Source organism: Oryctolagus cuniculus, chromosome 14 (assembly GCF_964237555.1).
Source record: "Oryctolagus cuniculus chromosome 14, mOryCun1.1, whole genome shotgun sequence".
NCBI lineage: Eukaryota > Metazoa > Chordata > Mammalia > Lagomorpha > Leporidae > Oryctolagus > Oryctolagus cuniculus.
This window is the reverse complement of record NC_091445.1, coordinates 34,849,924-35,138,281: the sequence shown is the minus strand read 5'-3', so window position 1 is coordinate 35,138,281 and position 288,358 is coordinate 34,849,924. Positions and strand designations below refer to the sequence as shown.

The 288,358-nt window shown below is 43.6% G+C and overlaps 4 protein-coding genes, 2 long non-coding RNA genes, 8 other non-coding genes and 2 pseudogenes across 45 annotated transcripts; 12 read left to right on the top strand and 4 right to left on the bottom strand.

Annotated features, from left to right (window-relative positions):
- Window positions 1-44,664: 44,664 nt before the first annotated feature.
- On the top strand, window positions 44,665-45,405 carry LOC138845148 (inducible T-cell costimulator pseudogene; annotated as a pseudogene).
- Window positions 45,406-79,808: 34,403 nt separating this feature from the next.
- On the top strand, window positions 79,809-93,403 carry LOC138845233 (uncharacterized). 2 transcript variants are annotated; one of them, XR_011382129.1, is made up of 4 exons: window positions 79,809-80,473; window positions 84,959-85,214; window positions 89,530-89,753; window positions 90,874-93,403. It is a non-coding gene; the product is annotated as an uncharacterized lncRNA (long non-coding RNA). The 2 variants fall into 2 exon arrangements; XR_011382130.1 differs by lacking the exons at window positions 79,809-80,473; window positions 84,959-85,214 and adding an exon at window positions 85,638-85,815.
- On the bottom strand, window positions 89,739-96,612 carry LOC138845232 (uncharacterized). The gene is made up of 3 exons (XR_011382128.1): window positions 96,353-96,612; window positions 96,071-96,110; window positions 89,739-90,048 (listed from the first exon to the last, which is right to left on the bottom strand). It is a non-coding gene; the product is annotated as an uncharacterized lncRNA (long non-coding RNA).
- A 41,163-nt stretch (window positions 96,613-137,775) lies between these two features.
- LOC103349582 (kelch repeat and BTB domain-containing protein 2-like) lies at window positions 137,776-151,058 on the bottom strand (annotated as a pseudogene).
- A 16,706-nt stretch (window positions 151,059-167,764) lies between these two features.
- Window positions 167,765-186,757, top strand: LOC100354611 (BOLA class I histocompatibility antigen, alpha chain BL3-7). 24 transcript variants are annotated; one of them, XM_070056544.1, is made up of 8 exons: window positions 167,765-168,086; window positions 175,225-175,332; window positions 176,817-177,077; window positions 178,360-178,635; window positions 180,133-180,405; window positions 180,517-180,621; window positions 180,957-180,989; window positions 185,539-186,757. In XM_070056544.1, exons 2-8 carry the CDS (start codon window positions 175,284-175,286, stop codon window positions 185,589-185,591), a joined length of 1,050 nt encoding a protein of 349 aa, XP_069912645.1. In that variant the 5' UTR covers window positions 167,765-168,086; window positions 175,225-175,283; the 3' UTR covers window positions 185,592-186,757. The 24 variants fall into 24 exon arrangements, with proteins under 24 accessions (XP_069912645.1, XP_002713938.1, XP_069912654.1 ...); XM_002713892.5 differs by lacking the exon at window positions 185,539-186,757 and adding an exon at window positions 181,197-184,710 and having other exon boundaries at window positions 167,774-168,086; XM_008262015.4 differs by lacking the exon at window positions 185,539-186,757 and adding an exon at window positions 181,140-181,292 and having other exon boundaries at window positions 167,790-168,086; window positions 180,957-181,002.
- Window positions 186,758-197,055: 10,298 nt separating this feature from the next.
- RACK1 (receptor for activated C kinase 1) lies at window positions 197,056-207,652 on the top strand. 2 transcript variants are annotated; one of them, XM_070056555.1, is made up of 9 exons: window positions 197,056-197,742; window positions 202,040-202,460; window positions 203,338-203,509; window positions 204,548-204,695; window positions 204,910-205,005; window positions 205,262-205,372; window positions 206,437-206,577; window positions 207,076-207,186; window positions 207,541-207,652. In XM_070056555.1, exons 2-9 carry the CDS (start codon window positions 202,352-202,354, stop codon window positions 207,604-207,606), a joined length of 954 nt encoding a protein of 317 aa, XP_069912656.1. In that variant the 5' UTR covers window positions 197,056-197,742; window positions 202,040-202,351; the 3' UTR covers window positions 207,607-207,652. The 2 variants fall into 2 exon arrangements, with proteins under 2 accessions (XP_069912656.1, XP_008260230.1); XM_008262008.4 differs by lacking the exon at window positions 197,056-197,742 and having other exon boundaries at window positions 201,895-202,460.
- On the top strand, window positions 202,688-202,755 carry LOC127492879 (small nucleolar RNA SNORD95). Its single transcript, XR_007922708.1, has one exon. It is a non-coding gene; the product is annotated as a small nucleolar RNA SNORD95 (small nucleolar RNA).
- LOC127492877 (small nucleolar RNA SNORD96 family) lies at window positions 204,357-204,435 on the top strand. Its single transcript, XR_007922707.1, has one exon. It is a non-coding gene; the product is annotated as a small nucleolar RNA SNORD96 family (small nucleolar RNA).
- Window positions 207,653-208,507: 855 nt separating the features above from the next.
- Window positions 208,508-220,162, bottom strand: TRIM41 (tripartite motif containing 41). 2 transcript variants are annotated; one of them, XM_002713888.5, is made up of 6 exons: window positions 218,622-220,162; window positions 214,042-214,137; window positions 211,412-211,642; window positions 210,850-210,872; window positions 210,529-210,656; window positions 208,508-210,127 (listed from the first exon to the last, which is right to left on the bottom strand). In XM_002713888.5, the coding sequence occupies exons 1-6, from the start codon at window positions 219,444-219,446 to the stop codon at window positions 209,526-209,528; spliced, it is 1,905 nt and encodes a 634-aa protein (XP_002713934.2). In that variant the 5' UTR covers window positions 219,447-220,162; the 3' UTR covers window positions 208,508-209,525. The 2 variants fall into 2 exon arrangements, with proteins under 2 accessions (XP_002713934.2, XP_017200131.2); XM_017344642.3 differs by lacking the exon at window positions 211,412-211,642.
- Window positions 220,163-221,789: 1,627 nt separating this feature from the next.
- TRNAV-CAC (transfer RNA valine (anticodon CAC)) lies at window positions 221,790-221,862 on the top strand. The gene has a single exon. It is a non-coding gene; the product is annotated as a tRNA-Val (tRNA).
- Window positions 221,863-222,240: 378 nt separating this feature from the next.
- On the top strand, window positions 222,241-222,313 carry TRNAK-CUU (transfer RNA lysine (anticodon CUU)). Its single transcript has one exon. It is a non-coding gene; the product is annotated as a tRNA-Lys (tRNA).
- A 4,271-nt stretch (window positions 222,314-226,584) lies between these two features.
- TRNAV-AAC (transfer RNA valine (anticodon AAC)) lies at window positions 226,585-226,657 on the top strand. The gene has a single exon. It is a non-coding gene; the product is annotated as a tRNA-Val (tRNA).
- Window positions 226,658-237,409: 10,752 nt separating this feature from the next.
- Window positions 237,410-237,481, bottom strand: TRNAA-UGC (transfer RNA alanine (anticodon UGC)). The gene has a single exon. It is a non-coding gene; the product is annotated as a tRNA-Ala (tRNA).
- A 1,540-nt stretch (window positions 237,482-239,021) lies between these two features.
- On the top strand, window positions 239,022-251,391 carry TRIM7 (tripartite motif containing 7). 6 transcript variants are annotated; one of them, XM_070056539.1, is made up of 7 exons: window positions 239,022-239,143; window positions 240,875-240,970; window positions 244,660-244,890; window positions 245,936-245,958; window positions 246,244-246,359; window positions 246,773-246,808; window positions 249,898-251,391. In XM_070056539.1, exons 3-7 carry the CDS (start codon window positions 244,666-244,668, stop codon window positions 250,407-250,409), a joined length of 912 nt encoding a protein of 303 aa, XP_069912640.1. In that variant the 5' UTR covers window positions 239,022-239,143; window positions 240,875-240,970; window positions 244,660-244,665; the 3' UTR covers window positions 250,410-251,391. The 6 variants fall into 6 exon arrangements, 4 of the variants coding, with proteins under 4 accessions (XP_069912640.1, XP_002713928.3, XP_008260228.3 ...); XR_007922650.2 differs by having other exon boundaries at window positions 239,040-239,992; window positions 246,228-246,359; XR_517741.4 differs by having other exon boundaries at window positions 239,040-239,992; window positions 246,228-246,359; window positions 246,773-246,829.
- A 2,811-nt stretch (window positions 251,392-254,202) lies between these two features.
- TRNAT-UGU (transfer RNA threonine (anticodon UGU)) lies at window positions 254,203-254,275 on the top strand. Its single transcript has one exon. It is a non-coding gene; the product is annotated as a tRNA-Thr (tRNA).
- A 2,215-nt stretch (window positions 254,276-256,490) lies between these two features.
- On the top strand, window positions 256,491-256,562 carry TRNAP-UGG (transfer RNA proline (anticodon UGG)). The gene has a single exon. It is a non-coding gene; the product is annotated as a tRNA-Pro (tRNA).
- The last annotated feature ends 31,796 nt before the right edge of the window (window positions 256,563-288,358 follow it).

The following is a 288,358-nucleotide window of genomic DNA, read 5'->3' as shown; positions in this document are numbered from 1 at the left end:
CTCTTGTCCTGGGTTTTTCTCTGTTGGGAGGGCCTTTATTACTGATTCAATTTCTGACTTTGTTATGGGTCTTTTCTGGTTTTCTATGTTTATTCCTTCAATTTTTGTAGGTCGTATATGTCCAGGAATCTATCCATTTCTGACAGATTTCCCTGATTGCTGGCATACAACTCTTTGTAGTAATTTATAATGACTCTTGTTATTTCTGTGGTGTCTGTTGTTACACTTCCTTTTCATGTCTAATTTTATTGATTTGTGTCTTCTCTCTCCTTTATTTGGTTAGTTGGGCCAATGGTGTCAATTTTGTTTATTCTTTTTTTCAAAAAATCCTTTCAACATTTTGCTTCTCTTTTGTAATTTTATTGGATTCAATTTTGTTGATTTTCTCTCTAATCTTAATTATTTCATTTGTCCTAAAGTTTTGGGTTTGGTTTGCTGTAGTTTTTCTAGATCTTTGAGATGCATTGATAGCTCATTTATTTGGTGCCTTTCCAATTTCTTGATGTAGGCACCTATTGCTATAAACTTTCCTCTTAACACTGCTTATGCTGTATCCCATACTTTTTGACATGTTGTGTTGTTATCTTCATTTGCTTCCTGAGAGTTTTTGATTTCTCTTTTGATTTCTTCTATGACGCAGTGTTCATTCAGGAGCATGCTGACATTCTCCATGTGTTTACTTATGCTCTAGAGAATCCTGAGTTGCTGATTTCCAGCTTCATTCCATTGTGGTCTGAGATGTATGGTATGATTTTGATTTGTTTTAAATTTGCTGAGACTTGCTTTATGGCCTACTATGTGGTCTATCCTAGAGAAAGTCCCATGCACTAGTGAGAAGAATGTGTATTCTGTAACAATAGGATGAATATTTCTGTGCATATCTCTTAGATCTGTTTGTTCTCTAGTGTCAATTAAATCTGCTGTTTCCTTGTTGATTTCTGTCTGGTTGATCTGTCCATTGCTAAAAGTGGAGCATTGAAGCCCCCCAATATTATTGTATTGGAGTCTAAGTCTCCCTTTAAGTTCCTTAACATATCTTTTAAATAAACTGGTGCCCTGTAATTAGGTGCATATACATTTATAATAGTTACATCTTCCTGTTGAATTGATACTTTAATCATTATATAGCGCCTCCCTTTGTCTCTCTTAACATTTTTTTGTGTTAAAGTCTAATTTTTCTGATATGAAGGTGGCTACATCAGCTCTTTTTTGGTTTCTTTTGGCATGGAATATCTTTTTCCAACCTTTCATTTTCAGTCTGCATGCATCATTGTGGGATAGATGTGTTTCTTGTAAGCAGCAAATAGATGGGTTTTGTTTTTTAATCCATTCTGCCAGTCTGTGTCTTTTATTTTCAACTGTTATTTAATGAATATAAATTTCTGAATTACAGCTTATGGATTACAATGGTTCCGCCCCATAATTTTCCTCCCACCTGCAACCCTCCTCTCTCCCACTCCCTCTCCCCTTCCATTCATATCAAGCTTCATTTTCAATTATCTTTATATGTAGAAGATCAATTTAGCATATATTAAGTAAAGATTTCAACAGTTTACACCCACACAGAAATGCAATGTGTAAAATACTGTTTGAGTACTAGTTATAGCATTAAATCAAAATGCACAGCACATTTAGAACAGAGATCCTACATGACGAGTAAGTGCACAATGACTTCTGTTGTTGACTTAACAAATTTCAATCATTGTTCATGGCTTTAGTAATCACCCTAGGCTCTTGTCATGAGTTGGCAAGGCTATGGAGGCCTTTTCAGTTTTCCCACTCTGATGATATTTAGATAAGGTCATAGTCAAAGTGGAAGTTCTCTCCTCCCTTCAGAGAAAGGTAGCTCCTTCTTTGATGACCTGTTCTTTCCACTGGGATCTCTAGAGAGTTGAGGCCAATTACTTTCAGTGCAGCTACTGATAAGTAGTGACTTTGCCCTGCTTTGTTCCCAAAGATATTTCTAATATATAGTTTGAACTTCCTGTGATCCCTTACTGCAAGGTTTTCTTCCTTTACCCTCTTCTGTTGATGACTGTGTTTCTGTGTTTCTGTTTGTAAAACATCTTCAGCATCCTTTGCAGGGATGGATGAGTGGTGACAAATTCATTCTGTTTGTGATGAAAGGCTTTTATTTCATCTTTATTCCCAAATGAGACCTTTGCAGGGTATAACATAATAGGATGACTGTATTTTCTCTAAGTCTTGGGCTATATCTCACCATTCTCTCCCAGCTTGCAGGGTTTCTGATTAGAAGTCTGACATGCTTCTAATTGGAGATCCTTGAAAGTAATCAGGCATTTCTCTTTTGCACATTTTAGAATCTTTTTCCTATGCTTCACTGTGGTGAGTTTGATTACAATGTGTTGTGTTGATGATCTTTTCTTGTCATGTCTGTGGGATGTTCACTAGTATTTTGCTTAAAAAAGGCCTTCTAACACTTTCTCTCTCTCCATAACTTCAGAAACTAGTAGAACCCAAAATCTTGTTTTGTATATATTGTATCCTATAGATTCTCAACAATATGTTTTAGATTTCTAATTTTCTCTTGCAGACTTTAGCTAGACTGTGTACTTTTCTTTGCTCTGTCTTCTAAGTCTGATATTCTCTCTTCTGCCTGATTTGGATTTTAAGGTTCTCAAATGCATTTTTTATTTGTCCTGTTGAATTCTTCATTTTCATTTTGTTTTCTCTTCAATATCTTGATTTCATGTTCTATTGAGTTTTTTCATTGCATTTTTATTCCTCCTTATAAATTAAATATGCAAAAAAAGCTGTCTGGGCATTAATGTTTATTGCAGCTCAATTCACAATAACTAAGACCTGGAACCAACCCAAATGCCCATCAACAGTAGACTGGATAAAGAAATTATGAGACATGTACTCTATAGAATACTATCCAGCAGTCAAAACCAACGAAATCCGGTCATTTGCAACAAGATGGAGGAATCTGGAAAACATTATGCTGAGTGAATTAAACCAGGCCCAAAGGGACAAATATCATATGTTCTCCCTGATCGGTGACAACTGAGCACTAAAGGGGAAACCTGTTGAAGTGAAATGGACACTATGAGAAATAGTGACTTGATCAGCTGTTGTCCTGACTGTTGATGTACAATGTAACACTTTATCCATTTTAGTAATTTTTTTTGTTCTAGTACTACTGGTTGAACTCTTTAATTAACACACAACTATTCTTAGGTGTTTAAATTTAACTGAAAAGTGATTCCTGTTAAATATAAGAGTGGGAATAAGAGAGGGAGGAGATGTACAATTTGGGACATGCTCAATCGGACTTGCCCTAAATGGTGGAGTTAGATACGTGCCACGGGATTCCAATTCAATCCCATCTAGGTGGCATGTACCAATGCCATCTCACTAGTCCAAGTTATCAACTTCAGTTCACAATTGATCACACTGCTAGGTCTAAGAGTCAAAGGGATCACATAAACAAGAGTAGTGTCAGCTAATACTAGCTGACAGAATCGAAAATGGAGAGAATGATCCAACATGAGAAGCGGGATACACAGCAGACTCATAGAATGGCAGATGCACTAAATAGCACTCTGGCCTCAGAATCAGCCCTTAAGGCATTTGGACCTGGCTGAAGAGCCCATGAGAGTATTTGAGGAGTGGAAAGGCAAGACACTCTGGGAAAAAAAGAAGACCTAAATGAAAGATCTCTGTGAGTGAGATCCCAGTGGAAAGATTGGGGCCATCAAAGAAGGAGGTACCTTTCTCTGAAAGGAGGAGAGAACTTCCACTTTGACTATGACCTTGTTGACATAAGATCAAAGTCAGTGAACTCAAAATGCTTCCATAGCCTTGGCAACTCATGACTAGAGCCTAGGGAGATTACTGATGCCATAAACAAGAGTGTCAAATTGTTAAGTCAACAACAGGAGTCACTGTGTACTTACTTCTCATGTGGGATCTGTCCTTAGTGTGTTGTCCAGTGTGAAGTAATGCTATAACTAGTACTGAAACAGTATTTTACACTTTGGGTTTCTGGGTGGGTGCAAACTGATGAAATCTTTCCTTAATGTATACTAAATCGATCTTCTGTATATAAAGATAATTGAAAATGAATCTTGATGTGAATGGAATGGGAGAGGGAGCATGAGATGGGAGGGGTGCGAGTGGGAGGGAAATTATAGGGGGGAGCCTATGTAATCCATAATCTGTATTTTGGTAATTTATATTTACTAAATAAAAAAATAAAAACAGGGATTTAATTTCATGAGAGATTTTCTTTCATGTTCTCCATGGATTTTAGTAGTCCATGCTTTTGATTTTGATTGCTTCTGTATAATCTTATCGTCAATTTGTGGAATTCTATTTCTTGCATTTCTTCTATCTTATCATCTTCATAATCTTGTATTGATGTGTTCTGTTCTTTTGGGAGCATGATGTTGTCTTCCTTGTTCTTGTCTCTTGGGTTGTTGCATTTCTTGTTCAGCATTTGTGGAAGTACTTGTTGGTTTCTTCTTTATTTTCCCCCACTTTGCAGATTTTATCATTGTACTATGACTCTATAGATAAGTGGAAGGTCTGCTTTCAGTGAATGTCTAGAAGCTTGTAGTGGATGTAGCCAGAGAGCTCTGTTCAGTTCTCTAAAGTTAAGGGCATGCCTAAGTTGATACTCTCAGGTTTGACATGGTAAATCTTCACTCTCTTTTTTAATCAGAAGGGAATTATTTCTGCTCAGCTGAGCTCTTCTCCTTGATGGAGTCCAGTGCCTGAGCACTAGCCAAAGTGGATATAATATTCCTCTGCTCTTTCCCAAGGACCACACAAAGGATCTGTGCAATCCTCAGTATAAGTTAAGATTTTCCAGCAATGTCTCTCACCAGGTGTCCAGGACTTCTGGAGCTTGTGGTGTCCCACTGAGACTGCTCAAAGTCTCATCCACACCATGAGTTCTTCCACACACTCATTTTTTCCACTTTCCCGGTTCTGAAGCTTCACACATTCACAAGCTCCTAACCTTCTGTTATTTCTCCCCACTGGAGTCAGGAATCTCCAGTCGGCTGATTGCCAGGCACAGAAATGAGCTGGTGCAGCTGTTATGTATGTCCAAATTGGCACCTGCTTTATTGGCTTTTATGGCATTGTAAGGTGATCAGAGAGAAATGTGTTCATACCCTCTTTTTTTTCTCTCCTCTAGTTAGGCTGGTGCACTTTTCCTCACATAGCTTCAAACCTCACTTCCTCTAGGGTCCTCCTTCTGCTTTTTCACCAGAGTCTCAGGCTACTGCTGTTTTGTCTCACCTCACTTTGCAGTGATGGTGCATAGGCTCTTGGATATTAGAGTCCTGAGCCATGGGTGCCAATGCCCTCCATGTAGTAGAGTTTCCTCTGCCTTTTTTTCATAACTCTTTCCCAAGACTACCACTTTTTAAAAACTATTTTCTCCTGGGCTAGAGAAATAAGCTCCCTCCCTATTCTGCTATCTTGTAACCACCACTGGCTTGAATATAGGCTTCTTCTAAAGGGCATTTGTAGATTGGCAGCGACAGCAAGCAGAAAGTAAGGTCACTGTGTACTTCCTACCTCCTGCTAGCAGGTGGCTTCCTCTATGACCAACATCCTGCATGGAGAGCATGTTGGCTGCAGCTAAAGAACAGCATTCATAATGATCATCATCCAAAGCTGCAACCCCATGGGAGACCTGGATTCTCAGATATGTTATATCTACTTGGCTCAGTTTGGGTAGGTTATATGTATCCACAAATAAACAATTTTTTAATTTTTTTCATTTATCCTTGTTAATATAAATTAGTGATGCCTATTATATTTGTGATATGCATTGTAGTTTCCCCTTCTTTGATTTTATTTACTTGAACCTAGTTTTTATAACCTAGCGAAAGGAGTGTTTCTTCTATAAAAATAAAATCTTTATTTTGCCTATCTTTAATGTTAACATTCCATTTATGACCTATGCTATTAATTTCATCTTGTATTTGGCTTATTCTTGTTTTCTAGGACTCTTGAGATGGATACTTAGGTTGTTCATCGGAAATCTTTCTGTTTAGATGTTTGGCCATGGCAATGTCTATGTATAGAAAGGCTATTGACTTTTGTGTGTTAATATTATATTCTGCTACTTTAACAAAGTTTTTTGTGAATTCTAATCATCTACTAGTGGACTCTTTTGGCTTCTCTATATTGAGAACCATGTCATTTTCAAATAGGAATAATCTAAATTCCCACTTTTTAATTTGTTTCCCTTTGATTTCCTCTTCTTATCCAATGGTTATGTCTAAAACTTCAAGGTGTATATTGTTTGTCTTTTTAAACAATAAAATTATGAACTGAATTAATAGAAAAGTACATGATGAGGCAACAGAGGTATATGACTAAATATTTCTAATGATGGATCTGAAATGACTAGTGTTTGTGGCACACATTATTTAGCAATGGGATTGGCCACTGCTTGCAATGCTGGCCTCCTCTATTGTAGTGTTACTTTGTGTATATTCTATTAATGAACCTGGGAAGGCAATGGAACATGACCCAAATGCTTTGGAATGTGCCCATATAGCAGATGTAAATAAAATTACTTGCTCCTGGCTCTGTCCTTGCCAAAACCTGTGTATTTTAGCATCTTGAGAAGTGAGCCAAGAAAAAGATGCTTCATGTGTCTGTGTCTCTGTTTTTGTCTTTCATTTCTCTGCCTTTCAAATAATTAGATATTTAAAAAGAAAAGGCTAAATTCAGTTGATAATCCTTGAGGTTATTTTAATTAGCAAGACTCACTCATTGCTCATCACTCCCTTTATTTATACCACTTGGGCTATATAATCTTCTGTATTCAGGACAAATTAATCACTATAGCTTCCTTATTGACTCAGAAGAGTCAGACAAAGGAGTGGCTTATGATTAGCCAATTTTTGGTGAGTAGGATGTTCACAATTTTTCTCATATTGGAGTTTCCCTTGGAAACTATATCTCCATTCCCAGAAGGAACAACTCCTGTTGGCAGAGGTGTGTGATGAACAAAGAGAGCAAATTCCAGGAAACGACATATAAACTCACAAAGTCCATGGTGCTGAGCTAGCTCATTAATCCCTGAAATTTCATTTTTATCTCAAGCAATATGAAATTGAGACCTATTTTTTCATCATGTACTAGTTTCTGAGCTCTGAGATGAGGGAACCTAGGCTTGGAAGCTCAGGTTTAAGGTTCCCACATTTGTAGAATATCACTTAGGACAATGGCAGTATAGAGAAAACACAGGAATTTGAACAGGGAAAATCATATCCTGTGCAATAAAGGAAACCAGGGAGAGGTTGAGGGCCTAAAACCAGTACACTGTCTTACTCCCACTGAAGTTCACATTAGCCATGCCCATTCCCTGTTAAAGAAGAACAACAGTGGCAGTAGTGGCTCTATGTAATTCTTGTGTTGATATCTTGCATGATTTATAGAAGAAATTAGCGAACAGAGAAAGTTAAGATCTGACTCTCAGAGCTATAAATAAAGATTTGATAGATCATCAGATGAATGTATAGAGAAATGGATTTCAAGAGTTTTGAATTAATTCCCAGAGACTGGAACTTTTGTTTTGTGCAATGAATTTAAATGCACCCACAGTAAGACTCATTATTTTATTCTAGTAAATGTACTATACTGAATTTACTGAATTCTGCAATATTACCCATGAATAAAACACTAATTATTTGATTAGGTCACAGCAAATATCTTTGGATGGATTAGATATAAGTTGCCATAGGAATATTAGCTTCTTGTTTAAGTATCTTAAAGTAGAATAGCATCATGTTTTCCATATTTTATACATGTATCTGTAACAAGCAGATGTGTGTTTAGAAATGGAGTATAATTATCAGAATTGAAAACAAAGGGAAAGCAAATAAAATCATCATAAAACCTATTCCCACATTTGAATTTATCCATTTTTTAACTTTTATTTAGTAAATATAAATTTATAAAATACAGTTTATTGATTACAATGGCTTCCCCCCCATAAATTCCCTCCCACACACAACCCTCCCATCTCCTGCTGCCTCTCCCATTCTATTCACATCGATTCATTTTCAATTACCTTTATGTACAGATCAATTTAGCCTATATTAAGTAAAGATTTCAACAGTTTGCACCCACACAGAACAATTAAGTGTGAAATACTGTTTGAGTACTAATTATAGCATTAATTCATATTGAACAACACATAAAGGACAGAGATCTACATGAGGATTAAGTACACAGTGACTCCTTTGTTAACTTAACAAATTGAAACTCTGGTTTAAGGCATCAGTAATGTCCCTAGGCTCTAGTCATGAGTTGCCAAGGCTATGGAAGCATTTTGAGTTCACTGACTTTGATCTTATGTCAACAAGGTCATAGTCAAAGTGGAAGTTCTCTCCTCCCTTCAGAGAATGGTACCTCCTTCTTTGATGGCCCCAATCTTTCCCCTGGGATCTCACTCACAGAGATCTTTCATTTAGGTCTTCTTTTTTTCCCAGAGTGTCTTGGCTTTCCATGCCTAAAATACTCTCATGGGCTCTTCAGCCAGTTCCAAATGCCTTAAGGGCTGATTCTGAGGCCAGGGTGCTGTTTAGGACATCTTCCTTTCTATGAGTCTGCTGTGTATCCCGCTTCTCATGTTGGATGGTTCTCTCCCTTTTTAATTCTATCAGTTAGTATTAGCAGACACTAGTCTTGTTTATGTGATCCCTTTGACTCGTAGGCCTATTAGTATGATCAAATTAAACTGAAGTTGATCACTTGGACTAGTGAGATGGCATTGGTACATGTCACCTTGATGGGATTGAATTGGAATCCCGTGGCACGTATCTAACTCCACCATTTAGGGCAAGTCCGATTGAGCATGTCCCAAATTGTACATCTCCTCCCTCTCTTATTCCCACTATTACATTTAACATAGATCACTTTTCAGTTGAATTTAAATACCTAAGAATAGTTGTGTGTTAATTAAAGAGTTCAACCAATAGTTTCAAGTAGATCAAAAAAATACTAACAGTGATAAAGTTTTAACTTGTCGATCAACAGTAAGGACAAGGGCTGATCAAGTCACTGTTATAGTATCCATTTCACTTCACCATGTTTCCTTTTTGGTGCTCGGTTAGTTGTCACCAATCAGGGAGAACATATGATATTTGTCCCTTTGGGACTTGCTTAATTCACTGAGCATGATGTTTTCCAGATTCCTCCATTTTGTTGCAAATGACCGGATTTCATTGTTTTTGACTGCTGGATAGTATTCTATAGAGTACATGCCCCATAATTTCTTTATGCAGTCTACTGTTGATGGGCATTTGGGTTGATTCCAGGTTCTAGCTATTGTGAATTGAGCTGAAATAAGAATTCATCTATTTTTAACACATGCGTTTCAAATATGAGTTTGAAACCTTAAAATTTAACCACTAGGGTTCCACTTCATTAGTGTGTGGTTGAAGATGAATTCTTTTGCATCATGCATTTTGTCTTGAGAGTGAAGCAATTACTCAGGAAACATACAAATCATTCTTCTTGTTTCTTTTTATATCTCAAAGAAACATTTTATTTAATGAGTACAAATCTCATCAGTACAACTTTAGGAATATAGTGATTCTTCTCACTATGCTGCCCTCCCTCCTCCACTCTCACCCCACTCCTCCTCCCTTGCTCATTCCAAGATCCATTATCCTTTAAGATACATTTTTATTTAACTTTATACATAGAAGACCAACTTTTACAAAGTAGATTTCAACAATTTACACATATGAACAAACACACACAGACAAACACACACACAAACCGAGAACTAGTTTTACAGTTAATTTTCATAATACAATTCATTGCGGACAGAAGTCCTTTATGGAGAGTATGTGCACAGTGACTCCTGTTGTTAATTTAACAAATAACACTCTTATGTATGATATCAGTGATCACCCAAAACTCTTGTCATGAGCTGCCTAGGTTATAGAAGCTACAAGGCTTAAGTAGCCTTTGTATCCAAAATCTGTATCAGTATCTAGACAAGTCCACAAGCAAAGTTGAAGTACTCTCCACCTGTCAGACAGAAGTACATCCTTCTTTTATGGCCACTTCTTTCCACTGGGGTCTCTCTCACAGAGATTCTTTATGTAGAACATTTTTTACCACATTGTCTTGGCTTTTGATGCTTGAATTGCTCTCATGCAACTTTAACCTGACCAGAATGCCTTATGGGCTGATTCTGAGGACAGAGTGTTATTTAATGTGATTCTCATTCTATGTGTCTGCTCTGTGTACTGCTTCCCATGTTGGAATATTCTCTCCTTTTTAATTCTGTTTATTAATACCAGACATTTTATATTATTTATATGATCCATTTAACATGTAATCCTATCTATATTATCAATTTAACACTTAATATGTTCACTTTAACAATTAAGATGACATTTTTTACTATCCAGTTTGATGGGATTTGAGGTCCCATACCACGATTTTAAACTGTACCTTTAGAAGTAATCTGTAGGAAAGTATGCAGGACAATAGAGCTTCACAGTTACAAAATTCCTCCTTCCTGTGTTATTCCAAACATTATGCTTAATGAGATTTATTACGGCCTTGACTAAACAAGTTCAGAGTTGGTGAACTCAAGGGGCTTGCATAGCCTAGACAGCTCATGGCAAGAGCCTAGGGTGATTGTTGACATCAAAAATAATAGTGCCAATTGTTAAATCAACAAAGGGAGTCACTGGGTACATGCTCCACATGTAGGATCTCTGTCCTTAATGTGCTTTAATATGAAACTTAAAGACAACATTACTAGTTGAACAATACCCTTGTATTGTGCGGTTGTGTGAAGGCAGCCTGTTGAAATCCTTGCTTAGTATATACTAAGTTGATTTCTGTGTATGAAGGTAATTGAAAAAGAAACTCGATGAAGAGCAGAATGTGAAAGGAGTGGGAGAGGGAAGGGTCACAGGAGGGAGGGAGGTTGGGGGGAAAGCCACAACAATACAAAAGTTGCACTTTGTAAATTCACATTTATTAAATAAAAAAATAAACACATGATTAACTCAATGTTAAGAAAGAGTTCAACAAGTAGTATGACAGATAGAAAATAAAAACTCTTTCTCAACAGTCAAGACCAAAGCTGTTCAATCATTGCTTCTCAAAGTGTCAATCTCAATTTTACAGATTTTCTTTTAGGTGCTCTGTTAGTTATCACAGATCAAGGAAAACATGTGGTATTAGTATATTGGGAGTGTCTTATTTCACTCAGTATGTTTTCCAGATTCATTCATTTAGTTGCAAATGAATGATTTCATTGCTTTTATCCATTGTGTAGTATACAATAGAGTACATATCCCATAATTTCCTTATCCAGTCTTTAGTTGAAGGGCATTTAGGTCAATTCCATGTCTTAGCTATTGTGAATGCAGCTGTAATAAACATCGAGGTACAGATAACATTTTTTATTTGCTGATTTTATTTCCATTGGGTAAATTCCCAGGAGTGAAATGGCTGGGACCTGTGGTAGGTCTATATTCAGATTCCTGAGGTATCTCCAAACAGTCTTTAATAGTGGCTTTACAAGTTTACATTCCCACCAGCAATGGGTTGGGGTACCTTTTGCTTCACATTCTCATCAGCATTTGCTGCTTGTTGATTTCTGTATGAAAGCAATTCTAACTGGAATGAGGTGAAACCTCACTGTGTTCTTTTTAAAGATTTATTGAATTTATTTGAAAGACAGAGTTACAGAGAGAGGTAGAGACAGAGATAGAGGTCTTCCACCTGATGGTTCACTCCCCAGATGGCTGCAATGCCTAGAGCTGTGCTGATCCGAAGCCCGGAACTTCTTCAGGGTCTCCCACATGGGTGCAGGTTCCCAAGGACTTAGGCCATATTCTATTTTTTCCCAGGCCATAGCAGAGAGCAGTATAGGAAGAGGAGCAGCTGGGACTAGAACCGGCACCCATATGGGATGCCTGCACTTCAGGCCAGGGATTTAACCCACTGCACCACAGTGCCAGCCACATCACTGTGGTTTTAATTTGCATTTCCTTGATGGCTAGTGATTCTAGACATTTTTTTATTTGTCTCTTTGCCATCTGGATTTCCTATTTTGAAAAATATCTATTTAAATGCTTGACCCATTTCTTCACTGGGTTGTTTCACTGTTGTGGAGTTTCTTGATCTCTTTATACATCCTGGTTATAAATCTTTCATCAGCTGCATAGTTTACAAATAATTTCTCCCATTCTATCAGTTGCCTCTTCACTTTCTGAGTGTAATCCCATTGGTTAATTATGGCTTTGATTGCCAGTGCCTCTGGTTTCTTTTCTAAGAACTCTTTGCCTGAGCCAATTATCTTGCTGGCTTTCCCCAATGTTCTTTAATAAGATGGTGTTATCAGCTCATAGATTTATGTCTTTGATCATTTTGAATGGATTTTTGTGTATGGTGTAAAGGAGGGGTTTTGCTTCATATTTTTGCATGTGGAAATCAAGTTTTCCCAGCACCACTTGCTGAAGAGACTGTCCTTTCTCCAGGGATATGTTTATGTTCTTTGGTTGAATATAAGTTGGTTGAAGATGTTTGGATTGACTTCTGGTGGGTTTTGTTTGTTTGTTCGTTTTGTCTAACCATCTTTTTTTTTTTTCACCATTACTAGGTTGCTTTTATTACAACTGCCTTGAAGCATGTCTTGAGACCTTGTATTGTGATGCCTCTGGCTTTGCTTTTGTTCTATAATATTGCTTTAGCTATGCAAGGTCTCCTGTGTTTCTTCATCATTTTTCTAGATCTTAGAAGAATGTCTTTGCTATTTTGATTGGTATCACATTGAATTTGTAAATTGCTTTTAGAATAATGGACATTTTGATGATATTGCTTCTTATAATTCATGAACATGGATTTTTTTCCATTTTTTATCTTCTATTTCTTTTTTAATGTTTTATAATTCACATCATAAAGATCTTTGGCATTGTTGGTTAAATTTACTCCATGCTATTGTCAATGGGAATGATCTGATAAGTTCTTTCTAAAACATGCCATTGTGTATATAATCTGTGTATACAAAGGCAGTTTTAATGTCTGTGTATTGGTTGTATATCCTCCTACATTACCAAACTCTTCCATGAGTTCACATAATCTCTTGGAGTAGTCTTTTGGATCCATCTGCAAATAGAGATGTCATCTGTAAATAGAGATAGTTTGACTTTCTCTTTACCAATTTGTGTCCCTTGATTTCTTTTTCTGGCTAATGTTTCTGGTTAAATCTTCCAGGATTATACTGAATATCAATGTTGAGCATGGGCATCCTTGTCTAGTTCCAGATCTCAGTGAGAATGCTTCTAACTTTTCCTCATTCAAAGTGATGCTGACTATATTTTGTCATAAATTTCCTTGATTGTGTCAAGAGATTTTCCTCTATACTCAATTTGCTCAGTTTTCATCATGAAAGGGTGTTGTATTTTATCAAATGCTTTCTCTGCATACAGAGATAATCATTTGGGTTTTGTTCTTAAATTTGTTAATGTGATGTATTGCATTCATTGATTTGCAAATATTGAACCATCCATGCATACCAAGGATGAATTCCACTTGGTCTGGGTGAATGATCTTTAGATGTGTTGTTGGATTCCATTGACTAGAACTTTATTAAGGATTTTTGCATCTATTTGATTTAGGCAAATTGGTGTGTAGTTCTCTTTCTCTATAGTGTCTTTTTCTGTGTTTAGAAATTAAGGTGATGCTGGCTTCAAAGAAAGATTTTGTGAAAATTCCCTCTCTTTCAATTGTTTTGAATAACTTGAGAAGAATTGATATTAGTTCTCTTTTAAATTTCTGTTAAAATTCAGCAGTGAAGCCATTGGGACCTCAGCTTTTCTTTATTGAGAGGGTCTTTATTACTGATTCAGTTTTCATCTTGGAAATGTGTCTGTTTAGGTTTTCTATGTATTCATTGCTCCATGTAGCTAGGTTGTTTGAGTCCAGGAATCTGTCCATTTCATTTATGTTTCCAGCTTGTTGACATGCAGCTCTTTGTATTAATTTCTTGTTATTCACTTTATGGTGTCTGTTGTTACATATCCTTTGTCATCTCTAGTTTTATTAATTTGCATCTTTTTTTGGTTAGTTGCCCAATTATGTGTCAATTTTATTTTTAAAAAAAAACAGCTCTTTTTTTTTTTACAGGCAGAGTGGACAGTGAGAGAGAGGGACAGAGAGAAAAGTCTTCCTTTGCCGTTGGTTCACCCTCCAATGGCTGCCACAACCAGCGCACTGCAGCCGGCACACTGCGCTGATCCAAAGTCAGAAGCCAGGTGCTTATCCTGGCCTCCCATGGGGTGCAGGACCCAAGCACTTGGGCCATCCTCCACTGCACTCCCTGGCCACAGCAGAGAGCTGGCCTGGAAGAGGGGTAACCGGGACAGAATCTGGCACCCCGAGCAGGACTAGAACCCAGTGTGCTGGTGCTGCTAGGCGGAGGATTAGCCTATTGAGCTGCGGCGCCAGCCACAGCCCTTAATTTTGCTGATCTTTCATATTGCTATTTGGATTCATTTTTAAATTTCTGCTCTAATTTTGATATTTCTTTACTCCTATTAGTTTTGGGTTTGGTTTCTCATTTTCTAGATCCTTGAGATGTGTGGATAGCTCATTTATTTGGTGTATTTCCAGTTTCTTGATATAGGCACCAATTCTTACAAACTTTCCTCTTAACATTGCTTTTGCTGTACACCATAAGTTTTGATATATTGTTGTTGCTTCATTTGTTTCCAGAAATTTTTTATTTCAATTTTAATTTCTTCTATGACCCACTCTTTATTCTGGAGTATATTGTTCAGTCTCCATATGTTTGCATATGTTTCAGAGATTGTTAAGTTGCTGATTTCCAGCATCATTCCATTGTGGTGTGAGAAGAAGTGTAGTATGATTTTGATTTTTTTTTTTTTTGGAATTTGCTGATGTTTGCTTTATGGCCTAGTATGTGGTCAATCCTAGAAAAAGTTCCATACACTCCTGAGAATAATATGTATTCTGGAACTGTAAGATGAAAATTTCTGTAGATATCTATTAGATCCATTTGGTCTATAGTGTTGATTACCTCTGCTGTTTTCTTGCTGAATTTCTGTCTGGTGGATCTGTCCATTCCTGAATCTGGGGTATTGAAGTCCCCCATTACTATTATGTTTGAATCTATGTCTCCCTTTTGTTCCTTTAACATTTGTTTTAAACAGTCATGTTCCCTGTAATTAGGTGCATATACATTTATAATAGTGATATACCCTCCTAGCGTGTAGGATTTCTGATAAGAAGTCCGCTCTGAGTCTAACTGGAGATCCCTGAAATAAATCTAGTGTTTCTCTTGTGAAGATTTTAGAATCTTTTCTTTATGTTTTACTGTGGAAAGTTTGATTATAATCTATCATGGTGAATATATTTTCTGGTCATATCTTTTAGGAGTTCTATGTGCTCCTCGTACTTAAATGTCCCTTTATTTCTCCAAATTAGGGAAGTTTTCTGTATTTATTTCACTAAAAAGGCCTTCTAATCCATCCCATCTTTCCAAAACTTCAGAAATTCCTAGAACTTTTATGTTGGGTCATTTGATAGTGTCTATAATTTACCAACAGTGTATTTTAACTTTCTAATTTCTTCTTATGTTTGATCTCTCTGAATGATTTCCTTTTTTCGTCTTCTAAGTAAGACATTCTTTCTTTTGATTACCAGATTCTTTTGTTAAGGCTTTCCACTGCATTTTCTAATTTGCTCTATTGACTTCTTCATTTCCAAGATTTCATTTTGATTTTTCCTTAAGTTCTCAATTTCATGGGAGAAAATTTCTTTCATGTCATGTATAGATTTTATTAGTTCATGCATTTTCTTCTGATTACTTGTAAGCAATCCTGTGATCAATATTTTGAATTCTATTTCTGGATATTTTTAATCTCATCATCTTCAAAATCTATTATTGTAGTGTTGTGTTCTTTGGGGGGCATCATCTTGTCTTCCGTATTCTTGTTTGGTGCATTTGTTATTGACTATTTGTGGAGATACTCATTGTTTTTTGCTGTGGCAGTCTTTATCTGTGGACTATGTCTGTGTTCATTATCAGATTGTCTGATTTCTCTTTTTTTATTAGAGGGGAGGTTTCTTTTTGTCTGTTGGTGTAGATTCATCTGAGCTCCTCTCCTCAAATGAGACTAGTGCTTGGCTAGCCCCAGAGGGTATATTATTTGTTGGCACTGCCACAAGGACCACACAAAGGATCTGTGCAGTTTTCAGATTAGAATATAGGTGCAAATTTGGTGGTAATTGAATCCAGTTTGGAATCCAAAAAATAAAATATAAAATGGTCAGATATCATAATCAAGTCAGATGTAATATAGGAACAGGGAAAATATGAATGTAATTCATAATTCCAATAATTCACATCAATCAAAAATAAACATCAGTATAATAAACTAGATGCAGAAAACATTTTGTATAAAATTATACATTATACATTCACTTAGGAAAAGTAAATTGAGCAGAACACTTATAGATTGCATATACTTCAATTACAAAACCCTTGCATTTGAGGAACCTGAGCCAGATTCTATTGAATGCCAACAAAATGAAAGCATTTACCCTATCATTGGAACCATAAAAAGATGCACATGTTTTACTTTTATATTCAATACTGCAATGTAAGATCTAGGCAAAACAAAAAGAAAAGGGAAGGAAATAAAAGACACAGATATAGAAAAGAAGAAATTGAAATTATTTATTTTTCCAGATGATTTTATTCTATTTATATGGAAATGCAACGAGTTCAACAACAGGCCACCTGGATTGGTAAATGACTGGTAGATTTGTAGGATACAAAGTAAGCACAAAATCAGAATAAGTTTTATATACCTATACTATTGTGAACCCACTGAAAAAATAAATTAAAGTAGAAATTAAATTCACAATAAGAAATAAAATACCCTGGATAAATTTGACTTGTGATGTAAAATGCCTCTACAGCAATAATTCTAAAGCCATGATAAAGAATCTGAGATCAAAAAGACCGCTCCTATTCACAGATTGAAATACTTTCTAATATTTCCATATTATCCAAGTTAATTTACAGATACAATATGCTTTCCATCAAAATCAATGGAATTCATCATGTATCTAGAAAAATAAACCTAAACCTCATAGCTTCACATATATTAAAAAATGTTCCACATAGAAAAGGAACTCTTGAGGAACAGAACACTTCTGGGGTCCCAACAAATGAGTTCAATACATACCATAGATGTATGGTAAACCCTGGCATAAAAACTGATGAATAGACCAGTGTAAGAGGATAGAGGCTCCCAAAAAGAAATACAGATACATACAGACAATGGATCTTTTACAAAGCTAACAAAAATACACTGGAAAAGGTATAGTCTATTCAGTAAATTGTCCAGAGGCAATGGGATATCCATATGGACATGACTAAACCCAGATGACCACCCCTCTTTTCCTATACAAAGTCAACTGAAAGTGAGTCATGGATGTAATTGTAAGAACTGAAACTTACAAAATATAGAGAAACTATAAGACGTTGACATAAGCAATGGCTTCTTGATAAGATACCCTAAGAACAGGCAATAAAAAACTAATAGAGAAACCTTATATCAAGCTAAGAAGATAATTCACAACAAAGAAAACAATCATAAGAGTGAAGATAAAACCCCTCTTAACTCCTATAAAACCAGCATCACTTTAATTCTAAAACCAGGTATATGTACAAAGCAAACTAAGACCAATGTATTTGATAAATACAGATGCAAAAATCCTCAAAATACTTGCTAATCAAACATCACAACACATTAGAAATATAATTCACCCAGACCAAGTGGGAATGCACTAGATAAAATATGTCCTTGATATAAATCTTAAACTGGGAATAGAAGGAATATTCATGAACACATTCAAGGTAGTTTATGGCAAACACAGAGCCACCATCAAATTGTGTGGGTAAATTGGAAGCATTTCCACTAAGATCTCCAAGGATGCTCACCCCCATAATTGCTATTCAATATAGTTCTAGAAGGCTTACTGAGAGCCATCAGCAAGCAAAATCCAGGCAAAGGGATACAAATTGGAAAGGTTGAAGTCAAATGATTACTGTTGATAGAAGATATGATTTTATATATAGGGAAGCCAAAAGACTCCACCAAGAGACTATTGGAACTCAAGAGAGTTTGGTAAATTTGCAAGATAAAATCAATACACAAAATTCAACAGCATTTGTATAAAAAGACAATGCTATGGCTGAGAAAGGACATGCAAGATCAGTTCAATTCACAATAGCCAAACAAATTGGACTAAATTTAAATAAAGAGGTCAAATATCTCTACAATGATAATTACAAAACATTTTTAAAATAAATAGGAGAACATAAAAATGGAAATATCTGTCATGTTCATGGATTAGAAGAATTAATACAATCAAAATGTCCATACTACTGAAAGCAATTTACATGTTCAATATGATCCCAATCAAAATAGTAATGACATTCTTCTGAAAAAAATGAGAGAAAAAATGATGCTAAAATTCATATGGAAGCCCAAGAGATCCTGAATAGCTAGAGCAAACTTAAAGAATAAAACAAAGGCAGAGGCATCGCAATATCAGATTTCATGACAACTACAGGTCAGTTAGAATCAAAAAAAGCCTAATACTGGCACAAAAATAGACATGTAGATCAATGGACTGGAGTAGAAATTGCAGAACTTAATACACTCATGTACAACCAACCGATCTTTGACAAAGGAGCCAAAATCAATGCCTGAAAAAAAGGTACCCTTCAACAAATGTTACTGGAAAACTTGGATTCTGCATGTAGAAGTATGAAACAAGACCACCACCTTACGATTTATACAGAAATGCACTATAGATGGATCAATGATATAAAACAATAACCTGATAACATCAAATTACTAGATGACAATATTGGGAAACTCAGCAAGACATTGGCATACACACGGAATTCTTGTTAAATACCCCAGAATGATAGGCAATCAAAGCACAAATAACCAAATAGGATTGCATTAAGCTAAGCTGCTTATGCACTGCAAGGAATTGCTCAACATATTGTAGAGGCATCCAAGAGAACAGGAGAAAATATTCGCAATCTTGCAATGGTTAAAGGTCTAATATCCAGAATCTAAAAAGAGTTCAAGTAATCCAGAACAACAAAAACAACAGACTGGGGTAAAGTATTTGCCAATTCTGCATTTCATAAAGAACTGAAATTCAGAATACATATGAAACTGCTGAAATTATGCACAAATATATCTAAGAATTGGGAAAGGATCTGAACAGGCATTTCTGTAAAGAAGAAATACCCATGGTCAACAAACATGGGAAAACATGCAATATAATTATTATATAGGAAAATGCAAATCATAATACACTAGGTGTCACCTCACTACCAAATGAAAGTGGGGTATGAAGAAAAGAAAACTTTAATAAGTTATTGGAGCCTGCACTGTTGTGTAGCAATTAAAGCTGCCACCTGCAGTGCCAAAATCCCATATGGGGACCTGAGTCCCAGTTGCTCCACTTCTGATCTAGCTCTCTTCTGTGGCCTGGGAAATCAGTGGAATGTGGCCCATCTTTTGGCCTCTGCTCCCACATGGGAGACCCAGGAGGAAGCTTCTTGTTCCTGGCTTTGTTTTGGCCCAGCTCTAGCCACTGCAGCCATTTGGGGAGTGAACCAGTGGATGGAAGATCTCTCTCTCTCTCTCTCTTTCTATCTGTAACTATGACTTTCAAATAAAGAAATATTTTAAAATATAAGATATTGATGAGAATGCAAGTTAGCCTGAGCATTATGAAGACTTAGTATGGCCATCCCTCAAAAAATGAGAAGGGATAAACCTCTCCAACCATTGTGTATGTATCAGAAGGAAATTCAATCTACATGCATAAGAGATTTCTGCTTGCTGTTTTGACTACAGCACTATTCACAGTAGTAAATATCTGGAACCAACCTAGGAATCTATCAATGTGTTACAGGTTTTCCAATCCTAATTCAGTGATTAAAAAGGATTGAAATATTATTTGCTTCAAAATGGGTGGAACTGGAGATCCTTAAGTGAAGTAAGACTGGCATAGGAAGAAATAAATCTCACATGTTCTCTGATATATGGGTTTCTAAAAATGGTGGATATAAATATAAATGGTTTTAATTAGGATGGGAAGATTCATTACTGAAGATACTGGGTGGTAGGATAACATATAGAAACAGAGTTAGAAAGAACGAACCAGTTGCAGTGTTCCAACATATATTGTTGTGACTTTAGTTCATGATAAGATACACTATATAAGAAATTGGAATGGAGGAGCTTGTAGGCCTTAAACACAAAATAAGCAAGGAAAATCCTCATTTTCTAGATTGATTAAATTATGTTGTGTACATTCTCAAGTGTTGCATTGTATCCTGTAATAACATACAAGTAGTGTTAAAGACTGAGCAAAATTTTAAAAATCAGAAATGGCTCTATATTCTATCAATGAACTATCTGCAATATGTGATTAACAAAATACATCATTTACAAAGCATAAGAAAGGAATAAGGCAATAATCTCCAGTCCTGCTAAGGATTATTTAAATAATCTTAAAATTTAAAAATCAAGGTTGCCTTTCCCATTAAACTTTCTGCTCATCCCTTGCATGACTTTCTGATATTCTAGGAATGCCATTGTTGCAAAGCTAAACTTGAACCTAAATGGAAGAATAGTTGTAAGGTTTTAATATGTATTTATTTACTTGAAAGGAGGAGGGACAGTAGTGGATAGATCTTCCATCCACTAGTTCACTTGTCAATGTTTGCAAATCCTGGGACTGGTTCCAGTTTAATCTAGGAGCCAGGAACACCTTTTGTATCTCCAATGTAGGCAGAAGGTACATGAGTACTTAAGACATCATCAAATGCCCCTCAGATACATTGTAGCAAGAATCTGGATTGGAAGTGGGGAATGGCCAGGACCTGAATGAGGAAGATAAATATGAGATGAGGACATCCCAAGTCGTGGCTTAACTCACTGCCCATGACCCCATCCCTTTATACTGTTTCATTCATTCTTAAGACAGTTGTCAAATTACAGGCATGATGTTCAAACTTGGATCCATGTATTTCAGTTTAAAAAAAGGCTTAGGGTAACTGTTAAGATTAATAAAACTGTATTCCACAATTGAGGACCCGGGTGCATTTCCTGATTCTGATCCTAACTCAGCTTCCAATTAAAGCAGACCCTGGGAAGTCATGATGATGTTTCAAGACATGTGGTTTGTGCCACCCACATGGAAAGCCTGAAGTGAGTTACCTGCTCTCAGGTTTAGATCTGATATCTCCCTGGAAGACGTGAGCATTTGTGAAATGAACTTGTGAATAGGAGCTGTTTCTCTCATTCATTGTCTCTTGTTTTCCATCAAGTCGATTAGAAAATAATTCATCAGACATAAAGAGCAACATAGTCTTGGAAGTCATCCAAGTAAAGAAAAGACTGAAAGCAAATGGAGGTATAGCAAAATATTTATATTCTTTATTCCAATGTAACCTAACAGATAATATTATCATTTTAATAAAAACTTAATATTGAACAGTGTTGTTTCAGTTTCTGATCGTGAAAAATAATGACAGAAATTATATAAATGATAGGAGTAAAGAGTTGAGAACATTCTTTTATATGATATCTGAGCTTCCAAAGAAATAGTGTTCCAAACCAATAATATGTGCTAAATACATTACATTTTTGTGAACGTAAGATACATATGTACAGATTTCAAAAGTAAAATATAAAGAAGATATAAAATGATTAAATAGAAAATATGCAGGAACATGGTCCATTATAACACCATTAGATTGAAGCCTGGAAAAGAAATATGCACTTCAGGTTAATCAGGATTTGTGTCAGAAAATTTAAAAGGGTTACACAGTGAGATGAGCAGATCATTTTCTATGAGGATAGTACAGTGTTTCATATCAGCGTTCATAGACAGAGCATCCGAATATTTAAGAAAAATGCTTACAAAACTGCAAGGATTGCCCAGTGTTTATCAGAACAAATAAATACAATGGTATAAATACCCAACCAGGGGTAATTAATAGTTATCCATATGTCATTGTGCAGATACATCAGCTAACACTAGATGGAGAAAATAAATAAATAAGGTCACTTCAAGTGTTGAAAAAGCACAAAAATCAGTATATATGGAAGAAAAGATAGACAATCCATTTTAACTATCCATATTTCCTACAGAAGCACATTCTATACACAATCTATAACATGACAGCATTTTGCCATAATGTAACAAAAAAGGCCAAGAATTAGCAGATGAGGAACAAAAATCAAGAAAGATATTGTCACAAATACCAAACAAAGCTAGCAAAACTCATGGTTTAGAGAAACAGAAAGTAAGCAAACAAAAACATCAAAGAACCACGACTTTCCTCTTGGGGGCAGAAGTAGAAGAGATTGGGAAAATACCTGAACTGACCAAGGCCCCTCTATTTTCCTGAATATGAGTTCTGTGGATGTTAACATTCTTATTCAAATTTAGCAGAAAACAAAGATGTCAACAATTGTCTTCCTTTCAGGTTTTATTACTGTATATTAGGGATCTATGCAAGAGTATATATGTCTAACATGAAATCATGGCACATAATTTCTAAACTGGTGTACTAAGTGCAATTAAAAGGAAACAACCTATTTATCCCACAGTATCAAGGGACACCAAACTCAGGTTCCCAGACTTTGGGGATCACTCTCAGGAGATGCAGACTAAGGGGATTCACTCTCAGGAACTAAGACAAACCTCAGCAGCCAGAACATTTAATTGTGAGAGTTCCACACTTTCTCCTTTTCCCTCCCAACAGTTTGCATTGGCTCCCTCCTTCAAGGTCTTAATTCTCACCAGAAATCAAACACTTAAAATCAGTTTAAGTCTGTGACCTGTGCATTCATTTTCGTGATCACTAACACCAAATGTGTGTTGTTTGCTTAATATCAAACAACACATCTATAACACCTATGACTTACCAACAGTTCAATTCTGACATTATATAGAGTTAGTAGACATAATGGATTAAGATTTTAGCATAAACACATCCCAGGCATATACCAATGAAAAGCATGTATGTGATTTTCTGGCTCCAGTAAAAATTATGAAGTTAACCAGAGATCCCCTCTAAAGCTATCTTATTTGCATGAGCTTAGCTATGGCCTGAAATTTGTGTATTAGACAGAATCATAGCCACTCATATTGCCCATGAAATATCTGAGTCTTAAAATCAAAGGTACAGGAATTGAGGGGAAAAGAATTTTTTCTTTTACCAGTCACAAATGAACTCTCAAATTTATAAACCACTTTACAGCCAGCAGAATCTGATATTCTGAGATACTCTCAAATGCTAAACCAAATTTGGATGCATAATGAAACTACTGTGTGTTCAACAGTTTATTTGATTCTCCGTTCTCACACCAGTTAACTTGGGGTTGGGGAGTGAAGAATGATTGGCCTTTACAAAGATTTCACTCTCCACACAAGGGTGTGAAGGCATTTAATCCCAATTAGGAGAGAGTAATCATTGGGAACAGGTGGGACCCTAATGAAGTGATTAGACTAAATCAATTCATGTGATTATTGAGTGGCTGCTTATTCCCAGGTGTGTGCTATAGAAACTACTTCATATTTGAACCTCCTGCAATTTCATTATTTGATCATATGGTCTCTGTGCCACCCAAACCTCTGCCAACAAGATGACTATCAACAGATACTGCCCTCTGACCTTGGACCCAAACCATGAGACAAATACCATTTCTTTCTAAAGTACTGAGTCTGTACTATTCTGTTATTAGCATCAAACAAAACCTGACTCAGAACCTAGGAAGAGCTGTGCTGACAGGACTGAATTGTAAACTAGTGACCTCGTTTCTCAACCAAAGGATATCAGATCACACGTGGAAGTTCATTTCTCCATGTGGATTCTGTAATCACCATCAATTTGGAAAGCTGTGAGGCCCCAGGGTTCACACAAACCCTTTTCCTTTAGACACAGGACAGGACACCAGGGTCCTGGCTACTGGCCCAGCTCACCTCCTGTGACCATAGAATACTGGTCTCTGACACTCACCACTTTCCAGCTTCCAATGAGTCCCAGCATCCTCCTGAGGGCTCCTGAGTGTGGTGAGGGAAGTCACAGAGCAGCAATGCATGAAACACCTGAGACCTCTCTCAGGAACAAACCCAGAAAGCCTAACATTGGGATGCCAGAAAAGAAGATGCTGTGTGGTTCAGCAGTGTTGCCTTTGAACACCTGATTTTAAAGTCTGCCCTAACAATGAGCATGCATAACATCAGAGAACACACAGCCAATCCAAATGCTCGAGCATGAGGGCCATAGCATGGGGTTGTGGCAGGTGGGGGCAGAGAGGAACTCTGCTTGGTCTCAGGTCTGAAACTGCCTCATCTTGCAGCTTGATCCTCCCAACAGCAGGGGCCACTCTCACCCCCCTGATGATCATGACATCAGAGCACTGTCCCTCCCTCCTTTTTCCAGAACCCTATTAAAATCTTGTGACCCTTGGACTTTCAATAATGGTCTCATGCCTAGTGTGATTACTGATGCCATAAACAAGAGTGTCAATTTGTTAAGTCAACAACAGGAGTCACTGTGCACTTACTCCTCATGTAGGATCTTTGTCCTTAGTGTGCTGTACATTGAGATTTAATGCTATAACGAGTACTCAAACAGTATTTTTCACTTTATGTTTCTGTGTGGGAGCAAATTGTTGAAATCTTTACTTAATGTATGCTAAACTGATCTTCTGTATATAAAGAGAATCGAAAATGAATCTCGATGTGAATGGAAAGGGAGAGGGAGTGGATAAGGGGAGGGTTGCAGGTTGGAGGGATGTTATGGGGTGGAAGCCATTGTAATCCATATTCTGTACTTCGGAAATTTATATTCATTAAATAAAAGTTAAATAAATAAATAAATAAATAAAAACATGCCAAAAAAAATAATAATGGTCTCATGTGTAACAGAATGCTGAATCTTTCCGGTATTCTGGGTCTTTATGTTATTTATATTCTTGGCTCTTTTTTAAGGTCATTTGACTTTTTTGAAAAAAAAATTGACTCCAGGACTATGTTAAGATAATAAAAAACACATTACATAGATTGACCTCTCTTTCTCTTGTTTCTATTACAGATATTCACTCGTATTTCTGTATTCTGTAATTTAATATTGTTGTCTGTTTCATTCTTACTGGCATGTCATAACACATTGGGTTTATATATTGACCTTGTACACAGTAATCCTGCATAATTCTCTGGTCAGTTTTTATTTGTTTTGAATTTTATGGGATTATCTCCGTATATAATAGTTTAATTAACATTTATTGATGGTTTTGCTGCTTAAAAGCATATCCTTATACATAAAATTTTCTGTTTTTTAAATTTCCTAACTGCACATCTAGGACATTGTTGAAGACAGAAAATACAAGGAGAGCAGTTGTACAGCTGTGTTCTGAGGGAAATAGCTTTCAGTGTTCTATGACAATTATGCTTTATATTATAGGTGCATTGCAGCCCATCTTAGTGATAATAAGTAATAACTATTTTTATTGTTTTACTCACAGTTTATTTTTGTGATTAGATGCTTAATTTTATTCAAAACTTTTCATCTTTTAATTGCAGTTACCATGTGATATTTTTGTGTTTCTCTTCCACATGCATTATTTACATGATTTATTTTGAAATGTTAAACACCTTGGCATCTTTGACTCTATCTTGCTTTTTTATTGATCTCTTGTGATTTCATATTTTGCTATATATTAACATTTTGCTTAAAATATTTGTACCTCTTTCTATAAAGATATGTTCTTTAAGTTCCTTTTTAGTTCATGTCTTGATCTGACTGTGGCATCAATGTACTACTGCATTCAGAAAAGAAATTAGGTCATATTCCATATTTATTACCAATTTTTATGAATCTGGGAAATTGAGGAATGTTTTACTGCCTTGAATATGAGGGAAATTCTACAAATCTGGGCCAGAAATTTTGCTTTTCTAATTTGGTCATTGGTTATTTTGATTTTTCAAACACTGAGTCAACTTATTTTGTGTATATAGCAGATTCCTATGTTATTAAAGATTTTTGATAAATTGATTTCATAACGTGGTGGCTCTGGGTTTAAGTTTTTTTAAAAAACTTATTTCTATGCATTTCAGAATATTCTTTAACTGTGTCGCTAAACTTTATTAATTTGGTCAAGAGCAATGCTTTTTGGATTTCTGTCACTGGTTATCTGTGTTGCATATTTTTACTTTTTCTTAAGATTCTACTAGTCTTTATTAATTCTACTCATTTTATAAAAATATTAATGTATTTGAAAGGAAGAGTTACAGAGAAGCAGAGGCAGAGAGAGAGATGTATTCCATCCAAGTTTTACTCCCCAAATGGCTGAAATGACCAGAGCTGGGCAAAGCTGAAACCAGGAGTCAGGAGACTCTTCTGGCACTCACATGTGGGTGCAGGGGCCCAAGGATGTGGGCCATCTTCTACTGCTTTTCCAAGCCATAGAAGAGAGCTGTATTGGAAGTGGAGCAGTTGGGACTTGAACTGGCATGCATATTGGATGCCAACACTGCAGATGGCAGTTTTACCTGATATGCCACAGTGCCAACCGTCTGCTCATATGTTTTAAAAACACTTTTCCTTTATTATTTGTTTCTGCTGTACAGTCTTACTAAAGGCATTATATTAATGATATTCTCCATTTTCACTATCCTATATTGCTGTATAGTTCATCTTAGATCTTAAGAAGGATGTCACGAGGATTAGGTCTCTGTCTTCTCACATAATATCTTGAGCCTATAAATTTATCTCTGCAGTGATTTATATGACATCTCCTCTATTTCTTTCTGTGTTTGCCAATCCTCCATCACTCTGCCAACTATTTGCCTCGTGATGTCTCAGGCCCTATGTGCCTTCCAACTATGCCAGACTTTATGTATCTCTGATCTTGCTCCTGAAACCATATATTATCAGCAATTATACCATTTTCTGTGGCTGGGTCTGATGTTCATCCTTGTAATCTTGCATTTAAAAATCTTTGACATCCAAGCCTGCTCTTAGTAGCCTATCCTTGTGCCTGCAGCAAGGGCTGGCTTCAGGGTCTCCATCCCTTTTGTTTGCACCACATCTTTCCTTAAGTGGCTCCTACTGTGCTTGTATCTTATGCCAATCCTCATGAGTCTCCAGCTCCTCTACATGTAGCCATTATCTTCCCCTCACATGCTGACCTCTCTGATTCATACAGCCCATGTCAGGACACCTGTGTCTCCATTCCTTTATACACATTGACTTCACTCCTTATTCCTGGTTATTGCTGCATTCCTCTAAAGAAGGCTAAAATTCCCAATTGGCTTGCAATATTTGTCTCACTGTTGCAAATATATTGAGAGTTACTGCCTGGCCTGAAAGTCGGTTGGTGGACAATCAGTTGAGAAATCACACAGATATTCGCTATCAGTACAGCTGCAGTGTCCTTTCAGATTTTTCAAAACAAAATGCTAATGTTACACACCAATGGCATAACCATGAACAATGCCTGCCCTGCAACAAGGAAACAGAAACCACTTATTATTGAATGAGACAACTGTGCAGAATAGATATTCAAAATATAACTTTTTTAAATACTGGATTTTGAATATAAGTATATATTTGACCCTCAGGTCAAACCAAATCTCCTGGCTCTGATGTCTAATAGCCCCTGAAATTAGGCTCTCACTATCAAACTGCCCTGGAAAATCCCCAAGCACAAGCATCCAAGAAGCGTTCACAGCAGCAGCTTCCTGCCACATTACTGAGAGTACCACCATGTGATGTTCTCCCTAACTTCCCTTTATCCATTATCCACCAGCTGGTACCCAATCTGGCCATCCACAACAAAAGCAGAATACTCTCTACTTGATGCTGTCCTGAAGGGGCTCCTAAGTTGATGGGTTTCAGGGAAATCTCATGGGTTCCTCTGGACCTTCCTTGACACTGATGAGGCTCATCCACCCATACAGTCACCAGATAGTCACCAGTGATAGGCCCACTGGCATACTGGATCTGAAACCCCACAGGCACTCCTCTGGATGACAGTCACCTTTTACTGGCTCATGACATAGATAACTGTGGCCTGATTGGAGACTGAATTATAGGGCATGCTCTCTTCAATTCATTATTGCAGTGCATCAGCCCTGTTGGGTCACTGACAGACTTAGGATAATTTCATGGTCAGCATTATTAATGCAGGACCCAGGTAGTCTCATGAAATCTGGCATTGTTCCTCCCCACCTCTCATTTACCATTTCTGATCCTTGGCATGCATTGAATTTGTGATAGTCTAATATCAATCTCCAGTATCTGCCTGATTTTAACTACCTAAACTGTTGAATTAAATCTGGATATGTTGGAGTTCACAATCTCTGATTCTTGCCTCATTTATTTTTAAGGAAAGAACTTAAACAGATAATACTCTTTAAAACATAAATCCAGTATCAGTATCCCAACTTTCAAAATTGATAATTTAATAGTTTCTAATATCCATTGTTTCTGAAATGTAACATAGATTCTGACTTAGGTATAGTTGGAAGGATGGTTAGAGGGTTTCATTTGTATCTGCTCTTACATGGTAGGTCATAGAACCAATGTTGTGTCCTTCCCATTTCCAAGTATTTTCCCTCCATTTTACAATTTGAGAGCAGAGAGGTTAACCATGTTGGGCTAGGGGAACCAATAGACTCTTTGAAAACTTACCTCGGACTAGAGCACTGTTTTCTAGCATAGTCGCTATTATTTTGGAATCTTAACATTCAAGTTGCTATCTGAGTTCCTAGTGTTTATGACATTCCTTACCATGAGGAATGACCCACAGAAAAGATCCACCTCTGTGATTCTCAGCAGTAACAGTGCCCTTCGCACCAACACCAATTTTATTGCTTTTGTAAATGGAATGTCTTTGGGCCTCTTGTAGAACATAGTCATTTCATAACTTTTTCAGCTGTATCAGTTGAGTAACTGTAGCATAATTCCTGTGAGATTTTGATTGTTTCTTTCTCTATCACAGAAATTCAGCTATTTCTACCTCCCTCAGCATGGACTGTGTTGGGTTTAAGTTTTCAAATGTCATCCTAGTATTACCATCATCCTTTGGGATCTTTGACAATGGGTTAAAACCTTTGTTGTTGATGAGTGTTCTCACATTGAGAAACCCTCCCTTTTCTAAATTTTTCCTCCACCCTCAGGACTCAGTCTCATGCACACTCTGCCACTCCTGATAATACTTATTGGCTAGGCCTTGCAACTGTTTCTTTTTAGACACAGCAATTTTTCTCACTTAAAAGATTATACTTTTCCAAGTGATCAATTTCAGTTCACAATTGATCATAATGAAAGGACTAAGAGTCAAAGGGAGCACATAAACAAGTCTAGTACCTGCTAACACTAACCGATAGAATAAATAAAGGGGAGAGTGATCCAACATGGGAAGTGAGATACTCAGCAGACTCATAGAATGGCAGATGTCCTAAATAGCACTCTGGCCTCAGAATCAGCCCTAAAGGCACTCGGATCTGGCTGAAAAGCCCATGAGAGTATTTCAGGCATGGAAAGCCAAGACACTCTGGCAAAAGATCTCTGTGAGTGAGATCCCAGTGGAAAGAACAGGTCTTCAAAGAAGGAGGTACCTTTCTCTGAAGGGAGGAGAGAACCTCCACTTTGACTATGACCTTGTCTAAACAAGATAAGAGTCGGAGAACTCAGAGGGCTTCCATAGCCTTGGAAACTCATGACTGGAGCATAAGGAGATTACTGATGCCATAGACAGGAGTGTCAATTGGTAAAGTCAACAACAGGAGTCACTGTGCACTTACTCCTCATGTAGGATCTCTGTCCTTAATGTGCTGTGCATTGAGATTTAATGCTATAACACATACTCAAACAATATATTTCACTTTGTGTTTCTATGGGGGTGCAAACTGTTGAAATCTTTACTTAATGTACACTAAACTGATCCTCTGTAAAAAAAAAAAAAAGGAAATTATCAACTCCCAACTTGACTCTCACTGGGATTAAACATGACAATAGGTCTGATCTGATTTCATCATCATTTAAAAAAAATCATCTATTATTTTTCACTTTATGTTTCTGTGTGGGAGCAAACTGTTGAAATCCTTACTTAATGTATACTAAGCTGATCTTCTGTATATTAAGATAATCAAAAATGAATCTTGATGTGAATGGAAGGGGAGAGGGAGTGGGAAAGGGGAGGGTTGTGGGTGGGAGGGACGGTATGGGGGGGGAAGCCATTGTAATCCATAAATCGTACTTTGGAAATTTATATTCATTAAATAAAACTTTAAAAAAAAGACAGAAAAAATGAAAAAAAAAAGATTATACTTCTGCAGCTAGGTCCATTAGCATGAAAAGGCTATTTAGCCTTGAAAGCTACTGTTAGGAAGAGTAGATGCAGTGAAATCCCAAAGTGAAATCTATTTCTGGGTGGCAAACTCCTTTCTTTCTCTAAGGCATATGTGATATAATATTATATTGACATAAGTTGATGAAGTCAGAGTGGCCACAATTTGAGTGATTTTAGAAAGTCCATTGTCCGGGGACTAGTTTGGCAACAGAGTATAGTTAAATCTGCTAGCCAAAGATAATTTTCCTCAAGAGAAAGGGACTTAGCAGGTTATACTATCATCAATATTATGTAAGTATATTATAAGGCTTCATTGGAGTACTATCATAATTTAGACTTTTTTTATAGCCTTTCTTGTTTTACCCCCATAACCACCTGTTTGGTTAATATTATCAGCATTAAAATGATAGTTATGTTAAAATGCTTTATAGCCACAATTATTAATTTGAGATTAATCAGAGATAGAAACTAATATTCATGGGTGTAAATTATCCTAATTGTAGCAAGTTGAATCATTTGGAAGCTTTCTGCATTTTCAGAACAAATTTTTAAAACCAAAAATTAAAGTTTAATATACTTTTTTTCTTTATTGCATATAGCAATGTATATCCAGTATTTTATGTCCTAAAATCAGGATGATCATAAAAATGTGCTATATATATATGTATATGTACATAATATACATATATATTATATTATAATGTACAATATTTATATTATTACATTATATTATATATATATTACATATTATATTATCATTATATCATGCACTATATTATTATATTATACTACTATATATTATATTACATTATATTATAATAAATATTATATATTATAATATTGTTATTAAAATAATATTACATATAATATATAATATACTATGTATAGATGATAATATAATATGTTATAATAATATATAATATATTATTATAATATATTACATATTATGTTATTATATTATATTATTATATTATGTTATATTATATAATATATATTTTATATTTTATGTATATTATAACTGAAAATGCTTATCATATACCTTAAACTATAAGTCAGTATTCATTGGTGTAGATGTCTATCTGAATTTCAAGATTCTGGGTTATGCTATATAATTCTAGCAATTCATCTCATTCAGAAGAGAACAAGTCCTAGGCTGCTTACATACTCTGCTGGACTTGTGCTAACAGTGTTGAACTTCCTAAGAAACCTCCACTCTAAACTTATTACTTTTTCCCCCAAATACTCTACTTTTCATTGATAGCTGCTGTCAAAGTGCTTCTGCTTAAAACAGAAAAAATCGTAAGATGATAAAACAAGCTGTAATTAACATGTTCCAATCATAAACATCACTAGAATGGAGAACTCAATGTTCTGTTAAAGAGTAATGAAGCATCAAGCTATGGATGTATCTCAGTGGATTCCTGGTGGTGGAACATGTTGTGGACATTAAGAACATTGACAGATTTGCAAGTCTTCAATTAATGACATAAAGTGTATAATAATTCAACTCAATAGACAATATAGCCAGTTCGAAAACTTGTAATCAAAGTGGAAAAAAATTCCTCTTACATTATTAAGCACCAAATCACAAGGGTACTTATGTCATGCAGGATGCATTTATGAGTAGTAAGCCACTTTTATAATTTATATCTTACTTTACTAGAAACTATGGACTTTGCATTTGGTTAAACTTAATTTTTTTAAAAAGATTTATTCATTTATATGGAAGTCAGAGTTACACAGAGAGAGAAGCAGAGGCAGAGGCAGGGGGTCTTCCATCTGCTGGTTCACTTCCCAATTGGCTGCAACAGCTGGAGCTGTGCTTATACAAGGCCAGGAGCCAGGAGCTTCTTCCAGGTCTCTCTCATAGATACAGGGGCCCAAGAATTTGGGCTATCCTCTACTGACTTTCCAGGCAATAGCCGTGAACTAGATTGTAAGTGGAACAGCTAGGACTCGAACTGGTGCCCATATGGGATGCCAGCACTGCAGGCAGCAGCTTTACCTGCTACACCACAGTGCCACCCCATGCTTAAGCTTATAATGAGCAATTTAGAGATGAAATATAAAACATATAAAGAGTGGGGGCTGACATTTTGGTGGAGCGGGTAAAGACATCTCCTGTATTGCTGACATTTCATATGGGTGCCCCATTTGAGTCCCAGTTATTCCATTTCTGATCTGTCCCCCTGCTAATGTGCCTGGGAAAGTTGCAGAGCATTGCCCAAGTGCTTGGGTCGCTGCACCCACATGGGATACCTGGAAGCATCTCTTGGCTTTTGACCAGAAACAGCATCATTTTACCTAGCAGTAGTGCTCAAATAGAATGAAGTACAAGCTATGTATGGATTTCAAAATTCTTGCACCAAAATAAATCCATCTATTTTTTACTATGAACTTTTTGAAGCCTCAGTGTATTATAGGACCATATGGACAAAAAATGGCTTTTCCTTTGCTTACATTCATTATTTTAAAGAAAGTTCTAGGGATGGTGCTGTGGTGTAGTGGTTAAGGCCAATGCCTGCAGTGCTGGTATACATTATGAGTGCCCATTTGAGACCCAGGTGCTCTACTTCTGACCCAGCACTTTCTATGGCCTGGGAAAGCAGTAGAAGATGGCCCAAGTGCTTGCAAACATGTACCCATGTGGGAGATCAGCCCAGCTTGAGCTGTTGTGGCCATTTGGGGAGTGAACCAATGGATGGAAGTTCTCTTCCCCTGCCTCTGCCTCTTTGTAACTCTGCCTTTCAAATAAACAAACCTTTAAAAAAAAGAAAGTTCTGTGGCGGAATAGTGTAGAAAATTCTAGCACCCCCTCTCTGTCATTCCAATTGGCTCAGGGATAGAAATTCCTTGCATGACACAAAGATCCTGGTGCAGGTTGCCAAATGTGACATTTGGAGTGCTGATCATCTCTAGTGCTGGGTGGCAATTCTGTCCTTATTCCCTTAGTTGAACTTCAGGAGGGCCAATGTATTCTGTGACTAAGATGGTTTTAAATTCTGTCTCTTGTCATAATGTCCCAGGCTTCCAGCAGAAGTTCTCCCTTCACAGTAAAGAGATTGTGGCTATGTTCTTCCTGGTGCCAGCAGATGATAAGTTTGGGAAGCAATAAAACAATGTGGGCTCATGTTTTATCAAAAAAGAAAAGAATTTCATTACTTGAGCACCTAATTTGAAGTGGAAATTATCCTAATTTAGTGTTCCTTTTCTCATATAGGATTCCTGGAACATGAAAGAGAGACAGACTATCAAACAATAGTGTAAAGGAGCTGGGAGAAACTATGGCAATTAACTAACCTCTTCATTTCTTACATGGAAACTTGGGACAAGGAGTAGAAAATTTACTTCTGTTCCAAGTGTAGGACTCTGCTTGAGGTTTTCTCACTCCCAGGTCATATTGTTTTTCCTATTCCACCAGAATGGAACACTTTCACTGAGGGGACAGATATTAATTCCCTCCAAATCAAGTGTGTATGAGATTTTCAGGTTAATTCAATCAGAATTCCACAGTCAGCTGGGAGGGGTGGATGAATCTGAGAACAGCCAGTTTCCCTGTGACTAAATCAAGCCTAATATCACTAAGGACTCTCGGATTTCTAGGACTTTTTTTCATATTTTTTATATTTATCATGGTTTGCAATGAATGTTCTGATGTGAGCTTGGATTTGAGTCTGGAATATGGAGTTCAGGGAAGGGAGGAATGGTCTTTTTCAATCAGGGCACAACTTATGGCTTGCTGCAATTCTGGCTTACTGTCATTGTTCAGGGTGCCTCAGCCGATTTTTGGTTTCTTGAGCGGAAATTGCCTAAATTGTTTCAGGGTCTGAGTTGTTTTGCCCTCTTCTTTCCCAAATTTTGTATTCTGGCGCAATACAAACAAGAGTTTAGACAGAGTAGCCATTAGGAAATAAAAAACACAACAAATCGGCATTTCATGTTAGAAATCCACAGGCAGCATGTCCATGAGGAGCTTTTGTGTTTTGGAAAATGAAATGGAACACTTTTGCTGAGGGTACAGATATTAATTCCCTCCAAATCCAGTGTGAGTGCGGTTGTCAGGTTAATTCAATCAGAATTCCACAGCCAGTCTACTGTGAGGGGTGGATGAATCCGGAAGCAGCCGGTTTCCTTGTGACTAAATCAAGCCCAATATCACTAAGAACTCTTGGATTTCTTTATTTTTTTCACATTTTACTGATTTCTCATGGTTTGTAATGAATTTTCTGATGTGAGCTTTGGATATGAGGCTGGAATATGGAGTTCAGGGCATGGGAGGTATGGTCTTTTTCAATCAGGGCACAGCTGTTGGCTTCCTCCAATTCTGGATTTCTGTCATTGTTTCGGGTGCCTCAGCCGATTTTTCGTTTCTTGAGTGGCAATTTCCTAAATTGTTTCTGGGTCTGAGTTTTTTTCCCTTCTTCCCTCCCAAATGTTGTATTCTGATGCAATACAAGCAAGAATTTAGAAAATTAGCCATTAGGAAAGAAAAAAAACACAATAAATGGGTGTTTCATGCTTAGAAACATACAGGCAACATGACCAAGATGAGTTTTTGTGTTTGGGAAAATCAAATGGAACCCTTTTGCTGAGGGGATAGATAAAAATTCCCTCCAAATCGATTGTGAGTGTGATTTTCACGTGAATTCAATCAGAATTCCACAGCCAGTCAGTTGGGAGGGGTGGATGAATCCAGAAACAGCCAGTTTCCTTGTGACTAAATCAAGCCCAATATCACTAAGGATTCTTGGATTTCTTTGGCTTTTTCAACATTTTGTTTCTTTATCATGGTTTGTAACGAAGTTTCAGTTGTGAGCTTTGGTGTTGAGGGTGTAATTTGGAGTTCAGGGCACGGGAGGAATGGTCTTTTTCAATCAATGCACAGCTGTTGGCTTGCTCCAAGTCTGGCTTTCTTTCATTGGTTTGGGTGCCTCAGCCAATTTTTGGTTTCTTGAGCGGCAATTCCCTAAACTGTTTCTGGGTCTGAGTTTGTTTTGCCTTCTTCCTTCCCAGATTTTGTATTGTGACACAATACAAGCAAGAGTTTAGGCAGAGTAGCCATTAGGAAAGAAAAAACACAACAAATGGGCATTTCATGATTAGAAATCTAAAGGCAACACGACCAAGATGAATTTTTGGTTTTGGAAAATGAAATGGAACCCTTTTGCTGAGGGAACAAATATTAATTCCCTCCAAATTGAGTGTGACTGCCACTTTCAGGTTAATTCAATCGGAAGTCCACAGCCATTCCGCTGGGAGGGGTGGATGAATCCAGAAACAGCCGATTCATTGTGACTAAATCAAGCCCAATATCACTAAGGATTCTGGATTTCTTTGGCTTTTTTCACATTTTTCTTATTTCTCATAGTTTGTAATGAATTTTCTGATGTGAGCTTTGGATTTGAGGCTGGAATATGGAGTTCAGGGCACAGGAGGAATGGTCTTTTTCAATCAGGGCACAGCTGTTGGCTTGCTCCAAGTCTGGCTTTCTGTCATTTGTTTGGGTGCCTCACCCGATTCTTGGTTTCTTGAGTGCCAATTTCCTAAACTGTTTCTGCGTCTCAGTTTGTTTTGCCTTCTTCCTTCCTAAATTTTGTATTATGACACAATACAAGCAAGAGTTTAGACAGAGTAGCCATTAGGAAAGAAAAAACACAGCAAATGGGTGTTTCATGCTTAAAAATGCAGGCAACATGACCAAGAGGAGTTTTTGTGTTTTGGGGTTCTTGGGAAAGAGCTTCTGATCTCTGGCTCCTGTGGGTATAGCATTTGCCTGCTAACTACCTCCAACTTCGTTCAGCTGTGCGGAATTACTTCCCTTTTGAATCAAAAAAAGAAAGAAAGAGAGAGATATACCACGCCTAACCTGGGAGTGTCACCTTTGGCACACCAAACAGAGCTCTCAGGCCACACCCATCTCAAGCCCTAAGGCTCCATCAAAAACAGATAGTCCACTTAATCTAGAGTATAACAAGAAAAAGCACCACAGTGAAGAAACCAAATATCTCCAATATGCCAAATAACAAACGCAAAAACCGAGGTAATAAAAACAAGGAAGTCACCATGACGCCCTCAAATGAAAAAGACACCCCAATTCAAGATTATGAAGATGATGACATAGAAGAAATGCAAGAAGCAGATCTCAAAAAAATTGATAAGAACATTAAGAAGTTCTCAAAAACAAATTCTGGAACTACACAAATCCTTAATGGACAAGATAGAAAACCTCTCTCATGAAAATGAAATATTAAGGAGGAATCAAAATGAAACGAAACAACTAGTAGAACAGGAAACTGTGATAGTGACTGAAGTGAAGAATTCAATAGATCAAATGAAAAACACAATAGAGAGCCTTACAAACAGAACGGGTGAAGCAGAAGAGAGAATATCAGACTTACAAGACAGAGAACAGGAAAGGATACAGTCAGACCAAAGAAAAGAAGAGGAAATTAGAAATCTAAAACATATTGTTGGGAATCTTCAGGATACTATTAAAAAAACCAACATTCGGGTTCTAGGAGTTCCTGAAGGCATGGAGAGGGAGAAAGGATTAGAAGGCCTTTTTAGTGAGATATTAGCAGAAAATTTCCCAGGTTTGGAGAAGGACAGAGAAATCCTAGTACAGGAAGCTCACAGAACCCCTAATAAACATGACCAAAAGAGATCCTCACCACGACACGTTGTAATTAAACTCTCCACAGTGAAACATAAAGAAAAGATCCTAAAATGTGCAAGAGAGAAATGTCAGATTACTCTCAGAGGATCTCCAATCAGACTCACAGCTGAATTCTCATCAGAAACTCTAAAAGCTAGGAGGGAATGGCGAGATACAGCCCAGGTACTAAGAGAGAAAAACTGCCAGCCCAGAATATTATATCCTGCAAAGCTCTAATTTGTGAATGAAGGTGAAATAAAGACTTTTCATTGCAAACAGAAATTGAAAGAATTTGTTGCCACTCGTCCAGCCCTGCAAAAGATGCTTAAAGATGTGTTACACACAGAAACACAGAAACACGGTCATCAATATGAAAGAAGGTAAAGGAAGGAAACCAAGGAAGGAAACCTCACAGCAAAAGATCACAGGGAATTCAAAGCATATATTAGAACTTATCTTTGGCAAATGGCAGGGCAAAGTTACCACTTATCGTTAGTCACATTGAACGTGAATGGCCTGAACTGTCCAGTGAAAAGACACCGATTGGCTGATTGGGTTAAGGAACAAAACCCATCTATTTGCTGCTTACAAGAAACACATCTTTCAAACAAAGATCCATACAGACTGAAAGTGAAAGGCTGGAAAAAGATATACCATGCCAACAGAAATGAAAAAAGAGCGGGCATAGCCATCTTAATATCGGACAACATAAACTTTACCACAAAAACTGTTAAGAGAGACAAAGAGGGACACTATATCATGATTAAGGGATCAATTCAACAGGAAGATATAACAATTATCAATGTATATGCACCTAACTACAGGGCACCAGTTTATCTAAAAGATTTATTAACGGACTTAAAGGGAGACTTAGACCCCAATACAGTAGTACTGGGGGACTTCAATACTCCACTCTCAGAAATAGACAGATCATCCGGTCAGAAGATCAACAAGGATACAGTAGATTTAAATGACACTATAGCCCAAATGGATCTAACAGATATATACAGAACTTTCAATCCTACAACTAAAGATTTTACATTCTTCTCAGCAGTACATGGAACCTTCTCTAGGACTGACCACATACTAGGCCATAAAGCAAGTCTCAGCAAATTCAAAAGAATTAGAATCATACCATGCAGCTTCTCAGACCATAAAGGAATGAAGTTGGAAATTAGCAACTCAGGAATCCCTAGAGCATACGCAAACACATGGAGATTGAACAACATGCTCCTGAATGAACAATGGGTCATAGAAGAAATCAAAAGAGAAATCAAAAACTTTCTGGAAGTAAAAGAGGATAACAGCATAACATACCAAAACTTATGGGACGCAGCAAAAGCAGTGTTAAGAGGGAAGTTTATATCAATAGGTGCCTACATCAAGAAATTGGAAAGGCACCAAATAGATGAGCTTGCAATTCACCTCAAGGATCTAGAAAACCTACAGCAAACCAGACCCAAATCTAGTAGGAGAAGAGAAATAATTAAAATCAGAGAAGAAATCAACAGGATTGAATCAAGAAAAACATTACAAAAAATCAGCCAAACGAAGAGCTGGTTTTTTGAAAAAATAAACAAAATTGACACCCCATTGGCCCAACTAACTAAAAAAAGAAGAGAAAAGACCCAAATCAATAAAATCAGAGATGAAAAAGGAAACGTAACAACAGACACCACAGAAATAAAAAGAATCATCAGAAATTACTACAAGGACTTGTATGCCAGCAAACAGGGAAACCTATCAGAAATGGATAGATTCCTGGACACATGCAACCTGCCTAAATTGAACCAGGAAGACATCAAAAACCTAAACAGACCCATAACTGAGACAGAAATTGAAACAGTAATAAAGGCCCTCCCAACAAAGAAAAGCCCAAGACCAGATGGATTCACTGCTGAATTCTACCAGACATTTAAAGAAGAACTAATCCCATTTCTTCTCAAACTATTCAGAACAATCGAAAAAGAGGGAGTCCTCCCAAATTCTTTCTATGAAGCCAGCATCACCTTAATTCCTAAGCCAGAGAAAGATGCAGCACTGAAAGAGAATTACAGACCAATATCCCTGATGAACATAGATGCAAAAATCCTCAATAAAATTCTGGCCAATAGAATGCAACAACACATCAGAAAGATCATCCACCCAGACCAAGTGGGATTTATCCCTGGTATGCAGGGATGGTTTAATGTGCGCAAGACAATCAATGTGATACACCACATTAACAGACTGCAAAAGAAAAACCATATGATTATCTCAAAAAATGCCGAGAAAGCATTTGATAAAATACAACACCCGTTCATGATGAAAACTCTAAGCAAACTGGGTTTGGAAGGAACATTCCTCAATACAATCAAAGCAATCTATGAAAAACCCACAGCCAACATCCTATTGAATGGGGAAAAGTTGGAAGCATTTCCACTGAAATCTGGCACCAGGCAGGGATGCCCACTCTCACCACTGCTATTCAATATAGTTCTGGAGGTTCTAGCCAGAGCTATTAGGCAAGAAAAAGAAATTAAAGGGATACAAATTGGGAAGGAAGAACTCAAACTATCCCTCTTTGCAGATGACATGATTCTGTATTTAGGAGACCCAAAGAACTCTACCAAGAGACTATTGGAACTCATAGAAGAGTTTGGCAAAGTAGCAGGGTATAAAATCAATGCACAAAAATCAACAGCCTTTGTATACACAGACAATGCCATGGCTGAGGAAGAACTGCTAAGATCAATCCCATTCACAATAGCTACAAAAACAATCAAATACCTTGAAATAAACTTAACCAAAGACGTTAAAGATCTCTACGATGAAAATTGCAAAACCTTAAAGAAAGAAATAGAAGAGGATACCAAGAAATGGAAAAATCTTCCATGCTCATGGATTGGAAGAATCAATATCATCAAAATGTCCATTCTCTCAAAAGCAATTTACAGATTCAATGCAATACCAATCAAGATACCGAAGACCTTCTTCTCAGATCTGGAAAAAATGGTGCTTAAATTTATATGGAGGCACAAGAGACCTCGAATAGCTAAAGCAATCTTGTACAACAAAAACAAAGCCAGAGGCATCACAATACCAGATTTCAGGACATACTACAGGGCAGTTGTAATCAAAACAGCATGGTACTGGTACAGAAACAGATGGATAGACCAATGGAACAGAACTGAAACACCATAAATCAACCCAAACATCTACAGCCAACTTATATTTGATCAAGGATCTAAAACTAATTCCTGGAGCAAGGACAGTCTATTCAATAAATGGTGCTGGGAAAAATTGGATTTCCACGTGCAGAATCATGAAGCAAGACCCCTACCTTACACCTTACACAAAAATCCACTCAACATGGATTAAAGACCTAAATCTACGACCTGACACCATCAAGTTACTAGAGAACATTGGAGAAACCCTTCAAGATATTGGCATAGGCAAAGAATTTCTGGAAAAGACCCGGGAGGCACAGGCAGGCAAAGCCAAAATCAACTATTGGGATTGCATCAAATTGAGAAGTTTCTGTACTGCAAAAGAAACAGTCAGGAGAATGAAGAGACAACCGACAGAATGGGAAAAAATATTTGCAAACTATGCAACAGATAAAGGGTTAATAACCAGAATCTACAAAGAGATCAAGAAACTCCACAACAACAAAACCAACAACCCACTTAAGAGATGGGCCAAGGACCTCAATAGACATTTTTCAAAAGAGGAAATCCAAATGGCCAACAGGCACATGAAAAAATGTTCAAGGTCATTAGCAATCAGGGAAATGCAAATCAAAACCACAATGAGGTTTCACCTCACCCCGGTTAGAATGGCTCACATCCAGAAATCTACCAACAACAGATGCTGGTGAGGATGTGGGGAAAAAGGGACACTAACCCACTGTTGGTGGGAATGCAAACTGGTCAAGCCACTATGGAAGTCAGTCTGGAGATTCCTCAGAAACCTGAAGATAACCCTACCGTTTGACCCAGCCATCCCACTCCTTGGAATTTACCCAAAGGAATTTAAATTGGCAAACAAAAAAGAGGTCTGCACCCTAATGTTTATTGCAGCTCAATTCACAATAACTAAGACCTGGAACCAACCTAAATGCCCATCAACGGTAGACTGAATAAAGAAATTATGGGATATGTACTCTTTAGAATACTATACTGCAGTAAGAAACAACGAATTCCAGTCATTTGCAACAAAATGGAGGAATCTGGAACACATCATGCTGAGTGAAATAAGCCAGTCCCACAGGGACAAATACCATATGTTCTCCCTGATCGGTGACAACTGACTGAACACCAAGAGGGAAACCTGTTGGAGTGAGGTGGACACAATGGGAAATGGTGACTTGATCAGCATAGCCCTGACTGTTAATGAACAACTTAATACATTATCCCTCTTAGTAGTTTTTTTTTGTCTGTTCTACTTAATATGACTGGTTTAATTCTGTAATTATCACACAGTTATTCTTAAGTGTTGAAAAGTAACTGAAATGTGATCCCTGTTAAACATAAGAGTAGGAATAAGAGAGGGAAGAGATGTATAATTTGGGACATGCTCAAGCTGACTTGCCCCAAATGGTAGAGTTAGAAACATACCAGGGGACTCCAATTCAATCCCATCAAGGTGGCATGTACCAATGCCATCTAACCAGTCCAAGTGATCAATTTCAGTTCACAATTGATCATAATGAAAGGACTAAGAGTCAAAGGGAGCACATAAACAAGTCTAGTACCTGCTAACACTAACCGATGGAATAAATAAAGGGGAGAGTGATCCAACATGGGAAGTGAGATACTCAGCAGACTCATAGAATGGCAGATGTCCTAAATAGCACTCTGCCTCAGAATCAGCCCTAAAGGCATTCGGATCTGGCTGAAAAGCCCATGAGAGTATTTCAGGCATGGAAAGCCAAGACACTCTGGCAAAAGATCTCTGTGAGTGAGATCCCAGTGGAAAGAACAGGTCTTCAAAGAAGGAGGTACCTTTCTCTGAAGGGAGGAGAGAACCTCCACTTTGACTATGACCTTGTCTAAACAAGATAAGAGTCGGAGAACTCAAGGGGCTTCCATAGCCTTGGAAACTCATGACTGGTGCATAGGGAGATTACTGATGCCCTAGACAGGAGTGTCAATTGGTAAAGTCAACAACAGGAGTCACTGTGCACTTACTCCTCATGTAGGATCTCTGTCCTTAATGTGCTGTGCATTGAGATTTAATGCTATAACACATACTCAAACAATATATTTCACTTTGTGTTTCTATGGGGGTGCAAACTGTTGAAATCTTTACTTAATGCATACTAAACTGATCTTCTGTAAAAAAAAAAAAAGAAGAAATTATCAATTCCCAACTTGACTCTCACTGGGATTAAACATGACAATAGGTCTGATCTGATTTCATCATCATTTAAAAAAAATCATCTATTATTTTTCACTTTATGTTTCTGTGTGGGAACAAACTGTTGAAATCCTTACTTAATGTATACTAAGGTGATCTGTATATTAAGATAATCGAAAATGAATCTTGATGTGAATGGAAGGGGAGAGGGAGTGGGAAAGGGGAGGGTTGTGGGTGGGAGGGACGGTACTGGGGGCAAGCCATTGTAATCCATAAGTCGTACTTTGGAAATTTATATTCATTGAATAAAAGTTAAAAAAAAAGAAAAAAAAAAGATCAAAGTCAGCGAACTCAAAAGGCTTCCATAGCCTTGGCAACTCATGACTAGAGCCTAGGGAGATTCCTGACACCATAAACAAGAGTGTCAAATTGTTAAGTCAACAACAGGAGTCACTGTGTACTTACTTCTCATGTGGGATCTGTCCTTAATGTGTTGTCCAATGTGAAGTAATGCTATAACTAGTAATGAAATAGTATTTTACACTTTGTGTTTCGGTGTGGGTGCAAACTGATGAAATCTTTACTTAATGTATACTAAATCGATCTTCTGTATATGAAGATAATTGAAAATGAATCTTGATGTGAATGGAATGGGAGAGGGAGTGGGAGATGGGAGGGGTATGAGTGGGAGGGAAATTGGGGGGCGGGGAGCCATTGTAATCCATAAACTGTACTTTGGAAATTTAAATTTACTAAAAAAAAAAGAAAGAAAAGTGATCATAAAATAAAATAAAAAATCATAAAAAAAGAAATATTAAAAAATTATAAGTCAAAGATTGTGCTATCTATTAGAATTATCTCAAAATACATTAGCTTTAAATCTAGTAAAATTTAAAGTTCCATAACAATCAAGAAATGTACTAAATATATTACCTGGTACTTGTGAATGACTACATTGGGCAAAAATAGCCCTGAGAAATTGTTTATATGAACATCATCATGACAACTTATAGAACTTTGAGGAAGCTGATGACTCAGCTTCACAGTGTAAATACTGCCTTGGCAGGTGCCACAGATCACTAGGCTAATCCTCCACCTGTGGCGCCGGCACCCTGGGTTCTAGTCCTGTTCGGGGCACTGGATTCTGTCCTGTTCGCTCCTCTTCCTGTCCAGCTGTCTATTAGCTGTCTATTAGCTACTTCTCAGCAACTTCCCCTTTATCTCTGTCACTTTATTATTGTTCTGACCAAACTACTGATTTCTTTTCACAGCAATGACAATATATTTTATATCATAAGATGTGTATCACCTTTAAATTTTCTGCTGTTGCCCAGGAGTGCAGTGGAGGATGGCCCAAGTCATTGGGCCCTGCACCCACATGGGAGACAAGGAGAAGCACCTGGCTTCTGGCTTTGGATCAGCACGGTGTGCTAGCCACAGCATGCTGGCCACAGCAGCCACTGGGAGGTGAACCAATGGAAAAGGAAGACCTTTCTCTCTGTCTCTCTCTCACTGCCCACTCTGCCTGTCCAAAAAAAAATTTAAAAAAAAATATTGCCTTCAGCTAAGATACTAAAGATGCTCATAAGTGATATGTCTAAATTCAAAGAAAAGAAAATTTATAAGTGATACACATCTTATGATATAAAATATATTGTCATTGCTGTGAAAAGAAATCAGTAGTTTGGTCAGAACAATAATAAAGTGACAGAGATAAAGGGGAAGTTGCTGAGAAGTAGCTAATTATAATTACATTTAAAAAACAACCTTTTCTGTAAATGTAAATTAAAGATGATATCAATTAAGGGAATCTGAAAGGTTGCCAGTATTTGTAACTAGTCTTTCACAGCTTTTTTTTTAGAAACATTCATTTATTTATTTGAAATAGTTACACAGAGAAAGAAGGAGAAGGGGAGAGAGAGAGAGAACATTCATCCGCTGGTTAACTCCCCAGTTGGCTACAATGTGCAGAGTTGCACCAATCCAAAATGAGAAGCCAGGAGCTTCTTTCAGCTTTCCTTCATGGGCCATCTTCTACTGCTTTTCCAGGCCATAGCAGAGAGCCAGTTTGGAGGAAAAGCAGCTTGGACTCAAACCTGCAACCATATGGGATGCTGGAGCTGCAGGTGGTGGCTTTACCTACTACACCACAGCGCCAGCCCCCGCCACAGTTTTAAAGCCCAAAGGTGGGACTTGGCAATGAGGTCTTCAGCAGAGAACTCCAGACACCTGAACCTTTCCTTGACTGTGTTGGAATCGCTTTAAGGAGATATCAATGACTCTGCAAAGTATGAGATGTTTACATTTCACAATGGAGGTGTTCAAATTTTATGCAAATACCCCATGATTGTCCAGCAATCCAAAATGCAGCTGTTGTCAGGGAGATAAGTCCTCTGTGACCTCAGGCAGACAAAGGAGACTGGAAACACAGTGTCCATTAAGGCTCTGAAATTCTGTCAATATCAATTATTCAACAACAGTCTTTTTTTTCCTATATAATTTGGGCAGTTCTCATGCCAGCTATTACTTCTGCGAACTATCAATTTTTGATCCTCTTCCTTTTCAAGTAGAGATTCTCAGAGGAGAGTATTTGCATATTTATGAATCACAGCTCTGTTGCCAGGTGAAGTTCTGGTTACCCATAGGATGTGCAGTTTTTGTGGTAGTCTACATTTTTGGATGCATATTTATTTTTCAGCTTACAAAAGAGAAATATCAAGTATGTGTGACCCAAATAGTGAGTACATGTTCATAGCAACAGTGAACACAGCTAAAAAACCTACACCAACAGAACTCTCTGGCACCTGGGCATGGCACACATTGGCCAGTTCCACTCAACTTGAAGTGAGAAGAGTCCCTTGTTTCCTGGACTACAGAGTTCAACTTGACTTGATTGGACCACATCCATCTCCTGCTCGTGTTTTGTTCATTCTGGACTAGTGACTCTAAAAGCCAGCAGGATTTGCACAGATTTCCTTGGTGCTGCTGCTTTCTCAGAACAAACACCTTCTTGTAACTAGTTTTATAGAAAGCCCATCTCACATGAGCTCAACAAACAGACCTCACTGGGAAAGAATTCCTCCATCTAGGCCTACTTTTATCAATGCGGTAAAACAAGTGTCTTTTTTTTTAAGCAGCCAAAAATGGGGGCCAGCGCTGTGGTGTTGCAGATAAAGCCGCCACCTGCAGTGCCAGCATCCATATCATATGGGCACTGGTTCCAGTCCCAGCTGCTCCACTTCCAATCCAGATCTCTGCTATGGCCTGGGAAAGCAGTGGAAGATGGCCCAAGGACTTGGGCCCCAGCAATCATGTGGAAGACCCAGAAGAAGTTCCTGGCTCCTGGCTTTGGATTGGTGCAGTTCTGGCTGTTGCAGCCATCTGGGAAATGAACCAGCAGATGGAAGACTCTCTCTGCATCTTCTTCTTTCTCTGTGTAACTCTGACTTTTAGATAAATAAATGAATCTGTAAAAAATGATGTCAAAATTAACAATCTACCAAGCAAATTGGTCAGCCAAGGGCAATATTCATTAACAGACCCTCTTCTTTCCATGGGGATGGGCATTCCTTTTAATATCAGAAAACAGGAAGAGATGTTTCAAAACTGTAACTATCTTATCTCTCAGGTGTTCACATATACTCTACTGTCGTAATACATTTATACATAGTGCTGTCCTCTGATTTTTGAAACCCAGTTGACCTACCAATAAGAGTTAGATCCCTTCTTTTGTCCCTGATTTTCTTTCTGTAAATATTTTTACATAACTACTTGGAAACCTGTAGCCAATCTGAATAGGAAGCTATAAATACCTATACTTTTTCACTCTGATGTGAGCTAGAAATGTATTTATAAATATATAATTATTAAATTATATATATGAGGATGCATCAAAAAGTTCATGGAAAACAAAAAAGAAGTTTATTTTGTTAAAAATTTTGTTAAACCCACAAGTAATATTTTTCTCAAATGCATTTTTCATGAACTTTTTGAAGAGCAACTTATTTGCATGAGTTTCAACATTTGGTTTTCAATCAAAATAAACATATCTTTTAATTCCATTTGCCACCACCTTTTAAAACTGCCCTTGTATATGTATACATGTATTTATACATGATCCAATTTTGTCATATTCTCCCTAGAAGAATATTTTTACTCCAGAAAGTTATCTAACTTGCCCCAAATTCAGTTAAAATGATTTACTTTGTTGACAGTAGTGGCAGGAAACATTGTCCTGAGTCAAAAACAATTCATTATCTTGTTTTCTATCATGATGCATGTTTTCATGGTGTTATTAATTACAAACTTCACAATTTTTGTAGATATTAAAATCACAAACAAATAAAAACACCTTTAATTGGCAAGAATTCTCCTGGTGGCAGGTAAATTATACATTTAGTCTGAATGCTGGAATAATTGGAGGTTACTGCCAAACTATAGCTGTGGTGCCTCTGGGCCTACCAGGTCAAAAGGATCTCCATCAGCCCAGCACAGCCCTGCAGACCTGGGTGGAATTCCAAGGTTTGACAGACACCCCTGAGCAAGAGGCACCCAGCTCCTCTGCCCCTGGAAGCTGAAGTTACCTTGGGAATCAGAGTACCTCTATCCACCTTTGTGAAAGCACAGTTCCCTCCCATGGAACCCCATTCAGCATGGAAACTGGCTCTGGTTTTCAAGGGTATCTTTAGAATAAGATTTGGCTGGAAAGCTTCCTATATCCATATTAATATGTAATTATTCTCTCCGCCTCTTTCTGCATGTCTAGGGCTTCTGCAGCAGTCCCTGTGTATGCAGCAACACTGTTAACTTTAGAGAAAATGGTATTATTTAAGAGTTTAAAAATATGTATTGGCTGCTAATAGTTTACTTTCAAAGTGAGACCCATTATGTCACTGTGCATACTTACATTATTTTAAGTATGTGTAATGATGGATGTGTACAGTGTAATACTGGACATGTAATTTGAATCAAAGGTGGTGTTCTCTGTTCAACCTGGATGGTCTTGCAGAGATGTTTCCTGTGTTACTTGCAGATTTTGTGTGGCAGCTGGGGAATGGGGAGAACAACCTTCATGGTGGCCCCTGGGATCTCATTATCCCAAGCAATGCCTTGAAGCATTCTCATCCCAGCCCTAGACATTTCAAAGTTAATTGTTACAGAACAGAATTTCTGTGAAATGGAAACTGTCAGAGGAGCCACTTATGGAGTAGATCTTAGTAATAGTAGGAAGCTAAAGAATAAATGTATGATATGATATTCAAGAACAATAAAAAACAAAAGTAAGTTTGTCAATAAACATCAGAATAATTTAAAAAATTATGTTACTTTAAAATGGTGAATTATCAGACAGGCAAGTGTGGCACTTGCAAAACTGTTCACACAGATGTTTCCAGGATGAATACAGATTTTTGAGGGCATTGATTACTTCACAAAAAGCCAACCAAAATGACTACAGTTTCCTAGTGCTAGGGTTGCCTTACACTATATTTAAATATGTATAGGTTACATTTATATATAAAATATATCAAAGAACAAACAAAAAGAAGGGGCATATATAAAGAAATAAAGCACAGAGTGATTATCTGAGAAATTAGTAATTTTGTAGGAGCAATAATAGAATAAGCACATATAAGCAAATTTACTACAAAATAGTCTTTTGCAAATACATTACAAATGAAAATAAGAGAAGAAATTGGGAAATGTAAATGAAACAAATATATTGCTACTTTCTAAATAACCATGATGGAAAGATGCCAGAATATAGAAGTACTCTATTGAAACTTTCAAATATCAACAGAAATTCATGGTCCCATAAAAATCTGGAGTTGGGAAAATGATCTTTCCTGGAAAGGGTTAATGCTCAGTCTTTTCTAAGATGGCTCTTGAAAACTGGATTCATGAAAGTCTTCATGGAGAAAAAATTAAAAATTTTGAGGGAGTTAATTATTTTACAGTGATAAAGCCAATCCCGATAGTCATAAATTCATAGTGTTAGGATTTAATTACACCAACATGGTAAAGGTGTATATAGAAGTGAGACTTGTAAATTCTAATTTGAAAACAAAAAATGGAAAAAGGATAAATATGTTATAAAAGAATATTGTAATCAATTTGAGAAATGAATAATTTCAAAAAAGAAATGACAGAATGAAAAGCAGATACAAGGGAATTGTTGAAAAGTAGGTCATTTCAATTACATTAAAAATGGGGAAAAACTGAAAATTCAAAAGGAAACATAAATCAAAGAAACATTACTGCACATACCAGAATAAAATAAAGGAAAGATGCTAGTATCTTTAAAAAATTCCAATAGAGGTCCAGTGCTGTGGCGCAGGTTGGTCCTCCACCTGCAGTGCCAGCATCCCATATGGGTGCCAGTTCTAGTCCCAGCTGCTCCTCTTCCAGTCCAGCTCTCTGCTGTGGCCTTGGGAAGCAGTGGAGGATGGTCCAAGTGCTTGGGCCCTGAACCCACATAGGAAACCAGGAGGAAGCACCTGGCTCCTGGCTTCGGATCAGCACAGCTTCAGCCATTGCTGCCATTTGGGGAGTGAACCAATGGACAGAAGACCTTTTCTCTGTTTCTCCCTCTCGCTGTCTGTAACTCTACCTCTCAAATAAAATCTTAAAAAATTCCAATAGAGCTTGCAAAAATAAAAAAAAAGAAACAAGTTATAGTCCAATAAAAATCCAATAAATTTAAAAATACCTTATCTGGAAAGGGGGAATCACTAGTCTGTCCCAATCTGTGTTTGAAACACCAGTGTATGAACTTTACCAAGGAAACCCAGGGTTTTTGTGGACCCTATAACCTCACAATGAAAAATCAACCAAGATGCTCACATGTTCCCAGCAGAATTGAACTAGATCAGGATGTTAAATGATATGTGTGTGTGTGTGTGTGTGTGTGTGATTGATATGAAGAGAAAAAAAACTATAATGAGATAGTGAAACTATAAATAAAATATATGGTGATTAAAGGGAAATATATAACTTGTAAGGAATGATATTAATGCCTATATTTTTACATTATTAACAAAAGAAAAATGATTGCCTTTAAGATTTTTTATAATTAGAAAACAGGGTGCTGGCATTGTGGTGCAGCACCTTAAGCCACCAGCTGCAATGCCTGCCCTTTGCCACGCACAAGGGAGACTCAGATAGAGTTCCAGGCTCCTGGCCCTGTCCTTAACCAACCCCAGTTGACGCAGCTGTTTGGAGAGTGAACCAGTGATGGTTCTCTCTCTCTCTGTCTCTCTCGCTCTCTCTCTCACTCTCCCCCAGCCTCTCCCAGTCTCTCTTTCTCTATGTAATCCTGCCTTTCAAATAAATATTTTTAAAGGTTTAGAAACAAAAGTAAGTCAGGAGCAGACAAATGAGGATTCGGAGATGGATACCTAAGAATTTTCCTTTGAAATTTGTGAACTTATCCTGTTCAACAAATGAACTTAGCCAAGATGTTGACCTGGTGGAGGATATCTGGACAGTTTCCCTGGGAGAATTTTGGGAAAAGTTTAGATTTATCTAAAACTCTCATAATGACCAGATACTATTGCTCTCTGGCCCTCTGTTAATTCAACAATTAAAATGCCTCAAACATCCCAATAAAACCTTGCCATGATTTTGCCTTTGTCAGTCTTCTCAACCAACTTTTGGTAGTCATTGATTTGATGGGGTTTTCTTCATAATTGTATTGGTACCACCATGATTCATCCCCAGATACAGTTCTTGCTTCAGGATATTGTAGAGAATAAATAAATTTCTGGTATTATGTTCTTCTGGTTCTATGTTCTTCCTATTTTTTACTTATTCATAAGATGGCTAGTGTTGAATTAAGCCTGTGATTGTAGAGTGGATTGAAATTATGTCTGCAAATAGTAAAAAAAAAAAGAGAGGAAGGAGAGGGATTGAGGGAGGGAAAGGGGGAGAGAGAAATAGTTATCTTCTTAGAACTGTACCTGTAAAATACATGAAATCTGTTCTCTAAATTAATAAAAATTTAAAAAGAAAAAATTCCTGCAAAAATGAAGTACTACAGGCTGAATGATTTAAACAACAAAACTTTATTTTACCACAATTTTGGAGAATAGAAGTCCAAGATCAAGGTGTCAGTAAGGTTGATTTGTTGCAAGTCCTCATTCCTGGGCTGTGGGTGGCTGTCTTCTCCCTCTGTCTCTTTCCCAGTGTTTTTTTTTTTTTTTTTGACAGGCAGAGTGGACAGTGAGAGAGAGAGAGACAGAGAGAAAGGTCTTCCTTTTGCCGTTGGTTCACCCTCCAATGGCCGCCGCGGCCAGCACGCTGCGGCCGGCACACCGCACTTGATCTGATTGCAGGAGCCAAGTACTTATCCTGGTCTCCCATGGGGTGCAGGGCCCAAGCACTTGGGCCATCCTCCACTGCACTCCCTGGCCACAGCAGAGAGCTGGCCTGGAAGAGGGGCAACTGGGACAGAATCCGGCGTCCAGACCGGGACTAGAACCCGGTGTGCCAGCGCCTCAAGGCGGAGGATTAGCCTAGTGAGCCACGGCGCCGGCTTCCCAGTGTTGTTAATCAGTTTCATAAGGGTACCATTCATAATATGGTAAAATAACCATTTTACCTTAATTATGTTTTTAAGGTATATACTTACATTATGATGTACTAGGGCTTAGAGTTTTACACACAAATTTGGGAGAACACTATTCAGCCCATAACCCTGTGGGGGAAAAAAAAACATTTTCAATTTTTCTATTCCAGTGCCTCTGCCAGCTCTATTTCTTACTTTCTAAGCTGTTCTCCTTATTCAATGATAGTCCTTCTTGATGGTTTTGCACTCCTAAGTTATGGGGGTAGTTCAGAGATTAGCAAATGCCCCAGGTGATGAAATACAAAGAAATATAATTTTCATTGGTAACAGAAATCCTACACTCTTAATTGATACATAAAAATTATCCATACTCCATATCAGAGTGCCAATTTCAAATTCCAGCTATGCTGTACATATCAAGTTTCCTGCTAATACATCTTGGGCACAACAGATGATAGATCAAGTGACTGTGCCCCTGCCACTCACATGGACATGATAATGGAGTTCCTGTCTGCTGGCTTCAGCTTGCCCTAGCCCTTGATGCTGCAGGCATTTGAAAAGTGAACCAGCATACGTAAGATTTCTTTCTCTATCTCTCCTTCTCCCTTTCAAGTAAATGAAAAATAAGTAAATGAGCATTTAAAATTATATTTGTGGATTGTCTTCTGATGTTTCAACACATGCATCCCTTACATAACATTCAAATCAGGGTAAAGGCAGCAATATCCTCAAACATTTAGTATTTTTAATCATGAAAATATTCAAAATCCTTTTTTACTTTATAAAAGTGCACAGTATATTATCTATTCACTCTATTCTGCAACAGAACACCAAGATTTTTATTCTATTTTACTGTAAGTTACTACCCACTGCCAGTAACCAAGTTGCACCCATGCCTCCCTCTCTTCTACTCTCCTGTCTCTGATAACCACTATTTAACCACTATTCCTATTTTGTTTTTTTAAGAAGATTTATTTACTTATTTGAAAGGCAGAGTTACAGAAAGGCAGAGGCAGAGAGAGAGAGAGAGGTCCATCTGCTAGTTCACTTCTCGGATGGCTGCAGTGGTCAGAGCTGTGCAGTTCTGAAGCCAGGATTGCGGAGATGCTTTTGGGTCTCCCACAGAGGTACCAGGGCCCAAGAAATTGGACCATCTTCCACTGCTTTCCCAGGTAATAGCAGGGAGCTGGATCAGAAGTGGTGTAGCCAGGACTCGAACTGGTATCCATATGGGATGCCAGCATTGCAGGCAGTGTCTTTACCCACCATGCTACAGTGCCAGTCCCTACTTTCAACTTTTAAATAAACTTTTTAGATACTAGTGAGATCATGCTGTAGTTGTCTTTCTGTGCCTGACCTATTTCATTTAACATTATAACCTACAATTCCATCCACGTTGTCACAAATAACAGGGCTGACTGGCAATCCATTGTATTTGTATGTATAAACTACATTTTCTTCACCCATTCATCACTTCATGGGCATTTAGCTTGTTCCCATTCTGTAGGATTGTTGATTGTTTCCTTTGTGGCACTTCAGTTTAAGGAAGTCCTATTTGTATGTTTTTGCTTTTGTTTCTTGTGCATTTGCAGCCTGATTTTATAATAACCTTGCTATAATCTGTGTCTAATCATATCCTATGATTTCTTTTAGAAGTTTCATAGTTTTAAGTCTTTTATGTAGGCCTTTATGCATAGTGAAAGATAGTCTATTTTCATTCTCCTCCCTTTGGAAATCCAATTCTCCCTGCATCATTTATTGAGAACACGTCCCTTTCTCTAATGTATGTTCTGAGCACCTTTGTCAAAGGTCAGTTTCCTGTAGATGCCTGTGTTTATTTCTAGGTCTTTATTGCATTCTATTGGCCTATTTCTTTCTTTTTATTCTAATACCATTCTGCAGTATATATATATTTTTCTTACTTTGTTCTTTTTTTAATATCAAGATTACCAAGCTGTGTTCTGCTCCTCCCTTGAATTGTACTTAATTCACTTTGAGAAGTTTCTCAAGCCTTCATCTCTTGGCATTCCCTTCCTAACACTGTGGCAGGAGGTTTCTGACTTCAATAAATATACTCTGAAGAGAGGCAAGATGGCAGAATAGGAAGGGAGCACACTGATAGTCCGGGGAGAGATAGTTTAATAAAAGTGGAGATACTGCAGGTTCAAGGAAGAGTAGGGGAGGAAACAGCAGAAGAAACTCTTCCGGAATGCGTGATTCACAGTGGACCTGCGTGGAGAGCTTGGGAGCCTACAGTTCGGGACACCAGCGGCAGACTCAACACACCAGCGCTGGAACGCGAGGTGAGCCAAACCTCAATAGCCCGAGACACCAGCAGGCAAGCGGAGAGAGGAGACTAGAGGGAACGACCCCCCTGGGTGGGGGAAGTTCACCAGGCTAACTGGAAGAGAGAGAGAGAGAGAGAAAAAAAGGTGACTGGTACGGACACGGGTTTCTCTCTCTCCGCTCACCTCTCAAGGGTGAGCAAGACAAAGAGCAGGCGCCATCTGGGACATACGTCATAAGCAGAGCAACCTCAGGTCTGCACCGGCCCTGAGCCTAGCAGAAAAACCTGACTCTGGGCAGGGCAAATTAACAGGAGATTAGGACCTAGTAAATTTGTGGTGCTACTGAACTGAGACTGTGAAAAAAGAGACGGTGGGGGAGAGAACTCACGGAATTCACGTGAGTACTCTCCAGAGACGCTACAATTCCGTAACTTTGGCAACCCAGTGGGAGATTGAAGGAGATTTTGAGCCCACTCTGAGGGCTGAAAAGATTCCCTGTGTGGTCCTTGGGAAAGAGCTTCTGATCTCTGGCTCCTGTGGGTATATCATTTGCCTGCTAACTACCTCCAACTTCATTCAGCTGTGCAGAATTACTTCCCTTTTGAATCAAAAAAAGAAAGAGAGAGATTTACCACGCCTAACCTGGGAGTGTCACCTTTGGCACACCAAACAGACCTCTCAGGCCACACCCATCTCAAGCCCTAAGGCTCCATCAAAAACAGATAGTCCACTTAATCTAGAGTCATAGTATAACAAGAAAAAGCACCACAGTGAAGAAACCAAATATCTCCAATATGCCAAATAACAAATGCAAAAACCAAGGTAATAAAAATAAGGAAGTCACCATGACGCCCTCAAATGAAAAAGACACCCCAATTCAAGATTATGAAGATTATGACATAGAAGAAATGCAAGAAGAAGATCTCAAAAAAATTGATAAGAACATTAAGAATTTCTCAAAAACAAATTATTAAACTACAGAAATCCTTAATGGACAAGATAGAAAACCTCTCTCATGAAAATGAAATATTAAGGAGGAATCAAAATGAAATGAAACAACTAGTACAACAGGAAACTGTGATAGTGCCTGAAGTGAAGAATTCATAGATCAAATGAAAAACACAATACAGAGCCTTACAAACAGAACGGGTGAAGCAGAAGAGAGAATATCAGACTTAGAAGACAGAGAACAGGAAAGGATACAGTCAGACCAAAGAAAAGAAGAGGAAATTAGAAATCTAAAACATATTGTCAGGAATCTTCAGGATACTATTAAAAAACCCAACAGTCGGGTTCTAGGAGTTCCTGAAGGCATGGAGAGGGAGAAAGGATTAGAAGGTCTTTTTAGTGAGATATTAGAAGAAAATTTCCCAGGTTTGGAGAAGGACAGAGAAATCCTAACACAGGAAACTCACAGAACCCCTAATAAACACGACCAAAAGAGATCCTCACCACGACACGTTGTAATTAAACTCTCCACAGTGAAACATAAAGAAAAGATCCTAAAATGTGCAAGAGAGAAACGTCAGATTACTCTCAGAGGATCTCCAATCAGACTCACAGCTGACTTCTCATCAGAAACTCTACAAGCTAGGAGGGAATGGCGAGATATAGCCCAGGTACTAAGAGAGAACAACTGCCAGCCCAGAATATTATATCCTGCAAAGCTCTCATTTGTGAATGAAGGTAAAATAAAGACCTTTCACAACAAACAGAAATTGAAAGAATTTGTTGCCACTAGTCCAGCCCTGCAACAGATGCTTAAAGATGTGTTGCACACAGTAACACAGAAAGACGATCATCAATATGAAAGAAGATAAAGGAAGGAAACCTCACAGCAAAAGATCACAGGGAATTCAAAGCATATATTAGAACTTATCTTTGGCAAGTGGCAGGGCAAAGTTACCACTTATCATTAGTCACTTTGAACGTGAATGGCCTGAACTGTCCAGTGAAAAGACACCGATTGGCTGATTGGGTTAAGGAACAAAACCCATCTATTTGCTGCTTACAAGAAACACATCTTTCCAACAAAGATCCATACAGACTGAAAGTGAAAGGCTGGAAAAAGATATACCATGCCAACAGAAATGAAAAAAGAGCGGGCGTAGCCATCTTAATATCGGACAACATAAACTTTACCACAAAAACTGTTAAGAGAGACAAAGAGGGACACTATATCATGATTAAGGGATCAATTCAACAGGAAGATATAACAATTATCAATGTATATGCACCTAACTACAGGGCACCAGTTTATCTAAAAGATTTGTTAATGGACTTAAAGGGAGACTTAGACCCCAATACAATAGTACTGGGGGACTTCAATACCCCACTCTCAGAAATAGACAGATCAATAGGACAGAAGATCAACAAGGAGACAGTAGATTTAAATGACACTATAGCCCAAATGGATCTAACAGATATATACAGAACTTTCAATCCTACAACTAAAGATTTTACATTCTTCTCAGCAGTACATGGAACCTTCTCTAGGATTGACCACATACTAGGCCATAAAGCAAGTCTCAGCAAATTCAAAAGAATTAGAATCATACCATGCAGCTTCTCAGACCATAAAGGAATGAAGTTGGAAATTAGCAACTCAGGAATCCCTAGAGCATATGCAAACACATGGAGATTGAACAACATGCTCCTGAATGAACAATGGGTCATAGAAGAAATCAAAAGAGAAATCAAAAACTTTCTGGAAGTAAATGAGGATAACAGCATAACATACCAAAACTTATGGGACACAGCAAAAGCAGTGTTAAGAGGAACGTTTATATCAATAGGTGCCTACATCAAGAAATTGGAAAGGCACCAAATAGATGAGCTTTCAATTCACCTCAAGGATCTAGAAAACCTACAGCAAACCAGACCCAAATCTAGTAGGAGAAGAGAAATAATTAAAATCAGAGAAGAAATTAACAGGATTGAATCAAGAAAAACATTACAAAAAACAGCCAAACGAGGAGCTGGATTTTTGAAAAAATAAACAAAATTGACACCCCATTGGCCCAACTAACTAAAAAAAGAAGAGAAAATACCCAAATCAATAAAATCAGAGATGAATAAGGAAATGTAACAACAGACACCACAGAAATAAAAAGAATCATCAGAAATTACTACAAGGACTTGCATGCCAGCAAACAGGGAAACCTATCAGAAATGGATAGATTCCTGGACACATGCAACCTGCCTAAATTGAACCAGGAAGACATCAAAAACCTAAACAGACCCATAACTGAGACAGAAATTGAAACAGTAATAAAGGCCCTCCCAACAAAGAAAAGCCCAAGACCAGATGGATTCACTGCTGAATTCTACCAGACATTTAAAGAAGAACTAACTCCAATTCTTCTCAAACTATTCAGAACAATCGAAAAAGAGGGAGTCCTCCCAAATTCTTTCTATTAAGCCAGCATCACCTTAATTCCTAAGCCAGAAAAAGATGCAGCAGTGGAAGAGAATTACAGACCAATATCCCTGATGAACATAGATGCAAAAATCCTCAATAAAATTCTGGCCAATAGAATGCAACAACACATCAGAAAGATCATCCACCCAGACCAAGTGGGATTTATCCCTGGTATGCAGGGATGGTTTAATGTGCGCAAGACAATCAATGTGATACACCACATTAACAGACTGCAGAAGAAAAACCATATGATTATCTCAATAGATGCCGAGAAAGCATTTGATAAAATACAACACCCGTTCATGATGAAAACTCTAAGCAAACTGGGTATGGAAGGAACATTCCTCAATACAATCAAAGCAATCTATGAAAAACCCACAGCCAACATCCTATTGAATGGGGAAAAGTTGGAAGCATTTCCACTGAGATCTGGTACCAGACAGGGATGCCCACTCTCACCACTGCTATTCAATATAGTTCTGGAGGTTCTAGCCAGAGCTATTAGGCAAGAAAAAGAAATTAAAGGAATACAAATTGGGAAGGAAGAACTCAAACTATCCCTCTTTGCAGATGACATGATTCTTTATTTAGGGGACCCAAAGAACTCTACTAAGAGACTATTGGAACTCGGGTGGAGCCAAGATGGCGGAATAGTGAGGGCGCGCACCGATAGTCCAGGAAAATTTAGTTTAATAAAAGGGCAGTTACGGTAGCCGCAGAAAAAAGAACCAGGAAAATGTTGCAGGGGAAAGCCTTCTGGATGGAGTGGCCGTGAATCGGAGGACCTACTGGGAGAACAAGGTCGCCCACCGCGCGGAAGCCAAGTCGCGGGACCAAGCCGCGGAAGCCCCAGGGTCTGCGCGCCAGTGCTCGGGAGACTTGGGACGCTCAGGGCTCCGAGTCCACACATCGGCGCTGGAAGGGGAGGTGAGCTCATTAACCTGAGACATTGGTGGGGAAACGGGGGTCAGAATCTAGAGGGGGGCCGGAAAGTGCAGCAAACTCACTACCAGAAAGAAGGAAGAAAAAAAGCTTCGGGGTTTCTCTTCCCCCTAACCTTGCAAAGGTTACAAGGCTGCAAGGCTTGAAGAATTCCCAAGAGACAAAGAGCAGGCCCCCTCTCTGGATTTACATATCAATGGGGGAGAGCTAAGGAACTGAGTCACTACAATTCAGTAGCCTAGGCAACCCAGTGGGAGTCCAGAGGAGCCAAAGACTGGAAGCGAAATACCATCAATTCTGCACAGCTGTGCCATGCGGTGTTACTTACAACCTGAATAAATAAAATACATAAATAAATAAAAAGAGAGAGATTTACCACGCATAACCTGAGGGTGTCACCTTTGCACACCCTTAACCAGGAAGAACCAGGCAGAGCTCTCAGGCCGCACCCATCTCAAGCCTCCAAGGCTCCTCCAACAGCAGGCAGTCCACTTAACACGGACACAGTATAAAAAAAAAAAAAGAAAAAAGCACAGTGACGCAAGAAGAATTAACTATGCTGAGTAACAAACACAGAAATTGAGGGAACAAGATCAACGATGACACTATGATGCCTCCAAATAAGCAAAACACCCCAAGCCAAGATTATGAAGATGATGAGATAGAAGAAATGCAAGATACGGATTTCAAAAAATTTATGATAAGAACATTTAGAAGTTTTCAAAAGCAAATCCTTGAACTACAGAAATCCTTAATGGACAAGATTGAAAATCTCTCTCATGAAAATGAAATTTTAAGGAAGAGTCAAAATGAAACTCAGAAACTAGTAGAACAGGAAAGTGTTATAGTGAAATCAAAATGAAATGAAGAGCTCAATAGATCAAATGACAAACACATTAGAAAGCCTTAAAAACAGAATGGGTGAAGCAGAAGAGAGAATATCGGACTTACAACATAGAGCACAGGAAAACATACAGTCAAACCAAAGAAAAGAAGAGGAAATTAGAAATCTAAAAAATATTGTTGGGAATAAACAGGATACTATTAAAAAAACCAACATTCGAGTTCTAGGAGTTCCTGAAGGCATGGAGAGAAAGAAAGGATTGAAAGGCCTTTTTAGTGAGATACTAGCAGAGAACTTTCCAGGTTTGGAGAAGGACAGAGATATTCTAGTACAGGAAGCTCATAGAACCCCCAATAAACATGACCAAAAGAGATCCTCACCACGACACGTGATAATTAAACTTACCACAGTGAAACATAAAGAAAAGATCCTAAAATGTGCAAGAGAGAAACGTCAGATTACTCTCAGAGGATCTCCAATCAGACTCACAGCAGACTTCTCATCAGAAACACTACAGGCTAGGAGGGAATGGCGAGACATAGCACAGGTGCTAAGAGAGAAAAATTGCTAGCCCAGAATATTATATCCTGCCAAGCTTTCATTTGTGAATGAAGGTGAAATAAAGACTTTTCATAGCAAACAGAAATTGAAAGACTTTGTGGCCACTTGTCCGGCCCTGCAAAAGATACTTAAAGATGTGCTACACTCAGAAACACAGAAACACGGCCATCAATATGAAAGAAGGGAAAGGAAGAACACCTACCAGTAAAAGAGCATGGGAAGCTCAAAGCATATACTAGAAAATATTTCCGGGAAAATGGCAGGGCAAAGTCACTACGTATCAATAGTCACATTGAACATTAATGGTCTGAATTCTTCAGTTAAAAGACACCGTTTGGCTGACTGGCTCAAAGAACACAACCCAACTATTTGTTGCCTACAAGAAACACATCTCTCTAACAAAGAGGCAGGCAGACTGAAAGTGAAAGGTTGGAAAAAGATATTCCATGCCAACAGAAACCAAAAAAAAGCAGGTGTAGCCATATTAATATCAGACAAAATAAACTTTAATACAAAGACTGTTAAGAGAGACAAAGAGGGACACTATATAATGATTAAGGGTTCAATTCAACAGGAAGATGTAACTATTATAAATGTATATGCACCTAATTACAGGGCACCGGTCTATTTAAAAGATATGTTAAGGGACTTAAAGGGAGATTTAGATTCCAATACAATAGTACTGGGGGACTTCAATACTCCACTCTCAGAAATAGACAGATCATCCGGACAGAAGATCAACAAGGAAACAGCAGATTTAATTGACACTATTGCCCAAATGGATCTAACAGATATCTACAGAACTTTCAACCCTACATCTACAGACTTCACATTCTTCTCAGCAGTGCATGGAACCTTCTCTAGGATTGATCACATACTAGGCCATAAAGCAAGTCTCAGCAAATTCAAAAGAATTAGAATCATACCATGCAGCTTCTCAGACCACAGCGGAATGAAGCTGGAAATTAGCAACTCAGGAAACCCCAGAAAGTATGCAAACACATGGAGACTGAACAACATGCTCCTGAATGAACACTGGGTCATTCAAGAAATCAAAAGAGAAATCAAAAACTTTCTGGAAGTAAATGAAGACAACAACACAACATATCAAAACTTATGGGATACAGCAAAAGCAGTGTTGAGAGGAAAGTTTATATCAATAGGTGCCTATATCAAGAAATTGGAAAGGTACCAAATAAATGAGCTTTCAGCGCACCTCAAGGACCTAGAAAAACTGCAGCAAACCAGACCCAAATCTAGTAGGAGAAGAGAAATAATTAAAATCAGAGAAGAAATTAACAGGATTGAATCAAGAAAAATTACAAAAAATCAGCCAAACGAGGAGCTGGATTTTTGAAAAAATAAACAAAATTGACACCCCATTGGCCCAACTAACTAAAAAAAGAAGAGAAAATACCCAAATCAATAAAATCAGAGATGAAAAAGGAAATATAACAACAGACACCACAGAAATAAAAAGAATCATCAGAAATTACTACAAGGACTTGTATGCCAGCAAACAGGGAAACCTATCAGAAATGGATAGATTCCTGGACACATGCAACCTGCCTAAATTGAACCAGGAAGACATCAAAAACCTAAACAGACCCATAACTGAGACAGAAATTGAAACAGTAATAAAGGCCCTCCCAACAAAGAAAAGCCCAGGACCAGATGGATTCACTGCTGAATTCTACCAGACATTTAAAGAAGAACTAACTCCAATTCTTCTCAAACTATTCAGAACAATCGAAAAAGAGGGAATCCTCCCAAATTCTTTCTATGAAGCCAGCATCACCTTAATTCCTAAGCCAGAAAAAGATGCAGCAGTGAAAGAGAATTATAGACCAATATCCCTGATGAACAAAGACGCAAAAATCCTCAATAAAATTCTGGCCAATAGAGTACAACAACACATCAGGAAAATCATCCACCCAGACCAAGTGGGATTCATCCCTGGGATGCAGGGATGGTTCAACATTCGCAAATAAATCAATGTGATTCACCACATTAACAGACTGCAAAAGAAAAACCATGATTATATCAATTGATGCAGAGAAAGCATCTGATAAAATTCAACACCCTTTCATGATGAAAACTCTAAGCAAACTGGGTTTGGAAGGAACATTCCTCAATATAATCAAAGCAATTTATAAAAAACCCACAGCCAGCATCCTATTGAATGGGGAAAAGTTGGAAGCATTTCCACTGAAATCTGGCACCAGGCAGGGATGCCCACTCTCACCACTGCTATTTAACATAGTTCTGGAAGTTTTAGCCAGAGCCATCAGACAAGAAAAAGAAATCAAAGGAATACAAATCAAGAAGGAAGAAGTCAAACTATCCCTCTTTGCAGACGATGTGATTCTGTACTTAGAGGATCCAAAGAACTCTACTAAGAGACTATCGGAACTCATAGAGGAGTTTGGCAAAGTGGCAGGATATAAAATCAATGCACAAAAATCAACAGTCTTTGTATACACAAGCAATGCCATGACTGAGAAAGAACTGCTAAGATCAATCCCATTCACAATAGCTACAAAAACAATCAAATACCTTGGAATACACTTAACCAAGGACGTTAAAAATCTCTACGATGAGAATTACAAAACCTTAAAGAAAGAAATAGAAGAGGATACCAAAAAATGGAAAAATCTTCCATGCTCATGGATTGGAAGAATCAACATCATCAAAATGTCCATTCTCCCAAAAGCAATTTATAGATTCAATGCAATCCCAATCAAGATACCAAAGACATTCTTCGCAGATCTAGAAAAAATGATGCTGAAATTCATATGGAGGCACAAGAGACCTCGAATAGCTAAAGCAATCTTGTACAACACAAACAAAGCCAGAGGCATCACAATACCAGATTTCAGGACATACTACAGGGCAGTTGTAATCAAAACAGCATGGTACTGGTACAGAAACAGATGGATAGACCAATGGAACAGAATTGAAACACCAGAAATCAACCCAAACATCTACAGCCAACTTATATTTGATCAAGGATCTAAAACTAATTCCTGGAGCAAGGACAGTCTATTCAATAAATGGTCCTGGGAAAACTGGATTTCCACGTGCAGAAGCATGAAACAAGACCCCTACCTTACACCTTACACAAAAATCCACTCAACGTCGATCAAAGACCTCAATCTACGACCTGACACCATTAAGTTATTAGAGAACATTGGAGAAACCCTTCAAGATATTGGCACAGGCAAAGAGTTTCTGGAAAAGACCCGGGAGGCACAGGCAGGCAAAGCCAAAATCAACTATTGGGATTGCATCAAATTGAGAAGTTTCTGTACTGCAAAAGAAACAGTCAGGAGAGTGAAGAGACAACCGACAGAATGGGAAAAAATATTTGCAAACTATGCAACAGATAAAGGGTTAATAACCAGAATCTACAAAGAGATCAAGAAACTCCACAAAAACAAAACCAACAACCCACTTAAGAGATGGGCCAAGGACCTCAATAGACATTTTTCAAAAGAGGAAATCCAAATGGCCAACAGGCACATGAAAAAATGTTCAAGGTCACTAGCAATCATGGAAATGCAAATCAAAACCACAATGAGGTTTCACCTCACCCCGGTTAGAATGGCTCACATCCAGAAATCTACCAACAACAGATGCTGGCGAGGATGTGGGGAAAAAGGGACACTAACCCACTGTTGGTGGGAATGCAAACTGGTCAAGCCACTATGGAAGTCAGTCTGGAGAGTCCTCAGAAACCTGAAGATGACCCTGCCGTTCGACCCAGACATCCCACTCCTTGGAATTTACCCAAAGGAGTTTAAATTGGCAAACAAAAAAGCGGTCTGCACCCTAATGTTTATTGCAGCACAATTCACAATAGCCAAGACCTGGAACCAACCTAAATGCCCATCAACGGTAGACTGGATAAAGAAATTATGGGATATGTACTCTTTAGAATACTATACTGCAGTAAGAAACAACGAAATCCAGTCATTTGCAACAACATGGAGGAATCTGGAACACATCATGCTGAGTGAAATAAGCCAGTCCCAAAGGGACAAATACCATATGTTCTCCCTGATCGGTGACAACTGACTGAACACCAAAAAGGAAACCTCCTGAAGTGAAATGGACACTATGAGAAATGGTGACTTGATCAGCATAGCCCTGACTGTTAATGGACAACTTAATACATTATCCCTCTTAGTATTTTTTTTGTCTGTTCTACTTAATATGACTGGTTTAATTCTGTAATTAATACACAGTTATTCTTAAGTGTTGAAATTTAACTGAAATGTGATCCCTGTTAAACATAAGAGTAGGAATAAGAGAGGGAAGAGATGTATAATTTGGGGCATGCTCGGGCTGACTTGCCCCAATTGGTAGAGTTGGAAACATACCAGGGGATTCCAGTTCAATCCCATCAAGGTGGCATGTGCCAATGCCATCTCACTAGTCCAGGTGATCAATTTCAGTTCACAATTGATCATAATGAAAGGACTAAGAGTCAAAGGGAGCAAATAAACAAGTCTAGTACCTGCTAACACTAACCAATAGAATAAATAAAGGGGAGAGTGATCCAACATGGGAAGTGAGATACTCAGCAGACTCATAGAATGGTGGACGTCCTAAATAGCACTCTGGCCTCGGAATCAGCCCTAAAGGCATTCGGATCTGGCTGAAAAGCCCATGAGAGTATTTCAGGCATGGAAAGCCAAGACACTCTGGCAAAAATATCTCTGTGAGTGAGATCCCAGTGGAAAGAACAGGCCTTCAAAGAGGGAGGTACCTTTCTCTGAAGGGAGGAGAGAACCTCCACTTTGACTAAGACCGTGTCTAAACAAGATAAGAGTGGGAGAACTCAAGGGGCTTCCATAGCCTTGGAAACTCATGACTGGTGCATAGGGAGATTACTATGCCATAAACAGGAGTGTCTATTTGTAAAGTCAACAACAGGAGTCACTGTGCACTTACTCCTCATGTAGGATCTCTGTCCTTAATGTGCTGTACATTGAGGCTTAATGCTATAACGAGTACTCAAACAGTATATTTCACTTTGTGTTTCTATGGGGGTGCAAACTGTTGAAATCTTTACTTAATGTACACTAAACTGATCCTCTGTAAAAAAAAAAAAAAAAAAAAAAAAAGAAGAAATTATCAACTCCCAACTTGACTCTCACTGGGATTAAACATGACAATAGGTCTGATCTGATTTCATCATCATTTAAAAAAAATCACCTATTATTTTTCACTTTATGTTTCTGTGTGGGAGCAAACTGTTGAAATCCTTACTTAAGGTATACTAAGCTGATCTGTATATTAAGATAATCGAAAATGAATCTTGATGTGAATGGAAGGGGAGAGGGAGTGGGAAAGGGGAGGGTTGTGTGTGGGAGGGACGGTTGGGGGGGAAGCCATTGTAATCCATGAGTCGTACTTTGGAAATTTATATTCATTAAATAAAAGATAAAAAAAATAAAGCTGTATAAATGAAAAAAAAGAGACTATTGGAACTCATAGAAGAGTTTGGCAAAGTAGCAGGGTATAAAATCAATGCACAAAAATCAACAGCCTTTGTATACACAGGCAATGCCATGGCTGAGGAAGAACTGCTAAGATAAATCCCATTCACAATAGCTACAAAAACAATCAAATACCTTGGAATACACTTAACCAAGGACGTTCAAGATCTCTACGATGAAAATTGCAAAACCTTAAAGAAAGAAATAGAAGAGGATACCAAAAAATGGAAAAATCTTCCATGCTCATGGATTGGAAGAATCATCATCAAAATGTCCATTCTCCCAAAAGCAATTTATAGATTCAATGGAATACCAATCAAGATACCGAAGACCTTCTTCTCAGATCTGGAAAAAATGGTGCTTAAATTTATATGGAGGCACAAGAGACCTCGAATAGCTAAAGCAATCTTGTACAACAAAAACAAAGCCAGAGGCATCACAATACCAGATTTCAGGACATACTACAGGGCAGTTGTAATCAAAACAGCATGGTACTGGTACAGAAACAGATGGATAGACCAATGGAACAGAATTGAAACACCAGAAATCAACCCAAACATCTACAGCCAACTTATATTTGATCAAGGATCTAAAACTAATTCCTGGAGCAAGGACAGTCTATTCAATAAATGGTCCTGGGAAAACTGGATTTCCACTTGCAGAAGCATGAAACAAGACCCCTACCTTACACCTTACACAAAAATCCACTCAACGTCGATCAAAGACCTAAATCTACAACCTGACACCATCAAGTTATTAGAGAACATTGGAGAAACCCTTCAAGATATTGGCATAGGCAAAGAGTTTCTGGAAAAGACCCGGGAGGCACAGGCAGGCAAAGCCAAAATCAACTATTGGGATTGCATCAAATTGAGAAGTTTCTGTACTGCAAAAGAAACAGTCAGGAGAGTGAAGAGACAACCGACAGAATGGGAAAAAATATTTGCAAACTATGCAACTGATAAAGGGTTAATAACCAGAATCTACAAAGAGATCAAGAAACTCCACAACAACAAAACCAACAACCCACTTAAGAGATGGGCCAAGGACCTCAATAGACATTTTTCAAAAGAGGAAATCCAAATGGCCAACAGGCACATGAAAAAATGTTCAAGGTCACTAGCAATCATGGAAATGCAAATCAAAACCACAATGAGGTTTCACCTCACCCCGGTTAGAATGGCTCACATCCAGAAATCTACCAACAACAGATGCTGGCGAGGATGTGGGGAAAAAGGGACACTAACCCACTGTTGGTGGGAATGCAAACTGGTCAAGCCACTATGGAAGTCAGTCTGGAGAGTCCTCAGAAACCTGAAGATAACCCTACCGTTCGACCCAGCCATCCCACTCCTTGGAATTTACCCAAAGGAATTTAAATTGGCAAACAAAAAAGCGGTCTGCACCCTAATGTTTATTGCAGCTCAATTCACAATAGCCAAGACCTGGAACCAACCTAAATGCCCATCAACGGTAGACTGGATAAAGAAATTATGGGATATGTACTCTTTAGAATACTATACCGCAGTAAGAAACAACGAAATCCAGTCATTTGCAACAACATGGAGGAATCTGGAACACATCATGCTGAGTGAAATAAGCCAGTCCCAAAGGGACAAATACCATATGTTCTCCCTGATCGGTGACAACTGACTGAACACCAAAAAGGAAACCTCCTGAAGTGAAATGGACACTATGAGAAACGGTGACTTGATCAGCATAGCCCTGACTGTTAATGGACAACTTAATACATTATCCCTCTTAGTAGGTTTTTTGTCTGTTCTACTTAATATGACTGGTTTAATTCTGTAATTAATACACAGTTATTCTTAAGTGTTGAAATTTAACTGAAATGTGATCCCTGTTAAACATAAGAGTGGGAATAAGAGAGGGAAGAGATGTACAATTTGGGACATGCTCAAGCTGACTTGCCCCAAATGGTAGAGTTAGAAACATACCAGGGGACTCCAATTTAATCCCATCAAGGTGGCATGTACCAATGCCATCTCAGTAGTCCAAGTGATCAATTTCAGTTCACAATTGATCATGGTGAAAGGACTAGGAGTCAGGGGAAGCACATAAACAAGTCTAGTGCCTGCTAATACTAACCGACAGAATAAATAAAGGGGAGAGTGATCCAACATGGGAGGCGAGATACTCAGCAGACTCATAGAATGGTGGATGTCCTAAACAGCACTCTGGCCTCGGAATCAGCCCTAAAGGCATTTGGATCTGGCTGAAAAGCCCATGAGAGTGTTTCAGGCATGGAGAGCCAAGACACTCTGGCAAAAAAAGAAAAAACAAAAACCCTAGATGAAGGATCTCTGTGAGATCCCAGTGGGGAGAACAGGTGTTCAAAGAAGGAGGTGCCTTTCTCTGAAGGGTGGAGAGAACCTCCACTTTGAATATGACCTTGTCTAAACAAGATAGGAGTCGGTGAACTAAAAGGCTCAATAGCCTTGGAGACTCATGACTGGCGCATAGGGAGATTGTTGATGCCATGAACAGGAGAGTCAATTTGTGAAGTTAACAACAGGAGTCACTGTGCACTTGCTCCTCATGTAGGACCTCTGTCCTTGATGTGCTGTACATTGAGACTTAATGCTATAATGAGTACTCAAATAGTATATTTTGCTTTGTGTTTCTATTGTGGTGCAAACTGTTGAAATCTTTGCTTAATGTGTACTAAACTGATCTTCTGTAAAAAAAAAAAAAAGAAGAAGAAATTATCAATTCCCAACTTGACTCTCACTGGGATTAAGCATGACACTAGGTCTGATCTGATTTCATCATCATTTAAAAATTCATCTATTATTTTTCACTTTATGTTTGTGTGGGAGCAAACTGTTGAAATCTTTACTTAATGTATGCTAAACTGATCTTCTGTATATAAACAGAATCGAAAATGAATCCTCATGTGAATTGAGGGGGAGAGGGAGTGGGAGGGGGGAGGGATGCAGGTGGGAGGGACGATATGGGGGGGGAGGCCATTGTAGTCCATAAGCCGTACTTTGGAAATTTGTGTTCATTGAATAAAGGTTAAAAAAATAAAAAAAATAAATATACTCTGAAGAGAAATTTATAAAATTGTGACCCATGGGCTACAGAATACAAATTTGGGAATAAATCAAAGCTAAAGAACATGGCAGACCCAAAAAAATGCAAGAACTGAATTGTGGTTATGCTTTTTAAGACTCTGAATTAAACTATTGTCTGAAGTCAAAATTTTATCCAATCTGTTTCATCACATAAATCAATATTAACCTTTTTGTCTTAACCATTTGAGTCTGTCCACCTGCCATTCTCAATAGAAATAATTCAAATTAGGATAACTGTCTTACATAAATGAAAAAAAGTCAAACCAAGGAGTAGGTTGAAATATAAATTAGGAAATTGTACTTATTTTTAATGTTTGCCTCATTCAGAGCTTTTGTGTTAAATTTCTAAAAGTCAAGATTGTATTATTTGAACATATGCCTACAAAATGCTTACTATGAACATACATTCTTGATAGAGATGGTACTGCCCAAAGTGGGCAAGAGTGATTTGTCTCAGGATTGAAAAATCTTACTGTTTTTATGTATTAACATAGATATGCATAAAATATATAAACATATCTAGAACATATTGGTAGTATTAAAATTTAGTGAAGGAAAGGGAACAATTAGGGGTGAAATTATACAATAAAGTTTCAGTACAGGCAATAATGGAGTAAAGTTAAGGAGAAATTCCGAGAAATGCAAATACAAACAAATGTCAGTGCTATAGGCAGTATGAGGAATATATACAAGTTATAATAAGGACCAAAGATAAATTATTTGTAATACTGAAGTGATAGATGATTAAATGAGGAATAAAATTATGTAATAAAGTATACTCTACCTTATTCATAAAGCTAGGTGATCAAAGAAAAAGGCACATCTAGTCACAGGGGCCTGTGTGAGTCAAAGCAAGGAAGCATAATACAGCCTGGCTCAGTATGTCTGCAGTTTAGGCTATGAATAGAGCAAGTAAGCATATCAGGGAGAAACATCTAGTAAATAGTGGGTTAAACGCAGAAATTTTTTTTGTCTCTCCAGAATTCTGGAGAGTTTAGTTCAGTGGCTCAAGGCTGGCATCTCTGAAATTTCTGTTGACTTTTCCTATGTTCCTCCTGCTGCATCTTCATTGATTGTCTGTAGTAACTCCAAACAACTATGATTCAGTTCAGAAGATGAAAAATCACACTTATTTTATTCATCTAACAACTTTGATAATGAAAATAAAACTTCACCCTGAAAACCATTTTCCATACTACCCATTGTATCTGTTGAATAATCTGGGTATCTCAGGCAGTCCCATTCTCAAGGAAGACTGGAAACAGAGATAAAATGATTGCAATTACTTGTTTAAATATTATGACACTGAATTTCTGGAAAAGACCCGGGAGGCACAGGCAGGCAAAGCCAAAATCAACTATTGGGATTGCATCAAATTGAGAAGTTTCTGTACTGCAAAAGAAACAGTCAGGAGAGTGAAGAGACAACCAACAGAATGGGAAAAAATATTTGCAAACTATGCAACAGATAAAGGGTTAATAACCAGAATCTACAAAGAGATCAAGAAACTCCACAACAACAAAACCAACAACCCACTTAAGAGATGGGCCAAGGACCTCAATAGACATTTTTCAAAAGAGGAAATCCAAATGGCCAACAGGCACATGAAAAAATGTTCAAGGTCATTAGCAATCAGGGAAATGCAAATCAAAACCACAATGAGGTTTCACCTCACCCCGGTTAGAATGGCTCACATCCAGAAATCTACCAACAACAGATGCTGGCGAGGATGTGGGGAAAAAGGGACACTAACCCACTGTTGGTGGGAATGCAAACTGGTCAAGCCACTATGGAAGTCAGTCTGGAGAGTCCTCAGAAACCTGAAGATAACCCTACCGTTCGACCCAGCCATCCCACTCCTTGGAATTTACCCAAAGGAATTTAAATTGGCAAACAAAAAAGCGGTCTGCACCCTAATGTTTATTGCAGCTCAATTCACAATAGCCAAGACCTGGAACCAACCTAAATGCCCATCAACGGTAGACTGGATAAAGAAATTATGGGATATGTACTCTTTAGAATACTATACTGCAGTAAGAAACAACGAAATCCAGTCATTTGCAACAACATGGAGGAATCTGGAACACATCATGCTGAGTGAAATAAGCCAGTCCCAAAGGGACAAATACCATATGTTCTCCCTGATCGGTGACAACTGACTGAACACCAAAAAGGAAACCTCCTGAAGTGAAATGGACACTATGAGAAACGGTGACTTGATCAGCATAGCCCTGACTGTTAATGGACAACTTAATACATTATCCCTCTTAGTAGGTTTTTTGTCTGTTCTACTTAATATGACTGGTTTAATTCTGTAATTAATACACAGTTATTCTTAAGTGTTGAAATTTAACTGAAATGTGATCCCTGTTAAACATAAGAGTGGGAATAAGAGAGGGAAGAGATGTACAATTTGGGACATGCTCAAGCTGACTTGCCCCAAATGGTAGAGTTAGAAACATACCAGGGGACTCCAATTTAATCCCATCAAGGTGGCATGTACCAATGCCATCTCACTAGTCCAGGTGATCAATTTCAGTTCACAATTGATCATGGTGAAAGGACTAGGAGTCAGGGGAAGCACATAAACAAGTCTAGTGCCTGCTAATACTAACCGACAGAATAAATAAAGGGGAGAGTGATCCAACATGGGAGGCGAGATACTCAGCAGACTCATAGAATGGTGGATGTCCTAAACAGCACTCTGGCCTCAGAATCAGCCCTAAAGGCATTTGGATCTGGCTGAAAAGCCCATGAGAGTATTTCAGGCATGGAGAGCCAAGACACTCTGCCAAAAAAAAAAAAAAAAAAAAAAAAAACCAAACCAAACCTAAATGAAAGATCTCTGTGAGTGAGATCCCAGTGGAAGGAACATGTCTTCAAAGAAGGAGGTACCTTTCTCTGAAGGGAGGAGAGAACCTCCACCTTGCCTAAACAAGGTAACAGTCGGTGAACTCAAAAGGCTTCCATAGCCTTGGAAACTCATGACTGGTGCATAGGGAGATTGCTGATGCCATAAACAGGAGTGTCAATTTGTAAAGTCAACAACAGGAGTCACTGTGCACTTGCTCCTCATGTAGGACCTCTGTCCTTGATGTGCTGTACATTGAGACTTAATGCTATAATGAGTACTCAAACAGTATATTTTGCTTTGTGTTTCTATGGGGGTGCAAACTGTTGAAATCTTTACTTAATGTATACTAAACTGATCTTCTGTAAAAAAAAAAAAAAAAGAAGAAATTATCAATTCCCAACTTGACTCTCACTGGGATTAAACATGACAATAGGTCTGATCTGATTTCATCATCATTTAAAAATTCATCTATTATTTTTCACTTTATGTTTGTGTGGGAGCAAACTGTTGAAATCTTTACTTAATGTATGCTAAACTGATCTTCTGTATATAAACAGAATCGAAAATGAATCCTCATGTGAATGGAAGGGGAGAGGGAGTGGGAAAGAGGAGGGATGCGGGTGGGAGGGACAATATAGGGGGGAAGCCATTGCAATCCATAAGCCATACTTTGGAAATTTATATTCATTAAATAAAAGTTAAAAAAAAGAAAAAAAAATTTATGACACCTGAAGATAGGCATGTTGATGCTGCAAATTAACATCAGGGCTTTTAGAAAGAAATCGGCAGGAACAGTTAACTCTGGCGTCAGCCTATGTATATATAGATATAGATATATACTTTCAGGTTAAGAAACAAACTATAGAATATGAAATTATTATTTGGTTTCCTATAGTTAAGACTAGTCGACAAAATTCTGGATTAATAAGAGAATTATTATTACAGAGAAGATAAAATTAATTGTTGATAATATTTTTATTTGTCAGGTAGAGTTATAGACAGTGAGAGAGACAGACAGAGAGAAAGGTCTTCTTTCCAATGGTTCACTCCCCAAATGGCCACTATGGCCGGCACTGTGCCAATCCGAAGCCAGGAGCCAGGTGCTTCCTCCTGGTCTCCCATGTGGGTGCAGGGGCCCAAGCATTTGGGCCACCCTCCTCTGCCCTCCCGGGCCACAGCAGAGAGCTGAACTGGAAGAAGAGCAACTGGGACTAGAATGCGGTGCCCATATGGGATTCCGGCGCCGCAAGCAAAGGATTAGCAACATGAGCCACGGCGCCGGCCCCAATTGTTGGTAATTTTTAAATGCTTATATTTTCAAATTTAATATAGTAAAATGCCTTAGTTATATAATCAATAAAAACATATTATAATGCTTTAGTAAGATAAACCCCAATAAAATGATTACCTGAGTAACAGAAGCAGACTGTTTTAGCAACTAAGCTGGTAACTAAATTAAGTATGCTGTTTTAAGGTAATTGTACCACCAGAATCCATAGAAAATATGTAAGAAAGTTAGTGAGACATAACAGTAGAGAAATACTAATTATTTTTTCTGAAATCAATTTATATTCATCTTGATAACTCATTGCTCAAGTTTTTGAAACTTTGGTAGTCAGTTGTTGAGCATAGCCCCAACTTAAAATTAAACTTTATATAAACTTAAAATTCATTAAAAACTACTGAAAATCTTAACTTCTGAGGCCAGCATTATGGTTCAGTTCCAGGTTAAGCTACCACCTGCGATATTGTCATCCCATATGAATGCTAGTTCAAGTCCCAGCTGCTTCACTTCTGCCCCAGCTCCCTACTAATGTACCTGGGAAAGTAGCAGAAGATGACTTAAGTCCTTGGCCCCCTGACACAGGTGGGAAATCCAAATAGATCTCCTGGCACTTGGCTTCAACCAGACCAAGATCCAGCTTTTCCAACCCTTGGGGCAGTGAACCAGCAGATGGAGAATCTCTTTCTCTCTTTCTCCCTCCCTCTCTCTCCCTCGCTCTCTCTCTCTACCTTTCAGATAAATAAGTCAAATGGAGTTCAAAAGGTTAGTCATATCATTACTCAGGAGGAATGAGAAGCAAAATGATGGGTAACAGAAATCCATACATGACATAGAAGAAAGATTCTATCACGGGATTGAGATTATGAAAAAAAATCAAATGAAATATTAGAAATGAAGAATTCAATATGTCAAATAAAAATACAGAGGAGAGCTTTAGCAACAGACTTGGTAAGGCAGAAGAAAGCATATCTGAGCTAGAAGACAAATCTTCATAAACTTCTTAGAACAAAAAAATAAGAAATTTGAAAAATTTTTAAAATTATTTAAGATTTATAAGATACTATCATATCATATAGATATTAGGAATTTTGAAAGAGAGACTGCATTAGAAGACCTAAGCAAACAATAAGAATATTTAAGGAAAAATAGTAGAGTCAAGTCATTACTTCTCAAAAGTAACCTTGAATGTAAAGGGACTATATTCTCCAATGAAAAAATACAGACAAGCTGAATGGATTATAAAACAAGACCCATTTAATTGCTGCCTACAAAAACATGCCTCAACAACAAAGATACACACACACTAAAAATGAAAGGATGGAAAAAATGGACCTAATAACTACAGAACCTTTTAGCCCATAGTTGAAGAGCATACATTCTTTTCATCGGTGCTTGGAAATTTCACTAGGATATGCTCATAAAGCAAGTCTCAGCAAACTGAAAAAAAAGGAAATCATACCATACATATTTTCTGACCACAATGGAACAAAGCTGGAAATTAACAACTCAAGAATCTTTAGAACAAAAAGACCAAGCCACAGAAGCATTCTTAGTATAGTATCTAAACCAGACAGAACTCAGCAAACAAAATGTTATTCTATAGGATAAACAAAGTTTAAAAATTGTGTTCTTTTGGGGCCTGTGCCATGGCTCACTTGGTTAATCCTCTGCCTGTGGCACGGGCAGAGGATTTGGATGTTGGGTTCTAGTCCTGGTTGCTCCTATTCCAGTCCAGCTCTCTGCTGTGGCCCAAGAGGGCAGAGGAGGATGGCCCAAGCGCTTGGACCCCTGCACCTGCATGAGAGACCAGGAGGAAACACCTGGCTCCTGGTTTCGGATCGGCATAGTTCCAGTCATAGCAGCCATTTGGGGGGTGGGGTGAACCAACAGAAGGAAGACCTTTCTCTCTATCTGTCAAATAAATTTAAAAAATTGTGTTCTTTCTACTTTTAATAAAACATTATTTTGTTGCATAATAGTAAATATACCACTTTAGCAGGATATCTTGGAGGTACTAAATATTGGAAATACAGCAAAAGGACTTGTACCTACTACCCACCCCTCAAAAATTCTGCAATCTTTACAAATAGACAATGTTTGACCTAAATGAAATCTATAATATGGATAAAATTAAGTCATTATATTACATCTTAAAAAGTAAATGCTTTTATCTATATTCTTTCATTTAAAAAGGGATTCTATTTATTATCCCTGGTAGGCAATAATTCAGGATGAATGTAAAATTTCTTATGTATATGTTAATACTCTGAATGTACACTATATAGTGCTAAGTACTTTGTCAGTGGACATTACAGAAATAAAGCTGCCTACTGTTGACTTTATACCAGACTATTATTAAAACATGCTTTAAAATATTTCAGGGTCATGCATTTTGCATTGTAGTTAAAACACCATTTGCATGCCTGTATCTCAGATCCGAGTTCCTTGAGTTCAAGTCCCAGCTTCATTTTTAATACAGTATCCTACTGACACACACCCTGACAGGCAGCAGATAGTGAATGAAGTACTTGGGTTCCTGCCACCAACATGGCATAACCAGATTGGGCTCAGACTCCTGGATTTGGCCTCAGCCAGGCCACAGGCATTTCAAGATTGTAGCAGATGAATGATATATCTCTCCGTCACTGTTTCTCTGTGTATGTCTGTGTGTCTTTCCAATAAATACATAACTAAATAAAAGTCTTTAAAATATATTCTATTAGGAATTCAAATTTGCTATATGTACCCAGAAATTAAGTTTTATTTTTAATTAGAAAGGCAAAAATTTGAGATGTATTTCTGAATTACATTTGTGCCATGAAACAACACAAACTAGAAAATCATAATCTTTGTTTCAGCTGTGTAAAATATAGAATACAAATGGTCCAGATGATAATAAAATTGTTTTTCACCTGTTACAAACCACAGCTGAAGTCTCTGTGTATGTGTGTATGCTAGATGGGGTTCCTGGCTCCTGGCTTTGGAGTGGCCCAACTCCTGCTATTGTGGTCATCTCAGGAGTGAAATAGATGGAAGATCTCTTTCTCTATCTCTTCCTCTGCCTTTCTCTGTTACTATGCCTTTCAGATAATTAAATAAATCTTTAAAAATAAATACATGAGCATATTAATGTATTTTCAAATGTGTATCATTAAAAATTTCACTTACTAAATATTTCTCAGCCTAAATGATACAAAACAAAATGAAAATTTTACCTACAAAGATTCTGTAATCCAACTGTAAAAGGTTGTTTTATCAGTTGTGGTACTGAGAATGAGCTAAGGGAACTAAATAGCATTTAAATAGAAATCCATGCATATTAACATTGATAGTAAGAAGCAAAAATGTCCCTATATGATCTTCAACTATGATTACTAGAAGCCCATGTAAAGGCCTCTATTGCCAGGTCAATATTCTAAGAGGCTAAGACAAAATAGGAGTCACTACAATCTTAGATCCCTCAAACAGACTACAGAGCCTATTCACTTTTGAGGATCCCTATGAGGAAATCATAACAAGCTCCATCTGGCTCTGTCAAACACATCTAGAATCACTAATCACTTTTTCATTAGTGAGCCACGTTAACATTGGTAATTGTGAGAGTTCTTATTCAAAATCATGAAGATTTACAGGAGCTACAGTTCTAACACTGGCCCATGACCTAACATCAATATTATTTTATCTTGCAAACTCTATCACAGGCGAACTTCACTATTGGCCCAAGGACTACAAAACAATTTCACCTCTAGCAGCAGCATGATGAACCCTAGCAGACCTAACTAACGCAGCCTCAGGGCCAACCATTAATTCAATCAGGTGGCTGTTCACACTGTCATCATTCTCATGGTCCAACCTTACTACCATCCTAACAGGGACTAACCAGTGAATTAGCACTGAACTCGGTCTACCTACTAATCACAACACAACAAGGAAAACTTACATATCATATCAATAATATCCCTCTTTGATGCACATGAAGAAATAACCCATTCTCCATCACCTTCTTCCCTACTATCATTCAATCCTCAAATCATTTTAGGACACACACATTTTAAACAGTTTTAAGACACATTAGGTTACAAATGTAAAAATAGAAACTTAAGTCTCCTTATTCATTGAAGTATGCAAAAACCACTAACTCATGCTCAGAAATATAATACAGCTTGCTCAATTAATTTATTTATTTTGACAGGCAGAGTTACTGAGAGAGACAAAGGTCTTCCTTCCATTGGTTCACCCCCGAAATGGCCATTACAGCCAGTGCTGCGCTCATCTGAAGCCAGGAGCCAGGTGCTTCCTCCTGGTCTCCCATGCAGGTGCAGGGCCCAAGCACTTGGGCCATCCTCCACTGCCCTCCCAGGCCACGGCAGAGAGCTGGACTGGAAGAGGAGCAACCAGGACAGAATCCGGAGCCCCAACTGGGACTAGAACCAGGGGTGCCGGCACCGCAGGCAGAGGATTAGCCAAGTGAGCCACGGCACCAGCAGGCTTGCTTAATTTATAAAGGACAGAAATAATCCATTGGTTTTAGGAACCAAGAAATTAGTATAACTGCAACTAAAAGTAACATATCTATTTTCTTCCTCTATATCTTGACGAATTTTAATAAGTCACCAGTATTTATGAAGAAATTGCTTTTTAAATCTCTAATATGCCATTTTTTTATTTAATTTTTTTATTTTTTTATTTAATTTTGAGAAACAGGGCCACATTCTTATCTGCTGGTTCACTACCAACATGTGTGGTGCCAAAAATTCCACATGGGTGGCAGCCACCCAACTACTGCTATTTCCCAAGATATGCATTAGTGGGCAGAGTCAGAAGCCAAAGTCAGGTCTCATGCTTGGGTACTCCAACATGGAACACGGACATCTGAACCAGCATCGTAACCTCCTGCCAAAATACCGGACCTGTAGTGGGGGTAACTTAGGAATTTTCCATACGGAATGTATATTTAAAAAGACATAGAATACATAGGGGTCGATATAATCTGTGTTTTCAGGGATCGCTTGGGGGTCTTAGAATTTGACCTCCAGAGAAAGGGAGGGCAGCTCGGATTTGTTATCCTGAAGTGAAAACTAGTAGGAAGCACAACCCTAAAGCCTGGGAATAACACCAGACACACCCCAAGGAGAGCCCTGGACGGCAGGCATTCTAACCCCCACTCAACAGAAGGAGACCCAGGAGGGGACGCCCCCCCCCCAACCGCCATGTAGGCGCTTCCTTCGGGGTCCACCTGACCACACCAGGCACCCTCAGTGCGCACGCCCTTCGAGGACCGCCTGGACCCCGGGGCCACAAGGGGCCGGGCGGCCTCTCCGCCTCCCTTCTCAGAGGCCGAGGCCTTCAGGCATCGTCTCCGCAAGAGCCTTGCTGGGCCGGGGCTGTTCCGAGAGGAGCCACGCGGAAGCAGGCAGGACGCACGCATGCCCGGAGTCCTCGCTCTCCCTTCCCGGATCCCCGCTCCGGGACGGGGTCAGGGCCCTGACAGCGCCGCTCCGGCCGCGGACACCAGGACTCGCCAGGCCTGAGGAGCTTGCGAGGACGGGGCCGCGCGGACGCGGGAAAGTTCTCGGCCCAGGCTGAACCCACGCCCTCACCTGGCGCACAACCCGCGGGCCCACCCTTCCTGCCTGCATCCCCCGCTGCCACTCGCCGCCTAGTCCGGGGATTGGGGCTGGCGCCCTGGAAGCCCATCAGGTAACCGCACAACCCCAGGCAGAAAAGCAGAAAGCCGGGCCTTGCGGAGAAAATGGTGGAGAGAACGGAGCCCCCTTTATAGCCCTAGTAGTGGGGCGGGGACTCCTGGGAGGCAAACTCTGATTGGACAGTAAGCAAGGGCACCAACCAATCAAAGAACGAAGGCTATTAAAAGACGGCCAGGAACCCAGAAGCTTTGGTGGTGCTCAAGCCAGGCCAGCAACGGTGAAATGCAGTGTGGAACACAATGTCATGATCCTTGAAGGTCTTGACCTTGATGGAATATGAGGAGGGACGGGGGAGGGCGGCGAGCGTTACCCGCGGGCTCTGGAGGATAAAGACACAGTGAGAAAGATGGCGCAGAGGGGAAATTAGAATTTGTCCTTAGGGGAGAGTGATCCAACATGGGAAGTGAGATACTCAGCAGACTCATAGAATGGCGGATGTCCTAAATAGCACTCTGGCCTCAGAATCAGCCCTAAAGGCACTCGGATCTGGCTGAAAAGCCCATGAGAGTATTTCAGGCATGGAAAGCCAAGACACTCTGGCAAAAAGATCTCTGTGAGTGAGATCCCAGTGGAAAGAACAGGTCTTCAAAGAGGGAGGTGCCTTTCTCTGAAGGGAGGAGAGAACCTCCACTTTGACTATGACCGTGTCTAAACAAGATAAGAGTCGGAGAACTCAAGGGGCTTCCATAGCCTTGGAAACTCATGACTGGTGCATAGGGAGATTACTGATGCCATAAACAGGAGTGTCAATTGGTAAAGTCAACAACAGGAGTCACTGTGCACTTACTCCTCATGTAGGATCTCTGTCCTTAATGTGCTGTACACTGAGGCTTAATGCTATAATGAGTACTCAAACAGTATATTTCACTTTGTGTTTCTATGGGGGTGCAAACGATTGAAATCTTTACTTAATGTACACTAAACTGATCTTCTGTAAAAAAAAAAAAAATTATCAATTCCCAACTTGACTCTCACTGGGATTAAACATGACAATAGGTCTGATCTGATTTCATCATCATTTAAAAAAAAATCATCTATTATTTTTCACTTTATGTTTCTGTGTGGGAGCAAACTGTTGAAATCCTTACTTAAGGTATACTAAGCTGATCTTCTGTATATTAAGATAATTGAAAATGAATCTTGATGTGAATGGAAGGGGAGAGGGAGTGGGAAAGGGGAGGGTTGTGGGTGGGAGGGACGGTATGGGGGGGAAGCCATTGTAACCCATGAGTCGTACTTTGGAAATTTATATTCATTAAATAAAAGATAAAAAAAAGTAAAAAAAAAAAAAAAAAGAATTTGTCCTTAGGCCGAGTGACTGTCAAGGGTTCCATAAGGACCCAGGTTCTCAGGGCCAGCACCTGACACAGGATAACCCCGTGCAAGGACAGAGGTGGTGGGGACTCCCCTGGCAGGGCTGAGCTGGGTGGAGTGGAGGAGGTGCTGAGAACCAACCATCAATCAGACACAGCGCTGGGGGTTGAGTGCAGAGAGGAGGGTGCGCTGGGGGTGGGTGGGTTAGGAGATCCTTTCTGTTCCTCATCAACCACCCAGATATTTGTGCAGGGACCCACAGGGGCCCTGGGGGCATTCAAACAACACAAAGCTGCTCACCTGTGCTTCTGCCCCTCACTAGAGGGAAGCAAGCACAGGTATCAGCCTAAGGGCTCCTGGGGTTGCTCTGTGGGGTGGGGGTTGTATATAAGGTGTAAGATACTGGAGACCAGGACTGACTCCGTGTGAAGGGGGCACTGGTGACGCAGGGGAGGAAGGGCAGGCAGGCAAGGGTGGGGAGGGGGAGGGTCCTGACCTGGGTGGAAGATGGGTTTTTTGGGGGAGAGAGGTGATGCTTGATGCACAGACACGGGGTGTCCACACTGAGCTCAGTCCCGAGCTGAGCGACTTCTGAGCTTCTCTGTAATTCTGGAGACGGGGATGCCCCAGCTCGGCGGTCATTTCACACTTGTGAGAGGGGACAAGCACAGAGAACAAAGACGAAAATTCCTGATTGGTCACCGTCAGGACACTCAGGGTTCCTTTACTTTGAACCTCAGGACTCCATCACCCACCCGACACCCTATCCTGCACCCAACAAGAGTGTCAGCTCTAACCCTCCAGCAGGTACCCAGTCCCAGCCGCCCCAGCCCCATCCCGACCCTTCTGGCACCTTCAGGCCCGGCCTTCGGATCGCTCCTGCAGGATATAAAAGCGGCCGCCAGGTGGCGCCCTGCACCTAGTGTGGAAGTCGCCCGGCCTCTGTGGAGCTCAGGTTGGCGGGGGCGCAGCGCCCTAGGGTCAGAGCCCGGACTTACTCGAGTCCTGCTGGCTCCTTTCCACCTGCGCTACCTGGCCACGTGTGAAGGGCGGCGTTCCCCCGGGCAGCCGATGGGGCCTCGGAAGGACCGGGCACAGCCTTGCTCCCTCGCCTTGCCCCAGCAGTTGCACCCTGGACGCTTCTGCACACACCCCAGCTGCCCAGGCTCCCGTGGTTCCGTAAGTTCCTGCGGCCAGAATCCCTGCGCCGCCGTGGGCCATAATGTGGGCGCCTTCGTGGGGCGGGCAGGTGTCCGCGTTTCCGTCACAGCAGATTCAGCAGCAGTGACAGAGACCAACCAGGAAGCCTACCGCACTTACCTGTGCGCCCAGCGCAGATCCGTGTCTGGAACCTCTGCATCCCGCAGTATTCATAGACGCTGGAATAACTCGCTTACAACGTAACTGTGCATCTGGATTTTCATTATCACATAATTATTTTTCATTATTATCTGCGCATGCGCGTGCACACATGCACCCCACGCCAGCTGCCCCATGTGCATTCGGCTCCAGGTCCATGCACCTGCTGCGCCTGCAGAGATCTCGGCAGAGCGATGGCACCGCGGGACACTGGGTTGACCCTCTGTCTCCCCATCAAGGCTTCGCGCATCTCGCGGCCCCTCTCAGGTGAGCAGAGGGCATCCGTCCACTCCTGGGACCCCCGCACCATCCGGCCGGGCCACGTGCGAACTTTGGGAGGGGTCCCGGGTGAGGCCCCACTTCCTGCTTGCAGGTAGCAGACAACACCCGTGTGTCCACGTCGCAACCCCCTGCCCCATCCCTGGGGCGCACAGAGCGGGACTCAGGGACAGTGGAGGCCAACTCCATGCACGGGACTGCGCGGCTTCGGCAGAACCCGGGGCCGCCGCACGTGCTTCCAGGTCGGACCCAGCCATGTGCAACCGCGGGCGCAGACTTGGAAACGCGTGGAAGCCCCCGTTAACGGCCCTGGTCTCCCTAACAGGGAGCCTGGCTGCTGCCTCCCCCGGGGCAGGACTCGGAAATGCCGGTGTCCCAGGAGGGTCGGCGTCCGGGTGTGGGACGGCCTCTCCCTTTCAGAGCGCACGGCTCCTAGGGTCCCTGTACAACCCGGGAGCCAGGAGATGGGATCTGCAGCCGCAGCAGGAGTCTAATCTCCAGCGAACAGTGTGCGGTGCTCAATCTCTGGTATGGACGGCGCGATCCTGCGGGCGCTGCTGGGCTCCTGGAACTGCTCTTGGGCGTTGTGATCTGGGCTCAGCTGTCTCCAAATCCCGAGCTCTGGAGGGGAAAAAAATAGAAGCATCCGCCAGGAGGCGCCCGACAGCAGCGCCAAGGTCAGTGGTGCAGACCCAGACCACGCCTGACCTAGGCCCATCCTCACTCCTCTGAGCGACTCTCTGGTTCTGGGGTCACCGAAGCTCCTCTGTCTCTGCCTTTCTAATAAATATTAATATAGAATTTCAAATACTGAAAGACACAAGTCTCACATGAGTTGACGCACTAGGCCACGTAAGGCGGACAGAGGTAGGGTCTGCTGACTGAGGTGTTGCAGGGGCTCCAGGCAGCTCAGCAGGGTCATGCAAAATTCCATTTGTAGCAACTCTTGAGCTTTATTAAAAGAAAAACTTTAAGAAAGTTCCCCAGCAATAAAAAGTCTTATGTGTCCCACCCAGCAAAGAAAATCCTTGGTTATCGCCACAAATTTTTCTTTTAAAGATTTATTTGAAATGCAGAGTTGAGAGAGAGAGTGAGCAAGTGAGCGAGAGACCCCTGGGACTGAGACCTTCCATCTACTGGCTCATTCCCCAAATGGCCACAACTCTGGCAGAAGCCAGGAGCTTCCTTCATGTCTCCCATGTGGGTGCAGGGGTCCAAGTGCGTGTGCCATCTTTTGAGCTTTCCCAGGTGCATTAGCAGGGAGCTGGATTGGAAGTGGAGCAGACAGGCCCTGATCCAGTGCTCACATGGGATGCAGGTGTCACCGTCGGTCCCTTTAGCCATGAATTTATTGGCGCACCCAAGCAGAACTGGGGCCCTGCGGGCCTGGATCAGCTCTTTGACCACGCGCCGTGTGGGTGGAGATGGGCGCGCTGGAAGGACAGCGTCTGCTGCTTCTCGCCTGCACAGGAGGCCACGGTTCTCCCTTAAATGCCGGGCAATGCTGAGCCGGGGGCAGTCAAAGCCAGGGGACCTTTTGTCCTTTCTGTTTCCATGTGATGGCAGCGCACAGGCTCCCCTTCCCTGGACACAGATTTCACCCGTGCAGAGCCAGAACACGAGGCCTCTGGGAGGAGTCCCGGCTCCAGCCAATGCTTCAGTCTCAGGAGTCCTCGGTTCCCTGCCTTCTGCTGCCCTAACATCCGTGGTTCCTGGTCTAAAAACCGACCCGCATCGCGCTCTGGCATCCGTCTGTGGCGGGTCCCGTGAAGGTCCTCGCGGCCACAGATGCTCAGTGATGTGTGGGTGTGTGTGCCCTGGGCATCAGCGCTGGTTGTTCCTTTGCTTCCCTGCTGTAGACGAGGAGCCTGCTAAGAACCTAGGAGATATGACAGCAGGCTCTTTGCCCACGGATATCTGACTGAAACCACCTGAGGATGGCCATGCTTGTTTTAATGATGATGAAAATTAAAAGGGAACCATGGGTTGCTCAGAAATTATAGCATAGGCAATTCCCTAATAATAGCATGCACGTAGCTTGCAATAAAATGGGAAACTTGGTGATAGTACTTGAAAACATTTCTAGAAAAAAAAAGTAAAAACAAGCTTATTCAGTGGAAAAAATGTGGAATCCATACATGGCTGTTTATAATATGTATTTCCATGATCCGTTTGAAGACCTCTCATATTTATAAACTGCCCCTACAAAAGGTTAGCAAGGAAACGTTGTCATAGCCCCTACGTGGAGGTGACCCTCAGAAAGACCAGGAGGGGTCCAGGGAAAGCACCAGGTTATGAGAAGAAGAGGGGAGCACAGGCAGGCGGCCCCCAGCTACCCACCGAGCCCCACATGACAGCAAAAGGCAGGCAAGGGAGACAGCAAGGGAGGAAGGGACTGAGCTCTCGGGCTCCTCAGGGAACCAGACCTCAGAGCAGTGCACTGAGTCAGATACAACACACTGTGACAGTGACTGCTGAGAAAATGCAGTCAGTGAATCTCCTTGCTGTCATGACCACCAGCAAGCCCAGAAGCTGATGTGTCCCTGCCATATAACTGTTTGGCTGTGAAATCACCACTGAGGTTCCTTCCTTGACTCATTTATTTGTGGAGTGTGTTGCTTAGATTTCAATATTTGTGAATTTTCAAAACATCCTTCAATCCAGGTTTCCCACACTGGCATCAGGGACCCAACCAGTTGAGCCATCTCTGCCGCTTCCAAGAGTCTGTATTAGTAGGAAATGGGTAGGAGATAGAATCAGGGGCTGGAACCCAGAGGCTCTGATGTGGCTTGGGTATCTTAACCAGAGACTTAGCTGCAGAGCTAAATGCCTGCCCCTTGGTGTGGGACTTTATGCACATCTTGCTGGGAGATGGTCTTTAATGTTTGCTGCACCTACAGTGCCTGAAGCTCCAAGTTCCTGCACTTTCCTTGCTGAATCACTGTCCCCAGGATCTCAGGGTTTTCCTCACCACTTCCCACACAGAGCCTCCTCACTGCTCTCTCAGCTGTGTTTTCTATTATTACATTGAAACCCCATCATTCTGTGGTACAAGGTGGGGGAAATGAAAGCATTCTAGAATCTTGTGATTCACTTCAGTTTCTGTCCACCTGAGTCCCTGGATGCTCACCTTTGTGTACTCTTTCTCCTAAGACAGGAAAGCCAGATGGGACTGGAGTTGTCCACAGCCTCATCCAGGTCATGCAAGGCTCTGGCAGTTTCCCACGAGGGCTGTGACTTGGTGATGAGGATCACCCTGGGAGTATGTCAATCTGGCTACTTCTCCCTGCCCCCACTCCCTGCCCAGTATTTACAAATGGATATTTTCCCTCTACCCTGGACCCAGGAGATTTTCCTCTACCCTTCAACATGGGCACTAACCCTATGAAAATACAGTGGCCCATCTTAGACTGGAATGTCTTGTTTTTTTGCTCTGAAGCTAATGTAAACTCAGCCTTGGCAATCCATCCAAATTCCCATTTGAATATTCCTACCAGTAACAGGTTCCACTGTCTTCTGCTTTAGCTGATTTCAACTGCAGTTCTCAGCATTTGCCTTCTGGAGGTTGAAACTGCACGGTGGTCACTTCCAGTTTGTTCAGCTGTCCTTGTGAGGATGATAGTGATGACATTCACAATCTTTTTATGTCCAAGTGAAACTTGCAGCATTGATAACTTTTTATTTTATGTACATAGAAATGAGTTTCCCCTAAAGTCACCTGTTTCCCCATGCAATGACAGTAGTTTTTTATATCCTCCCAGGTGTACAGACAACACCAACACTTTAAGAAGCACCCAAAGGAAAACAAATCCCTCCACCAGTCCAGTTCCACTTGCTTCAATCTTGGGCCCTGACAACCATGAAGGGGTTTCCTGGCTTTCCTCACTATCACTCCATGAATGGATAGTGTACATGTCATATACAAATACAAGGAACACTATGAAGACACAAGCATGAGTTGAATTTTTATTCAGAATACAACACAGATGGACACAGTAAAACATGCTTACTGAAATGCAGCAGTCACTTACAATACAGTAACTACAACAGACAAATTCAAAGGAAGGGGAAGTAGAGACTACCCCAGGATGGAAGGAGAGGGAAGTTTGTGTTGTAATTCAGAATTTGTGTTGGGTGCAATGCAAATTTTTGGTGCATATGGTGGTGATGGGCACATGGTATGTCATTGTAATTAATGTCCCTGAAATCTACTAACAAATTACAAAACAGTCAATGCTACATATCATACACACTGTAACAACTTAATGCCCAATGGAATCGATGGTAAACGTGGTAGCAGTTTATGTAGAGCCGCACAAGCTGAATGATCTTGGGACAGGTCAGGAGAAAAGCAGGGCTTTCCCTGCCTGCAGCATGGGCAGCAGTAGGGAGAGATGCCCTCATTGTGTCACACAGTGCAGAGTGTTCACCAACTTCCACACTGGTTCTTTCATATTGTTTGGTTGTCCGTAGCAAGAAGGCCAAGACTCCATTTCTCACCACTTCCCTGATCCTCTCCTGGGGCTTCTTGACTACACCGAGGAGGACGGCCCGGCAGTGCCTGAGTCTGTGACTGTCCACTGACCACCTCCACACAACCTAGCCCCATGTCCGCAGCAAAAAGACTCCCTGCCTAACTCTTCCACAAGATCAATTCACTGACAGTTACCCTGTGTTCTCCTACTTGTTCCTGAGGACCTGGTGGAAGAGATTCAAAGTGAACGGCCAGGTGAGGAGGACACATCTCTTGTCAAGGTTGCCTTTCCTTGTCAGATACAGAAATGTTTATTTTTGTCATCCATTTTTATATATGAAAATATGTTCGTGCATATTTAACATGGCCTAAGCCTTTTCCTCTGTGGGGGAGATTCAAGTGCAGATCTATTATCCATTGAGACTAGACTCAAGATACTATTCAAAAATGACAGCCTGAGCCTGCACCTCAAGTCCAACTTTCCCCTCCCTCTCACTCCCAAGACCTCCCCATCACAGCCACTGCTCCTACACTCAGAGGGCAACATGGAAATGTGCAAACAGAAGTAAGTGAAGATTTGCAGGGAACTGAATTCCTCTTGAACCACTTTCTTTCTCCTCTTAAGCTTCTGTTCTTGCTTCCTCTTTATGCCCTTTCCGTGCCACAGGTGATACTCATCCTGAAGGACTGGCGTCACCAAGGCAGTGGATACACTTGCACTGGGGATGCTGATGCAACCTCTCTGCAGCCCTCCTCTCTCACTTGATGAGCTGCCCTCACTCCTGACCCGCAAGCTGCACTGTGACATCATGCTGAGCAACCTAACTGGCCCGTGCAGGAGCTGTAGCAGGAGCAGGTAAGCTGGGCCCCACCAAGCTCAGGAGAGACGAACCCAGGGAGTGTGATGGTGGCTTTGGTGCCCCCAAAACAGGGCTTATCCTGCACTGCAACATTTTCAGCATGCAAAGAATGCTTGCTGTTTTCATTCCAGAGGTCCACATGTTCTCTCCAAGTGAATTACCCAAGAGCATGTAGGACATAGAAAACCTTGACCCAGAGGAGGGAGAGGGAATGTGAGTGAGGAGCAGGCAGATGGGGTAGTGGTGAGAAGTCCACATGGACTCCAATGCTTCATGTGCTTTATGGCACATCACGCAAGCCAAGGAAATGGAACCCCAAACTGGAAAGGTGACCATCTTGCCTAAACCAGCAAGAGAAGAAAAGTGGTTATACAGGATCTGGGCAGGCAAGAGAGGTATGTACCTTGGGAAGGTGCCAAGGCCAAATTCCCATTCTGTGTATGTCCCTAGGCCTGCTCGGTTGAGCCCTCCAGTAACCCTTAGGTCCTAGTAGGATCAGCAACTGTGTGACAGCATTGGGGCCAGTCCTAGAGGTGTGTGTGCAGAGTGAAGGCAGAGTTCGCAGACATCTCACCCTGCAGCCAATGCCTCACCTGCCCAACCTCACAACCAGTGGGGCCTGACCCAGTAAATCACTGGAGTTTGTGAGACATGGGAGGATACAACTGACCTCCCCATCTCTGGCCTCTTGAGAAGAACATGAGGCACAGAGAGGTCCCCAGATCCTGGTTGAGCTTTGCAGCTCTGTGGGCACTGAGTGGCTCCTGACATGACCTGGGGGAGATGACAGAATACAAGCACTACTGGCATTTGCCCAAGACCTGAGCTCCCCTCAGCCCCTGGAAGGATGGGGGTCATCTCATGGCACCTTTCTTTTGAGGATCAAGGGAGTTTTGTATGTATAGGTCTTTTTTTACTTTTGATATGATTAAGGTTTCTCTCTCTATCCATCAAATTCACTCATATCACTTGATGGCAATTCACTGCAATGTTCCTTTGAGTGAATTATAGGACTAGGACCACAGTTCAGTTATGTTTCCTTCATTTGTTTCTTAATTCTATATTTAAGTAACGTAAATACTACTGGATTCATTACTCTTTAAAAAGAAGTGTCTCAAATTGTCCATTTCACTTCAGTTGACTGCATTATAGGTATTCAGTAGTTATTTTGGATCAAGGAAAACATATTTGGGGCTGGTTTTTCACTAAGTATAATGGTTGTTTATAATGGTTGTTTATAGCCCTCATCTCTTCCATTAAGGAACAGTGTCTTTTTCTTCATATTATTTGTTGAACTCTTTTACTTAGTGTAGGGTTAACTTTATGACCATTAAGTGAACTGAAAATAGATCTTTGTAAAAATTAACAGTGGGAATGGGAGAGGGAGGACGAAGAATGGTTGGTGTGTTGATGAGAGGGAGGGAAGAGTGGGAATTATCATTATATTTCTAAATCTGTATATATGAGATACATGTACCTTGTATGACTTAAATATTTTTTTAAAAAATAAGTGTCTTCCATAACTCTGGTGTCGCTGAAATATACTTCAATGTCTTAAATACAACAACACAATTATTTTTCAACAAAACATACAGAGATCAGTTTTATCGGGCAGAGAGACACAACTTAACGATGAGAAGAGAAAACCAAAGAGCTCTGGCAAGTTTTCCATAGACAATCAGTTCCATGAGGGATCATGTGGGATAAGCAGGGGTAGGCAGGGGTAGCACTCTGCCTTCTGTCCTCAGACCTCCTGCTCTTCTGAGGGCCCAGTGGGCCTTGGCTTCTCCCCCTAGGACCCAGAGACCTCCACTTTCTTGTGATACAAGTTCACTGCTGAAGGGGGCCGTCCCCTGAAGGCAGCCCAGGTGAGTGCCTAGGGGGACTCATTTGTAAAGGACGGCTCTCTTCTCTCTGCTGATGGACAGCACTGAACAAGTCAGGGTTCAAAGTCACCTTCTAGGGCCATGGGGAGCTCTCAATCTGAATACCTAGCCCAGTATAGCCCTCCTGCCTCCTCTCTGCTATACTTGGTGATCCTTGCTTCTGTATCTATGATACTGATCTTTCTAATTCCTTGGAAGTTTGCAATGTGAAGTCCTGGGACTCAGAGGAACTGGAGCTTCCCAAGCCATTGGAAGCTTGAACAACACAGGAGGAAACACAACAGTAGCCACATCCATCCTCACCAGGACCCCTCTGTGCACAGCAGCCCTCCATCAAATACCCTCATTCATCATCGCTTAGCTTTTTAATGATATAGATCCAGCCCTATGTTACAGATACTTTAGAGCCATGTTCTATAGTTAATATGTTCCATTTAATGTGTTATGTTGGAGTCTTTTATGTGAAATTACAGTCACCCAGTACTAGTTGCTTTTCATGCTTGTTTGTAGAATAAAACTCATCAGGGGAAGCATCCGTGCCAGAGTAGAACATAAAGAATTATAAAACAGTCACCCTAGAGAATACTACCATGATCCTCCCTCATCAAAACCTATCTGGGGCAGGAGCTGGATACAGCAGTTAAGTCAGCACTTGGGATGCCCACAATGCATATCTGAGTGCCTGGTTCTGATGTGGGAAGGGAAGTAGTGAGGGGAGGAATCAACTCATGTGGCACTATGAGCCACTACTGGGCAGCTCAAGCCAACACATGCAGCAGTGCCAGCCACTACATGACTGCTCTGGCCCAATGCATCATGGAACAGCACTATCGGGAGAATTGCAAATTGATAGCAGCTGCAGCTCACCCCTGCAGGACAGCCCAGGACAGCCCACAACTCAATACTCCCTTTATGTGCAGCATCCACCCCTACTTCCTACACACCACTAAGCCCACACACTTCTAGGTAGCAAAAGGAAACACAAAACCCACACAAGTTCCTCAACGCAGCAAATGTACAACCAGTGCTAACTGCAAATATGGAATACGGCTGCAGGGTACGTCCCCACTATACCTTTAGGTCATTATAATGAAATTATTTTAAATTTACCATGGCCAGCACTCCCATTCCCATCAAGCCCTGATGCCATGACAATCTGATAATTTTAAATTCAATTAAGTCCTACCCCAGACACCAGCTCCCACACTTAGCAATAGCATAAAAGCGTGGTCTGAGCCTTGTTGAGGTTTCTGCAGTGTTGAAGTCTTTTTTCTATTTTGTCTGTGTGTTCACTCTCTCTCTCTCTCTTGAGCTGACCTGACTTAGCTCTTCAATGTGCACTTTTCCTGTGATTTACATGAATCCTGCATTTCTATGCACTTTTTGCCTCCACTTTGAATTCTTTCACATGTGGAGTAAAGAATCTAGAATAATCCCAGCCCAGGAACCCACTGCAAACAGTTTGAGTCCAAGGTTCTCTGCTTCCAATCCAGCATCCTCTAATTTACACCTTTCTGTGTCACTTCTTTCAGTCTAGATGCCCAAAGGAGTTTTCTTCAAGGTCGAGATTTTACTGGAATATCACTTGCAATCAATTACTCCCACTCAGAAGCCAGTAATCTATTCAGATGGGATTTGAAAGTATATTTCCACTGACAGAAAAAAATTGAATTATTTTCAACATTACTTTTGTATCCCCATTTTGTTTTTTTCCCTAAGAACTTCATTTATACTTCAGATTTCCTCTGGTTGCATCTGTATTCAACTATTTCTCTCAAATAGTAAGGAATCTTCTGCTTAATTTCTATTCTTAATGTTCTCTAGGGTTGTACAAGCACACTCCTGGCTTCCTGACCTGGGGATGCTCTGCTGCACACTAGCCATGAACTCCCTCTGGTGGGGCAGCTGCACCAGGATCCCAGCTGCATCTGAAATAACCCCCGGCATCGCTTCTCAGCAAGAGACAAGAGTTACCTCACACAAGCCCTTCCTGTCTCTGACACTCCATACCAGGGACAGGTGACCTGCCACAGAAGAGGCCAGCACAGGTTGGAAGGATGCATGGATGATGTGGTGCATCCTGGGACTTCAGAAACGCAGGCAGGGTGGGCAGTGGAGAGACTGGTCAGGCAGCATGGGCAGTGGGGGCACTAGTGTGGCCTCCTGGTGCACATGTGCATGAGAGAGACAGTTTGGAAGCAGCAGATCCACGCGTGAAGACAGCAGTAGGTGCAGCAGCAACTAAGGCTTCATGAGACACGAAGAACTCCCCATGGGCACCCTCCAGAGTGTGCACTGGGACTCAGGTTGATCTGTCCATCCCAGGAGCCTTCCCTGTGGAATCTGTACAAATAGAAATGTCCAACCTGAGTGTGTGCCCAGACACATCCCAGCACTCAGACAGTTTGGTCAGTTAATTAATGCAAAGCAAAAATTAACAAATAGCCATTGCTAGGACATCTGGGAGCTACATGAGAGCTTTTCAAATAGTTTATAATCTCTGGCTTGAAAATTACAGCAATATTCCAGAGGAAATATCCACAAAACTTACAAATAGTAAATTCTATTGAAATATCATTGCGGCCAGCGCCGCAGCTCACTAGGCTAATCCTCCACCTTGCGGCGCTGGCACACTGGGTTCTAGTCCCAGTCAGGGCACCGGATTCTGTCCTGGTTGCCCCTCTTCCAGGCCAGCCCTCTGCTGTGGCCAGGGAGTGCAGTGGAGGATGGCTCAAGTGCTTGGGCCCTGCACCCCATGGGAGACCAGGAAAAGCACCTGGCTCCTGCCATTGGATCAGCGCGGTGCACCGGCCGCAGCGTGCTGGCCGCGGTGGCCATTGGAGGGTGAACCAACAGCAAAAAGGAAGACCTTTCTCTCTGTCTCTCTCTCACTGTCCACTCTGCCTGTCAAAAAAAAAAAAATATCATTGCATCTGGGAGAAAAAAAAAATGTTTGTTTCAAAAGCCTGTGTGTGTGAGGAACTATGTATTAATGGGGAAGACAATTCTAAGATTAGTATTTCAGTGAATAAGTTGACTACAAAGCATTTTGAATTGTGTACTAGAAGCTAAGGTCACTTCTAAACTATGGCCTCCATAATGAAGGGCAGTGTTAGAGAAAGCACTAGATTTCAAAGCATGGATTTACATTTTCAATTAAATTCACAGGACGAAGGCCAAGAAGGAAACTTATGCTGACTGTTCCACAGTAACACCTACAGTGACATTACAGTTACTGCCAAAATGCTCTGAAGTTCAGAATCTGCAGAGAACCTGAAGCACCAGGTACAACCTGAGTCGCATTTATATGGGGTAAGAAGAGCAATTTCACTTAATGTGCATCATCCCCTCACCTATCTGGGTTTAGCTAACAGACAAGGCTGCCTTCACCCCTGATTTCTGCAGGAGAGAACGTGAGACTATGCAGTGCACCTGGCCACCTGGCCTCTGACCTGCTCATGTCGCCCTCCATGGGGTCAGGGTATGGGCTGGCTCTTCCCGCACAGTGAGCAGCCTGCAGAGCCTGACTGATGGGACAACAGAGACAAGGGGAAGGTCAAGGCCTGCACTCAGAGCCAGTGCTGATCCTGGATATTTCAATGAGGTTCAGCACTGAGGTCTTCCCTGTGAAATGGGAAGGGGAGCAGTGATGGGGACTTGTGCCCAGCCTTATGGAGCACACCCTAGGCTAAGTCTCTGTCTCGCCTCCAGCTGATCACTGCTGGGTTCTGTGGACATGCCCCATAAAGACAGTGTATAAAGAGTGGGAGTGGTGGCTGCTTCTCCCAGTGCACATGGGGAGTGAAATGAATGATAACAAATGCTCAGTAACAGCCCCAGAAATGGGAGATCTGCAAATTGCTGAAAGAATGTCAAAAGGTCACTTGAATGGAAGCTCACTGAGTTACACAAGGCATGCATAGACCAGCAGATAAAATCACGAAAAAGTACATGGATATAATCAGAACTCTTCAGATGTTAATGATAAACAAGAACCATGGGGCCAGCACCCTGGCTCACATGGTTAATCCTCTGCCTGTGGTGCCAGCATCCCATACGGTTGCCGGGTTCTAGTCCTGGTTGCTCCTCTTCCAGTCCAGCTCTCTGCTGTGGCCCAGGAAGGCAGTGGAGGATGGCCCAAGTCCTTGGGCACCTGCACGCACGTTGGAGACCAGGAAGAAGCACCTGGCTCCTGGCTTCGGATCGGCGCAGCGTGCCAGCCATAACGGCCATTTGGGGGATGAACTAACGGAAGGAAGACCTTTCTCTCTGGCTCTCTATCTCTATCTGTCTAACTCTATCTGTCAAATAATAATAAAAAAGAAGAAGAACCACACAGAATTACTGGAGATGAGGAATTCAATATTAATTTTAAAAAATATTCTAAGAAAGTTAAAAAAATGATACTGGAATGGTTTCTGGGCCTCGCAGTTGAGATACAGGAAAAGAGGCTCACATTCCATGCACTAGTGCCTGGCTTCAGTTCCTGGCTCTAGGTTTAACCTGATGCAGACACTTGGAAGCAGCATCAGGGCTCCAGTAGCTAGGTCCTTGCCACACCTGGACTGAGTTCCCAGCTTCTGACTTTGGCCCCAGTCCACCACAGCCACAGCAGGCATTTGGGGACATAAGCAGTGGATGGAAATGTGTTTTCTTCCCACCCTATCCCTCTCATTTGGTCAAAAACAAGTAAATTTAAAGAACTGTAAATGTATTTTTCCTTGTGAGAATTACCTAAATAAAGGTGAGAAAAACTAACATCCAGATTTACATAAAATTGTTTTTTAAAGAGTAAAATAATTTATGAAAACATATATTTTGAAATAACTAATCATAAGTTCCCTCTATTGGTGTCATATTCTACAAAATATTCTTCACAGCTGTCTTAATGTTTGTATGAACAAAAATATTGTTAAATCCCAAAGCATTAAAATGATTTGGACAGAGACTGGGTGTTGGGCCTGCTGATCCAGGTAGATGCGCAAGCAGGGAGCCTAATTCCGGTCCTCACACTCAAGGGTGAAGAGTGTCACTCTAGCTAAAGGAGGTGTGTGGGGACTATACTGCCCATGACAAGGCCAGGACAGGTTAGGAAGCAGAGCCTTGTTCAGTCCAGCTCCTTTCTGAGTATAGCCCAGTGAGGTTTCCAGATGTCTCCTGGATCATCAATAACAGGCCACAACCTGTATGGTGGGGCCAGTGTTGTGATGCAGTGGGCTAAGCTACCACCTGCAATGACAGCAACTCATATGGGCTCTGGTTTGAGTCCCATCTGCTCCACTTCCAATCCAGTTCCCTGCTAGTGTGCCTGGCAAAGCAGAAGATGGCCCCTGCATCCATGTGGGAAACCCAGATGAAGTTCCTGGCTCCTGGCCTTGGCCTGGCCCAATTTAGACTGATGGAGCCATTTGGGGAGTGAACCAGCAAATGGACCATCTCTCTCTCTCTCTAACTCTCTCTTTCTCTCTCTCTCTCCCCCCATCCCTCTCTCTAACTCTCTCTCTTTCTCTTTCTCTCTCTCTCTCTCTCTCTCTCTGTCTCCTCTCTGCCTTTCAAATAAAGTAAGTAAATGTTTGGGAAAAAACCTGTATGGTGTCCCTATTGAAAACATCGTCTTATGGTAATACTTAGTTGTGTGCACTTGTGTAAATGGACAGAAAAACTGAAGGAACTCTAAGGTACACACCTGTGGGGAGCAGCTCGGACTAGACTAAGTTACTGGAATTAAGACTTATTCTATGCATCTGCTCTCCTCTGTGGGGAGCAGCTCGGACTAGACTAAGTTACTGGAATTAAGACTTATTCTATGCATCTGCTCTCCCACAATATGGCGCTGGGAGAGAAGTAAACAGCTTCCGCACAGCTGCCTCCAGTTCAACCAATAAACTGTAGGACCTGCTCCTGATTGGAGAGCAGCGTACTCGGCGTGTGGGCAGCCGAGTTGGGATTGGCGGAGGAGGACTATAAAGGAGGAGAGAGACGGCATGCACCAGGAACATCTATGGGGAACATCTAGCTGAAGGAACACCCGTGCAGCCCCCCAGAGAGCCGGCCGGCGGTGTGCCGCTCCCCTGCGGAAGTGGGGAATGCGGCCAGGGGGAACTGCCCTTCCACGGAGGTGGAAGGGATAGTAGCCAACCCGGGAAGAACCAGCAGCAAACCCGGGGAGGGCCGAGCAGACGAAAGAACAGCGCAGGGTTCAGTGTTGCTCCTCCACGAAGAGGGGGAGCGACATAATGGTGCCGTGACTCGGATAGGAAACTTAGGACGGATATGAAACTTAGGAGGGAAGAAACGGGAAGAACTAGGGAAAATATCGGAGAGAGAAACTAGCAAACAGCCTAGGGAAAATATCGGAGAGAGAGACTAGCAAACAGCCTAGGGAAAAGCCGGACGAAAAAGGAGCCGGAAGAAGCTATTGAAAGCCTAGGCATAGACTCGGATACGGACTACGGGGGGAAGCTGGGAGAAATCTCTAAGGTCGAAAGCGAAAGTGAAAGCTAGAACAAACAGACTCGGATGCGGACTGTGGGGAGAGGCCAGGAGAAATGAGGGAGGAGTATCGTTGGAGGAAAGTTTGGGGAAACATACCGGGTAGAGAAAAGTGTTAGGGAAATTGAAGCCGCGGGGGGCAGGCCAAGGCGGAAACGGAAGCCACTTTGGGATTCTCAAGTTAGCCCGGGAATAGGGGGCGAAAAGTTGAAACCAGAAGCTGAGACGTAAGCCAGATTGGGATCCGTCTGATTAGCCCGGGGAGCAAAGGACGGGAAGCCAAATCGTGGGGTGGAGACGTACGCTGGGTTGAATTCGCCAGGCTAGCCCGGGGAACTTAGATTGAATGCTAGTGGTGGAGACGCAAGCTACGCTGTGTTACTCGCGGAAGCCGCCGCGTGCAGAGAGAGCACGGGGCGTGAATAGATAGGGAACGCTGGCGTAGGCCGTGGTTCAGACGCGAAAGGGTTAAGCGTGGAGACCGCGGAGCGCGCGAAGCCGAGCCGCGCAAAGCCGGGAAGCTGCGCAGATGAGAGAGGCGCGGGCTGAAGCGGCGCAGAGCCGGGAACCCGCCGGCGGGGCGAGGTGCCGGAAAGCCGCAGGGATAAGAGAAACAGAAGTTTAGAAGTAAAGTGAGAAAAATAGGAATGCTGGAAGATAGAAGTAAAATGGGAGAAATAGGAATGCCCGGAGATAGAGAAATAGAGAAAAATAAGGCCTCCCCTCAACATGCCAATTAGAAGGCTTGGATTCGGTCTGCCCGATTAGTGAGGCGATGAGCACCTGGGCGGCTAGCAGCTTATGCGCCGCAGGTCACCGAAGACAGGCACGAATTAACATCAGTAAGGCCTCCCCACAATACTGCAATTAGAAAGCTTGGATTCGGTCTGCCTAATTAAGGCGGTAAGCACCAGCAAGCAGCTCGACCAGAGTATGAGCTGCAGGTCACCGAAGATAGGCACGAACCAACACTAATAAGTCTCCCCCACAATAAGGCAATGAGAAGGCTTGGATTCGGTTTGCCTGATAGGTCTTGTAAGTCCCCTGCAGGCAGAGCAGAGCATGCGCTGCAGGGCACCGAACACAGGCACGCATCAGCGCCTAAAAACCTCCTCACAACATGGCGAAGAGAGGACCCGGATTCGGTTTTCCTGATTGATAGGACTTGTAAGAACCTGTGGCAACTCTAGCAAGTAGAGCAGAGTGTGTGCTGCGGGACACCGAAGACAGGCGCGTATCAACGCCAAAAAAATAAAAAGAAAGGGGGATCTGTGGGGAGCAGCTCGGACTAGACTAAGTTACTGGAATTAAGACTTATTCTATGCATCTGCTCTCCTCTGTGGGGAGCAGCTCGGACTAGACTAAGTTACTGGAATTAAGACTTATTCTATGCATCTGCTCTCCCACAATATGGCGCTGGGAGAGAAGTAAACAGCTTCCGCACAGCTGCCTCCAGTTCAACCAATAAACTGTAGGACCTGCTCCTGATTGGAGAGCAGCGTACTCGGCGTGTGGGCAGCCGAGTTGGGATTGGCGGAGGAGGACTATAAAGGAGGAGAGAGACGGCATGCACCAGGAACATCTATGGGGAACATCTAGCTGAAGGAACACCCGTGCAGCCCCCCAGAGAGCCGGCCGGCGGTGTGCCGCTCCCCTGCGGAAGTGGGGAATGCGGCCAGGGGGAACTGCCCTTCCACGGAGGTGGAAGGGATAGTAGCCAACCCGGGAAGAACCAGCAGCAAACCCGGGGAGGGCCGAGCAGACGAAAGAACAGCGCAGGGTTCAGTGTTGCTCCTCCACGAAGAGGGGGAGCGACACACACCTAACTGCAAAAATACTCAAATGAGTCTAGATATAGAGAAAGTTGTCTTACCTGTGTGGCTGTATCCTTGGGCCCAGTATACTTCAACAGCCTAGGAGGAAGGAATTTATTACTACCATAATTTCTAGACATGTATACACACAAAATACATACATATGCATTAAATAAAAATATAACTGGACATAAACCTGCAACTTCTAAATACCTGAGTTTATAACAAGAAACTATACACATACAAAATACATGAAAAGCAGGAACACACACAATCTCACACTCATCACACATACACACACAATAATTTTTATGTCAGGCAATACTGGGCCCACAACTCACCTGATAAAGATCAAAGGGGCATAAACACCCAGAGAGTCCCTCTGCCACCAGATATAAGGGACCCTGGCTGACACCAATCAACAGGTCCATATTACTGAGACAACTGACAACAGGTTTGTCACTCTCAGTGTGGAACTGGCTACTCTTCCCAAAACTGTTCACTGGAAAGAATGTATCCTCTCAATAACCTATCAGGTGTTCAGGTTCTCAGGTGCCACAGGGGTGGCTGCAGCTGGGCCCCTCCCTGGAGAACATTCCCTCATTCTGTGTTCTGAGGTGACCATGACAGCAGTGCATGTAGACATGAGGTCAGATGGCTAATGGACAGCTCAGTCCGGGTGCCAGTGGAGAGTGGGTGTTTGGGGACTTTACAGAGCCAGGAAAAGGCCCCATTCCCTGAAGGCTACATGGGATGACAAACTTTGGTCTCAGAGTGGAGTCGACAAGGGGTACTTCTAACTTCATGCAGGGCCTAAACTGTGTTTCTGAGATTTACCTACTCTGGCAAAGTCTGAATTCTTCAAATGAATTCATAGAGCAGAGGCTGATTCAATTGGAATCTCTTCCTATTACTGAAAAAAAAGGAATGAGAGCCCACATCTTCAAAGCATACTACATGGTATGGTTTCCTTGTAAATCTCAGTCCTAGAGCCCAGAGCAGTCCTGAGGACCAGGCAGTACTGCAGAGATGGGGCTTTGGGTGCCTCATCCCAGTGGAAGTTACCAAGGGCCACCATCAAGGACAATCTCCCTGCAGAAGTTAGCGTCACTATGACTGGGGACATGGCAAGAAACAGCATCACATTTGTGGGTTTCAACTTTGACTCCCAAGGAGTCAGAAAGGAAGTCTCTGGAAAGGGCCATGGGAGAGGTTGGAAGATAGTCTTATAGCAGTTAGGAGTGAGCAGGAGCCCCTGGGAGGGGGAAAGTCACCTTGGAGTCTATGGGGAAAGCAGAAGATGCTGCCAAAGATGAGGTTTTTGGCACTTGAGTCAGTAGAAAGAAATCAGGGGTCTGGTGCCGTGGCAGAGTAGGGAAAGCCACTGCCACTTCAGATCCAGCTCTCTGCTGTGGTCTGGGAAAGCAGTGGAAGATAGCCCAAGTCCTGGGGCCCCTGCACCCACATGGGAGACCAGGAAGAAGCTCCTGGCTTTGGATCAGCACAGCTCCGGCACTTGTGGCCAACTGGAGAATGAACCAGTGGATGGAAGATCTCTCTCTCTCTCTCTCTCTCTCTCTCTGACTCTCCTTCTCTCTCCGTGTAACTCTAACTTTCAAGTAAATAAATAAATCTTTAAAAAAAAAAAAAAAGGAAAGAAATCAGAAAAGAGACCAAGGAAAATGGTAGCATGTACCAAAGTAACCATACAGATGGCTTTCGATCACCTCCTCATTACAAGATCAGCTGCTATATGGGTGGGGAAGGCTGTGTTTAAAACCTGAATGGGTACTGTTAATATATCGGGCATCCTGTAGCTAGTTCATGTTTTGAAAGGTCCAAAATCTATCTGGTTTCTTCACTGGATCTGTCACTGATAAATGATAGTGCCGGGTGGTGTTGGTCTTGCACTTGCATCTCACTTTCCTGATAGTACAATTCTCACTGTGTGTAGGCCAGCAATGGTACTGAAGCCATAACCCATTCACCAAGTCCTAAGAGATGCATGGGATGGTGGGATGGAAACAAAGGGCCTCACAGATGGCCACTCCCTTTCATAACTAAATTGCCTGTGCTTCATTCTGAAATGGTGTGGGCCATGCATGTGCCCTGTCATCCACCTTCATCTGAAGATGTGGGGTGGAGGTTACATGCAGCATTCAGAAAGTAAATAGATTGACCTCAGTGATTTTATTTTTGAAATTTCACAAAGCAAGTGGCCCAGAATCTAAGAGATTCCTACAGAATCATCCCTAATTCTATCTTATAGTATATTGGTCTTTTACTCAAAATGAAATCCACATGAACTACACTGGAACAAAGACAGACAATACAATGAATGAGGTCACAGGACAAGATATTCTCTCTGTGGGATACACTGAAGTGTCTGCCATTGGATAAGTTTCATCACAACTCTCACCTGGGGACACACCAGGTCTCTTCCTTCAATCACCTGGAGTCTCCTTTATGAGTGTTAATGTCCCCATCTCCTGTTGGCAGGTGCACTACACATGCTCTGCCACTTCTGACAGGGAGTGAACACACAGGGAAAACCCAGAGCACTGTGGCAGATTCTCAGACATACAGGTCCCTGTAGGGCACCTGCATTATGCAGTCAGGAAGCATCAGCTGACTTGAAAGGGAAATGGGGGTCCTGGAGAACTGCACAGCCCCCTTCTCACCCTCCTAGGGATGCTCATTCTCACTGCACTGCCCATGGCCACCAGGCACTCTCCCACAAGTCTTGATGTGTAGCCCTAGGGCCTCCTTCACAGGTGCGCTCCAGACGTCCTGGGCAACCATGGTCTGATTTTGCCTCTGCTGAACTTCCCTTCTGAAGCCAGACTCAATTTTTCCAAAGCACTTGAGTCCTAAACAATACTTTTAAACTGATTTCCATTTCCCTTTGTATCAGGTCTACTTCTGAAGAGTTAAAATTGTATATGTACGGGTGTAAAAAGTTAAGCTTAAGCTTACAGGTTTAAACCTTCCTGGTGCAGCTGTAAAAATAAAACAGAGTGAAGTAGCACCTTGACAGTAGGGACTCCATTTTGGAGCACTTGAGACTGCATTCTGGGAAAGCAACCCCCCCACCGTGAGACTCTGGTCTGAAACTATGATCTCAAATAGTCGGACAATAGCAGTGCACTACATTACCCTTGGCAATGCACAAAAAAACCCTAGCATGATTGCTCAAGCTTAAAAGTAGAAAGGTTGCACCTGGGTTACCTGGGCTAATAATGAAGATGTGATTTGTCTATGTCTTAAAATCATAATTGCTGATTGTAAGATTTTAGCAACCACTTAGCAACCGTGTATTCTCTCCCCACTCCCGATTTTGTGGTTTTTGTCTTTATAAACCCTATGCTGTAGTTCCTCACTGCTCCTCTGTCCTTGTCAGAGGGCCCCAACATGTTGGATCAATAAATTTAACCCTTTGCTGGTTGCATGAGAGAATAAGTCTCTTGGAGTCGTTCCTCGGGCAGTGGGCTTTTTCAGACCCTAACATTTGGAGGTCCCACAGAGATCTGACTGCTGCCTGTGGACGCCTCCAATGGATATCTCTCTGGGTGAGTACAGCGCCTATTGTTTTGATTAAATGTGTACACTTTGACTTGTTGTTTGGTAAGGTTTGTTATTTGTTTGTAATTGGCAGCGTGGTTGTCAGGCTCGAGCGAGAGCTCCACCCAACTGTGGCAGGCAGATGTGCTCCAGAGCCACAGACCACATCCCGGGGGATGCCCCAGGAGAAAGGGAGAACTGGGGATGCCCAGTGTTTCCTGTTTGGTGGGTTGCCTGCAGTAGGGAAATAGACTGCAGAGACTCACGTTTTGTTTGTACTGCCGAAATGTTGGTATTTGATCGAGCTCCTTAGTCTTTTGTATTTGTTAAGGTGCTTTGTTGGCTGCCTTGTTGTTTGTTGATTGTATTCTCTTGCCATTTAGCATTTGTATGGGACGCCATATGAGGGCTCCCATTTGGTAGACACTTTGTGTGGTCGTTCTGTGCTGCTTCTCTACGCTATTTGTTTGTGTACATTGTGTTGTTTGCTAACATGGGCCAGACTGTGTCTACACCTTTGTCTCTAACTTTGAATCATTGGTCGGAGGTAAGCCACTAGGCACATAACCTTTTCTTTGTCAGTGAAGAAGGTAAAGTGGCAGTCTTTCTGTGCCTCTAAATGGCCTACTCTCCGAGTGGATTGGCCCCCGGAGGGCTTATTCCACTCATTCCATTTACCACTCATTAGCCGAGTGAAAGAGGCCATTCTCCAGCCTGGCCATCATGGGCACCCGGACCGGGATTTTAAGAAGCCATCGGAGGTCAGTATTCCTTCCCTCAAGCGGGACCGGATCTGTGGAAGTGACCCTTGAGTGTCCGGCACCCCACAGCTCTCCGAGAACGTGGAGTCCCCCCAGCCACGGCTTAGCTACGGCCAAAACTCCAGAGGGATTGTAAGGAATGGGAGGGAAATTAGGAAGGGCAGTTGGCTGAGAGCCTGGAGACCCCTTGAGCTTGCTTCGGCTTCCCGGTGGCTGGACTGTGACCCGAGGACCAGGTCTCTCTCTCGGAGGGACGCCTGGTCACTCTGCCTACTGCTACACGAGCAGGGCTTAGCTTCGGTCGAGGCTAATATTGGCCCTCCAGGTAAACTCAGACAATTAGGTAGTGGGCAATCTTGAGTGATAGGAGATTTCAAACCCCACTCAGCCCCCAGACTGAGGAGCTCCATTGCTTTCTGCCTTCCTCCTCCTCCCGGGGGCTCCCTCCCCCACCCTTTTGCTCTCTTCTTCTCCATTCCCATACCACTGGCCAGGAGAAAGGGAGAGGGAAATTCCACAAGTCTCTCCACCTAGGGAAAAGCTGTTACCTGTTAACCCTTTCCAACCTGGTAGAAAGTTTTCCGTCTTTGCAGCTTATGGTAGCTCTGGTGCGTCTTAAAGTTTTTTGTAAACTATTACTGTTGCTAAGCTTTGATTGCCTGAGAACTAAATCTGGAAAAGAGCTAAAGTTAACTATCTGTTGTAATTGACTGTCTGCAGTAGTCCTAATTGATCTGGCTTTGGTTAAATTATAGGAGGTTCCCAACACTCTTGGTGAAACGGCACACCTACCCAACCCCACGATTAGTCCTGCCAGGCCCCGGTGTGTGCAGTCTTCCCTGTAAATGGGGGACCACAGCCTTTCTCTGCACTCTATTCTAGTCCTTGTGGCCTGCCGCACCCAGGCAGGCATAGCCAAATATCTCTAGGCAGAGCCCCCACCCCAGGGCTGCTTTTTTTTCTCTCCTCTCCTGGAGGAATTTCCAATTCAATACTACTGCTGGCCTTACCTGAGGGAGTCAGAACCTTAAGCCATTAACCCTTTCTAACCTGATGGGTTTTTCTCTTTGCAGTTAATGAAAACCTAAACAATGGGTTCATATGCTGATAATCAGCTCTTTTCTGTGCTGCTGTCCCTGACTCATCTGAGAGCATTCACCTGTCTTGAAGGTTTCGCTATTTTCTATTGCCATTAGAGTCTTGATTGGGAAAACTACAATGCAAAGTTATTTACATTGTTTATCTGTTTTTAATGTCTGAGTGATTACCCAACTGGTCAAAAATGTACTAATTTTGGCTAAATGGTTTGACTCTCTGACAGCTTAAATTCTAAACTGAGTCTTCCAACTTTGGGCTTCCAGCCGGATCCCTGGAACTCTCAAAGAATGAGACTCTAAATTTGTTAAAGTAAAAGCTGCTTGGGTCAATTCAGATTATATAAAATATATTAAAATGTTATAAATGGTGTCAGACCTATACTGTATTTATGTTTTTGCTTTCCAGCTAAAGTGGTCTTATAAAAATAAAAGTAAATTCTGTGTATACAAGCCTTTATGTTGTTAACTAAAGTAAGCCAATGCAGATTGGTTCAGAAAATTGAGGTAATGCAAACACCCTTCAGTTTGCTCAGTGGCTTGCTTGCTCAGTTTTACATGTCTTTGATATGCTTTAAACTTGTTTCTCTTAATGAGAAAGATCTTTTCAAAGTTGTAAACATGCAGTAGTGTTTGCTGTCCAGGAGGTGTTATCCTCATGTTACTTAAAAACATAAAAATGTAATTTTAACTTTTATTTCAGATAATGGTGTGGTATTCATTAATAACTCAGTGTCTTAAGTCATCTAGGCATCAGTGCTAAGTAAAACTTGGGAAAATATATTATATATAATTTTAACATCTCAAATTCGATTAAAAAAAAAACTGAGTTTGTTAACATGTATTCTCATAGGTTGTCCATACATGACAATTCAAGGCTATGTAAAAGTAACTACGGGTGTAAAGTTTCAAAAGGTGTAAACAAGTCATAAAAAGTTTTAAAATGTTTACAATTTTAAAATATTGTTTACAGAGTTGATTGCTAATGCCAAAATACACTGACCTAAAGTTAAAGTCTGATCTTCTGTTATAACAATGGGTTTTTTTTTGAGTATGTACTAATGTTAGTAAATATCTAAAAATGGTCTAAATCATAAATCTTGGAATCTGTTTTTGCAAAAACTGTAACGTCTATTTTAACAGTGTCTGCTTAATCGGTTACTCTGCCATTTCTAGAGTTAGGTCCTGTAAGCTCTTTTTGACTCTGTTAAATAATTCTAAATTATGTAAACTCTTATATACAAGTTTTTTTTATTTCTGGTTTATTAGACAACAAGAAACATAAAATTCATGTTAATCCATTGTGTACTCTACTGTCTCTGTTAAGTTATGGTTATGCGGCAGATGCTAGAAAACTGGGTTCCAGAAACCCAAAAAAAGCCCTAGTGTCCACAGGCTACACGGTAAATACCCAGAAGCCAAAGAATGGCAAGACCTCTGCCACAATTTCTCCTCTAAGTCAGGCTACGCAGTAAACACTGGTTAAACTGCCAGTTAAATTTAAAAGCCCAAAAAGTCAGGCTAGAGACCCAACTCGCTGCCTCACTTCTCCTCTTTTCTCTTCCAGAAGGGAAGTTACTACTGTTCTGCAGGACTCTCCACTGTGATGTACGGTTTGATCCCCAGACCTTATGTAAGGGGTGACTGACCTTTTCTGTAATAATGCCTGACCACAGTATAGGGCCCCAAACAACATAACAAAAAAAAGGTTAAACTATAAAATAATGTGACAACTAGATCAATTTTTCGGTGTACGTGGTAAATGGGCAGAACTCCCCTTTTAAACCAAACTAAAAAATAAATAAAAAGTTACACTGACAACCTCAAAGTATACAAACAGGTCACCACAGTTGATCTTACCTAAAAGGTCATAGTTCTCCTCATGGGCACGGTCTTAACTCGCAGGAAAATACTAAGTGTCAAAATTTGCCCATGACCATAGTTTTTCTAGCTCACCCTGATATTAAAAAAAAAATCTCCAAAAATCAGGGTTGGGTTGAGCATCCACTTGACTGACATCATAGAGGCTGCCTCCATGGTCTACTTTATTAGAGACCAGGAAAATGAGGAGCAAGCTAGCAGCAAAGGATAGGCAACAGACCAATCAATGGCTGCTTTACACAGTGATTGCCATCAAGGAGACCCAGCAAGGCCAGTGCACCCCAAACGGCACCTGTTGCTGATATAAGGAGCCAGGGCATTGGGCAAGCAGCTGTCATGACAGCAAATGCCTTCTGTCAGCTCTGCCAAGAGCACAGTCACTGGACACGGAACTGCCCTGGGTGTCAAAGGACTCCTGGTTCAGAACTACAGACCCTGTGGCCCCGAGCTAAAAAGCCTTTGACTCTGCCCAGCCTCTGCCCAGCTTCCAGCTCCAGCCACTGCTATTGAGGGGATGGCCTAGGGTCAGTGAAACGCAAGTTGCCTATTTCTATCAGCCTCCTATTCAGCTCTCCTCCTAGTCCAGCCATGTAATGCAAGTCAACAGGGTGCCTCCCTTAAAGGAGATTTGCATCTCTTTCAATTCTCTTCCAACACCCCATGGATAGGTCTGGGCCTCACACACCCAGCCAGGCCTTAAAAGTCTATCCAATAACATTAAGCTTAGAAAGCCCTCCCTGCCAGTTCCTAAAAACAGGGCTTTCAGTAACAGCTAACTCAGATAGCCCTACACCGATTTGGACAGGGCCTCACTGAGGACTTAAAGGGCCTATCTCTTGAGGGGGGTGCACAATAATCCATAATATAAATGGTTAAATGTAAATAATTCATTAGTCTGTCTTTTTCCCAGCCTGAGACTCTAGTCTTGTACATTGGCTTAACTTCCTAGCAAAACTGGCTACTAAATATCAAAAAAAAAAAAAATATGTTGTCTCTGGGTCAATCAGACTAGACAGGCACAAACCCAAATTTGTACTTTTCCTGGAAAAAAGCCAAACAGCTCCAGGACCAGGCCAAGCAGGGCTGGGATTTCTGGCCTGACATCTGGTCACAGGAATCCTGGCTATTTCCTCTCCTTGGCCCACTAACTTCTGCAATCTTGATGCTTCTCTTTGCACCGTGTGTTTTTAATGCCCTTGTTCGTTTTGTCTCTAACAGACTAAAAGCTGTTGAACTCCAAATGGTCATCAGGCAAGACTTCCAGCCCATTCCACTGGACGACCTGAGCAGCCCTCTGGACCGAGCAGCACAGTCTTTCCAAGGCCACTGTTGCACAGTAGCAAGAGGAAATACCCAAACCCCCTCGATGCCCATGTGCCAGCTTGGAAGAAGTTACAGAAAATGGAACTCCATCCATAATCCCAAAGAAGAATTTTGGGTATTACCTCTTGAGGGGAAAATATTAGGCAGAAAGTCAGTTATGAGCTTATGTGTGTGTGACATAAAGGCCTAATGTGTCCAGCATATGCATCTACATCTCAGTCATCCTGACAATGTTTCACAGGCAGCCTGGCCTTTGCATCCTGCTCTGCCCCCTTCTACCTGATAACCTGCCAGGTGGAGATCCCCGCCCCTTCTGCCTGACAAATCTTCCACAATCTCCCAGATGCAGCCCAATATCTGCATTTCAGTATTACAGAACAGGCAGTGGTTGAATCTCATTTTCATGGGGGGGGGGTGGTATGTGTGGCCCTAAAGAAAAAATGTTGTTTTTATGCCGACTGAACCTGGGTGGTTAGGAACTCCATGGCCAAACTCAGAAAATGACTGGAAAAATGGCAACGGGAGAGGGAAACTCAACAGGGATGGTTTAAGTCATGGTTCGTCTGGTCCCCATGGCTTACTACCCTACTGTCAGCCCTAGCAGGACCCTTAATTGTTCTACTCCTAATTGTAACCATAGGACCTTGTGTGTTAAATAGACTCATCACCTTCATGCGGAAACAAGTTAAAAATGTTAAACTCATGGTCATAAGATAATATGTCACATTAAAAGAGACTAAAATGAATAATCTCTAAGATTAGAGATCCTCACAACAAGGAGTGGGGAATGAAGAGTTAAAATTGTATATGTACGGGTGTAAAAAGTTAAGCTTAAGCTTACAGGTTTAAACCTTCCTGGTGCAGCTGTAAAAATAAAACAGAGTGAAGTAGCACCTTGACAGTAGGGACTCCATTTTGGAGCACTTGAGACTGCATTCTGGGAAAGCAACCCCCCCACTGTGAGACTCTGGTCTGAAACTATGATCTCAAATAGTCGGACAATAGCAGTGCACTACATTACCCTTGGCAATGCACAAAAAAACCCTAGCATGATTGCTCAAGCTTAAAAGTAGAAAGGTTGCACCTGGGTTACCTGGGCTAATAATGAAGATGTGATTTGTCTATGTCTTAAAATCATAATTGCTGATTATAAGATTTTAGCAACCGCTTAGCAACCGTGTATTCTTTCCCCCCTCCCGATTTTGCGGTTTTTGCCTTTATAAACCCTATGCTGTAGTTCCTCACTGCTCCTCTGTCCTTGTCAGAGGGCCCCAACATGTTGGATCAATAAATTTAACCCTTTGCTGATTGCATGAGAGAATAAGTCTCTTGGAGTCATTCCTCGGGCAGTGGGCTTTTTCAGACCCTAACACTTCTATCTTGTATCCACCTCTGTAAATCATCAGAATTCTTAAAACTTTCCGTGGGAAAGAGGGGAGGGATTGCAGATAAGCAACTAAGAGTCTCAGGGTAAAGAGAGCATTGCTTCTGCTGGCCAGTCTGTGTAGTCATAAGGTAGCCATTGACTGAGGTTACTAGAGACTGTGAAGGCTAGAGCAGCAGTGCCTATGACCAGAGATGCACAGTGCGTATGCACTTGGCCATAGATAAAGCATGATAGATCTCTTAATCCAGGCAAAGTTCTGAAACTTCTAATAGCAACCAAGACCCTGACCAGAGGCTTCCCTGCTATATGGATTTTGCCCTGCTCTGCTAAGTATGTTATTTCATTTTCCACAAGACTATCAGTGTTTAACATTATTTCTTAATTTTATTTATTAAAAATGGAGACAGAAAGTGAGAGAGAGACTGAGGTCTTCCATTTGCTGTTTCACTCCCAAAGAACTCAATCCAGGTCTCCCACAACTATTTCACCCATCACCTGCTGACCCCTGAGGTGCATATGATCAGGGGGCTGGGATCGGAAATAGAGCTGGACTCAAACCCATGCACTTTAAAATGGAATATGAACTTCTTATCCAATGTACCAGATACCCACTCTCTGTCTTTATCTTTAACTAGGTTGGAGCTACCAATGTCTGAAGCTGTGAGCATCACCACAGCTCTATATAATGAGGTGTATAGTATCAGGTATGCATGATACTTCATACTATAGGTAATGATATAAGATGTTCAGGAATCAGACACTGAGAATTCAAGGGTTGACTATTTGGCTGTTGTGAATGATATCAGTCATCAGTGGAAGTAGCCTTTTTCAATTCCACTCATGGCCATGAAAGGCTTCCAACTGACTCTGGCAGACTGGTCCCCCTGATCAACAGGATCAGCTACACGTCAATTCTCTTCAATGAAAATGAGAAACCCCAAGAAGTTATCTTTAAAAACTCATATTATTGAATAGCTTGCTTCACTTACATCCAGGACACCAGATGAATTGCTGTCCATTGGTAGTCACAGTTTCAGGTCCTGACTTCCCAATTACCTAAGGAGATGGGGAGCACTGATTATCCTGTTCATGCATTACGGCCAATGGAGACCAAAAGAAGCAAAGACACTGTTAGTGTACCAGTGCCTCCTGATGTGCTTTATACCTGCAGAGAACAAGTGGAATTTAAATGTTACCAAATGCCATTTACTGGACCACTCAAAAATAGTCACAGGTCTAGCAAAATATGTACAAAAGTTATCTCCAAAAAGCTACAAAATACAAGGTAGTATTTATGATCTGTAAACTGAGTATGAAAACATCTCTGCTTTTCTTCTCAACCTGATCTGTAGGGCATCCCCATATTTCTCCAGAACTGCTTCATATATACTGACACACTTACATACACTTAGAAATCCAGACCTTCTTGGGGCATGACAGACCAATGTTCCTGGATCAGAGGTCAAGGGTTGGGCCTTCCCAAATGGATGCATGAGTTGTGACTAATGTAAGATTTTGCACTGTTGGATTGAGGTATGTTCTAACTACTGGAGGAAGCTATGGATACAAACTACCCATGCACAAGGCCAAGAACTAGTTTTACATCTATGGCTGCAGCCAGGCAAGGGTCCCTGTCAGCCAAAAGTCCCTACATCTTCAGTACAGCCATGGTTCACCAGTGGGAGGTTAAAGCTTGTATTATGTCCACAGCAAAAATGACAATCTTGGACAAACACTTACTTATATCCACACAAGGAAATGTAAGAAAATATTGAGTGAATCTCTAAAGACATATATTTAACTACATAAATACTCAGATATTTCTATAAAATATAAATAAATTTCTCTTACCTATATAGTTGTAATTTTGCATCTGGGAGGCCTCAACATCCTAAGAGGGAAGAAGTGATACTGTCATTATTTCCAGAAATGTCTACTTACACACAACATGTATCAATATGTTTACTTACATATACAAAGACATATCAAAAATAATACAAATAGAAATAAACCTATGACTCCCAAATACAGAAGTTTATAAGCACAAAATATACAGATACAAATGAATTAATAATGCACACAATATGGAGACACTTTAATCACTGTCTACTGGGCCTTCCCATATCCTAATGGCAAGCATGGGTCATAAGTACCAAGGCTTCCTTTGTCTCCAGGCCCAGGGTCGATTGGTCCAATCACCAAGGCCATATATGAACCAGTTCTGACAATAGAGACCTCTCTTTCAATGAGCAGCTGGCCATTCTCTCCAGAAATAGCCAACAGAGGAAAAATCTATACTTTGAATAACCCCCTGAGCAGTGCTGGCATTGTGATGTAGCAGGTTAAGCCACAACCTGCAGTGCCAGTTACTCATATGGGCACCAATTCCAGTCTGGGCTGCTCCAATTCTAATCTGGGTCCCTGCTGATAGCCTGGGAAAGCAGTAGAAAACAGCCCAAGTCCTCAGGCCTCTGCACCCATGTGGGAGGCCTGGAAGAAGCTCCTGGATCCTGGCATCAAATCAGCCCAACTCCACCCATTGCAGCCAACTGGGGAGGGAACCAGGGGATGGGAGACCTCTCTCTCTCTCTCTGCTTCTGCCCCTCTGTAACTCTACCTTTCAAATGATTTTTAAAAATCTTTAAAAAATAAACTGGAAATGCCAGTATAAAAGACAGTATGGAGTTTCCTCAGAAATCTGAATAATGACCTGTTATATGACCCACCCATCCCACACCTGGGAATTTATCCAAGGCAAATAATATCAGCAGATGAGAGAGTTATCTGTACCCCCATGTTTATTACAGCTCAATCACAATAGCTAAGACATGGAATCAACCCAAATACCCATCAACTGAAGACTGGATAAAGAAATTATAGGATCTGCACACCATGGAATACTACACAGCAGTGAAAAAATCCAGTCATTTACAACAAAATGGATGAAACTAGAAAATATCATACTTAATGAAATAAGCCAGTCCCAAAGGGACAATTACCATATGTTCTCCACGATCTGTGATAACTAATAGAGCACCTAAATGGCAATCTATAGAACTGAAATTGACATTTTGAGAAGCAATGTCTTTGAACAGCCATTGTCTTGACAATTGAGGAAGTTTTTCTTCCCTTTCATACTATTTGTTGGACTCTTTACTTAATATAGAGTTAATCATATGTGTATAAAGTTAATTGAAAATAAACCTTAGTAAAAAAAAAAAATAAGAGTGGGAATAAGAGAGGAAGGAGGAAGGGGGGGTGGAAGTGTGGGTGGGAGGGTGAGCACGGGAAGAATCACCATGTTCCTGAAGTAATTATGAAATGTATGAAGTTTTAACTGTAAAGTTGTATAGTTACACAAACATTCCTATGGACTTACTTCTGAGGGTACAGTTAAAAACTTGCCATGGGACACCAAATCTCCTTAAACAGGGTGATAAAAAACCCATTTAAGTGTTAAAGTGATCATAGGGATAGCAATAAGCATTAAAGAGATTATATAGCTAGGATTAAGTGTTAAAGTGATTATATAAATAGGATTAAGAGTTTTGTAATATTAATAGAACTAAAAAGGCGTGAATGATCCAACATAGGAAGCAGTAGATTCATAGAATGACAATCACTTAAAGTAGCACTCTGACCTCAGAATCAGCCTTAAGACATTCTGGTCTGGCTGAAATCCCGGAAGACCATTACAGGTATGGAAAGCCAAGACACTGTGGAAAAGACTTCCACAGTGGGTGAGATCCCAGTGGAAAGAAGCGGTCATCAAAGAAGGATGTACTTTTCTCTGAATGGAGGAGAGAACATCCACATTGCTTATGGACTTGTTTAAATACTGAAGGAGTTTGTGGATTTAAAAGGCTTCCATAAGAATGGGACTGGCAAGGAGAAAGGGAGAAGGAGGAGGCATGGGGGTGTGGGTAGGAGGGCTGATATGGTGGGAAGAATAACTATATTCCTAAAGTTGTATTTATGAAATTTGTATTCCTTAACAAATAAATTTAAAAAAGGCTTCCATACCCCAGGCAGCTCATGTCCAGAGCCTTAGGTGATCACTGGTGATATATAAAAATGTTAATTGTTAGGTTAACAACAAGAGTCACTGTGCACTAACTTCCCTTGCAGGACCTCTGTCCTCAAAGAGCTGTATTATGAGAGTTAATAGTAAAACTTGTTCTCAAAGATTGACTTCATTTTAGTGTATTAAGCAGATGATATTCTTATGTCTCATAAGTTTTAGATAAGCCCAAGTGCCCAATTATATTGCTTTTTTTTCCTTAGGTGCTTCTTTAATGATAAAATTTGTTCTCAAAATAAAAATAGAAAGCATATTATTGCAAAGATTAACAGAAAAATAAGAAAAGAAGTACAAGGAAGGGTGGGCATCAGGGAGAGAGGGAGGATGAAGTGGGAAGTGTCATTATGTTCTCAAAAGTGCATATATGAGATATACGAAATATGTTCATTTATATACATTTTAAAAATTTAGAAAAGTGTTTAAAAAACATGTAATCTAACACACACACATATTTAATATGTTTGTCTATGGGCCACTGGATCCTCCCCTACTAGCAAGTTTGGGGCATAAACACCCAAGGTGCTCTTGGCTAACACCAATCACTAATATCTCATCACTGAACATGTCCTGACAACAGGAACCTCACTCTTAGTGAGGAGCTGGCCAATGGCCACTCATCCCAAAGATGTTAACCAGAAGGAAAATCATCATTTGAATAACATGGGGCTCACAGACTTGGGTGCCAATGTGGGTGGCTAGAGCTGGCTGACTTCACTCTGTGTTCTGAAGGCAGTACACATGTGCACCAAGTAAGATGGCATCAGTCTTGAGGGGCATCCCTGCAGGGCCGGACTTAAAGGTGGGAATCTGGAGACTTCCCAGGGACATGAAAAAGCCCCAGACTGGAATGTTATATCCTAAACCTTCTAGGTGGACTCATTGTTTTTCCTAGTCTCTGCCTTTTATGTCAGTTGGAATAAGTAGGAGAATGCTAGCATAAAATTCTTCTGTCTTATGCCTAGAAACTGATAAATTTCTTTTTTTAAAACTTTTATTTAATGAATATAAATTTCCAAAGTACAGCTTATGGATTTCAATGGCTTCCCCCCATAACGTCCCTCCCACCCACAACCCTCCCCTTTCCCACTCCCTCGCCCCTTCCATTCACATCAAGATTCATTTTCGATTCTCTTTATATACAGAAGATCAGTTTAGCATACATTAAGTAAAGATTTCAACAGTTTGCTCCCACACAGAAACATAGTGAAAAATACTGTTTGAGTACTAGTTATAGCATTAAATCTCAATGTACAGCACACTAAGGACAAAGATCCTACATGAGGAGTAAGTGCACAGTGACTCCTGTTGTTGACTTAACAAATTGACACTCTTGTTTATGGCATCAGTAATCACCACAGGCTCTTCTCATGAGCTGCCAAGGCTATGGAAGTCCCCTGAGTTCACTGACTCTGACAATTTTTAGACAAGGCCATGGTCAAAGTGGAAGTTCTCTCCTCCCTTCAGAGAAAGGTACCTCCTTCTTTGATGACCCGTTCTTTCCACTGGGATCTCACTCACGGAGATCTTTCATTTAGTTTTTTTTTTTCCCAGAGTGTCTTGGCTTTCCATGCCTGAAATACTCTCATGGGCTTTTCAGCCGGATCCGCATGCCTTCAGGGCTGATTCTGAGGCCAGAGTGCTGTTTAGGACATCTTCCATTCTATGGGCCTGCTGTGTATCTCACTTCCCATGTTGGATCATTCTCTCCCTTTTTGATTATATCAGCTAGTATTTGCAGACACTATTCTTGTTTATGTGATCCCTTTGGTTCTTAGTCCTATCATTATGATCAATTGTGAACAGAAATTGATCACTGGGACTAGTGAAATGGCATTGGCACATGCCACCTTGATGGGATTGAACTGGAATCCCCTGCTTTGTTTCTAACTCTACTGTTTGAGGTAAGTCAGCTTGAGCATGTCCCGAATTGCACATCTCTTCCCTCTCTTATTCCCACTCTTATATTCAACAGTGATCACTTTTCAGTTAAGTTTCAGCACTTAAGAAGAATTGTGTATTGATTACAGTATTCAACCAAAAGTATTAAGTAGAACAAACAAAAAAAAATACTAAGAGGGATAACATATCAAGTTGCTCATCAAAATTGCAAAATATAAAATCAACACACTGCCAACAGCCTTTGTACACAATGCCATGGCTGAAAAATAACATAAAAACAGTAGAATTCACAATAGTTACAAAAAAATTAAATACCTTGAAATAAATTTTACCAAGATGTGAAAGATCTCCACAATGAAAATTACAAAACATTAAAGAAAGAGAGGACACCAAAAATGGAAGACTCTTCCATACTTGTGGATTAGTAGAATTAATATCATCAAAATGTTCATTCTACCCAAAGCAATTTGCAAGCTCAGTGCAATCACAACCAAAATACCAATGGCATTCTTCACAGACACAGGAAAAAATGATGTTAAAATTCATGCAGAGGGGTCAGCATTGTGGTACAGCTGGTTAACACCCTGACTGAAGTGCTGGCATCCCATATGGGTGCCAGTTCCAGTCCCGGCTACTCCACTTTCCATCCAGCTCTCTGCTATGGCCTGGGATAGCAGTGGAGGATGGCCCAAGTCCTTGGGCCCCTGCACCCATGTAGGATATCCAGAGGAAGCTCCTGGCTTCAGATTGGCATAGTTCCAGCCAATCTGAAGTTGTGGTCAATTGGGGAGTGAACCATCAGATGGAAGACCTCTCTCTCTCTCTCTCTGCCTCTCCTCTCTCCGTGTAACTCCAACTCTCAAGTGAAAAAATATCATGCAGAAACAAGAGACCCTGAAGAGCTAACTTAAACAACTAAAACAAAACCAGAAGCATCACAGTATCAGATTTCAAGAACATATTTATAGGACAGTTATAATAAAAAAAAAAGTCTGGTACGGGTACAAAATAGACATGTAGACCAAAGGAACAGAATAGAAACCCCAGAAACTAACCTACATACACACACAATCAACTAATCTTTCATAAAGAAGCTAAAATCAACCCCCAGAGAAAGGGCAATATCTTCAAAAATGGAGCTGAGAAAATTGGATCCATGTATACAAAATTATGAAACAAGATCCCTATTTAAACCTTATCTAACAATCAACTCGAAATGGATATAAGATCTATGACATGAAACCATCAAATTAATAGAGGTAAATGTCTATAATGCATTGGCATAGCCAAAAACTTCTTGGAAAAGACTGCAGAAGCACAGGCAACAAAAGCAAAAAATAGGCAAATGAATTATACTAAGCTAAGAAACTTCTGAATTATAAAAGAAACTCTTAACCAAATAAAAAAGCAATCAAGAGAATGGGAAAAAATGTGAATTATGCAATAAAAGAATAATATACAAAATTTATTAAGAGCTGACAAAACTCAACAACAACAAAAACAATCTAGTTAAGAAATGCACATAGAACATGAAAAAGCATTTTTAAAAGGATGGAATTCAAATGGCCAACAATGGAAAAATGCTCAGGATCATTAGTCATCAGAGAAATGCAAATAAAAACCACAATGAGGGGTTGGTGCTGTGGTATAGCATGCAAAGATACTGTCTGCATTATCAGCATCCCTGTGGGTGCCAGTTTGAGTCCTAGATGCTAAACTTCTGATCCAGCTCCCTGCTAATGCAACTGGGAAAGTAATAGAAGATAATCCAAGCCCTTTCACCTCTGTACCATGTGGGTGGTCTAGAAGAAGCTCCTAGCCAAGCCTTGACCATTATAGTTATTTGGAGAGTGAACCAGTAGCTAGAAAATTCTCTCTCTCTCTGCCTCTGTTTCTCCTATTTAACTCTTTCAAATAAATAAATAAAGCTTTAAAAAAATAAACACAATAGGCTGTCACTTCATCCCATTTAGAACATCTATAGGCTGGTGCCACGGCTCACTAGGCTAATCCTCCACCTGCGGTGCCAGCACCCCGGGGTTCTAGTCCTGGTTGGGGCGCTGGTTCTGTCCCTGTTGCTCCTCTTCCAGTCCAGCTCCCTGCTGTGGCCCAGGAGGGCAGTGGAGGATGGCCCAAGTGCTGGAGCCCTGCACCTGCATGGGAGACCAGGAAGAAGCACCTGGCTCCTGGCTTCGGATCGGAGCAGCACGCCAGCCATAGTGGCCATCTGGGGAGTGAACCAACGGAAGGAAGACCTTTCTGTCTCTCTCACACTATCTAATTCTGCCTGTCAAAAAAAAATCTATAAACCAAAATTAAAACAATAAATCTATTTTGGCAAGGATGTGGAGTAAAATGTACCCTATACACTGTTGATGGGAATGTAAAGTAGTACAACCACTATTTAAGGAGGCAGTATGGAGATTTCTCAGAAATCTGACAACTTATCTACCACATTACCCAGACATGCCACTCCTGGGAATTTAACTGAAGGAAGTGAAATCAGCATATGGAAATGTTATCTCTATTCCCACATTTATTGCAGCTCAATACACAATAGCTAAGATGTAGAATCAACCCAGATGCCAATAAACTGATGATTGGATAAGGAAAATGTTGCATATATACAGTATGGAATACTACTCAGCCATAAAAAAGAATGAAATCCTGTCTTTTACAACATAGTTGGAACTGGAAAACATTATGCTTAATAAAATACACCAGCCCCAAAAAGACAAATACCCTATGTTTTCCCTGATTTATGGTAACTAATAAACACAGTACAAAAGTGTAGTATATATGAAGGAAACTGAGTCTGTTGCCTGAGTCTGGATGGGAGAATTGACAGGGTGCTGAATTCTCATGACTGTGTGATGCTGGGGTATCAGGACTGTGAAAACACTATGGCTAGGGCCAGCACTGGGGCACAGCAGATTAACGCCCTGGCCTGAAACACAGGCAACCCATATGGGTGCTGGTTCAAGTCCCCGCTGCTCCACTTCCAATCTAGCTCTCTGCTATGGCCTAGGAAAGCTGTAGAAGATAGTCCAAGTCCTTGGGCCCCTGCACTCACATGGAAGACCTGGAAGAAGCTCTTGGCTCCTGGCTTCAGATTGGTGCAGCTGCAGCCAATTGGGGAGTACACCATTGGATGGAAGACCTCTCTCTCTCTGCCTCTCCCCTCTCTGTGTGACTTTCAAATAAATAAATAAAAATGTTTAAAAAATTTAAAAAAACACCGTGGCTGTGTGGGAGGGTGCAGGGTGCGTCATGACCTTTGGCCAATCACTGTGGGTGGCTCCACATGCTTGGGGCTACCTGAGTTCCTGGTGAGGGTCATTGCTGCAGCATCCATGTTCACAGGGAGGACTGCATAGATTCTTTGTGTTGTTATTGTGGCAGTGAAGATGAAAACTATACCCACTGGGGCTCCTGCACAGGCGCTGGTCTCCATTGCGGAGAGGAGGTGAGCAGAATGTGCCAACAGAACAGAACAAATCTCCCCTCTGATAAAAAAGAGATTTACCATGTCCATCTTGGGTGTCATCCTGGACACTCCGTTAACCTTGAAGCACTGTGCAGAACTCCCTGACTACACCCAGCATTCACCTCTGGGTATTCACTGAAAGAACAGGCACTCTCATAAGCCAAAGAAACACAGTTCAAAGATAAAGGACATCACAGAGGAAAAAAAAATCCTAACAAGTATCACCATAAATGCCTAATAATAAAAGAAACAATTCAAGAAACAAGAATATGGAAGACAACATGATGATCCCAACAGAACAAAACTCTTCAATAATAGAATGTGAAGAAGAGATTGAAGAAATGCCAGAAATGGAATTCAAAAAATTCATCAAAAAACAAATTCATCATAAAAAACAAATTCATGAACTAAAGAAATCCATACATGAGAAGCAGGAAATGTTTCCCCATGAAATTGAGATTTTAAATTGAAATCAAAATGAAATATTGGATATGAAAAATTCAATTGAATGAGTAAAAAAGACAGTGAGAATCCTTAAGAATAGACTCAATGAGGCAGAAGAAAGAATATACAAGTTAGAAGACAAATTTTACAGTCAGATTAAAACAAAAAAAAAAAAGAAAACAAAGAAGAAATTAGAAAATAAGAGTAACAGAGACTTACGTGATACTATCAAATGACCCAACATACAGGCTTTACGAATTTCTGAAGGTGTGAAAAGAGACTGGATTCTGAAGGTGTGAAAAGAGACAATTTAGTGAAATAATTTCAGAAAACTTCCCTGATTTGGAGAAAAGAAGGAATGTCCAAATAGAGGAAGCACACAAAACTCATAGTGGATATAAGCAGAAAAAATCTTCACCATGACACATTGTAGTCAAATTCTCCAAAGTAAATCATAAAGAAAAGATTGTAAAATGTGCACCAGAGTAACGCCAGTTTACTTTCAGAAGCTCTCCAATTAGGCTCACATTAGACTTATCAGAAACCCTAAAAGGCTAGGAGAGAATGGCAAGATGTATTCCAAATCTTAAGCAACAAAAATTAACCCAGAATACTATACTCTAAAAGTCCTCATTTATGACTGAAGGTAAATAAAGAACTTCTATAACAAACAGAAATAGAGTTTGTCACCACTCTTCCAGCCATACAAAAGTGGCATGTGACACGTTTCTCTGTTGAGTGATTTGTGCTTTTTAAATATTGATTTAAAGAATGTTTTTTAAACATCATAGTATCACTTTCCTTCTAAATCCGTACTTATGAAGCACATGAAATTTCCTCACTTTATATAAATAAAATATTTTTAATATAAAAATAAATTAAAGCCAGCGCCGTGGCTCAATAGGCTAATCCTCCACCTTGCGGCGCCGAGACACTGGGTTCTAGTCCCGGTCAGGGCGCCGGATTCTGTCCCGGTTGCCCCTCTTCCAGGCCAGCTCTCTGCTATGGCCAGGGAGTGCAGTGGAGGATGGCCCAGGTGCTTGGGCCCTGCACCCCATGGGAGACCAGGAAAAGCACCTGGCTCCTGGCTCCTGCCATCGGATCAGCGCGGTGCACCGGCTGCAGCGGCGGCCATTGGAGGGTGAACCAACAGCAAAAGGAAGACCTTTCTCTCTCTGTCTCTCTCTCTCACTGTCCACTCTGCCTGTCAAAAATTAAAAAAATAAAATAAAATAAATTAAATGGAAATGGAAACAATTGGATTTTCAATAGTATTAAAAAAAGGGGGGGGGGGGGACCAGTACGGACAAGTTTCTCTCTCCGCCCACCTTGCAAAGGCAAGCAAGAGACAAAGAGCAGGTGCCATTCTGGACATACGTAAAAGGTGTGCATCCTCAGGGCTGTGCCTGATGTCAGAGCTGTGCGCGACCTCAGGGCTGTGCGCGAACTCAGTCAAACAGAAAAACCTGTCTCTGGGGGTGGGGGTGAAATACCAGGAGGTTAGGGTTTAGTGAAAGGGTAGAGCTAATGAACTGAGGCAGGGAAAAAAAGAGACGGTGGGTGAGAGAACTCATGGAGGTCACGTGAGTAATCTCCAGAGACACTACAATTCAGTAACCTTGGCAACCCAGTGGGAGAATGCAGGAGAAATTAAACCCACACTGAGGGCAGAACGGATTCCTTGGGTGGTCTGTGGGAAAAAAAAGCAGAGGAATGCTATACAGACAGACACCAGAGATTAGAAGCTAACTACCATCAATTCTGCTCAGCTGTGTGGTATTACTTCCCTCCTAAAATAATAATAATAAATAAATAAATAAGAGAGAGAGATCTACCATGCCTAACCTGAGTGTGTCACCTTTGGCACACCCTTAACCCTGAAGAACTAAGCACAGCTCTCTGGCCACACCCATCTCAAGCCTCCAAGGCTCCTCCAACAGCAGACAGTCCACTTAACACAGTCATAGTATAACAAGAAAAAAAAACACCACAGTAAGGGAAGAAGAATTCAAAGATCTCCTTCAAAATGCCGAGCAACAAACACAGAAACCGAAGGAACAAGATCAATGAACACATTATGATGCCCCCAAACGAAAAAAACACCCCAAGCCAAGATTACAAAGATGATGAGATAAAAGAAATGCAAGATATGGATTTCAAAAAAATTACGATAAGAACATTCAGAAGTTTTCAAAAGCAAATTCTTGAACTACAGAAATACTTAATGGACAGGATAGAAAATCTCTCTCATGAAAATGGAAATGAAATGCAGAAACTAGTAGAAGAGGAAAGTGTGATAGTGAAGAGAAATCAAAATGAAATGAAGAACTCAATAGATCAAATGACAAAAACATTAGAGTCTTAAAAACAGAGCCAGTGAAACAGAAGAGAGAATATCAGACTTAGAAGATATTGCTCCCCCATTCACGGAGGAACGACACCGGACCTTGCGCTGTTCTCTTTGCTTGACCCTTCCCGGGTTAGCTGCTGCCCCCCCCCCTTCCCCGGCCTCTGCAGAGGGGCGGCACCCCTGCCGCTTTACCCGCTTCCGTGGAGGAGCGGCACACTGCCGGCCAGCTCTCTCAGGGGTTGCTCAGATGTTGCTCAGATGTTTCCCAGTGCATATTGTCTCTCTCTTCCTTTATAGTCCTCTTCCACCAATCCATGCTCTGCTTCCCACATGCCAAGCATGCAGCTCTGCTCCAATCAGAGGCAGAATCAGCTCCTGCAGCTTGTTGGTTGAATTGGTGAGGCAGCTGTATGGAAGTTGCTTATTCTCTCTCAGCGCCATATGGTGGGAGATCAGATGCATAGAATTAGTCTTAGTTCCAGTAATTTAGTCTAGTCTCAGTTGCTCCCCACAGAAGACAGAGCACAGGAAAGCATAAAGTCAAACCAAAGAAAAGAAGAGGAAATTAGAAATCTCAAACATATTGTTGTTCTTGTCAGACCTACCGTGGGCCAGTTACTGTACTGCCTTTTAACATTCTGTAAAATGGAAAGACCTCCATAGATTTTAGGCATTATTCCAGAAGGTACATGCAAGTATGACAGATTTATTTTCATTTCCTTAATATTAAGTGAATTAATGCTAAAATTTTTTATGGCCTAGGACTACAAGTTTTTTTTTCTTATCTTATGAAAATGGATAAATTTGGTTTTGATACCCAAAAATATCCTAAACATTCTTTTGTAATAGAGAAAGCATGCTGAATTACACATTGGCCTACATTAATTTTTTTAAATTTTGATTATTCCCAATGCATATTTGTAAGGATATTAAATTGTGAGGCCACTAGCATTACAATAGCATAACAAGGAGCTTCCAGGTCACCTCAGGAAACAGTATAGATGAGTGAGAATGTTTACAGACCATCAACTCAACTACCATGAGGCTTGACCGAAGGAATTTAAGAAGCATAGCAAAGATGCTTGCAAGCTTTATTTAGAAACTGGTTTACAGGGTATATTGAACCTGAATTCCCCCTAGTTTTTCCATATTTAAAATGATAAAATTTTGATTATGTGATTATTATTGACATAACCAAATATACATCTATACTTAAGATTTTTATTATTTAATGTTTTTAGGAATTATGTGAAGACTGCCTTTTCAGGTGGCCAAAGAGAGTGACAGTGATGTCAATTTTAAAAAAGTAGTTGAATGTGCCGGCACCATGGCTCACTTGGTTAATCCTCTGCCTGCGGCACCAGCATCCCATATGGGCACCGAGTTCTAGTCCTGGTTGCTCCTCTTCCAGTCCAGCTCTCTGCTGTGGCCCAGGAGGGCAGTGGAGAATGGCACAAGTGATTTGCACCTGCACCCATGTGGGAGACTAAGAGGGAGCACTTGGCTCCTAGCTTCAGATCAGTGCAGCACCGGCCGTAGTGGCCATTTGGTGGGTGAACCAATGGAAGGAAGACCTTTCTCTCTCTCTCACTGTCTAACTCTACCTGTCAAATAAGTAAAAAAAAAGAGTAGTTGATACCTGTTCTTATTTTAAATGTACCAACAGAGATATTTTACTGCATTTAATAGTTGTTTGTGTGCATGTGTGGTTTTAATCATGATTTTTATACAGTAGCTGAATAAAATTTCCTGAACCTTAAGCTGTGAACTGTATCAATTCTCATCTAATGTTTGGAAAACAAACATCTTAGCTACTCTTCTTAAATTCACATTGATAATTTATTTTTCTGCATGATAGCTGATCAAATAAGCCTCAACCAAAAATGTAATGTGCAGTAAAATTGAGTGATAATATCTAGTGCATTATTAACAGAGCCTATTTCTAGGTATTTAAAATGCTTTTGTTCACACAGAAGTCCTCAATTTAAATTTGTTTAAAATATAGATGATGATATTTTCAATTTTGAGCAATAAATTCATGTCATTCCTAAAAGAAAAAAATACAATTAGCATTAACATTCAATGTAGTGTCAAAGTGAAAATACCACTAAGAAATTAAAAAATAACTCGGATTTTATACTAGAAAAATACAATTTTTAAAACACAGCAGTGATTGCAGCAAAACATTTCTTTCATGGCACTGATTTTTTTTTTTTTTTGACAGGCAGAGTGGACAGTGAGAGAGAGAGACAGAGAGAAAGGTCTTCCTTTTGCCATTGGTTCACCCTCCAATGGCTGCCGCGGCCTGCGCGCTGCGGCCGACGCACAGTGCTGATCGAAGGCAGGAGCCAGGTGTTTCTCCTGGTCTCCCATGGGGTGCAGGGCCCAAGCACTTGGGCCATCCTCCACTGCACTCCCTGGCCACAGCAGAGAGCTGGACTGGAAGAGGGGCAACTGGGACAGAATCCAGTGCCCCAACTGGGACTAGAACCCCGGGGTGCCGGCGCCACAAGGCGGAGGATTAGCTTAGTGAGCCTCAGCGCAGGCCCTGATTTGTTTTTAAGTTTTAGAATCTCTTGCTATGACACAGCAGGTTAACCCGCTGCCTGTGATGCCAGCATCCTATTTGGGCACCAGATGAAGTCCCAGCTGCTCCACTTCCAAACCAGCTCCCTGCTTATGTGCCTGGAAAAGCAGTAGAATATGGTCCAAGTCCTTGGGCCCCTGCACCCACGTGGGAAACCTGGAAGAAGCTCCTGGCTCCTGGCTCCTGGCTCCTGGCTCCTGGCTTCAGCCTGGCCCAGCTTTGGCTGTTGCAGCCATTTGGGGAGTAAACCAGTGGATTGAATCAATCTCTCTCTCATTCTGCCTTTCAAATAAATAAAACAAACCTTTAAGAACTATTTTAAGAATCTCTGGATGACCAATTTTGCCTTTACAAAATCCTATCCCCAAACAATGAGACTCCTGGCTTATGAAGGACCCATGGGGAGGAGTACAGGAGCCTTCAGCAGTTGCTCCACACTCAGAGCTGCACACTTCTCTGGTCTAGGAGAGGCTCGGAGGGCATGAGAGCCCACCTGCTCCCACAGCTGGGCACCTGTGAGCTCACACATCCCAGCTCATACACTTGAGCATCCGACACACACACATGGGGCATGCATCATGAGTGATGGCAGCCCCCAAGTGAGGAAGAAGCCCCCAGTAATGCTGCCTTCCACCTCAGAACCAGGGCAGAGAGTGATCAGTGCCACCAAGGGGACAGAACCCTGTCACCCCAGCTGTCATCCTGAGTCGTATCTAGAAGCGCTCCCTGTGTGCCTGGCCCTGGACTGAAAGCACCATGCACCTGGCAGCCTGATGCCCCGTGGAGCCCTAGGAGGGAGGAAGCACAGGCCCTGTTCTACAGCTGAGGGCACTGAGATCAGAGACATCAAGGCCCTTTCACAAGGCTGAATTTGAACTCTGGGATCTCTCTGAGCCCCTCCCCTGCACCCCACCCCTGGTCTCTAAGGTGGGCTGACACCAGAGGAGGTGTCTGCCAATCACTTCCAGGATCTGACTTCCTGTCTTCCTCCATGCATCAAGTGCCTGAGATTGTGAGCCTCTCTGGCAGGGAAACGTGGCCTGGGTCACTCCTTGCAGGCCCCAGGTCCCTGGTGTCCCTGTGCCCCTTTGTCACTGTGTCTGCATTACACAAGAGCCCCCCATCCACGTCTGGCTGCAGCCTGGAAGGTGAGCAAAGCATGTGCACCTGTGTGCACTTGGCATCCAATGCACATGCACGAGAGCTCTCCTGTAGACACACACTCCTGGGCCCCTCTGGGGAAGAAGGCAGGAGGAGAGGGGGAGTCACGGGGCAGGAGGGAGGGGTGTGGCTGAGGTCAGGGGAGGTGAGGCTCACCCAAGCAATGTCCACACGCCATCCCTCATCACCTGTGCCCCAGTCACAGAGCCCCAGCTATGCCAGAGCACATGAAGGACCCAGGGCCCAGAGGGGCAGGCATGTGGACCTGTGCAAGGTCACTCTGTGTGGAGGAGCAGGCATGTGGACCCGTGCAAAGTCACTCTGTGTGGAGGGGCAGGCACCTGGACCCATGCAAGGTCACTATGTATGGAGGGGCAGTCACACAGACCCGTGCAAGGTCACTCTGTGTGGAGGAGGCAGGGCCAGGCCTGAAACTTGAAGCCCTGAGCCCAGCTCAGGCCCCTCACATCAGAATGGGAGGCCAGGACTTGCTTTGTGTGAAAGGTGGTGGCCAGAGGGGACAGGAAGTGTGAGATGGGGAAAGAGGGCAGCTGATGCAAGGGTCGTGGCCAAGTTTGCCACTGTGGCACCCAGGACTCAAATCTGCTGGGACCTCTTAGGGTGGCCCAGAAGCCTCCCAGGATTGCCCATCAGCTCTGCAACCTGCAGCTGGGGTCCTTACTTCCCGACTTCTGGGGTGCACTTGCCTGAGAGCCCTGAGAGCTCCTATGGCACCCCTGGCACTGTCCTAGGCACACACTCAGTGCAGGCTTCAGTGCAAGCTGTGGGCACAGAGTAAGAGCGCACAGAGTGCTGGCAGCTCAGACAGAGGGGTCATGGGCATGAGTCAGGTACAGAGCTGTCAGCCGAGGTGCTGCAGCATAGCAGCTGTAGCCCCCACCTGCGACACCAGCATCCCATATGGACACTGGTTTGAGTCCCTGTCAATCCACTTCTTATCCAGTTCCCTACCACTGCCCTGGGAAAACAGTGAAAGATGACCCAGCTAGCTCCTGGCTCTGGCCTGGTCCAGCGCTGGCCGTTGCGGCCATTTGGGGAGTGAACCAATGGAAGATCTCTCTCCCTCCCTGTGCCTTTAGAATAAATGACTCTTAAACGACAACAAAAACCCTGCTGTTGATCTTGGGCACCCAGCTCCTCTGTGCTGCTGGCCGCTGGCAGGCCTCTCCCTCTGGACAGCAGTTCCTGGGCACGCCCCTCTTCTTTGCCCTCCCAACAGCCCTGTGGGGTCCTCGCTGCTGTGGGGATGACTTCCACTCTGCAGGTGAGAAAGCTGACACACAAGCAGCCAGGGATGATGGTCAGCTACACAGCTGGCTCCAGAGGCCGGGTCTAATTACCCTCCAGAATTCCTCCAACTCCAAGTTACCTGGCTCCCTTGACCCCCGCCACCAGGGGAGTTCCCACAAGTTTCCAGCTCGGCAGCTCAAGGCCAGCGGCTGGCTCAGGTCACTGCCTGGGTTGGGTACTGGGATGTGTGTGCAGCACTGGGGGGCTGGAGAGCCCAGAGGCCCTGGGGGCCGGCCCTGTGGACCCCTCCTGGCCCTTCTGCCCCTAGGTTGGGTCTCAGCAGAGCCCTAACTCTCGGGCTGGAGGGAAAAGGTGCTCACCTTCCCATGGCCTCAACAGCTTTATTACAAGCAGCTGTGGCAGGAGAGCTGCTTGCAATCAGAGGGATTGGACTAAGCAGGTATCCCCCTCAGGGTACTAAGAAGAGTGAGCCCTGGGACCTGGTGTCACTAAGTCTTCCTCCCAGCCAGATCCCCACACCTTGCACGCAGTCTAAGTTCTTAATCAAAAACACCTGGCTCCCATTCCACAGTTCGTTGTTTTCAGAGGGCCAGGAGCACCCTCTGTGCCCGGCTCTGCTGACATCAACGTCCCTGGTCCTCACAGCTGGCCTGGGAGGCACCCATGTCACAGGGAAGAACACAGAGGCACAGCGGAGCCCCATGGCTGGGAAGGGCAGAGCCAGGCTTCCAGCCCAGGCCTGGCCCCAAGACCTCTGCTCCTTGAGAGTAAGATTGCACACACCTGCTAAGGGCGGGGCTGGCAGCTTCTCCATGAAGAACAGCCTTGTGGGTGGACAAGGAGTCAGAGGCTGGGGAAGACAAGGAATCCAACTGCACATAGCACACAGCCTAGACATGAGGGCAGAACCTCACCTGGCTGCCCAGGCCACCACCCTGCTCCCAGCAATCCCCCCTCCAAATAAAGTCGAGACAGGTGAGTGCCACACCCTCCTGGAACACCAGGCTCCAGCCACGGGCCCCTCCCCACAGCCCCAGGGACTGTCCAGAGGCTGCCCAGGCCTCTGTCTCCCTGCTGGAGAGACAGGCTGCAGAGGGAGGAGGGCAGGGAGCAGGCTCAGGCCTGTGGGCAGGAAGGAGGGGCAGCACTGACCAACCCACTCTGGGGCTCTAAGCCGCCCTCAGGCTCTGCCTCCCTCCACCCCCCACATCAGACTGGGGGAGTGAGCTTGTGCCCCCGCCCCAAGGGAGCCAGGACACTGGGGCCATCCTTCCTCCTCTGCCCTTTTGCCTCGGTGAGGTGGGGTGGGGTGGGGTGGGGTGGAGTGGGGTGGAGGCACACGCCTGGCACCCTGGGCCATGACCAAGGAGAGCTGCTGGAGAGATTCTCGCATGCATGTCTGAGCAGCAACAAGGAGCAGTTCTGCTGAGTGGCTTGGAAGTTGCTGGTGTTCTCCACCCACCACCCACAAGAGGCACTAGAAGCCCACTGGGACATCACCTGGCACTGATTAAATGCCTGCTGTGTACCAGGAGCTTGGCGCACCTTCTAAAGTGTTTTTGGTGGACAGAGGGATGGCCATGAGAGCCAATTCCCCAGGGAAGATGGGGAGTGGGCAGTTCGGGCTCTCCCAGTTCACACGGGACTTCTGCTAGGGCTCCAGCTGGGGCCAGGTTTCCCCTCTGGGCTCAGCAGAGGTGCCCCAGCATGGAAGACTTGAATGGCACATCAGGGTGAACAGGGAGCCAGGAGCCTGGAGACGCTTTAGAAGAGTTGCAGTCCCCTATGGGTGTGGATGATGGATTCAGGGCTATGGGGGGTTCCTTGTAACCAGGACCAGGTGTCTGTCTGTCCAGCCCCCTCTGGGAATCCAGAGAACAAAAGGGCAGGAGTCTCGGGGGCCCAGGGGAATTTGTGTCCTGGGCCCTAACCTCGTGAGAGGTCTTGGGTCCAGCCCAGCAGGTGGCCTCAGGTGATGGCCAGCCAGGTGTGGGCACTGCGTGGATGCTTTCACAGTTGCTGCTGTGACCACAGGGCTGAGGCCCAGCTTGGCTGGCCAATTCCATCCTGGGGAGGGGCGCAGCACACTGAGGACTTGAGTTCTGGGGTGTGGTGGGTCCGTGTGGTGGGTCCCCAACAACAAACCCCAGGCATGGCCACAGATGCCCAAGGCAGAAAGACTACACCCTGCTGCTGCCCGCCTGCTTCCTGCACCTCCTGGCCACCAGGTCCTGCTGCCTGCGCCCACCCTCCCTGGTCAGCTGGTCTGACCACTGTCTCCTGCCCTTCTTCCAGAATGCTGTTCTCTGCATGCTGCTGGCCTGGTTCCTTCTCTGCCTGACTCCCATCCCTTTACTGTCCCCTGGCACACACCACTGTGGCTGTTTCCTGTGCTGACTGGTGGTGCCTTTCCTCTCCTGCTTACTCTTGTGTATTTTCCACAGCCAAGAAACATGCAGCCAGCATGCGGGCTGGCTCAGGCCAGGGGTTGAGTAAGATTCTAGTTGGTGAACTCACAAATGGTCGGTGAAGGAGCTCACTGGGGACCACCACTGCCTCTGGCTCAGTGCGGTTTCTGATCCTTTGAAAGGGGAAGAGGCAGAGGGACTGACTGGAACAGCATGCAGAGAAATCGTGCGGAGATGGTTCTCAGGAGTGGCCCTGTGTCCATCAGACACACACAGGCTGTGAGGAGCCCTCTGTCCTGATCAGGAGCCATGCAAACCGGCGCAGCCAGGGAGAGCACCCACTGCCACAGCAGCTACAGGGGTGACTGTGCTCCCCTAGGAAGGCCCTCGCTACTCCAGGAAGGCCTAACAAATGCACCCAGACCTGGGCCATGCACAGCAGACTGTAGGCAGCCCCAGCACCTGCTCCCCTGCTCCCAGCTGCTGGCACCCACAGGACCCATGGTTGTTACTGCCTAACAGCAGCATGGCTGGGTCAGGAGTGACTGCATTTCAGATGCAATCAGGAAGACAGCAGCATTTCTAGGGGAGGAGAAGCCAAGTGCTTGACCAGGGAAACCTGCATGTGTGTGCACATGTGGTGTGTGCATGGGTGTGCATGTACTGTGTGTGCACTTGCACAACACATGTACTTTTTCCAGGACCTTTGCATTTTAAATCTTGCCTTCCTATTTAGAAAATCTTTGCAGGATACTCTCTCTAGCTCCACTGTCCTCCCCTGAACCCACCAGGCACAAAGCACTGTGCGCCCTTCCAGACCCAGTCCCCCAGCCCCACCTCTCCCCCCATCAGCTGCAGGGGGCTGGTGGCCCAGGCATAGTGAAGCACACACAGGGGCTCTAATCTGTAGCACCTCCTCACCGGGCAGGTGAGCAGCCTAAGGCCTGGCATGGGAGAGCAGCCCCAGCCTGCAGTCAGCCAGCAACTAACTCCACCCCTCAGTTCTGGGTTCCATGCCTGCACCACCACCACCCTGCCATCTTTCGGGGGACCCAGCAGGCACAGGGCTGTGGGGTTCCATGCCTGCACCCCCACCACCCTACCATCTTTCAGGGGACCCAGCAGGCACAGGGCTGTGGGGTTCCATGCCTGCACCACCACCCCCCTGCCATCTTTCAGGGGATCCAGCAGGCATGGGGCTGTGGGGTTCCATGCCTGCACCACCAGCCCCCTGCTGTCTTTCAGGGGATCCAGCAGGCACGGGGCTATGTCTATTCAGTCCTTCACTCTCATTCACTTGTTCATCCGTTCATGCACTAACACTGAACACCAGCTCCAGGCCCTTCACCAAAGCACCAAGTGTGTGCTCTGGGTGAACGGAGTCACCTAAGCCACAACCCTGTCTGCAGGGGCTCCCACCCACTGGGCAGACTACAGGAGCCTGGAGTCAGGGCTGGGTGGGTGCCTGGAGGAGGCGAGAGAGGGAGGCTCAATACATGGGCCCTTGATGCATTCCCCCTCACACAAGGGGGAGGCAGAGCTGGAGGAGGGCAGTGAAGGGGAGATGGAGATCATGAGCAGGATATAGACTAGGACCTCACAGCCAGCGCACCCCACTGTAGCCAGGTGGTGCCGACTCCTTCCTGCTCTTGCTGGAACCTGTCCGCCCCACCTGCCACCACCTTTCCCTCTTGCCACAGGATGAAGCTGTTCAGGGCAAACACCTGCCCCAGGAATGCAGAGACCCTAGGAATGGCCAAGTCAGAACCGAGGCAGGTATTCCGGGGCTGGGGCTTCCATGCACGGGGGACACAGGGAGAATCTGTGCAGTGCCTGCCTCACACCCCCACTTCACTTTCAAGGGCAGGGCTCGTGTCACCAAAGCCAGCCTGCGTGTGTGCAGCTATGCAATAGGACAACCCAGAGCTAAGCCCCAGGGTTAATTGGCTCACATCTCAACCCCAACATCTCTCCCAGGGCCTTAGTCTCTGCTTCGGTGAAGTGAGGGTTGGAATAGACAATAAAATGTTTAGCCATGTCTGCCCTGGGCTTGGTGGAGTGCATGATCATTGCTTGGCCATGTCTGCCCTGGGCTCAGGAATTACGGACACAGCCTGTGTGCTGGGTGCTTGCCAGCTTTCTGAGGGTCCTGTCAGCTCTGGTACTGCGGCACCTGGCTGTGTTAACTCACATCTCAGTGACCTTGGACAGACTCTGTTCTGGGAGGCTGCAATTCCCTAGTGACTCAGGAGCAGCTTTCACAACATATCTTGGAGGAACGGAGCCAGCTGCTGCAGCCTCTTCTGCTCAGCCCTGGCTGCTACCTCAGAAGCGAGCAGCTGTCACCTAGCAATGGGGGCAGGGGGAGGGGGCTGCTGAATCCTGGGATGTGGGCACACATCCTGCCTCTTCCCCTATGCCAACATCCACGAGGGTGCCCAGAGCTGGGGCCCAATGCTGGGAATGCAAGGGGCCACACCGGTGAGCTCCAGCCCTGGCCTGCTGGGCATGCTGTGAGGCCTGGGGCAAGGGGCGCATCTTCTGTGCATCATGCAGAGTAGGTCACCCCAACCCTGCCGAGAATGGGAAGGGATGAAGAGGAGGCAGTGAAGGTGCACTGGGTGTCCGAACCCCCGGGACTGTCTTTTCCCCATGCACCTGCACCTCCTGTTACACCGACCACAGCTGCTGTGGGCCCAGGCAGGTGCTAAGTACTTCACATTCAGCCCCTTCAATCCTCATAGCAACCATGGAGGTAGGAATTAGCCCAATCCCTGTTCTAAAGAGGGGGAACTGAGGTCCTGCCACAAGCCAAGTGGGGGCACAGCCAAGGTCCGAACCCAGGCCTGTGCTCTTGCACCTGGGCCAGGGAGGCCTCCTCTGTAAACCTGCCCTGCCCTGCATGCCTGCATCCCCTTCTCACCCACCTCAGGACTGTGACCCTGGAACCCAGCCCCATCCCAAGGGGTGCTGGGGGCCTTGAACACCAGATGGCTGCAAAGCCACAGGGTTCCTGCCTGGACAAAGTCATTGCATTGAACTGTGCAGACAGCCCTGTCTGGCCTGGCACCTTCCGCCCTCCTGGCCTGGCAGGGAGGTAGAGGGGGAGGGGCAGACAGACAGGGAGGGAGGATGCCAGTGGAGGTGGGAGCCAAGGCCAGGAGTGTGTGGGGAGGAGAGGGGCCTTTGGGAGTGGGGGTTGGGGGGAGAGGAAGGAGGACTAGGAGAAATGTGGGAGTGGAGAAGAGGGCAAGAGGCAGAGGAAGGGGTGCGGGGAGTGATGGGGGATCCGAGGTGAGGGTCTCAGAGCAGCAGAGGGGAAGAGATCCTGGGAGGCATGAGATTCTGCATCCAGGGACCCCAGGCAGGCAACCGTTCCCCTTCCCAGGCTGCCCGGCCCGGTGCCAAGCAGAAAACCCACGGAGAAATTATCTCTGAGCCAGGTCCTGGAAGCCCCACTACTGCCAGCAGGCCTTGGCTGAGGTTGCCAGTGACGCTGGGGACTGGGGCCACGTCTCCACTGCCCATGCACCCCACGCTCCATGGGGGTCTCCAGGTAGGGAGAGAGAAGTGGGACTCAGATCCGAAGCACATGTTCCCTCTGAGCTCTTCCCAGGTGGATGCATGGGATTTCCCTGCCTTCCTCTTTGCACAGGGAGCTCACCACCTCCAGGGTGGTTCCGGGAAGGGAGGTGTGAGTCCTGGCTAACAAATGGTGGGGGTTACTAGAAAGGAGAGGTGCCCCACCCAGGAATGCAGGGGCTGTGAGATGGAGTTGATGGCATACAGTGAGGCTGGACAGGGGCAGGGGACAGAGCCACAGAGTCTCGTGGGCCACAGGTGCAAGGTTTCACCTGGATGTTTTGGCTGGGAGCAGGGGAGGCTATGTTCTGTTTGCACTTTGAGATTTTTCTGTCTGCTGTGCAGAAGTGAGGAGGCTCCTGCTGTGGTCCAGGCACAGCTGCTGGGGGGCTCAGGCTGGGGGGCTGCCAGCGAGGGGCTCCACTGGACAGCAAACAGGTCAGATGGCAGCAGCTGGGTGAGTGGGGAGCCTGAGGCAGGACTGACTGTTGTCTGGTTTATGGCTTGGGGAGGAAGTGGGGGGAAGGGGGCTTTCCCCAAGGAGAACCACTGACCCCTGTCACCTAGTGAGTGACTGCCCCCAGCAGGACTGCTGATTCCAACCTCTGCACATCAAGTCCAGAAGCACGTGCCTCCCAGTTATCCCTCCACCAGGGCACTGGGGCGCCTGAGATGCTCCATCTCACAGAGCAGATGCAGGGCCCCAACGGGTCACCAAGACAAACACAGGAGGATCCACAGCATGGCTGCTGACAGACTGTCTCTCTTCCCAGGGAGCACAGAGCAGGCTGTGGGGTGGTGGCCGCATGCTGACCTCTCCTCAGGTCCTCCCACCACTGTCGGGTGTGCTGGGCAGGCCACGCCACGGCTGCCCCAACAGGTGAAAAGCCACACCTCCATCATTGTGGTGGGGCCTGCATGTGAGCCAGCGCTCAAGGCCAGTTCCGTGGCTGAGGCAGGGGAAGACCTGGCTGTGGAGGCTCCCGTGCACCTGCAAAGTGCAGCCTCAAGTGCAGCCAGAGGCATGCACTGTGCATACACACATGTTTTACCGGTCACAGTTACCCGTAGCCTGGGCCCCATGCTGTTTCTGCCTCCCTGAGACTGGAAGGCTTTAGCAGAAGAGGGAGAGGCCTGGGAGGTGGAAATGACCCGCTGGGGGCTGGCAGAGGAATGCGGATCCCAGCCCTGGCCCAGCGGCCCCTGGGTGACAGCCAGGGCCTTGGAGGGGGAGCAGCTCCCTGCAGAGCCTGGGGAGGGGGCTGGGCGGCGCACCCCCCATAATCAGGGCGCAATCAGCACTAATCAGTGCATTCTTGAAATAGACCCAACTGGATGGGGAAGCAGGCAGCTGCGGCCAGCTTGTGCAGCGGCAATCAGAGGCAGTGATTTTAGATCTGTGGCGACAACAGCTCTTTGTCTGCATGCCAGGGGCCTTGGCAGTGCTCTGCTGAGCCCACCATGGGTGGGAGACAGAAACATCCCCTTGGGCCCACAACTGCCCTGACTGGGGCCAGGGGCTGGTCCAGCTGCCTGCAGGGTGAGGTGCATGCACTCCAGCACCACTACTGAGCGCCTACTGTGCGCTGGGTGCACCTGCTGCTGCCTTGGCAAGAGGTGGGCTACGTTCTGTAGGGGACTGGAGGAGGGGCTTGCTGTAGGTTGCCTGGCTGAGAAGTGGCTGAGCTGGGGCGGAAGCCCCATTGGTCGCTCTCAGCTGTGTCTGTTGCTTTAAGGGCTGGAGGTCTGTTGAGACACTGTCCCAGGTCACTATAAACCCACACCCCCATGACCCTCCCAGGCCTTGCAAAAATAAGGCTTACTGATCCCGACTGGCAGAGGGGGCCCAGCAAGGCTGCAGAGGGCGGTGAGGGGACTTGCCCTAGGTCATGGCAGAGTGGTGATGTCACTGAGCTGTGAGCTTCCTCCGAGGCCCATCCCTGCACCCATGCCTTCCCGCCAGGGCCCTTCTGAGTGAGGCTGGGTATGTGGAGATTACCCGGGCCAGGCACTATGGGGTGCTGGTGAGCCAGCCACACTCCCCCTTCCATGGGGGGGCCCAATTTCCCCCAGGGTGGTAGCACTCAGGCCCCCACAGTGGCATCAGGTAAGGCTGGGAGTGCTCTGGCTGTAGCCACCCAGCTATGAGCACCAACCGGTGGGAGATGAGGAGTCACAGGGCTGGTGGGGAGGCGGCTGCATGGGAGGTAGCAGGGCAGGTGGCCGAGGAGGAGAGGCCATGCAGCAGGCCAGTGACAGTGGAAGCTTGAAGGTTGGTGCTGTGGCTGGGGATGGAGAAGGGGTGAGCCTGAGGATCACAGGAGGCAGAGGAGCACGGCTCAGGGCTCAGGAGCGAGTGGTGGGTGGTGACACGGTTCCTAACTGGGCCACCCAGGCCCACGCACCACTCGTCTTCTGGGCCTCCTTCCAGACCCCCACAGCTGGGTGTGACTTCCCCTTGCTCCTGGGTGACAAGAGCCCCCTGCCAGGCTCCCAGCTTCCACTCAAGCCCCATGTAGCCCTGGAAGGGCTCCATTAAGACAGAGATCAGCACATGTCCCTCTCTGCCCCCACCCCCAACAATGGCTGCCGCAGCCCCCAAGACCCCCCCTGACCTCACCATCATCGACACTGTCACGTTGCCTTCTGCCACTCACCCTGGCTCACCTTGCTCTGGCCCTGCTGGCCTCCTAGCTGAGCTGTGAGCACCACAAAGATGCTTCTGCCCCAGGGCCTTTGCACATGCTTCTCCTGCACCTGCAGCCACAGGTTCCCTCCCTCGCCTGCCCAGTGATACCTTCCCTGCCCAGCCCATCAGAGGTCCCAGCTGCCTCCCCGCTGCCTTTTCAGGGCCCTCCCCCTCTTTCCCTGTTTTATTTCAGTCACATCATTTTACCATCCTATGCAATCCTCAAAGCCGGCATTGTCTTGTCTCCTTTCATTCAACACCAGCCAGCTGCCCTGGCGCCCAGTCAAGATGTGGTTGGACGGCAGTGGGGGTGGGGGGTCCCAGGAGAGGAACTTGGTGGGGGAGACTGAGTTTGAGCCACGATGACCAAAACCACACGGCCATCCAGGTGGCAGCCAGGTGGGCAGGCGCCTGTCTCAGTTTTCTCATGTTGACTGGGCTGAGCATCCCAGCTCCCAGGGGGCATGGGGCACCGGCCTGATGGGTGGAGCAGCTCAGGGCAGCAAGCACTAGGCCACACTCGGCCATTGCAATGGTGTGGGGTGGCTCCTGCTGCCTCCTGCCCCTCCCCCAGCCTGCCACAGGAGAACTGTTTCCCGCTCCTGCTGTGCCTTTGTTGCCAGGGGCCAGGAGAGTTTTTTGCAAAATAGCTTCCCTGGCTCTGCTTTGGGGAATGGGAACCCCAGAGGTGTCCTTTGTTGAGAAAACAACTCGGTAACACTGAGAAAAGTGCAGAAAACCAGCGCGAGCTGAAATCTCCCAAGACCAGTGTCACTCCCGTGACTGTTAGTTGTTGGAAATGCAATCAACTCTTCAGGAAGACATCAATTCATATTCAGTAAAATGACTGATTCAGCCATAGATAAATGTTGATAGGGACATGAAGAGCATGGAGCCTTCATAGACTTCCAGTAAAATAGTGCAGCGACTATTGACAGTAATTCAGCAGTTTCTCAGCGTGTTCTACATGGGTCTATTTAGTGACTCAGCAGTTTCTCTCCCAGGTATGCCACTAAAGGATACAAAATCCACATGCCCATAAAGGCTCCCTGCAGTGGTATTCATGAAAGCCAAATATGAAAGCAACCCAAACACTAATGTGTAAGAAAAACACTGTGCAGTATATCTTTTATAATGGCATAGAATTTGGGAATAAAAATTAATTAAGAAATGAAGACCACAAAAATAATGAAAGTGAAAATATTTTTTTTAAAAGAGAAGAATTAGAAGCAAAACCCCACACATTGTAGCATCTCCAAAAATGGGAAAAACTGAGTTTGGAGCTGTTTCCAGCTGACTTGGATGAGAAAGCAATAAGAACTGATCAAAGGGAGATCTGAAAATTCTGAATGTGGTGAGAACCATATATAATTAACACACAAGGAACAGAATGAGTATATGCCTTCAAAAGATTAGATTCAAAAGAATAAGATTCAAAGCATAGAAAAAATTGAATATAAGAAAATAAACAAGTGTAGCTTTAAGGTTTATTTTAGGGGTTTGCCTGTATGCCTATTGGTGAATGTGAATTGTATACAGGATGAATCTAAGACTATTTTTTTTTTTTTGACAGGCAGAGTTAGACAGTGAGAGAGACAGAGAGAAACGTCTTGCTTCCGTTGGTTCACCCCTCAAATGGCTGCAACAGTCGGCGCTGCACCAATCCGAAGCCAGGAGCCAGGTGCCTTCTTCTGGTCTCCCATGTGGGTGCAGGGCCCAAGGACCTGGGCCATTAGCCACTGCCTTCCCGGGCCACAGCAGAGAGCTGGACTGAAAGAGGAGCAACCGGGACAGAATCCGGCGCCCCAACCAGGACTAGAACCTGGGGTGCCGGTGCTGCAGGCAGAGGAATAGCCTAGTGATCAGCACTGGCCTCTAAGACTATTTTTTAATGATTTATTCATTTATTTGAAAGTCAGAGTTACACAGAGAGAGGAGAGGCAGAGAGAAGCAGAGGTCCTCCACCAGCTGGTTCACTCCACAATTGGCCTCAATGGGCGGAGCTGTGCCGATTTGAAGCCTGGAGCCAGGAGCTATCAGCTTCCTCCTGATCCCTTGTGGGTGCAGGGGCTCAGGGACTTGGGCCATCCCCTACTGCTTTCCCAGGCCATAGCAGAGAGCTGGATCAGAAGTGGAGCAGCCAGGAGTCGAACCGGTGTCCATATGGGAAGCTGGTGGTGCAGACGTTAGCTTTACCCACTACACCACGGCGCCGGCCCCAATCTAAGACTATTTTTTACCATACTATCTGCTGCTCCCCCTCCCCCCAGTATTTTACTTCTCTTTCTTTTAAAATTATCAATATGGCTGATCAAATCTCTGTGCATCATTGACTTATATTCTGAGTAATTATGGAGATTGGCAGTAATTATGATGCAATTTTGTTTTAGAGCCAGAGTGAAGAGTTTAGAGCACTGTGAGAATGGCAATGAATTGAAAGTATTCTTTTTTATGCTACTTGACTATCCCAAAATAAAGTTTAGGCAAATATTTCTTCCAAAGTGTTTTTAGTGAGTATTAGAAATCCTGATTCAGACCTTTTGCTAGTTAAATATATTCACTGTCCCACCTTGGAGAAATGAAATGTGTAGATTATACTCCCATGCAAAGTTTGTTAATAGACTGTTAATGCCTTCCAAAAGCTTATTGACAGCATTTTTGCCTTCATTGGAAAATTAATGAAAGTGAAAGATAATTACGTATGTGTGGATTATCCATGAGAACAGATCTAAACTTTACTATCTGAAATCTCAATGATCAGAGTTGTCTTCATTTTGACTGTTTTGCCTTGGCTTTCTTTCCCTTTTACTAGGATAAATGTCTTTTCAAAAGAGGGCTGGGTTCCATGAGCACTTTTCTACAAAATATTCCAGATTTCTAAGTGTTTATTAAGGTAATTATGGGGGTCTGTGTGCGTGGGTCACAATTTGGAAGAACACAATTGGTATAGGGCATATAACTAAACTGTTAACATTATTGTCATTAGCAGTATTGCTAAGTATTTTCTTTTTGTCTTATTGTTCCTCATTTTATTCTTGGCTTTTGATGTTTTGAAAATTTACAGCATGAAACCTTAAGAAACTATGGACTGCTGTATTTGAAGGTTTATGTATTTATTTTAAACTTCATGTTTCTTAACAGTGCTGGTATTTCTTTTGCTTTGTTTTTAAATACAATCAAATTTCACAAGGAAGTGACCACCGGCAATGCATGTACCTCAGCATAGACAGGCAACCTAAATAGTAAAGTTGGGTACTCTGGGTTTATTGCTAAACAATGCCAAGTCTCTTTGAGATAATGGATGAAAAATATCTTTAGCTTCCAATCAGTGAAATTTCTGTCTTAGAAGTCCAAAGTTTTGGGGCTGGCACAGTGTCCTGGTGGGTAAAGTTGCTGCTTGTAGCACTAACATCCCATATGGGCACTGGGTTGTGTCCCAAGTGCTGCACTTCTGATCCAGCTCCCCCTAATGCACCTGGGAAAGCAGTAGAAGATTGCTCAAGTACTTAGTACCCTGCATCCACATGAGAGGCCCAAAAGCTCATTGATCCTGGCTTCAGATTAGCCCATCTCCAGCTTTTGTGGCCATTTGGGGAGTGAACCAGAAGATGGAAGATCTCTTTCTCTCTCTCTCTCTCACCATCTGTAACTTTGCCTTTCAAATAAATAAATAAATCTTTGAAAACAAAAAAGTCCAGAATTTAACAACTGCAAATATGCTATTTTATTTCTTTTTAATCATAACATATAACCTGAAAACAAGTCAGACAAGACTCACTTTCAGTACTGGGTGGTACAAAAACAACATGGGGTTCAGGGGAGATTTCTTAGCATATATAACATTGAGAAGATTTTAGAAACATGGAATTGAAAAATAAGTATTTCTGCAAAAATATTTAAATCTATGCATAGTTGTTTTCATAGTACATATTTTCTATTAATTTTAAGACTCATCAGTTCTCAGCATGAAAACACAGTATTACTTTTTTTCTAATATAAGAACATTCTATGAGCATCACAGTTATCATTTCATGAATGTTTATTTTTGTTCAGCCTTTTGGAAAATATAATTCATTATTATTAACTATATTTACCATGTTTCACTTTTATCTCCATCTTACATGTCAATCAAATTTTAAAAATTTTGTATTGGGGCTGGCGCTGTGGCACAGTAGGTTAATCTTCCACTTGTGGCACCGGCATCCCATATTGGCGCCGGTTTTTGTCCCCGCTGCTCCTCTTCCAATCTAGCTCTCAGCTATGGCCTGGGAAAACAGAAGATGGCCTAAGTGCTTGGGTCCCTGCCACCCACATGGGAGACCCCCGGAGAAAGCACCTGGCTCCGTGCTTCAGATAGGCACAGCTCTGGCTGTGGCGGCCATTTGGGGAGTGAAAAATGGAAGGAGGACCTTTCTCTCTGTCTCTCCCTCTCACGGTCTGTAACTCTACCTCTCAAATAAATAAAAATTCAAAAATCCTTTAAAATTGTATTAATTTTATTCGTATAGAGAATAGATTTCATGTATTTCCATGTAAAATTCTAAAGATATGCATAGTTCCCTACCACTCTTCCTCCCTCATTCCCTCAAGCCCTTTTCTTCCTTCCTTTCTTTTTCTGAATATATACAATTTACTTAATAAATTAATGTCATTCAAAATACAGTGCCAGAACCTTATGCAGTTGAACATACTAGTAATGTTTGTCATGAAGCACCTGTGCTCATGTTAAATTGGCGGTGCCCCACTACTGCTAGTGGTTCCTGGGATTAATGCCAGAGCAGTGCTAGTTACCTGTCCATCTGCACAGCTTGTGCAGAAAATTCCTGAACAGTTCACCTTTCTAATCCTACCCCCACAACACACACACATAACAGGTTTAAAAAACAAACCCTGACAGCTAACAGATACCTGTACACAATCACTCTACAGTCATGCTTGTTATTAAATTAAGATGTAATTAAGATGTAAATTAAGATGTAACTGGTAAACCCACTAAAAATCTTTAAGATGGAGAACTGCATCAGCAGCAGGTAGTTATATGCATGAGCCAATGTAAATGTAAAACAGAGTGGAGACATTTACTGATTAAACCCTCCATGCAGACCCGCACAATGAGGGGCTAGCAATTCTTATTGCAAATCCAGCAACGTAAGTCCAAACCTGGCATATGACCAGTGGACTGAGCAACCTGTATTCTAGATAGACAAGCATAAGTTAGTTGAAAGAGAATACATGCACCTAATAGTATAGTATATGATCCTGCAGTCATAGCATTCCCTGTGTAATACCATAATACTGTGTGGAAGATCTTCCTCGACCATCATATAGGATTTAGACAACAACTCTATACCAACATGGACATTAGTGTTAAGTGAAGCTGAATTAATTACACTGAAAAAACTATAATCCAAGACTTCAGAAAAGAAGCACAGGAATAAAATACACACTCTAAAATAACCTCAGCACAATTTGTGATATACCACACCAAGAACAAAAAATTACTTCATAAGTGAACTTTTTGAACTGTACATACACAGGGCTAACAATGTTAGATAATCCAGATTCTTATGCTCTCATGATACATGTGAAAGTTTCTCAATTACTGAATAACCTATTTCATATTACAGAAGCATATCTTTCTGTAAGACTCACTGATATATATATATGTATATATATTATACTGATGCAAATATTAAGTAGGGCATAAAAATAAAATGTATCAAAGATAGATTTTTTACGTACTCCTATTTAGTCCTTTCATAGCCTCTCATTTAGCAAACAAATGATAAAGCACATAAATCAGACATGCACTCCCTGAATTCCCCAACTATACAGGTGGCAGGGCAACCATTTCTCCATCCAGTTCAAATTCCTCTGTCCCATCTGGTGAGAAGAGATAAGTTGGTGGTTTCCATGGAGATTCTTCAAGGAAGCACGGGTAAAGTTTCCCCACAGTGCATCAAAAATCTCTGCCCAGACCAGGAGAAGCACCTGGCTCCTGCCATCGGATCAGCACGGTGCGCTGGCCGCAGTGCGCCGGCCGTGGCAGCCATTGGAGGGTGAACCAATGGCAAAGGAAGACCTTTCTCTCTGTCTCTCTCTCTCACTATCCACTCTGCCTGTCAAAAAATAAAAAAAAAACTCTGCCCAAGTCCCACAGTACACGTTCAGATATATGCTGTCGCAGAGACCACTGGTCAAGTTCTACATCATATTGGTAGGTGACATACTTAGCTTGCTCATCTAAGTGTGCTTCCTGCATAAACACACACAGAGAATCTGAGATCACGACAGCTCTAACACAGGGGTCAGAATACCTCTTAGCAGGGATGTTGGCTGCCATTTTCCACTCATTTTTATTTCCATGATATATTTCCACAGTTACTGAAGACCCATCTACAGTGCCAGAAGGGAGTCTGATGCCAGAATTGGTAGCAATATGCAATCCTCCAATATAGAAAATTTTATCACCAAAAGCTGCAGCTGAGGCAAAGTACCTGCTAGTCTGTCTCATGGCCATTTCTACCCATGAATCAGACTTTGGAAAATAACAGTACATGATCACAGAAATGCAATCATGAAGCACAACAGTGGCACTCCACTGTCATGCACAAGGCCAAGGGCTTACCGCAGACCCTCATCCTTCTCAGTGTCGTATCTTTCTATGGTCCTCCGATTAACTTCTCCACCTACGCTATCTCCTCCAATTGCATAGATGTAGCCTTCACAACAAACCAAAGATGGTTTTATGTGGACAAAAAGCATCGGTGTCTATGGAAACCAGGTATTTTGCTGTGTGTCAAACCAATAAAAGCAATTCACAGGTCAATGGGGAATTCTTGGTAAGGTTTATGCCTTCACATCTAGCCAACCAATCCAGTGAATGCTTCTGGAGTGACTGTAGTGCAGGGGGTGCCATGTAAGGTGCTGAGGACAGGACAGGGCATGGCCCCTGTCCTGGGGAAACCCACGGGTTGATGAGCATAAGATGCCAGTGAGGGGACCAGAGCTGTGGTATAGCAGGTAAAGCTGCCACCTGCAGTGCCAGCATCCCATATGGGTGCTGGTTCAAGTCCTGGCTACTCCACTTCCAATCCAGCTCTCTGCCATGGCCTGGGAAAGCAGTGGAAGATGGCCCAAGTGCTTGGGCCCCTGCACCCATGTGGGAGACCCAGAAGAAGCTCCTGGCTCCTGGCTTTGGATCAGTGCAGCTCCAGCTGTTGTTGCCATCTGGGGAGTGAACCATCAGATGGAAAATCTCTGTCTCTCTCTCTCTGCCTCTCTATAACTCTGCCTTTCCAATAAATAAATAAATTTAAAAAAGATGCCAGTGAGGAAAGAGCACTCCTTGCCACAGGCTCAGGAGGGGAGGACCCAAGGATCAGGGAGAGTTTTATTTCTGGCCACGGATGAGTTGGTGGGGGTTCTTTCATCTCCCTGTGAGAACAACAAGAAATGTGAACAGAATTATGAGACACTGGGATGACTGCATTAAAGATCACAAGGCCAAGATCCAGGGGGAACACAGAGACCCAGAAGGAAGTGAGGTCTCCCTGCCCCTCAGGACCACCTACCCCTGTGGACTCCCAGTGCTGCAGACACTGCTAAGGTTCCGAGACGCTGAGCAGGTGTGCACATGTGCAGGGCTTATGGCAACAGCAAGTGGTGTTCAGGGTGTCACCGGGGAAAATGCCGGGGCTTGGGATGGGGACCCATAAGAGCTCTGCCCTTAGCAATGACTGATTTTTGTAGAAATTGAGCTCCTGGTGAGGGATCTCAATTGTAGACTGGGTTTACAGATGCCAGGACTGTTCATAGCCCTGACTACCTGGAAGAAGCAAAGACTAATTTTTCTGGAAGAGACCTCAATTTTTTTCTAAACTTTTTCATATATGTTTATTGGCACTCAAAAAATAAACAAATAAATAAATAAAATGTTCAGGCACACAGTAGGACAAAGTGTGCTATAACAGAGAAAATTCATGATGTTTTTCATTCCAACAAACCCCCGGACAACTGTGCTTGTATGTAGAAGTTTCAAGTCAGGATTGCACATTTCGATAGAGAACCTGAATCTTAACATTTGAAAAATGGGAGCAGGTGTTTAGCCTAGTGGTTAGGATTTTGGTTAAGATGCCTGAATCCTTTATCAGCATACCTGAGCACTGTCACTAAATCCTGACTTCAGTTTCTTGCTAAAGCACACTGAGGGGGCAGCAGGTAATAACCCAAGGAGTTAGGTTCCTGCTGCCCCACATAGGAGACCTGGATGGAGCTCCTGGCTCCCAGCTTTAGCCCTTGTCTGTCCAGCCTTGGCTATTGCAGCCATCTAGGGAGTGAACCGGTAGATGAAAAAATCTGTCTTTTTTCTAATTCTGCCAGTCAAATAATAAAAAAAAGGAAACTTGAAAAGTGATGTAACTAAAATGAATAACAGTGAAATATTTCACCAGCAGATCTGACCATAATCAAAGGTGGGTTTAGTGCACATGAAAATTGCCCAGGGACTGGCGCTGTGGCATAGTGGATAAAACTGCCTCCTGCAATGCCAGCAGCCCCTGTGGGCACTGGTTCAAGTCCCGGCTGCTCCACTTCCCATCCATCTCTCTGCTATGGCCTGGGAAAGCAGCGAATAATGGCCCAAGTAAAATGGGTCAAGCGCTTAGGCCCCTGCAACCATGTGGGAGACCCGGAAGAAGCTCCTGGCTCCTGTCTCCTGGCTCTGGATTGGCTCAGCTCTGGCTATTGCAGCTATTTGGGGAGTGAATCAGCAGATGGAAGACCTATCCCCCCACAACTCTGCCTTTCAAATAAAACATATAAATCTATTTTTTTAAAGATTTATTTTATTTATTTGAAAGAGAGTTACAGAGAGAGGTAGAGACAGAGAGAGGTAAAGACAGGGAGAGAGGTCTTCCATCCGATGGTTCACTCCCCAAATAGCTGCTATGGCCAGAGCTGTGCTGATCCAGAGCCAGGAGCCAGGAGCTTCTTCTGGGTCTCCCAGACAGATGCAGGAGCCCAAGGACTTGGGTCATCTTCTGCTTTCCCAGACCATGGGAGAGAGCTGGATCAGAAGAGGAGGAGCCAGACACAAACCATAGCCCATATGGGATGCTGGCACCTCAGGCCAGGGTTTTGACCTGCTGCACCACAGCACCAGCCCAAAATACATAAATCTTAAAAAAAAAAAAAAGCACAAGTGTAAAGCAGCTGTCAGCAAGACAATGGGAGAATGGGAGAAAGACCTTGAGTGCATCCCAGCAATCTTCAAGGCCACTCTTAAATTCTAGGTCTGGAGGACTGAAAACGCCAAATTGTGTCTCGGGACCCAGGAGGCTCTTTCTGAGAGTTCACCTGAGACTGGAAGCTCTCCAGGGTTCAAGTGGGCCCAGGTGTGGCTTGTGCTAATGACCGGCCTTGGCATGGTCCACATGGTGCTGATTTTGCTGATGTGCAGGACGCAAGGATTATGAGGCCATCATGGTGGCTTCCACCAGGATTTCCAAGGAAAGCCTGGTAGGGGTGGGGATGGGGATGCAGGCAGAGTTGTGCTGCAGGGTTGGACTCCTGGCATGGGGTTCCTGATCAGGTGATGCCTCACTGTGAGACCCCAGTGTTGGAAACTCTTAGGCCACTGAGGCAGATAGAACCCATTAGGTCACTGGGGTCTATGCAATTGGGTGCAGAGAGGTAGCCTAAAGGCTGCTGGAATGTTTATTGCTTGGGCAAGCCTCGCCTACGCTGTAAGCTTCACCCAGAAGCCTTGCTACAAGATCCCCACCCTCCCGTCTTCTCAGGGTCCATGTCGCACTCTGCATCCCCGCCCCCCCAACAAGTAGCTTAAGAACAGACTCGGCGTGCTGCTCAGATAAAATGCCAGCTGGCTTCACACCCCCTGCCCGCTGTCCAGGCAGGCCTAACCCCTACTCTCTTTACCCCCACCCCCAATTCTGTCCCTGCTGAAGTTTTGTCTACTTTAACTAGCTGTCTCCTGGCCTTCTCCAAGCCCCTAAAAATCCTAAAGCCTAGCACCAAGGAGGGTAAGAGTGACAAGTGGCCAGCCCTGGAAAGTCACAGTGCAGAGCCCCACAGAGCAACCACGTGGGCTGCAACCAGCAAAGCCTCATGGTGGGTGTAACTCTGCCCTGGTGTGCTCTAGATGCTGTATGTGGAGCTTCAGGATTTCCTGTTTGACCTCCTGCCTCTTGGTCTGACGTTGATCCAGTTCATTCTTTCTGTTGGCCTATTACTTCTATCTGGATTGGAAATGTGTCTACGGTGCCTGTGCTACCTGTGCATCTGGGAATATGTCACTTGGATTCTTACAGGCTCACAGCTGCAGTTTATCTTCAGTCACCGATGAGACAATGGGCTTTTGGATTAATGCTGGACTGAATTAAAATGGAAGCAGGGGCCAGTGTTGTGGTGCAGTGGGTTAAGCCGCCACTTGTAATGGACATATGAGCACCAATATGAGTCCCAGCTGCTCCACTTCCAATCCAGCTCCTTGCTAATGTACCTGGGAAGGCAGCAGAAGATAGTGCAAGTACTTGGGCCCCTGCCACTCATGTGGAAGACTCAGATGGAGTTCCAGGGACACCAGCTGTTGTAGTCATTTGAGGGAGTGAACCAGTGATGGAAGAACTCTTTCTCTCTTTGTCTCTCCCTCTCTCTCTCTCTTTCTGTAACTCTGCCCTTCAAATAAAAAATAAATAAATTTTTAAAAAAAGGCCTGAACCTATTGGGAATGGAATGGTTGCTGTGTGTGAGAAGGACAGGAGTTTCAGGGACCAGGGGTGAGATGCTATAGTTTGAATATGATTTGGTCCCTGAACTCACACACACATTTAAACCCCAAAGTTATAAGTAAATGGTACTAAGAGGGTGGAGACTTGGACCCCCCAGCTGGGCCTCTTCCAAGTTCATGTCCCCCACGTGGAAGAACTCAAGGAGACAGAATGGTGTATAGGAAAGCACGTTTTACGGAATGGGATGGCACACACTCAGACTCCCAGCCAACCTCTCTGTGTGAGCAAGGAAGAGCTGCTGTCCCCACCAGAGCCGGGGTCATCCCCTTACAGGGTAGGAGGTGGTGCCTTAATGGAATATTTAAATGAGGCAGAATTTGGGCTGGGCTTGAGCGCCACTCACTTCCATGTCCCTTTTTTGGGGGATCTCTTTGTGGGGATGCAGCCAGTGTGTGGTTGTCATGGTGACTCACGCATGGTGGGAAGTGAGGCTCAGATCCCTGATGAGGGAGGTAGGTATCCAACCTGCAGCCATGCGGGGTTTGGGTGGCAAGAGGCAGCAGTGCAGATGCTGCAGGCAGTGGTCAGTGCCTCTTTGTTTCCTAGCTACCTACCTGCCTACGTCACAACTGCAGTGTTCAGGAGGTGGGCCTAGGTTACTGGGGAGGCTGTGCTCTCCGAAGGTAGCTCTCAAGAGAAGGGTGGCTGGGAAGAACTGAGTGGGGCCCGACTTCTGTCTCTGCTTCCTGGCTCTCCACGTGGTCCCTCCTTTGCCCGCAGCCACGGTTCTTATCCACCGACCAATAAGGGCTGCCCGATCTTGAACTTGAACCTTCAAAGTGTTGAGCCTTTTCTCTCTATAGAATTTGTTTCTTCGAGTGTTTGTTATAACACCAAGAAGCTGGCCAACATGAAGGGTATAAAGGTTAGGTTAGGGGATGGCACTGTGAAGAAGCAGGTAAAGCAACCACCTGCAGTGCCAGCATCCCATATGGGCGCCGGTTCGAGACCTGGCTACCCACTTCTGATCCAGCTTTCTGCTATGGCCTGGGAAAGCAATGGAAGATGGCCCAAGTATTGCAGCCATTTGCGGGGGTGGGGGTGTGAACCTGCAGATGGAAGATCTCTCTGTGTCACCCTGCCTTTCAAATAAATAAATCTTACACACAAAAACAAAAAATAAACAACAAACCCAAGAGCCACAGGGTAGGGGCTGCAGTGTTAGTGGCAGGGAGGAAGCTCAACCATCCCGAGGCCAGCCCCCAAGAGCCATTCTAGCTGGGAGACCAGGTCTTCTCACTGCTGGGAGACAGCAGGTTCCTGTACTAAGTGCTTGGGCTTGCTTCCAGATAGCATCATGAATCTTTGGAACAAAAGCCCTTATGTGGATTTTGGAGCAGAAATTAAAGGCTGCTCTCCACAGAGCTCGCAGCTCTCCATGGACCCTTTTGCACCTCAGATCTTCCAGGCATTTTTTTGTTAAATATTTGTGGCTTTGTACTGTTTTGGATTCTTTCCAGTCCTGAATATAGAGAAGGGATGAATCAGAATGAGGACTAGAAATTGATGACAAGATGCAAAACGGGAAGAAAAAAAAATCAACCCTCTGAGACAGTGTCCGTTAACATCCTGCACCTGTTTTGCAAGTGGCAGCTTTCCTGGAGAACTCATTCCATGCTGTGAGGTCCTAGAGAAAAACACATTCACGTTCTATCCTGTGGACAGCGTGCACGGGAAAGAAAGTGCTAACCCACAAATCATGAGCCGCCACCTTCTTGTTGTTTTTTTTTTTTTTTTAAGATTTATTTATTTACTTGTAAGTAAGAGTTACAGAGACAGAGAGAAAGAGAGATCTTCCATCCACTGGTTCACTCCCCAGATGGCTGCAATGTCCAGAGCTGGGCCAGGCTGAAGCCAGGATCTTGGAACAACATCTGAGTCTCCCACATGGGTGCAGAGGCCCAAAACACTTGGACCATCTTGTGCTGCTTTTCCCAGGTGCATTAGCAGGGAGCTGGGTGAGAAACAGAGCGGCAGAGACATGAACCAGGGCCCATATGGGATGCCAGCACTGCAGGAGGAGGCTTAACCTTCTTTGCCAAAGTGCCAGCCCTTGATGGCATCTTCCCCCAAGACCTGGATAAAGCAGATGCATGCTGGGAAAAGAGGTTTTTTGATTGGCAAGTGAGAGGATAGAATTACACATGGGTGGGGGTTAGTGACTTCAGGCTTAGCTGTCCTAAACTAGCACCTGCGGAGCCCACGTCATTTTTGCCTCCCTTGTGGTGGGGCAGAAGCCCCCAAGCAGCTTTGTCTGGGTCCATGTTGGGCCTCTTGTGCATTCTTATTTGCAAGTGGGCTGAAGAACCTTAAGTCAGTATCAAAAAGCACAGTCAAATTCAGTTTTTAATAATCAGTTCATATTCCTGTTACCATGATGACTGTGCCCTTTTAGACTTTACACACATAGGAAAACACTTTGAAAAATTTATTTATTTATTTGAAAGGCAGAGTTACAAAGAGGCAGAGAGAGAGAGAGAGAGAGAGAGAGAGAGGCCGTCTATCCGCTGGTTCACTCCCCAGTTGGCCGCAATGGCCGGAGCTGCATTGATCTGCAGCCAGGAGCCAGGAGCTTCTTCTGGGTCTCCCACGTGGGTGCAAGGACCCAAAGACTTGGGCCATCTTCCACTGCTTTCCCAGGCCATAGCAGAAAGCTGGATTGAAAATAGAACATTCGGGGCTGGTGCTGTGGCTCACTTGGTTGATCCTCCACCTGTGGTGCTGGCATCCCATATGGGTGCCGGGTTCTAGTCCCAGTTGCTCCTCTTCCAATCCAGCTCTCTGCTGTGGCCCGGGAGGGCAGTGGACAATGGCCCAGGTGCTTGGGCCCCTGCACCCGCATGGGAGACCAGGAAGAAGCTCCTGGCTCCTGGCTTCAGATTGGCACAGCGCCGGCTGTAGCGGCCATTTGGGGAGTGCACCAACGAAAGGAAGACCTTTCTCTCTGTGTCTCTCACTGTCTGTAACTCTACCTGTCAAATAAAAAAATTAAAAGATAAAAAAGATAGCTGTGCTATTCTTTAAAAAAAAAAAAAGTAGAACAGTTGTGACTCAATCCAGTACCCACATGGTATGCCAGCACTGCAGGTGGTGGCTTTACCCATTATGCCACTGCGCCAGCCCCTGCCATTGCTTCTTAGTTTTCCCAAATGGCTGGGATGGCCAGGGTTAGCCAAGCTGACAATGGAAACAAGGAGCTTCTTCCAGGTCTCACATATGGGCCATCTTCTGCTGTTTTCCCAGGCACACTAACAGGGAGTTGGATCTGAAGTGGAGGAGCCGAGACTCAAACTGATGTACATATGGGATGTTTGTGTCTGGATGTTGCCTCTACTGACCAAATGGATTATTCATTTGATTTGAAAAGGCCAGTAGAATAAGAGCATCAAGAGGACTGATTTGGTGTAACCGACTCCCAGGAGGTGTGTAGATCGTGCCTTCATCTGACAGGGAATTCTCTGGAAGGCAGGCCATGGACATGGCTCAGGCCCTTCTCTCATAGAGTTGTGTGCATCACTTCTGGTGAGGAGAGGCCAGGAAAATAAATCAACTGCAGAACTAGAGTAACAGCCAAAGCCCAGGGCAAAGGGAGAAAAGTTTCAATTGCATGAATATGTCCCAAAATGCCTTCTATCTGTGAACAAAATAGATTCATCAATGAGTAGGGTGATCTGTTATGGGCCTGTGTGTCTTAACCTTTATTGCACAGAGAGAACTGAAAGTGGAGGCACACATACAGTGCGCAAGTGGGGCAGCATTTATTGGAATAATGGAGAGAACATCCTTTCACTCGTGAGCGTGGGCTGCTTCACAAGGAGAGATATCTGAATGTCATGAGTGGGCCCCAGAGTTCCTGTGTGGAGAGAGAAGGGGAGGAGGAGGCCCCAGACAGATCCCTGAGTATGGTCATAAGCAAAGAGGGCCCTGCCCGCATGACCAGACTGTTAAGAGCTTGGGGGCGGTACCTGGATTGAATATACCAATAGGGTAGAGTATAGTAGGTGTGAGGCTTCCTGGAGGTTTTATGGCACCTCTATGTAGATTTTAACTTCCTCAAAGACCTCATGGTGTCTTCTCTTTCCTGGTCCTGGGCAAACCACAGGTGCATCCTAGGAAAGTGAGGGGATTAGGGTTACAGTACAGGGCTGGCAGAAATTCTAGCTCCCCTGTTTCTGCCTAGTCTTCCTGCCTAGTTCCCCATATGGATCCCAGCATGATCCTGCTGAAAGGCAGTGTTTTTTCCTAACTGCACTTTTCCAGATCCTTCCATGGGAGTCCAGGAGAGGAAACTATTAAACCTCACAAGGTTTCCCCAAGGCTTTATTTTGATAATTAGTTTTGATTTTTTAAATGAGAGTGAAAACTTTCAGAATTGGGACTGGGTTTTTCTCTCTTTGAAAAATACTGGGGACTTTAAGAGTCTCAGGGCTGGCACTGTGGCATAATAGGTAAAGCTGCTGCCTGCAGTTCTGGCATCCTGTATGGGCACCAGTTCGAATCCTGGCTGCTCCACTTCCAATCCAGCTCTCTTCTATGGCCTGGGAAAGCAGTGGAAGATGGCCCAGGTCCTTGGGCCCCTGTACCCATGTGGGAGACCCAGAAGAAGCTCCTGGTTCCTTGCTTCGGATCAACCCAGCTCCAGCTGTTGCGGCATATGGGGAGGGAACCAGCAGATGGAAGACCTCTCCCTCTGCCTCTGCCTTTCTGTAACTCTGCCATTCAAATAAATACTCTTTTTTTTTTTTGGACAGGCAGAGTTAGACAGTGAGAGAGAGAGAGAAAGAGAGAGAGAGAAAGGTCTTCCTTCCATTGGTTCCCCCCCAAATGGCTGCTACAGCCAGCGCGCTGCATCAATCCGAAGCCAGGAACTTGGTCTCCCATGCAGGTGCAGGGGCCATATGGGATGCTGGCATTTCAGACCAGGGCATTAACCTGCTGTGCCATAGCGCTGGCCTCTCTGTTTACTTTTTCAAAAAACCAGCTTTCAGGGGCCAGCACTGTGGTATAATAGGTAAAGCCAATGCTTCCAGTCCCGGCATCCAATATGGGCACTGGTTTGAGTCCCAGCTGATCCTCTTTCAATCCAGCTCCCTGATAATGTGTGTGGGGGAGCAATGGAAGATGGCCAAGTCCTTGGGCCCCTGCACCCATGTGGGAGACCCAGAAGAAGCTCCTGGCTCCTGGCTTTGGACTGGTTCAGTTCCGGCTGTTGCAGCCATTTTGGGAGTGAACCAGCAGGTGGAAGACCTTTCTCTCTGTCTCTCTGTCTTTCTGCCTCTCTCTATCTGCCTCTGCCTCTCTGTAACTGCCTTCCAAATAAATAAATCTTTTTGAAAAACCAGTTTTGTAGGCCTTTTCTATTGTTTTTCTAGTCTATTCCATTTCTGAGTATTTCTGTTTTGATTTTTATTATCATTCCTACCTCCTTTACTAACTTTGGGCTTTGTTCTTATTTTTTCTAGATCCTTTAGAGGTCATGTTAGGTTGTTACTCAAGATCTTTCTTATTCATTTATTTGTTTTTTAGAAGATTTTTTGGGACCAGCGTTGTGGCGTAGTTGGTAAAGCCACTGCCTGCAATGCCGGCATCCCATATGGGCACCAATTTGAGTCCTGGCTGCTCCACTTCCATTCCAGCTCTCTGCTAATGGTCTGGGAAACAGCAGAAGATGGTCCAGGTCCTCGGGCCCCTGCTCCAATGTGGGAGACCCATAGGAACCTCCTGGCTCTTGGCTTTGGCCTGGTCTAGCCTTGGTTGTTGCAACTAATTGGGGAGTGAACCAGAGGATAGAAGATTTCTCTGAGGGCTGGTGCTGTGGTGGAGCGGGTAAAGCCACCACCTAGATGCTGGCATCCCATGGGGGTGCCAGTTCAAGTCCTGGCTGCTCTAGTTCCAATTCAGCTCTCTGCTATGGCCTGGGAAAGCAGTAGAAGATGGCCCAAGCCCTTGGGCCCCTGCACCTGTGTGGGAGACCCAGAAGAACCTCCTGTCTCCTGGCTTCAGATCTGTGAAGCTCTGGCTGTTGTGGCCAGCTGGAGAGTGAACCAGTGGATGAAGGACCTCTTTTTCTCCCCCCCCCCACCTCTGCCTCTCTGTAACTCTGCCTTTCAAATAAATAAATAAATATTAAAAAAAGAGATTCATGTGCCCATATGGGATGCCGGTGTTGCAGGTGGTGGCTTAACCAATTGTGCCATAAAGCTGGCCCTGGCTTCCACCCTTTTTGATGTATGCCTTTGTTGCTGTACATTTCCCTCCAAGAGTTGCTTTTGCTGCATCCCACAGGTTTTGGTGTGGGGCTAAGGGAACTGGGTGCAATCGCGCCCAAGAGCTATGATGTCCCAGGTAGGCTCCTGAGTGGCTGGGGCTGTGGCAGGCAGCAGAGGGAGTGTGGGCCTGGGAGCACAGAGGGGGAGTTCTGCTTCCCTTGTGAGTCCTCACTGTGGAGCAGGACTCTAAACAGAGCTGGGAGGAGACCACACTCTGGCTCTGTTTGCCAGTTCTCTGAGGTTGGAAACCAGCTCTGCCCACAACCCACCCTTAGAGAGACTTCTGGGGCTGAATCCGGGCTTGGAGGCTCACTTTCCTATCGGTCGGCTCCAAACATGAGATTTAAGAATGTTGTAGATCTTCACATCACTGTTAGAAGGTAGGGCTTTCAAAATTTAGAATCTATGGGAATAAAGCTTAATGACAGGATTTACTTTAGCAAACAGTAGTTACATGGTATGACTGTATCTTTTTATTTATTTATTTTTAAGACTTGTTTATTTGAAAGGCAGAGTTACAGAGAGATATGGAGAGAGAGAGAGAGAGAGAGAGAGAGAGAGAGAGAGAGAGAGAAATCTTCCACCTGCTGGTTCACTCCCCAAATGGCTGCAGCAACTGGGGATGGGTCAGACTGAAGTGGGGAACCTGAAGTCCATCCAGCTCTCTCCCAAGCACCTGGGCCATCTCCTGCTAAGGCACCTGGGTTGCCAAGTGGAGCAGCTGGGACTCGAACTGGCACTCAAGTGGAATGCTGGAATCACAAGTGGAAGCTGTTAGGAAACTGGCGCAGTTTTAGCCAGGTGGCCGCATGGCCCAGCTACCTGAGCCAGGCTCCACCCCCATCCTAATGGGATTCGCTGCTCCTGCTTCCCTGCCCGCCCTCAGGCAAAGTTTTAAAAGGGCCTGTTCCTACACACATGCTCTCTCGATCCTTCTCTCCTGCACCCTCTTAGCCTCTCTTGACTCCTCTCCTCCTCTCGTCTCTCTTCTCCCTCCTCTCTGTCTCTCTTTTCCTTCACCACCCCTTCACTCCAGTTTGTAGGGTGTTCCCCAATAAACCCTTTCCCTTACTCCGGTGTCCGGTGTGTTTTGCGATGGCTAACATTAAGATATAACAGAAGCCAACTTGTTGTGTTGTAACACTGGCTCTGGAATGCCTGTATCTTCTTCTTTTTCAGATTTATTTATTTATTTTTGAAATTCAGAGTTGGAGTGGTGGTGGGGGGTAGATTTTCCATCCCCTGGTTCTCTCTACTTGGTTACAACCACTAGCACTGGGCCAAGCTGAAGTCAGGAGCTAAGAGCTTCATCCAGGTCTCCTGGTGTAGGTAGTAGGGGCCCAAGCATTAGTTTTGATGAGGGAGTAATGCAATTCACCATCCACTTTTTGACCCCACCAATCTCAGAGGTTGGGATAGCAACTCAACCCGTTGAAATTTACATTTTCATTGTCAGTTCTCTTAGTATGAAAGAGGTCCCTTTTCATTTGTTTAAAAGTGACTCTTTTTAATATGGCTTCCCCATCAGTGGGGGAGGGACAGCACAGGTGAGCAGGTAACCCCACTAGGGCCAGGGAAGTCTTGGCCAGATAGGGCTCCAACTTGGAGCCTGTGACCCCAGGTCACCTAGAAAATGACACCTTGGGAATCAGACATGATCCGGATGTGACTTGAACAGGGAACCTTCTGATCCGGAGTCAGACGCACTACCATCGCACCACAAGGCCACCCGCACAGACGACGCTGACTTTTGATGCTTTAAAGCTCTTTCATTATGCACCCTGGCCACTTGCTCCTGTAATTTTTTTTTTTTTTTTTTGATGCGTTTCAGATCAAACAGGAAAGAGCTAGCTCACTTCTGCTCTGCTGCGCGGCTGCAGGTCTGGGCGGCTTCGTCCCTGCAGCCCCAGAGCTTTGCAGGCTGCTGGCTCCCGGGGCTCAGAGCCTGCGCTGAGGTCGGGAGCCGCAGTCCCAGCGAGGCCGGGCAGTGGCTGCGGCATCCGCAACGCGGTCAGCGCGCAGCAGCGAAGGCCGGGGTTCGCGCGTGCTGCCCCAGGGCTCCGGTCCCCAGCGTCCAGATGGAAGTGGCCAGAAAGACCCCGCGGCCACACTCAGGAAGTGACTTTGTCACTTGGCAGTAAGCACAGGTGCAAAACTAAGACCCGTTTTAGAACATTTGGACATTACGGAAATGTAAAAAATGAAAGCAATGATCCCGTGTCCCGCTGGCACCCTAAGGGGTGGCTCCACCTCAGTGCCAGCCCCTGGGTTAGTGCTTTCCTTCCCAAGCCCTTCACTCTCGGTTGACACTCATTTGTAATCCAGTTGGGTTGTTCCTTAACACACGCACACCGATGGGGGTATATTTTCTTGCATTCTTGCTTATGTGAAATATAACCATAATTCCAAGTGTCTGGATTATAGAAAAGGCTGTATTAAAGCCTCTGCCACTGTCCCATCATCTCAATGACCCCCATTTCCCCTACCTTCTGCCCATTTGCCAACCACCCCTGTAAATAATCTCTTCAGTGGCTGATCATTCCTGCATTCTTCTGCACACCTGGGCAGAGAAGATGCCTTTGTGATCGCCTTCCTATTACAAAGCAAAGCAGACCATAAATACCCTTTTGCACTTAAGTTTTCCACTCTTTCTGGCCACTTTATCCTGGAAAACCCATCCCTAGCAGCTCACAGCATTCTTCTTTGATTTTTTTTTTTTTTTTTTGACAGGCAGAGTTAGACAGTAAGAGAGAGACAGAGAAAAAGGTCTTCCTTCCGTTGGTTCACTCCCCAAATGGCTGCTGCAGCCGGTACACTGTGCCTATCTGAAGCCAGGAGCTAGGTGCTTCCTCCTGATCTCCCATGCGGGTGCAGGGCCCAAGCACAGCAGAGAGCTGGACTGGAAGAGGGGCAACCGGGACAGAATCCAGCGCCCCGACCGGGACTAGAACCAGGTGTGCCGGCGCTGCAAGGTGGGGGATTAGCCTATTGAGCTGCAGCGCCAGCCTTCTTCCTTGATTTTTTTAGTTTTTTTTACAGCTAGGTTAGAAGGCTTTGCCACATAGCTCATTCAACTACTTTCCTCTGGTTTTTGCATGTTTCCAGGATTTCTGTTACTGCACTTCTCACTACTGCATTCTCTTTTGTTGGGGAATACAATTCCATTGTGTGGCAATACTATATTTCATTTATTCATTCACCAGTTTGGGTTGTTCCCCTGTTTTGGCTATGCACAATGGTTCCGTGAATATTCCCACACATTAGCTGACTGACAGATGTGCCACAGATCTTTAGCTGACTTCTAAACAGTGTGATGGTGACAAAGGATGAACATAAATTCCAGCAACTCCCCAAGGTTGCAAAGGCAGAGATTATAACTCAGGATCAAGCTGTGCCAAGTCAGAGGAGCTCAGTAAACACCTTGGAGCTTCCACTGGCTCCCAGGAAGCAAAACCAAAGCAAAGTCCTAAGCTGACCATCAATGGGATTGGGGTGACCCACTAGAATACTGCTGAAATAAAGCTTAGCCCACTTTGGTGGAAGATAAATTAGGGCTCCCTACAGTGGTCTCATCCATACTTTCTGGTATCAAATGAAATAGTGGAAGGTATGTGGAGACATAAAAAAAAGTTCATGTGACCAGACAACAGGAAATAGGAATAAACCCAGAAGTGAAGAAGCTATTGCAGTTAAGAGCCAAGGACTTAAACAGCACTACAACAACCAGCAAAACAGAGCAAAGTATGCAGGGTGTCAGCAGATAATTAGAATCCAAATAAGATGAAAATTTCAGAAATAAACTGATGAAAAATTAAGACAGGTTTAATAGATTAAAAGCAAGTACAACAGATGTTAGAAGACAGAAATACAGGTGAGCAAAAGGTATCCACTTTGATGCACAGAAAGATAAAAAAAAAGATGGGAAATATTGCAAATGACGAGACATTCGGAACTCAGTGTAGAGTTCTAGCCCATCTGTAATTGGAATTGGAATGAGGGGGAGAGAGGTAATGGGACAGATGCAATATCTGAAGAAAGCCAGCTGAAAATATTCCTACTGATGAAAGACATCACAGGACTGTCTCAAGCTCTACAAATTTCAACTATGATTTAAAAACAAAGTCTACACCTAGGGACGTTGCAGTGAAACATAAAAAACCCAAGGGCAAAGAGAAACTAGTAAGTAGCTAGAGAAAAATGAATATAAGAAACTCATAACTATTTAAAATGGTATCTTCCCCCATGTACAATTTTTATTTATTTGAAAGGCAGAGAGAGAGAGAGACAGAGAGACAGAGATTGTTGAAAGGCACGGTGACCTAGACACACTCACACAAACAATCTTTGAACTGATCTTCTACTCCCCTCAAATGCCTGCAACAGCTGGGCTGGACCAGACCAAAGCCAGGAGCCTGGAGCTTCATCTGGGTTGCCCATGTGGGTGACAGAGACCCAAGTATCCAAGTCAGAGTTACAAAGAGGGAAAAGGAGAGGCAAAGAGAGAGGTCTTCCATCTGCTGGTTCACTCCCAAACTGGCCACAACAGCCAGAGCTGCGTTGAATCGAAGCCAGGAGCCAGGAGCTTCTTCCAGGTCTCCCATGCAGGTGCAGGGGCTCAAGGACTTGAGCCATCTTCCAGTGCTTTCCCAGGCCATAGCAGAGAGCTGGATCAGAAGTGGAGCAGCCGGGACTCAATCCGGCGCCCATATGGGATGCCCGCACTGCAGGCTGTGGCTTTACCTACTATGCCACAGAGCTGGCCCTGGTATTTGAAATTAAAATGATAAAAGTTAACAATATTTATTGAAAACATAACCCACACCATGATATTGGAAAATGTGATTTTAATACAAATATTTTAAGACAAAAAATGAGATGCAAAGAGTGGCATTGTTTTCCATTTTGGCACGTCTCTTTAACGTCTTAGTTTGCAGGGCTGTGGTAATAAAATACCACAGACTGGACAGCTTACAGGATAGAAATCAGTTTTCGCACAATTCTGGATGTTGGATGGAGGTCCAACATCAAAATGCCTGAAGGGTTGGCTTCTCTTGAGGTTCCTCTCCTTGGGTTGCTGATAGCTTCTCTCTTGTCTCGCAGTGTTCTAATGTCCCCTTCTTATTAGGAAAGTGGTTGGATTGGGGTAGGGCTGATCCTCAGGCTCTCTTCTTTAATTAATCACATCTTTCAGGATTCTATTTCCAGATAGAGTCACATTCTGAGATGCTGGGTGTTAGGGCTTCTATACAGGAGTTTTGGCAGGGGTGGTGGGTGGAGGGGTTGGATACTATCAAGTTTGTAACAAGGGCTTAAGATAGGTGAATTAGCATATTTCCTTCTGCACTAAATCTTCTGCAATATCACATGTCATGTAGTTTCTGGAAAACCTCACTGTTTATTCAAGAGAACAAGAGTGAAAAAGGCAAATAATGTCTCAGAGTTATTATGAAGTTAGTTTTTAGAACCACTGCTCTAAATAATTAGTGAGTATATATTACATTGACTAGAGTAAAAAATGAGATAATGAAAACCTTCTGGTTAATTTACAGAAAAGCAAGAAAGGGTAAATAAACAGATTAAACAAATAACAAGATATGAGAAATTTAAATCTAACTATACTAGCAATGACATTAAATGTAAATGGATTAAACACTCCAATTAACAAAGATCATTAGACAAGATAAAAATGATGCCTACATATATACTGCTTACAAGAGATCTGCTTTAAGGACAGAGATTAGCTGAAAGTAGAAGAATGCAAAAAAGACACACCATGTGTAATGTTTTCTATTGCTGTGTAACACCAACTGTGGATTAGCTCACAGCTGTGTAGGTCAGAAATCCGAGAATGCACTGTCTGGGTCTCAAGACTGAAATCAAGGGGTCAACTGGATTGCATTTCACCTGGGGGCTTGGAAAGAACCCACGTGCAAACTCGTCAACTTGTGAGCAGAGCTGAGTGCCCCATGGCTGCAGAGCTGAGGTCCCCGTTTCTTTGCTGGCTGTTGTCCACACACTGCTCTGTCATCAGTTTGCCTACACTCCTTAAGATATAGACCCGCCATATTCAAAGTCAGCCACAAAGCTGATGTCTCACCTTGACTCCGCATGGTATGAAACCCTTCTTGGCCGGAGGAGGCAAGATGGCGGAATAGGAAGGGAGCACACTGATAGTCCGGGGAGAGATAGTTTAATAAAAGTGGAGATACTGCAGGTTCAAGGAAGAGTAGGGGAGGAAACAGCAGAAGAAACTCTTCCGGAACGCGTGATTCACAGTGGACCTGCGTGGAGAGCTTGGGAGCCCACAGTTCGGGACACCAGCGGCAGACTCAACACACCAGCACTGGAACGCGAGGTGAGCCAAACCTCAATAGCCCGAGACACCGGCAGGCAAGCGGAGAGAGGAGACTAGAGGGAACGACCCCCGGGGGGGAAAAGTTCACCAGGCTAACTGGAAGAGAGAGAGAGAGAACAAAAAAGGGTGACTGGTACGGACACGGGTTTCTCTCTCTCCGCTCACCTCTCAAGGGCGAGCAAGACAAAGAGCAGGCGCCATTTTGGACATACGTCATAAGCAGAGCAACCTCAGGTCTGCACCGGCCCTGAGCCTAGCAGAAAAACCTGACTCTGGGCGGGGCAAATTAACAGGAGATTAGGACCTAGTAAATTTGTGGTGCTACTGAACTGAGACTGTGAAAAAAGAGACAGTGGGGGAGAGAACTCACAGAATTCATGTGAGCACTCTCCAGAGATGCTACAATTCCGTAACTTTGGCAACCCAGTGGGAGACTGAAGGAGACTTTGAGCCCACTCTGAGGGCCGAACAGATTCCCTGTGTGGTCCTTGGGAAAGAGCTTCCGATCTCTGGCTCCTGTGGGTATAGCATTTGCCTGCTAACTACCTCCAACTTCGTTCAGCTGTGCGGAATTACTTCCCTTTTGAATCAAAAAAAGAAAGAGAGAGAGAGGTTTACCACGCCTAACCTGGGAGTGTCACCTTTGGCACACCAAACAGACCTCTCAGGCCACACCCATCTCAAGCCCTAAGGCTCCATCAAAAACAGATAGTCCACTTAATCTAGAGTCATAGTATAACAAGAAAAAGCACCACAGTGAAGAAACCAAATATCTCCAATATGCCAAATAACAAACACAAAAACCGAGGTAATAAAATCAATGAAGTCACCATGACGCCCTCAAATGAAAAAGACACCCCAATTCAAGATGAAGATGATGAGATAGAAGAAATGCAAGAAGCAGATCTCAAAAAATTGATAAGAACATTAAGAAGTTCTCAAAAACAAATTCTATTTTTTTTTCCAATTAAAATAAGGCACCAGTTTATTAGCAAGTCAATCGTATAAAAAAAGACAAGAAAAATTGTTAAGATATTATTGAGATAATGGATAAAATTAGAATACTAGATATTATTAACTACTTTTTTATTTTTATTTTTTAATTAGTTTATATTTTTTTAACTTTTATTTAATGAATATAAATTTACAAAGTACAGCTTATGGATTACAATGGCTTCCCCCCCATAACGTCCCTCCCACCCGCAACCCTCCCCTTTCCCACTCCCTCTCCCCTTCCATTCACATCAAGATTCATTTTCGATTCTCTTTATATACAGAAGATCAGTTTAGCATACATTAAGTAAAGATTTCAACAGTTTGCTCCCACACAGAAACATAAAGTGAAAAATAATAGATGATTTTTTAAATGATGTTGAAATAAGATCAGACCTATTGTCATGTTTAATCCCAGTGAGAGTCAAGTTGGGAATTGATAATTTCTTTTTTTTTTAACAGAAGATCAGTTTAGTATACATTAAGTAAAGATTTCAACAGTTTGCGCCCCCATAGAAACACAAAGTGAAATCTACTGTTTGAGTACTCGTTATAGCATTAAGCCTCAATGTACAGCACATTAAGGACAGAGATCCTACATGAGGAGTAAGTGCACAGTGACTCCTGTTGTTGACTTTACCAATTGACACTCCTGTTTATGGCATCAGTAATCTCCCTATACACCAGTCATGAGTTTCCTAGGCTATGGAAGCCCCTTGAGTTCTCCGACTCTTATCTTGTTCAGACAAGGTCATAGTCAAAGTGGAGGTTCTCTCCTCCCTTCAGAGAAAGGTACCTCCTTCTTTGAAGACCTGTCAAAAACAAAATCTTGAACTACAGAAATCCTTAATGGACAAGATAGAAAATCTCTCTCGTGAAAATGAAATATTAAGGAGGAATCAAAATGAAACAAAACAACTAGTACAACAGGAAACTGTGATAGTGACTGAAGTGAAGAATTCATAGATCAAATGAAAAACACAATACAGAGCCTTACAAACAGAATGGGTGAAGCAGAAGAGAGAATATCGGACTTAGAAGACAGAGAACAGGAAAGGATACAGTCAGACCAAAGAAAAGAAGAGGAAATTAGAAATCTAAAACATATTGTCAGGAATCTTCAGGATACTATTAAAAAACCCAACATTCGGGTTCTAGGAGTTCCTGAAGGCATGGAGAGGGAGAAAGGATTAGAAGGCCTTTTTAGTGAGATATTAGCAGAAAATTTCCCAGGTTTGGAGAAGGACAGAGAAATCCTAGTACAGGAAGCTCATAGAACCCCTAATAAACATGACCAAAAGAGATCCTCACCACGAAACGCTGTAATTAAACTCTCCACAGTGAAACATAAAGAAAAGATCCTAAAATGTGCAAGAGAGAAACGTCAGATTACTCTCAGAGGATCTCCAATCAGACTCACAGGTGACATCTCATCAGAAACTCTACAAGCTAGGAGGGAATGGCGAGATATAGCCCAGGTACTAAGAGAGAAAAACTGCCAGCCCAGAATATTATATCCTGCAAAGCTCTCATTTGTGAATGAAGGTGAAATAAAGACTTTTCATTGCAAACAGAAATTGAAAGAATTTGTTGCCACTCATCCTGCCCTGCAACAGATGCTTAAAGATGTGTTACACACAGAAACACAGAAACACGGTCATCAATATGAAAGAAGATAAAGGAAGGAAACCTCACAGCAAAAGATCACAGGGAATTCAAAGCATATATTTGAACTTATCTTTGGCAAATGACAGGGCAAAGTTACCACTTATCAATAGTCACATTGAACGTTAATGGCCTGAACTGTCCAGTGAAAAGACACAGATTGGCTGATTGGGTTAAGGAACAAAACCCATCTATTTGCTGCTTACAAGAAACACATCTTTCCAACAAAGATCCATACAGACTGAAAGGCTGCAAAAAGATATACCATGCAAACAGAAATGAAAAAAGAGCGGGCATAGCCATCTTAATATCGGACAACATAAACTTTACCACAAAAACTGTTAAGAGAGACAAAGAGGGACACTACATAATGATTAAGGGATCAATTCAACAGGAAGATATAACAATTATCAATGTATATGCACCTAACTACAGGGCACCAGTTTATCTAAAAGATTTGTTAATGGACTTAAAGGGAGACTTAGACCCCAATACAATAGTACTGGGGGACTTCAATACCCCACTCTCAGAAATAGACAGATCAATAGGACAGAAGATCAACAAGGATACAGTAGATTTAAATGACACTATAGCCCAAATGGATATAACAGATATCTACGGAACTTTCAATCCTACAGCTAAAGATTTTACATTCTTCTCAGCAGTACATGGAACCTTCTCTAGGATTGACCACATACTAGGCCATAAAGCAAGTCTCAGCAAATTCAAAAGAATTAGAATCATACCATGCAGCTTCTCAGACCATAAAGGAATGAAGTTGGAAATTAGCAACTCAGGAATCCCTAGAGCACACGCAAACACATGGAGATTGAACAACATGCTCCTGAATGAACAATGGGTCATAGAAGAAATTAAAAGAGAAATCAAAAATTTTCTGGAAGTAAATGAGGATAACAGCACAACATACCAAAACTTATGGGACACAGCAAAAGCAGTGTTAAGAGGAAAGTTTATATCAATAGGTGCCTACATCAAGAAATTGGAAAGGCACCAAATAGATGAGCTTTCAATTCACCTCAAGGATCTAGAAAACCTACAGCAAACCAGACCCAAATCTAGTAGGAGAAGAGAAATAATTGAAATCAGAGAAGAAATCAACAGGATTGAATCAAGAAAAACATTACAAAAAATCAGCCAAACGAGGAGCTGGTTTTTTGAAAAAATAAACAAAATTGACACCCCATTGGCCCAACCAACTAAAAAAAGAAGAGAAAAGACCCAAATCAATAAAATCAGAGATGAAAAAGGAAATGTAACAACAGACACCACAGAAATAAAAAGAATCATCAGAAATTACTACAAGGACTTGCATGCCAGCAAACAGGGAAACCTATCAGAAATGGATAGATTCCTGGACACATGCAACCTACCTAAATTGAACCAGGAAGACATCGAAAACCTAAACAGACCCATAACTGAGACAGAAATTGAAACAGTAATAAAGGCCCTCCCAACAAAGAAAAGCCCAGGACCAGATGGATTCACTGCTGAATTCTACCAGACATTTAAAGAAGAACTGACTCCAATTCTTCTCAAACTATTCAGAACAATCGAAGAACAGGGAATCCTCCCAAATTCTTTCTATGAAGCCAGCATCACCTTAATTCCTAAGCCAGAAAAAGATGCAGCAGTGGAAGAGAATTACAGACCAATATCCCTGATGAACATAGATGCAAAAATCCTCAATAAAATTCTCGCCAATAGAATGCAACAACACATCAGAAAGATCATCCACCCAGACCAAGTGGGATTTATCCCTGGTATGCAGGGATGGTTTAATGTGCGCAAGACAATCAATGTGATACACCACATTAACAGACTGCAGAAGAAAAACCATATGATTATCTCAATATTTGCCGAGAAAGCATTTGATAAAATACAACACCCGTTCATGATGAAAACTCTAAGCAAACTGGGTTTGGTAGGAACATTCCTCAATACAATCAAAGCAATCTATGAAAAACCCACAGCCAACATCCTATTGAATGGGGAAAAGTTGGAAGCATTTCCACTGAGATCTGGTACCAGACAGGGATGCCCACTCTCACCACTGCTATTCAATATAGTTCTGGAAGTTCCAGCCAGAGCTATTAGGCAAGAAAAAGAAATTAAAGGGATACAAATTGGGAAGGAAGAACTCAAACTATCCCTCTTTGCAGATGATATGATTGTTTATTTAGGGGACCCAAAGAACTCTACTAAGAGACTATTGGAACTCATAGAAGTGTTTGGCAAAGTAGCAGGGTATAAAATCAATGCAAAAAATCAACAGCCTTATGGAAAGCCAAGACACTCTGGCAAAAAGATCTCTGTGAGTGAGATCCCAGTGGAAAGAACAGGCCTTCAAAGAAGGAGGTACCTTTCTCTGAAGGGAGGAGAGAACCTCCACTTTGACTATGACCTTGTCTAAACAAGATAAGAGTCGGAGAACTCAAGGGACTTCCATAGCCTTGGAAACTCATGACTGGTGCATAGGGAGATTACTGATGCCATAAACAGGAGTGTCAATTTGTAAAGTCAACAACAGGAGTCACTGTGCACTTACTCCTCATGTAGGATCTCTGTCCTTAATGTGCTGTACATTGAGGCTTAATGCTATAATGAGTACTCAAACAGTAGATTTCACTTTGTGTTTCTATGGGGGTGCAAACTGTTGAAATCTTTACTTGATGTATACTAAACTGATCTTCTGTTAAAAAAAAAAAGAAATTATCAACTCCCAACTTGACTCTCACTGGGATTAAACATGACAATAGGTCTGATCTGATTTCATCATCATTTAAAAAAAATCATCTATTATTTTTCACTTTATGTTTCTGTGTGGGAGCGAACTCTTGAAATCCTTACTTAATGTATACTAAGCTGATCTTCTGTATATTAAGATAATCGAAAATGAATCTTGATGTGAATGGAAGGGGAGAGGGAGTGTGAAAGGGGAGGGTTGTGGGTGGGAGGGACGGTATGGAGGGGAAGCCATTGTAATCCATAAGCCGTACTTTGGAAATTTATATTCATTAAATAAAAGATTAAAAAAAAGGAAAAAAATCAACAGCCTTTGTATACACAGACAATGTCATGGCTGAGGAAGAAGTTCTAAGATCAATCCCATTCACAATAGCTACAAAAACAATCAAATACCTTGGAATAAACTTAACCAAGGACGTTAAAGATCTCTACGATGAAAATTACAAAACCTTAAAGAAAGAAATAGAAGAGGATACCAAGAAATGGAAAAATCTTCCATGCTCATGGATTGGAAGAATCAACATCATCAAAATGTCCATTCTCCCAAAAGCAATTTATAGATTCAATGCAATACCAATCAAGATACCGAAGACCTGCTTCTCAGATCTGGAAAAAATGATGCTGAAATTTATATGGAGGCACAAGAGACCTCGAATAGCTAAAGCAATCTTGTACAACAAAAACAAAGCTGCAGGCACCACAATACTAGATTTCAGGACATACTACAGGGCAGTTGTAATCAAAACAGCATGGTACTGGTACAGAAACAGATGGATAGACCAATGGAACAGAATTGAAACACCAGAAATCAACCCAAACATCTACAGCCAACTTATATTTGATCAAGGATCTAAAACTAATTCCTGGAGCAAGGACAGTCTATTCAATAAATGGTGCTGGGAAAATTGGATTTCCACGTGCAGAATCATGAAGCAAGACCCCTACCTTACACCTTGCACAAAAATCCACTCAACATGGATTAAAGACCTAAATCTACAACCTGACACCATCAAGTTATTAGAGAACATTGGAGAAACCCTTCAAGATATTGGCACAGGCAAAGAGTTTCTGGAAAAGACCCGGGAGGCACAGGCAGTCAAAGCCAAAATCAACTATTGGGATTGCATCAAATTGAGAAGTTTCTGTACTGCAAAAGAAACAGTCAGGAGAGTGAAGAGACAACCGACAGAATGGGAAAAAATATTTACGAACTATGCAACAGATAAAGGGTTAATAACCAGAATCTACAAAGAGATCAAGAAACTCCACAAAAACAAAACCAACAACCCACTTAACAGATGGGCCAAGGACCTCAATAGACATTTTTCAAAAGAGGAAATCCAAATGGCCAACAGGCACATGAAAAAATGTTCAAGGTCATTAGCAATCAGGGAAATGCAAATCAAAACCACAATGAGGTTTCACCTCACCCCGGTTAGAATGGCTCACATCCAGAAATCTACCAACAACAGATGCTGGCGAGGATGTGGGGAAAAAGGGACACTAACCCACTGTTGGTGGGAATGCAAACTGGTCAAGCCACTATGGAAGTCAGTCTGGAGATTCCTCAGAAACCTGAAGATAACCCTACCGTTTGACCCAGCCATCCCACTCCTTGGAATTTACCCAAAGGAATTTAAATTGGCAAACAAAAAAGAGGTCTGCACCCTAATGTTTATTGCAGCTCAATTCACAATAACTAAGACCTGGAACCAACCTAAATGCCCATCAACGGTAGACTGAATAAAGAAATTATGGGATATGTACTCTTTAGAATACTATACTGCAGTAAGAAACAACGAATTCCAGTCATTTGCAACAAAATGGAGGAATCTGGAACACATCATGCTGAGTGAAATAAGCCAGTCCCAAAGGGACAAATACCATATGTTCTCCCTGATCGGTGACAACTGACTGAACACCAAAAAGGAAACCTCCTGAAGTGAAATGGACACTATGAGAAACGGTGACTTGATCAGCATAGCCCTGACTGTTAATGAACATCTTAATACATTATCCCTCTTAGTAGTTTTTTTGTCTGTTCTACTTAATATGACTGGCTTAATTCTGTAATTAATACACAGTTATTCTTAAGTGTTGAAATTTAACTGAAATGCGATCCCTGTTTAACATAAGAGTAGGAATAAGAGAGGGAAGAAATGTACAATTTGGGACATGCTCAAGCTGACTTGCCCCAAATGGTAGAGTTAGAAACATACCAGGGGACTCCAATTTAATCCCATCAAGGTGGCATGTACCAATGCCATCTCACCAGTCCAACTGATCAATTTCAGTTCACAATTGATCATAATGAAAGGACTAAGAGTCAAAGGAAGCACATAAACAAGTCTAGTACCTGCTAATACTAACCGATAGAATAAATAAAGGGGAGAGTGATCCAACATGGGAAGCGAGGTACTCAGCAGACTCATAGAATGGCAGATGTCCTAAACAGCACTCTGGCCTCAGAATCAGCCCTAAAGGCATTCCGATCTGGCTGAAAAGCCCATGAGAGTATTTCAGGCATGGAAAGCCAAGACACTCTGGCAAAAAAAAAAAAAAAAAAAAAAAAAAAAAAAAAAAAACAACAACAACAACAACAACACCACCACCTAAATGAAAGATCTCTGTGAGTGAGATCCCTGTGGAAAGAACAGGTCTTCAAAGAAGGAGGTACCTTTCTCTGAAGGGAGGAGAGAACCTCCACTTTGACTATGACCTTGTCTAAACAAGATAAGAGTCGGAGAACTCAAAAGGCTTCCATAGCCTTGGAAACCCATGACTGGTGCATAGGGAGATTACTGATGCCATAAACAGGAGTGTCAATTTGTGAAGTCAACAACAGGAGTCACTGTGCACTTACTCCTCATGTAGGATCTCTGTCCTTAATGTGCTGTACATTGAGATTTAATGCTATAATGAGTACTCAAACAGTATATTTCGCTTTGTGTTTCTATGGGGGTACAAACTGTTGAAATCTTTACTTGATGTATACTAAACTGATCTTCTGTAAAAAAAAAAAAAAAAGAAGAAGAAGAAGAAATTATCAATCCCTAACTTGACTCTCACTGGGATTAAACATGACAATAGGTCTGATCTGATTTCATCATCATTTTAAAAATCATCTATTATTTTTCACTTTATGTTTGTGTGGGAGCAAACTGTTGAAATCTTTACTTAATGTATGCCAAACTGCTCTTCTGTGTATAAAGAGAATCGAAAATGAATCCTCATGTGAATGGAAGGGCAGAGGGAGTGGGAAAGCGGAGGGATGCGGGTGGGAGAGACGATATGGAGGGGAAGCCATTGTAATCCATAAGCCGTACTTTGGAAATTTATATTCATTAAATAAAAGTTAAAAAAATTTTTAAAAAAATAAAAAAAATCTAAAGAGAGAGAGAGAGTGTTCAATCATAGGAATCAGTCCACACAGCAGACTCATAAAATGACAATCGCTTTAAGTAACACTCTGATCAGAATAAGCCCTTAAGCCTTCCTGGTCGGGCTAAAAAGCCCATTGAGAGCATTTCAGGCATGAAAAGCCAAGATACTGTGACAAAAAATGTTCAACATGAAGGATCTGTGTGCGCCAGACCCCAGAAGAAAGAAGTGGCCATCAAAGAATGATGTACTTTTCTCTAAAGGGAGGAGAGATTCCACTTTGCTTTGGCCCTGTTCAAATATTGAGTTTATGGACTCAAAAGGCTTTCATAGCTTAGGCAGCTCATATCAAGAGCCTTGGGTGGTCACTGACATCATACATAAGAATCTTAATTGTTAAATTAACAACAGGAGCCACCACGCACTAACTCCCCATGTAGGACCTCTGTCTTCAATTAGTTATATCATTAGAGTTAACTGTAAAACTAGTTCTCAGTTGTGTGTGTGTGTGTGTGCATAAATTGTTGAAATCTTTACTTAGAGTTGGTCTTCTATGTACAAAGTTAATTGAAAATGAATATTAATGGAGAATGGGACTGGCAAGGGGAGGAGAGATGGGAGTGTGGCTGGGATGGCAGGTATGGTGGGAAAAATCACTATATTCCTAAAGTTGTACTTATGAAATTTGTACCCATTAAATAAAAGATTTTGGTGGGGGGGGGGGGGAGGGAAAGGCTTCCATAGCCTTGGCAGCTCATGTCAAGAGCCTTGGGTGATCACTGACATCATACTTAACAGTGTTAGTCATTAAATTAACAACTGGAGTCACCGTGCACTTACTTTCCATGCAAGACTTCTATCCTCAATGAGTTGTATTATGAAAATTAACTGTAAAACTTGTTCTCGATTTTTTTTGCATGTGCATGTTTGTGTGCAAATTGTTGAAAGCTTTACTTAGTACAGAGTCGGTATTCTGTGTATAAAGTTAATTGAAAATTAATCTTAATGGAGAATGGAACTGGCAAGGGGAAAGGGAGGAGGAGGAATGGTGGGAGTATGTGTGGGAGGGCAGGTATGGAAGTAAGAATAACTATATTCCTAAAGTTGTACTTATAAAATTTGTATAAAAAATAAATTTAAAATAAATTTAAAAATAAATAAAAGTAAAAATAAATGTCAAACTCTGGCAAAAGATCTCTGTGAGTGAGATCCCAGTGGAAAGAACAGGTCTTCAAAGAAGGAGGTACCTTTCTCTGAAGGGAGGAGAGAACCTCCACTTTGACTATGACCTTGTCTAAACAAGATAAGAATCGGAGAACTCAGAGGGCTTCCATAGCCTTGGAAACTCATGACTGGAGCATAGGGAGATTACTGATGCCATAGACAGGAGTGTCAATTGGTAAAGTCAACAACAGGAGTCACTGTGCACTTACTCCTCATGTAGGATCTCTGTCCTTAATGTGCTGTACATTGAGATTTAATGCTATAATGAGTACTCAAACAGTATATTTCGCTTTGTGTTTCTATGGGGGTGCAAACTGTTGAAATCTTTACTTAATGCATACTAAACTGATCCTCTGTAAAAAAAAAAGAAAAGAAATTATCAACTCCCAACTTGACTCTCACTGGGATTAAACATGACAATAGGTCTGATCTGATTTCATCATCATTTAAAAAAAATCATCTATTATTTTTCACTTTATGTTTCTGTGTGGGAGCAAACTGTTGAAATCCTTACTTAATGTATACTAAGCTGATCTTCTGTATATTAAGATAATCGAAAATGAATCTTGATGTGAATGGAAGGGGAGAGGGAGTGTGAAAGGGGAGGGTTGTGGGTGGGAGGGACGGTATGGGGGGAAGCCATTGTAATCCATAAGCCGTACTTTGGAAATTTATATTCATTAAATAAAAGTTAAAAAAAAAAAAAAGAAAAAAAAAGAAAAAAAGAAATGTCAAAAAATAAAAATAAGTTCATTGAAAAAGAATCTTAATGGAGAATGGAACTGGGAATGGAAGAGAGGGGAGGCAATGAGGTGAGAGTGGGGGTGGGAGGGCAAGTATGGTGGAAAGAATCATTATATTCTTAAAGTTGTACTTATGAAATTTTTACTCATTAAATAAAAGATTTCTTTGGGAAAAAATAAAAGAAAGACAGAATGAATGAAAAAGAAAGAGAGAGATCTTCTATCTGCTGGTTCTCCAAATGACTACAACACCTAAGTCTGAGTCAGGCCAAAGTCAGGATCCAGAAACTCCTTTCTTGTCTCCCACCTGAGTAGCAGGGGCCCAAGTACTTGAACCATCTTCACTGCCTTCCCAAATGCATTAACAGGAATCCTGGATCAGAAGAAGAGCTTACGCAGTCAAAGCAGCACTCTGATACATGGTGCCAGAGTCACAAGCAGTGACTTAGCTCAATGCACTGCTGTGCCATGATGCCAGATGGTAGACAGACTGTCTGATGCCTGCCTTCCTTGCAACTCTATTCTTTCCTATTCATGTGCTCCCTCAACAATATTAAAAGGTTGTGCTCTAGAGGCTTGTTGTGTTGTGCAATGAGTTAAGCCACAGCTTGCAAAACTGGCATTCCATATCAGAGTGCCCATTTCAGTCTGGCTGCTCCATTTCCTATCAAACTTCTTGCTAATGTGCCTCGAAAGCAGTGGGATGATGGCCCAAGTGCTTAGATCCTGCCATGCACACAGAAGATCTGGATGAAGTTCCTTGCTTCTGCAGGCCCCACAAAAAGACTGTTGCAGCCATTTTTGAAGTGAACCCATTTGTGAAAGTGTTCTCTCTCCCTCTCCCTCCCCCTCAAGATTCTCTCTCCCTCTATTTCTGTGGCTCTGTCTTTAAAATACATTTAAAATAAACAATAAGTTGTGCTCTAGACCGTGATTATCACAAGACTCAACTAGACAGGTGAGTGGTGGCCTCCAGTCAAGGCAAATCTGGACTCTACCAGCCACTGACAAGCAAGAAGCCCAGGCCCCAAAATAAGTTCCTCCAGAGTGGTCCCTAGGAATCTTCAAACATCCAAAAATATCTAGTAGAAACCATTGTGGTGAACCTTGGTCCTTGGTCAAAGTTTAGATGGTGTGTTAAACGGGATGGAGAAACAGGCTTTCATATGTCACTAAACTCTAGCTGAAAGTTAGTCTTTCTTCGCATAATGGAGGGATCTAACTAAACTCAGTAGGATTAGTGGATCTCCAGTGGAAACCACAAATGTTTTCGAGTCACATGGCTCTGGCTGCAGACACCCTTCCTCCTTCATGACTTCACCAAATGCAGTAGCCTAGGCTCCACTGCAAATCTCCTTAGGAGGCAGTGAATAAGCATGTAAGCTATAGAATTTCACAATTAGCTACATTACTGTTTTCATGGTTTTCTTGGTTTCCCTCTTCTAAGGCTAACAGAGGGGATTGCCTAGAGGAAAGACGGTTCTGGGCAGGCGGTGAGCACCTATAGGAGCACCTCCTGCTTCCCTGACACCCACCCCTCGCCAGTTTCCCTGTTGGTCAGGGAACTGCAAGGGTACGGGGGACGCTAGGGGCGCTAAAGAGCCAGAGTATGAGCGGTAGCTAAAGCCAGAATCGAAACAGTGGGAGGTCGCCGGCAGCCTGAGACCAAGTGAGCTAGGTTCTCAGACTTGGAACGCGCGCGACCCACCTTGCAAGAAACCCCGTGCGACCGCCCGACTGTGGCCGAGATCGGGCCTGAAGGGACTGCGCCTGAACGTAGACCGCCGCGTAGAGCGCCAGGCTGGCGGCCCGGCAACAGCGGCGCCCCCGGCGCCCGTGTATCCCGCAGCCAACGCTGCTGTTGCTACCGTTCTTGTGGTTGGTGCCGGAGGGCGCGGCAGGTGAGGGGTGGGGTGGCGATAGATGAGGAAGAGATGGGAGATGATCCTCCTCCCCCAGAGGAGCGCGGGTGGAGGTGGGGGAGGCGAAAGAGAAAACTGCTGAGAGTTGAGGGCAGGGCCCTTCCGGATCCAGAGTGCTGGTGAGACAGCGCTAGATCCGGGTGGCCCCACTACCGATTCTGGATAAGGCTGAGCAGTTCTGCAGGTGGGGGCCGATGAGAGCCGAGGACCCTGCCCGAGACCCATCCGACTCCAGAACTTTCTGGGGACCCAGTGGCTGGTCTCGGAGGACGCGATTTGCGCTTGGCCCGGGAAACCGGGCTTCCAGGGAGGCTCTAGGGAAGCTTGGGGGTGGGAGGCGGAAGTGGTCGGGAGTAAGGGTGACCAGCGCGTTAAGTCCACCTGGCTCTGCCGTACACCCGCCCATGGCTGGGATCTTCCTGGTCCCGTTTCAGGAGTTCCGCTTAGCACAGAAGTAAAGATTTCTGCATTCTCTGGCAGAGGCAGAGGGCGGGGAGAGCAATGAGGAAATTCTCTTACTAGGGCTGGAATTTCCATTCTTTCCCAGTCTTTCTGCGCAGCGGTGCTGGCCTGCCCATATCCAGTTCCCTGCCACAGACCAAGGCACACCCTACCTCACTGCAGAGGTGCCGAGTCAGGTGTTGAAATCAAAGTAACTGCTGATGTTCCTTAACCCAGTTTGTCCTAATTACTTTGCATACAAGAAGCCATTTTGGCTCTTAGAACGTAGACTCCTGTCTCGGTTTGCTTGGGGTTTGATTACACGATCCTCCTGGGATACCAAAATCCAGCAACTCTGGAATCACTAATCCAAAACTGGGTTGTATTGGCATATACTGCACAAACGCCCTCCTATATACTTTAAATCATCGCTAGGCTCTTTATAACGCCTCCTACAATATAAATACCATGTTAATAGTTGTTATATTGGTCTGTGTAGAAATAACAAAGTACAGATGCGGTTTTTTCCCTGAACATTTTCCATGTGTGATTGGCTGAATCCTTTGTGGAACTTGGGATCTGCAGCGCGGACTGTACCTATACAGATGATTAAACTGCGGCTAGGAGTGGGTGCTAGGTGGCAGCATTTGAAGCTGCAGTTGGAGTTTTGTCTGTTTTATTTGAGGTGGAATTTTCAAAATTTAAGTTTATTTATTTTAGTTTTATTTATTTGGAAGGCAGAATGACATGGAGGGGGGAGGAATTGAGAAACAGAAATTGAGAAGGAGAAATTGAGAGTGAGTGAGATCTTCCATTCACTGGTTCATTCCCTAAATGTCTGTTACAGCCTGGCAGAGGCATGAACTAGGAACTCCATCAGGGTCTCCTAGTAGGAGTCCAAGGTACTGATTCATCATAGCTGCCTCCCAGGGTCTCCATAAGCAGGAAACTGGATCAGAAGAGGAAGTGGAACTGTATCCAAGGCACTCCAATATGGAATGCAAGTGGCGGCTTAACCAGCTGCTCCACAATACTTGCCCTCTCAGAATGTTTTTAATATAAAACTGAAATATGCGCAAGTCCAAAGAACCCAATTGTGTATCTATAAAGTTAAACTTTTTTTTTAAGATTTATTTATGTAGCCGGCGCCGCGGCTCAGTAGGCTAATCCTCTGCCTTACGGTGCCGGCACACCGGGTTCTAGTCCCGGTCGGGGTGCCGGATTCTGTCCCGGTTGCCCCTCTTCCAGGCCAGCTCTCTGCTGTGGCCAGGGAGTGCAGTGGAGGATGGCCCAAGTGCTTGGGCCCTGCACCCCATGGGAGACCAGGATAGGCGCAGTGCACAGGAAGTTTGAGGGGGAATGAGACTGCATCAGAGAGAGGGATTGAAAGGACATAACCGGCCGGCGCCGTGGCTCAATAGGCTAATCCTCCACCTTGCGGCGCCGGCACTCCGGGTTCTAGTCCCGGTCGGGGCAACGGATTCTGTCCTGGTTGTCCCTCTTCCAGGCCAGCTCTCTGCTGTGGCCAGGGAGTGCAGTGGAGGATGGCCCAGTGCTTGGGCCCTGCACCCCATGGGAGACCAGGATAGGCGCAGTGCACTGCCGCAGCGGCCAGTGGAGGGTGAACCAACGGCAAAGGAAGACCTTTCTCTCTCACTGTCCACTCTGCCTGTCAAAAAAAAAAAAAAAAGATTTATTTATGTATTTGAAAGGCAGCATTACAGAGAGGCAGAAGCAGAGAGAGAGAGGTCTTCCATCCACTGATTCACTCCCCAAATGGTAGCAATGGCTGGAGCTAGGCCAATCCAAAGATAGGAGCCAGGAGCTTCCTCCAGGTCTCCCATGTGGGTACAGGGATCCAAGAACCTGGGCCATCTTCCACTGCTTTCCCAAACCATAGCAGAAAGCTGGATCAGAAGTGGAACAGCCGGAAATCGAACTGGTGCCCACACGGCATACTGGTGCTCCAGGCAGCAGCTTCACCTGCTACACTACACCGCTGGTCCCTGAAGTTAAACTTTTTAAATTAAAAGGATATAATTTGTGGGACCAGCACTGTGGTGTAGTAGGTAAATCTGCCACTTGTAGCACCAGTATCCCATATGTGTTCTAGTTCGATTCCCAGCTGCTTCGTTTGCAATCCAGCTTCCTGTTAATATGCCTGGGAAAGTAGCAGATGTCCCAAGTACTTGGGCCCCTGTACCCACATGGGAGACACGGAAGAAGCTCCTGCCTCCTGGCTTTGGAGTGGCCCAGTCCCAGCCATTGCAGCAATTTGGGCAGTAAGCCAGTGGATGAAAGATCTCTCTCTCTCTCTCTCTAGCTCTGTCTGTAAAATAAATTAATAAATCTTTTAAAAAATGTATGATATGTCAACATGTGCTTCTAAGTTAATATATTAAATAATGCAATAAATAGCAACAAAGCTAGTAGCAGCCCCATTTGGAAACAGTGAGGAGGGTGAAACCTACTTCCAGGTGTCTGAAACTGTCATATGGGCTCTATTCATGGATAAAGCACAGGTCCTGCCAAACCTGCTGTGCTTTGTCGTCTTCATTTGTCATGGGAGGAAAGCGTAAGTTCCGATTAAATGTTAGTGAAAATAAATAGATTTTTTTCCATACAAATTGAGGCTCCAAAACTTAAGTTATTAGATTCTCACAGTCCCGAGAATCCATGAGCCAAAGGTTCAGAACCCCTGCCCTTCTTACAGCCCATCCCTGGCATGATCTAGGAATACACAGGTGATAGTAGCCCTGAAGGGTGTGTATAAACGTTGGGGTGTACACTGTAGCCTTATTGTAGCAGAGAGATAAAGCTAAGGGTGTTGTAATGGGAGATGGGGGAAGGATCCAGGGGATTCCATTAGGACCCTAGATACCACACCAGAAAGTCCATTCCCTCCATTTAGGAAGTGGACAGTGAGGTGATAGTACATGGACAGACCTGTCAAGAAGATGGTGGCTTTCAAGAGCAGAACTATGACTTCTGTGTCAGGGGAACCATCAGCCTCACAGCATTGTGTGATGAGGATTCTATTATTATCTGCATGATAGGGATGAGTAGGAATGCTGAGGCTCAGGTTGCACCAGGTCACATGAACAGTTAGGATTTAGACTCACCAGGCTGGCTCTGGAGTCCATGCTTCCTGGGAAAAGAGCCAAAGTAGGGATTCCTACAAGCTGGCAGAACCAATCACTGGTTTTTGGAATCAAGATGATTAGAGACAGAATAATTGGAGGATAGTATTATACAACGGATTCTGACAAAGCTGGACATGGAGGCTAGCAGGGGTGAAAGTGGGGAGGGATTCATGAGTAGATCTGGCTGGGGCCTGGCTGACTGTGCCACTAGTGTTGAGACTGGCAGACTGAGCCCAGAATAGGACATTCTGAGGGAATTGATCCTATGGGGCTTTAAGGGCTCTTGACCCTGAGACATCTTCGGTCCTCCTCTGCCTTCCTCTTCTCCCCTTCAGGTATCTCAGTGTGTTCTCGCTCTACATCCTTCTTCCTACCCTTGGCCTACGAACTCGATGTCCCCTCCATGCTGACCATAGGCACATACTTCTCTAGCTCAGAACTTGACCCCAAGCTCCAATCTTTACAGCCCTCACCTGTTTGGCCTCTCATGTATGCAAATACTTACAGTATCACTCACCTTGCACCAGGCGCTATTCTAGGAGATTTACAGTATTAACTTAGTTAACCTTCCGAACAGATCTACTACCTCCATGATTCAGATGGGGGAACTGAGACATAGTGATGTGGCCTAGCCCTTTCCTCCCAGACTCATATTTTGCACTTTTGTTCTACCCTAATCTGTACACACAACTTTCTTTTTTACTTCAGGAATTCCTACCTACTATTCCTTTGCCTAAAGAAGTTTCAGGGCTGGCATTGTGGCACAGTGGATTAAGCCACCACCTACAATGCCAGCATTCCATATGGGTGCTGGCTCAAGCTGCAGCTACTCCCCTTCTGAACCAGCATCAGTGTTAATGCACTGGAAGGCAGCAGAAGATGGCCAAATACTTGGGACCCTGTTATCCATTTGGGAGACCAAAATGGAGTTTCTGACTTCAGCCTGGCCCAATGCTGACTCTCTCTCTCTCTCTCTCTCTCTCTCATTCTCTCCCTGCTTTTCAAATAGCTACATAAATAAATTAATTAAGTTAAGTGACAGAGATGGACCTACCATGCAGTGGCTCACTCCCCAAATGCCCACAACAGCCATGGCTGGCCCATGCCAAAGCTGAGATCTGAGAACTCAATTCTAGTCTTTAATATAGATAGCAGGGACTCAACTACTGTCACTTGCTGCCTCCCAGAGCATGAGCATTCTGATGGAGGATGCAGGCATCCCAAGTAGTATCTTAACTGTGAAGCACAATACCTGCCCCCTGAAAATTTGCATTTCTACCAAATTCCTAGGTGATGCTGATGCAGTTGATTCATGGACTCACAAGCCTTGAACATTCTTCCCTCCTCTCCCACCCCACTACCTGGTAACACAGCTAGTGAGGTTTCAGCTAAGTTTCCTCTTCTAAGACCTTCTAACACAGTGACACAGCATCTGATATTACCTGCACTTTGACACTTGTCAGCCCTGCTGTCCTTACTAGACTTGCTTAATTATCCCTTGTCCCTGCCAGGCCACAACTGCCTAGAGGCCAGGTCTGTCTCAGTTTATAATGTGTCCCCACACAGACCCCCATTTAGCTGAGTGCCTGGCTTATAATAGGTACTCAACAAATGTTTACCAGATGAGTGTTACTTCAAGTATAGGAATTCACAGCACACCACCAAGTTATAAGTGTTCTGCTTAGAACTCCAAGGCAGCATAAGTGGGTCACCTGAAACCATCAGTGCCTGCAAGTGTACAGGATACACCCAGACCAATTCAATCCATGTCAATGGTAAGTTCTCAGGGCTTCCAGGTCATTCTGGAAGCAGCCAGGTGGGGAATCTCAGGCAGAGATGAGGATAGCCAAGGAGGTCAGCCTTGGCTTCCCTTATTGTAAGTAGGAATGCTCAGGGCTACCTCACAGAATTGCAGTGAATCAATATAGTGCCCCCTCTTTCTGCAGCTTCATTTTCTGCGATTTCAGTTACTCACTGTCAACACGGATCCAAAAATACTAAATGAAAATCTGGAAGATAAAAGAATCCATAATTTTTTTAAGATTTATTTACCTATTTGAGAGGTAGAGTTACAGAGAGAGAGGAGAGACAGAGAGAGAGATATTATATCTGCTGGTTCGCTCCCCAAATGGCCACAATGGCTGGAGCTGAGCCAATCCAAACCCAGGAGCCAGGAGCTTCTTCCTGGTCTCCCATGGAGGTGTAGGAGCCCAAACACTTAGACCATATTTTACTGCTTTCCCAGGCGATAAGTAGAGAGTTGGTTTGGAAAAGGAGCAGCCAGAACACGAACCAGGGCCCATATGGGATGCCAGCACTACAGGTGGAGGCTTAGCACACTACTCCACAGTGCCAGCTCCAAAATCTATAAATTTTAAGTTACATGCCACTCTGAGTGGTGTGGTGAAATCTGACAACATCCCACTCCATTCTGTCTGAGATGTAATCTTCTACTTCCTGGTGTATTCATATGTATTTGCTTCCCAACCATTAATCTCTTTTGTACATGTTTGGGTTATCAGACTGTTGCAGCATGAGTATATTATAATTATTCTATTTTATTATTAAGTATTGTTAATCTCTTACTTGCCTCATTTATAAATTAAGATTTTTTTAAATTTATTTGAAAGAGTTACAGAAAGAAGTAGAGACAGGTCTTCCATCCACTGGTTCACTCCCCAGAAGTCCACAATGGCCAGAATTGCACCTATCAGAAGCCAGAGCCAGGAGCTTCTTCCAGGTCTCCCATGTTGGTGCAGGGGCCCAAGGACTTGGCCACAATGGCCTGAGCTGCTCTGATCCGAAGCCAGAAGCCAGGGGCTTCTTCTGGGTATCACAGGTGGATGCAGGGGTCCAAGGACTTGGGCCATCTTTTAATGCTTTCCCAGACCATAGCAGAGAGCTGGATCGGAAGTGGAGCAGCTGGGTCTCGGACCAGCATCCATATGGGATGCTGGCACTTCAAGCCAAGTCATTAACCTGCTGTGCCACAGTACCGGCCCCCGGTCCAAGTCCACCCTCCACTACTTTCCCAGGAGCATTAGCAGGAAGCTGTATCAAAAGTGGAGCTGGAACTTGAATTGGTACCCATATGCAATGCCAGTGCTGCAGGTCCAGACTTTAACCAGCTACACAACAGCACTGGACCCTATAAATTAAGCTTTGTTATGATTATGTGTGTAGAGGAAAAAAATCACAGTATCTACTCCTTTAAGGAACAGTACTATCTATGGTTTGAGGCATTCACTGCGGGGGTCTTAGAATGAATCCAATATGGGTCATGGGACTTCCATACTTATTGAGTGCAGGAATGATGCCTGGCACAGAGGCCTAGATTGCAGGCATGTTGTTTTTACACCCACAAGCAGGGCCAAGTTTCCAGTTACACTTGCAGTAGGGCCCCCACATTCTTCTTCCTGTTGATCATGCCAGTAAGTTTCATTTCCTATCATCTCTCCAAGCAGTCAACAAAAATGCATGAGATATTTTTATACTAAGATTCATAATACCATTCTCTGTTTCTCCCCTTGCAGAGAGTCCCTGGGGTCTCCCCGTGGTGGCCGATGGCCCAGCTTCCTTAGCAAAGGTGGTGATGGCAGAACTGGCCAGCCTGAAGTTAGAAAACAAGCCATGGCCTGGAGGTAAGCCCTGCTTATCCACTGAAAAATAGGCGAGATGGTGGTGGTCAGTGGCCTCCAACCTGCAGGAGGATGTACAGTAGTTAGAATCTCTTAGATTGTCTTGTAGTGGGAGACAGAGGCCAGAGCTGCCTACAGTTGCCAGCAGGCTAGATCTGGCCTCCAGAGGACTGGCTCCTTCCTCTGATAACTTCCCTTTCTCTGGTTCTACCCCCCCATACCCATCCTCTGCTTCAGAATAGGAAAGGGTAGACAGCTCACATATGTCTGTAGAGCCCTTCCTCTTATATTTGCTCTTATTGTGCCTTATCTCATTGAACGGACTCAGAATTGTGAAGCAATTAATTGCCCTCAGTTAGATGGGGTTGGGGTGATATGTAGAGGTAGGGGAGATGCTATAAGGAGTTGAGCTGTTCATGTCTTCCCAGGCTTACAGTTTCAATTGGGTGTGTTCATTAAAGTATGGCTATATAGTCAAGTCCTGTTGCACTCTGACTACACAACTGTGTGAGTGTGGCAGGTAATTTTGCTTCTCCAAAGTATAGTATCCCCACCTATCATAGACACGTAACAACACTAATACCTGCCTATTAGAAGGAATTGGACCGGGGGCCGATACTGTGGCACAGCAGGTTAATGCCTGTTTTAATAGCTTGAGTTGAGACTGACTGCTAAATAGATTTCATCTCTGGCACTTTTGAACAGATGAGTTGGAAAGTTAGGAAGCATAATATATAACAATCTTGAGGTACATTTGTACTTAAAGAAAAAGTGAATGACTAGCATTGTTATCTGGGAGAAGGAGGGAGTGGGGAACAGAAATCAAGATACCTCAAGCTGGCTAGCTGTGGCCCAAGCTAAGAATGATGACTGATCTTTATCGCAGTCTCTGGGGAATACATAGTTTCATATAAATTAAGATTCCAAACAACCATCTTTTTAAGAATAACATTCTTTTTTCATTGTGAGATGGGAAACCAGAACCACACTTCTAAGAGATGAGGGTTAGTAGCTCTGAGCATGGGGCTAGGAAACTTCCTAGGAGTAACATCCAAGAGCCTTAGTGCTTGAACTTTGGTCTCAATGTCAGAATGATTATTTTAGCTATTTGAATGCCATGTCCTTTTTTCATTGTGGTAAAATAGACATATCATAAAATTTACCATTTAACTATTTTTAAGTGTGTAATTATGTGACGTTCAGTACACTGACATTGCTGTGCAACCATCACCACTACTATTTCCAGAGTGTTTCCCTCTTCCCAAACTGAAACTCCACACCCATTAAGTACTAACTCCCTATGTGCCCCTCGATCAAGCCCTTTGCACCACCCCACAACCAACCTTTTCATTTTGTTGAAATCCCAGTTCTTGATATTGCTAATAGCAAATACTCTCTGGGAAGGTTTCTACCCACCAACTCACACCCACCCCTGCACAGGTGCTGGCAGTACATAGACACTTAAGATCATTTTCATGTTTCCACAGGGACACATTCTCTCCACTATCACTACCTGGCTCTGTCAGAGCCAGGCCCAAGCCTCCCTGAGTTTTTGGCTGTGGGTTATGTGGATGACCAGCCCTTCATCCGATATGACAGTCGTACGGGCAGGGCTGAGCTTCGGGCCGCATGGATGGCACCTGTGGACACCCAGTACTGGGAGACAGAGACCCAGAAACAGAAGGCATGGGAGAAAGTACAGCAGGTGGAGATGTGGACAGTGATGGGATACCACAACCAGAGCAGTGGTATGTACAGTGGGCTCCCTTCCTGGTCTCTACTTTATCTGCATGCTGACCTCCTCCAACTCCATCTGTTATGCCCATTTGCCAGGAAACAAACTGCTCTGCAGGTACACTCCTTAATTCAAAGCTAAGCAGAGCTGCAGTGGCCTTCAAAATAGGTTTTAGTTCCAGTGAACACCCTCTGACAAGCATCACAAATGTCTGCAGGAGCTAGGGATCCATGATGCCTCCCCCTTGGCCGCCAGAGTTCCAGACCTCCCCAGACCAGGAGAGGCCTTTACCTGCCTCACTCATCACCTTCCCTAGTTACTTCAAATCATTCTCACCCCCAGTCCCTCAAATACCAGATGAGACTGGATGAAATAGGCAGATAGCTCAGGGCGGGAAAGAAAGAATTCCTGCTCTTACCAGTGTCAGGGAGAGGAGACAGGGCATTGCTTTCACCTTAATATTCAATGAGCACCACATGGAGCACGTTCCAAGTGTGAGCCTTTCCTCTTGCTCTGTGCCAACACACCCAAATGACAAAACTAAAATCCACAGGTCCCCAAGAGGTCTCAGAAGGAGAGATGAGGACTGGGAAGGGCTGTGCTTCAGGAGGTGTGTCTGAACCCAGCCCAGGGTCCCCAGGATAAATATTACCAGGCTCAGAGCTGGCATTGTGGCATAGCAGGTAAAGCTACTTTCTGTGACACTAGCATCAAATATGGGCACCTATTTGAGTCCTGGCTGCTCCACTCTTGGATCCAGCTCCCTGCTAATGTACCTGGGAAAGCAGCAGAGGGTGGCCCAAGTGCTTGGACTCCTGTATCCACTTGGAAGGCCTGGAAGAGACACCTGGCTCCTGGCTTCCGCTTGGCCCAGCCCCAGCTGTTGTATACACACACACACACACACACACACACATACACACACACATTACTAGACTTAACAGATTTCACATTGAAATCTCTGAAATTGGGCCATGTCTCAGTGTTACCATTCAGGATACCTGAGCCCAATAGATAACTTAGTTTTCTCCTTCTTTGTGGCTTACAAAATAATGATGTGTCATAATCATGAACATGGGTGTTTTTCCTCCATGAAGAAACAGAGGAGCATAGGGGTCCAGCAAGTTTCTCAGGCTTGGCTGCTCATGAGAATTAATTGGGGACCATGTTTTTAAATGCTGATGCCCTGTCACATACCTCCCCCTGCCTTAGGAGGCCCCTGTGGGTGGCGACCTCTCTCAGCTCTCAAGGAAGCTGCTTGATGATTACCAAGGCCTCCTTGCCCACATGCACAGGCACACACACTGCTCAACGCATGTTTGGCTGTGAAGTCCAGGAGGATGGCAGCTCCAGTAGCTTCTGGCAGTTTGGCTTCGATGGGCAGGACCACCTGTCATTGGATGTGGAGACACTGAGCTGGGTATCAGCTGAGCCAGTGGCCGTGAGGACAAAGCGCTGGTGGGAGACAGAGCGTTGCTATGCTGAGTACGACAAAGCCTACCTAGAAGGCCTCTGTCTCACCTCCCTGCACAGGTACCTGGAGCTGGGAAGCCAGAGCCTCACCAGGAAAGGTAAGGCCCAGTTAGAAGCAATGCAGAGTGATCCCTATACCCTCATCATGAGAGCCATGCCCCTTGGCAGAGAAGCCTACAAGAGAGGAGGTTAGGCTGTATCCTGCTCTCAGATGAACCAACTGCAGCCCAGAAATTTGGCCAGTTAGCCAACAGCTTCCTCATGTAGAGCTGAACAGAGAAGGCACACACTTCAGGCCATTGTACCAGGTAAGGTGGAGGAAGCAGTTCTGGAATCTCACTTGCCCCACAGAGCAGTCTTGATAACGAACCTCCAGATCCTCAGCCTTATTTCTTTAATATGTATACAGCAAATGGGTTAAACTCAATTGTTCATGAAGCCCATTGGAATTTATTGTCCTGTGGTTTCATCCCTTGAGAAATAGACCCCAGACCAGTTCTCAGACCACTCCAGGCTGCCAGGGAAGCTGAAGCCCTTCACACACCCCTTACTCTAAACATGTTCCCTAGACTCCAGGTGCATCCTGAACTTCTCCCAACCCTGAGCAGTGGGACTGGAGATACAGGATCAGAGATGCACAGAAAGAGAGAAGAGTATTCAAGGGTGCTGAGAGTGGAAGCTTTTAGGATTGCAGTGGTCAAAGAGAATGGGGGCCAGGATAGATCAAAGCACCCTGCACTCTTGATTGTCTTTTGATTGAGGGGTGGGCTAGATGGGACAGATGATATAAGGAAATGATATGACTTTAAGAGCACAACCCAGTGTTCAGAGCTCAGGTACTTGAGCCTCACCCTTCAGATCCAGATCTCAGCTCAGGATATGCCTGCTGTTTGACCTTATACAAATTACTTGCCCTTTCTGTGTTTCAGTGTCCTCATCATGTAACAGGGACAGCAATCAACACCAGCATTCCTGAACACCATATTGTGTTACATCAGTGAATGTTGAGCTCTCACTCAGCACTGGTGTCATCCTGTGCCCTTTACCTGGAATAGCTCATCGAATCCTCAGAATAACCTTGAGAGGAGGGAATGATTAATCCCCATTAAGCTTTGAGAGACAGATGGATTATAGGGCCTCTTAAAAACTATACGGCTATAAAGGGCCAATGACAGCTTCACATTCAAGCTGCCTGATGCAAGCCACACTCATAACCCACGTAATGCTAAATATCAACATTCTTGCCTTCACTTAAAGCAACCAGTTATTAGAGACCATCTGCTGTGTTCAGGAAGTCACAGGACAGCTATATGAAGTATGGGGGAAAAAATAGAGTTTCTGTGAGAAATATAAAATGCTCCCTAGAGGTCAGGGATAGGAAGTCACATAAACCCTATGGATTTCTCAGGACAGTGCCCCTTTGGTATGGCTGGCAGTGTTCATCCATGCCTACACTGGAGAGAATCCCTGTCCTCATGTCCTCACTGTCCTCCAGCCAGGATGATGGCAGAGGCAATGGGGTAAGGCACTGGGGCAAAGAGTAGGGCTGGATACAGAGAGGATGCCCACTAGTCTTCTTCCTTCTGTCTCTGTAGAGCCTCCCATGGTGCACATAACAAAGCACATGACCCAGGATGGAACCACACTGAGGTGCTGGGCCCTGGGATTCTACCCACAGGACATCTCATTGAACTGGTGGCTGGATGGGGAGGAGCTGACGTTGGAGACTGAGCATGTGGAGACCCGCCCCAGTGGAGATGGCACCTACCAGACATGGGTGGCTGTTCAGGTGCCAGCTGGGAAAGAGGCTTGGTACAGCTGCCACGTGCGGCATCCTGGGCTGAACCATACACTCACCGTGGCCTGGGGTGAGGAGCTGGGTTTTCTGGGAGAAGGCAAAGAGGGACAGGAGAAGGATCAAGGGCACCTGGATATGGCCCATGGCCTGAGGGATGCCCCCTTTTCTTTGCTTTCTTTAGAATCACCTTCGAATAGTGGGCTCATTGCCATGGCTATCTCCACAGTCTTGATCACCATCATGCTGATAGCTGTAACTGTAATATGGTCCAAGAGGTGCCTTCAAGGTAAGTGGGGAAGACGAAGGGTGGGAGGCGCGCCTGTCTGGTCTAACCCAGTAGGGAGGAATGTTCTGCTCCAAACCTTAGCCAGAAATGTTCCCACCTAGGGGGTATAGCTACTGCTGAGGCTTGGCACCCTGCTCCACCTATGGAAAAGCCCTTAGCCAATACCCTGTGAATCCCACAATCACAAGAAAGCCACTGGGCCTGACCTTGTAAAGCACCTGGAAGGGGAGGAGGAGAACAAAGCTGAGGACCTGTGGCTACCTCAACTCCCTTCTACCACCTCTGCCCACACTCATACAATCTCTTTTTGTGTTTTTTTTTTTTTCCTCCTGCAGCCTGGAATAAGAAGTCCTATGTGCAAACCCCAGGTGACTGGCATGGGTGGGTTGGGGAGAAGTCCCAGTGCTCCCAAGTATGGCTGAGATACTTTAGAATCAAAGATAGGGGTGAGGTGGTGGGGCTTTCCTGTCTCCAGCCATAGCCTCAGTTCTTTGCTCCCTCCCTCTGTCCTTCCCCAGCAGGTACTAGCATTGGTAGAGAGAGTTGGTGCCACCTCTCTCCTTCCTCTCCAACAGGACAAGACCCTGAATCTCAGTGCCCAGTGACAGCAGGAACTCCTCAGTCTTCTCTGCTGACAGAAATTCCCTTTACTACATAAAGGATGTGTTTTTGGGGCCAGCACCATGGCTCACTTGGTTAATTCTCCGCCTGCATCCCGTGTGGGTACCAGGTTCTAGTCCCGGTTGCTCCTCTTCCAGTCCAGCTCTCTGCTGTGGCCCGAAAGAGCAGTGGAGGATGGCCCAGGTGTTTGGGCTCCTGCACCCACGTGGGAGACCAGGAAGAAGCACCTGGTTCCTGGCTTCGGATCGGTGCAGCACCGGCCGTGGCGGCCATTTGGGGAGTGAACCAATGGAAGGAAGACCTTTCTCTCTGTCTCTCTCTCACTCACTGTCTATAACTCTACCTGTCAAATAAAAAAAAAAAAAAAGGATGTGTTTTGTGGCATGCTTGATGGGCCTGGAAACACCTATACTGGCTGGTGATGGGTGTGATCTGATCACAAAAGGGCCACCCTGTCCCTGAACAACCCTTTCTCATCCTCCTCAGCCTAATTATAAGCAGTCTGTATGCAAGATGACTTTGTTGGCTTCCCAATTCTAACCGTCCCTGTTTGAGGGGTGGAGAGGGAGACAACTATTCCTTTGACCTATTTCACACTTGACAATTTGCAGAATGATTTCATCAAAGTGCACATCACACTTGAGCTTCGCAGGCATCCTGTGAGTTTGGCCATGCTGTCTTCCCCACCTACCCAACCTGGGAACTGAGGCTCAGGCCAGTTAAGAACCAGAACATGGGTATCTAGATGTGAAAATCTGAGTGTGAGGGTGTGAGTATCCTTGCTTATGTGAGAAGAAGCTCATAAGAATGGATGCCCTAGAGACTGTTAGTTATCCTACAGGCAGCTGGAGGATTGAATACACAGTCAGTTTTCTCCCTATCTTTCTGAATATTTTGAATTTTTACAGTAAAGATTTGTTTGTGTTCTGTGGAAATGCTTGTAAGTATGTGACCTGGGGAAGGCCTAGCCTCACCTTCCCTGATTTTCAACCGAGCAAAGCCCCTTGTCTCTTTGTGGTCTCCTAGGACCACATGTCTTTGTTTACTCAACAGTTATAGTCTCATGCCTCATGTGCAGAGAGCTAGGACTGGAATAGAGAAGCCAGACCCCTAAGAAAGGCTCTGTTCAAATTGTTGAGTTTGGGCTGGCACTGTGGCGCAGCAGGTTAACTCCCTGGCCTGAAGGGCTAGCATCCCATATGAGTACCGGTTCAAGACCCGGCTGCTCCATTTCCCATCCAGGTCTCGGCTGTGGCCTGGGAAAGCGTTGGAGGATGGCCCAAGTCCTTGGTCCCCTGAACCCACATGGAAGACCTGGAGGAGGCTCCTGGATCCTGGCTTCGGATTGGTGCAGTTCAGGCCATTGTAGCCATTTGGGGAGTGAACCAGCGGATGGAAAGTCTCTCTCTTTCTCTCTCTCTCTTTCTCTCTCTCTCTCTCTCTGTAACTCTGCCTTTCAAATAAATAAACCTTTAAAAATAAATAAGTAAACAAAAGACAAATAAGTTGGACTTCATCAAAATTAAAAGGTCTACCCTTTCTTTTAAAAAAAGATTTATTTGTTTATTTATTTATTTATTTGAAAGTCAGAGTTATTCAAGAGAGGAGAGGCAGAGAGATAGAGGTCTTCCATCCAATGGTTCACTCCCCAGTTGGCTGCAACAGCCAGAGTTGCGCCGATCAGAAGCCAGGGGCCAGGAGCTTCTTCCAGATCTCCCACATGGATGCAGGGGCCCAAGCACTTGGGCCATCTTCCACTGCTTTCCCAGGCCATAGCAGAGAGCTGGTTGCAAAGTGGAGCAGCCAGGACTCGAACCAGCACCCATATGGGATGCTGGTGCTTCAGTCCAGGGCATTAATCCACTGCACCACAGCGCAGGCCCAGTAAAGGTCTACTCTCAAAAACAATGCTTAAGAAAGGAAAAAGCAAGCCTCATAATGAGTGAAAATATTAGCCAATTATGAAGTATAAGTCTCATAAGGTAAGAGTTTCCAGAATATACAAACAACTCTCAAAACAATAGTTAAACAACCTAAATTGTTCTTTTTTATTGAAAGATTTGTTTATGTATTTGAAAGTCAGAGTTACAGAGTGAGAGAGGAAGAGAACTTCCAGCTGCTGGCTCATTTCCCAGTTGGCTGCAACTGCCAGGGCTGGACCAAGGCTGAAGTCAGGAGCCTAGAACTCTATCCAGGTCTCACACATTGGTGCAGGGCCCAAATACTTGGGCCACCTTGTTCTTTCCCAGGCTTATTAGTAGGGAGTTGAAATGGAAATGGAGCAACTGCCACTCAAATCAGTGCCCATGTGGGATTCTGACTCACGAGATGTAGCTTAACATACTGTGTCACAACACCAACCCATCAGCCCAATTTTTTAAATGGGTAAAATATTTGAATAAACACTTAACCACAGAAAATAATGGAATGACACATGAAAATATGTTCATCTTTAGCAATTAGTAAAAGACACACTAAACCACAATGAGATACCACTTCATACATATTTGAATGGCTAAAATTAAAAACTCAGTTTCAGTTTCCTCCCATCCTCAGCAATACTTAATATGGTCAATGTTATGGCAGGAATAACAAAATAGCACAACTACTTTGGAAAAGCCTGGCAGTTTCTTTAAAAGTTTAAATATACCTCCCAAAGAATCAGTTATTTAGGGCTGGCATTGTGGCGTAGCAGATTAAGCCACTGTGTGTGACACCAGCATCCCATGTGGGCACTTGTTCAAGACCTGACTGCTCCACTTCCAATCCAGCACCTTGCTAATGAGCCTGGGAAAGCAGAGAAAGATGTCCAAAAGATGGGAGACCTGGAAGAAGCTCAGGGCTCCTGGCTTCAGCCTGGCACAACCCTGGATCCTTGCAGCCACCTGGGGAGTGAACCAGCAGATGGAAGAGCTCTCTCTGTCTCTGCTTTTCTATCTGTAACTCTGCCTTTTCAAATAAATAAGAAATAAATCTTAAAAAAGAGAGAGAGAATCAGTTCTTCTACTCTCAAGTATTACCCAACAGGAATGAAATCGTTTGTCCATACAAAAATTTAAACATGAACATCCATAGAAGCTTTATTTGTAATAGGTGAAAATTAGAATAAAAATCCATCAACATAAATATGGATGATCTAATTGTATTATATCAAACAATAGAATATTACTCATGAGTAAAAAGGAATGAACTCTTGACAAATACAACAGCATAGATGAAAAATTATGTAAAAGAAGCTCTTCCAAAAAGAGTTTCTACATGTGATTCCATCTCGATAGAATGCTAGAAAATGCAAATTAATCTATAGTGACAGAAAGAAAATCAGTAATGGCTTGGGATAAGGGTGCAGAGGGACTTTGAATCAAGAGGAAATTTTTTGGAAACAATGAGTACATTCATTATCTTGATTATCATATGTACTTTTTTAAGAAAGCTTTTATTTAATAAATATAAATTTCATAGGTACAACTTTTGGATTATAGTGGTTCTTCCCCCCATCCCCACTCTCCTAACCCCACTCCCGTCCCACCTCCTACTCCCTCTCCCATCCCATTCTTCATTAAGATTCATTTTTAATTATCTTTATTATTGTATATACTTTTGTCAGAGCTTATCAAAATTCTAAAATGCACAGTATATCTAGTTGCAAATTTTAAGTAAAATAAAAAAGAAATATATTTATATTATTGTGTATGTGTGTGTGTGTGTGTGTATGAGAAATAAAATGGCAACAAGAAATCTATGGAAATGTATGGAATGATGAAATTAGACTCTGGACATTCTAGGAAAGACTTTCACCTGACTATGTGAGACCTATCTCGTAACTTTTTTTTTTTTTTTTTTTGACAGGCAGAGTTAGACAGTGACAGAGAGAGACAGAGAGAAAGATCCTTCTTCCGTTGGTTCACCCCCCAATGGCCACCATTGGGGCTGCGCCAATCCGAAGCCAGGAGCCAGGCGCCTCCTCCTGGTCTCCTATGCGGGTGCAGGGCCCAAGGACCTGGGCCATCCTCCACTGCCTTCCTGGGCCACAAGCAGAGAGCTGGACTGGAAGAGGAGCAACCCGGACAGAATCCGGTGCCCCGACCGGGACTAGAACCCAGGATGCCGGTGCTGCAGATGGAGGATTAACCTAGTGAGCCACGGCACTGGCCCGTAACTTCTTAAATATTCTTCACACATGGAATTAATCATGGTGTCCTTTGTGTACCTGCTTATATAATTGCTCCCTTCTCCCAACCAATGATCAGCAACAGGAGAACAGAAAAATCAATGGATTTATGCTTTTGTTTCCAGCCCCTGGTGCAGGGTTTCAAAAGGAAGAACAATACTACAAACAATTGTGTTAATAGCCACTGTACACTCGTAGTAAGGGGACACCAAGCAAGGTTGAAAAAGAAGACAGTCCAGGATGCCAGCAAGGATTGCAGAGGGGAACCACCAATTTGAATGTTAAAGAAAATATAACACCAAAGAGGAAACCTGTTGAAATGAAATGGACACTATGAGAAAGAGTGACGTGATCGGCCCGTGTCCTGACTGTTGATGTACAACTTACTACTTTATCCCTTTTATTATTTTTTTTGTTCTACTTAATACTATTGGTTGAACTCTGTAATTAACACACAATTATTCTTTGGTGTTTAAATTTAACTGAAAAGTGATCTTGTTAAATATAAGAGTGGGAATAAGAGAGGGAGGAGATGTACAGTTTGGGACATGCTCAACCTGACTTGCCCCAAATGGTAGAGTTAGAAATGTGCCAGGGGATTCCAATTCAATCCCATCAAGGTGGCATGTACCAATGCCATCTCACTAGTCCAAGTGATCAATTTCAGTTCACAATTGATTATACTGATAGGTCTGAGTCAAAGGGATCATATAAACAAGACTAATGTCTGCTAATACTAACTGATAGAATAAAAAAGAGAGAGAATGATCCAACATGGGAAGTGAGATACACAGCAGACTCATTGAATGGCAGATGTCCTAAACAGTACTCTGGCCTCAGACTCAGTCCTTAAGGCATTTGGATCTGGCTGAAAAGCCCATGAGAGTATTTTAGGCATGGAAAACCAAGACACTCTGGTAAAAAAAAAAAAAAAAAAAAAAAAAAAAAAAAAAAAAAAAAAAAACCACCTAAGTGAAAGATCTCTGTGAGTGAGATCCCAGTGGAAAGCATGGGCCATTAAAGAAGGAGGTACCTTTCTCTGAAGGGAGGTGTGAACCTCCACTTTGACTATGACCTTGTCTAAATAAGGTCAAAGTCAGCGAACTCAAAAGGCCTTGGCAGCTCATGACAAGAGCCTAGGGAGATTACTGACTACATAAACAAGAGTGTCAATTTGCTAAGTCAACAACAGGATTCACTGTGCACTTGCTCCACATGTAGGATCTCTGTCCTTAATATGTTGTTCAATGTGAATTAATGCTATAACTAGTACTCAAATAGTATTTTACACTTTATGTTCTGTGTGGGTGCAAACTGTTGAAATCTTAATATATACTAAATTGATCTTCTGTGTATAAAGATAATTGAAAACGAATCATGGCCGGCGCCGCGGCTCACTAGGCTAATCCTCCACTGGCACCCCATGTTCTAGCCCCAGTAGGGGCACCAGTTCTGTCCCAGTTGCTCTTCTTCCAGTCCATCTCTCTGCTGTGACCCAGGAAGGCTTTGGAGGATGGCCCAAGTGCTTGAGTCTTGTACCCACATGGGAGACCAGGAGGAAGCACCTGGCTCCTGGCTTTGGATCGGTGCAGTGTACCAGACATGGCGGCCATTTGGGGGGGGGGGGGGTGAACCAATGGAAAAAGGAAGACCTTTCTCTCTCTCTCTCACTGTCTAATTCTGCCTGTCAAAAAAAAAAAAAAAAAAGAAAAGAAAAAGAAAATGAATCTTGATGTGAATGGAATGGGAGAAGGAGAGGGAGTTGGGAAGGTTGTGAGCAGGAGGGAAGTTACAGCGGGGGCCGGGGGGGAGCCATTGTAATCTTAAGCTGTACTTTGGAAATTTATATTTGCCAAATAAATGTTTTAAAAAATTCAAAAAAAATAAAATAAAATATCTGATATCTGGATATGAGTTTAGAATAGGAAGAGCCTGAGTCTTGAAGCCAGAGAGGAGGAAAAGGCAGAATCCCAGCATCAATAAGCACTTTGGAAGTCCTTTACCAGTCTCTGAGCCCAAGGATTGGCAAACTTTCTGTAAGTGTCAGGTAGCAAATATTTTACACTTTCCAGCTGAATACCATATCTATCAACATATTCTTCCTCATTTTTGTTTTAATATAATTTCTGTGTTCTCTTTTTACAGACTTTTTAAAATTTCAAAATCATTTTTTATGTTCCAAAACCCCCTCAGCACCTAGCTGGGTTCGGGAGGCTAGCAATCCTCCTGTGGTTAGGAGAAATATTGGTTGGGGAGATGGCAGGGCCACAAGAAGGCTGAAAACTGAGCCTCCCTCTACACAGGAAAAAATTACTGAATCTTCACAACATGAGAGAATGTGAAAGAAGCCCCTATCCTAGTTGCCACTTGGATTTCAGGAGAGGGGCAGTGTATTAGTTTCATTTCTGCTACTGTAACAAAATACCTGAGATCTTGTAATTTATAAAAAAAAGCAGTTTACTTTGACTCATACTTCTGTAAGCTAGAAAGTCTAATATCAATGGCAGTAGGCTTCTAGCTACATCACAACATGGCAGTGGCCATTCCATGGTAACACAGAGCAAGCTAGCAAGGGAAAGCTCACTTTTCATAACAAAGCCATTGTTGTAATAACCTATCAACCCACTAATGCATAAATGGATTAATCTACTTATGAGGACAGAGCCTTCATGAATGCAATCAACTCCCAAAGGTCCCACCTCTTAATATTACTGTATTGGGGACCAGATTTCTAAAATGTGAACTTTTATAGCAGGTGGTAATTTAGAGGTTAAATGAAGATGAGAAAATAGCTAATACATTTTACAAATCTCCCTTTACCTAAGTTTTTTTTTTTTCTTTGACAGGCAGAGTTAGACAGTGAGAGAGAGAGACAGAGAGAAAGGTCTTCCTTTTGTTGGTTCACCCCCCAAATGGCCACTACGATCCAAAGCCAAGAGCCAGGTGCTTCCTCCTGGTCTCCCATGCAGGTGCAGGGCCCAAGCACTTGGGCCATCCTCCACGGCCTTCCTGGGCCACAGCAGAGAGCTGGACTGGAAGAAGAGCAACCAGGACAGAATCCAGCGTCCCAACCGGGACTAGAACCCGGGGTGCCAGCGCCGCAGACAGATTAGCCTAGTGAGCTGCGGTGCCGGCCCTACATATTCTTGAGAATAGATATTCTGTATTCTCTGGATGCTTCATTTCTGCCTCACCAGTTCCCTCAAGACACTCCCTCTGTCTCATCTCTTCTCCTAGTCTTTCTCTTTTCTTCAACTGTTCTTCCTACCTGGTCTCAGCTCCTTTGAAGATATAGGCAGGAGCATGCTTTTACACAGTCCTTCTTCCCTTAATCTTTTCTCCAGCTCCTCACCTACCCCTACTTTTCCAGCCACCCCATCTATGCTAGGCAGAACCTGAATTTAGGAATGGGGAAGTATTCTGACCTGGAAGCTCAGTTCCAGTTCTCCTTGATGCTCTGTGGCTGCCTGGGCTCAGTCCTGATTTCCAGGAAGGCTGTCAGGTCGTATACTAGAAACTACCAAATAAATAAAAAGCACCAAAAGGTGTCCCACCTTAGGTAGATCAGACTCTCGCTCTCCAGACATAAGGCTCTTACCACTAAATATGTGGTGGGGCCAATGCTGTGGCTCAGTGGGTTAAAGCTGAAGCTTGCGGTGCCAGCATCCCATATGAGTGCTGGCTGTTGTAGGCATTTGGGAGTGAAGATATCTGTGTCTATCTCTGCATCTCTCTACCTTTCAAAAATATTTTTTAAAAAAATAGATTTTAAAAAACTAAAGATTTTTTTAAAACTTTATTTTAATAACAATAAAGCCTGAGGTCCGCGCTGTGGCACAGTGGGTTAACACCTTGGCCTGAAGCGCCAGCATCCCATATGGGTGCCAGTTCAAGACCCAGCTACTCCACTTCCGATCCAGCTCTCTGCTATGGCCTGGGATAGAAGTAGAAGATGACCCAAGTCCTTGGGCCCCTGCTCCTGCATGGGAAACCTGGAAGAAGCTCCTGGCTCCTGGCTTCGGATCAGCGCAGCTCCGGCTGTTGCAGCCAATTAGGGAGTGGACCATCAGATGGAAGACCTCTCTCTCTCTGCCACTCTTTTCTCTATGTAACTCTGACTTTCAAACAAATAAATAAATTCTTTTAAAAAAGAACAATAAATCCTTTAACATGAAGGCCAAAATCTTGCCTTCTCCCAGTATTTCTTATGGTTCCACCTGGATTGTATTCACCTGCCTAGACCATCCCCATTTCCATGGCTTCTGACTGGTCTTCTGCACAATGCCCAGACCTATCCCACAGTCCATCTCCCAACCAACACCCAACAGAATGTGTTAGGATCAATCTGCTTTCTCAGAGGCTATTAGATCTCGTATTTCTGCCTAAGATAGTGTTATGATATACAAGAAAACAAAACAAAGTGAGTTTTTCCTGTTCTTTTACCCAACAGTCAACACAGAATACTTTGGTGATTTCTTGTCACCAAAATGTTTGGGCATTTCTCCCTACCAACAATCAATTAATTGTGCAAATTATATAGGAGACACCAAGTTTATGCCTCCAATTCACTTGCTTTTCTGATACTGTCTAGCTAGAGATAGACTCAGGTCTCACAAGACCTCCCCCACTTCAGACTCTAGTCACAAATAATCTTGTTACTTAAACATCTCCCTGACTATAAATTGGGGTTTCCACAACCCCTTCCTGAGGTTTGACTAATTTGCTATAGCAGCTCACAAAATTCAGGAAAACAACTTTACTTACATTTACTGCTTTACTATAGAGGATATTACAGAGGATATGTTAGGTAGGAAGTTAGAAATTAGTCTATTGTGTCAGGAGGCCTAAGGAAAACAAAACACCTGAGGAAAGGAAGGTAGCAGCCTCCAGCAATCTTGGAAGCAACCCAAGACGATACTACACTACAAAGTCCTGCCCATATCCATATAACTTCACAAGTGGTCCCAGCCTTTTCCCCAAGGAAAGAATTTCAGGAGAACCCTCTCTTCTTTTTTTAAAAATTTTTTTATTTATTTTATTTATTATTATTATTATTTTTTGACAGTCAGAGTGGACAGTGAGAGAGAGAGACAGAGAGAAAGGTCTTCCTTTGCCGTTGGTTCACCCTCCAATGGCCGCCGAAGCAGGCGCGCTGCAGCCGGCGCACGGCACTGATCCGATGGCAGGAGCCAGGTACTTCTCCTGGTCTCCCATGGGGTGCAGGGCCCAAGCACTTGGGCCATCCTCCACTGCACTCCCTGGCCACAGCAGAGAGCTGGCCTGGAAGAGGGACAACCAGGACAGAATCCGTTGCCCCGACCGGGACTAGAACCCGGAGTGCCGGCGCCGAAAGGCGGAGGATTAGCCGCCTAGTGAGCCGGGGCGCCGGCTGAGAACCCTCTCTTCTAAGTGGACTACCCAGTCTGATAACACTGGTTAATAAAACCTTGGGAGGAAGTTTACCTATTTCACACTCAGCATACCCTTTTTCCAGGAGAAGAGGGAGGAGAGTAAAAAACTGTGGAAAGAACTAGACCCTTCTCACTTATAAGCCACGGTCTGAATACAGACTGCTTTCAGCACTTTGCTGAGATACCAGCTTGGCCTATCAGGTATATTTCAGCTCTCAGTATCTCCAGAGACACCCCTCTGGTCTTTTAGGTGCATTTCTCTTAGCTCTCAGCTCTTGATTCTTTGTTTAGATGCCTGCACTATCAGTTGTATTCTTTCCATTAAACTATGTAGCTTGCTTAACCCAGTCTAAATGGGTAGGCACTCTTTCAGATTCTGTCTGGAGAAGTGTCCATCTGTTCTGACATATACCCTAGCCCATTAAACATTGCTACTTTGGTTACCATTACTCCTCTATCTCATGCCTGAATTCTTTACTGGGCGAAAACAATAACCTCTGGTCCACCCATTTCTGCTAACAGATACAGGGAAATAGCCAGGTAGAAGAGAAGTGCAGATCAAGGCAGGGAGTTTCTGTGCCCTCACCAGAGCACCAACCTGAAGCAGGAATGAATTGCTGTACCTAGCTGCTTGGGTCCATTGTTTTGTGCTCAATGAAGAATGAAAACACAGAACCAGGGGTTGGCATTGTTGTGCCTGCAATACCAGCATCCCATATTGGCTCCAGATTGAGTCCCAGCTGCTGTACTTCTGAGCCAGCTCTCTGCTTATGTGCCTGGGACAGCAGCATAAGATGGTCCAAGTGCTTGGGCCCCTGCACCCACATGGGAAACTTGGATGAAGCTCCTGGCTCCTGGATTTGGCTTGGCCCAGCTCTGGCTGTTGAGGCTATTTGGGGAGTGAACCAGTGCATGGAAGAGTTCTCTATCTCACCTCATCTTTCTGTAACTCTGACTTTCAAAATAAATAGGTAAATATTAAAGGAAAGAAGGAAGGAAGGAACAAAGAAGGAAGGAAAAAACAGACACAGGGGGGTGAGGGAAAGGTAAAGCACAGTTTTATTGAAGTGAACAGAGACAGCTCTCATAGCTAAGTGTCACAGCAAGAGGCACTTTGTGAAACAGGCCTTATTGAAAGGAACAGAGAGAAGGCTCCTGAGAAGTAGTTGGAAGGGGGATTTTCTTAGCAAGAACAAAAAACTGATGAAAGGAAATGATCTGAGGGGAGTGGGATGATAAGTCTTTTGAAGACATCGGCTAACTGTGCTGAGAGGGACCAAACTCAAGCAAACCTCTGATCTATAAATTCAACTGCTGCATTTTTATAAATACATGTAAATTTCCCGTTGTTATATTTGATCTTGAAATGAAAACAAAAACTTTAAAAAAAGAAAAGAAATGATCTGGGAATTTAAGAAAAGTATTAATCCTGCTATGAGCTCATCCTGACTTCTCATGCCCTATAGCTACTCTTTGGTTAGTCTCTTGTCTTAGGTATGTTATCTTTGGTGTAGCCAAGCCCTTCTATCTTGCTGTGCATCACCTTGGGCTTGTTAGCTTACAATCACAGGCTTTCCTCTCTTAGCCTGTTAATTTAGTCTCAAGGCTTTTATTTTTTAAGTTCCCTATCTGGTTTTGGCAAAGTATATCTCTTAAATGCATGGCTTTGTGTAGTTTAGTAACTAGAGGCAAAGGGCACCCTCCTCACCGTGCAGTCCTAAGTCCAAGTCTAATTCAACCTAGCTTGCTTTCTCCTACCTATATCAAACTCCCAGCAGTGTCCATATGTTCAGTTATCCAGGAGCTCTCAAAATTCACTTTTGGATTTTTACAGAAGTGTCATTACATTGGCATGATTAATTAAATCTATGCCCATGAAAGGGGAAGTATTGTGGTGCACCTGGTTAAGCTGTCACTTGTGACAAGCTAAACATCAAAGTACTAGTTCAAGTCCCAGTATGAGTTAGAAGGGTCAATAGGTGATTAGGGATGGCCCCTGTGGGAATAGGGAACAAGGTGTTTGTATGAAACTGCCATCTTCTGATTAGACAAAAGACATTACCCCAAGAAAATAAGATTGATAGGTGTAAGGACAAATTTTTAGGATGAAGAGGCTTGTATCTAGGTTTGGCTCTGGTAAACAAATAACTTGTCTGCTGGATGAGCTTCTCCTGCTTCTTGGGAGCCTGGCCAGTTCCCAGGGAAGAGGGTAAAGGAATGTTTCTGATAAACAGGTGGGCATGCTTCGTGTCTCAGCTCTCTGGCCAAGATCCGAGACGGGATGCATTGCTTGCCTAAAATCTTGGCAATGGGCCACCCTTGTCCTTGGGGTCTTTAAGAGGGAGCCAGATCAAGCCTCTGCTGCTGCTGTTCCATCCTGGGGGAACATGCAGTCATGCTGAACGTTGAACATGCCCGTGACGATTACTGATGATGTTTGGTTCTCAGCATGGATCCTTTACCGGTACTGTGTGAAGATCGCCTAGTGGTAAATTCCTGGGTTGAGTCCCCTACTCTTAGGGACTCTCCCCCCCCCATTCTCTCTCTCTCTCTCTCCCTCTCTCTCTCTCTCCTGCTTCTTAAAATTTGCTACTTAAATAAACTACTTGTTTCTTTATACTACAAGGCTTGCAGAGTATTTCTTGTGGATCGAACTGAAAGTAAATAAGCCTGTGCACAGCAGACAGCTAAAAAATAATTTGCTATCACAATAGGAATGTAATGAGTCCCATACCCACAGGTAACCATATGAGAAACTACTGTCATTTTACTGGAACACACCACAAAGCAGCATGTCTCAAGTGCTTAGCAACTGAAAAGTTTTAATTCTCAAGTCAACAATATTTCTCAATTTTCACATGTCCCAAGTGGTCAACATGGTAACATTTGTTAACTAGTCAGGAACAATGACCACTAGGTGAGAGACATAGAATCGCTTCTTGGCCTTTTGGCTAAGATCAAGTGTGAGAGACATAGAAAAAACAAGGATGACTCATGATGTATTTAAACTATGTAAAATAATTGATCAATTGATATGCACTCCCTATATAAGCTCCCGGTACCCAGACCTTGATGGACAACACCCTGGGAGGAACCCCTCTTGGGTACCAGGAGTCTCTGTTTCTCAATAAAATCTACTTTCACTTGCTTTGCTCACACTCTCTTCCTGTTCATGTCTTAATTCTTCATCACCATAAGAAAAAGAACCAACTCTGAATTCCTATAATAGCTGTCTCACTTCTGATCAGCTTCCTGCTGATGCACCAAGGAAAGCAGATGATAGCTTGGGCACCTGAAACCCATGTGGGATATGTGGAAGGAGTTCCAGGGTCCTGGATTTGGCCTAGACCAGCCCTGGCCATTGTGGACTTTTAAAGAGTGAAACAATGAATTGAAGATGTCTCTTTCAGCCTTTCAAATGAAAAACTAATTTTTTTCAAATGGTCATTGGTTTATCAATTCTACCTTCACTCTCTTTCCTCTCCCAGAAGTTAGGGGTGGGGAAGTAGGATTAAACTTCCAACACTTTAATCACATAGTTGGTTCCCCTGGCAACTAGCCCCCAGTTACAGTTATTTCATTAGAGTACAAAAGATTCACCTTCCTATGTTAAGGTAGACAGGTAGACATTAGTCTGTGTGTGTGTAAGGGAAGCTGAAAGAAATGGTAATTTTGTGTGGATGGATGAAGAAATGTAGAAGCAAGCATTGGGAGCAGACCAGCATTACATATGTAAAGTATTGCTGTTGTTCAATGGCTTTGTTGGGTGAGTCTTTCCTGTAGTTGAATAAGAAATCACATCAAAAATTTGTTTTTAAAGATTTATTTATTTATTTATTTATTTGAAAGCCAGAGTTATAGAGGCAGAAGCAGAGGCAGAGAGAGAGAGAGAGAATTCTTGGGCTGGCACTGTGGCACAGTGGGTTAACGCCCTGGCCTGAAGCACCAGCATCCCACATGGGTGCCGGTTCTAGTCCTGGCTGCTCCTCTTCTGATCCAGCTCTCTACTATGGCCTGGGATAGCAGTAAAAGATGACCCATGTCCTTGGGCCCCTGCACCCAAGTTGGAGCAGCTCAGGCTGTTGCAGCCATCTGGGGAGTGAACCATCAGATGGAAAAACTCCCTCTGTCTCGACCTCTCTCTGTAACTCTGTCTTTCAAATAAATAAAATACTCATTCAATGGTTCATCCCCCAAATGGCTGCAGGGGCTGGAGCTGAGCCAATCCAAAGCTAGGTGCCAGGAGTTTTTCTTTCAGGTCTCCCATCCCACATGGATGCAGAGTCCCAAGGACTTGTGCCATTTTCGATTGCTTTCCCAAGCCATAGCAGAGAGTTGGATTGGAAGTGGGTCTCGTACCAGTGTCCATATGGGATGCCAGCACTGCAAGTGACAGCTTTATCCCCTATGCCACAGCACTGTCCCTGTATCAAAAGTCTTGTCATTGTTCAATAACTTTTTTGGGTGTGTCCCAACCCTCTCCCTGGGGGCAGCTCAGGGAGATCTCATCTGTCCTGCACAAAGGTGGCTGTTAGGTCCATTATAAAGCTCTGAGGAATTTTAGGAATTCCATCCTCAGAAAGCCCTCCACCCAGCAATATCCCAGAAAGGATGGGAGGGAGGGAAAATGGAGGGCCCATATCCAAATCCATAAAAAACTCCAGTGTGAATGCAGACTGGACTCAGTTTTTTTCCTTAGATGCCCACGTGGTCTATTAGGTGTACTCTCTTCATTACTTCTCTTCATTAAACTTGGCTGGAATGCTTGCTGCTACTCTCTGTTTCACAACTGAATTTTCTCTTGTGCAAAGATAAGAACCTCCTAGTAGCCATATCTGGAAACATCTGGAAAAAAACTTATTCGTGGCTTAGGCAGCACTTTTCTTAGGTACTCTAATAATGGCTCTACTCCCAACCTGTATATATTGATGGCCCTCTCCCCCACTTAATGTTGTATGATTTCAGAATTTCTCTACAGACAACCCCTCTACCTGCAAAAGTTAAGCGGCCTTTTTCCCGGTCTTGGTTGGGATCGGCTTTAAACCACATCCATCAAACAGTCCTCACAAGGGTCCAGAGACCCCCCCCATTTCCTCTCCTCTATGAAATTCTCTCATTACCTGGTTAATGCCACTCTTAGGATCATTTGTTGCTATTCTTGTGCTGTCTTTTATGCTACAGTGTCTGTTTAAGTGTTTACAGGTGTTGATAATGGAACGAACCAAGGTCTTCACCAACCCAGTGGTCTACCAAATGCTGCTACAGGGATATACTCAGCTCCCCACCCAGGAGACAGCAGCTTGAGATATTGCCCCATGCTAGCAAAGAGTACCTCGATGCCCCATGTCAGCAGGAAGTAGCTCTAAAGACAGATCATCGTCCCTCTACCCCTCCTGGACTTTTGGGACAAATGTAATTCCATACAACTCCTGTTGGGAATATGGCACAGTTTTATCCATGGCACGATCTACACCCCAACACCATCTTAGGCTCTAGCCCCTGCTGGCATTGCTGGAAGCCTGGTGTCCACATGGCCCAACCAACGTTGTCAAGTTCCACACCCATCCTAATGGGATTTGCTGCTCCTGCTTCCCTGCCCACCCTCTGGTAAAGTTTTAAAAGGAGCTGTTCCTGAACACATGGCTCTCTCGCTGTCTCTCTGCTCTCTTGGCTTCTCTCTTGCTCCCCTCCCTCCTCTCTCTCTTTTTCCTCTCTCCTCTCTCCTCTCTCCTCTCCTCTCTCTTCTCTCTCAGCTCCTCTCTGTTCTCTCTCTTCTCTCCTTGCTAGCTCCTCTCCTCTCTTCTCTCTCTCTCTTACACTCTCCTTCTCTCTCTTTTTCCTTCTCCATCCCTTCCCTCTGGTCCCTTTCCCTTACTCCAGTGTTTGGTGTGTTTTGTGATGACCTTACATATTCAACTCCTTAATCTTAAGTCCTTTAGTATGTACTCAGTTCCTTCCTTAATGCCATTTAGTAGGACTTTTGTGGCTCTCCTAAAGACCCTCCTATCCAGTGTATCACCTCTTGGTTTAACTCACTCTTTGCTTTGATTACTACAGTAGCTTCCTAATTCTTGATTCTAGTCCTACTCCTTCAACCCATCCCTCACTCTGATAAAAAATGCCTTCTGGTAAAATAAAATCTTGGTAGGAGAGAGATGAGGTCAGAATCCTATAGAGACTGCTCTGGGTTTAAAAATAATAACCAAATTTCTTATATGTAAATGTCTTCCAGACTACCTTGGATTTTAATTTTTCTCACCTTACCTCTCAAAGCCATCCCTCTGTAGTCAAGCTGATATCTCTGCCTGAAACAACCTTCTTTAAGTACTTTTACCATTCAGCTGTAAAAAAGAGCCCTGAGGGGATTCAACTACATATTGAGGTAAGGACCACTACACTGCTATGAGAGCTCAAACAGTAACTTGCCCTAGACCTGAGGGTCACAGCTGGCTTCCCTGAGGAGGCAACCTGAGCTGACATGCTCAAAGAAGTTTAGATTTAACTACAAGAAGGGGAGTTGGATATGGGAGGAGGAGCCTCCCAGGCAAAAGAACAATGTATGTAAAGGTCCTATGTGGATAGAATTGAGGTGTTGGAAGAGGAAGGGAAGATTAGTGTGGCCACAAAATATAGTGCAGTCTGCCAGAGCCAGTCACACTGATTCCACAGAGTGATAGTAAAAATTTTGGTTATTATCTTAAAGTATATTGAAAAGCCCAGAACTTTAGCGGGCATTCAATAAACCTCTGGTCCTGGCCACACACTTGTCCTTCAGTCCTTCACAGGCACTCACAACAGCCTTCATCTCTGCATTTGAGGAAAAGCTGGACAACCCCTCAAACCCCCCACAGATCTGAACGCTGGCAGGACAGGATGGAGGCCACTCCTCCTAGAGAAGATGTTATGTATCTCTGTCAGGTAAGCCTGAGGAGCTCTTTCCAATCATGAAGGTACTTGGGACCCCTTCCAGAAAAGAAATGGTGACACAGCCTTTATTAAAAGAGCCTCTCCAATTTCTCCTTAGGATTATTATCTTGTGTGGAAAGGAAGTGGTGTCCATAGTCAGACATGGGAGAAAAGGAGCAGTTTAGGGACTTGGAAGGAAAGTGGAGAGAGTGAATTAACATGAGTTACAGTCAGAAAGGGCTCTGTCAACAGGGTGTGGACCACCAATGAGCCTTGCCTACAAAGGCCAGAGGGCCTCCAGTAGGCATCCCCACTTCCTTGAAGCTGGAGTGAGAAGGAAGAGGCAAGAAAGCCTTACCTCACAGGCACAGGTGGACTTCTTGCAAGAGGAACAAAATGGAATGGGTCAGGCTCCCTTTGGTGATGGAGGGTCAACTAACACATCTCCATTGCAGAGATGGGGTCCCTGGCCTGAGCCAGGTATCTATACCTCTCAATTCCAGCTGGTTGCTAAACGTGAAAGGCACTGCTCCTCCCATCCTGTTGCTGCTATAAACAATACCTGAAATGGTTTCTGGATAAGGATGATGCTTCCCTTGGTTCAGAGTTGTCCTTCAGTGACCACTGGGGCCTGCCAGCATCTCTGGTGAAGGCAGGAATGACTAGAAGAAAACTACAGAGGAAAAGCCTAAATATTGCAGGACTTGATAGTCCAGAGAGCCCCCATACAGTCTACTCATCTCTCTACTTCCAGTGGCAACTCCATCTGGGTCCAGATAGACTCCAGGATAAAACCAGCATGCCCTCCCCCCCCCCCAGCCCCATAGGAGGAAGGCATGGCCAGAATCATGTTCTATAGATTGAAGAATAACTTTGGGGAGAAGCTGGTGAAAGGTACCTTCTGAAGTCTCTTTTCCATCTATCAAGGAGGGAAAACATGATGACACTTGGGCAAAAGAGAAGCAGACCCTGAGAACTGGGCACAAGCAGGGAAGAGAGCAGTGCTGGTCCTAGGAACCTCCTATATCTGTCAAGGGAGCTGGCAGTGGCCTCTTCCTTGAGTGTGTGTGATTGACCCAAAAGGTCTTGTTTTAAACCTGAACTCCCAACCCCACCTCAGGAATGCTGCTTCCAAAAGGCTCCCTAGGCAAAGTTCAAGAAACAGAATAGATTAGTTTTCTTCAAAGGGAGAAAAAAAGAATTATATTATCTGAGAGCTGATGTGAACCAAGCATGAATGAACTGTATGTTCTTGAAGGGAGATTAGAAATCCTTTCAGTTTATAGACCTTCAGCCAGGAAATCCCTCCCAGTCTACACTGTGTTGCAAGTGTAGCCATTCACCTCTCTATTTGTGCCAAGTGCTCAGGAAAGCTCTGGTATGACCCTAGTCATTGGCAGGAAACTAATCATGAGGGTAGATGATGGCAGGGATCTTCCATGACCACCACTGGAAATATAAAGCACAAAAAGTTACAAAACACACGGATTGCAGTGTAGTTCAGTATTGGAAAAACAAAAGGACTGCCAATTGGGGGTGCCAAGATGATGTACAAGTCTAGGGCCTTAAGAGGACAGCATCTTGCAGAATCCAATAGAGACTACAGAGGAAAGTAGCAAAGTCTGCAAGGGACCAAGATAACAAATAGTCTCTAGGTGGAGATCCTGGCTTTTTCCACACACCTGGGCAGCCACTTCCCATTGCCTGTCTACCTTCCAACAAGACTTCCAGGTAGCAATGTCAAGTTCTTTTGCCAAACCTGTGAGAGTGTATGTCTACTATCCTCCAATACCCCAACTAAGGATCCTTGAACTTTTTTTTTTTTTTTTGGTAAAGATTTATTTATCTATTTATTTAAAAGGTGGAGTTGTAGAGGCAGAGAAAGAGAGAGAGAGAGAGAGGTCTTCCATTCACTGATTGACTCCCCCAAGATGGCCACAACAGCTGGAGCTTGGCCTATCCAAAGCCAGGAGCCTAGAGCTTCTTCCAGGTCTCCCAAGTGGGTGCAGCCATCCTCTACTGCTTTTCCTAGGCCATAGCAGAGCTGGATCAGAAGTGGAGCAGCCAGGACTTGAACTGGAGCCCATATGGGATTCCAGCACTGCAGGCGGCGGCCTTACACACTATGCCACAGGACCAGCCCCAGGACTTTTATTAAAAAAAAAAAAATTTATTTGAAAGAGTTAGAGAGAGGTCTTCCATCTGCTGGTTCATTCTCCAAATGGCTGCAATGGCTGGAGCTAAGCTGATTCAAGCTAGGAGCCAGGAGCTTCTTCTGGGTCTTCCTCATGTGTGCAGGGGCCCAAGCAAATGGGCTATCTTCCACTGTTTCCCAGGCCAATAACACGGAGCTGGATCAGAAGTGGAGCAGCCATGGCTGGCGCTATGGCATAGCAAGTAAAGCCACCACCTGCAGTGCCAGCAACCCATATGGGTGCCAATTCAAGTTCCAGTTGCTCCACTTCTGATCCAGCTCTCTGCTATGGCCTGGGAAAGTAGTGGGAGATGGCCCAACTCCTTGGGCTCCTGCACCCACGTGGGGGACCTTGAAAGAAGCTCCTGGTTTCAGATTGGCATGCCATTGCAGCCAATTGGGGAGTGAACCAGCAGATGGAAGACTTCTCTCTCTCTCTCTGCGTAACTCTGACTTTCAAATAAATAAACAAATCTAAAAAAAAAAAAAAAGTGGAGCACCCAGGACTTGAACTGGTGCCCATATGGGATGCTGGTGCTACAGGTCAGGTCTTTAACCTGCTTTGCCACAGACCCACCACCACCCTGCCCCAGGACCTTTGAACACTTCTCCCCTACTGAAATATTCTCCCATATAACTTCCCTCCAACTGGAATATATTATTTTTCCATATACCTATAGCACTCTCTCCCATATCTCAGTGTCTTTATTCTGATCTTTCCTCTTAACCTACCTATCCCCTGCCATAGGTTGTAAACTGCAAAAGTAAAAACAGTCCCTGTGAGTTTTGCTGACAGCTATTTCCCCAAAACTTAAACCAGCAACTGGTATCCAACACATGCTCACTATACTCTAGCATTTACCCTGTCAGTTATTGTTCCAAACAGTTTACCCATTTGCCCCTTTATACTCTACTCCACTATGTAATGTAGGTATTAATATTATTTCTAGTCTCATTTCATGGCACTGTGACATAGGTAATAAAGCTGTCACCTGCAGGGCCAGCATCCCATATAAGCACTGGTTCTAGTTCTAGCTGCTCCACTTCTGATCCAGTCCTCTGCTGTGACCTGGGAAAACAGTGGAAGATGGGCCAAGTCCTTGGGCCCCTGCACCCATATGGGAGACCTGGAAGAAGTTCCTGGCTCCCGACTTTGGATTAGCCATCTTCCACTGCTTTCCCAGGCCACAGCAGAGAGCTGGATTGGCATTGCAACAGCTGGAACTCTAACCAATGCCCATATGGGATGCTAGCACTACAGCCAGCAGCTTTACCTGGTAATGCCACAGATCCAGCTGGCCCCTAAATAAATAAATCTTTCAAAAATATCTATATATAGATAGACTGTTTTACAGTCAGGGATTTGTGAGACTGCTAAGCAATACTTATTTATCTGTGGTTGATCAGAGAACTGGCAAACAGTTAGGTATTTAGTATTGGTCCACTCCTTCCCTATCAGGGGTCATTTCCTTCAGGGGACACCTGGACTCCTGGACCCTGGGTTTTTCTGTGGAATGACCAGGCCCACAGGAGAGCTTCCAACCACAGTCCCCAGACAGTAGAACCTAGAGTTTCTTCTCGAGGCCTTTCGGCGTGAGCTCTAGTGTTTTCTTTGGGAGCAAGGTGGCAGTGTTCTTTCTCCTACATTAATCCTGCAAGAACTTTCCAACACGGAGGGCCTTAACCAACACCATCAGAGACAGCATAAACTTCCCGCATGAAAACCCTTGGCGCTTGGAAATTTGTTAGTTCTGGTAGTTCATTTGAGCAGTTGTTTTTTTCTTTTTTTTCCACATTAAAATCATAATTCAAGGGGCTCATCCTACAGTAGTAGCTCCCAGTCATCCTGGTCTCTTGATATGGAACTTACAGCTCCGGAAATATGAGAACACAAATTTTGATGAAACAAAACAAAACAAAAAAAGAACTTAAACTCCTTCCGCGTTGCCAAGTCACCAGACGGAAAGGGTGGTGCTTGCTCCATGCCATCAGTAGGCGGAGATACCCTTAGGCGAGCCTTGTGTGGGACGTGCCGTACAGTTAACTCTTGTGTCATTTCACGCTCTAATGATTATCTGCAGAGCCTTTTTAAACATCTCCTAGTCTCTGTTTCAGAAAGTATTTGTACGGAGCAGCTATATTGTGGTACGTGGCAGAGGGGGCCACAGAAGCAAGTTCATCTCGCCGGTCGCGCTACGTGGCGCCGCCATCTTGAGCAGAGAGGAATCATGAGCGCCGCCCTCTTGAACAGAGGTGAATTATGGGCCACGCCATCTTGCGCGAATGTGAGGATATTTCCGCTTCCGGCAAGGGGCTGTTCTCTCTTTTCCTCGGCAGGGCCGCGGCGGGAGTGGCAGCGCTGCTGGGCTCTCTGTGCTATCCGGTGCCATCCTCGTCGCTGCGGCGACACTCGCACCCGCTGCCGCCATGACTGAGCAGATGACCCTTCGTGGCACCCTCAAGGGCCACAATGGCTGGGTTACCCAAATCGCTACCACCCCGCAGTTCCCGGACATGATACTGTCCGCCTCTCGAGGTTAGTACCCGGTTGTGTGTGTCGCGGGGTTAGACTGGGAACGTGTTATATGACGGATCATAGATCCCTCTGCGTGTTGGGGAGTGCGGACCCGAGTCTCTGTCTCATCCCGGGGGGCCCACGTTGCAGATAAGACCTGGAGGTGTTGTCAGCTCGTGGCTGCCAGATTTGTTGGAGGTTGGCTGGCAGCTAAAGCTGAATGTGCCCAGGAGCCTACAAGGCCGGGCGGGGCGGTGATGAGCCCAACATGCCATCTGAGTATCCATGCAGAAATCCAGAGGCTGTTTCTGAGCTGCCGCCCGGCTCTTAGTTCGCTGGGTAGTGGGTGGACTGCAGGGAACCTTGTGGCTCAGATTTCCGATCTACATTTTCTTTCTGCGAATATCCACCCCATTTTCTCTCCATGTAGACCTTATCGAGTTTGGAGGCGTGTTCTTAACAGCTTAAAAATCGTCGAAAGTTAGGAATAATAATTAGAAATGGTCAGGAGCCCTCAGATACAATGGTACTTGTATCGGTTTGTAGGAGGAGAAATTTTAAGAGGGGGGCGCTAAAATGACTTAGTTAATTTTTCCACAGCTTTCTCAAGCATTCTGGCAAGATACAAAATATATGTTGAATTAGTTTGAATCTCAAGAAGGGGTAACCGTATTCTCTGACACCTGGGTTAGATTTTCGTGCTACAGTTTAGGCCCACCTGCCTGTTTTTTGGAACTGTTGGCCACTGGGCCCTGGCAAATAACCTACAGTTTGTTTCCTCTCGAAGTGTCTTTTTAAGTGTTAACCTACATATGATTTTGTAACATCTTAAATTTTCAATAGGGTCAGCAAGTGGGCTGCAAAGTTCCTCACCAGTTTCCCTTTTGTCTTTCTTTAGACAAGACCATCATCATGTGGAAGCTGACTAGGGATGAGACCAACTATGGCATCCCGCAGCGAGCTCTTCGGGGTCACTCCCACTTCGTTAGTGATGTGGTCATATCTTCAGATGGCCAGTTTGCCCTCTCAGGGTCCTGGGACGGAACCCTTCGCCTCTGGGATCTCACAACGCAAGTAGCTGCTCACCTAGCTGTGGGATCTTGGGGAAAAGCTGGGAAGAAATGAGGTAGATGGCAATTGGGAGGTTATCTTCCAGGAGAAAGTTGAAGTATAAAGTAAAAACTACCTACAGAAGATAGTTATTCGGGCCCCCTCTTAATTTTTTTTTTTCTAAGATTTATTTATTTGAGAGAGTTAGAGACAGTGAGAGGGAGGGACAAAGAAAGGTCTTTCTTCCATTGGTTCAGCCCCCAAATGGCTGCAGTGGTCAGAGCTGCGCCTGTCCAAAGCCAGGAGCTTCTTCCTGGTCTCCCATGTGGGTGCAGGGGTCCAAGCACTTGGACCATCTTCTGTGGCTTTCCCTGGCCACAGCAAAGAGCTGGATTGCAAGAGGATACCCTGGGACTAGAACCAGTGCCCACATGGGATGCTGGCAGTGTGTCACAGCACTGGCCCCTCAGGGGGCCCTTTGATTTAATTATGGTTGCTGAGAAGTAGTCTGGTTGAATTTTTGAGAAAGGTGTTCCTTTTTCCATTGGTCACCCCCCAAGTGGCCACTGCAGCTGGTGCACTGTGCCAATTGGAAGCCAGGAGCCAGGTGCTTCCTTCTGGTCTCCCATGGGGGTGCAGGGCCCAAGGACCTGGGCCATCCTCCACTGCCTTCCCGGGCCACAGCAGAGAGCTGGACTGGAAGAGGAGCAACCAGGACAGAATGCAGCGCCCCAACCGCGACTAGAACCCGTGGCGCCAGCCTGGTTGAATGTTTTTATAGGTGTAGCAATTTGGAGTAGACAGCGGTTGGAACAAGTTTTATCTTGAATTTCTGTTCTAGATAAGCAGTTGGCAAGTATAATGGAGGATCCTGGTGATGACAGATGACATTGTCAGCCAATCCCCATGTGGGAGTGAGGACATGTCCTGCAATTCTGAAGGGATTCTCTGACATAAACTCGGAAAAGACTTGTTAGTGATGCAGTCCACCGGGATGGGGCGAATGCCAGAAAAATGTTGGTAAAGTTTGTCTAGAGTGACAGAGCTGTCTTTCTCAGGGGCACCACCACAAGACGATTTGTAGGCCATACCAAGGATGTACTGAGTGTTGCCTTCTCCTCTGATAACCGTCAGATTGTCTCTGGATCTCGAGATAAAACCATCAAGTTATGGAATACTCTGGGTGTATGCAAATACACTGTCCAGGTAAAGTGAAGGCAGCAAACACATGTTCAAGGTTCCCATGCACCCTTTCTTTTAACCTTTGCCTTATGTGTTGACTAAAGAGATTCTGTTCTTCATGGTTCAGTTAGGAGATGTGAACACAGTACTGCCAATATCCATTCCACCGAGATCAGGGATGGAGTTCTATAGTTTAAGATAGAAATGTTTTCTCTTACTTCCTTTCCATTCTCTGCAGGATGAGAGCCATTCAGAGTGGGTATCTTGTGTCCGCTTCTCGCCCAACAGCAGCAATCCTATCATTGTCTCCTGTGGCTGGGACAAGCTAGTCAAGGTGAGTTTTGAGCTGGCATAGAGGGCTTGTACAAGCCAGAACCCCTTAGGCATTGTGGATTCCTTCAATTGACTTTTCCTCTTGTTGGATTTACTCAGTACAGACCATTGGTTTTTGACAGTTGGTCTTAAATAGCTAATTGATATCCCTTAAAAGCTTTTAAACAAGGTGCCAAGCCTTTTGCTGGGCTTGACTCTTCTCAGTCCTGGCTGATACGAGCTAAATTGTTCACCTGTAACCCCACCCATTTACACAGGTATGGAATCTGGCTAACTGCAAGCTGAAGACTAACCATATTGGCCACACTGGCTATCTGAACACTGTGACAGTGTCTCCAGATGGATCCCTTTGTGCTTCTGGAGGCAAGGTATTTGGGGGCCAGGAGTCTCAACCAGGGGGACAGTCTCATAGAAAGAATACCTTGGGGCCGGCGCCGTGGCTCAGTAAGCTAATCCTCCGCCTTGTGGCCCCGGTCGGGGCTCGGGATTCTGTCCCAGTTGCCTCTTCCAGGCCAGCTCTCTGCTCTGGCCCGGGAGTGCAGTGGAGGATGGCCCAAGTGCTTGGGCCCTGCACCCCATGGGAGACCAGGAGAAGCACCTGGCTCCTGGCTTCAGATCAGCGCCATGCACTGGCCATTGGAGGGTGAACCAACGGCAAAAGGAAGACCTTTCTGTCTGTTTCTCTCTCTCTCACTGTCCACTCTGCCTGTCAAAAAAAAAAAAAAAAAAAAGAATACCTTGGGTCTTCGACATAAACTATAAACTAAGTATTAGCCAGGTTATTCAAGAGTATGTTTCCAAAGGTCACTTACTGAAAATTACATGGGTGAGACATACTGTTCAAAGGAAAAAAAAAAATGTTTTCTCTGTAAAGTTTCTTGAAGCAATTGATGGATCCTGTTTGGAAATGATCATAGTGATTTTTTTGATAACCCATCAGAAAGTTTATGGGGCTATTGATGTCCTCTGTTAAAGGAAAAGCCTGTAGATATAAATATTGGTAGAGTCAGTAGCTTTCAAGAAAGCCAGGGTACTGAAGGATCTGATGGGCAAGAGAGTTTTGTGGCACGGCCCATTAAGCTGCTGCTTTGAGATGCCCACATCTCATATTGGAGTACCTAGTTCAAGTCTCAGCTACCTTCTGAGACACATCCTGGGAGGCAGCAGATAATGGTTCAAGTAGTTACATCCCTGCCATCCATGTGGGAGCCCTGTCATGTTCCTGGCCTTTGGCCTGACCTAGCTACAATTGTTAGTAGTATTTGGGGAGTGAACCAGCAAATAGAAGATCTATCTATTCTCCTCTCCATCATTCTGCCTTTCAGATGACTAAAATCTTTAAAAGCACATTGATGACAAAATCCTGAGGTGGGTGGGATTGACATCTGGGAGAGGTTACATTGTGCTGCTGACTCACCTTCCCTATCTGCAGGACGGGCAGGCCATGCTATGGGATCTCAATGAAGGCAAACACCTTTATACTTTGGATGGAGGAGACATCATCAATGCTCTGTGCTTTAGCCCCAACCGCTACTGGCTCTGTGCTGCCACAGGCCCTAGCATCAAGATCTGGGTAAGCATGAGATCGAATCCTGGCAATGTGACTTAACATGCCATATGGGTTTGATGCTGGGAGTCCCACATACTAAACAAATGCTAACCATCAAGCTGTTGGTGGAGACCTAGAAAAGTTCCCTGGATTGGGATTATTAATGGAGGGGAATATTTGCTTACTGAAAGGGGTGATTATGTATGGCAGAATACGCAGCCTCTGCATAATGGCTTTTTGGTCTGTGTAATTGTGTAGTGGGTCTGTTTAGTGTTAGCATCCCTGACATCTATCCACAAGATGTTGGTAACAGGCCATGTAACCTCTTCCATACCTAGTAGTTGCAACTGAAAATGCTTGTAGGCAATGCCACATGTCCCCTTGGGCAAAATCATCCTGTTGAGACTCTATTTATAAAAAGGGGCTTTTGAGAGGGGACCTCTGTTACTGAGTTTCTTAAAAAGTATCACTGGTATAAATGTATTAACAGTATCCTCACCCTGGTTTTGACCTATTTCTCAGGACTTAGAAGGCAAGATCATTGTAGATGAACTGAAGCAAGAAGTTATTAGTACCAGCAGCAAGGCAGAGCCACCCCAGTGTACATCTTTGGCCTGGTCTGCTGATGGCCAGGTAAGTCTGACTTCTCACTTAACTCACCTTCCAACATTTCTTCTCTATACTGCTATTTTTGACATAAAGGAAAGTGATTTTTTTAAAATGGCTTGGATGATCAAGAAAGAAATGTGGAATGCATGTTCCTTTCAACTGTGATGTGGAGGTAGTGATTAGCCTTCATTTTTATGCACTGATACTAATTTGATCAGTTTTAAGATGATTGTATTCTTATCAACAGCTGTTTCTTCCTCTAAGAATAACAGCCACCAGCTACAGTCTGGTCATTAGAATTAAGGTCCTTTAAAGAAAAGCCCTCTTTGTTGCAGTGGGACGAAGTTCACAACTCATCCTGTCATTTCTCCCTTGCAGACCCTGTTTGCTGGCTACACAGACAACCTGGTGCGAGTGTGGCAGGTGACCATCGGCACCCGCTAAGCATTTTTGGCATGACTATGACAATAAATTGACTTTGACTTATGTAGCAATTGTGTTTTTCTGAGAAACAGAAATGTTCCATGTTAGATTGGTTTGTCATTTCTCCAAAAGGTTTTTAAAAAATTTGAAAGGCAGAGTTAGAGAACAAGGTCTTGCATTCCACTAGTTCACTCTCCAGTAACCAGGTCCCAGGGGCTTTATCCAGGTTTCCCACGTGGGTGCAGGGCCTCAAGGAATTTGGTCGTCTGCTGCTGCTTTCTCAGGCACATTAGTGATGTGCTGGATCGGAAATGGAGCATACAGGACACAAGCTGGTGACTCCAATCTGGACTCTTCAAGATTTCTTTGAAAGGTAGACAGGGATACCTCCTATTTGGTGTGGGTGGCAAAATCAGTACTTAAGCCATCATCAGTTGCTTTCTCAGGTGAACCGCCAGGCAGAGTGGTGGGGCCGGCGCTGTGGCACAGCGGGTTAATGCCCTTGCCTGAAGCACTGGCATCTCATGGACACCAGTTCTAGTCCTGGCTGCTGCTCTTCCAATCCAGCTCTCTGCTATGGCCTGAGATAGTAATGGAAGATGGCCCAAGTCTTTGGGCCCCTGCACCCACGTGGGAGACAGGAAGAAGTTTATGGCTCCTGGTTTTGGATCTGCGCAGCTCCAGCTGCTGCAGCCATCTGGGGAGTGAACCAGTGGATGGAAGACCTCTCTGTCTCTACCTTTCTCTGTAACTCTTTAAATAAATGAAATAATTCTTAAGAAAAAAAGAACTGGAGTGGCACATGAACCAGCATTTTAATAAGGGGTGCTGGCATTACTTTTTCTGTAAAGATTATTTGACTTAGCAGGTGGAAGAAAACCACTTCTGAGTGTCTGCTCATTTGAAGGAATAAGACTCCACAAAAGAAGCAAATAAACATTTTATTTCTGCAACACAAACAACCTTCCCTTTCCCCAAGAACATGAATTGACCTCAGCCTTCCAAGCAGAGGACAAAAGCTGATAAGTGACAGAAGGCAAGGTGTTATTAGAAAAATAGATTATACCCAAGGCTCTCCTCCCAGGGATTTGAACCCCTTGTCCCCATCCCTGGCTCCATGTTAGGGCTTGCCAAAAAGGGAACTAAAAGGCAGAGAGAAGTTGGAAACTAACAGATGCAATTCCAGTGAACAAAGGGGAAAGTCTGGCAGTAAGTAGACCTGGAAGGGCAGGATGGTCCTAGATTCGAGTGCTAAAAAAGGAAGAGGGAGAAAATAACTTACTGGGTTATAAAATGGTATGTAGTTTCAATTGTATCAACCATTCCAGATCTGTCGCCAAAGCTAAGTTCTGGTTGGTTTGTGGAGGTAGAAAATGGGGATGGAAGGAAAATAGAATCCCTCCAACTTCCCCAGGAGAGTGGGTATTTCTATACCCAGCTCTACCCTTTTGCCCAGCCTGCCTCCCCAAAACAGCTTCCAAATCCTTTAGCTAAACTTTGCACCAGAAAATGGGAGTTCAATGGGGATGCTGCAAGTCTTGCCCAAGCCCTCCAGCCTCAGGACTAACATGAGGTTGAAGAGGGGGTTGGGGGAAAGGAATTTTTAGGAATGAAATTAAGATCTCTCATCCCCTACTTGAACTCAGACCCCAGAGCTGGACTGAACAACACAGAGAGGAAAGACCAAACAGCTGATCTCATTATGAGGAACCCATGCAGACCTGTTGGACAGACACAGTAGGTGAAAAGGCTGAATTGGAGGCCAGGAGGGTTCCTTTAAGGCTCCTAGAAGAAGCAGGGGTCTGGAGTCAAGGGGGAGCCAGAAGAAATGCAGTAACATAGTGGGAGGAGCCTTTGAGCCTCCAAACTTATGGGCCACCCTCCACCACCACCCGCCTCCCCAGTGCTAACCAGAGGGGCCCCTGCGGGTGGCAGGCTGATCAAGGGCAGAGCTTGATACGGGTGCCCTTGGAAAGCACCCGGAAGAAAGGGAAGACACGCTCGCCTAGGAAGGCAGCTGAGAAGGTGTGCACATGGGCTAAAGTCTCCGCATTGTAGAAGCCCAGACGCCCAGCCTCATAGTCCAGGTACACGCCAAAGCGCCGTGGTTTCTCACTTGGGCTCAGCAGTGTCTGCTCTGTTGAGCTTTGTGCCTGGTAACGTTTGCCATTGGTGCCCACACACCACACTTCCCGCTGAAGCAGGGGCTGCTGGGGCAGGTGAAGCCGTCGGCGGCGATGATGATGACGTGAGGAGCTGGCATCCCCAGTGCTCACAGAGGACCCCCCAGAGCCCACCTTTTCCTTATGATGGGTTGATTCACGGGCAGCACCCACTGCCCAACCCCTCCGACCGCCCACCTCTACCTCCCAGTAGTGCCGGCCAGAGCGGAAGCCCTGGGCCCCCAGTACACAGCAGTCAGCTGAGAAGCGCTTGGGATGGTCAACAACCTCCTGCCGCCTTTCTGCCAGGCGGACACCACGGCGATCAGGGGACAACATCAAGGCCGGATGAGCTGTGTCAGGGTCCAGTGTCAGGTCCACTTGGGAGGGGAGAGGACAAATATATTCAAGCTAGAACAACTGTTCCCCAACAGTAGCCAACTCCATAGGCTCAGCCTTCCCTGCTGCTCCCCTACTGCCCCCACCTCTTCTTTTCAGTTCCCTAAACTCAGGGAACTTCAGTTCCCTAGAGGCTAGGCTCCGGTTCCCTGGGTCCACTTCTTTCCTTACTCTTGTCCCCAGGATACCTGACAGGTGTTCCCTTCTGCCTAGCTCTCACCACCCTATCGGACCTCAAAACATACCTGGGCTAGAACAGAAACTACTATTGGCTTAAAAGCTCACAGGACCTACTTGCATCCTCCATCTCAGACCCCCATACTTCCCCTGCAGCCCAATATCCCTCAGAACCCAGAAATGAAAGGCAAAGTGACATTCTTACCTCTTGCAGCCTGACAGAACATTCGGCTCATTTTCCTCACAATGGCATCTGTCAGGAAATCATGGCTATGGGGTTGGCACAGATCAGGGGACCAGATCTCTGGTGGTTGCAGCTGTACCTCTTCACACCTGGAGGAAGGGGACCGGGCAGGGGGTGGGACCATGATATTCCAAGAGGGAAGAGCAGAAGTGAGGGAAAGGAGACAGTGGGCCAGGCGGTAGAAACTCAGGTCATTGGGAAGGAAGGAGAGAGCCACCCCAAAGAGGCAATGATGGGGACTGGATGGTACTGGGTCACAAAGGGTACCGGGTGGGAACACACCTACTGAAAGTCTCCTTGATGTCCTGGGAATAAAAGAAACAAAAAAAGGGAGAGGGAGAAAAAAGACAAAGAGAATGTCAGCTGCACAGAGATCGCTCCTTTTTCCCAGTCTTCAGCTAGAAACAACCTAACTTGAACAACGGAGAAGCAGCACCCTTAAAGCCCTAAATAAACATGTTTCAACTCAGCCACCACCATTCCTCACCATACCCAAACCTCACCCATCCTGCTATAAGCCTACTAATAAACAGAATTTATAATATGTCTTGGTCACCTTTTTCAGGATGTCACTGTCAAAAGTTCATTCCTGAGCTCTCATTACATTCCTCCTAACAAATTTTACTTTTTTTTCAATGGCTATAATCGTGTAATAGTCACAGATACCTCATTCAACATTAGTTCTGCCTCCAGTCTCAAGACTGTTTTGGTCTTCAGGTTGAAACACTGTGGTATACTCCCAGTGAGAAAACAGGCAGCTCTGGACAATATTTGGTAAGCACTATCTGACAGGGCAAATAGGGTGCTTGGGAAACTGGGAGTAGAGAAGGGAAATGCTGCTCACCTGAAGCAGCCGTAGACCACCCTGCTGACTCCGTTCCTGAGCCTCAGCCAGCAAACGGCTCAGCTGGGTGGCCTGCTCTGAGAGGCGGCTGGCTGCAGCTCCCGCACGCCCCAACTGGGCTTCATGCATCTCTCGGAGGCGCCGCTCCAGCCCTGCCTGCTCTTCAGCCAGAAACCGTGTCAACCGCCCAAACTCTGAAGCCACAGCTGCAAGCTCTAACTTCATCTGGCTCTGGAACAGTGCAAAGGGAGGGGTGGGTATCAATTCAACATAAAGAGAAACGTTGAGTTATGGGATGGGTGACCAGCACAGCAGTTAAGTCGCCATTTGGGATAATCGCATCCCATATCAGAGTGCCTGGTTTGAGTCCACTTTAGATCCAGCTTTATACTAACTTGTGCCCTGGGAAGATGGCTCAGGTATTTGGGTCCCTGCCATCTACAGGAAAGAACCAGACTGAGTTCTGGTCTCCCAGCTTCTGCATTGCCTTAACTCTGATCATGCAGGTATTTGGGGCATGAACAAGCAGACAGAAGATCATTCTGTCTCTCTGCCATTCAAATTCAAAAATAAAAAGATATGGTAGTAAAAAGAGGCCCCTGTCTCCCTCTCCACCCCTTAGCCTTACCATGTACCACCCCCACACTTTTGGCATCCTCATTCTATACTCACCAACCTCTGCTTGGAATACTTATCTCTACACTGTGTACCTAATATGACTCATCCTTGAAGTCTAAGCTTACATATTTTGAGAGAAGCTTTCTATTATTCAGATCTCAATCAAGACTACTTCCATAAATACCATAACTTCTTCGTGGTATATACAATATTTGAAATGCTATGTTTACAATGAAGTATCTTTTTATATTCTTTTCCCCAATATACCCTAAGCCCCTAGAGGGAGGGACTGGGTTTGTCTTTGCCATTGCTTCCTCAGACCTTGGCAGAGTCCTGACCACAGAGAAGGCACTTGGGTGGGAATATCTGAAGCCCCATGGGGCTCCATTTTGAATCTTACTACAGGGAACTGATTTGAGGACTCTCCTTGGAAAATAAAATTTCACTTATATTAGTACTTGCATATAACCCACACATATTTTCCTACATATTTTAAATCATCTGTAGATTATTTCCAATTACCAATACAATGCAGATTTTATGTAAACAGATACTGTATTGTTAGAGAATAATGGCAGAGAAAACAAAGTCTGTGCAGCCACACTTTTTTTTCCCCTACATATTTTAGCTCTGCAGTAGGCTTAAACTATAGAGGTAGGTATATTTTTCACCTAGTTACCATCAGCTGAAGACATTCTCTGGATAAAAGGCCAGGGATTAGGTTAAGTCACATGGGATTCTTGCATCCTATGTTTGAGTTCCCAGTTTTGAGTTCTGACTGTTCCACTTTTGAATCAGTTTCTTGCTACTGCACCTAGGAAGGCAGTAAATGGTGGCCCAGTTGGTTGGACCCTTGCCACCCATGTAGAAAACCCAGATGGAGTTTCCAGCTCCTGACTTCAGCCTGGCCTACCCCCAGCTGTTGGGGCATTTGGGGAGTGAACTAGCAGAGAGAAGATTGTTCTGTCTCTGCCTTTCAAATAAATAAATAAACTTTAAAAAAAAAAAAAAGTAACAGGCCAGAGTGGGAGAATTCTGGCTGGTAAAGTGGGTAAGGCACATAGGAAGGTTCACTCTTTGCCCCAATGACATTCAGATCTCTAGCACATCTTTTCTGTACCCTGGAGAACCTGAAATATCAATTTGGGCAGCTGGCCAGAGTTAATATCGCTCTGACTCCTAGTTATACATTTCATCATTCAGTGCTTCCCAGTTGCCAGCAAGAGTTCCTAATGAGCAGTGATGAGCATAGACCCTGAAGTGGTCAAGGCCCAGGCACTGGCCAGAAAGAAAGGTTTTGGGAAGGAGAGAGGAAAAGGGACAGAAAGGAGTGTCTTGGGATGGTTTCTGAAGCTCACAGTGTCAGCTCATACCAGCAGGACCTGCTGGCCGTACAAAAACAGGCAGGAGGTATGAGGTAGGAATTAGGGGGAAATTATCTAAAAAGACCCCTTGGGGAAGAGTGAGCAATAATGAAAAGAGCTCATTAACACTGTACTAGGAGATATTTGGTCTCTGCTATGCTAATTCTTCTCCCTTAAACACACCGGCCCCCTCCCAGAAGTAAGTTTCCCAGGACGACATCTCCCTCATGTTCAGGGCCGTTGTGGCTACCACCTGCATCTACCCTGGGACCTGGACTTATCTGGTGGTTGCTGCATGGGTTTTGCTTTGTTCCTTTCTGCTCCGTGTCTATCCAACATAGAAGGCTTGGCAGTGTGGAATAGAGAATTAGATTAGGTCTCGAGGTAGAAAGTTTTGCTCTGCAGCCTTGGGTCAGACATCCCATCTCTCAAACCCAAGCCTCAGTTTTCATTCCATTTTGGAATATAGAAATGAACATGTCTCCTAATCTTCAAAGGCCTCCTCACAGTACCCTGAAAATGTGTCTACACTTCTCCCATGCCTTGGCTGACTCTTCTTCAGAGAATCGAGCTGCCACCTGCAAGAGTGGACAGCCTTATCTGTCTTGCCTGGCCATGAAATCATGCAGCCTGTCGATATTCATTCACCTTCAGTTCTGTCACCCGCCTCTCCTCCTTGGCCTTCATCTTCTGCACAACTTCCAGGTGCTTCCTCAGTGGTTCCAGGTGCCCTTGCAATTTGGCCTGAAAGAATGGGAAAACAAAGGTTAGAGGTTAGAGGTAACCTCTAATGAAGAAGGGACTAGGAGAAGCACTTGCCCCTTCAGAGACCACCTCCAATCCTCCCTCCAGTGGAGATGTCAAATCCTGATCCCCTCACCTTCAGTGTCAAATGAGCTTAGTACTCTCTTGTTCCTCTTACCTCTCTTGGGTGACAACAAAGGCCTCTATCTCCTCATATTCATGAACAGAAGTCCTGTGTGTATGCTCCAAAGTTGAGATCCTTATGACTACAGCATCCTTCCTATGCTCACAGTTGGGGTGAATGTGGTATAATCCCATGACTTTTTCCTATATATACTTTCCTGATTTTGTGCTGGGGCTAAAAAAAAATCTTTCGTAATAGTGATTCTACATTTCTAACCCAATTCCCTACACCCTCCCCTTCTATAAATCTTAGGTTTAACCAAATAAAACTCTTTTTTTGTTGTTGTTAATTAAAGTTATTTACTTTCATCTACTTGAAAAGCAGAATGACTGAGCGAGACAGAATATCTTCCACCTACTGATTCACTCCCCAAATGCCCACATCAGACAGAGTTGAGCCAGGCTGAAGCCAGGAGACTGGAACTCCATCATGGGTGGCAAGGGGCCCCAAACACTTGAGCCATCATCTGCCAAGATTGGAAGCAGAAGACCCTGGAATCAGACTGGCACTGTTTTATAAGATGCAAGTGTCCCAAGTAGATTAAACCACTGTAGCACAACACTAAACACAAAACTACTTATCTTTTCCTGAATGTAATTCCATGCTGTTTTGCTGGCCTGGAACTGCTTTTCTCCACTTGGAACAAGGCATTCTTCCTTTAAAACCTTCCTAACCAAGGTCCCAATTTTCCGTAACCCCAAATTTTTCTGTGATTCCAAGGAATATAAAATAAAATCTTTATAATACTTCCTAGGGTACTAGTAATTTAAAGTGTGGCTCCCCCAGGACACTATGGGTCCCTGACCCCATTTTTTTCTATACTTCTTTCTGTTCATCTGTCTCTCCTACTCAATTATTGGCTAAATTAAAAAAAAAAAAAATGCTCTTTTCCTAAACTTATAACTTTAACAGCAAATAGGAATATAAGCTCTGTGTTGTAATAATCTGTAGCAGAATTTTATTTCTGGATGAAATAAGTCTACCCATTTGCTCCTTTTTATATGTTCTGTTATTTCTAATTTCTCACTCCTTTTCCTTGAGGGTTAACTCAGGGTAGAACTGAGAAGTCTGTACTCCAACCAGCACTGGACTGCAACTAGGTAACCTGAGGTAAACTTCAGTTCCAATTTCCTCACCTTCAACTGAGAGCAGCATCTACTTCATGGTTAGTATGCTTGGTACACTATCTGGCATACAGCAAAAGATCATTAAGTGTTACCTGGTATTTGTTACTTAAGTCCTAAGTTGCCAGCGACATATTGATAACAACCCTTGAACCAGAGTACAAAATGCAGCTGTTGCACAAGGTCAGTGGTTGCAGAAAAAACTATAGTAATGATAAAATCACATCAATCTTGAAAATATAAACTACATAAAATTTGCCTTTTGATATTACCTTTTATTTTTCTCCAGAGTAATTTTATTCCATTAATTTAGAAATTGCTTGTAAAAAAATAATAAGCTCAAATCCAAATCGAGTACTATTTAAGAGACATTTTCAGGGATATTTCTGTTTTTAGGAGGTTGACTTAAAAGAAATATTTCAGCAGAAAAGGGGCTCCAGCCATTGTGGCCACTTGGGGAATAAACCAGCAGATGGAAGATATCTCTCTCCTTTTCTCTCTGTATCTCTGCCTTTCAAATAAATAAGTCTTTTTTTTAAAAAAGAACAAACTATCTGCCTATAAAATAGCCTATAAGTCAGAAAGGGAATCACTCAAATTAGTTCTATGTAATGAAATTCATGTATTTACATCTGCTGATCAGTTAATGTTAGATTACATGCGCATATCTGGCCTCCCAAACTGTAGAGCCTGGTAAACTGATGAAGGAAAGGGATTACAATTTCTTTTAACTCCTCATCTACTTAGGGGCCTAATAAAAGATTTTAAGGAAGCAAGCACTCAACAGATGTGGCTTACATAAATTAAAATCCAGTTTTTTTTTTTTTTTGGACAGGCAGAGTGGACAGTGAGAGAGAGAGACAGAGAGAAAGGTCTTCCTTTTTGCCGTTGGTTCACCTTCCAATGGCCACTGCGGCTGGAGGCGCTCCGCGCTGATCCGTAGCCAGGAGCCAGGTACTTATCCTGGTCTCCCATGGGATGCTTGGGCCATCTTCCACTGCACTCCCTGGCCACAGCAGAGAGCTGGCCTGGAAGAGAGGCAACCGGGACAGAATCTGGCGCCCCAACCGGGACTAGAACCCGGAGTGCCGGCAACGCAAGGCAGAGGATTAGCCTATTGAGCCACGGCACGGGCCAAAAATCCAGTTTCAAAACTTCTTTATGGTAGTCCTTCAGGGAAGGGTGAAGAAAAAAGATTAGATCAAACATGGATAGTCTATCCTAGGTCCCAGTTAACAAATTGACTACACATTGTGTGTTACAGTTCATTAGGAACTAAGAGGCTATAAAAGAGGACAGGGGCTAGCATCATGGTACAGCAGGTTAAGCCGCCACCTGCAATGCCGGCACCACATGCACACCAGTCCTCACCATTAGAGCCACTTGGAGAGTGAACCAGCAGATAGAAGACATCTCTCTTTCTATTAGTCTCTCCTTAACTCTTTCAAAGATATAAATTAAAAAAAAAAAAAAGAAAAAAGAAAGAGGCTGCTTGGGACATCTATACCCCTTATTACAGTGCCTGGGTTTGAGAATAGCTTCTTGCTAATGTATACCCTGGCTGGCTCAAGTACTTGGGTCCCTGAGACCCATGTGGGAGAACAGAATTGCATTCTGGGCTCCTGGCTTTGAAATGGTCCAACCACAGCTATTGCACACACTTGGGGAGTGAAACAGTAGATAGAAGATCAATCTCTCCCTGCCCTCCCCCCATCTATCAGTGTTCCAAATAAAACAAGTAAATTAAAATTAAAAGACAAAGACAAAAGGAGCTCACAACTGTCCATAAAAATATAGGGACCAACAGGCAGACAATGTTACTAATGAAGTGATTTCCATAGTAGGCTGGGCTTTCTAAAGATACCCTCTTCCCTACTTATTAAGAATCTCTAGTGGTATGGCCCATTGTACCTTTGAAAACTTCCCCTAGGACTTTCGACAATTAGGTTTGACTAGTGACAGGGTGATATAGGTTTGTCCTGGTTGCACCACTCAGAGCTACTCTAAAATTGAAATGAAGTTACTGTAGGAATCACGTGTGAAAACATAAAGCAAAAAGTCGTATTACAAAAACGCTCTGTGCAGACTATTCAGAGGTTACCCTCTCCTCCCTCCTTGTGGTCCCCCTGCTTCAAACCCACCTAGGCCTTTGCTTAATATTACTATTTGATCTGTCTCACAAATTTCCTTTATTTCTGTCTAAAGAAAAGTCAGAATCAGAAAGAAAAATATTAACCAAACTAGAAAGAAAAGACTCTAAGAAAAAAAGGGTACATGTCACAAAAACCAAATTATCAAGAGACATTCAAATGATAATGATGCTGTATGCCAGGTAGAGGGACAGCCATTACCAAGTGCATTAATTACTAAAGTTATGTGGCCCTGCTTAAATGTCTCTGACTTTGTTTACTGATCTATAAAATGGTAATGTAAAACCTATCCAGCCCACAGGGTTTTTTGTCTTAAAGGACAGTCCATGAAAAGCACATAGTACAGTGCCTGGCAGACATAGTAAGCACCCAGTAAACATTAACTATGAATGCTGGAGAAATTATAAAGTCCAAAGACACTCAGAGACTTTATCAAAAATAGACAGTGAGCATGTGTTGAGCTTGTTTTTCTGTCTGAAAAGTCTCTTTTCTGGTCAGTACACCAGAAACAGATCCAACTAAAGACCACAAAGGGAGACTCAAGCCATATCATGAGGTGGCAGAGAATCCCTTAGGAGGCAAGTGCAGGACATTTGGGTCTGACACTAGCAGTCATGTCTATGCTTTTGTTTCAGAGCCTTTCCTGTGAGACTCCCAGTTCTTTACATTTCTAAGGGATGCAGTTAAAGACAGACTTAAAACTAACACAGAAAAAAATGAGAATGATGATAAACCCCTGGAGACCTGTGACCTCCTCCTTCAGGAGAGGAAGCTTAGTGATCTGGCATCACTGATTTTGCCCTATTCACTCTGAAGTCAACATTCCCTAGTCTTTATCAATGTGTTTACTTTTTCTATGTACAGGATCCCTCCCATTCTAACATCTTGCTACAAATAAGTGCTTAGATAGGGAAAATCAGCTCACCAGCTCATGAAGTTCTGGAGGCAACGATACATTTTCTTTTCCCAGTTCCTTTTCCTGTCTCTCCACCCCCAATAAACTCCCATCTTCTCTACTTCTCTCACCTTGTACTCCTGCACCACCTCCTCCAATGGCACCACGCTGTGCTGTTTGTGGCTCCTAGATTCACGGCACACCACACAGATGGCCTCTTCATCTACCTCGCAGAAGAGCTTCAGTGCTTCTTGGTGTTTAGGACAGATGCCCTGCTCGTTTACACGGCTCCCTCGAACAGGGGTTGGATGCATCTGCCGAATCACCTGAACCATGTTGGCCAGCTGCAAGTTTGGGCGGAAGCTCCGCCGAGGAAAGCTCTTTCGACACTGGGGGCAAGTGAAGCACCGCCGAGGGGCTGGAGGCGGGGGCAGTGGGGTGACGGTGTCTAGCTCCTCTTCCTCATCCTCCTCCAAAACTTCCTCCTCATCCTCCTCATCCTCTCCCCTGAGGTCCTCCTCCATGTCCCCCAAGTAGTAGTCCAGGTCTTCCTCCTCATCTTCCTCCTCCCACACATAATCCATGTTGTCCCAGCTGGACCCACCCATGCCACTGGACCAAAACACACCCTCCTCTTCCTCCTCAACCTCTTCCTCCATTTCACCCTCATAGTCTTCGTCCTGCATGGGGGTGTCCCACCCCCCACCAGCCCCCACAGCCTCCACTTCTTCCTCCTCTCCATCCTCTTCTTCCTCCTCTTCCTCCTCCTCCTCCCGGTCTAACTCTTCCCTGTCTTCCTCATCCTCCCCGCCCCACAACTGAGTTACACACACTCGGCAGAAGTTGTGCCCGCAGCCGATGGACACGGGGTCGGTGAAGTAATCGAGGCAGATAGCGCACACCGCCTCCTCTTGAAGGGTCTGCACTGGGTTGGGTGTCATGGCAACGGCAGCCATCTTAGTGTCCAGCCAGTGTAGATGTGCGGTGGGGGGGGGCAGGTGTGGGGGGGTCTTTCCCTTTCAGATGCCCTGTCGGCCCCGCCCCACCCCCAGCCCTGCCTCTCCACACCTCGTCCCAAGCGCAGCCAGAGAACTGTCCGCTCGAAAACCCACACCTCCCCAGAGTTCCCCGCTCCTTGACGACAACCGTGTCTCAGCGGGGGCACAGGTGGGGTGAAACAGCTGAGCGCCACCGCCAAGTCCCTCAGGTAGACCTGAGTGCAAATTTGCCTTAACGCTCCCCTGGCCTCCTCATAAACCCCCGCCCCTCCTCCTTCCTGGCCCCGCCCCCTGGTTTCCGGCCTCCTCCCAACTCTTCCGGTGCGTGTGCACCACCCAAGCTCACGAGTTCCCTCCGCTGTAGTGCTACGCCTCTCTTCCCTCAACGGGGCCCCTGTGCGACAGGAAACGGCGAGGGGACGCTCTAGCCGACACAAGGGAACAAGGCGGGAGGGCTAGGAAGGAGGAGGCCCACGTCTCTGTGATGCGGAAGAGCCAGGAAAGCCGACGCAACAGAACCACCCACCCCCATCCCCCGCCACTAGGGAGAAACTTCGGGGTACGGCTGGAGCGTTGGGCGGCCGTCTGCTCTCGGTGCTATGCCCGCATCGGCCAAGCGCCATCCTACCGGCCAGACACGGACGACCGCCACAGGGAATGCCCACAGCCGCCGGAAGTGCAGGGGCGGGCCCTAGCGAACGCGCTGAACTACTTCCGGCCCTTCTAGGCGCAGGACTTTGTAGTTTGAGCCGCCTAATAGTTTTGTGAGAGTTAAAGCTGTATGAAGAGATTAGAACCTTACTTAGTGATACCATCGTCGTCGTGATCATCGTTGTGAAAGAATACTGCTAGTATTTCACTAAGAAAATTGGGAGTCAGGAGTACATAACTGTCTTTCTGTATTTGAATTTCGAACCAAGTCCATCTTGCTGTAAAATAACTCCCAGAAATGGTTACAGGAATTGCTACAGAACCTCCAAAACTACTGGATCGGCTTTGTAGTAAACCAATCACTGCCATCGAGATGGTGCAAAAAAGTAGAGGAGCCAGTCAGCTATAGCTTAATTTCCAGACGCTTTGGAGTAAAGGGAGTGAGTTACAGTTCAAAATTGGAGATGCATAGTGCCCTCAGGCGTACAATGTTTGTCTCTTTTGATCAGTAATAATGGCCTGTAAGATTCCTTTGGAGTGGCAAAAGGTAGGCTCCAGTCTGTAGAGTTCTAAGAATAAACTGTACTAGTTTCTTTCATCAGGGCTTGAAGTTTCTAAAAAACTATCTAATATGAGATTGCTAGCAATAGAGGTGATAAATCAATTTCAAGTTCTGCAATCGGGAGTTCTGCCGGTGAGTTCTTGTAAGAGCGCTCAGAATAGATGCTAGCATTGAGATGCTTGCTAATTATTTAAATGTAGGGACAATCGTACTGCTCCTTTCGAATTAAACTTTACAGAGAAATTGAAAACTAAGAAAGATACTGGGGCCGGTAAAATCAACGTCAAAGGTTGCTTGGGGCGGGAGTTGGTTATAATTTTTTAAGCATTGCCTAATATAATATATGTAGGTTTACTAGTCATTTACACATTTATGTACATATATTTGGAGTATGGTGTGGCATTTCAATGCATGTATACCACGATCAGATTATTTAGCATATCCATCACCTCAAACTTTTATTAGCATTTGTGTTGGGAACATTCAGAATCCTCTCTATTTGCATCGGTTACAATCTTATGGGAATTTTATTTTCCTAAGGGCTTTGGATTCACCAGATATTTCTGAGCTGTGAACCACTCATGCTCCTGTCCCTGATGCCTCAAGGTTCATCTTCATGGAGTTGCAGACTAAGAGCAGGGACTCAGATTAGGTTTGTGGAATTAATTTTACAAGAGAATTTCTTGGGTGTATTGGCAAGGATGCTGCTGGGTTATCTAGAGCATCTCTGCCAAATAAATTATACAGGACCGTGATTTATGTGAGCGCCCCATATTAGACACTGCACTATGCCAGGGCTGCACATGTAGGACTCACCCTGCTCTCCCAGTTGCTTCCCACCGCGTAGGACAACCCCAGGTGGACACCATGCTTCCTGAGGAGGTAGTAGAGGGATTCAGGCACCAAAACCTTTTGGGTGAAATATATTAGGCTCTTCTCCGAGCAAAGGGTGCTGCTGTGGTCTAATCCCAACACGGGAGGTGGGCGCGCTCAAACCAGCTGGGTCCTACCGACATTTGGCCTCCCTCAAGGCTAGTCTGGGCTGTATATAGCTTTGCAAAGATACCAGTCAAGCTCTCAGGAGTGCCGTTTCCGTAGTGTAGTGGTTATCACGTTCGCCTCACACGCGAAAGGTCCCCGGTTCGAAACCGGGCGGAAACAGCTCTTGGCTGCCTCAGCCTCGTTTCTTGCCCATTTTTCGTGGGCTCCTGCCTCTTTGAAAATCAGTCAGTCCTGCGGAGGGAAGGTGTGATGTTTATCAGTCCTTCTGTTTCAGACGGACAGTAAAACGTGAGTGCCACCTCCACGGAGTATATCGGTGACTGCTTGTACCGTCAATTCGGGTCATCCGCTTCACCTCGCCTTTTACTTCCCCATTGAAAACCCGTGCAGTCACTTCTCTGATTAAGAGCAAGCTTTGGGTCCTGTGGCTTCGGTACTCAGGACAAAGCTAGACGCACAGCAGGAGCTCTGATATTCCTACACTTTCCAAAGAACTACACGGATCCGAACCTCCTGAAATCCAATACTGCACTGTGTGCCCGGCTAGCTCAGTCGGTAGAGCATGAGACTCTTAATCTCAGGGTCGTGGGTTCGAGCCCCACGTTGGGCGTCACTTAGGACTTTTGGAGATAAAAGTAAACTTTTGTGATATTGTAAGCACTGTCTAGTGAATGGGTAATGTACTGCCAGCTGAAATTCCCACTGACCAGAGAGTGAAAAGTGAATACCACTGGATGGATTCCTCGAGGCGTGTCCCTGGGCCATGGTCTCCCCGTTGCAACTACCCAGTTGTTTTCTAGGTGCTTCTGTTTACTGGAAGACCTGCTTAAATAAAAGGGGTGAGGAAGGGAGGTTGTGGTTTACTGAAACTGGAACTGGCTTAAACATCCACCCACCCCACCCACCCCTACCGCAGATGTCCATGAGCATGAAAAGGATAGCAATTTGATTCACAGCCACCTTACCAGGTGATTTAGTAGTTACCTAGTAGTTATGTTCACCTAGGCAGAGTCCTATTTCTATTTCAATAGGGAAAGGGGTGCTCTGTGTAATCTGAGACAATCTTCAGTATATTCCGTTTAGAATCAGAAAAAACTTGGCCCTGCACCCCATGGGAGACCAGGATAAGTACCTGGCTCCTGCCATCGGATCAGCGCTGTGCGCCCGCCGCAGCGCGCCGGCCGCGGCGGCCATTGGAGGGTGAACCAACGGCAAAGGAAGACCTTTCTCTCTGTCTCTCTCACTGTCCACTCTGCCTGTCAAAATAAATAAATAAATAAATAAATAAATAAATAAAAGAATCAGCAAAAACTTGATTTAATCATCACAAGTAAAGAAGACAATGGGTGCGTGTAGTTCCTTAAACAAATTGTGTCCCTAGGAAGCAGTTTGCCAGAGCTTTGTATCTAGGGTTAAGGAATTGTCCAGAACATAGAAAAAGGAAAGCTAGGGGATCCCTCCTGCTCAAGCAACATATATCTTCATACATTGTATTTTAAATATCTGACTCAGATTGATCCCTTTCAAGTTTCCTTGTCCATGATAATTTGTCTGCCTCTGAGCACAATGCTGCAAGACAAATTTTCCTAGAATATTCTCTGAAATACAAACTCCTGCAAGTAAACTGTTTCAGATCCTCTACTTCTGTTCCTGTGCCCCACTCTTGCCTAAATCCGACAGTCTTGGTTACACGTTTTTTGGTGAGATGTTGCCTCATCCATTCCAGCTGCCACTTTCCCTAAAATGCTCTTTATTTTGAACCACCATAACACAAACATCCTACATTTACTGATCTTGTCCTGAAATTCCTAATTTCAGCTGAATTTCATTCATTGATGTTGACTGTTTCCTTAGTCCTACCTCTACAGCTGATTTTCTGGCTGCAAAAAAAAAAAAAAAAAAAAAAAAAAAAAAAAAAAAAGGCCTTCCTTGGGGCCAGCACTGTGGCATGGTGGTTGGAGCTGCTGCCTGCAGTGCCAGCATCCCATATGGTCACAAGTTCTAGTCCTGGCTGCTCCACTTCCGGTCCAACTCTCTGCTGTGGCCTGGGAAAGCAGTGAAGGATGGCCCAAGTTCTTGGGCCCCTGTACCCGCATGGGAGACTAGAGGAGGCTCTTGGTTCCTGGCTTCAGATCAACGCAGCTCCAGCAGTTATGGCCAGTTGAGGAGTGAACCAGCGATGGAGGACCTCTCTCTCTGCCTCTCCTTCTCTCTCTGTCTGACTCTGGCTTTCAAATAGATAAATAGATCTTTAAAGAAGAAAAAAAGAAAAAAGAATTCCGGACTATGAGAGATGTCAGTCGATACTGTAAAGCTGGTTCATTAAGCTTCAGAGGCAATAACACCACTTTCAGTCTCAGAAGTGGGGAGTTACAGAAAAGTTAGTCTAACAATTTATGAAGTCCATCTGGGTAAGCACAGGTCAGAGTTTGTAAAGTAGTTAAGTTGCTAGTATCATCCTGAGCTTAGGTGATTGTGATCTGATCTTGGGTCTAAACAAGCTGGTATTCCAAGAATTTGTACTTTGACATTTTATCTTGAGCAGACTTTCAGAGTCATTTAAAAAATTTTGGTTTTCAGGGTCATTTCCTACATTCTTTACTGGGACTGGTATCATTCCTAAAAAGATTCTGTATTATTATTAATATTATTATTAAAGTGAAGCTAGTTGGGTAAAGCCGCTGCCTGTAACACCAAGTTCCCATATGGGCACGGGTTGGTGTTCCCATTGCTCTACTTCCAATAGCTCCCTGCTAATGACCTGGAAAAAGCAGCAGAAGAGAGCCCCAGTATTTGGGCCCCTGCACCTGACATCTTCCTACTTATTAATAATTCTCAGTATTAATAAATAATTTTCAATATTAATAACCCTGTGGGTTCTTGCCACTTATTTAGAGAAGAATTCTGAATATTGGTTCAAGTAGACCAGACAACATAAGTTTTTATGGTTACGAGCAGCCACAGGTAGCTCAGTGTGGCAGCAAAGCAAAGGCAGAGAGCAGGCCATGAGCCATGTGGAGCAAGGATGCAGGCAGGAAAGAAGAGAGTGGGTGGCCCAAAGGCCATGCACAGTGGGCAACAAGGGAAGGGCCCACCATGTTCCAGATCTTTCATTTACTCCCAAAAGGGCAGTGGTTGTGTAGTCTGATTGGCAGGTGGGCATACAGGTGAGGTCAGATAGGAGCATGAGATCACACGGGCCAGCTTATAGTCTTCCAGCTCACAAATCTAACCCATTTCATCCTATCTGCCTGCCTATATTACACTCACATGGGAGACCCGGATGATGCTCTTGGCTCCTGGCATTGGTTTGTTCCAAGCACTGACCATTGCAACCAGCTGGGGAGTGAACCAGTGGACGGAAGATATCTTTCTCTGTCTCTCCCTCTCAGTAAGCCTACGACAGGACTGTCAAAAGCTTTGCCTTCAATTCCTGATTTCTCTTTTCTCTGTCCCTTCCACAGCTGCCCCTCTGGCCAGTCTGAATTTGGGATGCATTGCAAGTAAATGACACTTGCTGCTCAGGGCATACAGCAAGCTGGTGGGACCTTTTGTGGAATCCTTGGTCTCCTCTCCCCTCCTCCTCCCCCACGTTGTAATAGGAGCTGTAAAGACAGAGTAAGGGACTTGCTGTTGTACACATTTTAAAAGGATTTCTTCCCTGAAAAATATAAGCAGGAAGTTTGAGGGGGAATGAGACTGCATCAGAGAGAGGGATTGAAAGGACATAACCTTGGTTTACATAGGAAGCAGCTGACACCTGGGTGACTCTGCAGCCAGAGAGAAAATGGTATAAAGGAGAGACAGTGTTTGTACCAGCAGCAGGATAGGGGACCCCTCGGTTTTCTGCCTTCGAAGGATTCATGAATGAGATCAGATACAGGGTGGGAAGAAGGGTGGAAAGAAGGGAGCAGTAAAGTTCAATCTTGAGAAGATTGAGTGTGAGATGCTGTAAAACACAATATGACATGTCCATGACACCCATGACCTGAAGCTTGGGAGAGTGGTCGCTGCTGGAGCCAGAGTGTGGGGTCATGCTGTGCGGGAAGTTTTCACTGAGGCCCAGGTAGTAGAGATATGCTAAGAAGGATAGATGGGCAGTGTCATAATCAATAATCAATAATCAACGACCTAGTAAAAGAGCAAGATAAAACCACGTAGGGTTTTATCTTGCAGTGGCATAGCGGGTAAAGCCGCCACCTGCAGTACCAACATCCCATGGACACTGGTTTGAGTTCCAGCTGCTCCACTTCCAATATGTGCAGATCAACCTATAATTAAGCCTCACTCAACTCTGAACATCGAATGCTAGGATTGATGAGTTTAATTATTAAATTTTCAAGATGTAAGAATTTTCAGCTTATTTAAATAACATGGCCTTAAAATTTGATAGTCATTAATTTCACTTTTGCTCTTTTTTTTGCATAATTAGAATACGATTATTTTTAAGCCAGACATATATTTATTTTATATTAAATTTACATTTTAATCAAAATACAGTCAAACCTTGTATCTTTTAATGTATTTTGCAATCTTAAAAATCCTTTCTATTGTTACTGTTAATAGAGTACAAATTATGTGACAATTTAAACCCTCTGAATCTCCGTGGAAGAAAGAATGGGTTCTATCCAGTCTTGAACCTCCGAAGCTATACTTAGTTTTCCTCCTGGAAATCCTAATAGTTTCATTCTGTCTCTTTTTTGCAATTGTTAGACCTGATTGCGTTTTCCTCTTGCGGGTGGCTCTTCGCGACAAGCTCGACTACTCTGGGCCAAAGAAAGGTTGATATTCAGGAATGGAAAAGTCAAAACTATAAAACCCTGAGGGAGCTGGAAACCTAGGTATCATGGATTATCTCAAAGTGGAGCTTATAAGCTAAGTGTTTCCGTAGTGTAGTGGTTATCACGTTCGCCTAACACGCGAAAGGTCCCCGGTTCGAAACCGGGCGGAAACAGCGTCTCACATTTTGCTAGCCTCTTTTGAGATTCTGCTTATGTCTTTGAAGTGTATGTATCTGTGCGCGGTATTATATATCCTGTTTGCTCAATTTTTTGCTTATCCCTGTCTTTTCCAATCACCAGTTTCCTTCAGCCAGTATATTCCAGGTCTTGGCCTGTGGGTGCAAAGAAAGTAATCTTTCGTCTGTAGAGCAAGTTATGACGGATCAAATACAGCCAGATGCAGGAGAATGCCGCATGACACAAATGAAATATAAAAACGTGCAAGAAATAGTGGGTTGGAACTGTATAATGTGTAGTGGAAAAGTTCTCACAGGCAAGACGATAATGGTAATTATAACCACGGCATTTACAACACATAGCGGGCTTCTTCCCTCAGAGGAACCTACTAACCCTGTGAAGCAGGTAATTGTAGTGTTCCCCGTGTACGGATGAAGCCGCTGAGACACAGATATGTCAGGTAAGGAGATGAAACGTTGGGTAAAGGAAATGGAATCCGGAGCTAAGGGACATGTAAAGGGGAAAGAAGCAGGACACGGAGAGAAATCCAGCGAACTGCTGAGGAGGTAGACTGAGGAGACTGGGTAGGAAGAGGAGGAGCTGGGCAATTCGAAGGAAAGCCCAGTGGATAAAAACCTTCCCACCCGGCCGCTTCAGTAGAGACAACGGTGACCGCGACAGCCATCGTACAAGTCCGAGGTTTCTTTCCCCCTGCCCCAACTGGTTTTGCTCTCAGCGCCGCACCTGTCCACACTGCCATCCTCTGTGGCTCTCCGCTGCTCCTCCCGTCAGCGCCTGGCCTCAATCCGGAAGCCCTTGCCCTGTCCAGTGTGTCCTCAGGAGCCCTAGAGAACAGCGAAAATGAACAGTAGGCTGTCCAGAAACGTTGCTGCCAGCCTTCCTGGTTCGTCAAGCGCTTTCAGCTCGTGGGCCTCCAGCAAGTGGAGCACAGCAGGTGTTTAGAGAAGCCAGCTCCAGAGGAGGTTCCTTGGCAATCAAGGGGAAAGGCAGCCAAGAGAAGCAGTCCGAGCTGCACTGGGGCCTCCAATCCAGAGCTCCTGACTAGGGGAGCGGTCCTTGGAGGCTAACTAATTTTGTGAACCTTGTAGGCTCTCACACACCCTGTAGGGCATTGTCACATGGGTGACAAGTAACTTCTTTTCCAGTGAGGGAGCTCAGGACGAAAAGCAGGCCAGACTAACGCCATCCCGCAACTTCTTGCCAGCAGTACAAACTACAGCGCCTTCCCACTATGTGCACACTTAACAGGATGGCAGCCCCTCATAACAAATACTTATCAAAGGTGACAAGATTTAGGATTCAATTAAAACAAACCAGAAAGGGTTCCATTAAGACTGCTCTTTCCCCTCTCCCGGTAGTAACTAATGTATAACCACTACTTTTGTTCCTTGGAGATAACCTGTTAAGGACACACAAATATCCCTATATTACAAGACCTTAGGGCTTGGTCTCTTCATACAGACCCTCGGTACTGTCCTCAGCTTCTCTTCTAACTTAAATGAAACTTCCCTTGTTCTACTCTCACCATTGCATCCTGTCTTAATCCTCGATGACATCAGGACACAAACTCGAACTCCCCTCTCCAATTTTCCTGTAACACCATTGTTTCTGCCAGCCTTGAAAGTAAAATCAATAAAACATCTAAGTGGCAAATCAAATTCTCTTAAAGCTTCATACCATCTAGAATGCAGACAACACACATTCCCAAAGAGCCCCATGGTGGTAAAATATTGTAAAGCCACCTTCATTAGCATAGTTTCTACAGAAAGTACCAGTGTGTGTTCGTTTAATATCATACTTGTTTATTGTCTCAAGATGTACAAATATATATATATATGCTGTCAAGACACAAATGATTTGATGAGTTTGTGATTAATACTTCCCTGGCTGAACCACTCTCTCATTTTAGTTACTTAATTTTACTAAGCAGTTTATTGGCTATCAAAAACCAGGTCAGAGACACTTTAAGCTAATGGAGGAGGTTGGGAGACTATGGAAAGAAAGTAGGATCTGAAGGTATTTAGCATCTACATTTATGGGACTGTGTGAGGGCTAGATTTCAATCCCCTCCAGTTATTTCTTGTCATTTCTCTATCCTGTAGGAATAGGGATGACTATTCTGGTTACTGCCTACTGTTAAGTGGTGAAGTAGGGTTTTTCAGGATTGGAGGAGAGGAAGTTATAGATATTCTTTTCAAGACTTAACTAGTCTCAAATTTTACTCAGGATGGCTTTTAAAAAGATTTATTTATTTAAAAGGCAAAGTTACAGAGAGTGTGCGTGTTGGGGGCCAGGGGGAGACAGAGAGAATATCTTCCATCTGCTGACTTATTCCAAAACAGCCAAAGTGACTGGGGCTAAACCAGGCCAAAGCTAGGAGCCTGGAACTCCATCCAGGTCTGTCATGTGGGTGGCAGAGACCCAACTACCTGGACCATCCTCCACTGCTTTCCCTGGTACATTAGCAGTGAGCTATATCAGAAGCAGAGCATCCAGGACTCGGTGCTCATATGCAATGCTGGTGTTGCAGCTGGTGGCTTCACCCTTTCACCACAGAGCCAGCTTCCAAACTGAAGAGAATTTTCTGCATCATGATAAGGATTGGCCCATTAGTCTCTACACAGCTTTATCTTGAAGGTATATCAACCTCCACAGCAACAATGTACTAATATTTCTGTATCTGTAATGCAAACCTGAAAAATTAGGTAGTTTCTGCCTCCAGGTACTTCAGTACCAATCCACGAATAGAGCCATTGATTAATATTTAGTGTAGAGTCAGACATAACATTAATTTGGGTGGGTGGCACTGTCATTTAAGGCACTCCAAGTATAATTTGTTAATGCTTTAATGTGCAAAATCATACCCTACATCCCTATCTACTCTGATATTCTGTTGATGCTTAAACTGTAGCTACTTGTTTGTGAGGGCCCCTTTACACTGGGTCCTTTGTCCTTCCAGCATTACCCTGATAATTTTAAAGTATACTTGTCTCCTGGCACCAACTCTTGCTTCCCATTGTCTGTAATTTTCTCTGCCCTATAATGCAGGGACAATGTTTAGGGAGCTCAAGATGGTTTTTGTTGTTGTTCTTGTTCGTTTTCAGTGAGGAGTGGAAGAAAAGAACTGATGCGGCCAACATTGTGGCATTAATGGGTAAAGCTACTGCCAGCAATGCCAGCATCCCATATAGGTGCCAGTTTGAGTCCCAGATGCTCTACTTCCATTTCAGCTCCCTGCTGGTGCACTTGGAAAAGCAGTAGAGAACGGCCCAGGTGCTTGGGCCCCTGAACCCACATGGGAGACCTGGTGGAAGCTCCTAGCTCCTGGCTTCAGCCTGGCCCAGCCCTGGCCGTGGTGGCCACTTGGGGAGTAAGCCAGTAGATGGAAGATCTCTCTCTTTCTCTCTCCCCCCATATATATAACTCTGACTTTTAAAAACATAAAATAAATATTTTTAAAAAAGAGTTGAATCTTGGTATCAGGGCAGTACATGAATCCAAAGGTTCTTACATTTTCAGATAATTTTTTTTAAAAGTGCTTTAGTTCATGTGAAGAGTTCTAGTTAACTGCAGCTCTACTAGGTCTTTACAGGTTTTTTTTCCCCCCAAATCTCAGCACAATTTCTTTACAAAATTGTGTATATAGATTTTAAGCTGTCACGCAAAAGTAGTTATATTTCCTTTTGCTTTATTGTTAAAACTTCATATTATAAAGTTTAAAGGAGAGAAAAGAGTATAATGAAAACCCAAGTGAAACCCTAAGAGTGCATCATTCACCTTCATCTTTCACTCTTCCGTTATTCTTGTTTTATCTCTGCTTCTATCCATTTGCCCTTTTCTCTATAATCCACACAGAGCATAGATATATGAGCTATCCTTCCATGGTCACTTCATTCATGCTGGTTTTTCTGTTATTCTGTAGCCCTTTGAGCTTTAGAAAATAATATTAGTTACAAATTTCATCAACTAAGCTTTTACTGTTATGCCTGAGCCATTGCTGACAGAGGAGCACCACACACTGATAAACTTTTAAGTCCTTTATTGCCAGCAGTCGAGAGTGGGCTCATGCCCTAAAGAACTCTTGAACCCAAAACTCATAGCAACAGGGTTTATAAAGGCAAAAACCACAAGGAGGGAGGGGGAATACATGGCTGCTAGGGTCAAACTGACCTAAAGCATATGCGAAACTAATATCAATTACAATCTTGACAATATTAATTACAATCTTAACAATACCAATTACAATCTCTACATTAGTGCAGATACTAACCTAAATCATATGTGGGTCATATACAAATTACAATCTGAACATTAATCCAGTTGCAGCTTATCTATTTTAAACTTGAGTGATCATGCTAGGGAATTTCTATGTTCTGACAAGAGGGATGTAATGTAGTGTGCTGTTATAGTCTTAGTTTTTAATTTTAGACCCATATGGGTGCCAGCTCAAGTCCTGGCTGCCCCACTTCCTATCCAGCTCCCTGCTAGTGCACCTGGAAAAGTAACCAAGGACTTTGGGCCCCTGCACCCATGTGAGAGACCTGGAAGAAGCCCCTGGCTCCTGGCTTCAAATCAGCTCAGCTTCTGCCATTGTGGCCAGTTGGGAAGTGAACAGTAGATGGAAGACCTCTCTTTCTGTCTCTACCTTTCTCTGTAAACTCTGATTATCAAATAAATAAAATAAACCTTTAAAAAATTTCATTTAGCCATTCATTTAGATTGCAGTGGATAAAGATTTGCTAGGCCCCTGCCTTATTGGAGCTCACCTTCTGATAGGCAATTTAAATAATGAACAAGTAAACAAATGCAGAAATAATTCAGGGAAGTGATAAGGACTTCAAGAAAACTAACAAGGGGCATTTGACTGAGAGGCAGATAAACAACTTTACAAAGGAAGGATAGAAAAAGATATCTGAGGAGGTCGCAATGAGCTGTCATGAAAAGAATGAGCCAGCCTTCCAAAGCTCTTATGGAAACAAAAGATTCAAAGACTTTGAAGTAGAGGTGAACTTGGTGGGTTTAATGATAGAAAAAAGATCAGGGGCATTAGAAGACACAGCTCTACTTCCTTGACTCTGTTTTTTTTTTTTTTTTTTTTTTCTTAGATTTATTTATTTACTTATTTGAAAGGCGTAGTTACAGAGACAGTAAACAACAGACAGAGAGAGCTCTTCCATCCTCTGGTTCACTCCCCAAATGGCCACAATCACCTGAACTGGACCAGGCAGAAACCAGAAGCCAGGAACCTCTTCTGGATCTCCCACATAGGTGCAGGGGCTCAAGCACTTGGACCATTCTCCGATGCTTTCCCAGGCACATTAGCAGGGAGCTGGTTTGGAAGCAGAGTAGCCGGGACTTTAGCTGGTGCCCATATGAGATGCTAGTGCTTTAGGTCATGGCTTAACCCACTGTGCCACAGCACCAACCCTAACTCTATTCTGATAACTGCACCCACACTATTTTTGTTTCAAAGTGGGTAGAGAAATGAGTAGAAGACATGGAATCTGCAGTCTTACGGGATTGTCAGCTAGTGAAGTGCTATGGGCTAGTGATTAAAGCAGCGAGTTTGGAGCAGCAAACCAGGTTCGGTTATGGCTCTTAACTGCCAGTTGTGTGATGCACTCTCTCAGGGCCTCTATCCTCTCATCCACTAAATGGGGATCAGAAATATAAAGTTTGTAATTTTAATTTGGAACATCTAGGAGAATATCACGAATTGCTTAGCCATTCAAGATGACTTTGTTACTGGAGATGGCTGTTCAAAGTTTTTTTTTTTTAACTTTTATTTAATGAATATAAATTTCCAAAGTACGGCTTATGGATTACAATGGTTTCCCCCCCATAACGTCCCTCCCACCCGCAACCCTCCCCTTTCCCACTCCCTCTCCCCTTCCATTCACATCAAGATTCATTTTCGATTCTCTTAATATACAGAAGATCAGTTTAGTATACATTAAGTAAAGATTTCAACAGTTTGCTCCCACACAGAAACATAAAGTGAAAAATAATAGATGATTTTTCAAATGATGATGAAATCAGATCAGACCTATTGTCATGTTTAATCCCAGTGAGAGTCAAGTTGGGAATTGATAATTTCTTTTCTTTTCTTTTCTTTCTTTTTTTTTTTTTTTTTTACAGAAGATCAGTTTAGTATACATTAAGTAAAGCTTTCAACAGTTTGCACCCCCATAGAAACACAAAGTGAAAAATACTGTTTGAGTACTCGTTACAGCATTAAATCTCAATGTACAGCACATTAAGGACAGAGATCCTACATGAGGAGTAAGTGCACAGTGACTCCTGTTGTTGACTTTACAAATTGACACTCCTGTTCATGGCATCAGTAATCTCCCTATGCTCCAGTCATGAGTTTCCAAGGCTATGGAAGCCCTCTGAGTTCTCCGATTCTTATCTTGTTTAGACAAGGTCATAGTCAAAGTGGAGGTTCTCTCCTCCCTTCAGAGAAAGGTACCTCCTTCTTTGAAGACCTGTTCTTTCCACTGGGATCTCACTCACAGAGATCTTTCATTTAGGTTTTTTGTTTTGTTTTGTTTTGTTTGTTTTTTTTTTGTTGTTGTTTTTTTTTTTTTGCCAGAGTGTCTTGGCTTTCCATGCCTGAAATACTTCAGAGGTTCTTGAAAGAAAGAACTCAGATGTGAAACAGAGAGTAGCGGTAAGCCTGCTAGTCAGGATTAATGAAGAGGTTTCACCTGACAGACCAGGCAGGCTTCTCAATAAAGGACTGAGAACCCAGTCTGTATTCAGAGTGGAGTTTTTGTTTGTTTATTTTTCAATTTATTTTTATTAAACACTGTATAACACATTGTATGTTGCATAATACATTACACAACTATCTAACACGGGTAGATGACCATAACTGAGTTATTTTTCATGAGTCAGGATAATGCTTCTTTAATCAATGTTCTCTCATGGTAATAATTAACTCCAGAGGTACACTTCTTTCTTTTTCATTATCTTTTTCAAGAGAGAGAAGGAGAGGCAGAGAAAGAGAGAGAGAAAGAGAGAGAGAGAGAGAGAGACCCCAATTGGCTACAGTGGCCTGAGCTGTGCCAATCCGAAGCCAGGAGCCAGGAACAAGCCGGCCCCACCCATCTCTTTCCATCAAACTCCATTGACAATTAAAATGGGCATTCCTTTTTCACTTGTGCACATAGGTGAACTTGTGAATGGATGCAGTGACCACTCCCGAGATACTCAAACACAGGCCATGATGGCTGCCCCAGGCAGAATCTCAAACCACATATCGAAACTCCACATTTAGGCCCCCTAAAGGTGACCAGGATTTGGCTCTCTTCCTGGTAAGCCCCACAGCAGCCTGCAAGAGGACGAGACTGGAGTTTATATGGACATGAATATGGTCCCCAATTCTCCTTCCCTCCTCCCTCTCCTAGGAAATTGCAAGTAAGGATTTTTCTGGATGTGGAGTTCCCAAAAATCCTACCTAATAGACCCTTTGGTGCTGTGCACCAAGCTGTCCCCAGGGAGAGGGCTGAAACCCATTTAGCATCATTATTAAATAAGAGCAATTACTTTAGATGTAATTTCTGGTCTGCTTTTAGGGCTTGTTTCCTCATTCCATCACACATGAATTTGTTTTCTTTAAAAATTCCCATTTTTATCAGCTCCTTTTAGACACATGGGCTGATGTCTCCCTAGCTACCTTAACAGCTCCATTTGATAAACTTAATTCATGAGAGAACCAGTGAAAGAGATTATTTTTGTTTCAAAAATTTCTGGCTTTGTAGTCAAAGATATTTGTAGTCAAAATTAAAACTTTAAAAATGCTAGATTTTAACATTTACAACTATAAGAAATTGAATATTAATTATAAAGCAAATATGTATTCTTCTCCATGTTCAAAAATCTCCCTCACCCTTTGACACTAAACATCTCAAATGACAGTGATAAACTGGGAGAGTTTCCCAGAATATCCAGTGATTTTAATCCAGTTGGTCCTGACACAGAAAAAAGGATCCGGTCATTCTGGGTCATCTTTTTGGCCACTCTTTCTTTCTCAGGCAGTCTTCCAGAATTATTTCACCCTGGTGGACATTTTGGCTCTCTCCTTGACCAGAATTCACATTCCCCAGAATACCAGCATGTGACTGACATCTACCTTTTAGCTAGAGGACTTGTACTCACAAACCAGTATGATCTGATATCAACAACAATGAAATAATGAAGTGAGCATTTGATGGCTGAACCATATCTGTGGATTCTACATAGACCCTCAAAGAATAACTTTCTCAAGTTTACTAAAGGAAAACTAATGACTGGTAAACAAAGAGATAGCATACTATTTTTGGACTATTAGGTAATAGACATAAATATGTTAAACCTGGAGATAATTTTCATTTCAAAAAGTTTTAAAATGAAAACATTCAGGTGGACAGTTAATTGATAATTTACATATAAAATAAATTTTAATATAATTTACATACAGTAGGCCACTTCACAAGATAATCATAACATAATAATTTATAGATGCTCCATATGACACCAAGACTGATTGAAAAATCACATACAAATTTTATCTCTTATATCCAACTGGACTTTTTCTGTTTAAGTAAGAAAATTTGCAGTGTAAGAAATGGCTGAATAGGCCTTTCCAGTGATACCCTGGCTTTGTGAGTAAAAAGAACATGATGGCCTCCTCAGAAACAGACCTGAAAAGAGAAAAGCAATGTTGTCACATAGAATAGGATTGGAAACCATAAACAAAGCAGCACTGTAATTTTCAAAATGTCTTTTCCTGGTATGTACCAGTGAGAGGTAAAGTGATCCAAATAGGCTCTCCCTTAGGTATTATTTTGTAGGTCAGCTAATGAGGCATATCAGCAGTTTTAAAGGTATAAGTTATGTTGTTATGTGTTTAGATTTGTTGTTAAAGCAGTCCTTTTGTCCTCAGCGCTGAGGAGGAATAGGTAGTCTCATTCATGCCTGATAGGAGGGAATATCAGTTTATAGTATCCACAGCTGGGTGATTTACCTATTTCTACAAAATTTCAATAGTATATAAGCCTTGACTCAGCAAATCTCACTTCTTCTAGGGATTTAGACCACAGCTACAAGTGTAAAAATGCAAACTGACTGTTGCTCCACATTTATTAACTACAACATTGACTGTAACAACCAAAGACTGGAAATGATGTAAATGTCTATCAGGAGGTGATTTCTTAAATAAACTATGATTCATCTACAACTGAATATTATGCAAATGCAGAAATGATTAAGGAAATTTTCTGTATCTTGAAATGGAAATAGCCTCAACACACAAGCTGTAATTACTATTTTTTTTGTGTTAAAGAGAGGACATAAAACTACATTTACATCAAAACTCTGGAAGAATATGTACATAGATTCAAAAATTTTTGCCTAAGGGTTGGAATGGGAGTTATACACTTTTTACTGAATATCTTTGTAGATGATTCAAATTTTGAATTGTGTATTCAGATTACTCAACAGATGTTTTCAAAAATTCATTTTGCGGTTCAAGCTTGGTGGAAAACAGTATGCTGATATCTCAAAAATTAAAAATAGAAATACCTTATGTCCAGCAAGTCCACTTCTGACCATATATTTTGAAAATAGGAACTTGAACATATATTTGCACATCCACATTCATAACAGCATTATTCACAATAGCCAAAAGTGTAAGGAATTGGTAGGCGAATGGTTAAAGAAAATGTGGTATATACATGTAATGAAATATTATTCAGCTTTAAAAAGAAGGAAGTTTTGACACATGCTACAACATAAATGAACCTTGAAGACATTATACTAAGCGAAATAAGATCATCAAAAAGGATGGACATCATGATTCCTCTTAGATGAACTAATTATAATTGAGGCTGCTGCAGGCTGGAGGAAAACGGGAACAGAGTTGATAGGCACAGAATCTCCATTCCAGCGAGATTGTGGTGAACGTTGCAGGATCTCAATGTATTTAAAGACAAGAAAAGCTGATTTGCCTCCAGTTACCAAGCAGGTGAACTGGTGAAGGGCAGTTGAAAAATCTCGAGGCCCAAGAGTACTTCGTACATAAGAAACCAAATCTGTATTTTTCTACAACAGGAAGGGTGAATCAACCGGAATAAGAACAACACATATATATCTGAATCTAAAGGTAAAAACAGCCCCTTGCTCCCAACGTGGGGCTCAAACCCACGACCCTGAGATTAAGAGTCTCACACACTACCGACTGAGATAGCTGAGAACCTTGGAACGGGTGCTGTTGGCTTTTTGGGCTGAACAACGATTCTTTTAACATTATATTAATACTGCATTTTGCAGATGCATTTCCTTGTGTTATGATAGAACCACCAAAGCACCTAAGTAGCCAGGGAAATTCAAACTGCGCGGTGCACACATGACAACCTCTCCCAATGCCGGCCATTTTCTTCCTATTTTACCCTACGAGCGACCTAGTCCTTTTTCATCTGTCGTGAATTGCACCGCAAGGAGGAGACATTATGCTAAGTGAAAAAAGACAGTCAAAAAGGATAAACATTAATGCATTTGGGAACTTGTCCATGCATTTTTAATCAGAAAAGAGAGCAACTTTACACTGCTCGCAGGAGGATAAGGGGCCATCGAGAACCCAGTCCATCCTATCCAATCTGCAAAATATTCGTCCTCTGAAGTTCTCCTTTATTGTTTTGAAAATGTATTAAATATCAAAACTCGGAGGGAAAAGGGAGACTAAGTGGAGATGCCGGGGATCGAACCCGGGGCCTCATACATGCAAAGCATGCGCTCTACCACTGAGCTACATCCCCAACCGCTAAAATGGCTCTCTCTTCTTTCCCTTAGAAGTTGTTTAGCACAGGCTGATGCTCTCAAAGTGTCCGGAGCTACAAAAATCCGGCACAGGAGAGTTGCAAGGGTCTGGTGATAACTGCCAACAAACGGATCTCTACTGGGGGACACCTAGAAGGAGGTCTAGGTCTAGTTGCTCACCTGGAAGCAGATGTGGAAAAAAAGAGAAAATAATTAGGAACCACGCAAAATGAATTAGGACTTCTCAAAATGGGAAGAAGACCGAGTGTAGTATGACACACTTTGTTTTTTAAAAGGGAGGACGGGGTAGAAGAAACATTCAAAACTGCCAGATTGAGTGCTTGGAAGGGGGCGTGGGCTGTGGGTGATCTTTTCACTGTGAACGGCTTGTATCTTCTGAATTTTCAGCCACTTTTAGATCTGTTCAATCCAAAAAAAGTTTACTGAGTGCCAAGAACTGCTTCTGACGCTGGATCTGAGACATGAACAAACTCATGGCAGTGTATCCCCTTCTTACAGCTGGCATTTCGGAGAACACAAAGTGTTACAGAGAAAACAGAGCCAGCAGTGAGGAGGAGAGGGTGTTAGGAGGCAATTCTGAACAGTGCGTGTGGTCTGAGCAGACTTTATTTACAAAGTGATATGGAAACAAGAAGGAGGGGAGAAATGAGTCAGGTATCTGAAAGGGGAAGGGGAGCCCAGGAGGAGGGAGTCTGTCAGACATGGTGCCGGAGTAGCAAGGAGGTCCCTGTGGCTGGAGTGGACTCAACATCAGAGGGTAAATAAAGCTGAAGACAGAGACAGTGGGTGCAGAGGATGGGGACCAAGAACAGATAAGGCCTTTAGGCTATTGTGAAGACTTCCACTTTTACTCTGAGAGAAGGTTTTGAGCAGAAGAAGATTAGGATCTGCACTGGGGTGTTGAGGTCTCAAGTCAAGAGAATGGTTCAGATCACACAGAATGCAGACAGAGGCGCAAGGACTGAGCAAGGGCAGGCAGAGGTGGATGAAGCTAGGAAAGTAGGCAGTCGCTGATGTAGGAATAAACTCAGGGCAAGGCAATGTCCTACAAGGTGCTGAGAAGCAGTGTCAGGAAGACGGGAGCATCAGATTGCAGTGAAAGTGGTCTTAGAATTTGGATTAGAATCGCAGCAGAGGTCTCTGGTGACACTGAGGGTCACCAGAACGACTTTCAAGGAGGGTATGGTGAAAACCTGAGCTTAGTGGCTTCAGAGGGAATCAGGAGAGAGAGTGCTGAAGCAGATTGATGGCAGCTCTGAATGGGGGCTGTGGAAATGAGCTGGAGAGACAAGATAACTTGGAGGGGGGAGATTATACCGAATAAAGTGGGAAAATGATTATAAATGTATTACTTGTTCAAAGATTAAACAAAGAATGGGGGAAGACAGTTGTCGGATAGATGGATACAAAAGTGGATACAAGGCCCAGCTAGGGGTGAGGGGATGTGGCCAGGTTCCAAACCCTACATTTAGCTCAGCACGGGGCTGGGACAAACCTGTGCTCAGAGAACCTGACGCTGTCACTCAGGCGCCGGGTCCTTATCCTGGCCATGCTGGGCTGGCTCGATTGCAACCTGAAGAGGCGTCCAGCTGGGCTCGCGCCCCAACCTGTCGCAGCCCATTTCCCGAAGCTGACTGCTGGTGAGGCCTTGAGGGTTTACGGTAGGGAGGCGACTGAGGGGAGGCTGCCGGTCAAGGCAGGGACTGCGGGAGCCTAGAGCCAGGGCGCAGGACCCCTTCCCAGACTTGAATTGTTTTGTGCCGCCCCGCCAGCAGTCGAGCTTCACCCTCTGGCCGCGGATCCGTGCCAGGTGCACTCTGAGCTTATCTCCGCCTTCCTGGTGTCAGTCCCGCCCTTCCTCTGGCAATGGGCAATCGGAGGCCAGCCCGGATCACAGCGCTCCGGGCCGCGGACAGTAACGTCCAGTAGCCTCCCGGGAGCCTTCCGTCCCGGGTGCGCGGAGGACTTGCATGGCGGCAGTGGGGCCGAGGACAGGCCCCAGAGCCGGGGCAGAGGCGCTGGCTCTGGCGACAGAGCTGCAGGGCGAGGCGACGTGCTCCATCTGCCTAGAGCTCTTCCGGGAGCCTGTGTCTGTCGAGTGTGGCCACAGCTTCTGCCGCGCCTGTATCGCGCGCTGCTGGGAGCGCCCGGGCTTAGGGGCCGCCACTGTGCCCCGAGCGCTGCCCTCCCCTCTACCCTGCCCCCAGTGCCGCGAGCCGGTGCGCCCCAGCCAGCTGCGACCCAACCGGCAGCTGGCTGCGGTGGCCACGTTGCTGCGGCGCTTCAGTCTGCCTGCGGCCGCCCCGGGAAAACACGGATCCCCGGAGGCGGCGGTCTCGGGGGCAGCTGTCGGGTGCGCACAGCACGGAGAACCGCTCAAGCTGTACTGCCAGGACGACGGCCGTGCCATTTGCGTGGTGTGCGACCGCGCCCGCGAGCACCGCGAGCACGCGGTGTTGCCTCTGGAGGAGGCGGTGCAGGAAGCCAAGGTGAGCTTGGGTCCCATGCCTACGAGTCTGGAGGACTCCCTGCTCTCGTGTAACCTTTCCGCGCACGCTTATGCGAACGACTGTTTGACAAGCAGTAGGTCCAGGTGAGCCCCTGCCTTGTTTCTCCTATTCCGGGCTGCGGAGCACCAGCTGGGCTCGATCACCTCCCATCCCCCACATCGTTTCCCTCTGGGACCAATAGTGAGCTGCACGCATGACACCTCAGGAACTTTGGCAATTTTCCTAACGTCTGTTCCAGGTCTCTGGCCGAGGATCTTTACCTACAATAATGGTAGAAATCTTTCTCACACAGATACCTCCACTACCCCTACTCTCATCCCTTTCCCTGGAGCATAGCTCTGCTCAAAGTTCCCAAATTTAGTGGAGCCCAGTGGGACGACCCACTGGCGGGCAGGCAGAGAAGTAGACTCTTGGGTTAAACAGAAAGCCTAGAGACCTCTGGTCGGTAATAAGCCGGTTGATTCTGAGTGCCTCCTCGCTGGCTGTTGCTCTGCTGGGCGGTGTAAGCCTAGGTGTGTAAGGAGGCCTTTGGCTCTGGGCAAGCCTGCTCTGCTCCAAAGCCGTAATTCACTGGGCTTTCTATCTGTGGGGAGGAGAGCAGAGGAGACCACAAAGCGGGCTGGGCTGCTGGGAGCCTAGTGTTCTCGCCTCGATTGTGCCCCAGATCCTCTGTAAAAGTGAGGCCCCAGGCCTCTGGAGTTCCCTGCAGCTTCCCACGCAGGCTATATCCATCTTTATTTCCGGAGATGACTTCTACCTGGTGTTCTCCCCAGGGAGTCAGAACCTTCCTTTGGCTGCAAGAAGGCACATGTGGGAGTTTGTACAATCCTTTCCCCACAATGACTCCCTTTTCACCCGCAGGAGCTCTTGGAGTCCAGGCTGAAGGTCTTGAAGAAGGAACTGGAAAACTATGAGGTATTCAGGTCCACTGAAGAGAAGGAGAGCAAGGAACTCCTGGTGAGTGGGATCACCCCTAAGCCCCCAAGGTGGGAGGCCACCACTTCAGGGCTCTGCACCGGTAGTATTGGAGTGTGTGCCTATAGAAGAGCAGGTGGATTTTAGAAAAATAATAGGGTACATGTTATATAACTTATTATACAAACTAGAGATTTTAAGAGTGAAAGGGACTACTGAAATCACTGTAGAACAGCTGGCCTAAACTGGAACTGCCCTGGTGAGTCAGGGTGTGTATTCACTCTAGTGTTATACAGTGTACCTGTTAGGGCATGTAGCAGCGCCTTGTAATTGAACATATTAATATTTATGCATAGAAACATGTATATTCAAACTTTGTGGGAACATAAATAAATAAGGAGCTTTGTATCAGAAGGTATGCTAGAAAAGGAGCAGTGAAAAAAATTTCTATTTTCAGAAGCTTTTTTTTTTTTTTTGAAATTGAGACTAATGAGAAAGGGCTCTGCAGAGGGCTAGAGGTTTGAGGACTTGCTTTTGCAGCAGAGAGTGCTCCTCTCCCATCAAATAGGGACGATATTTTGTCAGTCTTAGAATGGAAAGAAAGGTGAAAAGAGAGTCATTTTTTTAAGGTGAGCAAACATGTGTCATTAGCTGTCATTTTCTATCTTGCAAACTCAATTCTTAGCTCAAGAAATAGGTATTGAAAGAATGAGAAAATCAACTAAGGTCTCTTAGGACAGGGCCATTCACTCTGAAGTTGACAAATGGAGGAAGAGAACTTAAGGATCAGTCTATCCTCAAAGTGAAGGGGGGCAGCAGCACTGTGGCCAGTGGTCTGAAGCGCTGGCATCCTATATGGGTGCCGGTTCAAGTCCCAGTTGCTCCACTTCTGATCCAGATGCTTGCTTAAGCACCTAGGAAAGCAGCGGAGAATGGCCCAAGTCCTTAGGTCTCTGCATCTGCATGAGAGACCTGGAGAAAGCTCCTGGTTCCTGGCTTCAGATCGGTCATTGTGGTTATTTGGGGAGTGAACCTGTGGATGGAAGACAACCCCCCATCTCTACCTCTCTCTGTAACTCTTTCAAATAGAGAAATAAAATAAATCTTAAAAAATAAAAAAGAGAAAATGAGGGAGGCCCCTATGTTCAGATGCCTTGGATCCTTTAAACTGCATTGGTTTACACCTGCATCCCAGAACTTCCCATCTGATCATTCACTTCCCTCAAAAAGGAAGAGCTCACCTCCCACTCCAGACCTTTATCCCTCCTTTGCTAGAGAAAGGAATGTGTAGCTCTTCAGCGAGTTTTACAACCACAACTCAGAGGGCCTTCCCACAGCCTGTGTAACTTCTTTGCTTCTGATACTGCTCCCTAAACCATCACTTGGCATCTTCAACTTCTATCCTCCCCCAAAACCCTGTCCCCAACTTGTGGCCAGCACATTCTTTATAATAATAAAATATTGAGATATTTTTGGCTGTCAGCATCTGATTGGGGTGCTACTGGAATTTAGTGGTAGAGGTCAGAGGTACTGCTAAACATCCTTCAATGTACAGGCAGCTCTTTACAACAAAGAATTATCTGGCCCCATGTCAATAGTGCTGAAGTTAGGAAATCCTGATTTAGAGTTGTCTTATCTTGTATTCTGTTGCTAAAACACAATACAAGAGACTGAATAATTTATAAAGAATAGAAGCTTATTTGGCCTGTGGTTCTGGAGGCTGGGCAACCAAGAGCATGGTGCTGGTATCTGGTGAGGGCCTTTTTGCTGCCTCATAACAAGGCAGAGGGCATCACTTGGCAAGACAAAGCAAGTGTATTAGCTCCAGTCTCTGTTCCTTTGCTTACACAGCTAATGCCATCTAGGGACCTACTCTCATGATCTCATCTAATCTCAGTTACATCTCCAAAGCCTCATATCCAAATTCCATTAACATATGTAGTTTTGGAGTTCTAATACATGAATTTTGGGAGGACATATTCAAACTCTGTGAAGAATATTTGGGTTTAGTTTGGTTAATATTTTCACCTGTGTTATTTCCTAGGAAGGCAATATAGTACAGTTGTGTGTTCAGACCCTGGGATCAGACTCTAGGTTAGAACGCTGGCTTTCTGCTCATTAGTGATATGTCTCTCTGTCTCTTCACCTGTAAAATGAAATAGGAAGTATACTTTACCTCATAAAGAACTCATAGAAGTTTCCATTGAAAAGTAACTTTGGTAGTCAAACTTCTCCTGGTGAGTAGGCCAGAACCCTGCTCACTTGTCACTGGCTATGAAAGGTCTTCTTTACTCTATTAAACTGACTGTTGTCAACTAAAATGATCATAGTCATTTGGAGAATCAAAGTGAAAATACTAAGTTAATTCAGCTAGTCATACTGAGGACTTACACATGGAATAAATCTGAATTTTCTGCTTCACAAGCTAGAGGTAGAGACAGGTCTTCCATCTGCTGATTTGGTTCACTCCCCAAATGAATGCAACAGCTGGAGCTGAGCTGATCCAAACCCAGGAGCTTCTTCCGTGTCTCCCATGTGGATGCAGAGGCCCAAAGACTTGGGCCATTCTCCACTGCACTATCCTCCACTGTTTTCATAGGCACATTAGCAGGGAGGTAGGACTTGAACTGGCTAACCACGCACCCTTTTAGGGTGCCAGTGCTGCAGGCTAGAGCTTTAACCTGCTGTGCCACAGCACTGGCCCCGAAAGTCAGCTTTATATGTGGCTGTCAATTAAAAATCAAGCAGGATACACTCTTTGTTATTAAGGGGTACATTACATTCCCATGTTCTGATGTTATCAATCAGCAGTAAGAGCCAAACAATGGGATGGTTAATCATTCAGACTTTGGGGTCGCTAATCAATTTTCCTATTATGGCTCTAAGACATAAAGTTTACTCCTTTTTAAGGTACAGTAGATGTTTCCTGGGTCACAGTGTGTTTTGAAAAGTCATGTTACCTAGGGTGCACAGACAGTATTCCAGCTTATGTAGCCTTCTGCAGTCACCATTTCAGTCTTAAGTTCACAATATCACACATGTGTTTTTATGAAAAGTTAAACTATCAAGAGTACAAGTCTGTGTCTATAAACAAAGGAGTGAAAAATTCTGTGTATGAAGTTAATGGAAAGAACAGAATGTTAAGCAAAGTAAGTTTGCGCACAGCATATTCTCACTTGGGTCTTTGTATGTGTGGTGCTACCTCTGGTCATTGACACAGGATTTTTCTTCCTTTTCTCTACTTTTCTGCATTTCCTAGGCTTTATATTTTGAGCATGTATTACTATTATAATTGCTGAACAGATAAGGTACTCTTTCAAAAGAAGTAAAGTAAATGGTGAAAGAGTGAAGGGTGATGAAATAAATGTGTTTGAGAAAGAAAAAGCAACCATAGTTTAATCCTTGTAGTGGCTCAGTAAGCGTGAATTTATCCTTCTCACTTTGAAATGAAGAAACTGTTACCCAGGACAGTTCTGGGGAGAATTTGAAGTTATCCTGGTATAGGTGTGGAGTCCAGCTCCAGAGAAACACGCAAGCACACTGATAGCAGGGCAAAGAGCATGTGCTGAGGTTGCTATTGGCACCAAGTTGGGATAGTATTTTAAACAGAGTATGTACATAGCATGTGTGTAGGTGTGATCCCAGAAGCACTGAGGAGAATGAAACTCTGACTACTGTTATGCCTTGAAGCCCAAGAACTCTTGCCTTTCCAACTTCTTCTCCTGAGACAGAAGCAGATGGCAGCTGAGCGAGAGAAGGTTGGGGCAGAGTTCCAGGCGCTGCGGGCCTTCCTGGTGGAGCAGGAGGGCCGGCTCCTGGGCCGCCTGGAAGAGATGTCCAGGGAAGTGACACAGAAGCAGAATGAGAACCTGGCCCAGCTTGGGGCTGAGATTACTCAGCTTTCCAAGCTCAGCAACCAGATCCAGGAGACAGCTCGAAAGCCCGACCTTGACTTCCTCCAGGTGAGTCTGACTCAAGTCAAAAGTTTGAGTCATTTATCCTGAAGCATCAGGAACAGAAGCTAGAAAAGTAAGATTCTGTGAGCTTTTAAAAATCACATGGTCTGGAGTAGAAGGAGTCTAGAGAGTTTTGCTCTTATTCACCTGGAGTTTGAGGTCTAAACAGATATGATAAAACTTTCTTTTCCATGAGCCACAGTAATACATTGTATTTAGTATACTGGTACACATAATTGAAACAAAAGTCTTAGAAAATAATACCTGCCTTTGCTACCTGCACTTTGATTTTTTTAAAAAATTCTATTTTATTTCATAAAAAAAAAAAAGAAGGAGGCTGGTACAGCAGGTTAAACCACCACCTATGATGCTGGCTTCCCATACTGGAGTGCTGGTTAGAATCCCAGATGCTCCACTTCCAGTTCAGCTACCTGCTAGCATGCCTGGGAAGGCAGCAGAAGATGGCCCATGTACTTGGGCCTTTGCCACTCACATGGGAGATCTAGATGGAGTTCCTGGCTGCTGGCTTCAACCTGGTCCAGTCCTGGCTATAGTAGCCATTTGGAGGAATGAACCAGTGGATAAAAGTGTCTTTCCCTCTCTGCCACTCTGCCTTTCAAATAAATAAATCTTTTAAAAAATGGTCACAACCCACCAGATAAACTTTGAAAACCACAAGTGGATCAAGAACAACAATTTAAAAAGATACTGGTCTAAAAGACTGAGTTCTGTAAAGGCTGCAACTGATCTTGGGTGGGTTTGAAGAAGGAGGCAACACTAAGTCTTACCAAATGGCTCAAGAGATGATTCTGTAACAAAGGAGTGCTGTAGAGCTGTGTTGAGGCACATGATTTCCTTACATTGATGAGACACACAGTAGCCAGCCACAGCTGGAAGCCTTTTTTACCCAGTTTCTATTCAGGCTTGAGACCTGGTGTACCTGTGTATTGCATATTCTTTTGGAAGGAGGACAAGGAGAAAATTTAGGTTTCTGAAAGGTGAATGGAGGTAACTTGATACTGATTTGATTTTCTTCTATCTTGTCTTTTAGGAATTCAAAAACACACTAACCAGGTGAGTGAGCCTAACACTTTCTTGGGCCTCTCTGTGCTGCTCTTCTCCTTTCTCACTGAGAACTCTCTTTGTTTTTCATCTCCTGGCCTCTTGTTTGCTGGTCCCTTCAGCTTGCTTACCTGGCCCCTTTCTGAGGTGGCTTCAGCTTGCTTACCTGGCTCCCTTCTGAGGTCCAGCTTTCTCTTTTCCACCTTTCTGCCAAGAGGACCATGTCATCCTAGTCTTCATAGCCCAGGGGGCATGAGATACTGTTCTTGGGCCTTCCTCAGGGTCCCTGTCCTGCAGGTGCAGCAATGTGCCTGGCCCCAAGCCAACTACAGTCTCTTCTGAGTTGAAGAATAAGGTCTGGAATGTTTCCCTCAAGACTTTTGTCTTAAAAGGGCTGCTGAAGAAGTTCAAAGGTAGGGGCCTTGGTGTGGGTCAGGCCATGAAATGTGGATGGCAGTGGTGTGTGTGGTACTTCAGGGGTCCTGAGTGTACCTTTTCCAGAACCTGTGAGAGAAAACAAAAACTGGGGTGTGGGGAGGCCCTGGTGGGAAATCTATTCAGCTTCCCTAGGACACAGAAGAATGAGGAGGAAGAGCTAGGTCAGACCAGCTCCAGGCAAGAGAGGGAATTGGGGGAGGCAGAACTAAAATGCCTGGGCAGCTGCCCCCACCTACCCCTCTCATGCTTGGTCCAACAGCTGCATATCAACTCCTGGTCTCTAGAATACCTAGGGAGGGAGGGAGCTGATGGAATTTAAATGTCAGAAAAGGTGGCGTCCTTGCCAGGCAATCTCTTTTGTCATTTGTACTTTGAATTTTTCCCTTAGAGGATCTTCGAGGAGAACTGGAGAAGGAGGAGAAAGGTATGGACAGGGATTACGATGGTGAGTGCAGAATCCATTTCCTGCCTGTGACTTGCCTCAAGGACCCTGCCAGTCTGCTTTCTTGTTCCTTTTGTCCTTGCCCTGTCAATTTTGATGACCTCATCAAGCAGTGGGGCCTGTTGGCCTGTAAGCTGTGGGTCAGTTAGGAGTAGGATTAGGGGAAGCTTGTCAATTGTCTGGATAAACCTCTGTCCCCTGTCCCTGCTTCAAGACAGAGAATGTCTCTCCTGAGGATGGGGGTTTTATGCTGACAGGGACCCCCAACAGTTCGAGGCCTGGCTGCTCCACTTTCAATCTAGCTCCCTGCTATAGCCTGGGAGGGCAGTGGAGGATGGCCCAAGTCCTTGGGCCCTGCACACACATAGGGGACCTGGAGGAAGCTCTGAGATCCTGGCTTTGGATTGGCCCAGATCTGGCTCAGGCCTTCGTGACCATTTGGGGAGTGGACAAGCAGATGGAGTATCTCTCTCTCTCTGCCTCTGCCTCTGCCTCTCTGTGACTCTGCCTTTCAAATAAATAAATAATCTTAAGAAAAAAAAAGAAAAAAATAAGTTCAGCAGGAAGTCAGGTCAGTGATCCCATATGGTAACAGGAAGGAGGATAATTCTTATTCCTGCAGAACTCTGGAATGTGTGGGATCCAAACTGAAAGGAAGGGAGTAGAAGGCACACAATCCTGATGCTGATGGACAAAGTCAGAGTTTCCCAAGGTAGAATGTAAACCAACTGAAATGATGCTCCTCTTATGCTCAGAGCCTTGCAATGGTCTTTCTCACTCAGGAAAGGCCTTCAAGTCCTTAAGGGGACTGCCCTTACTGTATACTCTCCTCTTCACTTACTCTGAAGCTGCACACCCTCCTTGTTATACCTAGAACGCACCAAGTACATACCTACCTCTGGGCCTTTGCACTGCAGTGGCTGCCTGGCTTCTTTTCTTTTCTTTCTTTTTCTTTTTTTCAGATTTTTTTGTTTGTTTGTTTGAAAGTCAGAGTTACAGAAAGAGGGAGAGACAGAGAGATCTTCCATCCACTGGTTCACCCCCAAATGGCCACACAGCTAGGACTGGACCAGGCTGAAGCCACGGGGGTCACAGATTGGAGCCCATATAGGATTCTGGCATTGCAGAGTGGCTTTACCAGCTATCCACAACCCTGACCCTACTGGCTGCCTCTTGGCCTGCAACACGCTTCCCCCAGATAGCTGCTTGGTTGGCTTCCTCATCTTTTTTATGTCTTTGCTTACCAATAAGACCTACTCTGGCCATTCAAGTTGAAATTGCAACCTGTTATCTTGATTCTTCTTAACTTCTATGTTGATCATTTATTGCCTCTTTCCCTACTAGAAAATAAGCTCCAGGAAGGTAGAGATACTTAGCTGTTTTATTCTCTGTGGTTATTTGCAGGGCCTAGAACAATGCCTGGAACATAGTAATGCTCAGAATAAGTGTATATATTCGAAATTTTTATTATGAAAAATGTGGGGGCTGATGTTGTGGCACAGTGGGTTAAACCACTGCCTGTAATACCAGCATCCCATATTAGAGAGCCAGTTCAAATCATGGTTATTCCACTTCTGATCCAGCTCCCTGCCAATGTACCTGGGAAAGTAGCAGAAGACAGCCCAAGTGGAAGTTCCAGGCTCCTGCCTCAACCTACCCTAGTCCCTGTTGTTGTGACCATTTAGGGAGTGAACCAGCAGATGGGAGATCTCTTTGTCTCTTCCTTTCTCTGTGTCACTCTGCCTTTTAATAAATAAATCTTTAAAAATTTTTAAGAATAAAAGTGGAGAAGAGAGCATAGCAAATGTATGAACTATAATATATCATCAGCAGTTATCAATTCTTGGCTAATATTTTGATAATCATCACTACCCGTTTCTTCCTACTGATTATAAAGAAAATAACAGATAACAAATCATTTCCATAAACATCCTAGTATGTTCTCTCTAAAGACAGACTTTTAAAAACAACCACAAAACTATCATCACACCTAGAACAATTAATGATTCTCTACAGTATCTAGTGTTCCAATTTCTCCAATTTTCTTTTTCATACTTTATTTATTTTCACTTTTTTAATTGAAAGGCAAAGAGACAGTCAGGGTTGGGCCAGGTTGAAGCCAGGATCCTGGAATTCTATCAGGATGTCCCACATGGGTGACAGCGACTGAGTACTTGGGCCATTATCTGCTGCCTCCCAGGATGTGCGTTAGCAGGAGGCTGGTTGGGAAGCAGGGGAACTAGGACTGTAACCAGGTGCTCAGATTTGGGATGCAGGCATCCTAAGTGGGGACTTCACTGCTGAGCCAAATGTCTGTGCCTTTTCTATTGTCTTTTGAAAAAAAAAATTATTGTTGATTTCATTTTATTTGAAAGACAGAGAGACAGAGACAGTGTGATCTTTTACATGCTGGTTCACTCTCCAAGTGCTCACAACAGACCCGACTGGGCCAAGTCAAAACCAGGTGCTCAGAATTTAATCGATGTCTCTCACATGGGTGGCAAGGACCCAAGAACATGAGCCCTCACCTGCTGCTGCCCAGGGTGTTCATTAGCAGGAAGCTGGGACTACAACTAATGCACTCTAGCATAGGATTTGAATGTTCCAAGCAGCATCTCAACCACTGCTTCTAATGTCTGCCCCCTAGTTGTCTTTTAAATTGGATTTGTTGATCTGTTTGAATTGGGACCAAATCAGGTTAACACAATGCATTTGTTTAATTTCAGTAAGTATTTAAGTGGAAAAAGAAAAAGAGTAAAGTACCTAAGTGGCAGAGGCTGGGGAACTGATTGGATTTTTGCTGTGGATGCCAGAAGGATTCTTGGGGGAAAGGGAGATCTGGATGGAGTTACTGGTTCCTGGCTTCAGCCTGGCCCAACCCTGGCTGTTGCAGTATTTGGGGGAGTGAACCAGTGGACGGAAGATCTGACTCTGTCTTAATCTTCCTCTCTGTCACTCTGTCCTTCAAAAAACCAAATAAATAAATAAAAAGAGGCTGCATAGAGCTGAGAGGCAGGAGACTGTGCTAGATGCCTAAAGGGGAACATCTCTCCTTCGTGTCTGCCCTGCAGTGGAGCTCACCTTGGACCCAAACACGGCCAATCCCCGCCTCATTCTCTCTTTGGATCTGAAGAGCGTGCGCCTTGGACAGCGAACACAGGACCTGCCCAACCACCCCTGCCGCTTTGACACCAACACCCGCGTCCTGGCATCCTGCGGCTTTTCCTCTGGGCGGCATCACTGGGAGGTGGAAGTAGGCTCCAAGGATGGCTGGGCCTTTGGAGTGGCTCGTGAGAGTGTGCGTCGTAAGGGCCTCACGCCGTTCACCCCTGAGGAGGGGGTCTGGGCGCTGCAGCTCAACTGTGGGCAGTACTGGGCTGTGACCAGCCCTGAGCGGACGCCCCTCAGCTGTGGGCACCTGTCGAGGGTCAGGGTGGCCCTGGACCTGGAGGTGGGAGCTGTGTCCTTCTACGCGGTGGAGGACATGCGCCACCTCTACACCTTCCGTGTCAACTTTCATGAGCGTGTGTTTCCCCTTTTCTCTGTCTGCTCCACTGGCACCTACTTGCGAATCTGGCCCTGAAGGGCATTGCCCAGCCTTGTAGGAGGTGGGATGAGTCAGTCATGGATCTCCACACTTCTACCCCAGAATGCCTAAGAGGAGCTGATATGGGACACAGCACTGGAAGTGTGAGAATGAATGATTGAGGAACTGGACCCTGTGGCCAACTGAGCAGGGGAAGAGCTGCCTTGGACCTTGGAGCATGTCTCTCCCTGCTAACAGCATGTGGATGGGCATGAATTGAGATGGTGGAGGCAGCGAGAACAAGAGCATAGCTCTTTACAGAAATGCTTCCTATAAGGCCCTGCAACAATGTCAAACCCTGGTCTTGTGCTGTCCTCCTTGGCAAGGGGGCAGGTTTAGGTTTTGGGTAGCCAAATTCATAATCACTTCTGCTTTGCTTCTTGTCAGCTGCCAGCTCTACCTTAAGAGGTCATGAGACCTCTGTATTCAGCTGGCCTGGGAAGTTGTGCAAGAGAAGCACTCAACTCCCAGCTCAGAGGACAATCTGGGCCAGAACTGGAAGGAGACCCTTAACCCATGTAAGGAAAATCCCAGGAAAACAGTGTATGGCATTGCTACTGTCCAGTATCCCTTAGTCTGATGAAACAGAGTGATAAGTGCCTCACTGACCACAGTGATGATTAACTACTCACAGATACCCAACTGCCCTTCCAGTGCCAAAGTAGTGTCCCTCAGGTAAGGGGATTAATGATTCTGGAATTTTGAAAAAGAAGTTGGCACAGATGCAATTAGAACCAGCACAGAAATGCACAGAGCATAAACATGTTCCTAGCAGACCCTTTTGGGAACTTGCCAAATGCACGCCAAAAGCAGGCTGTGCCCTGGTGGTCATTCTCCTATCCACCCTCATTATCTCTTGACTAATTGTTCTTCAACTTCTAGATTGTTGTGCTTTTGGGAGGGTGGTGATGGACTGTTCCCTGCATAGTACTCCTCTGTGAAGGCGGACAGATAGATGAAAATACAAACTGTGAGCACATGTCTCAGTGTGGCTTGGCTCATTTTCTACTCCTTCAGGTTGAGTGCAGCAGAACAATCATGAGCAACAGTTTCTGCTAAAGTCTTACATGTGTGTTTATGTATGTGAGGAGTGTGCACACATATATTTGTATCTCAGATTTGGGAGGCATATTTGCATTTTGAAAAGGGCATTTATGAGCAGGTGCATAAGGTTTAGCTGTTACAGACCTAGGTCATTTTGATCATACACTACCACTGATTTGCTGTTGTTAAATATTAACCACCCCAAATTTAGGGGTGGGTATCAGTGCCAGTGTCAGACCTAATTATCTTGCACCGGTTGTTTAGACAGATGTGTTGGCATGCAGAGACAGTGACAGTTGAATAGTCCTGTCTTCAAGTGTCATGGGCTTTAATGCTCTATCCTTTGAGAAGTTTGAAGCATGTGGGGGCAGTCAGAACACTGTTCTAAAGCTGGAATCAGTTAACATGGCACCAAGCAATCAGAACCCAGTATCTTATGAGCTGGGTACAGGACCCTTTAAGTCCAGCCTACAGCAGCATTACAGAAGCTAAATCCTATGCCTTGTGCATACATGGAGAGTAATTCTACAACACTGTAGGCAATGCATATTTTTTTCAAAATTTTTAATGCTTTTTTATTTAGTAAGTATAAATTTCCAAAGCACAACTTTTGTATTATAGCAGCTTTTCCCCCCCATAACCACCCTCCCACCTGCAACCATCCCATCTCCCACTCCCTCTCCCATCTCATTCTTAATCAAGATTCATTTTCAATTATCTTTATATACAGAAGATCAATTTAGTATATACTAAGTAAAGATTTCAACAGTTTGCACCCACACAGAAACACAGAGTATAAAGTACTGTTTGAGTACTAGTTATACCTTTAATTCACATAGTATAACACATTAAGGACAGAGATCCTTAGGTCATACACTGGCACTGATACCCACCCCTAAATTTGGGGAGTAAGTGCACAGTGACTCCCGTTGTTGATTTAACAATTGACACTCTTATTTATGATGTCTTATTTATGAGGCACTTGTCATGAGCCGCCAAGGCTATGGAAGCCTCTTGAATTCACCAACTCCGATCTTATTTAGACAAGGCCATAGTCAAAGTGAAAGTTCTCTCCTCCCTTCAGAGAAAAGTACCTCCTTCTTTGATGGCCTGTTCTTTCCACTGGGATCTTACAGAGATCTTTCATTTAGGTGGTTTTTTTTTTTTTTTTTTTTTTCAGAGTGTCTTGGCTTTCCATGCCTGAAATACTCTCATGCGCTTTTTAGCCAGATCCGAATGCCTTAAGGGCTGATTCTGAGGCCAGAGAATGCATGTTTTAAAACCACTGATTCCCACGAGGAAATCGCATTTCTAACATTCACTTGCTAAGTCAATCACCTAATATCATCAGCTCTAATGTATTTCGGTTTATATGGCTTTTTGGATGAGTGTCACAATTCCCTTTGTTCCATTTAATGACTGTCAAGCATATCACATTACAAGTCTCAGAAGGTGGGATGCCTAGTGGAAGGGCCGTGTGCACCTGTAGGGACAGGTCTGGCAACTGTTGGGTGGCTGCGTCTGTGTGTACTTTCAGTTTTTGTGTTTGTAAGTGAGATTTTCTATCAGAGAATCTTTGCAGAATAACTGCATAGATATCTATACATATCTGAAGAAATCTGACAACAAAGTAACAACTGCATATGGAGGGGAAGGCATGTTCTCTCTTGGTCACCATGGCAGTGCAGTGAATCGGGTGGTGCAACGCTAGTGTGAAAACATAGATGGGTACAGTCTCCTTTCCTATCTTTTGGGTGTTGTGAGACGTTTTGGTCTCTGTTCTACCTCTTAGTCCCAGATGCCTGAGAGCTGAAGAGTCCCGAGAACCCAGGCAGCTGCTACCACACAGACCCTCACAAGGATCTAGAGCATCCAGACTCCGATGCACCCAATGCTTGTCTCCGGCGTGACCCAGGAACCCACGTCATTTGGTCTTGCAGGGACCAGATGGCCATAGGGCAGGGTGGACCATCAGGCCAAGGTCTACTGTGTGGAGCCACCACGTTCTTTCCTGCCCCAGGGACTCCTGTCTGCCATCGTCTTATTCTCCACACAGTAGACCTTGTGTGGGCTCTTCACGGATCCTTAGAGACCACCTTCTGAGGTCAAGGCATGCCCTAAGGGTTGCTTTTCCTTAATTTGTCTAGAAGAGGAGGCATTACTTAGCCCCTCTCTCCGGATCCTTGACCCACTCTCTCTCAACACCACTTCCAAACACCCAGTCCTTTTGATTCCTCCACCACTCCCTGTCCGCCTCTACCTCTTGGTCCCTCTGTTCCCTCAACCCGCGGCCCATCCCGGGTCCCACATTACCAGCTCAGATCTGGATTCCCCGCAGGACACACCTACCGACTTCTCTCCCTAGTCCTTTTTACTGCCTGATCCCTGGACTCTGACACAAAACGCGTTAAGACTTGCAACTCTGCCTCCAGCCGGCGACCACCAACTAATACCGCAGCTCCACATGGCTCCGCCCACCGGAAGCACTGCTCCCCCCTTCCCAGTCCTTTCGCCCCCCCCGCACGCGCATGCGCACAACGCCGGTTTTCTCTGCAGACCCCTTCCGCCGGTCTTTGGGGATAACTGACATATATCAACATTGCAGGCCAGGCGGCAGCAACTGAGATAAAAGACGCTGACTGTATTTCCAATGATGTGGCACTTCAACTCGCCACTTGGTGTTCTGCGACTGCGCAGCCGTGAGAATGGCGTCAATTGCTCGTGCGCACAGGCTTTGCTTGTGGCTGGCTCCATAGCTCAGGGGTTAGAGCACTGGTCTTGTAAACCAGGGGTCGCGAGTTCAAATCTCGCTGGGGCCTGCTCCAGGCTTTTTTTTCCCTTATTCCCCCCCACTTTTTCTGAGAAATAGAAAAGCGAAACGAACCAAGTTAATTTACAACTATGTGGAGGCTGAGTCTTGGCCGAACTGCCTGAGCTTTACGACTCAAGTACCTGACTGTTATTTTATTTTCGGAAGTCGCGTGCACTGCATCCTTACCCTTCGTCCACAGTCTGCTCTGGCCGAGTCCTGTGGTTAACCTGTGGCTCATCTCCACCCCTGCTCGCTTTCATCCTGTCACCCTACTCCGATTTGGAGTTTGCCCTCATCTCTTGTCCTTTCTTCTTTCCAGGATGGGACCTACTGTCCCTCTCTTTGGAAAGAAGACGATACTCACTCACCCCTTCCCACACCCGGTTTGCCTTCCCTTCCCGTGCGCGCTGAGTTAGGTCTGCCTTCTGATCGCCGAGCGGTGTGTCCTAGTCCTCTCGGCCCTTACCATCTTCGTGTTGTAAGCATTTGCTTTTGCCCTCGGTGGAATTATTCTATGTAAAGACAGTGCAAGCAGGACTTAAAAGGCTCTTAGTTTGTAAAAACATGTTTACTTTCTTATAAACCAACAAACCAGACAATTATATGCTGGCCGTCTGACTCTGAGGTTCCAAAACAAAAACCGGATCCGGTGCACCAGAGAGAGAAAACCACTCCTGAACAACTGGGTAGAAGCCCGAGGGGATGGAGAACAAAGTGCGTATGAAGGGGAGGGAGCTGGGGTCTGCGACCCACGCCGGAAGGCACACGCTTCCCTGCTTCCTCCTTCTAAAGAACCCAGACTCTGGTCACGACTCGAACAGACTCGTTCGGAATAGGCCAGGACCCCCGCGCACTGGGGGACCCCAAGGTCTGACCCCCAGGAAGGCCATCTCATTGTGGAAGCCGGAATTCGGGGACATGGCGGACTACCCAAGGGACTGAAATACGGCCACCTCCCTACTAGCACCATAGATTCCCGGGGTGACCGCGTGGAGGGTGTTGGCAGCTGGTCCCTGATAGTAGCTGGACAAACTGATGAACGCCGCGTCTTGCTCTCGTTGGGGCTCACTCTGGGCGCGACAGCAGCGCCTAAGCCAGGCGGCCGATATATTCACCGGTCACCCGGCAGGATCAGCCGGCCGCCGGGGGAAGTGCGGAGGGCGGATTCCTAGGCTTACGCCGCGATCAGCTGGTGGCGGAGGCCTGAGTACAGAGCGTGGAGGGCAGCAAGATGGAAGGGATCAGTTCCCGTGGGATGTTCACCTAGGCAGGGGCCGAAGGCCAACGACGGAAGACACAAAGAGGCGCCAGTGGAGCGGTCAGCGCAGAGGAGTGAGCAAGATGCCCGGGAATGGAAATGGAAACCTGAGCACTTTTATAGGAGTTTGTCCCTAAGACCTGCGTTTCCCACAGTGTATAACAATGTAGGAATTGTCCCTGCAAGTAGCACCAAACCAAACCAAACCAAACCAAACAGAAAAATCAAAAACCAAAAAAACCCTGTGAATCAGCTCTAAGAGGACTAGTGCGAATTTCACAGCAGAGAGTCCCAATCTGTTTTTGTTGTTGCTATTTTCAGCTACCAGATAAATCAGTACAGTTTCGTGCCTCAAGTCTGAGGCCATGGAGAAGGAGGCCGCTCCGGCGGGATCCGGCACCGGTACAAACTAGGGGGGCTGCGCGCCAGCCTCGGCGTTACTTCCGGGACGGCGGGGGTTCCAGGCCAATTGTCAATTCTCCCCTACGCTTCGCTACGTTTTCTGAACATTTAGCAAAAACCCATGTAATGCTTTTTATATTTTTATAGAACAGTAGAGAACCCCACCTCTTTACCAGAATCCCGAGCCTGAAGGGACTACTCGGATTCCCACTTCGCTTTTCTTGAGCTAGACCGTCCAGTGTGCCCATTTGAGTTCATTCTCATTTGAGTTCATTCTCGCAGCCCTCGGGCTCTCACAGCCTATGCGCCTAGCCCCCGGCCGCCGGGTCGCGCCGCTGCCGCTGCCGCTGCCGCTGCCGCCTGCAGCCGGAGCACTCGTCCGGAGGCGTAGCTCTCGGAGCGTTCGCAATGCGCTGGCTGCATGCGGCTGAGCTAGTGGTGTAGGCGGCGGTGAATAAAACAGGTCGGGCTTGGGGGACTCCCACACCACCCAAGCGTTGTAAACTGGCAAATGAGCCACATGGAAAAGGATCAGGGTTCCCGCCAAAAGCCTCGATGAGTTGGCTCGTTGGTCTAGGGGTATGATTCTCGCTTTGGGTGCGAGAGGTCCCGGGTTCAAATCCCGGACGAGCCCATTGCTTTTTCACTTCCTGTTACCTGTCTCTGTGGTTCCTAAGAAACCGCCAAGAATATTTGGGGAGGGCATGGAGTTGGAGGCGAACACAAATAAGAGACTGAAGGAGCCCTCCTAGGAACTTGTAGATGCTAATGACAGGCTAAATGTAGAGCCCAGTGCGATTGTCCTTGTCGGTCCTAGGTGTCCACTTTTCGCAGGTGGCAATTGAAATTCAATAAACTTAGGGCTTTGCTAACGATCAAGTAAGTTTTGGCGCAGCACAGGGTCGCTATCTTCTGTAGTGTAGTGGTTATCACGTTTGCCTCACACGTGCGAGGGCCCAGGTTGGAAGCCGGGCGGGAACACTTGCAAACCCTTTTTTGGGGGGTGGGATAGGTGGAGTGAAAGATTCTCTAACATTCATTACATTGGAGGAAAGTTGGAGAATCTTCCAGAACATCCAACCACTTACCTCCATCTGGTTAGAGAACTCATGTAGAGAAATACCGACACCACTGCTTTCTCTCAGCTCTTAGGGAACCACACAAACCTGAACCCACCTCACTTGCTGCCGAGGACACCCGGGCACATGGATCTGGCTATGGTCCAGTTTACAACCACATGCTTCTTAAACAGATTCCAGATTCCAAACAAGCGTGGGGGCGACAGCAAGTTCAACTGTCTTCCTTTTGCAAAATCTCGAGAGAAAAAGTAAGCGATCTCAACCCATTTGGCAGTGGTAGGATTTCCCCAGCTGCCTCTCCCTGACTGGAGCCTTATTCCCGCAGCGGCTTAGACAGCGGGACCACGCTACCGGCTTGCTGGTACTGCCCTATGTGTGTGTATTTCTCCCATATAAATAATGAACTCAGGGTTCGTGGACAAACAGCTTAGTGGCGAATCATCTCAGAAACACATCTTGTAGAGCAGAATTCGCTAGGCCACTGCCACAGGCGTGGAAACAGCTCCAGGAACGCTATGACAAGGAGGGTTCGTGAGCGAGCCTGCAAGGTTTGCGTTAGTGGGAAGAACACTGAAGTTGTAAGGCCGTTGGGGAGTGGGTGTGAGAACAGGGAAAGCCTTCTACACTTTCACCTTAAACAATATATTTCGATAACTGTGAACTGTATTGTTTCTATAAACTAAAAGAGGAAGTGAGGGAGAACCTGCACATCCATTTCCATTTTTTTAAAAAAGTAACTCCCTCCCCCCCCCCCCCCCTCCGCCGTGAAGATGATATACTCAGATGTGTCTCTGGTGTTCCCATAGGCTGCTGTCCACCCAATTCTGCTGTTTGATGTTTCCACCCTTTAAACAAATTTCCCAGATCAAGGCATCAAGGTACCAAACACCTGAATGCACACTATAGGGAATTTTTTTTCCTGATTAGAAGAATCAATTTTTAAAAATTAGCAAAATCTAGGAAAACCTATAGAAAAAAAAAACCCCACACCTAAATCCATAACTCAGAGCTAACCATCAATATTAGTGGATGAATCTCAAGTTTGTTTTTCTATTGATTTTTCCCTGCACCAATATATCTATATCCTTAGTTGTGATCTGCTGTAGATACAGATTTGGATTATCTTTTTAAAGTTAGATTTGCTTCTCCCCAAATTTCATTTGAATTCCAGATCAAATTCCAAAATATGAAAGAGCCCAATTTCTGATTCTGGGACAGAGACTTGGAGAAATTCAAAGAAGGGAGGGTCACCAGTGCTACAGTAGAATAACATGCAATTACTGCTACATCCCCGTGCAGATATTTCCCATTATGCAGGTCACTTAATGTAGAGATTACAGTGTGACTCTTTTTTTTTGGTTGGAATAAATTTATTTCATCTGTCTGTAAACAAGGTGTTTTAATAGTTATGGCATTTTTTAAATGCATATTAAATCAGGTGAGTTAGACTGTATCCCAGATGTAACAAAGTGCAGGGAAAGAAATGGACAAATCAGCAACAAGATTTGTTTTTAAATCTGTACATTATCCACAAGGCCCAAACAATAGAAGCAAATACTAGAATGTCCCTGACGTAGTGCCATTCGAAAGAAACCCTTAATAGGTCAGTTAAAATCCATCTCACAACAGCAACAGTTCATTTTAACAATAGTATGGCACGGAATACATATGGAAAAAATTCATCACAAGACAGCCAAGTCCACAATAATGCAACTTCATATAAAAACTCAAGCTGCAAATAAAAATTGGTCCTATGAAGAACGAACTGGACACACTCCAGATGGTTATGTTGGGATATCTAATGTCCATAATGGCAGCCTTTTACAATTTTACTAAAGAGTAGAAGCTGGTGTGCAAAGAAAAAGGAACAAACATCTGAGCTACTACAGTGATGGAATGTCCCTGGGGATTAATCAATCTAGTACAGTCATGGGAGGAAGTGCCTTTTGCTCTTGGTTTGTAGTTGCACTCTTTACACGTCCTATAGACATTATGAAAAAAGGTTTGTCTCTACTCAAATGCAACAACAATACGAAAAGCAAATTCCTGCAGTTCTCAATAGCTCGTCAACAAAAAGGGTATTAATTGGGTAAATTAACCAGGCACTGCATGAAAGAAGATGGACTCAAACCAAATACCTCATGTGCGAAGCAGTGGGTAGGAGGAGAGGAGTGAAGGAAAGATACATGCAAGTTTTCCTCCCAACCATGTGCTATGAAAGGAAGACTACGTGAGCCAAATAAATGCTCAAAGAGCTGAAAAAACACTGATCAAATTAGATTGTACAACCGGCACCTTGCTTAATATTAACTTATTTTAGTAATAAATATCCCATTAATTGCTAAGACAATGTAATGCCCAACTTGGCATGCTCCCTCCCCCCAATTTCAAGGTATCATGCAAATCATTATTGTGCTGCAATTATGTTGCCAGGTGAGGGTTGGTTACATACAGTGGTTAACATACAAGTGATCCATTGGGCAAACAGGAATATGACTTTAGAAAATAGGTAAAGAAAAGTTAGCTACCATCTATAGTCTGGTAGCACTGTGACCATATTTGGGGTGGTGATGAAGACAGCTGCTAGGTAGATGGGGAGAGGCTGCTTACCCATCAGACCTCCTCAGGTATAAAGCGAGTTCATATGCTTTCTTGTTAAGTGTGCCTCTGTGGACACCTTCCTTTCCCATGACTATAACCAATGCTGGAGTACACAAGGAAACAAAACAAAAGTGAACAGAATTATTTAAGAGGGGGAGGGCAGAAAGAAAGACACCTTTCCCCACCAACAGAGGGATACAAATACAGTGTGACTCTTAACAACTGCGTATAGCGCTGTTTTTTTTTTTTTTTAAGCATTTGACATGGTTTAACTTTTAAAATTTAATTACATTTTATTTGAAGGAGAGGGGAGACAGGATTTGGAGACAGAGAGCTCTTCCATCTGCTGGTTCTTTCCCCCAAATTCCTGCAACAGCCTGGGTCCAGATAGTCCAAAGTCAGGAACTGATCTGGGTCTTTCATGTGGGTAGAAGAAAAAGTGCTTGAACCATTAACTGCTACCTCCCAAGGTGAGCATTAGCAGGGAGCTGGAATTAGAAGAGGAGCTGGGACAGAGATGGTCTCAGCTGATTATTTTGTATTTTAGTAACTTGACATCCACTCAATGGAGTCATCTCTGCTCACAGTGAGTCCCTCTGTGTGGATTAGGAAGTGTACCTGTAAAACCACAGGGAATCAGGAAATGTGCCAAATCTTGACTTCAACAAGGTTCCCCAACTGAGAGCATTAACTTTTTTTTTTTTTTTTTTTTTTTTGACAGGCAGAGTGGACAGTGAGAAAGGTCTTCCCTTGCCGTTGGTTCACCCTCCAATGGCCGCCGCGGCCGGTGCACTGCGGCCGGCACACCGCGCTGATCCAATGGCAGGAGCCAGGTACTTCTCTTGGTCTCCCATGGGGTGCAGGGCCCAAGTACTTGGGCCATCCTCCACTGCACTAGCTGGCCTGGAAGAGGGGCAACCGGGACAGAATCCGGCGCCCCGACCGGGACTAGAACCCGGTGTGCCGGCGCCGCAAGGCGGAGGATTAGCCTAGTGAGCTGCGGCGCCGGCCGAGAGCATTAACTTCTTACATGAAAATGCTGATTTGGAATCCAGGATCTTTAAAAATGAAAAAAACAAAAAACACCGAATTTTAAAATTTTGAAGTAATTATCGATTCACAGAAAGTTGCAAAGAAATTTACAGGTGTGGACCACATATACAATACCAGAGCACTGGTTCAATCAAGTTTCAGTTATTTCACTTTCATCCAGCATTCCTGCTGATGTGCTTGGAAATGTAGCAGGGCTGTCTCAGGCCATCTGAGGGGAGTGAATTAATGAATGGAAGATCTCTCTCTCTCTCTCTCTCTCTCTCTCTCTCTCTCTTTCATGAGGCTGACACTGGAGTGGCTAGTTTTGCAAAGAAGTGTGCAGAGTGCTCAATCTTAGGCCAACTCAAGTGCATTGTATTTGTCTCCCCCTGACTCACATCTTCCTTTCCCTCAGGGCTCCTGGAGAGTTAAATAATTTTCTTTTCATTTTTTTTTTCTTTTCAGGGGCCCCTGGAATCCCTGTCAACTTTGGAATGACATCTCAGCCTATTCAAGTTTATACAACTGGGATCTTAGAACTTCTCTTTGGACTCTACCCACCACAGTTATAGAACTGAGAAGTAGATAGGTGAGAGTCTAGAATAATAGGCTTTCCAAGTTCTTTAAGACTTTGTAACTTGTTAAAACTAGACCCTGAAATGGAAATCTTTCCTGATTTCCTGTTTTACATTGCAACACCACCAGGGTAAATCCACAAGCTGTTTTATTGCACTGGAATGGGCAGGAAATAAAAGCAGCTCGTGCTGGGGCATGTTCTTATTCTATTTCCTCCAGCCTACTCTTGCAGTTCCTTAGAATTTTCTATATTTTTATACACTGAAAATTTATCCTATTACTGTATGCTTACAATAGGAAACTAGACACTCATAAGAATAAAGATACACATAAATGAACATAAAGATTAGGGAAATCACCCCCAGTCATGCAACCTTCATTGATAATATTCTGAACTTTCAGACTCAGACTTATTTTAACATTTATACTTTTTTAACAAAAATACATTGCATTGTTTTGTAACTCGCTTTGAAAAATATTAAACACATGTAATTTTTCTCCACAATGCTTTCTAAGAAATTACAAACGGCTCTAAAAAGAGACTGGTCCAAAGTGAAGGTTTTCCATATTTTCTGGTTATCTTTGGACTTCACCTCATAGTTTCAGACCATAGTCTCACGGTGGGCAGTGCTTTTTCAAGCTGGATGTAGGCCTTGTGCGGCAGCTACCATACCACCTAGGTGTTAGGTAGGACACTGCCCTGTGGCTGACTGACCCCAATTTTCACGCTGCTGGAGATGAGGCGGACCTCCAGTTCTGGGATCTCAGCGAGCAGTTTCTGTAGAGCCTGCCAGGAGCACAGAACACACTGGTTCTGTGTGGAGAGACTGTTCTCCTGGAGCAACAGATAGACTCCCAGTGGGGACAAACATCCAGAAGAGCCAGATGTAGAACGTGCCTGAGCTGTGTCTCCTGCTTTCTGTGACCAGATGTATTTTAAGACAGATATATTGTAGGAAGAAGAAAATGGTCTAAGACATCATTTTAAAGGACACTTAATTTCATGGCTTACAAGAACCCTGGTTTAGCTAACCATTATTATAAAACATTTAGATTCTTTCCTCTTTTTCCCAATTGTTAATAATATTGGGAGATTTATAGCTCAATCTCACCAAGGGAATATGAAAGTTGTCACGACCAAGATGGAGTCTCTATGTCAATGCTATCAAAAATAAAGTCAGAAGTTTATGAAGAAAGGGTCTTTACACATGCTCACTTAACAGTAATTATTACCACTCTGGCAGAACTTAAACCTTACAAAGAAGGCACTACAATGTTATACAAAAAGTACATCTACAAGGACATCTGCCCAGCACCTGTGTTCATCATTAGCCTTATGCCACCCACTAGATTATTTTTTTATTTTTATTTTTTTCAACTTTTATTTAACAAATATAAATTTCGAAAGTACAACTTTTAGATTATAGTGGCTTTACCCCCATAACCTCCCTCCCACCTGCAACCATCCCATCTCCCATTCCCTCTCCCATCCCATTCTTCATCAAGATTCATTTTCAATTATTTTTATATAGAGAAGATCAATTTAGTATATACTAAGTAAAAATTTCAACAGTTTGCACCCACACAGATACACAAAGTATAGAGTACTGTTTGAATAGTAGTTTTACCTTTAATTCACATAGTATAATGCATTAAGGACAGAGATCCTACATGGGGAGTAGGTGCACAGTGATTCCCATTGTTGATTTAACAATTGACACTCTTACTTATGACGTCAGTAATCACCTGAGGCTCTTGTCATGAGTTGCCAAGGCTATGGAAACCTCTTGAGTTCACAAACTCCAATCACATTTAGACAAGGCCATAGTCAAAATGAAAGTTCTCTCCTCCCTTTAGAGAAAGGCACCCCCCTCTTTGATGGCCCGTTCTTTCTGCTGGGATGTTATTCACAGAGATCTTTCACCTAGGTCATTACCCACTGGATTAATCCTGTGAACAAAGACAACCGTTTCAAAATATCTTTCAAAAATTCCTCACTTTTGCTTTTAAAAACTTATCCTTTCCCTCAACCTCTTCGAACATGCCCATAGTTTATTATGGCCATCATAGTCCTATTGGAATATTCTGCTAGTCCCATTGCAATGCTTTGTTGTTTCCAAGTAAATATTATTCTTTAGAGAATCTATGATTGTTTGTTATTTAGGTTGACAGTCTCCACATAACTTCACAATTATTTTTTTAGGAGAAACATCTAGTAATGGAACTAATGGATTAAAATTACATAACTTTTATTTATTTTAAAAATTGTGTTTATTTTTGTTTTACAGTTGATCTATTAACTTATTTGAAAGGCAGAATGACAGAGAGAAAGAGAGCCAGGGGTTGGCCAGGCTAATATTAGGAGCCAAAAACTCCAGCTTGGTCTCCCACATGGGTAGAAGTGACCCAAGCACTTGGGCCATCTTTTGCTGCCTTCCCAGGTGCATTAGCAGGAAGTTGGATAGGAAGTAGAGAATTTGGGGCTTGAGTCAATACTCTAGTTTGGCATGCCTGCTTTGCAAGTGCTGATTTAATCCTCTGTGCCACAAGTCCGGCTCTTTATTTTCATTTTTTTGTTGACATATGATTTCACATAGTTATGGGGTGCAATGTGGTATTTTAATATATGGACACATTGTATATAGTACTCAACTTAGAATAATTAGCATATTCATGACTTCAAACATTTCTTTGTTGTAAGAACTTTAAAAATCCTTTCTTATAGCTGTTTTGAAATATAACTATTAACTGTAGTCACCCTATTGTGTAATAAAGCACCAGAACTTGTTCCTCCTATCTAACAGAAATTTTGACATTTTGACAAACCTCTCTTCACTCTTCCATGTCTCTTGCCTCCCAAGCCTCTTGTAATCATGATTCTATTCTACCTCTATGATAGTAACATTTTTAGATTCCTCATATGATATCAGTTTGTATTTCTTTTTCTTTGACTGATTTTACCAAAAACAATATCCTCTAAATTTATTCACAAATGACAGGATTTTCTCTTTTTAAAAGGCTGAATAGTATCTCAATAAAAATATTTATACATATCACATTCTATATATAAAAATTATATATATATATCACATTTTTTTATTTTTTGACAGGCAGAGTGGACAGTGAGAGAGAGAGACAGAGAGAAAGGTCTTCCTTTGCCGTTGGTTCACCCTCCAATGGCCGCCGCGGCCGGCGCGCTGCGGCCGGCGCACCGCGCTGATCCGATGGCAGGAGCCAGGAGCCAGGTGCTTTTCCTGGTCTCCCATGGGGTGCAGGGCCCAAGCACCTGGGCCATCCTCCACTGCACTCCCTGGCCACAGCAGAGGGCTGGCCTGGAAGAGGGGCAACCGGGACAGAATCCAGCGCCCCGACCAGGACTAGAACCCGGTGTGCCGGCGCCGCAAGGTGGAGGATTAGCCTAGTGAGCCGCGGCGCCGGCCTATATCACATTTTCTTTATCATTCATCTACTGCTGGATACTTATGTTGTTCCTGTATCTTGACAATCATGAAAGATGCTACAACACACACAAATATCTCTTTGACATACTGATGGTATGATACTGATAGCTTCCTTTCTCATTTCTACTTCAATCTATTAAGGCCCACAAACAAGCTCTACAGCTCCACACCTCCATGACCTACCCCATATCCTAACCAGCTCCCTCTTGCAAGTCCTCTGTCTCAGAAAATGATGCCAGGATGCTCCTGGATGTCCAACCTTCTTCACTGGATAATCCCAGACAACTCCACGGACACTGTCACACACTCTTATCCGGACTCCCCACATCTTGTTGTGATACAACATCAGAAAGGCATCTTTTCTCTATGTCCTTTTGTTCATTAACCAAGCACAAAGGTATTTTACAGTGAGAATTTACAGTGAGAAGTGAAACAACAAACGTTGGTGATGGGTGCTAATGTAGGAACTGGGCATTCTGTGCCCTCTTTCCTGGAAAGTGAGAAGGGTGGGGAGCTGATGTAGGAGAGATGTTATCCCTTTAAACTTGCTTTTAGTAGATGCCTTGTGGATAATTTCCTATCTCAATGCGTGTTGTTTTGTAAAATGCCACCAGTTGCTTAAATGTGAGCATTTGTAGTTATGCTCATAATATACTCCTAGTCACGCCCAAATCATGCAAGCCTTGGACTGTTCAACAAACTTGAGTCCCTGCTCTACCTAGTTCTGTGGCTTACACCTAATTATCTAGTCCTTGAGTCAGAAGGAGAAGCTTTCTATTGGCGCCACCTACTGCCAACAGGCGGTGGTTGCAATATTGAAAGAGGAGGTCTTAAGACACTGTCAGAGGGGTTGCCTTACCCTGGAAGGTTGTGAATAACTAATTGTCAAGGAGTCTGTAAACCTGGATGAGAAAAAAATTAACAGAACTTTGTAAATTACTAATCATTAACTAAAATAATCTTCCTTAAATTATGACTAGAAATTAGAAACTTTAGTGGAATTAACAGGGTCTTCATTGCTGGTACAAACCACATTTTCATATTACAGTTAGAAGTATGTTGAAGTGTCATTTATGCTCCTTAGCGGCTAAAAAATCATGGTAATTATTGTGAGTACTGGTAAGTCTTGTTATTAAGCAGTGCTTTTTTTTTTTTTCAGGCAGAGTGGACAGTGAGAGAGAGAGACAGAGAGAGAGAGACAGAGAGAAAGGTCTTCCTTTTGCCGTTGGTTCACCCTCCAATGGCCACCGCAGCCAGTGCGCTGCGGCCGGCGCACCGCGCCTATCCGGAGGCAGGAGCCAGGAGCCATGTGCTTCTCCTGGTCTCCCATGGGGTGCAGGGCCCAAGCACTTGGGCCATCCTCCACTGCACTCCCTGGGCCACAGCAGAGAGCTGGCCTGGAAGAGGGGCAACCGGGAAAGAATCCGTTGCCCCAACGGGGACTAGAACCTGGTGTGCCTGCACCACTAGGCGGAGGATTAGCCTAGTGAGCCGCGGCACCGGCCAAGCAGCACATTTGTAATCACATTACAAATGAACTTAAAAATTTTTATTCTATTTCAGTAAAGTGGAGTTCCTTTTTAACCTATGAATTTTGTGCATATAAAAATGCTCTTCTGAGAAGGCATCCACTCTGTTCACTAGAATGGCCAAGTAGTTGCATGGCCTCAGAAGGGCTGATATTCTTGCAAATATAGTTGGCACTCCATGGCTACAGGTTCTACATCTGTGAATTCAACTAATCATGAATCAAATATGTTTCAAAAATTGTACAGGACATGTACAGCTTTTTTTGCTTGTCGTGATTTTCTAAACAATATAATGCCCAAACTAGTTATATAGCATTATATTTGGCATTATAACTAATCTGGAGATGATTTAAAGTATAAGGAAGCAGGAGTTTGGCACAGCAATTAAGACACCACTTGGGATGTCCACATCCCATACCTGAGTGTCTGAAGTCAACTACTCTGATTCCAACTTCCTACTAATGCACACTGTGGGAAGCAGCAGGTGATGGCTCAAGTCCCTAACACCTATACGGGAGATCTGGATTGAGTGCCTGGCTCCCAGACAATTGAGTGAGTAAGTGGATGGAGAGGGGAGAGGTCTCTCTGTCTCTCTGTCTCTCTGTCTCTCTGCCTCTTCAATAAAAAAAAAAACTCAGATAATAGAGGCCTGCACTGTAGCATAGCAGTTAAGCCACTTCCTGTGATGCTGGCTCCCTTATGAACTTCAGTTCGAGTCTGACTGCTGAACTTCCAATTTGTCTCTTAGCTAATGTACCTGGAAAAGCAGCAGATGGCCCAAGTACTTGGACCCCTGTCACCTATGTGGGGGATCCAGATGGAGTCCCAGGCTCCTGGCTTCAGTCTGGCCCAGCCCCAGCTGAATCTGGACAGGGCTAGAGATGATTCAACATTCACAAGGAGTATTTCCTTCCAGGAATGAGGGCTGTTCAGGGTTTGCTTATTGAATGACTGGAGAATTATTATCATTCATGCCTTGGCTTTTCTTTCATTCACCTCAATAAACATTTATGTGCCCAATTCCTGTCCCAGGCCTTCGTCTAGATCCTGAGGGTACAAAGATTGAGAGAACTCATACACTTACGGAAAAGACAGACGTTCAGAATGAGAGACAAATACATGTATCTTCCAAGGAAGGATTGAGGGGAGGGTAAGAGTAGAAAGGAGGGAGTCAGGTCCTGAACATGGGAAGGCAGAAGGGTAGAGGGGGTGGCAGAAGCAGTTTTACCAGGCCCAAGCTGAAGGTCTCTTGGCTCTTGCATTTATGGAAATGAGTTTTTAAAGGTTTATTTATTTATTTGAAAGTGAGAGTTACAGAGGGGCAGAGGGAGAGAGAGAGAGAGAGGGAGAATGAGAGAGAGCAAGAAGTCTTCCATCTGCTGGCTCACTTCCCAAATGGCTGAAATGGCTGGGGCTGAACCGATCTGAAGCTAGGAGCCAGGAACTTCTTTCGGGTCTCCCTTGTGGGTGCAGGGGCTCAAGGACTTGGGACATATTCTGCTGCTTTAACAGGCAGAGAGCTGGATCAGAAGTGGAGTAGCCAGGACTCGAATCAGTATGGGAGGCCGGCACTGTGGGTGGTGGCTTTACCTACTATAGTGTCGGCACTGGAACTGAGTTTTTATGTGGTAGGAAGGACCTGCTTGGGCTTGAGGCCCTGGGAAGGATGGAGGGATGAAGGCCATAGATTCAAGAACACAATTTGTAGGGCCCAGAGAAAAACAACAACAACAAAAAGCAAGAATCTATATTTGAAAATACAGGAAAGTTAAAATTATTAAAGCCAAAGGTACTGAAATTCAAATTCAAAGCTTGTATGTATGTTTTTTGTTTTAATATTTATTTTATTTGAAAGACAGAGTAACAGAGAGAGAGGGAGAGACTGAGAGAAATCTTCCATCTGCTGGTTTACTCCCCAAATGGCTGCAATGGCCAGGACGGGGACAGACCAAGGCAAGGAGCCAGGATCTTCTTTCAGGTCTCCCACATGGGTGCAGGGAACCAAGCACTTGGGCATCCTCTGCTGCTTTCCCAGGCACGTTAGCAAGGAGGTGGATGGGAAGTGAAGTAGCCGGGACTTGAACCGGCACCCATATGGAATGCCTACCATGACACAATGCGGCCCCTTCTCCAAGTTTTTTTTTTTTTAATTATAATTTATTATGAGGAAACTCCAAAAAAGCTGTGGAAAATTGGAATAAAAAATAAATATGACAAACTTTATTTCTTAAAATAAGCTACATTATATTCAAGACAATTTAAAGTGGTTTATCTAGGGCCAAGGGCATCAATAGACATTTTTCAAAAGAAATCCAAATGGCCAACAGACACATGAAAAAATGTTCAGGATCACTAGCAATCAGGGAAATGCAGATCAAAACTACAATGAGGTTCCACCTCACCCCGGTTAGAATGGCTCACATACAGAAATCTACCAACAACAGATGCTGGCAAGGATGTGGGGAAAAAGGGACACTAACCCACTGTTGGTGGGAATGCAAACTGGTTAAGCCACTATGGAAGTCAGTCTGGAGATTCCTCAGAAACCTGAATATAACCCTACCATACAACCCAGCCCTCCCACTCCTTGGAATTTACCCAAAGGAAATTAAATTGGCAAACAAAAAAGTGGTCTGCACATTAATGTTTATTGCACTCAATTCACAATAGCTAAGACCTGGAACCAACCCAAATGCCCATCAACAGTAGACTGGATAAAGAAATTATGGGATATGTACTCTATAGAATACTATACAGCAGTCAAAAACAATGAAATCCAGTCATTTGCAACAAAATGGAGGACTCTGGAGCACATCATGCTGAGTGAAATAAGGCAGTCCCAAAGGGACAAATACCATATGTTCTCCCTGATTGGTGACAACTAACTGAGCACCAAAAAAGAAACCTGAAGTGAAATGGACACTGTGAGAAAGAGTGACTTGATCAGCTCTTGTCCTGACTGTTGATGTACAACTTACTACTTTATCCCTTTTAGTATTTTTTTTGTTCTAGTTAATACTATTGGTTGAACTCTGTAATTAACACACAATTATTCTTAGGTGTTTAAATTTAACTGAAAAGTGATCTCTGTTAAATATAAGATTGGGAATAAGAGAGGGAAGAGATGTACAATTTGGGACATGCTTAAGCTGACTTGCCCCAAATGGTAGAGTTAGAAACATGCCACTGGATTCTAATTCAATCCCATCAAGGTGGCATGTACCAATGCCATCTCACTAGTCAAAGTGATCAATTTCAGTTCACAATTGACCATATTGATAGGTCTAAGAGTCAAAGCGATCACATAAACAAGACTAGTGTCTGCTAATACTAAGTGATAGAATTAAAAAGGGAGAGAATGATCCAACATGGGAAGTGGGATACACAGCAGACTCATAGAATTGCAGATGTCCTAAACAGCACTCTGGCCTCAGAATCATCCCTAAAGGCATTTGGATCTGGCTGAAAAGCCCATGAGAGTATTTCAGGCATGGAAAGCCAAGACATTCTGGAAAAAACAGAAAAGGACCTAAATGAAAGATTTCTGTGAGATCCCAGTGGAAAGAACGGGCCATCAAAGAAGGAGGCGCCTTTTTCTGAACGGAGGAGTGAACTTCCACTTTGACTATGACCTTGTCTAAATAAGATCAGAGTCGGCGAACTCAAGAGGCTTCTATAGCCTTGGCAACTCATGACTAGAGCCTAGGGTGATTACTGACGCCATAAACAAGAATGTCAATTTGTTAAGTCAACAACAGGAGTCACTGTACACTTACTCTCTGTCCTTAATGTGTTGCTCAATGTAAATTAATGCTTTAACTAGTACTAAAACAGTATTTTACACTTTATGTTCTGTGTGGGTGCAAATTGTTGAAATCTTTACTTAATATATACTAAATTTATCTTCTGTATATAAAGATAATTGAAAATGAATCTTGATGTGAATGGAATGGGAGAGGGAATGGGAGAGGGGAGGGTTGCAGGCGGGAGGGAAGTTATGGGGGGGAAAAGCCATTGTAAACCATAAGCTGTAATTTGGAAATTTATATTTGCTAAATTAAAGTTAAAAAGAAATAAAGTGGTTTATCTATTTATTTAAATGCAGAATGAAAGAGTTAGATTTGAGCCAGAACTCCATCCTGGTTTTCCATGTGGGTGGCAGGAACCCAAGTACTTGAGACATCACCTGCTGGCTCAAGTAGAAAGCTGGAAGCTAACTGTGGAGTAACCAAGACTCTGATTAGGCACTTCAGTATGGGATATGGGCATCCAAAGTGGCAGTTTAATTTGCTACACTGCGTTTTCAGTCGTATTAGCAGGGAGCTGGATCTGAAATGGAGCAGCCAAGACTTGAACTGGCACCATACAGCACCAGCCCCGGGAAGGATTGTCCTTCTGGGAGATTGAGGGAAAACTTCAGTAAAGAAGTGATGGTGTGAGCACCTATAAGGAAACGTGTTGAAATGAAATGGACACTATAAGAAACAATGACTTGATCAGCCCTTGTCTTGACTGTCGAGGAACAACTTACTATTTTACTCCTTTTAGTATTTTTTTGTTCTACTTAATACCATTGGTTTAACTCTTTAATTAACACACAATTATTCTTAGGTGTTTAAGTTTAACTGAAAGGTTATCCCTGTTATATATAAGAGTGAGAATAAGAGAGGGAGATGTACAGTTCGGCACATACTCATTTGGACTTGCCCCTAACAGTAGAGTTAGAAATGTGCCAGGGGATTCCAATTCAATCCCATCAAGGTGGCATGTACCAATAACATCTTAACTAGTCAAAGTGATCAGTTTCAGTTCATAACTGATCATAATGATAGGATTAAGTGCCAAAGGGATCACATAAACAAGACTAGTGTCTGCTAATACTAACTGATAGAATCAAAAAGGGAGAGAACGATCCATCATGGGAAGCGGGATACACAGCAGACTCTTAGAATGGCAGATGTCCTAAACAGCACTCTGGCCTCAGAATCATCCCTTAAGACATTGGATCTGGCTGAAAAGCCCATGAGAGTATTTCAGGCATGGAAAGCCAAGACATTCTGGCAAAAAAAAAAAAAAAAATGACCTAAATGAAAGATCTCTGTGAGTGAGATCCCAATAGAAAGAACGGGCCTTCAAAGAAGGAGGTACCTTTCTCTAAAGGGAGGAGAGAACTTCCACTTTGACTGCGAGCTTGTCAAATTCAAAAGGCTTCCATATCCATGGCAGTTCATGACAAGTGCCTCAGGTGATTACTGACATCATAAATAAGAGTTTCAATTGTTAAATCAACAATGGGAGTCACTGTGCACTTACTCCCCATGTAGGATCTCTGCCCTTAATGCATTGTACTATGTAAATTAATGGTAAAACTAATACTGAAACAGTACTCTATACTTTATATAGTATATCTGTGTGGGTGCAAACTGTTGAAATCTTTACTTAGTAAACACTAAGTAGATCTTCTGTATATAAAGATAATTATAAATGAATCTTGATGAAGAATGGGATGGGAGAGGGAGTGGGAGATGGTATGGTTGTGGGTGGGAGGGAGGTTATGGGGGGGAAAAGCCACTATAATCCAAAAGTTGTACTTTGGACATTTATATTTATTAAACAAAAGTTAAAAAAAAGAAGTGATGGTGTAAGGTAGGGGCCTTGTTTTAAACTTTTGCATGTAGAAAACCAATGATCCCAATGCCACTTATTGAAGAGACTCTCCTTTCCCCAAGAAATGATTTTTAGCACCTTTGTCATAGATATGGTACTTGTAGATATGTGGATTTATTTCTGGGATTTCTATTCTATTCCATTGGCTTATGTGTCTACTTTTATGCCAGTACCAGGAGGTTTTGGTTTTAACAACCCTGTTGTAAATATCTTTAAAAAGATTATTTATTTATTTGAAAGGCAGTTACGGAGAGAGAGAGAGAGAGAGAGAGAGAGAGAGAAATATCTTCCATCCACTAGTTCGCTCCTCAAATGGTTGTAGAAGCCTTGCCTGGGCCAAGCTGAAGCCCTGGGATGCCATCATAATAGGATACTGTTTAATTTGCTGCGCTGTAACATGGGTTTCTCTGTAGTATGTCTTGAAATCTGGTATTATAATTCATACAGCTGGGGCCAGCACTGTGGCGCAGCGGGTTAACGCCCTGGCCTGTAGTGCCGCATCCCATATAGGCACCAGTTCGAGACCTGGATGTTCCACTTCCAATTCAGCTCTCTGCTATGGCCTGGGAAAGCAGTAGAAGATGGCCCAAGTGCTTGGGTCCTTGCACCCACTTGGGAGACCTGGAGGAGGCTCCTGGCTCCTGACTTCGGATCAGCACAGCTCCGGCCGTTGCGGCCAACTGGGGAGTGAACCATTGGATGGAAAACCTCTCTCTCTCTCTCTCTCTCTCTCTTGGCCTCTCCTCCCTCTGTGTAACTCTGACTTGCAAATAAATAACTTATTTTTTTTAAAAAAATAATGCATATAGCTTTGTTTTTATTGTTGAAGTCAGGAATCTCATGACATGTGATGTTGATATTTCCAATTTTCAAGAAAAATAGTATATATATGTATGTATATAATATATACCTGTGAAGTGAATATGACAAAATGTTAAAAATTGCTAAGTCTTTAAAAATAGACATGATATTAAAAAGAAAAAAAGAATGCTAAAGATTTTTTGTTAACATTTTGTATTTTAAGTCAACACAGCATTCAAAACAGTATTAGAAAACTGAAAACAAAGTAATGCAAACTCTAATAGCACAGAGACTCTGAAAGGCAGCATAGAGAGAGGAACAAAGTATGTCACAGCCCCTACCATAGTTCCTGATTGGGTTACTCTATCTTATTGAGAAAAAGTAAGCAGAAAGCTCTGTGACCTCCACCATTACTGCAGACTGGCAGCCTTAAACACAAGAGAATCCCACATTCCTCACAGACTTTAAATCCAGTCTAGAAAACTGACTTGGGTCCAAGAAATCAATTTGCTCCAAAAAAAGGAACCCACATTGTCTCCCTCTGCAATAAGGAACCAGACCCAAGCTGCAGTAGTACAACTGCTGCTAAGCTTCACCTTATCTTTAGGGGAGAGTGAGCAACCCCATTGCTATCATAAATTCTCAGAGCCAGGTGCAAGAGAGCAAGACCCTTGCATCCTACAGCTGTGGGTTTTCTGAGTACAAGCCCCAGAGCCATATTCATTCATTTTTATATGACCTAGGGAAGTCCCCCCTCTGTTTCCTGGGGTTTGGCAACAGAAACTGCCTATAAATAGGCACAAAGGATGAGAGCTGAGGAAGTCACCTCTTTTTTTTTAACTTTTATTTAATGAATATAAATTTCCAAAGTACGGCTTATGGATTACAATGGCTTCCCCCCCATAACGTCCCTCCCACCCGCAACCCTCCCCTTTCCCATTCCCTCTCCCCTTCCATTCACATGAGGATTTATTTTCAATTCTCTTTATTTACAGAGGATCAGTTTAGCATACATTAAGTAAAGATTTCAACAGTTTGCTCCCACACAGAAACATAAAGTGAAAAATAATAGATGATTTTTAAAATGATGATGAAATCAGATCAGACCTATTGTCATGTTTAATCCCAGTGAGAGTCTAGTTGGGAATTGCTAATTTCTTCTTTTTTTTTTTAAACAGAAGATCAGTTTAGTATACATTAAGTAAAGATTTCAACAGTTTGCACCCCCATAGAAACACAAAGTGAAATATACTGTTTGAGTACTCGTTATAGCATTAAGCCTCAATGTACAGCACATTAAGGACAGAGATCCTACATGAGGAGTAAGTGCACAGTGACTCCTGTTGTTGACTTTACCAATTGACACTCCTGTTTATGGCATCAGTAATCTCCCTATGCACCAGTCATGAGTTTCCAAGGCTATGGAAGCCCCTTGAGTTCTCCGACTCTTTTCTTGTTTAGACAAGGTCATAGTCAAAGTGGAGGTTCTCTCCTCCCTTCAGAGAAAGGTACCTCCTTCTTTGAAGACCTGTTCTTTCCACAGGGATCTCACTCACAGAGATCTTTCATTTAGGTGTTTTTTTTTTTTTTTTTTTTGCCAGAGTGTCTTGGCTTTCCATGCCTGAAATACTCTCATGGGCTTTTCAGCCAGATCCAAATGCCTTTAGGGCTGATTCTGAGGCCAGAGTGCTGTTTAGGACGTCCGCCATTCTATGAGTCTGCTGAGTATCTCGCTTCCCATGTTGGATCACTCTCCCCTTTATTTATTCTATCGGTTAGTATTAGCAGGTACTATTCTTGTTTATGTGCTCCCTTTGACTCTTAGTCCTTTCATTATGATCAATTGTGAACTGAAATTGATGGAAGTCACTTCTGTACAGACTGCTGGGTGGTCAAGCCAAAAGCTCATCCTTGCATGTCTTGTGGGAACTCTGACAGTCCCTTATGTGTCCTGCAACCCTGGGACTATGATTGTTAGTGCTCCATTCACTGCAATAAGTTGCACTCATACTTGGAACCTGAATGACTCTATCTATATTTGTATGCTTTGGGCTGGTGTCTGTCATTGTAGAATACCCAAAAAAACTGGAAATCACTCTGAGACCTGGGTAAGAACCCCATGGCATCCTGAAAGTCTGGAACTGTGACTGTTGGTGCTGTAATTGTTGGTGCTATATAACCTGTGATTCTCGATGGGGCCAGAGGAAGGACCTATCTGAACACCTCTGTTACAGGCTTGTACCTGCTAGTGCACAATCCCCAGTATAATGTAAGATCACTGTGTAGGGCCTGGGTAAGGCACCCTCTGAATCCTGTAACTCAGGGACTGTGAAAATTGGCGTTATATTCTTCAGAGTCTCTTGAATTCACCCTGAGTGACCTAGTAAAAACCCTACTGCTTCCTACAGCTGAGTCTGTGACTTTTATATAAGTCTCAGGGATACCTGTGCTAACTTTCTATCTGTATCCCATAGATCTATGCTTGCACAAGCTATTGCATAATCCCCAGCACAACCTGCGATTGATCTATGAGAAAGATATCCTCTGAGAATTTGAGACTTTGAGATATTTGAGACTTTGGCTGTTAAAGCTATTGGATCTGGGGAAAATGCTATCTGCCTTCCACTGCTCCAGACCTAGGACCGCCAGTATGCAACACCAGCATAATCTGTGCATTAAATGTGAGGGCTAGCAAAAGCCCCCATTTCATCCAGTAGCTCTAGGACTGTGACTGTAAGCTTGACAACTCCTGACAATCCTGCATTTGCCTTGCGGGACCTGAGGAAGGCTCTATCTCCATTGTGCCATTTTTAACATAACCCATGCTTTTCCTGTGAGTTCTAGACAGGTTATCCTTTCTCTCCTATAGTTCTGGGGACTGGGGATCTTTATATATATTCCTCAAAGTCACTGGAACCCACCCTGCAGAACCTAGAGAAGACTCTACCTGATCTAGGCCCACAACTGCCAGTGTACAATCTCTAGTATAACCTGTATTCAGCCCATGGGACTGGAGCAAGGTCCCTTTCACATCTCCAAGTGCTGAAAAGCTTCAACATCCCTCACAGTCACCCAGTGGAAGGTCCCATCCACATCATATTGTTCCAGGGCCACAGTGATTAATGCCCACAAATCCCAGAATCATTCAGGTTTGCCAGATGGGACTAGAGCACATCCAGTGTGTCCTACAGCACCAGGATGTAGTTACTGGTATCACAAGCCCCAGTACTTTGACATTCAACTTCTGGGGTCAAAGACACACACCTTTAGAAGTTTATATCCACTTCAGTCATAATAATACCTCCATAAACTGCTGTAGACTAGATTAACTGTGGCACTCATAGACACTAATGGATTGATTACAGTTGAAGAAATCACTCAAGGGTTACACTTTTTGGGCTCACCTAGAACCAAAGCCAAAGCAACTATCCAATGACACAACACATTCCATCTAACAAAAAAGTATTTTTTTAAAAAAACTTTTTTTTTTAAAAAAAGATTTATTTATTTATTTGAAAGGTGAAGTTACAGAGAGGCAGAGGCAGAGGTGGAGAGAGAAAACTTCCATTTGCTGGTTCACTCCCTGGCTGCAATGATATGGACTGGGCCAACCCAAAGCAAGGAGCCAGGAGCTTCCTCCAGGTCTCCCACATGGAAGCAGGGGCCCAAAGAGTTGGGTCCTCTGCCGCTTTCCCAGGCACATTAGCAGTAAGCTGGATTAGAAATGAGCAGTAGAGACTTGGACCAGTACCCATATGGGATGCTAGCGTTGCAGGAGGTGCCTTAACCTGCTATGCCATAGAATTGGCCCCTAATTTTAAAAAAAAGCTTTTGAAAGCTATTGAATAAAGAAGAAGAAGCTATTAGCTTCCAAATGATTACAATAAATCTCCAGAAATAGATCTTGCTTTAAAAATATATGAAATTCCTGAAAAGGAATTCAAAATAATGAATCCCAGGAAATTCAGTAAGATATAAGAAAATACAGAAAGACAATTCAAAGAAATGAGGAAAACAGGATATGAAATGAATGAGAAATTTAACAAAATCATTAAAAGCCAATCACTACAAATTTTTGATGTACCATTTTACCTGTTTCTGTATTGCCAGTCTCAATATTTTAATTCGCTTTAATTCTAATAATTCTGTTTTTAAGTCTTCATGTCAAAGATACATATGGTTTATATAGCATATTTATATTCTTATAACATTATGAATTTGTATAGCTACTTTTTAATTATTTATTTATTTTTTGACAGGCAGAGTGGACAGTTAGAGAGACAGACAGAAAGGTCTTCCTTTGCCGTTGGTTCACCCTCCAATGGCTGCCGCGGCCGGTGCACCGTGCTGATCCAATGGCAGGAGCCAGGTACTTCTCCTGGTCTGCCGTGGGGTGCAGGGCCCAAGGACTTGGGCCATCCTCCACTGCACTCCCTTGCCACAGCAGAGAGCTGGCCTGGAAGAGGGGCAACCGGGACAGAATCCGTTGCCCTGACCGGGACTAGAACCCGGTGTGCCGGCACTGCAAGGTGGAGGATTAGCCTAGAGAGCCGCTGTGCCAGCCATATAGCTACTCTTACCAGTGAGTTTTCTACCTTCTGATATTTTCTTCATACTTTTTAGTATCTTCTTTCAGTTTGAAGAACTATTTTTTAAAACATTTATTTATTTATTTGAGAGGCAGAGTTAGAGACAGAGAGGGAGAGAAAGGTCTTCCATCTGTTGGTTCACTCCCCAAATGGCCCCAACAGCCAGAGGTGAGCCATCCGAAGCTAGAGCCAAGAGTTTCTTCTAGGCCTCCAACACAGGTGCAGGGGCCCAAGAACTTGGGGCATCACCCACTGCTTTCCCAGGCCATAGGAAGACAGCTGAATTGGAAGAAGAGCAGCCAGGACTAGAACTGGCACCCATATGGGGTGCTGGTGCTACAGGCAGAGGCTTAGCCTACTACACCAGCCCCTGAAGAACTACTTTTTTTTTTTTTTAAGATTTATTTATTGATTTGAAAGGCAGAGTTAGAAAGAGGCAGAGGCAGAGAGGAAAGAGAAAGTCCTCTTTCTGCTGGCTCACTCCTTAAACAGCCGCAATGGCCAGAGCTGAGTGGAACCAAAGCCGAGAGCCAGGAGCTTCTTACGGGTCTCTTACGTGGGTGTAGAGACCCAAGGTCTTGGGCCATCTTCTGCTTTCCCAGGCCATAACAGAGAGCTGGATGGGAAGTGGAGCAGCCGAGACTCGAATGGGTGCCCATCCATATGGGATGCCAGTGCTGCAGGCTACAGCCACCCACCGTGCCACAGTGCTGGCCCTGAAGAACTACCTTCAACATTTCTTTTAAGATAGCTCTAGTGGATCCCAGTGGAAAGAACAGGTCATCAAAGAAGGAGGTACCTTTCTCTGAAGGGAGGAGAGAACTTCCACTCTGACTACGACCTTGTCTAAATATGATCAGAGTCGGCGAACTCAAAAGGCTTCCATAGCCTTGGCAACTCATGACATGAGCCTAGGGAGATTACTGATGCCATAAACAAGAGTGTCAATTTGTTAAGTCAACAACAGGAGTCACTGTGCACTTACTCCTCATGTAGGATCTCTGTCCTCAATGTGCTGTGCATTGTGATTTAATGCTATAACTAGTACTCAAACAGTATTTTTCACTTTGTGTTTCTATGTGGGTACAAACTGTTGAAATCTTTACTTAATATATGCTTAACTGATCTTCTGTATATAAAGATAATTGAAAATGAATCTTGTGTGAATGGAAGGGAGAGGGAGCGGGAAAGGGGAGGGAAGTTCTGGGGGGGGGGAAGACATTGTAATCCATAAGCTGTACATTTGGAAATTTATATTCATTAAATAAAAGTTAAAAAAAGATTAAAAAAAGATAGCTCTAGTGGTGATTCACTCTTTTTAGAAAAATTTATTTATTCATTTCCATTTTTTGTTTGAAAGGCAGAATTACAGAGACAGAGAGACAGCAAGACAGATGGAGAGAGATATTCTATCAACTGATTTACTCCCTACATATCTGCAAAAGCAAGATCTTTGGGAATGAGCCTTCCCACCCAGGTGGGATCTGATTTGTGGTTCAATCTACACGTGGAGAAGCTAAAGATATGTGGCCATAAAGGGGAACTGATAAAGAGTGCCTCTAAAAAATCTGCAATGTATTCAAGAGAAACACCAACAAATACCTGTCTGAGGAGTGTCTGACAGTTATCAGTCTTATCCATCAGGTCAATTTTACTTGAGTATGTGCATTTGGAACCTATTTAATCTTAACCCTTTGAAGCTACATTGTACACCCTTTGGTCTTTTTTAAAGTTTATTTTATCAGGGTTGGCATTGTGGTGGAGTGGGCTAGGCCACCGACTGAGTCATTGGCATCCAATTATGGGCGCTGGCTTGAGTGCCAACTCCCTGCTAATGCACCTGGGAAAGCAGCAGAAGATGGCCCAAGCAATTGGGCCCCTGCAATCACTCTGGAGATCTGGTTGAGCTACTGGCTCTTAGCTTCAGCCTGGTCCAGCCTTGGCCATCACAGCCCTATGAGGAGTGAATGAGCAAATGGAAGATTTCTGTCTCTCTCCCCTCCTCTCCTCCTCTCTCCCTCTCTCTCTGTAACTCTGATTTTCAAATAAATAAAAATTTTTTTTTGACAGGCAGAGTAAGACAGAGAGAGAGAAGAGAGAGACAGAGAGAAAGGTCTTCCTTTTCCATTGGTTCATCCCCCAAATGGCCGCTATGGCAAGTGTACTGCGGTCGGCGCGCTGATCTGAAGCCAGGAGCCAGGTGCTTCCTCCTGGTTTCCCATGCGGGTGCAGGGCCCAAGCACTTGGGCCATACTCCACTGCCTTCTCCAGGCCACAGCAGAGAGCTGGACTGGAAGAGGAGCAACCGGGACAGAATCCGGCACCCCAACCAGGACTAGAACCCGGGGTGCTGGCACCGCAGGCGGAAGATTAGCCTAGTGAGCTGCGGTGCTGGCCCAAATAAATAATTTTTTTTTTTAAAAAAGCTTATTTTATTTACTTTTTTAAAAGGCAGAGAGAGAGAGAGGGAGAGAGAAAGAGAGAGAAAGGAAGCACACAGAGAGAGGGAAATCTGTCTGCTGATTCACTCCTCAAATGGTCCCAACAGCCAGGTCTGGGCCAGGCTGAAGCCAAGAGCCCTGAACTCTGCTGGCCTCCCACATTGATGGCAGGGGCCAACGTACTTAGGCTTGATGCTTTCCCATGCACTTTGTCAGGGAACTGGATCACCAGCAAAGCAATGAGGACTTGAACTGGTGTTTTGATATGGAATGCCAGCATCACAAGCAGTGGCCACAATGCTGTCCCCAATCCTTAATTCTTTTTTTTTTTTTGACAGGCAGAGTGGACAGTTAGAGAGACAGAGAGAAAGGTCTTCCTTTGCCGTTGGTTCACCCTCCAATGGCCGCCGCCACAGCCGGCGCACCGTGCTGATCTGATGGCAGGAGCCAGGTGCTTCTCTTGGTCTCCCATGGGGTGCAGGGCCCAAGGACTTGGGCCATCCTCCACTGCACTCCCTGGCTACAGCAGAGAGCTGGCCTGGAAGAGGGGCAACCGGGACAGAATCCGTTGCCCCGACCGGGACTAGAACCCGGTGTGCCGGCACTGCATGGTGGAGGATTAGCCTAGTGAGCCGCAGCGCCAGCCCAATCCTTAGTTCTTTTTCACTACATTCCTTTCTATTCCCAGAAATGTTCCTCTTCTTCCTTTTTTTTGTATTATTTTTAAATTTATTTTGAAAGACAGAGGAGTTACAGAGAGAAGTAGAGCCAGAGAGAGAAAGAGAGAGGTCTACCATTCCGCTGGTTCACTCCCCAAATGACCACAACAGCTGGAGCTGCACCGAACTGAAGCAGGAGACAGGAACTTCTTCTGGGTCTCCCACATGGGTGCAAGGGTCCAAGGACTTGGGCCATCATCTACTGCTATTCCAGGCCATAGCAGAGAGCTGGATCAGAGGAGGAGCAGCTGGGACACGAACCGGCTCCCATATGGGATGCTGGTGCTGTAGGCTGGGGCTTTAACCCACTGCACCACAGCGCCTGTGGGGAGCAACTGGGAGCAACTCGGACTAGACTAAGTTACTGGAATTAAGACTTATTCTATGCATCTGCTCTCCCACAATATGGCGCTGGGAGAGGAGGAAACAGCTTCTACACAGCTGCCTCCAGTTCAACCAATAAGCAGCAGGACCTGCTCCTGATTGGAGGAGAGCAGCGTACTCGGCGTGTGGGTAGCAGAGTTGGGATTGGTGGAAGAGGACTATAAAGGAGGAGAGAGACAACATGCACCAGGAACATCTATCTGAAGGAACACCTGAGCAGTCCCTGAGCGAGCCGGCCGGCGGTGTGCCGCTCCCCTGCGGAAGTGGGGAAAGTGGCAGGGGGAGCCGCCCTTCCACGGAGGTGGAGAGACGGTAGCCAACCTGGGAAGAACCAGCAGCAAACCCGGGGAGGGCCGAACAGACAAAAGAACAGCGCAGGGTCCTGTGTCGTTCCTCCACGAAGACGGGGAGCAACAAGCGCCAGCCCCAGAAATGGTCTTAAAATTAATCAGTAACCTTCTTTTCAACAGGTGTTTGTAACTAATCATGTTCTAAAAACAGTAATCTCCAACTTGTGAGACACTCTTCCTTGTGTACCTAAAGCCCTCTTTTGTTTTAGTCAAGCCAAATGGGTCAACCCGATGTGTAATGATGAATTAAAGTTTATTGTCATGAAATATGTAAATTCTGACTAAAATTTAACTACTTTGGAACACTTCCCAGGACTCACAAAAGTTTTTGGGTCTGTATTTAAGGCAGGTGTGGGGAAGTGAAGCTTGGGGAAGTGGAGCAGGATTCTGGGCAAGCCTGGATCTGTGGCCAGCCTGGGGAGAGAACTGTGATCTGAGAGGAAGTCTGAGGGAGGCTGCCACCACTTTTCTATCCTCAGTGGTAGAAAGAAAGGGAATTTCTGCATGCCCCCATTTCTTCTTCATGCTAGTCTAGTTTCTGCTTCTACCACTCCATCCAAATTGTTTTTATCTATGTTGCTTATAGCCTCCAGATTGCTAACTTCAGGGGAAATTTTTAGCTTTTGCCTTTCTTGATCCCTCAGCAGCATTTTACATATCTAGCTGACTCTGTGTCACTCTCTGGTTTGACTTTCTCTTAGATTTTATTCTTATTTTCAGTCTTCTCAGAGTGCTGATACACTATAGGGCTCAGTCTTCTCCATACCATCTTTGTTGGGCTCTTGTCAATTACAATGACCTTATTTATTTTTTAAAAAGATTTATTTATTTATTTGAAGGCAGAGTTACAGAGAGTCAGAGAGAGAGCGAGAGCGAGAGCAAGAGCGAGAGAGAGAGAGAGTGAGAAGTCTTCCATCCACTCGCTCACTTCCCAAATGACCTCAATGGCTAGAGCTACACTGATCTGAAGCCAAGAGCCAGGAGCTTCCTCGGGGTCTCCCACACTGGTACATGGGCCCAAGGACTTGGGCCATCTTCTACTGCTTTCCCAGGCCATAGCAGAGAGCTGGATCAGAAGTGGAGCAGCCGGGACTTGAACCGGTGCCCATATAGAATGCCTGCACTACAGGCGGCGGCTTTACCAGATACACCACAGTGCCCATCCCTACAATGACTTTAAATACCAAAGGCCTACTGACAATTCAAATTTATTTCTCTAATCAGACTTTTTTTCTACATTCCCACATCTGCTGATTATCCACTGAGTATATGCATACTGAACATTTGCATTCAGATATCTCCCAGGGTTTGAAAGTCATGCCTCTCTGTCCCCTCAACTACTCTTTAAAAAGTTAATTAACATAATGTTTTCCAAATTCCTAACAGGGATCACTTTTCAGTTAAAATTTAAACACCAAGGAATAATTGTGTGTTAATTACAGAGTTCAACCAATGGTACTAGAACAAAAAAAAAATACTAAAATGGATAAAGTATTACATTGTACATCAACCGTCAGGACAAGAGCTGATCAAGTCACTGTTTCTCATAGTGTCCATTTCACTTCAACAAGTTTCCCCTTTGGTGCTCAGTTAGTTGTCGCCGATCAGGGAGAACATATGATATTTGTCCCTTTGGGACTGGCTTAATTCACTCAGCATGATGTTTTCCAAATTCCTCCATCTTGTTGCCAATCCCAAAGGGACAAATACCACTTGTTCTCCTTGATAGGTGACAACTAACTGAGCACCAAAAAGGAAACCTGTTAAAGTGAAATGAACACTATGAGAAACGGTGACTTGATCAGCCCTCACCCAGACTGTTGATGAGCAACTTGATATGTTATCCCTCTTAGTATTTTTTTTGTTTGTTCTACTTAATACTTTTGGTTGAATACTGTAATCAATACACAATTCTTCTTAAGTGCTGAAACTTAACTGAAAAGTGATAACTGTTAAATATAAGAGTGGGAATAAGAGAGGGAAGAGATGTGCAATTCGGGACATGCTCAAGCTGACTTACCTCAAACGGTAGAGTTAGAAACATACCAGGGGATTCCAATTCAATCCCATCAAGGTGGCATGTACCAATGCCATCTCACTAGTCCCAGTGATCAATTTCTGTTCACAATTGATCATAATGATAGGACTAAGAACCAAAGGGATCACATAAACAAGAATAGTGTCTGCAAATACTAGCTGATAGAATCAAAAAGGGAGAGAATGATCCAACATGGGAAGTGAGATACACAGCAGACTCTTAGAATGGCAAATGTCCTAAACAGCACTCTGGCCACATAATCAGCCCTTAAGGCATGCGGATCCGGCTGAAAAGCCCATGAGAGTATTTCAGGCATGGAAAGCCAAGACACTCTGGGGGAAAAAAAAAAACCTGAATGAAAGATCTCCGCGAGTGAGATCCCAGTGGAAAGAATGGGTCATCAAAGAAGGAGGTACGTTTCTCTGAAGGGAGGAGAGAACTTCCACTTTGACCATGGCCTTGTCTAAATATGATCAGAGTCAGTGAACTCAGAGGACTTCCATAGCCTTGGCAACTCATGACAAGAGCCTAGGGTAGTTACTGATGCTATAAACAAGAGTGTCAATTTGTTAAGTCAACAACAGGAGTCACTGTGCACTTACTCCTCATGTAGGATCTCTGTCCTTAATGTGCTGTACATTGAGATTTAATGCTATAACTAGTACTCAAACAGTATTTTTCACATTATGTTTCTGTGTAGGAGCAAACTGTTGAAATCTTTACTTAATGTATGCTAAACTGATCTTCTGTATATAAAGAGAATCGAAAATGAATCTTGATGTGAATGGAAGGGGAGAGGGAGTGGATAAGGGGAGGGTTGCGGGTTGGAGGGACGTTATGGGGGGGAAGCCATTGTAATCGATAAGCTGTACTTTGGAAATTTATATTCATTAAATAAAAGTTAAAAAATTCAATTAACATATATTGCACATATTTATTGTATAATGTGATATTTAATACATTTATAGCTTGTAATGATCAGATCAGCATATTTAGCTTATACTCTATCCAAATTTATTCTTTTTTTCTAAAATATTTATTTAACAGTTATTTTTCTATTCTTCTTTTTCCCCTGTCCCTGTCTAACCAGGAAAGTGACTTTGAATACCATACTCAGTTGTCTTTTGGTTCTTCATTTCTGTTCTACGGTTTCTTGATTGGGAGAGGTTTCATCAGTGACTGTGTTGCAGCTCAATTTCTCAGTCTGCCCAGGTAGGCCTCCTTCCCCTACTTGTGGTTATGATCCCAGAGTATTCCCCCCACCTCAAACTTCCTGCATGCAAATTTCTGCCTCAGAGTCTTTGCTGAGAGCCCAGTCTAAGAGTCAGATGTGTTTTCACTGGGAATATTGCATTGTGTGGGCTGTTTCCTTCAGTCTTGCTCTTCTGGGCAGCCTATCAGAACACTTATTCTACATTATGGAATGAAGTATTGCCTTATGCAGAATTGAAAATAAAGCCAGTTTAGATATTTACTCGAATACTGTAATTTTGTCTTTTAACAATGCTAGTCCAAACTGAATACCTCCCAAATGCCTACCCAAGTGGTAGAATGTATAAATAAAGTGTGATATTGACACTATCAAACTTTACCTGAGTCCTGTTCTCCTGGAAGACAGTGATTATTAAGAAAATCCCTACATTTCTATGTCTCAGGGAATAGCTTCTTACGAAGAACCAGTCTTTCCCATGTGACTTAAAGGAAATACAGGGATGACTCCCTTCTTTATCAATGATAAGGCCAGAACCAGACCCTCCAAATTCTCAACTTCTGTCTTTTTTTTTTTTTAACTTTTATTTAATGAATATACGTTTCCAAAGTACGAATAATGGATTACTATGGCTTCCCCCCCATACCGTCCCTCCCACCCACAACCCTCCCCTTTCCCACTCCCTCTCCCCTTCCATTCACATGAAGATTCATTTTCGATTATCTTAATATACAGAAGATCAGCTTAGTATACATTAAGTAAGGATTTCAACAGTTTGCTCCCACACAGAAACATAAAGTGAAAAATAATAGATGATTTTTTTTAATGATGATGAAATCAGATCAGACCTATTGTCATGTTTAATCCCAGTGAGAGTCAAGTTGGGAGTTGATAGTTTCTTTTCTTTTTTTTTTTTCTTTTTTTTTACAGAGGATCAGTTTAGTATGCATTAAGTAAAGATGAAACACAAAGTGAAATATATTATTTGAGTACTCGTTATAGCATTAAATCTCAATGCACAGCACATTAAGGACAGAGATCCTACATGAGGAGTAAGTGCACAGTGACTCCTGTTGTTGACTTTACCAATTGACACTCCTGTCTATGGCATCAGTAATCTCCCTATGCTCCAGTCATGAGTTTCCAAGGCTATGGAAGCCCCTTGAGTTCTCCGACTCTTATCTTGTTTAGACAAGGTCATAGTCAAAGTGGAGGTTCTCTCCTCCCTTCAGAGAAAGGTACCTCCTTCTTTGAAGACCTGTTCTTTCCACTGAGATCTCACTCACAGAGATCTTTTGCCAGAGTGTCTTGGCTTTCCATGCCTGAAATACTCTCATGGGCTTTTCAGCCAGATCCGAGTGCCTTTAGGGCTGATTCTGAGGCCAGAGTGCTATTTAGGGCATCTGCCATTCTATGAGTCTGCTGAGTATCTCACTTCCCATGTTGGATCACTCTCCCCTTTATTTATTCTATCGGTTAGTGTTAGCAGGTACTAGACTTGCTTATGTGCTCCCTTTGACTCTTAGTCCTTTCATTATGATCAATTGCGAACTGAAATTGATCACTTGGACTAGTGAGATGGCATTGGTACATGCCACCTTGATGGGATTAAATTGGAGTCCCCTGGTATGTTTCTAACTCTACCATTTGGGGCAAGTCAGCTTGAGCATGTCCCAAATTATATATCTCTTCCCTCTCTTATTCCTACTCTTATGTTTAACAGGGATCACATTTCAGTTAAATTTCAACACTTAAGAATAACTGTGTATTAATTACAGAATTAAATCAGTCATATTAAGTAGAACAGACAAAAAAACTACTAAGAGGGATAATGTATTAAGTTGTTCATTAACAGTCAGGGCTATGCTGATCAAGTCACCGTTTCCCATAGTGTCCCTTTCACTTCAACAAGTTTCCTTTTTGGTGTTCAGTCAGTTGTCACCGATCAGGGAGAACATATGGTATTTGTCCCTTTGGGACTGGCTTACTTCACTCAGCATGATGTGTTCCAGATTCCTCCATTTTGTTGCAAATGACTGGATTTCGTTGTTTCTTACTGCAGTATAGTATTCTAAAGAGTACATATCCCATAGTTTCTTTATCCAGTCTACCGTTGATGGGCATTTAGGTTGGTTCCAGGTCTTAGCTATTGTGAATTGTGCTGCAATAAACATTAGGCTGCAGACCGCTTTTTTGTTTGCCAATTTAAATTCCTTTGGGTAAATTCCAAGGAGTGGGATGGCTGGGTCGAACGGTAGGGTTATCTTCAGGTTTCTGAGGAATCTCCAGACTGATTTCCATAGTGGCTTGACCAGTTTGCATTCCCACCAACAGTGGGTTAGTGTCCCTTTTTCCCCACATCCTCGCCAGCATCTGTTGTTGGTAGATTTCTGAATGTGAGCCATTCTAACCGGGGTGAGGTGGAACCTCATTGTGGTTTTGATTTGCATTTCTCTGATTGCTAATGACCTTGAACATTTTTTCATGTGCCTGTTGGCCATTTGGATTTCCTCTTTTGAAAAATGTCTATTGAGGTCCTTGGCCCATCTCTTAATTGGGTTGTTGGTTTTGTTTTTGTGGAGTTTCTTGATCTCTTTGTAGATTCTGGTTATTAACCCTTTATCTGTTGCATAGTTTGCAAATATTTTTTCCCATTCTGACGGTTGTCTCTTCACTCTCCTGACTGTTTCTTTTGCAGTACAGAAACTTCTCAATTTGATGCAATCCCAATAGTTAATTTTGGCTTTGACTGCCTGTGCCTCCCGGGTCTTTTCCAGAAACTCTTTGCCTGTGCCAATATCTTGAAGGGTTTCTCCAATGTTCTCTAGTAACTTGATGGTGTCAGGTCGTAGATTTAGGTCTTTAATCCATGTTGAGTGGATTTTTGTGTAAGGTGTAAGGTAGGGGTCTTGCTTCATGATTCTGCACGTGGAAATCCAATTTTCCCAGCACCATTTATTGAATAGACTGTCCTTGCTCAAGGAATTAGTTTTAGATCCTTGATCAAATATAAGTTGGCTGTAGATGTTTGGGTTGATTTCTGGTATTTCAATTCTGTTCCATTGGTCTATCCTTCTGTTTCTGTACCAGTACCATGCTGTTTTGATTACAACTGCCCTGTAGTATGTCCTGAAATCTGGTATTGTGATGCCTCCGGCTTTGTTTTTGTTGTACAAGATTGCTTTAGCTATTCGAGGTCTCTTGTGCCTCCATATAAATTTCAGCACCAATTTTTCCAGATCTGAGAAGAAGGTCTTCGGTATCTTGATTGGTATTGCATTGAATCTATAAATTGCTTTTGGGAGAATGAACATTTTGATGATATTGATTCTTCCAATCCATGAGCATGGAAGATTTTTCCATTTCTTGGTATCCTCTTCTATTTCTTTCTTTAAGGTTTTGTAATTTTCATCGTAGAGATCTTTAACGTCCTTGGTTAAGTTTATTCCAAGGTATTTGATTGTTTTTGTAGCTATTGTGAATGGGATTGATCTTAGAAGTTCTTCCTCAGCCATGGCATTGTCTGTGTATACAAAGGCTGTTGATTTTTGTGCATTGATTTTATACCCTGCTACTTTGCCAAACTCTTCTATGAGTTCCAATAGTCTCTTGGTAGAGTTCTTTGGGTCCCCTAAATAAACAATCATGTCATCTGCAAAGAGGGATAGTTTGAGTTCTTCCTTCCCAATTTGTATCCCTTTAATTTCTTTTTCTTGCCTAATAGCTCTGGCTAGAACCTCCAGAACTATATTGAATAGCAGTGGTGAGAGTGGACATCCCTGTCTGGTCCCAGATCTCAGTGGAAATGCTTCCAACTTTTCCCCATTCAATAGGATGTTGGCTGTGGGTTTTTCATAGATTGCTTTGATTGTATTGAGGAATGTTCCTTCCAAACCCAGTTTGCTTAGAGTTTTCATCATGAACGGGTGTTGTATTTTATCAAATGCTTTCTC

Coding starts and splice junctions, on each gene's coding strand:
- TRIM41 (XM_002713888.5), bottom strand. CDS start 219,446: ATGGCTGCCGTTGCCATGACACCCAACCCAGTGCAGACCCTTCAAGAG. Junction 214,138..218,621: donor AGGTGGTGCAGGAGTACAAG/GTGAGAGAAGTA, acceptor CCATTCTTTCAG/GCCAAATTGCAAGGGCACCT. Junction 210,657..210,849: donor ATCAAGGAGACTTTCAGTAG/GTGTGTTCCCAC, acceptor CCCTTCCTCCAG/GTGTGAAGAGGTACAGCTGC.
- LOC100354611 (XM_008262009.4), top strand. CDS start 175,284: ATGGCAGAACTGGCCAGCCTGAAGTTAGAAAACAAGCCATGGCCTGGA. Junction 178,636..180,132: donor CCAGAGCCTCACCAGGAAAG/GTAAGGCCCAGT, acceptor CTGTCTCTGTAG/AGCCTCCCATGGTGCACATA. Junction 180,622..180,956: donor GTCCAAGAGGTGCCTTCAAG/GTAAGTGGGGAA, acceptor TTCCTCCTGCAG/CCTGGAATAAGAAGTCCTAT.
- TRIM7 (XM_008262006.3), top strand. CDS start 239,474: ATGGCGGCAGTGGGGCCGAGGACAGGCCCCAGAGCCGGGGCAGAGGCG. Junction 239,993..240,874: donor AGGCGGTGCAGGAAGCCAAG/GTGAGCTTGGGT, acceptor TTTCACCCGCAG/GAGCTCTTGGAGTCCAGGCT. Junction 240,971..244,659: donor AGGAGAGCAAGGAACTCCTG/GTGAGTGGGATC, acceptor CTCCTGAGACAG/AAGCAGATGGCAGCTGAGCG.
- RACK1 (XM_070056555.1), top strand. CDS start 202,352: ATGACTGAGCAGATGACCCTTCGTGGCACCCTCAAGGGCCACAATGGC. Junction 202,461..203,337: donor GATACTGTCCGCCTCTCGAG/GTTAGTACCCGG, acceptor GTCTTTCTTTAG/ACAAGACCATCATCATGTGG. Junction 205,006..205,261: donor GCTGGGACAAGCTAGTCAAG/GTGAGTTTTGAG, acceptor CCATTTACACAG/GTATGGAATCTGGCTAACTG.